The sequence below is a fragment of the Chlorocebus sabaeus genome, chromosome 21 (assembly GCF_047675955.1).
Source record: "Chlorocebus sabaeus isolate Y175 chromosome 21, mChlSab1.0.hap1, whole genome shotgun sequence".
Classification (NCBI taxonomy): domain Eukaryota; kingdom Metazoa; phylum Chordata; class Mammalia; order Primates; family Cercopithecidae; genus Chlorocebus; species Chlorocebus sabaeus.
In genome coordinates this window covers 16,048,358-16,336,715 of record NC_132924.1, presented here as the reverse complement: position 1 = coordinate 16,336,715, position 288,358 = coordinate 16,048,358, and the positions used below count along the sequence as shown (strand labels likewise).

Sequence of the window (288,358 nt, the reverse complement as noted above, 5' to 3'; positions counted from 1 at the left end):
TGACTCTGAAGGCCTTATAATCTCGTGGGCCATGTAAGGGCAAATACAAATTTAAAATAAGATGCATAGTCTCCTGTAAAAGTGAGGGAAGAGACACTACCTCCTTCCCTTTCATTACAGTATCTACTTTGGAAAACTTTTAATAAATTCTTTCTCTGCCACTTTCAATGTAGATAAATCTGTTTAAAAGCTAAAAAGCCTCTTGCTGGTTTTACAACTGTGAACCAAAAATAAATCCTAAGCCCCTCAACTGACTGAATGGGCCCCCTTTTGGCCAACGGGATCCCAAAGAAATCTGAAAAACTAAATTCCAGGCCATGGGAAGGGAGATTGGTAACACCTCATTATTCCCCCCTCCCTTTTGGAGTTTAGGCACAACTGATTAGCATTAAGGTTAAAATAGAGATCGTAAGACTGACAAAACACACTCTTTGTGGTAATAACAAATTATAATTAAGACTTAGGGCCTCGCAAGGCAAGAGTTAAGTCACACCCTGTAAACCATAAAATTTTTTTAAATGAATTTTAAAAATTAACCCAGTACAGGCTGGGTGCAGTGGCTCACGCCTGTAATCCCAGCACTTTGGGAGTGCGAGGCAGGTGGATCATGAGGTCAGGAGATTGAGACCATCCTGGCTAACACTGTGAAACCCCTCTACTAAAAATACAAATATTAGCCGGGCATAGTGGCAGGCACCTGTAGGCCCAGCTACTCAGGAGGCTGAGGCAGGAGAATGGCGTGAACCCGGGAGGCGGAGGTTGCAGTGAGCCAAGATCGCACCACTGCACTCCAGCATGGGTGACAGAGCGAGACTCTGTCTCAAAAAAAAAAAAACAAAAAAACCCCAGTACAATGTGGCTTACTGTCCAAGCTGACGCTGGTATAACATCACATGATAGCAGGCCCTGAAGGAAATAAAAATATTTTACCCCCAGATTTATTTCTTTGACATATTTTGAAATAACTCTGCAAAGCTGTCTTTTGTGGGAGAAATTTGCATCTGTAGAGAATCTCCATAAATGCAGCCAGTTCTTATATTAACTGTGAGTCTGACACATTTAAGGTCTGAAAAGAGGCATTGACCATCTATTTTCTTTGAAGACTGCTGCCTATAAGGTTTCATCTACATAACAAGGGCCTTGACCCCCACAACTCCTATATCTTAACTCAAGCTTTCTATTGACTTCAAGTCTTTCGACAAAGCTCAACTCTCTCAACCGTCAACTAAAGAATTCCTAAAACCCATCTACGACTTATAAGCCCCCACTTTGAATTGTCCCACCTTAGCGGGTTGAACAACAATGTACACCTTCCATGTATTGACTGATGCCTTTGCCTGTAACTCCTGTCACCCTAAAATGTATAAAACCAGGCTGTAACCTAACTGCCTCAGGCACACTTACTCAGGACCTCTTGAGACAGTGTTGTCCAGGTCATGAGCATGTATATTGACTCAGAATAAATCTCTTTAAAATAGATTACAGTTTGGTTTTTCTGTTAACACAGCCCAGGAATGCCCTTCTCAAAGACCTAGGAGCCATCTCTTTGTAAAGTCAGCATCCAAGGGACATAGCATCCTATCTCCCAGTTTCTGTGGGAGAGTAAGAGGCTAACACTGGTGGGCACTGGCTCCAAGTTGCAAACATACCTCCTGTCATGAAGATACAAGTTTTTTTTGTTTCTTTTGTTTTTGTGTTTTTAGAAAGCCAACTGCTAACTCAGATTACCCTTGTGCAAATGGTGCTGTCAAGTCCCCTGACTGGAGGACAATTTACAATTTATCTGGACAGCATAGATAGAGTGGGTTGTCTCTGCCTGTCTGTATTAGGGGACAAGCATTTTTTCTGTCTTTCCACTCTCTTGCTAGGTTGCATATTATGTACACCCATTGCGGTATACTGCTTAGTCAGTAATAAAACAGTTTTCTTTACTATCTACGTGGATGTTGCAGGACTTTCTCCTTAGCTCAGCTAAAAGCCAGGTTCTTGTCACACAGCCATGAAAGATTAGGCTCGTAGACACTTTGATGGGTGAGAAAAATGGAATTTATTGGGCAAAAAGAAAAAAAAAAAAGGGAAACAGGAACTCTCAGCAAAGCAAGTCCACCCTGGAGCAGGAGAGGCCAGGCTCCTGTCCCCTGCAAATGGCGCAAACTTCCTGAGGCTCCACCCCAATGCACACTCCTCCCAGTGTGCAGGCTGGTTGGAGGTTCTCTGGTGACCCCGTTATACTTGGCTGTCTCACAGAGAGGTTTTGTGGTTTGGAAGATTTTTTTCTTAATTGTATTTCCCCCAAGTCATGAAAGGTGCTGGGTGGGTCATGGTGTGCAGTAAGCACAAGTGTGGAGGGTTGCATGGTCATCAGTGAAATGAGAATAACAGTGTTACCCCCAGTGTTACAATCACAATTTACTTAAATAGCATTTGCAGATTCCAGAAGCTGGGCCAGTGCTCAGCACTTGTGCGTTCCCAGTCCTCACTCTAGTACAGAAATAAAGGAAGATGACCCAGTGGAATGAGGAGCTTGGTCATGTCCCTGGAGTGATGGAACATGTGGCTCAGGCCATGCTGACTCCAAAACGTGGAGGGATTTGATGAATTGGATTGCCGCTGGGCCCCACCAACACAGACTTGCCAGGACAGATTTTACCTTGTACTTTTTTCACTGGTATGAGCCTCTCTGTGCCTAGCTGTGCTGAAAAGGGGAAATGCAACAAAATATGAGCAAGGGAGATATTTTGGCATTCTTTTCTAAGGAAGCCAAAAGAATTGCTGATTTTACAAGGAAACTTTGGCCTCTGAAGATTTTAATGCTAATTTTGCAGATTTGGAAATCTCATAAATGACTGGAAATCTCAGTCATTTATGGAGTATTTAAAGCAAAATCCCAAGTTCTGAGAATTATTGAATCACAGTCTTCCAAGCCTCATGAACTCTGAGTGAAATCACTTTTGCAAAGATTATGATATTGAGAGAAGTCTAGCATGGCTGACTCCACCTTGCTTGTAGCCTCACAGGCTGTCTGTCCTCGCTCACTCCTAGGCATAGGCCAAGCTAACGAGAGGAGGAATTCACTTTACAGTTTAACTTTGAAGCAAGGATATTAATAGTTCTTCCCAGCCTGGCACGGTGGCCCACGCCTGTAATCTCAGCATTTTGACAGGCCAAGGCGGGTGGATCACAAGGTCAGGAGTTTGAGACCAGCCTGCCCAACATGGTGAAACCCCATCTCTACCAAAAATACAAAAATTAGCCAGGTGTGGTGGCAGGCACCTGTAATCCCAGCTACTCAGGAGGCTGAGGCAGGAGAATCACTTGAACCCGCGCGGCAGAGGTTGCAGTGAGTCAAGATTGCACTACTGCACTCCAGCCTAGGAGACAGATTGACTCCATCTCAAAAAAACAAAAATAGTTCCTCCCTAAAACTGATCTTCCCTCCTTGTTTGGGGGCCACAACGACCTTTGTAAGACTAGTGAAAGGCCACAAAATCACGATTATGGAAGGGGCCTGAACTCTACTAAAATGTAGGCACAGTTTCTATAATTTCTTACTGCTCAGGAGTCACATGGCCAAAGGTTATAAGATTTGTGACTTCCCCAATTGCTCCTATCGATAATGTCACCATTGTAAAAGCTAGGATTGGTCTTTTGAGATGTTTTTCGGACTGACCCCATCTGGAATCATGACTCATGAGTCATGACTCAACTCGTCCTGTAGCCCCCAACCCAGAGGCATGCTCAGCACATGAAGGCCATTTTCCACACCCCTATGATTGCATCCCAAGCCAATCAGCAGCACCCTTTCCCTAGATCCCTGCCCACTAAACTATCCTTGAGAAATTTTGACCTCCAAGTCTTCAGGGAGATTGATTTGAGTAATAACTCCATCTTCCACATGGCCAGCCTCAGGATAACTAAACTCTTTCTTTATTGCAATATTACAGTCTCAGTGAATTGGTTTTGTCTCTGTAGTGGGCAGGAAGAAGCTGCCAGGTGATTACATGAACAAGGCCCATGTCTGGGGCCAGGATTCCCAGTGCTCAGGTGGCTGGCTGCTGGTGACAATCCAGAGCATGACCTACCAACCTGTCTGTTGTAAAAAAGAGAGCCAGGGGCCAGGGATAACTGGGCTTAAAGGAATGCAGTAACATCTGTGGCCAAGGAGAGGGTACTTCAGAACCACCTTCTGAATCCCTATCCCTGGAAACAGACAGAAAACCAAGGGAAAACAAAACAGGGGGAAACTTCACGGCCCCCAAAGTAGAAAAAAGTGCCCAGATGCCACATGTTCCATGGAATTCCTGCTAGATGCACTAAAAATGGGGCCAGACCAGGGGCTGGACACATTCCTTCCCAGGAGTTGGTGTATCCAGGGAGGTGTGTAGAGAAGGGACTGCAGAGGTCCACCCCTGGTCTCTCATTTGGAGGGAGGAGGTCAGGAGCCTGGCTGGATCATGGGAAACACCACCTGCTTGAATAAGGTGATGGATCTGAATAAACAACTTGGAATCTATTAAATGGGATTTTCAAATAAAGGATGGTGGTGAGTCTAGCTTGTAAGAGACTCAAATGTGCAGCATCCTTGTGAGAAGGGCACAGCAGTGTATGCTAAGCATTCTAAAGGAAATTAAGGGCACCAAAAAAGATCAAAAGGGAGTCAAAGCAAATACCTGGAGATGACAAAGAGGACAAAATGTAATAGAAGGCGTGAGAGGTGACAATGTGCTAGCAGCCCTCACTCTCAGCGTCTCCTCGGCTTTGGCGTCCACTCTGGCGGTGCTTGAGGAGCCCTTCAGCCTGCCAGGGCACGCCCCTCCAGAGCCTCCTCCCTCTGCTTGCCCGGTGGTGTGGCGGAACAGGCGCAGGCGGGAACCCGAGCGCAGCCGGGTGTGAGTACGGGCAGACGAGGGCGCGGGCTCAGGTGGGCCCCACACATGGAGCAGCCCGCCGGCACCGCCAGCCCAGGGCAGTGAGGGGCTTAGCACCCGGGCCAGCAGCTGCGGAGGTTGCACAGGGTCCCCCAGCAGTGCCAGCCCACAGGCGCCACACTCAAATTCTCGCTGGGCCTTAGCTGCCTCCGTGCCGGGCAGGGCTCAGGACCTGCAGCCCGCCGTGTCTGAGCTCCTCTCCCTGTGGTGGGCTCCCGCGCGGCCTGAGCCTCCTCAACGTGCGGCGCCTGGGCGCCTGGTCCCATCGACAGCCCAAGGGCTGAGGAGTGCAGGCGTGGCTCGGGACTGGCGGGCAGCTCCACGGGCAGCCCTAGTGCAGCATTTACTGAGTGAAGCCAGCTGGGCTCCTGAACTGGATGGGGACTTGGAGAACTTTTATATCTAGCGGAAAGATCCTATGTGTGCCAGTCAGCACTCTGTATCTGGCTCACCTAGTTTCAGGGTTTGTGAATACACCAATTGGTACTCTGTATCTAGCTAACCTAGTTGGGACTTGGAGAACTTTTGCGTCTAGCACTCTGTGTCTAGCTCAAGGATTGTAAATGCACCAATCAGCACTCTGTGTCTAGCTCAGGGTTTGTGAATACACCAATTGGTACTCTGCATCTAGCTAACCTAGTGGGGACTTGGAGAACTTTTCCGTCTACCACTGTGTGTCTATCGCAAGGATTGTAAATGCACCAATCAGCACTCTGTGTCTAGCTCAGGGTTTGTAAATACACCAATCAGTACTCTGTGTCTAGCTCAAGGTTTGTAAATACACCAATTTGTACTCTGTATCTAGCTAACTCTGTATCCAGCTAACTAGCACTCTGTGACTGTGTCTATCTCAAGGATTGTAAACACACCAATCAGTACTCTGTCAAAACGGACCAATTAGGTCTCTGTAAACTGGACCAGTCAGCTCTCTGTAAAATAGACCAATCGGCAGGATGTAGGTGGGGCCAGATAAGGGAATGAAAGCAGGTGGCCCCAGCCAGCAGTGGCAACCTGCTGGGGTCCCCTTCCACACTGTGGAAGCTTTGTTCTTTTGTTCTTTGCAATGAATCTTGCTGCTGCTCACTCTTTGGGTCCACGCTGCCTTTATGAGCTGTAGCACTCACCGTGAAGGTCTGCAGCTTCACTCCTGAAGCCAGCGAGACCAGGAACCCACCAGGAAGAACGAACAACTCCAAACGCGCTGCCTTTAAGAGCTGTAACATTCACCAGGAAGGTCTGCAGCTTCACTCCTGAAGCCAGCAAGACCAGGAACCCACCAGGAAGAACGAACAACTCCAAACGCGCTGCCTTTAAGAGCTGTAACATTCACCAGGAAGGTCTGCAGCTTCACTCCTGACAGCAAGACCACGAACCCACCAGAAGGAAGAAGCTCCAGACACATCTGAAAGTCTGAAGGAACAAACACCAGACACACCATCTTTAAGAACTGTAGCACTCAATGCGAGGGTCTGCGGCTTCATTCTTGAAGTCAGTGAGACCAAGAATCCACCAATTCCGGACACAGGAGCATGAGGAAATAAATAATACAGAGCAGCACTAAAAGCTCATTGATGGAGTGAGACACAGAAGGCACTCTTCAGAGAAGAAAATTAGTGATATATAAATAAAGTCTGGGAGGTTCTTTGAGATGGTGAAGAAAATGTCAAAAGTATAAAATGGATGAGAAAGAAGGTGAAAGAAAAGAAAACAGGACTGCTGAGATCTCATATTGGCTCTCTTTGTTTCTAGACAAAAGAAAGGAAAAACTGAACAGACACAATATTCAATGATAACAGCAAAAAAACATTTTCTTAATTTGAAAAGTGCACTGGGGAGGAAGAGCAGGTGTGGAGATGATGACTGTGGGACTAAGTGGATGTTGGGTGGCACAGCAGGGGCTTGGTCACCATAGTGGACACCGTGGCCGGGCCAGGTAAAATCCCAGGGCCTGGGCTTGTGTTCTCGGCCCCCCAACTCCTTTTCATGTGGAGTGGCAGGTTGAGGAGGTCTGGATGTCCTGTCTCCTGGAAGTGGAATCTGGAGGATGGAGTGAGGTAAAACACAGACTAAGGGCAGCACGGTGCCTGGCACAAGTGACAGCCCAAGCATACAGGCTGCTGTGACTTTCTGTCCCGGATACTGCCTGGCACTGCCCCAACAACATGGAGGCATGGGCTCTGTGAGGATGCACATTCCCTTCCAGGTCCAGGGCCCTTCCTGTCCAGTTCCTCTTTCTGCCCAGTTCCTCTTCCTGTACAGTTTCCCTTCCTGTCCAGTTTCCCTTTCTCACCAATTCCCCTTCCTGTCCAATTCGTCTTCCTCTCCAGTTCCTCTTCCTGTCCAGTTCCCTTTCTTGTCTATTTCCCTTTCCTGTCCAGTTCCCCATCCTCTTCAGTTTCTCTTCCTGTCCAGATCCCCTTCCTCTCTAATTCCCCTTCCTGTCCAGTTCCCCATCCTCTTCAGTTTCTCTTCCTGTCCAGATCCCCTTCCTCTCTAGTTCCCCTTCCTGTCCAGTTCCTCTCCCGCTCCAGTTCCTCTTCCTGTCCCGTTCCCCTTCCTCTCCAGTTCCCCTACCTCTCCAGTTCCTCTTCCTGTCCAGTTTCCCTTCTTGTCCACACCCCTTCTTGTTCAAGCCCCTTCCTGGTCTAGGGCTCAGCCTCCTGATCCAAGGCCCATCTCCCGCTGCCCCACAATCACACACACTTGTGTCAGCTGATCCTCAAAATCACCCACCTATACCAGGGAAAGTGACTCAAGCTGCCTTCTGCCTAGCCAGGGATCCCCTCCTGAAGATGCTGTGGCTGGAGCCTACATGGCTTGGGTCCGGATGGCCAACATTTTTCACTTTCTGCAGTTTGTAAAACTTCCTTTATCTGGCCCTGCCATTGTGTCCACTACGGTGGCCAAGCCCCCACTGTGGCACCCAACACTCACTCAGCCCCAGTCATCATCCCCACACCTGCTCTTCTGCACATCTGTGGTTCATCTTTCTTTCTGTGGTACTGGGCCTTATCTAGCCCCTTTTCAAGAGGGGCCAGGCCCCTGTGCTCATCCAGGGGTTCACAGACAGTGTGGAGCTCCAGTCCTAGCCCCTTCAGCAAGTTCAGCTAGCAGCTAGTCCCTGGGGAAGCTTTTGTGGCTGCCTGTCCCCTCATTGATAGGAGTCAAGCCCTGGATGCCTGGCTCCCTGGGCTTCTGTCCACTCTTTGGAAAGTGGGAACTAGATTCACCTCTGCAGGGAATACATCTCAGAAAAAAACAGAAAGCCAGAACCTGGGGCTTGGCCTCACAGACACTCAGCTCATGTTGATGTTACTATAACTCCTGTACTGCTGTTGCAACCAGGGCTCAGGGTATTGTCCTTAACGTCATTATTAGCATTCTCATTCTTGTTTTCCCCCTAGTTCTTTTAGTTGCAAATACATATTATCAATTTTAAAGAAGTATTTTTTAAATTCACAGTTTTTTAATATTAACAATAAGCTAGCATAATGCCCAGATATTCATTCTTTTAAATCTTCAAATTCCGTTTATGTGATCTTATTGCTTTAGAACTAACTCTTAAAGGATTATACCCATAGTGACCCTGTGGATTTCTTTAAGTTGTATGAAATTGTAAGAAAGTATTTGTGGTAGAATTGAGCCTACTTGCTAAGGTTCAATTTTTTTAAGACTTATTTTTTTTAGAGCAGTTTAAGATTCATAGCAAAATTGAGAGAGCGATACAGAGATTTCCTGTATGTCCCCTTCCCCAACACATGCACAGCCTCCCCCATTGTCAGTATCCCCAACTAGAAAGGTACATTTGTTACAGTCAATGAACCCACATCAGTACGTCATCACCCAAAATCCATATTTGTTTACGTTACAGTTTATTCTTTGTGTTGTACATACTGTGGGTTTGAACAAATGTATAACGACCTACATCCACCATTATGGCATCAGGCTGACTTAAAAATCTTATGTGCTCTACCTGTTCATTGCTATCGTTCCCTAGCCCTTGGTAACCACTGATCTTTCTACTCTCTCCACAGTTTTGCCTTTTCCAGAATGTCATATAGTCAGAATCATCCGGTGTCCAGCTTTTTCAGATTGACTTCCTTCACTTAGTAACATGCATTTAAGGTTTCTCCATGTCTTTTCACAGCTTGATAGATCATTTCTTTTAGTGCTGAATAGCATTCCATGGTCTGGATGTACTGTCATTTATTTATCAAATCACCTACTGAAGGACATCTTGGTTGTTTCCAAGTTTTCACAATTATCAATAAAGCTGCTATAAACATCCCTGTGCAGGTTATTGTGTGGATATAAGTTTTCAACCCATTTGGATAAATACTGAGGAACACAGTTGCTGGATTTTGTGGCAAGAATATGTTTAAGTTTTAAGAAACCACCAAACTGTCTTCCAAGGCGGCTGTACCATTTTGCATTCCCACGTTCCCACCAGCAATGATGAGAATTGCTGTTCATCCACAGCCTCACCAGCATGTGGTGTTGTCAGCGTTCCACATCTTGGTCATTCCAATTTGGCATTTAATGAAAATGTTACTGAAATGCAGGGGTTTGATCTAGGTCTTATTGCTTGCTGCACAGAAAACCAATCACTGAGGCAACAAGTATTGCCAGGGAGGAAGGCTTTAATTGGGTAATGCAGCCAGGAAGAATGGAAAGTAAAGTCTCAAATTAGTCTCTCAGACTGACTAAAATTTGGGGGTTTATTTAGTGGGGAAGGCAGGAAAACAGAAATAGGAAGGGGTAAGGAAGCAATCATGATGAATGAGGGGCCTGGATGCAGTGATCTGGTGAGTTTCAGTCCCTTGCCTGAGGGTTGGTTTCCTGAGGAAGGAACTCAGATGAGACAAATGTAAGTTTCAAGTTTTAAGATCAGGGATGGTCAATATTATTTCTCTGAGACAACTGAGCCAGTTTCAAACTAAGCACTGTTAAAGATCAAAGAGTGTGTACATTTCCTAGGTGCTTGTCCACTCCCAGGTCCGGCCTGTCGGGCTTCTTGGCACCCCTCAGGGAACAGTGGCTGTGCCCTACACACTTGAGCAAGTATCAACTTACATCTTTCCCCAGGAAACTGAGTTCCATGAAGACATCGCTTATATGTGGCTGATTTAGAAAAGGAATGAAGACAGATTTGGCTGACTGAATGACACATTATTGTCCCTGCCCCACCCCCATGTGGACCATTGAGGCTGACTCTGGCACTTGCTGGTATAGATAGCATTTTAGTAAATTTTCAGGGCTAAATCTCCAGAAACATTGGCATCTGGTCCAAGCTGTGGCCACCAGAGGAGTCTGAGGGCAGGCCTGAGCACAGGCTCTCAGCAGCAGGCCAACTTGGTTACTGTAGCCCCCAGGCAAGGGAGCAAAGGGAGGCCTCACACCCTTGGTTAGAGGGTTTAAATGTTTAAATGAATCATTCAAGCTCACGTAGTGTTAAATGAAATATGTTCCATTCTAATGACAACACTGAAAAATACACACACAAGCCCAGGAAGTTAGCTACACAATGTCCTTTTCCCAGGGGTTGCACATGCGAGGTCCCCAGGGCCAGGCTTGGACCACAATGAGAGGAGCAGGTCAGGGGGTCACTGTGGGCTGCACCGGGTCAATGAGACTTGCTGCTGTAAGAATTCGTCAGAATTTTTCAGACGCAACAAGAATCTAAGTTTTCATGTAAAAACTCACAATTGTTAAATAATTGCTCAAAAAACTCCACAAAATTTTAGATGCTATTTCCATGGGCTGGGTTTGGTCCACAAGCCTCTAGCCAGCAGCCTTGGCCTCATACCAGGTCTGAACGGTCTCCCTGGACACCTGCTCTGTGTCCTCCCCCAGTAAAGCCAGAAAGGTGGCCTAGGTCGGGGTGACTCAGACAGGAGCTGCAGGCACAACACTGACCACCCAGAGCACATGTTTCTGGGAGCACTCCTCCTGAGGACAGGAGAGAACTTTATTATGGGAGGGAGTCTTATCAGCATGCCCTCCCCTAACAGATGGAGGGACAGTGGTAGGACTCTAGGCCTTGGCCTCCCTGAATTCTCTCCCTCTGAGATGCGCTTCCTCACTCCAGAAGAAAGGAACGTGGGCTCATGACACTCTATATCACAGCGTCAGAGCCTGGGAGGAAGTAAAGTCAGCAAAGTTGAGAAATGGAGAAAAGATGCTGCCGGGACCTACAGGTGAGCAGCTGCATGCCCAGGTCTGCAGTCTCTCGGGCTCACACTGCCCAGGTCTCAAGTACGGGCTGAAAATGCAAAACGCTGCTTCAGGTGCCAGGTTAGCCTTGAGGGCATACAGCTTGACTAATCCTCATAGGAAGAGGCTCTGCTGATGGAACCGGGGCCATGGGAGGAGGCAGGAGCAGCTTTGGCTAGGGTGCCCAGGGAATGCAGGCTTCTGGGCACACTGGGGAATGCCAGCCTCAGTGTAATGGGAACCCAAGATCTCCTGATGCACCTAGGCCTCCTTGGAGTGACTGTGAGCCTCCCATCATTATTGCTGTGTCCGGCCTGGCACACAGATGCCCATCACCATGTCCATTGCCCGGGAGACTGAACACAGAGGAGGAGGGGTACAGTGGAGACATGGGGTGGAGTGCTGTGGGAGAAAAGCAGGTAGGGACGAGTGACCCGTGGGACAGTTGACCAGGTGAGGGTGGGAGGTGGGCATGGGGAACAAGCGCCTGCAGGGGCATTTAGTGGGTGTCTCCCGATCACAGTGGCAGCATGAGAACACCTTAACTTGCACAGCACATCCAGGGTTCATTAAGTAGTTCTTCATGAGAGCCTTGGAACTTGGCTCTTTTAATAGCTCACTGCCCTGTGCTGCCCCACTGTTGACATAAAAGCAAGGCACCCCATTCATCTCTGTCCAAAGCCTGGAGGACAAAGTGTCCTGTTTAAGCTAAGTGGAGAAAATGTGTGTGTTAAACATCTGAAAGAGGTAAGGTTAAGGACACTCCTGCCTCGGAGTGGAAGGGGACACAACCTAGCATCAGGTGGCAGGTCTGCACTTGGCCACCTCTCCTCCTTTGGCCCCAGGCTGAGTCAGTTTTTCTATATGTTGGAAGGGCTGTGGAAAGAGGTGTGCTCTCTGCTGTGGCCACTAGCCTAGACAGAAAAGGGCTGAAGCCTGCTTGGTGCAGCAATGCCCTGCTTCTTTCCCACCTCCCCTATAAACTGGGGGCCTCTTTGAAGGTCAGGTGTCCATCGGAATCAGACCCACCTCCCACTCTACCATGGCTTCACAAGGTGCTGATCCCAAAGAGAAACTCAGTGAATTTTCATCAAATTGGGTTGAGCCCAGCGGTGATTTTACTGAATCTCCAGAAAACCTGTCTCCAAAAGCTATTTGCCTCTTGAGTTCTAGGACAGAACTATTTTTAGTGAGAGTTTTGTTTTCTAAGGTGAATGACTATGGCAAAAGCCAGCTGGGGGCTTATCTAATCAAGATGCTCTTGTAAGTGTTTATTCTAATCAGTGCTACCAACCCCATCTATTTGGGGAAAAAACCCCTCAGCTCCTTCCAGCTCTGAGCATCCCAGATGTCTGCAAGCGGGTCAAGAAGCCTGGGCCTCGGGGTCCAGGCCCCACGTTCCACACTGGCATCTCCAGTCACATCGTATGCTTTCTTTCTTTAAATAAACCTTCTCATAGAATCTTCCCTATGGAGGGGACTGGAGATACGCTTGCTCACTCCAGTCCGCAAAGTTTTCATGTTTTCAGAAATGTCTGGATTACTGAGTGATAGAGATATGTCTACTGGCAGACACGCACAGAGACATATTTGTAATTCTCTGTCTTACCTCATTTAAGGCTCCCAATACCGTGTCAATCCCAAGAAGAAACATTTGCTGTGACAAAGACCTTGCTTGAACAGACATTAGGCTCCTATGAGCCCCATTCTCCACTAGGCCTTGTCCTTGGGCTTTTGTCCTTGCCAGGTCTGGTTTTAGCAAGAATCTTAATAAGCCAGTTTAGAGAGAAGCCTCCCAATCTTGCAATCTGATCAGATTCCTTATCCTCTACCATCCCCCACGTGATGTCTGACCACCCTGGCTGTCTTCTGCAAGAATCCTGCTAGGTCAGTTTAGCCAGATCCCTGCTACCCTGATGTTTCCTCTTGTGATTTTCCATCCACTGACCCTTGCAACCTACTCTTTGGGTACAGGTTCCTACTTGTCCCTACTGTATTCAGAGTTGAACCCAGTTCTATGCTGACGTTTCTTTTCCCCTATTGCAATTATTTCTGAATAAAATCTGTTTTTGCCGCTTCAGCTACCATCCAGTTCTGGTCTTTCTTAACAGCTGTTAGGGCAGACATTGTATCCCCTGAGCAACCATTATGCCTTTTTGCTCAGCGGCATGTGCTGCTTGTGTGTTCCAACACCAATTCTCCCACACCAGCCAGTGTCTGACAATTCAATTCAAACCTGACACCAAACACGTGGAGTTAGTGCAGCTCTCACAGGTTAAAGGATAAAATCTCCAATAAGGCTGCCCCAGTTCAGACACCAGTCACAAGTGGGGTCCCTGCTTCTACTTTGCCCACTGCAAATTCATAAGTTCCCACAACAACTATTAGGTTTGCGAATTTGCTAGAATGACTCACAGAATGGTGAAACATGCTTATTTTCCATTACCATTTTATTATAAAGGATATAGATGAACAGCAAGATGAAGAGGTTGTAGGTGGGGTCAAGGAGGGTCCCAAGCACAGGAGCTTCTGTCTCCACAGAGTTGGGGTGCCTTACCCTCCTGGTATATCTATGAGTTCACCAATCAGGAAGTTCCTTGAGCCTGATGTTCAGTTTTTATCCATGCTCCCTGACACAGGCAAGCTTGGTTAAATCACTGCCCATGTGATTAAACTTGGTGTCTAGCCCCCTTCCCTCCCTGGAGATGGATTGAAGGTGAAAGTTTCAACCCTCCAACCACAAGCTTGGTTTTTCTGGCCACCAGCTCCATCCTGAAGCTACATAGGGGCCACCAAGCATCATCTCATCAACACAACAAAGACAAGACACTCCTGAGGCTGGGTGAGGTGGCTTACGCCTGTAACTCCAGCACTTTGGGAGGCCGAAGTGGGTGGATCACAAGATCAGGAGTTTGAGCTCAGTCTGGCCAACATGGTGAAACCTTGTCTCTACTAAAAATACAAAAATTAGCCGGGTGTGGTGGCATGCACCTGTAGTCCCAGCTACTCGGGAGGCTGAGGTGGGAGAATCGCTTGAACTTAGAAGGTGGAGGTTGCAGTGAGCTGAGACCGTGCCACTACACACCAGCCTGGGCAACAGAACGAGACTCCATCTCAAAAAAAAAAAAAAGACGAGACACTCCTGCCACTCAGGAAATTCAGTGTTCCCGAATCTCTGTGCTGGGAAGCAGGGATTAGATATATTTAAGATTTTAATGCAGTTTAAGAAAGAGATAAAGTGTAAATAAATCAATTGCGCTCATTTTTTTCCTTCCTTTTGTTTTTTTTTAATCTTCCTCTCTCCTTTCCTTCCTTCCTTTCTACTTGATGCTTTTGAAAAATCAACTGTCCCAGTTTGAGAGGTGAGAAGGGCAGATTGACATCAATTTGTAGGAAGAAGTTTTAGCAGGCCACTATCTTAATCAACACTGTGTGAAATAGTTTGCAAAGATTTAAATTGCCTTAATAGAAGAAAACCCTCTAGGAAATGGAGACGTGACCCACCGTGGTGCTCTGCATACATAAAATGAGGATAACAAAAGTCTACCTCATTGTTAGGGCCTGAATTGTTTCTCCCCCAAATCCACATGTTGACGTGGACTTAAGAATGGACCCCAGGACCTCAGAATGTAATCATATTTGTGGGCAGGTTCTTTAAAGAGATGATTAAGCTAAAATTAGTTCTTCAGAGTTGACTCTAACCCAATATAACCAGGGTCCTTATAGCAAGAGGAAATTAGGACACAGACATGTACAGAGGGAAGACATGAGGATACAGTAAGAAGGCGGCCATCTACAAGCCAAGGAGAGAGGTCTCTGAAGGAATCAACCCTGCCAACACCTTAGTCTCATACTCCCAGCCTCTGGAACTGTGAGAAAAGAAATTCTGTTGTTGAAATCACTGAGTCTATGGTGTTTGTTGCAGTGTCCAGGGCTGACTAATATTCTCACAGACCATTATGTGACCTGAACACAACAGATATGACCTATGCAGAACAGAGTTTGCCCTTACCACACCATGAGATGCTAGATGTCACTATTCTGCTGCTGATGGTGTTGTCCCTCCTCCTTAAGAGAGACAGGGGCCATCTGAAAATCACTGAGATCCTGAGTGGTTGGTAAACCCTACTGTGTGAGGACAGGCCCAAGGCATCAGGAGCACTCTTAGGAGAGTGTCCTTAGACAGCAGACGGTGTGCAGGCAGATCTGGAGCAGATGTTCTAGCTGCATCCAGCAGGTACAACTAGGGCCACAAGGGCAGAAGCCACAGGGAGGCAGATTTTGGTGAAACTGTAGGAACACTGTCTAATAAATAAATCCTCTCCACAATGGAATGAGCCCCTGGTGAGATGGTGTTTCCCCAGGGTAAGAAGATAAGCCAAGTTTGGTGACTGTTCAGCCAGCAGGCTGTAGGGCTACTCCTGCATTCAGCATGGTCATTTGCATCTAAGAAACTATGACCTGACATTTACAAAGTCCTATGTTTGCTAAGTGGACTTAAATGGTTTATATTAGCTTACATCACTTAGAGATAATATAATATTGAAGATACTGTTCTATATGTTTTCAGCTTAATTTTATTTCATTTCATTCTCAAGAGGGTTTAAGACTCCATACTGCACATTTAAGTTTTAAGTGTTCCTTACATTGACAACCTACCTGAATTCCATAAACACAAAATGATTTATCCACTATACTCAATGTTGAAAGGTTTTCTTTGTTCTCTGGTTTCTTTCTCTCTTTTTCTTTTACAATCCCTAAGGAAGAATGCATGAGATTACATTTTAATGTGATTAAAACTCTGGAATGCAGCCAGCAGTTTCTTGGAGGTAATTTTCGTGAGAGTCAAATCTAGAAGAGTTCTCCATAAAAAGCTGAAAGCCAGCAGTTTCTTGGAGGTAATTTTCACGAGAGTCAAATCTTGAAGGGGTCTCCATAAAAAGCTGAAAGTAGTGAGGATTTTTGTGTTTTGATTTTTGATTAGCAATTGATTGTCTTATTAATTTTCTGTGCTTATCTTTCCCATGTTGTTATTAAACATGTCCCACCCCACCCCCTTCTTGACACTTCAACTGGGGAAACCAGTTTCCCTGTCCCTGGTTATCAATCTTATTTTGAATTTCCTCTTGTTTGAGCAAAGACACATTCATCTACCCTCAACCTCTGGCAGAGATTTTGGATTTGGAGGACAAATGGGTGTCTTTAACAGAGAGTAATCAAAGTAGGTGTGGTCTTCTACAGGACCTGGCCCAGCCCCAATTTCTGTCTTTCTTTCCTAGCCCAATTCTGTGTCTTGCAGATTATTAATCATGTGTATCCATACCACTTTACTTTAATGCCGAGCATATATAGGTATGTTTGGCTTCTTAGGTCACTTTCCTTGTCATTTTTGGAACTTCCTTGCCAACACATAAATAAAATCTTCCCAGTACCACCACACTGCCCCACATACACACACACTGCCTTTTCCTTTGTGTTTTGGAAGGTAGGTACATATGTACACCTTCTCTGTTCTATTTTCTCTTCTGCTTCATTGATCTATCTATGATCACACCAGTAGCCCATCCATTCGTTGATTATTTATATATTATGGAAGGCAACCCACCCCACATACCATCACTCCTCTTTCTAAAAAAATTTCTTTGGTCGACTGAATTACTTACTGTTTTCCTAGCAAACTTCTAGAAAACCTTGCTAATAACTTAAAAAATCTCACTGTCATTTTCTTTGAATTCATTAAAGTTACATGTGAAATTAATCCAAGGAACGCATGTGGAAAAAGATAAACTGTATAGTAAATTGTGTTGGAACATGGACTAGCCATGTTATACAGTTGGAATCCATGTCTTATAACATCACTACAGATTTCATAGGGATAAAGATTCAAATGTAAAAATAAAAATAAAAAAAAGTTGTGTTTCAGTTATAGGTAAGTGGAGGAAGCACACTCTGGTTGTCTGTTCCACTGAATGCAGCTAGGATGCCCAGACAGAGTGCACGGAGCAGTGACGAGAACCCTGTAAAGCAAATAATAGCAGATGAATAGGGAAGTAGATGAGAATTTGAAGTACCACTAAACCAGTGATAGGTTCCTGTTCTATTTTCTGCCTTGATATCCCCAAGCTAAATTCAAGGCAGCCCAAACACCAGAAATGGGCACTGACATGAGCAGGGAGAACTTCAGGAGAAGCCCTCTAGCTCTGACTCAAAGAATGGAAAGAGAAACTATAACACTCAGAAAGAGTGGGTGAAATCTTTCTACCATTTTCCTTTCCTTTTTTTCTATTCTCCCATGCTCCAGCCCCAATCAATCTTCTAGTGCCAGAAGTGGTAGGAAGGACAACCACCAGAGTAGCAGCCACGGTGGCAGCAGGAGCAGCAGGTTCCCCAGGTGTTTAAAACTCTGTAGAAAGAAAACTCCCTCCCAAATCAGAGGAGCTGGTATCCCAAGAGAGTGGGGAAAACTCCTGCTACATCTCTCCTTGGTCTTCCAGGACTTGACCCAAGATGTCACAAGAAGTGCATGACAGAGCAGAATAACCACAGCATCAGGTTCCAAAGTGATATCAACAGGGAAAAGAAAGTACCAGGGAGTTCACAAACAGGGAGGGATCCATAACATTGTTTGTGAGTTTTGTGAACTCCTGGGTTTACTCCCACGCTGTGCTTACACGGACCTGACTCTAAACAACATGCTGAAGATTCTGAGACCTGAAATACCAGTGCCCAGAGACCTGATAAACCAGTGCCCAAAACCCAGCCTGGCCAGTGGATGGCACACAGGTGGGACAGATCAAAATAGCACCACAGAAGCTTTGAAAATGTAACTGACACCAACACCATGACTCACTAAAGGCAAGTTGGAACTTGTGGCCTGAACCTAACCTAATTCCACATGTTCAGGATACACTCCAAAATTACTCTGCACACAAAGAACCAGAAAAAATATCAATTTATATATGAAAAGACAATCAGCAGAAGCCAACGCCAAAATGACAGAAATGATTGGTATTATCAAACAGACTTGAAAACTGCTACTATGAAAATGCTCCAAGAAGTAACAGTAAACAATCTTGAAACACATTGAAGGAAAGAAAATCTCAGAAAAGTAAAGAAAATCTCAGAAAAGTAATAAAACATAAGAAGGAGAACTGAAAGGGAATTGTAAACCTGAAAAAATACAGTAACCAAAAAATTTAAAAATACACTGGACAGCAGAGTAGAGATGAGAGAAGAGTCAATTTCTAACACTGTAGAGAAGAAAGACTGAAAAAGAAGATAGTACCAGAACCTCAGTGACCTGTGGGATAATGCTACAAGGTCAAACATTTGTGCCTTGAGGTTCCCAGAAGGGGAGAAGAAAGAGGGTGTTGCAGAAGATGTATTTGAGGATATAATAGCTGAAAACATTTAAAATATGGTAAAAGATCTCAACCTACAGATTTAAGCAAAGCAAACTGCAAACAAAATAAGCCCATAGAAACTCAACAAAGACATATCATAGAGACACTAAAGACAAAAAATTTTTGAAAACACTTGTGAAAAATGATGCAGTACCTATAGGAAAACAATGGTTTAAATGATATAGATTCACACCAAAACCATGGAAACCAGAAATAAGTGGAAAAGCAGATCTGAAAGAAAAGAACAGTCAATCCACAATTCTACATCAAAAGGAGAATATCCTTCAGGAATGAAAGTGAAATAAAGACATTCTCAGATGAAGAGAATCTAAGAGAACTACATGCTAGCCAACCCATTCAATAGAATAGCTAAAGAAAGTTATTTACAAAGAGTGGGAAAGTTACTAGAAGGAAATAGAACATCAGAAAAGGAGGGAATAGGCATGGTGACTCATGCCTGGAATCCAGCACTTTGGGAGGCCAAAGCAGGTGGATTGCTTGAGTTTAGGAGTTCAAGACCATCCTGGGAAATGTGGCAAAACCCTACCTCTACAAAAAATGAAAAAATTAGCCAGATGTGGTGGCACATAACCGACTTGGAGGCAGAGGTGGGAGGATCACTTGAACCTGGGAGGTCAAGGCTGTGAGCCAAGATTGTGCCACTGCACTCCACCCTGGGTGACTGGACCCAGAGCAAGACCCTGTCAAAAAAAAAAAAAAAAAAAAAAAAAAAAATGGAGGAAGAGCAACACAAATGGTTTATAACTGGGTAAATATAATAGCTTATTTTTCTCTTGAATCCATTAAAATGCATTGACAAAGAGATAAAAAATTATAACATTTCTAGATGGAGTCGTCAAAGTGTGTAGATGTAATTTATAAGATGACAACATATGGGGGAAAGACAAATGGGTTTCTATCATGATAAAGATTCTGTATTCCAAATGAAGTAGTAAAATGTGGATTCTAAGTGGACTGGAAAAAGTTAATTATGCATATTGAAATCCTAAGAACAAATGCTACAGAATATACAAAGAGGTATAATCAAAACCACAACAGATAATGGATTATTAAAAATGTTCAAATAGGCTGGCCATGGTGGTTCATGCCCGTAATCCCAGCACTTTTGGAGGTTGAGGCAGGCAGATTGCTTGAGCCCAAGAATTTGAGACCAGCCTGGGCAACATGGCAAAACCCAGTCTCTACAAAAAAAACAAAAAAATTAGCTGGGCATGGTGACACTCACCTGTAGTCCCAGCTACTCAAGAGGCTAAAGTGGTAGAATCACTTGAGCTCGGGAATTTGAGGCTGCAGTGAGCTATGATCATGCCACTGAACTCCAGTTTGGGCAAGAATGAGATTCTGTCTCAAAAAAAAAAGGTCAAATAATCTACATAAGGAGGAAAAGGGAAACAGAAGGATGAAAAGCACAAGAAACAAACAAAACAAGAAATAAAATGGTAGATCTAAATTCAAGCCTAGCAATAATTACATTAAATATAAGTAGCCTAAACACAGCAATTAAGTTGACAGAGAATGTCAGAATGAATTTTTAAAAGTGACCTAACTGTCTGCTGTTTGGAAGAAACTGACTTTAAATACTATGGTATATTTAAGTCTAAAGTGGAAGGCAGGAAAAGAATATCATATGAAAACTTCAATTAGGAAAAATCTAGTGACTGTATTGTTTTCAGAGCAAAGATATTACTGAGGACAAAGAGTGACATTACATAGTGATCAAAAAGGGTAAATTTACCAAGAAAATGTAACAATCCTAAATGTGCATGCATTTAAAAAATTACAGAAATTAAAAATATATGGAGCAAAAATGAGTAATAAACAACCTTGCAATTACAGCTGGAGATTTCAACCTTCCTCTCTTGGTAACTTACAAAACAAATAGAAAATCAGCAAGAATTTAAAAGAATTGAACCACACAATCAACCAATGGCATCTAATTGATATATAAAAGACTCTGTCACAAAACAGAATAGGAGCTGAGTGCACTGGTTTATACCTGTAATCTCAGTTGCTCAGCAAGCTGAGGTGGGAGGATTGTTTGAGCCCAGGAGTTTGAGGCTGCAGTGAGCTATGATCATGCCACTGCTCTTCAGTGGAGGTGACAAGAGTGAGACTCAATCTCAAAAAAAGAAAAAGAAAAACAAAACAAAACAGAAAAACAAAATAGAAGAATACATCATCTTTTCCAGTGTCCGTGAAACATTCACCACAAAAAATCATATCCTGGGTCAAAATTAAACCTTAACGAATTTAAGAGAATTGAAATCATACAAAGAATGCTTTCTATATATAATGACATTAAACTAGAAATACCATCCTGGCTAACATGGTGAAACCCTGTCTCTACTAAAAATACAAAAAATTAGCTGGGCATGGTGGCGGGCACCTGTAGTCCCAACTACTCAGGAGGCTGAGGCAGGAGAATGGCATGAACCTGCGAGGCAGAGCTTGCAGTGAGCCGAGACTGTGCCACTGCACTCCAGCCTGGGCAACAGAGCAAGACTCCATCTCAAAAAACAAAAACAAAAACAAGAACAAAAAACCAGAATAAAAACAGAAATAAAAGAGGAAATTCTCTAAATACTTGGAAATTAAACAATGTACTTCTAAATTACCCAGTAGTCAAAGAGAAAGTCTCAAGGGAAACAGGAAAATATTTCAAACTGACCAAAATTTAAAACATGTTAAAATTTGTAGAATGCAGCTAAACCAGTGCTTGGAGGGAAATTTATATGATTAAATGATTATATTAAAAAAGAATCCAGATGGTGGTGGCTCACACATGTAACCCTAGCACTTTGGGAGGCTGAAGCAGAAGGATCACAAATTTAAAAATTAGCTGTGAATGGTGGCACGCACCTGTAGCCCCAGCTACTTGGGAGGCTGAGGTGGGAGGATTGTGTGAGCTCAGGAGGTTGAGGTTGCAGTGAGCCATGATTGTACCACTGCACTCCAGCCTGGGTGACAGAATGAGACCCTGCCTAATCTTTCATATTAGGAAAGTAGAAAAAGAGGAGCAAAATAAATCCAAAGCAAGCATTTTCTAAGTTAGCCTTATATCTTTTGTAAAATTTTTGGTCCCTCCTTAATAATGTTTCTACTTCCCCCATCCCTATTTTTATACTGCATTAGTTAGAAAGCCCAGGAAAAGTTCAGAATTTATTAGTGGTAGCAGATATTCTTATCTTATTGCTGATTTTAATAAAAATGTCTCCAATGTGTCACTATGAAGTAAAATGTTAGAAAATCATTTGAAATGGATTATTTATTATGTTAAGCAATGCTTTTCTTCTATTACTAGCTCAAGAACATTTTTGAAAATTAAGAATAGTTATTGAATTTGATTTTATTTATATACAATTTATTTAATTTATTATTATTATTTTTTAAGACAGGGTGTCTCTCTGTCACCCAGGCTGGAATGCAGTGATGCAATTACAGTTCGCTGCAGTCTTGACTACCTGGGCTCAAGTGATCCTTCCACATTAGCCTCCTGAGTAACTGGGACTGCAGGCATGTGCCACCATGCCTGGAGCATTTTTGTTTTTCATTTTTCGTAGAGATAGGGGTCTTGCTATGTTACCCAGGCTGGTCTTGAACTCGTGGGCTCAAGTGATTTATCCACCTGAGCTTCTCAAAGTGAAACACAGGTAAATGGAAAACAATTCTAATATTCTTCCTCATTAAAAGAGAAATGATTTTTTATGTCTTGAGGAGAGGAGAAGGAGAAGGTGAAATGAGATGTGAATGGGAACAGAAGAGAGGCTGTTATATTTACAGTAATAATTTTTAAAAAATCATTACGACAGTTTTGTACTTAAACTTGGTAAGTCTATTTGTTGCTAAGAGGACCTGTAGAATAATCCCCAAAATGTACATTTTTCTTTAGAGAAATTTCAATACCAAAAGAACAATTTATATGATAATCTGTAGAGAAAGTAATTAAGAAGTCCATTTGTAAAAATGATTGCAATATCATTGACCTAATTTATATATTCTTAATACTTCAAAAGGTAATAAGCAATACTAGCCATCATCTCAATTTATTTCTTTGTTCACTATCTTCAGAGTGGATAAAGTCAGGCTTGTTTCAGAAATAGTCACAAAGGAAAAGAAACTTTAGAAAATTCATGGTGCAAGGAAAATGCCAACAGTTGGTATGAACGCTTGCTCCAGACCATGCATAACTAACTACATGTCCTTTCCTAGAACACTGCTGTCTACAAGACAGAAGGTTATGCTGGATGTGAGAGGCTTGTCATGGAGTGCTGAATCAAGTGCACCCATTGCACTGCCCATCATAAGAACCTGACAATGGGCTGCAGCTGCTCTGCCCAGGATGCCATTTGGTTGAGACCTCCAGGATGACTGGCGTGTCTCAGTTTATTTGGGCTGTCAAAACAAAACACCACAGACTGAGGGGCTTAACCAGCAGACATTTACTTCTAACAGTTCTGGAGGATGGATCCCAGATCAAGGTGTGGGCAGATTGCATTCCTGGTGAGGGCTCTCTTTTGGGCTTGCAGACAGCCACCTTCTCACTGTGTCCACATGGTGGAGAGAGCAAGCTCTGGTGTCTTTTCCTCTTCTCATAGGAATGCTGACCCATAAACATTTCATCCTCATTACAACTGGTCACCTCTCAAAGGTCCCATCTCCAGATGCCACCACAATGGGAACTGGGGCTTCAGTGTATCATTTTGAAGAAGAGGAACACAAATATTAATCCCAAAACACAATGCATGCCCAGAATAAGGGTGTGCAAGGGATGCAGGGTGTGGCCGACAGCTGTTCAGCCTCCATGGCTTGCACTGACCAAGCCCTTGACACTGGAGGAGTCTGGACACCCACTCCAGATACTCTGAGTTCTTCAAAGGTGCCTGCCTTGTGTGGGGTGCCATCCTTTGCGTGCCTGCAATGCTCATGCATAATTTTTTTATGGTAATTCTTGATATGCAGATGTATGAGTTTGCTAGGGCTGCCATAGCGAATTTCCACAGACTTGGTGGCTTAGAACAACAGAAATTAACTCTCTCACAAATCTAGAGGCCAAAGTCTGGAATCAAGGTCTGGGCAGGATAGTGCTTTCTCCAGAGGCTCTAGGGGAGGATCCTTCTTGCCTCTTTCAGCTTCTGATGGCTCCAACTGTTTCTTGGCTTGTGGCTGCATCACTCCAACCTCTGCCTCCGTTGTCACATGGTCTCCTCCTCCCTGTGTGCCTGAGTCCACATTTCCCTCCTCTTATAAGGACACCAGTCCTTATACTGGTCCTTAACTAGTTACATCTGCAAAGACCTGATTTCCAAATTAGTTCATGTTCTGAGGTACTGAGTGGACATAAATTTTGGGGAGACACTGTCCAACCCCTGTAATAGGTGAGAAATGTTAGTCTATACTTCACCTTTTCCTAGGAATTTGGTCTTAGGTTCCTTAACCCGTTAACTAAGGTAACATGAGTGTAGCAAGGTAATGAAAGGCAGGTTGTTGCATTTATCTATGAATTTTTATAGTGTGTTTTTCTCTTCTCACTTCTGAATAATTTTCTTCTTTTTAAAGCTCCATCTCTTTTTCCTATTCATGCCCTGCAATATTTCCGAGGCCTGAGCTGCCTCTACAATGGACTCTTCTCCTGGCTTATAGCCTCTGAGTGATATTCTAGAGAAGAGGCCAGCAGGGTGGATAACAGGCACCCTCCATGGGGAGGGAGCTGTGGGAAGAGGCATCTGAGAACAGTGGGTGGCCCATATGGCCCATGCTTAGGAATGGCATCAGTGATGGATGAAGTTGGAGAGCAGACCAGGGAGCTGGATTTTGCTCACAGGTCTAGGCAGTTGGAGTCCCTGGATTTTTCTGGGAAGAAGCCTAATGAGAACTTTGAGCTATAGTTCAGGATACCTGATATGGAGCAGCAGGGAGGGAGGGGAGAAACTCAAAGTAGGGCTGGGTGTTTGGGGGTTATTTGCTTAGTCCAGATGAGAATTGATGAGTGTGCAAGGTGAGAACATGACACCAGAGCAAGAGGTAGGGTGACGGGTGGCAGCGTGTCCAGAAAGTGTAACCCAATATGATTTGGTTAGGATTTGCAGAGAAAGGGAGATGAAGGTACATCTGCAGCATGGAAACATGGTCTGATGGCCCAGGGGGATAATGGCAGGAGTGGGGCAGGTAGCAGGGGACACTAGCGGGGGCATACAGAGCCAGAGTGTGAGGTTAAACCTGCTTCTCTACTCACCTGCTGCATGACCTTAGCCCCAGCCATCTGCTTGCCAGAGGCAGTGGTGGCCCTGTGCTATGCCACATCTAGTGACCGACTGATGTAGGGATGACAACCTGCTTCCTCAGCCCAAGTGAGACATCTGCATAGGGCCATGTGGATTTTAGCTTCCTGTGGGGGGCTGCTAAGGTTTTTACTGTGGGGCCCTGGTGCCCTGGGAGTGCTGCATGGATCCCTTGCTCCCTCCTGCTTGCTTTTCTTCTCTCCTCTGCCAAAAGCAACCAGCACATGAGTCCCTATCTCAGAAGCAACTTCAGGGGCCACCCAACCTGCACCAGGGCCTGGTAGTGATAATACTCCCTGGAATGTTGTGAGGCGAAACTGAGCTAGCGTTTGTAGGATACCGAGAACCCCTGGAGATGTAACTGACCATGGGCATCATTTTCCAGGCAGAGCTCTGGAGTAGGCAGACGAACATTTAGTGTGGGGCCACAGAAGGAGGTCTAGGAAAGAGGTAGTGACTCCCTTCCTTATGAGTGGAGAGGGGGCACAGAGAGTGATTGCTTTATCTCCCAGGTGGCCAAGAACAGAAGCCACTGATTTTCTTTGTTTGCTGTAGATTTGCAAAGCAAGGCAAGGGCAAGCGGCAACCATGTTAGAGCCTGCGGAGAGTGCAGGGGGAGGCCAGAATTAGACTGCAGGTGGTCACAGAGCGGAGGCCAGCGGGAAGTAAGTGCCAAATACAACATGGGGATGTTAAAAAATACACACTTAATTGCTACAGAAAGTGCTGCGAGAATCAGAACTATATTTGGATTGGAATGACTTATTGGCAAAATATTGCAGCAGATGTGGGAAGGAGGCTTAATTGGAGGAGTCTGCCTGTTCAGTTCCCAGAGATTCTGACTCTGATGCAATTTAATTTTTGCAAAATATAACATCTTTTAAAAGGTTGAGAGTGACAATATAAGCCATTTATAGTTGTTAGAGCAGCATTTTTCTTCTTAAGATAATTTGAAATAATCTCTAATGACTGGAAAAGAAAAGTGGTTTCTGGGAGAGGGGCGAAGGCAAAAGAATGACTAGAAATGACGTGCTCCATGTTATTATTTAATTTACCCTTCACACTGAAACCCCTGAAAATTAAATAATTTTGTTTTCCTTTTCAAAATGAATTAGACATCACAGAGATCCGGTGAAGAAAATTGATTCTATAATTTCTAATGAGAAGAAAACATTGCACTTGTGAGCCATAAAACTCTCCAAGCACATTTGCATGCATCTTTACAGGATATGGCAGTAAAGAGTGGGTTGTCTGCCCTGCCCCAGTTCTTTAAGAATTGCTTCATCATCCTGAAAGATGGACCCCCGAGATTTTGCTTCCTGCCCCCAATCCCAGCTGCAGTTGGTTGGATAACTGGGAGGGGTGGCACCTGACCAAAAGTACAATCTCATTGTTTCTGCTGGGTGTAGAGAAAGGGACAGGGAGTCCACAGCAGCCAGACAATGAGACTGCAGTAAACATAAAAGAAATATAAACTCTGGTCTGAGGGGTCTTCTTTAGACCTTTCATAAACCCCGAGAAGCAGAGAAAAATATGGGTTGCAGAAAGAAAAGAGCAAAACACATGTGCAAAGAGGAAAAGGGCTGAGAGGTGAGGAAGAAGGTCCCTTGGACTCTGGCTGCCTCTTCTTGCTGGTTACAGTCCATCCCCAGTGCATTGCTGAGTGTCTCCTGAGTTCCTTGAGAAACCCCACTCTGTCTATAACTTCTGCCCTCAACACTTTTGCTCCTAAGCCTATTTAAATTGGATTCTAGAATTTAGAACCTTCCAAAAAAATTCTTTTTGGAGACAAGGTCTCGCTCTGTTGCCTACACTGGAGTGCAATGGTGTGATCATGGCTTGCTACAGCCTTGAACCTCTTGGGCTCAAACTATTCTCCTGCCTCAGCCTTCTGGGTAGCTGGGACTACAGGTGTGTACCACCACACCTGGCTAATTTGTTTTATTTTTTGAAGAGATGAGTTCTTGATATGTTCCCTAGGCTGGTCTTGAACTCCTGGGCTCAAGTGATCCTCCCAACTCAGCCTCCCAAAGCGTTGAGATTACAGGCATGAGCAACTGTGCCTGGCCCCAAAAATTCTTAACCAAGCCAGAAACCATTCTCAGGACTGGGGCTACAGTCTAGACCTTAAGAGAGGTAGAGAGACCTTTGAATTCCTCCTGGACAGCCTGACAAGCTCTCAGCCTCTATCACAAGGTGGTGAAATAAGGACTCAGGCCACCTTGACAGCAAAGTGTGCTGGGTTCTTCCTGTAGCCTTAGTAAAGCATAATGGAGAAGAGACCAGCTCAAGGGTAAAGCCACTCAATTGAAGGAAGTCAGAGGAAGCAAGGCCATCAAACAAGGTCTGCCAATGTCTAGATCTAAGAATATACCCTGATAAAGTGTCAGACTCCCTGCTCACCCCTTCCTCCAGATGAAGCTCCAGCAGGCACCTGTAAATGGGTGATCCTGGTGACTAGAAGGGTCACACACTGGAATATCTGGAAATGCTAAGGGGATCCCAACTTCTAAGCTACGGTAAAGCACCTCCCATTGCTGACCCTGTCTCAGAGTTGGCTTCCTGGGGACCCAACCTGCAATAGTGATTTGAGGTCAGAGGCCTTCCCAGTGTACCACAGAATGGCCTGGAGGGCCTGTTAAAAAGCATATTGCTGGGCCCACCCTTAGAATTCCTGTTCCCGTTGGTCTGGGGTGTGGCCCAGGATCTGCATATCTAACAAGTTCCTAGATGTTGCTGATGTGGGGAACCACATTTGAGATTCACTGGTCTAGACAAATGTGATGAAGCTTTTGAATAAAAAATAGCAGTACAAATGATTAGCACAGAAATACTGTGTAGGAGCAAGGGAACATTCTAGAAGGGAAGAGATAAAAAAACAGTTCCTCTGCCCTGTCTGTGGCCTGAGATCAAGACCTAGAAGAGAGAAAAATGGCTCCAGGTGGGTAGGAAGAATGACCTGCCCCTCAGGGAGGGTCCAGTCCTGGTAGTTTAGAAATGAACAAAACAAGACAAGAATTTTTCCTTTCCTTTTATTTTTAATGTAATGGATACACACATTAGTCTTAGGTGTACAGTTTGCTAATTATTTTACTTACATACCTTGTACTACCGTATCAGCAACCAAGTAAAGAGCTATGGAACATTTTTATATTTTATGTCTCATTCATGTTCCTTCATCTCTCCAAAAACAAGTTAACTGCTGTTTGATTAATGTCACCATCGATTAGTAGTGATTGTTCTTTGAGTTCTCACTAATGTAAGCATACAGCAGGTGCTCTCTATGCCTGGCTTCTTTTGCTCAATATAATCTTCTGAGACACATCCATGTGCTGCAGAAGCCAGTAGTTTATTTTTAAAAGTTGTACAGTGTTAGGTTTTAAAAAACTTTTTACTTTGAAATAATTGTGGATGGACAAGAAGTTGCAAAAATAGTACAGGGAGGTCTCCTGTACCTTTCAGCTGGTTTCCCTGCTTGCATCCCACCTGACTGTAGAGCAATATCAAAACCAGGAAGCTGACGTTGGTACAATGCATGTGCACATATTCTGTATCACTTTATCATGTGTGTAGATCCATGTAAACATTACCACAATCAAATTATAGACATATTCCTTTATGGGGATGATCTTTCTGTGCTATCCCTTTTTCTGTGAGATCCCTTTAATAGTCACAACTACTCTCTCCTTCCCACAACGTTCCCTAAGCCTTGGTAACCACTAATCTGTTCCCTATCCCTATAATTTTGTCATTTTGAGAATTATATATATGTAACATAATTATACACTGTAATTATATATTATAGAAATGGTATGAAGAATGCGATCTTTGGGGTTGCTTCTTTTTCACTTGGCACAATGTCCCTGAGATCTTGCCAAACTATTTCATACTTTTTCACTACTGAGTAATATTCTGTGGAATAGATGAACCACATTTAATTTTACTGGTCACCTGTTGAAAGACATTTTGGTTGTCTCCAGGGTTGCGCTATTACAAATAAAGCTAATAATATTCATGTACAGGTTTTTGTGTCGACTTAAGTTTTTATTTCTCTGGGATAAATACCCAGGAGTGTAATTGTTGGGTTGTATTTTAAGTACATGTTTAGTTTTTAAAGAAACTACCAAACTATTTTTCAGAGTAGCTGTATTATTTTACCTTCCTATCAGCATCATGAGAGATCCAGTCTGCGTCCTTGTCAACATCTGTTATCATCACTACTTTTTATTTTAGCCATCCCGATAGGTGTAAAGTGACATCTCCTTGTGGTTTCGATTTGCATTTCCTCTAGTGTGTAGAGATATCAAACATCTTTATATGTGCCTATTTGCCTGTGGAGTACCCTCTTCCATGATTTCCTACCTCTTCATATCTTTTGTCCATTTTCTACTCTTGAGTTTTAAGAGTTCTTTTTATGTTCTAGATACTAGTTTCTGTCAGATACATGGTTGCATTTTTTTTTTTTTGCACAGTTTATAACCTGTCTTTTAATCCAACAGTCTTCTACAGAGTTAAGGTTTTTAATTTTTATTGTTAAATTTATCCATTCTTCTGTAATGAATTGTGTTTTTAGTGTCAAGTCTGAGAACTCTGTAACAAACCCTAGGTCCTAAAGATTTTCTACTAAAAGGTTTATAGTTTTACATTTTGCATTTAAGTCTGGATCCATATTGTGTTAATTTTATAGAGTGTAAAGTATGAGACTTAGGTCAGTGTTTATCATTTTGCCTGTGGGTGTATAATTACTTTAGCTGCAATTGTGGAAAATACTATCCGTCTTCTACTGGATTGCTTTTACATCTTTCTCAAAAATTAGTTGGCTGTACTTGAGTAGGTCTATTTCTGGGTTCTCTATTCTGATCCATAGATCTATGTGTCTGACTCTTTGCCAAGACCACACCATCTTCACTACTGTAGCTATATAAGTCTTAAAAGCAGGAAGAGTGATTCCTCTTGCTTTATTTTTCTTTATCAAAATTGTTTTATCTATTTTGGTTCCTTTGCCTTTCCTCGTAAATTTTAGAATAATCTTGTCCATATCTAGAAAGTCTTGCTGAGATTTTGATAGAATTACATTAAACCTGTATATCACTTGGGGTAGGAGTAGCATCTTTACTCTATTGAGTTCTCCAATACAAAACACTGTATGTCTCTTGATTTGTTTAGGTTTTCTTTAACTTCTTCCACCAGAATTTTGTAGTTTTCAACATAAATGCTTTGTACATGTTTTGTTACATTTATACATACCTATTTCATTTTAAAACAATTATAAGTGAGCATTGTATTTTTAATTGGTTTCTATGTGTTCATTGCTAGCATAAAGAAATACAATTGATTTTGCATGTTGATACTGTGTTCTATCATGTTACTAAAATCACTTATTAATTTCTAAGTTTTTTTTCATAGATTCTTGGGATTTTCTATGTAGACAATCATGTCATCTGCAAATAGAAATAGTTTTACTTTTTCCTTTCCAATTTTCATGCTTTTCATTTGCCTTTTTTACCCTATTGCTCCAGGTAGAACCTCCAGCACTTTGTTGACTACAAAAGGTGAGAGCAGACATCTTTGGTTCATCTGTTCTGACCTTAACAGAAAAGCATTCACTGTTTCACAGTAAGTATAATGTTAGTTTTAGGTTTTTTAAAAAATAAATCCTTTTTATCAAGTTGAGAAATTTTTTAAAAAGTTGATAAAGTTCCTCTGTGCCTGTAATCCGAGCACTTTGGGAGGCTGAGGCAGGCAGATCACGAGGTCAGGAGATCGAGACCATCCTGGTTAGCACAGTGAAACCCCGTCTCTACGAAAAATATTAAAAAATTAGCCGAGCACGGTGACAGTTGCCTGTAGTCCCAGCTACTCGGGAGGCTGAGGCAGGAGAATGGCTTGAACCCGGGAAGTGGAGCTTGCAGTAAGCCGAGATTGCACCACTGCACTCCAGCCTGGGCGACAGAGCGAGACTCCATCTCAGAAAAAAAAGTTCCTCCGTACTTTTATTTTTTTAGTTTTTACAGAAACTAGTAGTGTTGTCAAATGCTTTTTTCTGCATTAATTAATATGATCTTGTGATTTTTATTCAATAGCCTATTAATATGGTGATTATATTGATTGAGTTTTTAAATATTGAACTACTGTTGGAAATCTGGATTAAATTCTACTTGGTCATAAGGTATATATTTTTAATACATTGCTGAATTCTGTTTGGTAATATTTTGTTGAGGATTTTTTGCATCTACGTGCATGAGGGATATTTATTTATTTATTTATTTATTTATTAGTTTTTTTTGGGGGGAAGGTACTGTCATTATCTGGTTTTAGTATCAGGTTAATTCTGTCCTCATAAAATTAACTGAAAAGAGTTCATTCCTCTTCTATTTTCTTTAAAAGTTTGTGTAAAATTGGTGATAATTCTTTAAATATTTAGAAAAATTCTCCAATGAAACTACCTGGGCCTGGAAATGTCTTTTGTGGGGAAGTTTTATATTACAAATTCAATTTTATTGATAGCTACAGGGCTATCAAAATTATCTATTTTGTAGTGTGTGGGTTCTGTAGTTTCTGGTTTTTGAGATCTACCTCACCTACATTTTTAAATTCATGTGTATGGAATTTTGTAATACATATTACTTTCCTTTTTGAAGACTGCGAGATCTGTGGTGATCTCCTCTGTTTCATTCTGAATTTGGATAATCTGTGTCCTCCTTTTTCATCTGTCTTGCTAGAGGTTTGTTAATTTTACTAATTATTCAAAGACCCAATTTTGATTCATTGATTTTCTCTTATTTTTCTGGTTTTAATTTCATTAATTTATCTTGTTTTCTTTACTAGCTTCCCCTCTCTGCTTTCTTTGGGTTTTTTTATTTTTCTTTTCCTTGAGGTGGGAGTTTAGGTGCTTGATTTGAGACCTTCCTCTATATCAATATAAATGCGTAGTGCTATGAAGTTCTCTTTCAGCACTGTTTACCCTGGGTCCCACGGGTATGGATACGTTGTCTTTTTTTTCATTTTCACTCAGTTCCATGTACGCTTTTATATCCTCTGAGACCTTTTCTTTGGTCCGGTATTAACTTTAGAAGTGTGCTGTTTAGTTTTCAAGTGTTTGGAGCAATTCCTGTTATCTTTCAGTACTGATTTCCGATTTAATTCCATTGTGGTCTGAGAACACATTCGTATAATTTTTAATTCTTTTACGTTTGTTAAGGTTTATTTTATGGCCTCTTCTGTAATAAGTGAGAGATTATTTTGGCCATTATATTTTTCTTGAATGGTAAAATTCTATCCTTTATTTCACAGGTTTCAGGGTGGTGAAGTGTGACCCCTCTCCTGGATGAAGATCAAACCAGAGGATGGACGTTCATCCCTAGAGAGAGCACAGTGTGGTCAGTCATGGTGCCTCAATGCCCAAAGTCCCAGCACTTTGGGAGGCCAGGGTGGGCAGATCACTTAAGGTCAGGAGTTTGAGACCAGCCTGGCCAACATGGTGAAACCCCGTCTCTACTAAAAATACAAAAATTAGCCGGGTGTAGTGGCAGGTGCCTATAATCCCAGTTACTTGGGAAGCTAAGGCACGAGAATCTCTTGAACCCAGGAGGTAGAGGCTGCAGTGACCTGAGATCACAGCCATTCTACTGCAGCCTGGGTGACAGAGTGAGACTTCGTCTCAGGAAAAAAAAAAAAAAAAAAAAGAGAGAGAGCACAGAGCAATGGTGGTAGGGCTTTGTCTGTGGATGTGACCTTGGACCTTGGGCTGATTCTCATTATGGAAAGGTGGACTCAATCACAGTTAGAGGTAAGGTGGTTGTATCCTGTTAGGTATGAGTGTTCACAAGTGCAGTCAGGGTGTGGACTGTAATGTACAGTTAATTATAGGCGATTAGCTTAGAACCTCCCTCACACCAAATTGCAGTGGGCCCCCAGGTGCCATCTGTGAGCCAGGTGGCTCCTTTCTGAACCTTGGCTCCTTGTTTGCTCTTGGTTTCTATGAGATATACTTGAAACTGATAATGAAATCCTTTCCCCTTTTGTTTTTTACCCAACTTAATTTGAGTTGCTTCTTGTAACTTACAACCAGAGAATCTCAACTGAAACAGATTTACTTTTCGTGGCAACCTAGTGATGTAGGAAGGCCAAGTACCAGCCTTAGTGAGCTGCCAACACTCGCACAGCTTCTAAGAGGTAGATCAGATACTGACTTAAACTCCATCTTTAGCCTACCACTCTTGTTTTATAATACTAAGGTTAGAGGGCATTTGTATTGCTATGGGAGGCAAGCATGCATCCCTCCTTCCTCACTAAGATAATAATAGAGAAGAGAGACAAACTAAGGCACCAAATCCTGCTTTAGAAAGGATTATTAGATACCTAGGTTATCTCCATTATATTCATGGTAGTCCATAATAGTCATTTAAGAGTGTGTGTGTGTGTGTGTGTGTGTGTGTGAGAGAGAGAGAGAGAGAGAGAGAGAGAGAGAGAGAGAGAGAGAATGCCACTTTCTCCCTTTGGCTGTCTATTAATGCTTCCAGTCTGCATAAAATACTATTTTCTCACCTACTCAATAAATGCTACTAAAGTGAATTTATTATTGATTAGACCAATTTTTAGCTTTCACCTCTCCCAGATGCCCAAAGTCTCCCAGGAACCCCAGTAGACCCACAGACTCCAACAGTTCAATGGGGATCTCACCAACCCCAGAACAAGGCTCAGGTACCTACTGGCTAAGAAGCTCATCATGTAAAGCCATGCTAGCTCACCTGGGTATGGTCTGTTCACACTTACAACCTTGCTAGATTGGCAGCTCCCTGAGGCCAGGAATTGAGTCTCATTTATCTTTGCATCCCAAAAGCTAATATAGGAGAAATTGGAAAATGGGGAATGAATGAATTGATCAATGAAGTAACCAATTGATGGTCAGAAGCCTGTTTTCAAAGGAGAAAGATGTATTATCAGTGAGAGGAACTTGAATCCAGAATGTCTGATAACACATTATTAAACTAATGGCTTTATAAAAATTCACAGTTAAAAATTTATATATATTAATTCATTGAAAAATCTACTCTGTTAAGAAGTAAGTATTATTTCCCTGTTCTACAGCTTGGGAGTATGAGTATCAAAGAGATTAACTGAGAACTCAAAGAGAATTCAAGAGAGCATCTGCACTCCAGCCTGGGCAACAGAGCAAGATTCTGCCTAAAAAAAAAAAAAAAAGAGTAACTGCTGACTCCAAAGGCTATGTTATTTCTACGTTCTATTTAATCATACCCTTCTGTTTTTTTTCCCCCCTAGCAAAATATTCACATTCACTTCCACATAAAATGCTCCTTTTCACTGGAAAAACTGCTACTCATTCTTCAAAACCCAAGTTGAATGTCAGACTCAGCCTTAACCTTTTTGCAAACTTCTACTTAACTGTATCTCATACAGACTGGCTACCCATCTTTCTCCATCTTTAAGCTCCAAGCTTCTTCAGTTCTGAGTCATGATGGATGCCGGCAGTCACTATTTTTTTTTTTTTGTATTAAATAGAATGAGCCCATATATAGCTTATTATGAATATGAATATGGCTTGCTGGGACTAGATGCTGAGACTAGAACCCCAAATGCAATATTAGGCTCTGCTTCTGGTGAAGGTGAAGAGATGACACCATTTTTGGCCCTGTGGGGCAGCCACAGCAGGGGCCTTGCCATCAGGTACTTTCTGTAGGGGCACTACCAGTGGGAAGATTTCCACAAAATGGGAATTTGCTCTACCTTCAAAAAAGAGGGTAGGGTAGAAAAAAGAAAGAGTGTGCTTAAGAGAGAGAGAGGACTTGGGGTAGGAGACAGACACAGAGGCTTCTTCTCATTCTCACTGCTGCTTCCTGAGCTCTGGCTGTCCCAGGCCAACACTGGAAAATTTGCCAGGTAGAAGACAAGTCACCTCATTCTGTCTGACTCTTTAAGGCAAAATTAGCTCCAGGGGTGGAGGTGGCGATGGGGGGCACACAGAAGGTGGGGCTCTGTTTTGGGTAAGGAAAATTTTGTTCAGGGTGAATCTCCTGACCACAATGGGCCAAGGCCTGGTGGCTTCAGGATCAGGGGCTATCAGCTATGGGAGCTGCTGGGCCAGCATGACAGGTAACTTGTTGGGGGCTACAGGGCTCATACAGACACAGGTAAAGCTTCAAGGAACACTGCTGGTCTTCTCCGATTCATCCAGTAAAACCTTAGACATCTTTTCATAGGGAATTTAGGGCCAGCTTTAAGGACAAAGTCCCTTTATCATTGTAATTTTCCGAGTCTATTTTATGCATCTGGCTAAGTCAGGGCCATGTTTTATAGCTTAAGTGTTTTTCCCTTTAAGTAAGAATTCTAATTCTATATTATATTTATGAATTGTTTATAAATCCTTGCCTCAATGAGGTGAGATTTTGTGACCCCATTTTCCAGCGGAGATTCCCAAGGCCTAAATAATAGCCCTAGTCAGGGGCTTGGAACTAAGAATGTCAGAATGGGGCTAGAGCTGGGCTTCCAAATGCAACAATCAGAATTCCCATCTGTAGTTACAACCTCGAGCTTCAGACAAAGATCAAAACTGCAATTAGTGGATCATTGATTCAAAGCAGCAATCCTTAGACTCCAAATGAATTTACCTGACTCTCTGGTCCAGCTAGGGGTCTGGGAGCTTGCAGAGCCAACAGATTCACATGTCATTTGGCTGTCCAGTGGAAAGATGGGGAGGCCAAGCATGCACATTGTTTCATTCTTATTTACAATTTACAAGATTCAAAGCAAAAAAATTAGTTCAAGCAACCATCTTATATGAAAAAATGGAATAAATATAGTGGAGTCTTTTATGGTTACTTCTTGCTGACAATGCTTCAGGCACTGAGTGTAATGAGACTTCTTGAAAGCTTAAAAGAAAAGGAAAACTTAGACACCTCCCCTCAAGTGCTGGACCAAGTGCAGAGTGGACTCTTTTTGGATGTTGTAGTCAGACAGGGTGCATCTATCTTCCAGCTGTGTCCCACCAAAAATCAACCTCTTCTGGTCAAGTGAGATGCCTTCCTTGTCTTGGATCTTTGCCTAGAGGGATGGTAGAGAGCCATTCTTATTCTTAGAGAAGTTGCAGCCTCATGGGAAATGGAGATATTTAAATGGAGGATGCTCCACCATAGTTAACAGTTTAATAGAAAGATATAACAGAATATTAACAACTATTATTTATTGAGCAGTGACCACTTGCTGGTGCTGTTCTAAGCAGGAAAACATCATTCCTCATAAAGATCCTTTGAGGTAGGCTATTATAACCCCATTTTACAGATGGAGGAGTGCTGTGGTTTAAATATGTACCCCCAAAAGCCAGTGTTGAAAACTTAATTCTCAATGCAGTGGTGTTGGGATAAGGGATCCAATGGGAAGTGTTTAAGTCATGAGGAGTCCACTGATTATAAAAGGGCTTGAGGCTGTGAGTTTCATCTCTTGCTTTCTCTTGCCATGTGATGCTTTCTGCTATGTTATGGCACAGCAAGAAGGTCCTTATTATATGCTGCCCCTCAAACTTGGACTTCCCAGCCTCCAGAACTGTGAGAAATAAACGTCTGTTCTTTCTAAGTAAACCCAGTCTGTGGTATTCTGTTATAGCAGCACAAAATGGACTAAGACAAGCGGTCAAGGCTCAGAACAGTCAATCGACTTGTTTAGGGTCATTTGGCTACAAGGGTTGAAGGGGTCTTGAGCCAGGCAGCACAGCCCCATGGCCCATACTCTTGACCACTGAATGGGAGCTACTCTGGGAATAGAGTTTGGGTGTCTGTGAGTTGGGCTCAGAGGATGGGGCCCACTTATCCAGGGAAGGGGATCATCCATGTAGAGCTCCCTAAGGTGAAGTTTATAAGCCAAGACTTTCTCAGATAGAGAATGGGGTGGGGGTAGTGGGCATTGGAGAGGTTAAGCCAAAAAGATAGGTGGAACCCAGAGCATGATTTCCCTTTTGGGTCTGCACCTGGAAGTAGGGGACCCAGGAGGTCATATAGATCGAGTACTATAGTTAGGTATATGAGTGAATTTAGGAAAAGAGAAGCAATTAACATAATTTCCAGAATTTTTTCTTGGGTAACTGAGTAGGTGGAGGAATGATTTACTAGACTAAGACAAAATGCAACGCAACACAACAAATTATAACAACACAGTTCAGTTTAGGGGAGATACATGGGATTTAAATTTTGCAGACCAAATTTGAGAAGTTTTTGAGTTAACCAGTTGAAGAGTCTTTAGACACGTCAGTGGAGCACGGAGCACAGTTGAGGACTCTTCAAGGGGTGGCAAGAGATTTGTCATCATAGCTGCTGAATTTTGTTCTATGTTTTGGATGATTCAGCTATGAAGATCTATAAAAAGCAAGAATAAATAGACCGGAGAACAACAACAACAAAAAGCATTAAAAACTGTAGTGTGAGCCCAGTATGAGTAAATACTTCAGAATAAATGGGAGTAAATTCTCTCACATTCTTGAAACAGCTCCATTACCTGGTTACTGGAAATGTCCTTGGAAGTGGTGTGCAGAGGGAAATGTAATAGGAAGCATTGGCTCTGGAACACTGTGTCAGTTAATTTGACTTTTCTATTAACCCAGACTTTTACCAGATGAAAACTGATACTGGAACAGTGCCTCAGTGCCAGCAGGGATGCCAGGCAGGATAGCCCCTGATTGACTTGAAAACGTTGATAACTCTTCTGGCATTAGGCACAGAACAGACAGACTTGGGAGCGGACGTTTTGCTTAGAAAAGGCCAGGCAATGGGGGAATGCAGGGCCCTGGAGAGATCATTTCAAACAGACATTGGAAAATAAAAATAGATCTTTGGTTTTAAAATAAAGTCTCTTTAAAATAGTGGTTATTTTGGGGAAAGAATTAACTGGAGGGATGTGAGGGAGCCAGCTGGAGTGCTGGGAATGTTCGCTATCTTGATTTGAGTGGTGGTTACATGGGTTTATATAAGTAAAAATGAATCAATCCATATTCTTACTGTCTACACTTGTTCCTAAAGTATTTAAGCTGTTATGGGCTAAATTTTGTACCCCTAAAATTCACATGTTGATATCCTAATTTCCAGTACCTCATAATGTGACTTTATTTGAAAGTATGGTTATTGCAAATGTAATTAATTTATACTTAACTAGTTATACATAGTCAGGGTGGGCCCCTAATCAAATATGATTGGGGTCCATATTAAAAGAGAACATTTGGACACAGGTACACATGGGAAGAATGCCATGTGAGGACTGGAGTGATGCTGTCACAAGCCAATGGACCACCAGAAGCTGGAGAGAAGCTTGGGATATATGCTCCCTCATGGCCTCAAAAGAAACCGGCCCTGCCAACAACTTGGTCTTGAACATCTAGCCTCCAGGACTGTGAGACAACAACTTTCTGTTTTTAAGCCACCCAGACTGTGATACTTTGTTGCTGTTACTACAGCTCCAGACAAATAATAAACAAGCTATACCACCAATTTTAATAATGTCTAACAGCTTCCAAAACAGCTCCCTCACCTTGCTACCTACAAAGACGTAGTAAAAGAAAGATATTAATTATCCATTAAATAACTTACTGAAGATTGAGTAGTCACCACATTGGCTTCTTTTTTAGGCTTTGACATATTTGGTGGATGTTTAATGTGGACTCTAATTCTTGGGAGGTGTTTAGGAGTTCTTTGGTGCCCCACTGAGAAAATATACCTACCTACATTCCAATTAAGTCATCGTTAAAAGCTAAATTCACAGAGGTAAACATTTACATATTCTCAGCATGGGTAAAGATTTCTAGTTATAAAAAATGGTAAATAAATTAAAAAGGAAGGTGCATATTTGGCTACTTAAAAAGTAAAGACACTTTATCCAACAACAGCAAAATACACGTTCTTCTCATATGCACATAAAATGATATCTAGACTAGACCATATATTAAGCTGTAAAACAGTTCTCAATAATTTTTAAAGGATTGAGATCAAAATATGTTTTCTGACCAAAATGGAATAAAATTAGAAATTGACCTGAGAAAGAAATTTGAGAAAATCACAAATATGTGTAAATTTAGACATATTCCTAAATAAACAATAGGTTAAAAAAATCACAGATCACAAGAGAAGTTAGAAAATACTTTGATATGAATAAAAATGAAAATCCAACATATCGAAACTGACGAGATGTTGTGAAATCATTGCTTTGAGGGAAATCTATACCTGTAAAGGCCTATACTTAAAAAAATTAATAACCAAACTGTATTATTCAGGGTTCTTCAGAGAAATAGAACCAATAGGATGTGTATATATACATATCTATGTGTGTGTGCATGTGTATACATATACATATAAGCACACAAACATACATATAGAGAGGGAGAAAGAAAAAAGAGATAAATTTATTTAATCCAATTAACTCACATGATTGTGGGGGCTGGCAAGTCCAAAGTCTGCAGGGTGGACCAGGGTGGACCAGTAGGGTGGACCCAGGGAAGAGTTGATATTGAAGTTCAAATCCAAAGGTGGCATAGATACAGAATTTCTCCTTCTTGGGGGAGGTCAGCTTTTTAAATTTCCCCTAAAGGTCTTCAACTGATTGGATGAGGCTCACTTACATTATGGAGGATAATGTGCTTTACTCAAGGCCTATGTATTTAAGTGTTAATCTCATCTAAAAAATATGTTCACAAAAACATGTAAAATAATGTTTTACCAAATTATCTGGTCTAGCAAAGTTGATACATAAAATTAGTCATCACCCTAATATTCCACCTTAATAAACTATAAAAGAAGAGCAAACTAAATGCAGAGCAAGAAGAAGGAAGGAAATAATAAATATTTGAATGAAATAGAGAATAGAAAAACGTAGAATCACTAAAATTGAAATTTAGTTCTTTGAAAAGATAAACAAACTGACAAACCTTTAGCTATAATGACCAAGAAAAAGACTTAATTTATGAAAATCAAGAATTGCAGGCCAATAAATTAGTTAAGCTGGATGAAATGAACAAGTTCCTAGAAAAACACAGACTGACACAAGAAGAAAAGAAAATCTAAATAAATCTATAACAAATAAAGTAATTGAATTAGTAACCAAAAAACTTCCAACAAACAAAAGCCTGGTGCCAGATGGTTTTGCTGGTGAATTCTATTGAATGCTTAAGGAAAAATTGACACACATACATTGCAAACTTTTTGGAGCCACTATTACACTGGTACCAAAACCAGATAGAAAAAAGAAAACTAGAGACCAATATTCCTTATGAATAAGAGGCAAAATCCTTAGAAAAATACCAGCAAACTTAATTTAACAGCTTATAAAAAGGATGATGCACCATGACCAAGTGGGATTTATTCCGGGAATGCAAGGATGGTTCAACATATGAGAAAATCAAACAATGCAATATACCACATTAACAGAACACAAGAGAAAAATACATGATCATTTCATAATTACAGAAAATGCATTTAACCAAATACAACACCCTTTCATAATAAAGCACTTAACAAACTAGGAATAAAAGGAAACTTCCTCAATATGATAAAGGACATCTAAGAAAAAACCCACAGCTAACGTCACATGTGATGGTGAAACAATGAATGTTTCTCCTCTAAGGTCAGAAATAAAACAAAAATGTGTGCTCTTATCACTTCTATTCAACATTATACCGGAAGGTTTAGCCAGGGAAATTTAGCAATAAAAGAAATAAAAGACATTGAAATTAGAAAGAAAAAAGTAAAACTATACTCTTTATACTTTTTGTTTGTAGATACTATGATCTTGTATGTAGAAAATCCTAAGAAACACACACACATAGACACACACACACATGCACACACACATACACACACAAACTAATAGAGCTAATAACAAGATGAGCACACTTGTAGGATACAAAATCAATGTGCAAAATCAATATAAATAAATGGGAATGGGAAGGCATTCTGTGTTCATGAGTTGGAAGTCATATTATTGTTAAAATGCCAATACTCTGAATTGTCTACAGATTTGATGCAATCCCTAGCAAAATTCCAATGGAGAAATCAACAAACTTATCTGAAAGTTTATGCAGTAATACAAGGGTCCAAAATAGCCCTAACACCTTAAAAAAGAGAAACAAAGTTATAAGACTTATAGTTCCAGATTTCAAAAAGGTATTACAAACCTGTGATAATAAGGCCAGTATGGCACTGCCATAAGGACAAATATATACATCAAAGGGATAGAGCTGAGAGTCCAGAAATAGACCCACATGGCTATGGTTAATTGATTTCAACAAGGGTGTCAAGGTAGTTCAGTAGGGGAAAGAATAGTCTTTTCAATAAATGACACTGGAACAACTGAATATCCACATGAAAAATAATGAATTTTGAGCCTTACCTTACATCATATACAAATATTAACTCAAGTGAATCAAACACCTAAATGTAAGAGCTAAAACTATAAAGCTTTTAGAAGAAAACACAGATGTAAGTCTTTGTGACCTTGAATTAGGCTGCCGTTTCTTATTTGTTGGGAGCAGGCCCCCCAAAAATTGGCCATAAACAAAATCTCTGCAGCACTGTAACATGTTCATAATGGCCCTAATGCCCAAGCTGGAAGGTTGTAGGTTTATGGGAATGAGGGCAAGGAACACCTGGCCTGCCCAGGGTGGACAACTGCTTAAAGACATTCTTAAGCCACAAACAATAGCATGAGCAATCTGTGCCTTAAGGGCATGTTCCTGCTGCAGTTAACTAGCCCAATATATTCCTTTAATTTGGCCCATCCCTTAACTAAAATAAGGGATGCTTTTAGTTATTTTAATATCTATAGAAACAATGCTAATAACTGGTTGCTGTTAGTAAATATGTGGGTAAATCTCTGTTTGGGGCTCTCAGCTCTGAAGGCTGTGAGACCCCTGATTTCCCACTTCACACCTCTATATTTCTGTGTGTGTGTCTTTAATTCCTCTAGCACCTCTGGGTTAGGGTCTCCCCGATCAAGCTGGTCTCAGCATTATTTATGCCACCTAAAGCACAAATGTCCAAAGAACAAATAGGTAATTTGAACTACATCAAAATTTAAAATTTTTGTGCCACAAAGGACATTATTAAGAAAATGAAAGTCCACAGAATGGGAGAAATTATTTGCAAATCATATATCTGATCATTGTCTAGTATCCAAAATATACAAAGAGTTCTTACAACTCAACAATTTAAATAACCCAGCTAAAAAGGATATTTTTTAAAAATTATAGAATACAGCATTTTTTGTATTTTTTTGTATTTTTTATTTTTTATACTTTAAGTTCTAGGGTACATGTGCACAACCTTTTGTGTATTTTTTATTTTTATCTATTTATTTTTTTTGAGACTTGGTTATAAGACTGGCTAATTTTTGTATTTTTCATAGAGATGGGGTTTCTCCACATTGTCCAGGCTGGTCTTGAACTCCTGGCTTGAGTGATCCACCCACCTCAAACTCCCAAAGTGCTGGGATTACAAACATGAGTCACCACACCTGGACTAAGAAAGGATTTGAATAAACAGTTTTCCAAAGAATGTATGCAAATGGCCACTGGATACAAGAAAAGATGCTCATTATCATTAGTGATTAGGAAAACTCAAATAAAAAGCACAATGAGACACCATTTCACATTGGGACGGCTATAATAAATGACAAGTGTTGGTGGGAATATGGAAAATTGAAACCCCTATTTACTGCTGGTGGGAATGTGAATGATGAACCCACTTTTGAAAATACTTTGGCTCTTCCTGAAAATAGTAAACATACGGTTACCAGAGGACCCAGCCATTCTACTCCTGGGTATATGCTCAAGAGAATCAAAAACACAAGTTCATGCAGAAAGTTGTATACACATGTTCATAAAAGTATTAATCACAACAGCCAGAAAGTGGAAGTAATCCAAATGCCAATAAACTGATGGAAGGATAAATAAAATGTGTTATATCCATATGATGGAATATTATTTAGGCATAAAAAGTAATGAAATACTGACACTTGCTACAAGCCAGATTAACTTTGAAAATCATGTGCTAAATGAAAGAAACCAGACACAAAAGACCACAGAACATACAATTCAACTTATATGAAATGTCCAGGACAGACAAATCCAAAGACAGACAGTAGATTAGTGTTTGCCAGGATCCAAGGGCTGGGGAGAACAGCAAATGACTGCTAATGGGTACAGAGTTTCTTTTTGGGGTGATGAAAATAGTATGGAATTAGTGGTGATTGCAAAACCTTGTAAATGTACTAAAAACCACTGAATTGTATACTTTCAAATGATGAATTGTATGGTAAATATACATTTTATGTTAAATGGTAAATATCTTTTTAAAAAGTAAAGACCAAGTAAAATTAAAATGTAAATAACAAACCAGAAAATTATTCACAATCTTAACAACAAATAAAATGTTACTATCCTTAAGATACATAGAGTTCTGTTGAATTTTGTCTTTAAAATACCATATCTTGGCAAAAGACAAGAAAACACAGTGAACATTCTTACATAAAATGAAAAAAAATTAAAGGGTAAGAAGTAGATAGAGAAATATCTGTCTCACTAGTAAATTAGTTCAAATTAAAAAGGGATATCATTGTTGATGTTCTTATAGTTCTCTATTTTTAAAAAATATTTTCTGCACTGTGTATTAGTTTCCTATTTTAGAATCAGAAAAGTTCATTTAAAAGATATATAATGCACTTAACCTAAGCCCCTGGAGAATGTTCAGGCTGCGGATTCATCAGCAGGCGGGAGGGGCTCTGACTCTACATGCCCTGGTAGGTGCATTACACAGGCAGTTCCTTTTAATCCTATAATAGTATATCAACCCTCTCTTTACAGGTGGAGAAACTGAGGTCCATCTCACGATGGAATTCACCAAAGGCCACATGTCAATAACTGGTAAATAACCTGGAAAGCAGGTTCAACTCAGAGCCGCCAAAGTCATGCTCCTTCCTGCTCCGGGAAGCACCAGGAACACCCTTCTTCATTTGTGCTGACAACATAACCTTAGAGATGAGGAGTCTTATCAGAAGCCATCTGAGTCCAGCCATCCCAAAAGCCTCCTGAGCTAAGGCCAAAGGATAGGACCCAGGCTGTTGGAGGGCTCAGATGTAGCCGAAACCTGGCTCCATGAAGATGAAGAACCCCATAGCCCCTCTCACAGTAATGGAGGTAGAAGATAAACAATGTACCACATCAGCAATGAAGCAGCCCTTCACGTGCACCACACAGGTGCAGAAGAGCCCAGGAGAAAACTGGGTGCAAAAGGCCCTCGCTCTAAGAACCCCAAAAGGCCAGAATACCCACCACCAACTGTGAACAGAAATATTGCAGGAAAGATTAGAGACCTAGTGGAGACTGCCAAGGTACAGTGGAGTGGGGTGCTTCTTGGGGGTGGGGGAGTGCATTTGACAGGGGAGACCCATCAGGAGGGGATATGGCTTCACAAGAATCCTCCTCCTTATGATTGCCAGACCATGTGTGTGTGTATGCCTGGGTGTGTGTGTATGTGTGTGCATGTGTGTGCTTGCATGTATCCATTGGAACCTACACGAGAGCATGGGTGCATCAATGGCAGCTTTGCATCAGAACACAGGTTTCTCACTGTCTGTGTGGCCTTGGCAATATCCGTTTCTTTGGACCTCAACTTACAGACCCACAAAGTGGGACTAAGGCTACTCCATCCCAAAACCGATTGTGGATCTCCTGGGGGCAGGTAACCACCTGCACAGTGTTGTTCTGGTGTGAAGGATCCCCTGTCCTTGGGCCAAGAGGCTAAGAAGGCCTTTCCTGACTCTGTTATTTGTCTCAGAGAAAAGTCCCCATGGAGATTACTGGTGTGAGACCCCGCACCTGGCCAGCATACTTGCATCTTTACAGTTAGCCACATTAAAAAGAGGCTGGTGCAGGAGTGACAGCAAGAATGTGGGGCCTGGGCTACCACTGTGGGACCTTGGGGAAGTTACTTACAGCTCTGTGACTCAGTGTCCCCACATGCACCTACCCCCAGGAACACCATGAGGACAGCATGAGCTATGATATGAAAAGTGCTTAGAGCAGGGCTTGGCACGTAGTGCAGGCTCTAAGTGTCAGTGACTATGATTTTTACTTATTGGAGAAAACATAGACATCTATATAGGAAGTCATATCTTCTCTACACTGGATATTTTAATGTGCTTAGACTCATACTGAGTGTACAATTTTCTTTTTCCTTTTAACATTAATTCATAAAAGCCTATCTATATAATTAATAATTTTAAGACTCTTGATGCACCAAAAGCTCTACATTTTCATCCATATAAATATGTGAGCTAGAAAGTGTTGGGAGAACGAGTACTTCTCCCATGGAAACTCTACTCATCCTGTAACTCTATAGTATAAAACTCATTTAAATCATCAACGTGACTCTTTGGGGTTATGCAAAGTATTTAGGTAAACATTAAAGTCCTTTCTCCAGCTTTTAAATCAATTTAGTGACATGAATTATGGGTCCTCTGTTCATTGGTGGTTGTGTGTGTGTGGACTGGGTCATTACGGTTTAATCCCAGCTGACCTGCTCAGTATGAGAGTAAATACATATACCACTGGGAATTTTAATAGGAAGAGTTATTGCTTCTATAATTACATAGCTATAAATAGAACAGATTATGTCTATCAAATAGAATTGCTAATTTTTATTCCTGTTCAGCTAATAGAAAATGCAAATTTTAACTATTTAAAAATATTTTCCCAGCTTTTCAATTAGATTTTAGTCCTTCTAATCTTTTAAACAGAGTAAGGAAATAGGTAAGATATAGGCTCTTTAAGCAGAAAGGTTATAACAAATATAGTGGGGATTCTTAAAGTGGGGTACCTGGCATCATATCATCTAGGAGATCATTTAAAATGCATATTCTCTGGCTCCACTGCAGACCGACTAAAAGAGAAACCTTGTGAGGGCATAGGAAGCAATTCAAGTTTTTGCATGCCATCTAGACGAGATGATTCTGATGCTGGCTCACATTTGAGAAGCACTCTGAATTACAGCAAAAAAATTGGGGTAATATTCTTGGTTCTGTGATTCCCAAAATACATACATACATAATATACACTCATATAATACATACACACATATACAGACATATATAACACACTTTCATACATACACACATACACCCGCATAACATACACATGCATAATACATATACATATTCACATATACACACATGTACACAAGCATACATAATACACACATACAAAAATAGTTTAAGGGTCTCTTGAGACCTTCACAGAACAGGTTCAGTCTGTGAATGACAGCCTAAACTTTTCTGCAGCTCAGTTTTTTTGTCTGTAAAAACAGAGTCATGCCAACCTGTCAGTTCTCTAAGAAACTAGATTTGCCCAGATTTTGAAATGGAACATCACTGAATCCTGGGGTCTGACATTGCATGTTATCCCATTCAGCCCCAACCCAGTCTGTTACTGGTGACCTTCCACAGGGTTTTGGGTCAGCCTGTCAAAGGCGTTTGAACCAGAGCAACTCTGTCTTGAATACGGACTGGGTAAAACAAGGCTGAGACCTACTGGTCTGCATTCCCAGGAGGTTAGGCATTCTAAGGCACAGGATTAGACAGGAGGTTGGCACAAGAAACAGATCATAAAGATCTTGCTGATAAAACAGGCTGTGGTAAAGAAGCTGGCCAAAGCCCACCAAAACCAAAATGGAGATGAAAGTGACCTCTGGTCATCCTCACTGCTCATTATAAGCTAATTATAATACATTAGCATGCCAAGAGATACTCCCACCAGTGCCATGACAGTTTACAAATGCCATGGAAAGATCAGGAAGTTACCTTACGTAGTCTAAAAGGGGGAGGAACCCCTTTTAAGGGGTTCCCTCAGTTCCAGGAATTGCCCAGGCATTTCCTGGAAAACTCATGAATAATCCACCTCTTATTTGGCATATAATCAATAAATAACCATAAAAATAGGCAATCAGCAATCATCGGGGCAGCTCTGCTTATGGAGTAGCCATTCTTTATTCCTTTACTTTCTTAATAAATTTGCTTTCACTTTATGGACTCATCCTGAATTCTTTTTTGTGAGAGGTCCAAGAACCCTCTCTTGGGGTCTGGATCAGGAACTCTTTCCGGTAACCTCTGTTCAACATAGTACTGAAAGTCTTTGCCAGAGTAACCATGCAAGATAAAGAAATAAAAGGCATCTAAACAGAAAGAGAGGAAGTCAAACTGTCTCTTTTTGCAGATGATATGATTTTATATTGAGAAAACTCCATAAGCTCCTAGATCTGATGAAACAACTTCAACGAAGTTTCAGGATACAAAATCAATGTACAAAAATCAGTAGCATTTCTATACACCAACAGTGTCCAACTTGAGTCATGGGTATTTCCTCCTTCTTTTGTTAAAAACATGTTTGTGCATGTACACACTTATACTAAGAAGATATCTTCATTTTATTTCCTTTATCATACAACATAAGATTTATTGACTTCATATCAGCATTTAAGTATTGTTAACCTTATCTAATAATATCTGAACTGGGGATTGATGCATTTCTGGTTGTACGAAGGATAGTTGTATTATGTTAGGCATAATTATGACCTTATTGTTGTCTGTATTTGAAGATTACATATGATCTCAGGAGATGTATATGGGTTTAAGTTGACAAGGGGTGGACTTGTGATGGTTAATTCTGAGTGTCAACTTGATTGGACTGAAGGATGCAAAATATTGATCTTGGGGTGTCTGTGAGGGTGTTGACAGAGGAGATTAACATTTGAGTCAGTGGGCTGGGGAAGGCAGACCCACCCTTAATCTGGTGGGTACAATCTAATCAGCTGCCAGCAAATATAAAGCAAGCAGAAAGATGTGAAAAGGTAAGACTGGCCTAGCCTCCCAACCTACATTTTTCTCCCATGCTAAATGCTTCCTGTTCTCAAACATCGGGCTCCAAGTTCTTCAGTTTTGAGACTCGGACTGGTTCTCCTTGCTCCTCAAGCTTGCAGCCAGCCTGCTGTGGAACTTTGGGATCATGTAAGTTAATACTTAATGAACTCACTTATATATAGATATATCTATCCTATCTGTTCTGTCCCTCTAGGGAACCCTAACTATTACAGATTTTGGTACCAGGAGTGGTTCTAGAGGAACAGAATATTAAGGATGGAGTTCTTTCATTGATTTTGGGGTTTCTGGAGTTGGCTGCTTAATATGATTAGATCCAAAAATGTTAAGGACTCTAATAGTATGAAGAACACTGATAGTTCTTGGCATGAACTGTTCAGAGGCTTATGCAAAATAAAAGTATTTGACACTCCTGATTCATCGCTTGTGAGAGGCTAGGGGTTTAGTGACTTTATACATAATACCTTTGACCATATGTGGAGAACCAAGGAACATAATGAAGCTGGTTGATTGCTCCTAAGTTCAGTGGACAAAGTGATGAAAGAAAGTGATGAACTCAGCCAGGCATGGTGGCTCACGCCTGTAATCCCAGCACTTTGGGAGGCCGAGGCGGGCAGATCACGAGGTCAGGAGTTCGAGACCAGTCTGGCCAATATGGTGAAACTCTGTCTCTACTAAAAATACAAAAAAATTAGCCGGGTGTGGTGGCACACGCCTGTAGTCCCAGCTACTCAGAAGGCTGAGATAGAAGAATTGCTAGAACCCGGAAGGCGGAGGTTGCAGTGAGCCGAGATTGTGCCTCTGCACTCCAGCCTGGGTGACAGAGCGAGACTCCATCTCAAAAAAAAAAAAAAGAAAGAAAATGATGAACTCAGAGATTCTGTCTCTTGGCTTCAGAAGCAGATACTGAGCCTCAAATCTGCTAAGATTGCCCTGAGTGAGAGTCTTATCTCCTGTAGAGAAATAGCTGAAATTGTGGAAAAACAGACACAAGCTCTTATGAGAGTGGCTGACCTGCGATGAAAGGTGCACACTCAGCCTTGCCAGGCATCTACTGTTAAAGTGAGGGCATTGGTTGCAAAAGAATGGGACCGTGCAACTTGGAATGAGGAGGACCCTGAAGAAGCTGGGGACATTGAGTTTGTAAACTCTGATGAAACTTTTTTACCAGAAGAAACAGCTTCCCCATCCCCAGTAGTGGCTACATCCCCTCTCCAACCCATGCTGCCATCAGCCTTTTCACATCTGTCTGAGGAGATAAACTCTGCCCTGCCTAAGGCAACAGTGATGGCCTCCCCTGGCAACTCCCCATATAGTTACCAGGCAAAATAATGTTGATTCTCCTCAGAAGCCACCCCCAACACCTCTGCTTGCTTTTAGACCTATTACTAGACTAAAGTCCTGGTGGGTCCCTAGAGGTGAGGCTGAGAGTGTTACCCATGAGGAGGTATGCTACACTCAAAAAGAACTGCTTGAGTTCTCTTATTTATGTAAACAGAAATCTGGAGAACAGGAATGCGGATGGATATTAAGGATATGGGATAATAGTGGAAGGAACATAGAGTTTGATCAGGCTGAATTTATTGATTTGGTTTCACTAAGTAGGGACTCTGCATTTAATGTTGCAGCTTAGGGAGTTAAAAAAGGTTCTAATAGTTTATTTGCTTGTTTAGCTGAAATATGGATGAAAGGATGGCCCACTGTGAGTGAGCTGGAAATGCCTTATCTCCCTTGGTTTAGTGTAGAGGAAGGGATCGAAAGGCTTAGGGAGATTGGGATGGTGGAGTGGATTAGTTACTTCAGTCCTACTCATCACAGCTGGGAAGGTCCAAAAGATATACCCTTGACCAATGCCTTACAAAATAGATTTGTGAGGGCAGCACCTGCATCTTTGAAGAGGCCTATAGTGGTTCTTCTCTGTTTGTCAGAGTGGGAATTGCAGTCACTCAACTACAAAATTTAAATACAATGAGAATAATTAGATCTGGATGTGGCGAGAGCCAAGTAGTGGCACTCAACTGTCAAAGGCAAGGTAGGCATAGCTACCATAATGGACAGCAAAGACAAAACAGCAATCAGAATAGTTTGACTCGTGTAGAGCTCTGACTTTGGCGAATTAATCAGTGTCCCCAGAAGCGAAGTTGGTAGGAAGTCTATTGCATTCCCACTTAATTTATATATGCAGAAAACTTAGATTGAATGGACAAAAGACTACTTTGAATTATAAAAATAGAAAACCATGGCCCCTCAAGCAATTGAGCCAGTTTACAGACTTGAGCCAGTTTACAGACTCAGAATTCCTTGAATGAAGGGGAGGCTGGGTCCCCTTGAGGAAAGACCCACTACATTACCAACAATTTATGGAGTGAATCTTTCTCTCATCCTTCCCCAAGAAGACCTCCAGCCTTTTACTAGGGTAACTATGCATTGGGGAAGGGGAAATGATCAGACATTTCGGGGACTACTGGACAGTGGCTCTGAGATGATGTTGATTCCAGGGGACCCAAAATATAATTGTCCCCCAGTTAAAGTAGGGACTTATGGAGGTCAGGTAATTAATAGAGTTTTAGCTCAGTTCTGACTTTTAGTGGGCCCAGTGGGTCCCCAGACTCATCCTGGGTAATTTTCGCAGTGCTAGAATGCCTAATTGACATAGAAATACTTAGTAGCTGGCAGAACCCCCACATTGGCTCCCTGGCTGGTAGTGTGAGGGCTACTATGGTGGTAAAGGCCAAATGGAAGCCATTAGAACTGCCTCTACCTAGAAAAATAGTAAATTAAAAACAATATCACCTCCCTGCAGGGATTATGGAGATTAGTGCCACCATCAAGGACTTGAAAGATTCAGGGGCGATGATTCCCACCACATCCCTGTTCAACTCTCCCATTTGGCCTGTGCAGAAGACAGATGGATCTTGGAGAATGACAGTGGATTATCATAAGCTTAACCAAGTGGTGACTCCAATTTTAGCTGCTGTACCAGATGTGGTTTCATTGCTCGAGCAGATTAACACATCTCCTGGTACCGGGTATGCAACCATTGACTTGGCAAATGCCTTTTTCCCCATTCCTGTCCATAAGGCCCTCCAGAAGCAATTTGCCTTCAGTTGGCAAGGCCAACAATATACCTTTACTGTCCTACCTCGGGGGTATATCAACTCTCCAGGTTTGTGTCATAGTCTTATTCAGAGAGATCTTGGTCACTTTTCGCTTCTGCATGACATCACACTGGTCCATTACATTGATGACATTATGCTGGCTGGATCCAGTGAGCAAGAAGTAGCAAACAACTGGACTTATTGGTGAGACATTTGCATGCCAGAGGATGGGAAATAAATCTAACTAAAATTCAGGGTCCTTCTACCTCAGTAAAATTTCTAGGGGTCCAGTGGTGTGGGGCCTGTCGAGATATTACTTCTAAGGTAAAGGATAAGTTGGTGCATTTGGCCCCTCCTACAACCAAGAAAGAGGTACAATATATAGTAAGTATATTTGCATTTTGGAGGCAACACATTTCTCATTTGGGTGTGTTACTCCAGCCCATTTATCAAGTAACCTGAAAGGCTGCCAGTTTTGAGTGGGGTCAAGAATAGGAGAAGGGTCTGCAACAGGTCCAGGATGTTGTGCAAGCTGCTCTGTCATTTGGGCCATATGACCCAGCAGATCCAATTGTTCTTGAGGTATCAATGGCAGATAGGGATGCTGTTTGGAGTCTTTGGCAGGCCCCCATGGGTGAATCACAGCAGAGGATTCTAGGATTTGGGAGCAAGGCCCTGCCATCTTCTCCAGATAACTACTCTCCTTTTGAGAGACAGCTCTTAGCCTGTTACTGGGCTTTGGTGGAAACTGAACGTTTGATTGTGGGTCTTTAAGTCACCATGCGACCTGAATTTTCTGTCATGAACTGCGTGTTTTCTGAACCATCTAACCATAAAGTGGGTTGTGCACAGCAGCATTCCATCATCAAATGGAAGTGGCATATATGTGACTGGGTTCGAGCATGTCCTGAAGGCACAAGTAAGTTACATGAGGAAGTGGCTCACATGCCCATGGTCTCTACTCCTGCCACTCTGCCTTGTCTTCCCCATCCTGCACCGATGGCCTCATGGGGAGTTCCCTATGATCAGTTGACATAGGAAGAGAAGACTAGGGCCTAGTTCATTGATTGTTCTGCACAATATGCAGGCACCACCCAAAAGTGGACAGCTGCAGGACTATAGCCCCTTTCTAGGACATCCTTGAAGGACAGCAGTGAAGGGAAATCTTCCCAGCAGGCAGAACTTCGAGCAGTGCAGCTGGTTGTACACTTTGCATGGAAGGAGAAATGGCTATATGTGTGATTATATACTGATTCATAGGCTGTAGCCAATGGTTTGGCTGTATGGTCAGGGACTTGGAAGAAGCATGATTGGAAAATTGGTGACAAAGAAATTTGGGGAAGAGGTATGTGGATGGACTTCTCTGAGTGGTCAAAAACTGTGAAGATATTTGTATCCCATGTGATTGCTCACCAATGGGTGACCTCAGCAGAGGAGGATTTTAATAATCAAGTAGATAGGATGACCCATTCTGTGAACACCACTCAGCCTCTTTCTCTAGCCACCTCTTCATCACCCAATGGACCCATGAACAAAGTGGCCATGGTGGCAGGGATGGAGGTTATGTACGGGCTCAACAACATGGACTTCCACTCACCAAGGCTGACCTCGCTATGGCCACTGCTGACTGCCCAATTTGCCAGCAGCAGAGACCAACAGTGAGCCCTCAGTATGGCACCATTCCTCGGGGTGATCAGCAAGTTACCTGGTGGCAGGTTGATTATATTGGACCTCTTCCATCATGGAAATGGCAGAGGTTTGTCTTCACTGGAATAGACACTTACTCTGGATATAGGTTCGCCTATTCTACACGTAATGCTTCTGCCAAGACTACCATCCGTGGACTCATGGAATGCCTTATCCACCATCATGGTATTACACACAGTATTACCTCTGACCAAGGCACTCACTTTACAGCTAAAACAGTGAGGCAGTGGACTCATGCTCATGAAATTCACTTGTCTTACCATGTTCCCCAAAATCCTGAGCAGTTAGACTGATAGAATAGTTGAATGGCCTTTCGAAGTCACAATTACAACACCAACTAGGTAACAACACTTTACAGGGCTAGGGCAAAGTTCTCCAGAAGGCTATGTATGTTCTTAATCAGTGTCCAACATATGGCACTGTTTTTCCCATAGCCAGGATTCATGGGTCCAGGAATCAAGTGGTGGAAGTGGAAGTGGCACCACTCACCATCACCCCTAGTGATACACTAGCAAAATTTTTGCTTCTTGTTCCTGTGACATTATGTTCTGCTGGCCTAGAGGTCTTAGTTCCAGAGGGAAGAATGCTGACACCAGGAGACACAACAATGATTCCATTAAACCGGAAGTTAAGATTGTCCCCTGGCCACTGTGGGCTCCTCCTTCCTTTAAGTCAAAAGGCTAAGAAGGGAATTACAGTGTTGGCTGGGATGATTGACCCAGACTATCAACATGAAATCACTCTACTACTCCATAACAGAAATCATTCTACTACTCGTGCATGGAATACAGGAGATCCATTAGGGCATTTCTTAGTATTTCCATGCCTTGTGATTAAGGTCGATGGGAAACTACAACAGCCCAATCCAGGCAGGACCCCAAATGGTCCAGACCCTTCAGAAATGAAGGTTTGGGTCACCCCACCAGGAAAAAAACACAATCTGCTGAGGTGCTTGCTGAAGGCAAAGGGAATACAGAATGGGTAGTAGAAGAATGTAGTCATCAATACCAGCTATGACTACGTGACCAGCTGCAGAAATGAGAACTGTAACTGTCATGAGTATTTCCTTCTTCTTTTGTTAAAAACATGTTTGTGCATGTAAACACTTGTGCTAAAAAAATCTTCAATTTATTTCCTTTTCCTTTATCATGTGGCATAAGATTTATTGACTTCATATTAGTATTTAAATATTGTTAACCTTATGTAATAGCATTTGGGCTGGGGATCGGTGTGTTTCTGGTTGTACAAAGGGTAGTTGTATCATGTTAGGCATAATTATGACCTTATTATTGTCTTTATTTGAAGATTATGTATGATCTCAGGAGATGTGTATGGGTTTAAGTTGACAAGGGGTGGACTTGCGATGGTTAATACTGAGTGTCAACTTGATTAGAATGAAGAATGCAAAGTATTGATCCTGGGTGTGTCTGTGAGGGTGTTGACAAAGGAGATTAACATTTGAGTCAGTGGGCTGGGGAAGGCAGACCCACCCTTAATCTGGTGGACACAATCTAATCAGCTGCCAGCAAATATAAAGCAGGCAGAAAAACATGAAAAGGCAAGACTGGTCTAGCCTCCGAGACTACATCTTTCTCCCATGCTGGGTGCTTCCTACTTTCAAACATCGGACTCCAAGTTCTTCAGTTTTGAGACTTGGACTGGCTCTTCTTGCTCCTCAAGCTTGCAGACGTCCTATTGTCGAAACTTGTGATTGCGTAAGTTAGTACTTAATAAACTCTCATATATATATATATATATATATATGATCTCTTATATATAGATATATATATCTAGGATCTCTTATATATAGATATCCTATTAGTTCTGTCCCTCTAGGGAACCCTAATACAAGGATGCAATCAAATTCACTATTATCAGAAAAAGAAAAAAATATGTAGAATACAGCTATCCCGGGAGGTGAAAGTTCTCTACAATGAGAATTACAAAATGGTACTTGAAGAAATGAGGGATGACACAAACAAATGGAAAAATATTCCATGCTTATGGAGAGGAAGAATAAATATTGTCAAAATGGTCATATTGCCCAAAGCAATTTATAGATTCAATGCTATTCATATCAAACTACCAATGGCATTCTTCACAGAATTAGAAAGAAACTATTTTAAAATTCATGTGGAACCAAAAAAGAGCCCAAATAGCCAAGGCAATCCTAAGCAAAAAGAACAAAGCTAGAGGCATCACTTTACTGAACTTCAAACTATACTACAAGACTAAAGTAATGAAAACAGCATGGTATTGGTACAGAAATAGACACATAGACCAATGAAACAGAATAGAAAGCCCAGAAATAATGCCACCCAGCTACAACCATCTAATCTTCGACAAAGTTGAAAAACAAGCAATGTGGAAAGGACTCCCTATTCAATAAATGGGGCTGGGATAACTGGCTAACCATATGCAGAAGATTCAGACTAGACCACACCTTTCTTACACCATACAAAAATCAACTCAAGATGGATTAAAGACTTAAATATAAAACCTAAAGGTATAAAAACCCTGGAGGGTAACCTACGAAATACCATTCTCAAAAAGATTTTATAATGAAGACGCCAAAACCAACTGCAACGAAAACAAAAATTGGCAAATGTGACCTAATTAAACTAAAGAGCTTCTGCACAGCAAAAGAAACTGTCAACAAACAACTGCAGAATGGGAGAAAATATTTGCAAACTCTGAATCCAACAAAGGCCATTTAATATCCAGAATACGTAAAGAACTTAAATTAACAACCAACCAACAACCCCATTAAAAAGTGAGCAAAGGATGAAAACAGACACTTTTCAAAAGAAGACATACCCATGGTAAAGAAGCATATGAAAAAACACTCAACATCACTAATCACTGGAGAAATGCAAATCAAAACCACAATGAGATACTGTCTCACATCAGTCAGAATGGCTATTACAAAATTTAAAAATAACAGATGCTGGTGAGGTTGCAGAGAAAAGGGAGTGCTTATATGCTGCTGGTGGGAAGTGTAAATTAGTTCAGCCATTGTAGAAAGCAGCTTGGCAATTTCTCAAAGAACTTAAAACAGAATTATGATTTGACCCAGCAATCCCATTACTGGGTATATACCCAAAGGAATGTAAATCATTCTACCATAAAGACATATATATGTATATGTTTATCACAGCACCATTCATAATAGCAGGCATGGAATTAACCTAAATGCCCATCAATGGACTGGATAAAGAGAATGTGGTACACATACACCATGGAATACTAAGAAGCCACAGCCATAGAACAGAATGAGATCATGTCCTTTAGCAGAGACATGGATGGAGCTGGAGGCCATTATCCTATGTGAATAAACGCAGGAACAGAAAACCAAATACCATGTCTTCTTATTTGTAAGTGGAAACTAAACATTGAACACACATGGGCACAAAGAAGGGAACAACAGACATTGTGGTCTACTTGAGGGTAGAAGGTGGTAGGAGGGTGAGGATAGAAAAATTGCCTATCAGATACTATGCTCACTACCTGGGTAGCAAAATAATCTATACACCAAACTGCTGTGACACACAATTTACCTATATAAAAAACCTGCACATGTAGCCCTGAGGCTACAATGGACTTTTTTTTTTTTTTTTTTTAAAGCATACTGATGGCACAAATAAGACACATAGACCAATGTAACAGAATAGGAAACTCAGAAATAAACCCATGAATATACAGTCAACAAATTTTTGACAAGGTGTGAAGAATGCACAATGAGTAAAAGACAGTCTGTTTAATAAATGGTGCCAAAAAACTGGATATCCACAAGCAAAAGAGTGAACCTGGACCCTTATCTTACATCATACATACACATCAACTCAAAATGGATTACAGACTTAAAACAAAACCTAAAACCATAAAACTATTAGAAGAAAATATAGAGGAAAACTTTCTTGACATTGGTCTTGGCAATGATTTTTTTTAATTTTTTATTTGACACCAAAAGCACAGGCAATAAAAGCTAAAATAAAAAATGGGACTACTTCAAACTAAAAGTTTCTGGTCAGCAAGCAAAACAATCAACAAAATTAAAAGGTGACCCATGAAATGGGAGAAAATATTTGCAAATTATATATCCAATAAAGGTTTAATATCAAAATTTGTAAGGAACTCATACAACTCAACAGCAAAAACAAAACAAAAGAAAAACAAGCCAATTATAAATGGAAAATGTATCTGAATAGACATTTTTCAAAATAAGAATACAAATAGCTAACAGGTATATGAAAACATGCTCAACATCACGAATCATAAGGGAAATGCAAATGAACACCACAATGAGATACAACCACATGCTTGTTATCAAACAGTCAAAAGATAACAAGTGCCAGTGAGGATGTGGAGAAAAGGGGACCCTTGTATGCTGTTGATGGGAATGTAAATTGGCATAGTCATTATGGTTCCTGAAAAAGCTAAATAAAGAATTACCATGTGATCCAGCCATTTCACCTCTGAGTACATAGCCAAAGGAAATGAAATCAGTATCTCAAAGAACTATCTGCACTCCTGTTTCTACTGGAGTATCATTCACAATAACATGAAATCATTCACAGTAGATATGGAATTAACCTAAGTGTCCGTCAACAGAAGAATGAATAAAGCAAATGTAGCATATGTACACAATGGAATACTATTCAGCCGTAAAAAGAAGGAAATCCTGTCATTTGCAGTAACATGGGTGAACCTGGAGAACAGTATGTTATATGAGATAAGGCAGGCAGAAAGACAAATACTGAGTGATCTCACTTATATGTGGAATCCAAAAATGTTGAACTTATAGATGCAGAGAGTAGAATGGTGGTTGCCAGGGGCTGGGGGGAAGGGGAAATGAGTCAATGTCAGTCAAAAGGTACAAAGTTTCCATTGTGTAGGAGGAATAAGTTCTGGGGATCTAGTGTACAGCGTGATGACTGTAGTTAATAATAATGTATTGTATACCTGAAATTTGCTAGGAGAGTAGATCTTGAGTGTTCTCACTGTACACTCAAAAATGGTGACTATATGAGGGGATGGATATATCAATTAGCTTGATTGTGGTAATCATTTCGCTATGTATATATATCAAAACATGTACACGTGAAATAGATACAATTTTTAATTGACCATTATACCTCAATAAAGCTAAAAGGAAAATTTGTTTACTTGTTTTCTATTTAATTAATTTCAGACTTTTCTTTACTAACATGGTTCTCATATGACATTTAAATTTATTCTATAGTTCTTTAACCTCTGAAGTTGGGTTCTTATCTTTTTTATTTTTAGCCTTCTTTCTTCCTATTTAAGTATTGGAAACCATAAATTTCTTATTAAGTACTGTTTCCATTGCATCTTTTAAGTTTTGATATTTTTCATTTATTTTTGTTCAGTGTTAAGTATCTATGATTTTTCTGTTATGTCATTTTGAGTCATGATTTATTTAGAAATGTGTTTAAAAATTATACATATGTAGGAACATCTCAGCAATTTTTTTTTTATACTTTAAGTTCTGGGATACATGTGCATAACGTGCAGGTTTGTTACATAGGTATACATGTGCTGTGTTGGTTTGCTGCACCCATAAACTTGTCATCTACATTAGGTATTTCTCCTAATGCTATCCATCCCCCAACCCCCCATCCCCTGACAGGCCCCACTGTGTGATGTTCCCCTCCCTGGTTCCATGTGTTCTCATTGTTCAACTCCCACTTAATGAGTGAGAACATGCAGTGTTTGGTTTTCTCTTCTTGTGTTACTTTGCTGAGAATGATGGTTTCTAGTTTTATCCATGTCCCTGCAAAGGACATGAACTCATCCTTTTTTATGGCTGCATAGTATTCCATGGTGTATATGTGCCACATTTTCTTAATCCAGTCTATCATTGATGGGAATTTGGGTTGGTTCCAAGACTTTGCTATTGTGAACAGTGGTGCAATAAACATACGTGTGCATGTGTCTTTATGGTAGAATTACTTATAAACCTTTGGGTGTATAACCAGTAATGGGATTCAGTAATTTTTTTTTTAACAAAATACATTTTAATTTTATTGTGACCAGATAACTGGTCTGTAGGAATCCGAGCCTTTGAGACTTTTGAGGCTTGCTTTGTGAGCTAGTATCACATTTTTGTAAATGTTGCATATATGCCTAGAAGAATGTGTATTCTCTAATTGTGTACAGCACAGCTCTTGGTACACAATAAATAAAACAAATTTGTCCACGGTGTTATTCAAATCTCCATTATCTTTATTAATTTTTTGTCAGCTTTATCCTGAGTAATTTAGAGAGGTGGATTGAAATATACCACTCTAATGATAGGTTTGTCAGTTTATCTTTGTAATTCTAACAATTCTTACTTCATATACGTGGAGTTCACTCTTAGCTTGAAAGTTTAGAATTATTATATCTTCCTGACAAATTGAAGCTTTGGTCATTATGTTGTGAATTTCTGTATTCTTAATGTTTTCATTATTAAAGTTGATTTTGCCTTGTACTAATATTGCCAGCCAGCATTCTTCGACCAGTGTTTGCATTGCTTTCCTGTTTCTTGACCTGCAATGTGTGTGCGTTATTATCTGTAGAGCTCTTGCAAATAATATATTGCTTAATTTTGTTTGTAGCCCTGGGTATTTATCTTTTAGTTCACTGTACAATACAGATCATCTTTCTGGGTTCATTTTATTTTCCTCCTGGAGTACTTCTTTAGAAGTTTCATTATTGTAGTGCAATATTTTGGTGCAATTCTTTTGGTTTTTGATTTTCTTGGAATGTCTTTATTATGTTTTACATAATTTATTCTGCAAATTGCACAATTCTAGGTTGAGAGGTATTGTTTTCTCAGTTCTTTGAAATTATAATCCAAGTTTTATTACTTCTCTTTGTTGCTGTCAAAAAGTTTGTTTTCAGTTCACCTATTGCTCTTGCATAGGTGACAAGTCTTTCTCTTCTGACTGCTCTTATGATCTCCTGTTTACTACATTCTCTATTGGTGGTTCACTTTTGTAACTACACCTTTAGTTCCTTAAAATGTGATTCACCATTATCTTTTTTTTTGAGACAGAGTCGTGCTCTGTCACCCAGGTTGGAGTACAATGGTGCAATCTCAGCTCACTGCAACCTCCATCTCCCGGGTTCAAGCCATTCTCCCACCTCAGCCTCCCTAGTTGCTGGGATTACAGGCGCCCGCCACCATGCACGGTTGATTTTTGTATTTTTAGTAGAGAGGGGTTTCACCATGTTGACCAGGCTGGTCTTGAACTCCTGACCTTAGGTGATCTGCCCGCCTCAGCCTCCCAAAATGCTGGGATCACAGGAGTGAGCCAATGTGCCCGGCCTCACCATTATCTTATATTCTCTGTCTGATAATTACAACATCTTGGGTCTTTGAAGATCTAAATCTATCATTTGTTTTTCTGCTGGCTGTCACTCTCAGTAGTTTGTTCCCTTATATCTTTGATTATCTCTAGTGTGTTTATCTTAATCTGTGGAGTACTGGGGGCCTAAATTTTGGATGCTTTTCCACAGAGAGTATTTAGGCTTCTACTGATAGCCAAGGGTACTTCTGATCTGATTCTCTAAGCAGATTCTTTCCTTTCTTCCCTCCCTCTTCCCTTTCTTAACTTTTGACAGGAAACCTTTTTTTTTTTTTTTTCTTGAGACAGAGTCTTGCTCCATTGCCCAGGCTGGAGTGCAGTCGTATGATCTCAGCTCACTTCAACCTTCACCTTCCAGGTTCAAGAGTTTCTCCTGCCTCCCAAGTAGCTGGGATTACAGGTGCATGCCACCATGCCCAGCTAATTTTTGTATTTTTAGTAGAGATGGGGTTTCCTCATGTTGTCCAGGCTGGTCTTGAGCTCCTGACCTCAGGTGGTTAGCCTACCTTGGCCTCCCAAAGTGCTGGGATTACAGCTTGAGCCACCAGGCCTGGCAAAAACTTTCAAACATACCAAAAAGTGGAAAGAGTTTTCATTGACTGAACCAATTCCATGAAAGTTATATACACAGTGAAACTTCATCCCTGAGCACTTCAGCATGCATTGCCTAAAAATAGGGACATCAGTTCATCCTCCCAGGATCATTATCCATCTTAAGAAAATTAAGTCCACTGACCACTTAGTCATTCTCTAGTTATCATTCAAGACCAGGCCATGCTCACATTTTCATCACTGTTCCCCAAAGGCTCTATTATGGGCTTGCTTATATAAACTGGTATCCAATCAAGATTCTTGGGTTGCAACTGGTGGTCAGTATGTTTCTTTTATTCTAGAACAGTCCTCATGCCTTTTTGTATAAAATAGAAGGTTTTCTTTCCCTTCACACATAATCATCCAAATGGAAGTGAGTGGTCTAGGGCAGGCTCACCCACCTACATCGTGGAATTCCATTCCTGGGTCCAAAGTGGTGGCTCCAGTTGTCATTTTCTACAGACATCAGGCAGGAAGAAAGGAGGAGTGGAAGAAGCACCCTCCTGCACCCCCTGCCCCCCAACAGTGGGGCCAGTCCTCTCCTCCTGAAACTGCCTTTGCAGATTACGGCAGTGAGAGAATGCTAGCCTGGCTGACTCCACCTTGCATCTAGCCTCACAGCCTGGCTCTCCTTGCTCACTCCTGGGCATAGGCCAAGCTAACTACGGGAGGAATTTAGTTTATAGTTTAACTTTGAAACAAGGATGATAATAGTTTCTGTCTAAAACTGACCCCCTTCTTGGTTGGGGAGTGAAACTACCTTTGTAAAACTAATGGAAGTCCACAGGATTAGGATTATAGGAGGGGCCTGAATTCAGCCAAAATGTAGGCAGAGTTACATGATAACCAGCCGTTGTTTTCTAGCTTGCTTTTCCATCATCCTTTGCTGCTCAGAAGTCATGTGGCCGGTGGTCACAGGATTGGTGACTCTTCTAACTGCTCTTATAAAGACTAAGGTTGGTCTTTTGAGATGTTTTTCAGACTTTTGCATTATAATGGCCAACTGACTCTACCTGAACCCATGACTCATGACTTAACTGGTCCTGTGACCCCCACTCAGAGGCTGGCTTAGCACACAAGGACAGGTTTTCTACACCCCTATGATTTCATCCCCAACCAATCTGCAGCACCCATTCCCTAAACCCCTGCCCACTAAATTATCCATAAAATCCCTAGCCTCTAGGTTCTCAGGAGGCTGATTTGAGTAATTACTCTCACCCTTCCGTTTGGCTAGCTCTGTGATTATTAAACCTTTTCTCTACTGCAATGCCACTGTCTCAGTGAATTGATTTTATCTGAGCGGCAGGTAGGAAGAATCCATCAGGCAATTACACTTCTCCCCATGCCCACTTCCCTGCAGTGGGGCTCACCTTCTCTTCTTCCCTTCACCCACTCTCTTGCCTCCTTCCCCCAGCGGGGCTGATGGTCTCCTCTTCCCCTCCCCTACTGTTACCGCTGCTGGGGCTGACCCTCTCCTCTTCCTATCTCCCACCCCTCTCAGTGGCTGATCCTGTCCTCAGAAGGCCCTGCCTGTGACAGTCTGGTTTCCCTCACTCCCCAGTCTCTCAGCACTTCCACAAAGGTCAATTAATCACTTCATTTGAGAGTCACGCTCCCCTTTACAGATGAAAAGGTTGAGACCTAGAGATTAGGGTCTCACCTGGACAGGTGAGCAGAAAGAGGGTGTGAAAGTAAGTAATTCAAAATTCAAGCTGTTAAAACTCTAAATTATTTTGATTATGGGGCCTGAGTCATGTGACGACACCTGTAACTTAGGCAAATGCAAACTTTCATTCCTCTGATTACAAAGTTAAGTCTTTCTATTACCTGCATTGTTTTGTAAAACATTGTAAATGGCCAAAGGGCACAAGGAAGATCCCTTTTCTCTCTGCTGTTGATTTTCATTGTGGATTAACCTCTCTCTTACCTTTCTCACCCAAAACTTCACGGCTATCACATTGCGTTAAGATAGAATGCTAAGGGAGCTACGGTGGCTCAGGACGGTTGCACTGGCACTTGGGGAGGCGAGGCTACACGTTCGAGGCCAGCCTGGTCAACATTTTTTTAAAAAAAAAAATTAAAAAAAGGCCAGGCACAGTGGCTCACACCTGTACTCCCAGTACTTTGGGAGGTCGAGGTGGATGGATCACAAGGTCAGGAGTTGAGACCAGCCTGGCCAATATGGTGAAACTCCATCTCCACTAAAAATACAAAAAAAGTAGCCAGGCATGGTGGCACATACCTGTAATCCCAGCTACTCAGGAGGCTGAGGCAGGAGAATTGCTTGAATCCGGGAGGTGGAGGTTGCAGTGAGCTGAGATCATGCCATTGCACTCTAGCCTGGGTGACAGAGTGAGACTCGGTCTCAAAAAAAAAAAAAAAAAATGCTAAATATGATATATAAATATGATATTTTAAATTGGAAATAAAATGAAAACCAGTTATAAAGAAAACAAACCACATGGGGGAAAAAAAAGCCAAACAATAACTAATCAGTTTGTTATAACTCATAAACCAGCCTTGTATAGAAAATGTTGTGATGCTATAAAATTTCTTCATCTTCTTCCTGTATAAGCAATAATGTTGCTTTTAACTTTGGAGCACTGACCCCATTTATCTGGAGTTTGTGTGTCCTGTTGTGGCCATCCCCAGCTTTTTGCTTCAAGAACTCTTTAAAATGGGATTCTGGCCCTTTTGATTATTTCAGGTTGACAAGGTCAAGGGCAAATAATAAACCTGTAGAGTGTGCACTGGCAGACACTGAGCTTGGCAGATTTTCATAAAGTGAATGTCCCCTCCAAGTAACTCCCTCTAAAACTAAGGTACAGCACCCAGGAGCATCTCTAAGGCCTGCCTGGCATGCTCAAGGGCACAAGTGTGTGGCCCAGGGCCAGGGGCACAGGAGGCTGGGGTTTTGGAGCCATGTTTCTAGCCAAGAGCCAGCATGATCTGATGTTGCTGCATGTTTCAGGCCATTCTTGCATTGCAATAAAGAAATACCCATGCTGGGTAATTTGGCTTATGGTTTTACAGTCTTTACAGGAGGAATGGTGCTGGCATCTGCTTCTGGGGAGCCCTCAGGGAGCTTTTACTCAGATGCAAGGTGAAGTGGGAGCAGAGACCATCACATGGTAAGAGCTGGAGCAAGAGTGAGGAATGGGTGAGGGTGCCACACACTTTCAAACAACCAGATCTCATGAGAAATTATTCACCATCACAAGGACAGCACCAAGCAATGAGGGATCTGCCCCCATGACCCAAGCACCTCCCACCAGGCCCCACTTCCAACACGGGATTACATTTCAACATGAGATTTGGAGGAGACAAATATCCAAACTATATTACTGCACCCTTGTCAGCACTTCTGAATTAAGCCATTCTGCTGGGCACACATGTAATGGCATCTCCTTGGAGTTTTAATTCTCCCATGATGACTTCAGTAGCATTTTGATTCTTGCAGTTTCTCCCTGTGAATGTTAATTAAGGAGCAATAACTAACCAGTTACCCCCTGCCTGTGTGAAGCACCAGAAGAAAAGCTGGTGAAAGAAAAGACAGAGACTTTGTCAGGAGAAGTTTGTCAGGGCTTGGCAAAGGTTTGCATGAGCCAACCCCACTGCTCTGCGCTTCTATTCCTTTGAGTTGCAAGTGAAAGTTTTCTGGCAAATGGAATGGTAAAAGTATGTGCAAATATTAATAACATATATATACACACACGTGTGTGTGTGTGTGTGTGTGTGTGTGTGTGTGTGTATGCGATCTCGGATTATTGCAACCTCTGCCTCCCGGGTTCAAGCAATTCTCCTGCCTCAGCCTCCCTAGTAGCTGGGATTAACAGGTGTGCACCACGATGCCTGGCTAATTTTTGTATTTTTAGTAGAGATGGGGTTTCAACATGTTGGCCAGGCTCGTCTCAAACTCCTGATCTCAGATGATCCGTCTGCCTTGGACTCCCAAATTGCTGGAATTACAGGCGTGAGCCACCACGCCCCACAGAAATACATATATTTGGTCTCTGTTCACACACATGTGTTTCCTGGCACACAGTTCCTAGAACCCTTGGAATCTCTGAAGTGGTAAGTGCCTTTGTATTCTGATGAGATTACTGGTGGCTGGGGACACCTATATAGCTTCAGGATGGGGACTGGTTGCCAGGGGAAGCAATCCTGTAGTTAGAGGGTTGGAACTTTCAGCCCTGCCTTTGAACTCTGGGGAGGGGAGAGTGGCTGACGGTTGGGTTGATCACCAATGGCCAACTGTGTAATCAATCTTGGTTATATAATAAAACCTCCAAAAGGACAGAGTTCAGAGAGCTCACACACTGGTGAACAAGAACACATCCAGGTGCTAGAAGGATGGCACACGCCAAAACTCTACAGAGACAGAAGCTCCTGTGCTCGTGTAGCAGGACGAGCCACAGACAAAACTCCTCAGACACCAAGTTAAAGAAGGAAGGGGTTTATTCGGCTGGGGGCATCAGCAAGACTCCTGTCTCAAGAGCCGAGCTCCCTGAGTGAGCAATTCCTGTCCCTTTTAAGGGCTCACAACTCTAAGGGGGTGAACGTGAGAGAGTCATGATTGATTGAGCAAGCAGGGGGTACGTGACTGGGGGCTGCATGCACTGGTAATTAGATCGGAACAAAACAAGATAGGGATTTTCACAGTGCATTTCTATACAATGTCTGTAATCTATAGATAACATAACTGATTAGCTCAGGCGTCGATCTTTAACTACCAGGCCCAGGGTGCAGCACCGGGCTGTCTTCCTGTGGATTTCATTTCCGCCTTTTAGTTTTTACTTCTTCTTTCTTTGGAGGCAGAAATTGGGCATAAGATGATATGAGGGGTGGTCTCCTCCCTTACTTGGAACCCTTCCGAACCTCACCCTTCAGATCTCTTCATCTGGCTGTTCATTTTTATCTTTTCATACATCTTTTGCAATAAATTGGTAACTTAATAAATACACTGTTTTCCTGGGTTCTGTGAACCACTCTAGCAAATGATGGAAACTGACATGGGGGTTGTGAGGGGTTGTGAGAACGTCCAATTTGTAATCAAGTTGAACGGAAGGTGTGGGTGACTTGAGGGCCTATTACTTGAGATTGGTGCCTGAAGTAGTGGCAGTCTATGGGACCAAGATCTTAACTTGTGGGGTCTGAGGCCAACTCCAGCTAGATAGTGTCAGAATTGAATTGAATTGTTCCACTCCAGCTGGTGGTGTGGAAAAAAACTCATACATTTTGATAACCAGAAATATTTTGTGTTGAGTATAAATATACAGTTGGGAAAAATAGTGTTGTTTTCCTACATACTTTGCAAGGACGACAAGTGATTCGGAGGGGGCCCAGTCTCCCATGGAGAACAGCAAGGTACATATAGAGAAGGCAAGGAACAGATTAAGAGTCCCCAGTGGGGGATGCAGGTGACTGGAAGGCAGGTGTGCTGGGGGAGGGAGTGCCCGGGGCTGGATAGCACTGTCAGGATTCCACCAGGATTCCCATAAGTGGGTTTCCTGGCTGCAGCATTCCTCCAATGCATTCAAACACAGCATTTCTTTTTTTAGGGTTTCCCCCAGGACTTGTGTGCTGTAAAAACACACTCTAGGGGATGCTTTGAGGCACTAGGAAGTCATCAATTTTTTAGAGCAAGAAATGGATAAGACCTTCTCTACATTTTAGGAAAAATGTGCTGGTTACTGAGTGGCAGAGGGAGAGGAGGCTGGAGGCAGAGGGCTACTGGCGGCAGCTCCAGAGGTCCTGGCAGGAATTGGCGAAGACCTGAATGAAGGCAGCAGCGGTGGGCAAGGGGCGGAGACGCACAGGAGGAAGCTATTTCAGGATACATCTATAGGACTTGGTGACAGATTGGGTATGGGGAGGAGAGGGAGGCATGGAGTGTGGCTGCTGGGTTCCTGGCTGGGGTTAGGTGGTGTATGGAGATGCAAAGAATCCAGAATGGGTTGGCTAGGGTCCTGGCTCCTATTCACCACTTGCTGACATGGGCATTGTACGAACCTTCTATGTGATCAGAGCTGCCACCCTTTCCTGGCTCTTTAGCATGAGAAGGGTCAGTTTAGCCAGAACCCTAAAAGCAGCCAGCGGGGACCACGCTGGGCACAGGTCCAGGGACAGGAGTGAGGCTCTGCCGAGCCGTCTGCTGAGACGCTGGCCCTCTCCATGAACCTCACGGCTCATCTCTCAGGTCCCTTCAGTGCAGCCACTGCATTTATACAGTCTAAGTCCCCTTCCCTTAAAGGAGATGCAACATTTATTTTAAAATCTTTCTGAGGTTTTGGTTTTCCTTTTAATCCCAAATGGCCTTTTAAGCTTCTGGCTCCTATATTTAACCTATCTAATGAGATTTCTTTTCCAGTAATTCCTGAAACTGGTAATCTCTAATTGGGTCAAATTCTCTACCCACAAGCCAGCGATTCTATTTTTAGTGCAAATCCTCAGGCTGAAGCTCCTCCGGCCTTTCAGACGCAGCTGTCAGAGCCGACTTTCCGCCGTGCTCCGCTCTTCCGAGCCAGACCCTATTTTGAATATTTTCCTAGTGCATTTCAGAGTAGGCTGACTGTCCGGCCCTCCTGGCCTCCTCTCCATCTTCGGCCCCCAGGATGGCTTACACAAATCCACTTAGCGCTCATCAGCTTAGGTCTCCAGTGTTACCATAAATAACTGAGTCCAGGCGGCCAGCTTGGGGAAAGCACCTGAGCCCTCCCCATTCCTGTTGCCTTTTGTCCCAGTTGTGGGTGATCCACCCGGGAGAAGGACACGTAACACAGCAGAAAGACAACCCCAGCTTCTGTTACCAAGAGGGTTGTTGACCCTGAAAGTCGCTGGGGATTTGGAGAATTTCTTTCTGCCGTCCTCATTTGGCCAGGGGACTCCGCCCATTCTGAGGATGCATGCAGGCCCCCCAGTCCTGCCCGCAGCCTTCTTGGGTGCTTCCAAGTGGGAAGTGGCCCCTTTTCCAAGCCCTGATATCAGCGTCCTCGCCAGTGTCAGATTTTACCGCCCTGGGTGCTGCTTGCTCTCCCGCCTCCCCACCTCCACTACCGCCCCCCGCCTCCCCCCTCCGCCCCCCGCCCCCCCCCCGCCCCCCCCCCCCCGGCACTGTGAGCTCCTGGAGGGCAGGGTGGGCCCTGCCTCTATCTCTGTGTCTCCGCAACCGTGCACAGCGTGTCCTAGGCAAGTAACTGACCTTTCTCACAAGGCTGCCCTCAGGGGGCCTCTGCCTGGGGAGACCCTGGCTCCAGCTCCTGTTTGAGATGCACATATCTCAGCTCAGCTTGAGGGGCCAGGGAGAGCACAAATTGAGTTTGGTATGGGCGTGCATGTGACTAGAGTCCCCCATGCTGAGCCGATTGCCAAGGGGACCAGGGCCAGGAAAGCCCCAGCCCTGTTTCTTTAAAAGCAAGGATGCTGGAGAGAAGGGAGGCAGGCTCAGGGTGTCCATGGTTTCTCATCCCTTGTCCAGCCTGTCCTCCAGTGTCTTTACCCCTCAGCAGTCTCTGCTAAGCAACAGCCCTCCTCTGGGCTGTGTCCACAATGAGACTCTGCTCTCTCTGGAAGTTTCTTTCCCACTTCCCACCCTTACAGAGACACTCAAAAGGACACCAGACCAATTTCACCTTCACCTCACAAATCTCAAGTCCTGGATTTGGGAAAACATTCCTAATTTCAAACAATTTGACCACTGGTAGTCTCTGGATGTGGCTTGATTTTGATCCACGAAGATAGAATCACCATATCCATAATTTTTCCCTTCTGTTGACTTTTGCCAGACTTTCCATGATGGTTAATGTTATTGTCAACTTGACTGGGCCACAGTGCCCAGATAAATTTGTAGTCAGACATTATTCTGTACGTTTCTGTGAAAGTGTTTTGGGAAGAAATTCACATTTAAATCAGTGGACTTTGAGTGAAGCAGCGCGCACTCCTTAATGTGGGTAGACGTCGGCTGATCAGCTAAAGCCTGAAGAGAACAAAAAGACCAACCTTCCCCAAGAAAGAAGGAATTCTCCCACAGATAGGCATTAGACTTGAACTGCAGCATGGGCTCTTCCCTGGGTCTCCAGCCTGCCAGCCCGCCCTTCAGATTTTGGACTTACCAGCTTCCATAATTACATGAGCCAATTCGGTAACATAAATCTATTTTTCCAAATATATATGTCCATGTGTATTTGTGTGTGTGTATACATGCACACACACACACACACACATACACACACACACACATCCTATTAGTTCTGTTTCTCTGGGATGCCCTGACTAATATACTCCCCCTGTCTGGCAGACTCCAGATATTACCAGTGTCCTTCCTGAGAGAGCTGTGTGAACATTGTTCATAATCAACCAGGAGGTGCTGGACGAAAGCAGGCAAGTTGTGGCCTGGTTGAACAAATGCTCCTGAGTGATGTGATGCTCAGCAGGGAAGGACCCTCGGGCAGCTGCAGCTTCTCTCAATGCCACATTCCCTGAGCACCTTTGTGCTCATGCCGGCCACGAAATTGCTGTCCATTGAAACCACACCCAAACAGGATATGTGGCAAAGACTGGGCACTACTTATAAAGTCAGCAGTCATTCCCAAGACCATCTGGGACAAGGAAAAGCCTGTCCCAAGAATCCACACTCAAGGCTGACATCCTTGATGGAAAGTCACATAGAACATGGACAGAGATGGACCTCAGGAAGCCCCCTGAGGGTGATGTCCCCCCAGCTAACTCCACTTTTTGACTGGAGGAGTCCTAAACAGATATACATGCCATGATTTCTAATTTGCAGCATCCCAGCGACCATAGCAAGGACAGAGCATGCACCACACACCATGTTTTCCACCAGACAGGAGAGCTCACCTTCACACTCAGAAGTGGAGAATTGCAGTTCCTTAGCATACCTGCTGTAAATCTAATTTCTTTTGAATTTAGTAGAAAGAAATTGCAATTAAAAAGAACAAGACCAAGATGCACCTGCTTTAGGCTCTTGAGTGGTGTGTGACATACATCAGGGAAGATAGCTCTGCCTTAGGAAAACCTGAGTGGGCATGGGTGGGCTGGAATTACCTGCTGTCTCCACCCAAGAGTTGAAACAGAATGGAACAGATAGGCTTCAGGGCTCTGCATAAGGATAGTATCGGGATGTTAAAGTTTTTGCTGGAAGTTAAAGAAGCTGGTGCATCAGTAAGCCTGAAATGGGAAGGGGGGAAAAAGAAAGGGTCTCAAAGGGACTTGTGGGACATCAGGGTCCTAGTGCACTGGGGCTATAGAGTCCTGGCAAATGAAGTCTTAGGACTCCCGTATCTTACGTTCAGTTTGAAAATATCTCCCCTGAGCAGTGCTGTGTTCCCTCTTTCTCTCATCCTTTGTGAAGTTTGCTGTGCAGAAGAGCTTTGTTTGCTCTTAGAAGATAAAGGAATGTTAGAGGATAAAGGGATGGGGGGAAGGTGTATGGTGGGAGAAGACAGGAGTAAGAGGCCATCAAAGAAATGCAAGCCCCACCCATTCTTGCAGATGTTGAGGACACTAGTTTTCTCTCAACACAAGGGAAAATCCTCTGCTGGCCCCAGGGGAGAAGGTCATGTTGTAAACTAGCAGCACTGGGGACCACAGAATGCTGGCAATGGCTACTCATGGAATCCTGGAGATCAGTGCCCTCGTGCCACATGGGGCCTGAGGTTCCAGAGACATCTCCAGTTGTAGGTTGAGTGAGATCATATTTACTGTAATCAATCCAATGTCCAGCACTCAGGCCTGGCCTGATGCACAGTCTCTAACCTCCACAATGGTCCCCATCCCAGGTCATCCAGACCCTTCCACCCTGGCCCATGGCTGACATCCACTGCTGTGAGACCACTTGTTGTCTCAGCAGTGCAACACAGAAACTTCACAGGGACTCCAGCTCCGTGTAGGAGGGGAGAGAAGCTTCTGCCCACCCAGTGTCGGGGTACCATGTCCTGCCCCTCTGGGAATACAGGTCTCCCTGCTGCTGCCTCTAGCCCTTCCTTTTTGGGGCTGAGAACTCTCACAGAACACAGCATGGCCTTGATAACTTGCAGCTCCTCATGCACTGTTATCTCCTAAATCCATTGCTGCATTCCCTCAATTTACACCGCCTTACCCTGGTGCAGCCCCCACCCCCCCCACCTCCCACATTTGGACCTTGGCAATAGCCTCCTCATTCAGTCTTCTCAGAGAGCAGCATGAGGGCCAGATGCTGACCAGCTGCCACCTCACCATCATGACCCCTTTTCTGCATGTTGGGGTGTACCCAAGCCATGCCAGAGCCATGCTCTTCTGGCTCCTTTCTCTAGAAGAACCGGGTATATTTATGGTCACATATTTAGGATTCTTGGGTTAGTATCTGCCTCTCCCACATGGCCAGGGTTCCTGATAGAGTGGACCCCCACCTGCTCTGCTCAGTGCTGTATTATAAGTGACAAGGACCATACATAAACTTCCTTCTACCAACAAGTTCTCCCTGCAAGGCAGGACACAAAATCATGTTTATCTGACTCCTGATGTCCCTTAGTCCAGCCTGAGACTGGGGCATGGCATTGAGGACAATGAGACCTCCAGGACCCACGAGCATTACCCACAGTCACATGGAAGTGAATGGCAGAGCCAGCTCTGAAGGCTCACTCAGTCCTCTCACTCAGTCTGCTTCCCATGATGCAAGGGAACTCCACACAGTGCAAAACCATGATGCTTGGAGTGACCGAATTAGTGAGACCAGATCTTGCTGCCCTTATGCACACGGGCTGCTGCTGACTCACCCTCCAGCCCCTTTACCCAGTTGTAGCTCCTGCCTTTAGATCTGGGACCCTTCCACTGGGTTTCAGCTGCCTGGGTAGTGCCCTCCCTCCCAGGTTCTAGGAGTGGAGGAAATGGGTGACCAGCAACCCTCACCATGGTCATGTAGCCTGGCCAGACCAGGCAGGGTGACCTGGGCCAGTAGCAGGAGTCACCACCCAGTGGCTCTCCCCAGAAGCCAGAGCTGTGGGTCTGACTGAGCTCAGCTGTTCCCTGCTGATTGTCGACGTGATTCTGCCATTGCTGGCCCTTCTATTATGATAGCCAACACAGTCATAGTTTTGGGTTAAGGTAGTTTGAGTTGGCGTTTTCTGTCACTTTTTGACTGGAGGAGTCCTAAACAGATATACATGCCATGGTTTCTAATTGCCATCTCCAAGGGAATTAAAGACCCCTTCATTTGTCCCCACATGCTCCAAGAGGAAATACTCAGAAGGGCTGGGTCCCACACTGTGTCTTGCATCAGATGAAGTCAGGTGTTGGGAGCTGCCCCTATGAAGGGAAGAGTTGGGGAGGAGGCTGCATCTTAGGGCCTGATCTGTCTGGGCTGAGCCTCACTGATGTCAGCTGGTTTCCAGTGTTTCACTGTTTTGAGCCTGTTGTCTGGATCATTTGATTACCTAGAAAGTGCTGTGACAAAATTAACTTTACTGACTATCCTATAGACACAAATCAACAACCTTTTTCCTAAACAGCCTCATTTCCACAAGTGGCTCAGAGTCAATCGACCATACAGAGTCTGCTGTCTCTTTTACAAATTCACAAGGGAAATTTGTCCCAAAAGACAAAGCAGGAGTGGAGTACGATACACACTCATCTGGAAGCCAAATGTCTGACCAAAATGAGTGGAAATCAATAGGCTCTCCCACGACAGAAGCTGGTTAGCTGGCTTCCCTGGCTGTCATGGCTGCTGTCCAGATGCCTAAATGGATATATTTCGCTCTAAGTGTTTGAATGACACTCACCCATTTCTGTCTACCCAGAACACTGAATTGTTAGAGGAAAAATTGTTGACAGGGCTGGTTGCTCTGCTTTGTACTTTGTGCATATAAAGTACAGGCTCTGTGTGCATGCAGGCCTCTCTTCCGACGATAACCCTGGGGGCTAGGTGCTAAATTTCCCAATCTACAGAAGAGGAGAAGCACAGAGAGGTTGAGTAACTTGCTAAAAGTCACAGCTCGGAGGGGTGGTGTTGAGATGTTAGCCCAACAGCCCACCTCAGGGGTCCACACTCTTTTAGCCATGATATCATGTAGTTTCCCCTGTGGTGGCTGTGAACTGGATCAGATGGGCTGAGGCTCCATGCTGGGCCCACCCTGCACCACCTCCATGATCTGGGCAATTCATTTAGTTTCTACAAAGGCCAGGACCTTCGACAGTTATGGGGCTCCAATGCAAAGGTACACTAGAGAGATTTGTAAATGGTGAAAAGCCACACCCAGTGGTGTTATTGTAGCAAGAAGCACTGCACAGAAAACCAAATACCACATGTTCTTACTTATAGGTGGGAGCTAAACATTGAATACACATGGACAAAAGGATGAGAACCATAGACACTGGGGACTGCTAGATGGGGAGGGAGGGGGACATAGACTGGAAAACTACCTATTGGACACTGTGCTTATTACTTGGGAGATAGGATCTGTACCCCAAACCTCAGCATCATGAAATATACCCATGTAACGAACCTGCACATGCACCCCCCTGAATCTTAAAAAATAAGTTAAAAAAAAAAGAAGCGTTGCAGTTACGTCTTGAACAAGGCACCAGCCTCCCATATTGGGGAGAGAGAGGGAAAGAACTAGAGCCCCCACCATGTGAACAAGCAGGCTCAAATTATCCAACGAGTTTGTTTTTATTGAGGAGAAGTGTATCTGTGGCTATACGGAAGTAATTGCATGCCCATTCTCCCAGATGTGCAGACACAATGTCGCAGACGATGGTGCCCTGCTATTTGCTGGCCTCTGATGAAGGAGGCAGGTGCTCCCCAGAAGAGCAGAATCGCTCACTGTGGTCCTCACAGCACTCCCCTTCCCCGCCCTTCGCTGTTGTTCTTTATTTACCCAGTGCAGCACAAAACCTTAGCCAGGGTAGACTATATGTTAGGTGTATTTGTTGGCTTGGGCTGCCATACAAACCCAATGCAGACTGGGTGGGCTTACACAACAGACATTTACGGTTTTGAAGTTCTGGAGGCTGGAAGTCCAAGATCAAGGTGTCGGCAGGGCTAGTTGCTCTGAAGGTTCCAGGGGAGCATCTCTCCTGGTTTCTGGTAGTTCCTTGGCTTGTGGCAGCATCACTCCAATTTTCACACGGCGGTCTCCCTGTTTGTCTGTGTGTCCACATTTTTTATAAGACACCAGTCATATTGGAGGAGGGGCCCACACTACTCCAGTGTAGCCTTATCTTAACTAATTACATTGGAAATGACCTTATTTCCAGATAAAGCCACAATCTGAGGCAGGGATTAGGATTTCGGCATATGAATGATGGGGAGAGGGGACTACAGCTCAACTTTTGACACCCACTAAGAGGACACTTTGCAATCACTTCGTTGTATCTCAGATAATTTCCCTGTTATGCCTGGTGCAGACTGCCCCTTTGAAGGCCTTCTTCTTCCAACCTGGGAAATGCAGAGATAGTATTAACATATTCACAGCTCAAGTCCACACCACTGAGAATAACAATTTTCAATTCTTACCCCTCCCAGGGTTTAACAATACGAGTTGGAGGACCCCCAGATTCCCACCAGAATCTGGTCCTCTCTATGCCTTGGGGCCAGCTCCAGAGCATCTCTAGATCTCTGCTTCTTCATCAGTAAAATGAGGGTGATAAAATCTGCCTCCCAAGATGCCATGGAGCATCAATGAGAACTACAGACATGAGAATGACATGTAAACCACACCACACCATGTAGCCCTGGATCCTTTATTAGGACAAGCATGTGTGGCAATAAGCAAAGGGTACTGTACCTATGAGTAAACCTCTTTCCGTCCAAACCCTAATCTAAATCCTTATAACCTCATTTGAAAGCAATTGCTGCCAATCTTGCCAATGAATTTTTTTTTTTTTTTTTTTTTTTTAAAGAGACAGGCTCTTGTTAAAAGAGAAGTCACTTAGGCTGGAGTGTAAGATCGTGGTTCACTGCAGCCTCAAACTCCTAGGCTCAAGTATTCCTCCCACCTTAGCCTCTCTTAAAACTCATTTGCCGCTGGGAATACAGATATGTACCATCACACTCAGCTAATTTTTAAATTTTTTGTTGAGATTAGGCCTCCTTATGTTGCTCAGGCTGCTCTCGTATTCCTGGACTCAAATGATCCCCCTGCCTTGGCTTCCCAAAGTGCCGGGATTACAGGCATGAGCCACTGCACCCGTTTGAATGTCATTCTTTGAGTGAGGACAGAGTTGAGAGCCAAAACAGGTAAAAAGAAGGTGCCATTTATTTGTAAACTTTGCCCCCGTTTAACTTTATCATATGTTTTTCATTTTCATGTAGTTTGATCATTTTGCATATTTTTTAGCTTTTCTTTAATAAAAGTGTTAGGGATACAAAAATATACCACACCACCTAACAAGAAAATCTTCACTTCAATCTTAACACTTGAAAAGAAAAATCTTGCAGACTTTGCTACTATTTGGGGATAAGCAGGGGACTAGTGGATAGAAGAAGGTGCCTTCTCAAATCAGTGACAGAGGTTGGGCCATGCCATCTTTTCAGAGCCAGTGCTGCCCTCTGAGGGCTTCAGCTCAAAGAGGGGAGGAAGACAAATGAACTGAAAATGAGGCTACAGAGCGGTGGGTATGAATTTTCATGCAAGACTGGGGCTTGGGAGAAAGCCATGGGCTGTGCCAGAAGGAACCAGAAAGGTTTCAGAAAGGATGTTCTGTTGGGGATGCTATTCCAGGAGGAGGGACCAGCTGTCATCAAGTGTCTGCTGGGGGCCTTTGGTGTGAGCTACTGGGGACAAGGGATGGGAAAGTGCCCCTACTCTAGACAAAACCCAGAGGTGTCATCATCTGCAACTATTAAGTTGAAGTATATGAAAGAGTTGACATGTGACAACTTTGGCCCTTTTACAAAAATGGCAATTTTGTATGGTTCAACCTGACACCGATTCCAGATAAAATGGAAATGCCTCAAATTCTAATCTTTGTTCCGTATAACAACACGTGGAATCCCTGAGAGTCACTGGAATCCCTGGGGCATTTCTAAAATAGACCAATGCCTGGGCGAGATCCCTTAAATCCGGGTTTCTGGGAGTGGGGCCTTCTGCAGGGGGCCTAGCTTCCTGGTCTCCATGATTTCATGGGATCCCAGTTCCTGGTCTATCCATACTGAGGGGACGAGAAGCAGCCGGGTAATGGAGGAGGCAGGGGTTCTTGCAGTGGCTACTCCTCTCCAGGCCCCCTGGAGGGAGCTGATCATCAGGGATCCTCACTGTAAGGGGGATGCAGGCAGCCTAGGGGCCTGTACCCGAGGGGCCGGCTGAGCACCAAATGACATCATGTACTTGAAGCACCAGCACAAAGTTGTCTCCCTCACAGTGAATGAATGTAAGCAGTGGAATTCGACTTGCGGGTTTTAACCCCCATGCGCCAGCGGGTCCTTTTCTCCCAATTGTCCTGCTAGAAGAAAACGTTTCGCTCTCTCTTGGGCAACGCTCCTCGTTAAGGCAAACAGCAGTGCCCCTTTTCCTTTCATCTCTTGCCCCATCTCTGCACCTACAGCCTCACACCTTCTTCCCAGGACACAGCACTGCCAGGACCCCATCCTGGTTCAGTTCAGTACCCACGAGGAACCCCTCGGGCCGACTCCTGGGTCTTTGTTACTTGGACCTCACGCCGTCCGCCGCCGCCCCAGCACAGCTCCCGCAGCCCACACCCACCCACAGGGTCTCTGCCACCCTAGAGCTTAGGGAAGAATTGCCAGGTGGCTGGGGGTGGGGAGTCCCGCGTGCGCGTGGAAGGGACGTACGCCCCAGGCCTCCACCTTCTTCCTGACCCCGGGGGTCCTTGGACATCGATTCCCCGTCTCGCAGGGGCGAAGGCCCTGGGTTCGAAGTCAGACGCAGGCCCCTCTCAAATCGAGTGGCCTGGTTTTATTGAGGCGGGAAGGCACATATTTTCCAGGATTAACTCCCCCCGCAACAGGGAATTTCGCAGGATTTCAGCATTTTCGACTCCCCAGGTGACGCCAAGAGGGTGGGTTCCACTGTGCACGGTGGGGAAACTGAGGCTTGGAAGGGACAAGGCAGGTACTCGAGGTCACGCGGCTCCTCCGGCGGGCGGGAACGCAGGACCAGGAGTTGGGGCGCGGGCTGTGCGCGCCCAGGTTCGCGGCTCCCGGGGCTTGGCTGTCGCAGCGCGGTCGCCGCCGAGGACCGCGGTCGGGGCGCGGGCGGGCTCCAGTGCGCAGGCGCGGCGGGCGGGAGGGGACGCGCTCCGGGCGCGCGCGCGGGGCAGCCGGCGCCCCAACTCCGCCCGCCCCGCGCCCCGGCGCCTCGCCGCCCGCCGCCCGCCCGCCCCGGCGCCGCCGCCCGCGCCCCGGCGCCCCGGGCCGGCGAGGGGCGCGCCCGCGGCCGCGGCCGCTGCATGGCGCTGAGATGGCGGGGGCGCCGCGCGGCGGAGGCGGCGGCGGAGGCGGCGCGGGCGAGCCCGGGGGCGCCGAGCGGGCGGCCGGGCCAAGCCGCCGGCGCGGGCTCCGGGCGTGCGACGAGGAGTTCGCTTGCCCAGAGCTGGAGGCGCTGTTCCGCGGCTACACGCTGCGGCTGGAGCAGGCGGCCACGCTGAAGGCGCTGGCCGTTCTCAGCCTGCTGGCGGGCGCGCTGGCGCTGGCTGAGCTGCTGGGCGCGCCGGGGCCCGCGCCCGGCCTGGCCAAGGGCTCGCACCCGGTGCACTGCGTCCTTTTCCTGGCGCTGCTCGTGGTAACCAACGTCCGGTCCCTGCAGGTGCCCCAGCTGCAGCAGGTCGGCCAGCTGGCGCTGCTCTTCAGCCTCACCTTCGCGCTGCTCTGCTGTCCTTTCGCGCTGGGCGGCCCCGCCCGGGGTTCCGCCGGGGCCGCTGGGGGGCCAGCGGCTGCCGAACAAGGGGTTTGGCAGCTCCTTTTGGTCACCTTCGTGTCCTATGCCTTGCTGCCCGTGCGCAGCCTGCTGGCCATCGGCTTTGGGCTCGTGGTGGCTGCGTCGCACTTACTGGTCACAGCCACCTTGGTCCCCGCTAAGCGCCCACGTCTCTGGAGGACGGTAAGTACAGCCGCGCACCCCTCATCTGGTCTCGGACACACTTGCTGGGACGATGCTGGGATCGCCCGGAGTCGGGCGCGCTTTTTCCCATATGGCGGGTGGGGACACAGAGGCTCCGACTGGGGGTGTGTTCAAGGTCACTCCAGCGAGTTGGGGACGCAGTCGGGGCTGGCATCCTCCGGCCAGGGCTCTCTTCAGAGTTACAATCCACAAAGCGCCCCTGGCGTGAAGTGTGGAGAGGGGAGACAGGTGTGGAGAGAGAAAGGTTTGGCCAAGGTCAGGGAGCTGATGAGTGGCCAGACGGCGGCCAGAGGGGTCCGCCGGTCTTTTGCCGCACCCATCCCCACAGAGGGACTGAAAGTGGGCGAGGGGAGGAGACCCCCAGGGCGGGCTCCCAAGGCCGGCTCTGCGCGCAGCGCGGGGCTCTTCTCCTGCGCACCTAGAGCGCGTGCGGGGCTTGCCTCCCCGCCCTGCAGACCCGAGGGGAGTATATGTGGGTGGTGGGAAAGGACTTCGCCTCTTCCAGCCTTGCTGGCAACCATATTGTGGACATGCCTCCGGCCCAGAAAGAGTGGGGTTTGCCAAGGTCAAACACAGGCTAGTCCCTGCCGCTGCCACTCGGCGGTTGCCCTGACCCTGCCTTCTCTGCGCCCGAACTTTGTCACTGTCTTCCCAGTCGGGCGGGCGAGATGGTTGCAAGGACGAAGACGCTGTCTGCCTCCCGCGGGCTCTTCCTGGGCCCTGGAGGAGCCTGCTCTTCAGCTGCCGGGAGGTGGACGTGGACCAGAGATCTTTGCCCCACAGCGGGGCTTTTAGAGCTTCCACTTGTGCCCATCTCTAACGGGCCGCGGGGATGGGGATGGGGAGTGGGGGATGGGGAGATTTGGAAGACCCTGAGGAGGGTTTTGTTTCTGCCTGTAGCTGCAGTTTAGCAGGGGGATGGTATGAATTCAAATGGAGTGGGGGAGCCCATCTCAGGAAAGGAAGCAGTGGTGGGAGCAAATTGGGGAGAGGTAAGGGGTTGGAAGGGAAGCTGAATCCAGGGAGATTAGGGAAGAATAACTGGGGGGGGCGGTGGTGAGGAGTCCCACAGCCTGGCCCCAGGGGACCAGCACCCAAAGATCTAAGGAGGTGTCCTTAGATGGTGATGCCAGGAGCAGCACACAGCGGAGCCATGAGATGCTCAGCCTGGCACAGGGATAGACACATCACTGGACTTGTGTGTTAGGGTCAGAGAGAGACCAGCATGTGCTCAACCCATGGGAAGGGGCAGGAGGGAAGAAGACAGGAGTACATGGAGAATTGTCAAAGAGGGCATCGGAGGAAGAGAGGAAGAGAGGTAGAGGTGAAGGGCAGAGACACAAAAGGATGGCTAAAGGCTGAGGAAAGGGGAAAGGAGCCAGAGGACTGCATGTCCTGGAGGGGAAGGAGGCTGGGATTCTTCCACAACCTCTTCCACAGCCTCCTGTGGGCAGCACGTGGGCCTTGCCTGACCGTTCTCAGGGGGCATTCCTGTATCTCCTACCGCCCCCACCCCCCATATGTTTGTGTTTAGCCTGGGCCTCGTGCTGGTCCCCGCAGCCAGACCTGCAACTGCAAGACTCCCCAATCTGACCAGATGCCGGGGCAGCTCGGGAATAGGGAGCGGCTGAGCTTGGTCCCTTCCCAGCCACACTGCATTCTCTCTGTGTTATTACACCAGGGAGTCAGCTGGTGTAATAAAAGGCTGCATTATTGTCTTTCTCTTTTAAAATAAAGATATTCCTATATAGCCTCTAGTCATTTCTTTTAGAGAATTAAAGATTAAAAAAGAGAGGGAGGGGAGAGAATCTGTAAAGGAGTTTCTGGACACAGAGAGCTCTGCCCCTCCCCCTGGGATAAGATGAGTCCCTGTGACTGTCACTGTAGTGGGGAAGGAAGCCCATCCTGGGAGCAAGGATTCTTAGGGAGCAGACATCTGGGTATTCCTGCTAGCTGTGACTCCCTGGGCAATCCAAAGCCTTCCCTCACTGAGCCTCAGGTTTCTCACCTGTGTAAAGGGCAGAATGGCCCCCCTGCAGGGTTGTAGTGAAGACAAGCACTTCATATTAGAAAAGCACATATTGGCCTCTTTAGAATGTTCTATTCAAGTCCACGTGTCTATACAGGTGGTAGTGATATTGACAAACACATGGGGATCAGTGCAGGGAAACTTACAGTGTGGGGAATGGGGCAGATGATTCCCCAGGGATTCCGTTTTCCAATTAGAGAATTCCAGGAGCCTGTGAAATCTGTCCTTTATGAGCTCTGCAATTTGGTGCTTGAGATGGTGAAGAAGACGGCACACACATTTACACAGCATTGATGTTTCTGCTGCTCTTCACTGCTTTACCATCCACCTCCTATTCGGACCTGTGCCACTGTGCAGTGCAGTCACTCGTTGACAGCACCTTGTCCTCCGTACTGAGTTTTGGGCAGGTGGTAGCCATGCTGGGCATGGAGTGGATGCCCCAAAGAGGATGAAAGATGGAGTGAATGAACGAAGGAATCTTTGCAGGGGATTTCCCTCACTGCCTACATAGCAGGATGCTGCTTCAGAGTATGAGATCTCCACGGTGATCTGGTGCTGAGCCCAGTGACTGGTCGGCCCAGTGGGCTCCAGAGTCAGGTTAACTCCGTGGGGCAAAGGAGCTCCCTCCCTTGAATCCCACCCCTTTCTCTGAGACCCAAATGCCTTCTTGTCAAGGATAACCCCAAGGAGGCCTGGAAAAGGCCTCTGCTTTCTGAGGCCTGGGTTCAAGTCCCTGCTCTGAGCTATGGAGAAAGTTCTTGTGTTCTCTTTCCAGAGCCTTTGCCCCTCTGAAGCAAGACTCTCAGGGTTCCCTAGAGCATTCATGTTCCACTTCGGGTGCACAGGGCTCTGGGAATGCAGCCTGGGTGCTTTGGGGCATCTGGTTCCTCTCCTGTGAAGCCCAAGCTGCCCCAGGACTCTGGGAGGCAGAGGAGAGAACTCTGAAAGCTAGCGTGCATGACTGTTAGCACAGGTGGAATTGAGTAGCTAGGGCTTAGCTCCTCCCCTGGAGGAGTGCTTGATGCTGATGTCCCTGAGCAGAGAGGTCTTTAGGGGAACAGCCTTGTTCCTACCTGGGCTAGCACTGAGGAGGTACCCATAAATCTAAGTGGACAGAACTGAGTTTCTTTCCTCTCCCAGCCCCTTGCTTTTGGGTCACTGATTGTACCTATATGAAATACAATTCATTTTTGTTTAGCTGAGCACCTGTCAGAACTGAAAGCATCCTGTTCAAGACATCCATGGCTGCTCACAGTCAGTAGTGGGCAAGGCCTGCCAGGGTGGGCTGTAGATCATGGGGGTGGGGTAGGGGTGAGTGCCAAGGAACATGGGGGATGAGGAAGGCAGAGAAAGGGAGACACTGGGTGTCTGGGCTTGGCCCCTTGTGATGCCATTCATAGACTTGGAGAGCCTCAGAGGGAGTAGCTTGGAATCTTGGGAAAGGGGGGCCTGGACAGGGCCCCAGTCCTTCCCACAGGGGTCCCCGTCCCACCCTGCACCCTGCATTGCCTGGGGAGAACCAGGGTGCAGCACCTGTGTGCAAGAGGAAGACCTGGTGTCTGCCAGCTCTGAGCTTCCTCTCGTAGCTACTTTACTCTGCATAGCCTCGAAATACCCACTTTTTGACCAGTGTGAATCAGGATGTTGTATTTTTACTTAATTTTTTTCTGAAGTAGGGATCCGTTGCAGTGTGCAAATTATATGCTTTCAATTTGGTTGCTTATCAATGTAAATGAAATACATTTCAGTTTCTGCCGAGTTCTTGGCTGTAGGCAGGATAACAGAAATCACGATTATCATGGAGAAATGGGAGTCAGCTGAAATTTCCCTGTGCAGCTCCAGTTATGTCTGAGCTCTGGTTCAGAACCATGGCTTGGTTGCTTGGAGGTGAAACAACCTAACCACAGCATGCAGAATCGTAGAGCGCAAGGGCCCTGGATGACCTGGTTGTTTATAGCAAAGCTCGCGGCATAGGTGTGCGCTGGTGACACCAATCTGCCAGCCCTCAGGCTGTGCCCCATAAGCCTTTGCGCTCCCTGTGCCCACTGCCCAACACACTGTCTCCTCCCAGTTTACCCATGCCCTGCCTCCCTTTCCCCAGCCTCTCCCTCTGCTGGCCCTACCTCCCCTGCGGGCCCCTCCTCTGGCTGGGCCTTCCTCTGCAGCTGGGATCCTCCTCCCCCACCAGCCCCTCCTGCTGCTGGTCCCTCCCCTGGCTGGGCCCCACCTCCTGGGGCTGGCCCCTACTCCCCAACAGACCCCTCCTCCACTTCCCCTCCCACCCGCCCCCTTATCTTTGTGGCCCGCAGCCTGGTCCTGTCACCATGGAGTACCCATCTGCTGCGCATCCATCTGCCTTGGTGGAGCCACTGCCTACAGCGACAGGGCTAGGGTTAGAGCTGGGTCAGGGAGGGTAACAGGTGGGTTGCTCCTCCTGGCACAGGGGTCAGGCTGTGTGAAGGCAGGGAGTGGGCTTCCCTGCCCCCTGCTGTGTGGCAGCCTGGTGACCTGAAGGTAGTCCCCTTGTCCTTGCCTGGACACTCTTCCTGAGGTCAGTTTTGCTGCGTCCTGGGCATGGCCCCCACGTTCCTGTGCTCCCGACTGGTTTCAGTACTGTCGCAGCTTCGCTGCTCCCTCCAGCTCCACATTGCCCCCAGACCTGTGTTTAGTGGTTAGGGAGCAACAGCAGGGGACATCCATGCCCCTGGAACCCGCTCCCCCCTTTTTACTCGTAGGGGTGGGTGGTTCCCCTGGTCCATTTCCCTTCACCCCCTGGCTTATCCTCCCTCAAGGGCTGTTAACTTTAATATAAAAAGCTTCCAGAATTGCCCCTGTCAGGGCAGCTGGGATGAGGGTGAGCAGGAAGTGGGTCTGGACAAAAGAGAGGGAGAATGGTCCTGGACATCAGGCCAGGGGCTCCCATTCACTCCACCTCTGAGGTGGGCTGGAGGGCCCAGGGACTTTTCTCTGCCCCTCCACAATGTGCCCAGCAGGGGCTGCACTGTGGAAGGAGCCGTAGACCCGTGCTGAGTCTGGTCGCACTGATGGACTGAAGGACAAGGGGGCAGCTCCTTCAGGGACCTGAGAAGAGCTAGGAGCAGACACAGGGGGTGGAGTCTGCAGCTGCTGGGGCCTCCCTGCCTCTCTTCGATGGTTCCCATGAGCCCACAGTGTTTAGGTGCCAGGCTTGAGCTGGGGGCTGGTTTACCGGGGGAATAAGACCTCCCTTCCTCTGGGAAGCTGTAGTCTACTGGCGAGACCCTGGTCAATAACTCGGACTGTAATCCTGCAAGGGGGGACATTCAGGTGACCTTTGAAGGTGTGCACAGGGGACAGACCAGGCCTAACCGCTTGAGGCGGCTTCCCTGTGGACTAGGCGCTCAGCCAGGATCGCTGGACCAAGCACAGGGCTGTGAGCGAGCGAGAGTAGTGGGGCGAGTCCTGCAAAGGCCCAAGTGGGGCAAAACTACACTGTGGACTTGCCCTTTCTCCCAAGAGCAGTGCCGAGTGTGGCCACAAGGAGGTTGGAGTGGGCTGGGGGCTGTGTGAGGACCCGAGGGGACCACTCAGCAGGCTCTGGTCGGTGGTGTCCGCTTGCCACTGTCACCACTGGCTTTTAGAGTTGTTTGCCTGCCCTTTTGGGGTTCATGGTGGTTTTAGGTCGATGTCCCTCTCCTGTCACATCTCTGAGGTTGAGAGGGCCAGGGATCAACTCCTTAGGTTCACAGGTTCCTGCAGATGCCCAGAAATGTCCCTGGACCATTTCGTGACTCAGACAGAAGAGGGTGGGCATGTGAGGTGGGTGACTCTCCTGCCATTTCAGGGGCTCTAGTGTATCTGTGTGACTTTGGGCGTGGGATGATCCCCATGCCTCAGTTTCTCCCTCACCAAAGGGAACAGTAGCTCCCTCCTGTGGTTTTGTAGAACAGATACATCCTCCAGTTAATATGGATGGATTATGCCTGCGAGGCGTTCCCTGTCCTCCCCACACTGTTCTGGGCCCAGTGAAGTGGGACCTATCCCTTACTGTCACTTACATACATAGCTGTATGTAGCTGATGACCTACTAGTTAGTCTCTGACTTAGTAAAACTGAATAGTTGCAGTGAGGCGCTGGTCTTGCTCAAATGTTCGGAGAGACCCCCAAAATGCAGGTGGCTGGCATAGTGTGTTCAGCCCAAGTGTTCTCTGCCAGACTGTACTAGTGGGAACACCCTGTGGAACAGCCCCAGTCAGAGGTGGCCATGTGTCCACAGTGGAGACAGGTATCCCTGTGGCCATGATGCCAGGCTGACCCCTTTTCAGCTGGGTTTTGAACCCCAAGCAGCATGGGGGCTGAAGTGGCAGGGGCAGGGGTTTGGGCAAGGGTTTGGTGAGGAGAAGCAGCCTGGCCACCTAGCCATGTCCACATAACCCCCTTGGGGAGTTCACACGACCACAGGTCCTCTCTTTACCCTGAGGGGCTGAGCAAGGTAATGGGAACAGACCTTTCCTGCTCTCCATGTAAGCATATGAGTTACATCCATCCCTCCTCTTTGCATGAACATATGCAAACACACATGGTCATGCATAAACACATGCTCTACACACACATAAACACACACACCCATACATGCACGTACCCACACAAAAACCCTCCCAGATGCATACGCTCACGCTCATTCTCCCCCCAAACATGGATGCACATAATCACACAGAAACTCACACTTATAAACTAGTGCATACTCACACATCCATGCCCACTTGTGTGCATGCACTTACATATTCACATGCACCCTCACACTCATTTTATACCTACACACTAGCTCACACACTCCCACAGTGCACTCACAAATACATGCATGCTCAGCCACTTACATAGGTTCACACACAAAGCACTGCGCATTTGCACACTGATAAAGTAAGTGCACTGACATGCACACTCGTAAACTAATGCACACTCACATGCTCACGCTCACCTACGCTCACTTCACTGTTACTAGTATGTGGGTCTTATGAGTAGATGTGCCATCCTGGTCTGTGAGGGAGGGCAGCCTGTGCCCTGTGTCTCAGCAGCACCACCACAGAGACCTGGGTTGAAGCCCAGTTCCTGCACCTCCAGCTCAGTGACCTTGGCAATCTCAGAATCTGGCCTGTGAAGGGAAGCCAGGCTGCCAGCCTTACCTGCATCACGGAGGTGTAGTGAGGGCTGGTGGGAGGGCAGGCGTGTCTACATGGGACTTGGGAGCTCTGGAGGCAGGGACAGGCTAGGACTCTAAAGCCTTCCTTAGGGAAGGGAGTGGGGCTGCCTGCCACTTGGCTGTGCCCCTCTCCAGTGCAGGCCAGGGCAGGCACCTGGGGCTGGGGGGCAGGATGGGAGGGCTGCCTCCACCACCCAGTCTTCCTGTTCTCCCTCCCAGTGTTTCTCCTCTGTCCCCTTTAACCCTTCGGCTCCTTGTGCCCTCTTCAGGTTGACCTGGGCTCTTTTCTCAGTGGAGCATTGGGTGTCTTCTGCATTATTTTGCTAAGGGGGTCCCATCTGTCCTCCTACCCCATGCGTGTTTCCTTCTGCTGTGCAGAGATGCTAGCCCCAGGAAGGAAGTAGGAGGTGTGGGAGAATCCCTGGGGGCAGGGCAAGAAGAATAGGAGCCCACCACCGCGGCCCATCTCTGGCTTTGTGCTAAAGGCAGCGCAGACCCTGGAACAATCCCATCTCCCTGGATTAAAGGGATGGCAGGAACTGCTTTGATCTCCAGGCTTTAGTGTTCGCTCTGCCTTCAGTTTGGGTTGGGAAGAAAGCCTGGAGCTGAGAAGAGCTGTCTGCTTCCCAGAGCTTGGGTGTGACTTCGTAGAGCCTGAACACAGCTCTCTGGGTGGGGCTTCTGTGTGGGAATGTGCCTGTGTGCACACATGTGCGTGTGGATACGTGTGACTGTATGTACACACCATGTGTGGATGTGTATGTTTGTGTGTTGGGGCATGCCCATGTGCATGTGTTTTCATGCATGTATGCTTGTGTGTGCATACAAGTGCAATAGCATTGGCAACATTCAGAGGAATCTGGGAGCAGGTGGACAGGACGCTCCCAGCAGTGTGATGGGGTCCCCAGAAATGCTGGGAGCCCTACACTACAGCCTCTGAGCCCCATAGAGGAGAAAGTCCATGCTGGTGCACATTCTGAATCTGAGTACAACTTTTTGTTTTGATTCTAAAAATACAGAGCAGCTCTTTTATCAGAGTACAGTGTTTCCTTGTTTCCTTCTCCGAAGTAGACTCTTCTCTGAAGTAGACTCTTCAGCCTTCGGGAAGTGGCTCAGCCTGAGAAAATGCAGATGCATTGTGCTTGGCTGGCCTGGCTCCCCGGTGCTTGGCCATCTGAGTGTTCTTTTATTTTCCCCCTTCTTTTTTTTTTTGAGATGGAGTTTTGCTCTTGTTGCCCAGGCTGGAGTGCAATGGCATGGTCTCGGCTCATTGCAACCTCCGAGTCCCAGGTTCAAGCAATTCTTCTGCCTCATCCTCCTGAGTAGCTGGGATTACAGGCATGTGCCACCATGCCTGGCTAATTTTGTATTTTTAGTAGAGATGGGGTTTCTCCATGTTGGTCAGGCTGGTCTTGAACTCCTGACCTCAGGTGATCTGCCCACCTTGGCCTCTCAAAGTGCTGGGATTACAGGCATGAGCCACCGTGCCCGGCCCAGGTGGGCACATCTTTTAGGCCAAGCGCCTTGGCTTCAGTTTGTTCAAGGGTGAGAAATGGGCAGTGCCTGAGAGCTCAGCTGATGGTGTGGCTCCTTGTGGCTGCTGTCACAGGTGCTGTGGGTGGGAGTGGACAAGCTGGAAGTGGCGCTGTTCTGAGGTTCTGGTGTCACCCTCTCTGGGAGGCTCAGATGGTCACTGTGTCATTCATTGATCTTCTGGGCAGGGATGTATTGAGACATGTAGGGAGCGGACTGTCTTTGATGGGAGCTGTCCCCAGGGTGCTCTGCCGCCTGGGGGCTTGCATCTGTCTTCCTGACTTCCCTGCCTTGTGTTCCTCGCTTTCCTGCTAGTGTCCTCATGTCAGATTCTACCAATCTTTTCTCCCTCCTAAGCTGACCTCGCGAGTGTGTATGACCTGGGAGGGGAGACTGGGCTGGCTTGGAGAGGGGCACCATGGGGGAACAGGCTGCATGCGGTCCTCACGCCCCCTTGGAATTGAGGCGCCAGTGGTTACACAGGAAGCACCGAAGATGGCTGCTTTTCCAGGTCCCCGTGAGAATCCTTTCCTAGGTCTGGTGAACATAGCTTCACATGTTAGAAACCTGATGATGGGAGCTCAGAGAGAGCCTGTCAAATTCTTTAAAAAAAAAATTGTGTTGTTTTATTTTTATTATGGAAAATTCAAATATACACAAAAGTAGAGAGACCAGCACAGTGATTTCTTGAGTACCCATCACTGGCTTCAACAATTATCAGCATTCTGCCGGCCCTGTTTCAAAGGATGCTAATTCTAAAACGCTTTTATTAATTCAAACACCAGAAGCTAACAAGCAATTACGTTAATTTAAAAACCCGCTTGTGTGAGACACTGAAGAAGCAGCCATGGTTTAAAGAGAATGGCATCACACCAGCACTGAGCCACTGGTGAGCACCGTGGAGGGACTGGGTGGTGTCCACTGGGGGCTCAGTCAGGGAGGAGGGCAGAGGGACCACCCCACCATCCAGACACCTGGGAGATGGCAGGCTGATCGCAGTCTGGGAATTTACCAATGAGAACATGCCCAGTGCTGTGCAGGGAGCAGTTGTGTGGAGTCAGCTCCTTTGCTGGCCTGTGGCCCGAGTGCTGTTAGTTCATGTGAGAAAGCACTCCCTCCAGTAGGCCCCCTGACTGTGCCTACACTCACGCTCTGCTCTGGAGAGGCTGGTTTGGAGGACTGTCCTGCGGTGGTTCTCCTGTCCGCATGGATTGTCTGAATGCCACCCAGGCTGAGGGACTGTGCTGGGGCAGCCCGGGTGATGGCACATTGAAAATGGGAGCACATTCAATGGAGAGGTTTTCATACCCAACAGGATTGATCTTGGGGTGAGAAGGGACCACCCAGACCAGTCCAGGGATCAGGAGGCTGCTCCGTGAAAGGAGGGAAAACCCTCTTGGCCAAGGGTGCAGTGAGGGTTGTAGGTCTGAGAGCATGCTCTGCCCAGAGCTGTGACATGGCCGGGGCATGTGCTCGCATGTATGCGCATTGCAAGGCAGACAGGTCAGAGGTAAGTACAGGGCTCAGTGACTCTCTAGCGTGCCAAGGAGGTGGCACTCCATCCAGTATCTGGGATGATGGGAGTATCTCACGGGGACTTTGACTATGGCCTAATTGTGGGTTGTGTCAGGCAATGGGATTAGAGAGAAGTTGGTGGCATAGGGGTGTCAGGGGCAGGACCCAATGAAGGCTTGAGAAGGACAGAGAGAGAAGATCAGGGGACTTGTGGGTTTGGCTTGGGCAGTGGCACCTGTCTCTGGAGGAGAGGAAGGACAGGTACCTGGGGGTGTGGGATGATGATGTCAGATTGGGATACTTTATCCAAGGACTATGGGACATCTTGGGTTGGGGGAGGGGCGCAGGGCTCCTCCAGGGTGCTAGTCTAGTGACCACGAGTGGTGTCAGCCCAGTGACCATGATGGATGCTAGTCCAGTGACCCTCCAGTGTCTGATGATTTTCTTTTGGTTAGACTGGGGTATTGGTTTTCAGCAGGAGGCCTGGGAGGACACACCCTCACTGCATTGTGTCAGGGCACATCTGTCAACAGGACTCATCATGGCCAGAGCTGGCAGTTACTAGCTGGCTAAGGTGGTATTGGCAGATTTCTCCTCTGTAGAGGTTTTCTCTTTTCTCTTCCTTTTCCATTCTGTGCTTTTCCGAAGGAAGTTACTGTGCCGAGCCCATACTGAAGGAGTGGGGAATTTACGTTCTTGAGGGCGGAGTAGCTATAAATGATTTGGAATGCTCCAAATTTTTGCCTATTCATCTGTTGTCCTTCATTTACTTTTTATTTAATCATTGATTTATATCAGTACTGATGTTTATTTTATACTTTGGGTTACAATTCAATACTGCTTTGTGTTGCTCAAATTGTTCCAACTTTGACCATTGGGAGCTCTTTCAGTTGGCTCCTGTGTCCTTTGACACTCCCCCTTCCCTTCATTTGTGTGTGTGTTTGTGACACTTGCTTTACTTTCTGGCCCTGCAAGGTGCTCCAGGCCCATCTGCTTGATTAGCAAATATTTTCTCTGCCTGAGCCCACAAATCAGTCATTTCTCCAGGGAGCCCAGTTCCTTTTATTGGAGAATTTTATTAAAGACCATTACCTGTCCTCCTGGTGTCCTCATTGCTCCTGGGGAGCCATTGCTTCTAGTTTTCTCTCATTAGGTAGAGCTAGAATGTATATATGCACACACATTTCTTTTTTTTTTTTTTTTTTTTTTCTTTGAGACGGAGTCTCGCTCTGTCGCCCAGGCTGGAGTGCGGTGGTGCAGTCTCGGCTTACTGCCAGCTCCACCTGCCGGGTTTACGCCATTCTCCTGCCTCAGCCTCCTGGGTAGCTGGGACTACAGGCGCCGCCACCAGGCCCGGCTAATTTTTTGTATTTTTAGTAGAGATGGGGTTTCACCGTGTTAGCCGGGATGGTTTGGATCTCCTGACCTCGTGGTCTGCCTGCCTCAGCCTCCCAAAGTGCTGGGATTACAGGCGTGAGCCACCGTGCCCGGCCTGCACACACAGTTCTGTAACTTTGCGTAGGTACCCTCCTGTGAATTAAGCCAAACACGAGTTCATTCTGGTGCCTCAGAGTCTAACCTGCCTCCTATAGCGAGGAGCCGACCCTGGTGATGTTTTCAGGTGGTGCACAGTCAAGTAGAGATGCCCCAGGGCCTGCAGACAGGTCCTGTTCCTCCTGGTTGCCTTTTCCGTGCATGCTGGTGCTCAGTCCAGCTGACTCCCTGGGAAGCCCTTCTCTTTCCGGCTGTCTGGCTGAGTTAATCTGGCCCATGAAGGTTTCTTCAGGGTGTTTCCAGGTGCTGGCTCTTTGGCCATTGGGGGCTCTTTCAGTTGGCTGCTGTGTCCTTTGACATACCCCCATCATTTTGTGTGTGTGTGTGTGTTTGTGTGTGTAATGCTTTCCTTACTCTCTGGCACTGCGTGGTGCTCCAGGCTCACCCTGATACCTCAGAGTCTAACCTGTGTCCCACGCAGTGTCCTTTGTTGGGTTTCTCCTTAGGTCTCCTTGATAACTTTGTTTGGTAGGTACTACAGTTGCCACCAATCTGCCCATCTGTTGGATGGAGAGACTGAGGCACAGAGGTGGTGTGGGCAGCAGGCAGGGGTAGGGCAGGGTGTGACCCTGGTGAGGATACCTGGATTCCTGTCCTCACTCGCAGCCCAGCACAGCCCTTGCTGGGGTGAGGGCCTAAAAGGGTGTCCATACTGGGAGACCAGCAGGCCGGTACCACCCAGGGCCTGGCTGGTGTGGGCAGCATGTGACTCTGGGCCACCATGTGGTCAGGGAACGTGGTGATGGTGTACAGATGGCCTGGGCTGGGCTGGGGTTGCATTCTCTGCCCCAGGAGTGACCAGCGGGCTGTGGTGGGGAGGCCGCCTTTCCCCCTGCAGCCCCTGGAGCCCCCATCTCTGAGTAGCTCGTGGTGACCCGAGCCTGCCTTTCTTGTCATTGTGACATGTGCTAAGCCATATCACGATTGCCTTGCCCCGGGCGGGACATGCATCTTTTGGACCTAAATGCCCCTCTAACAGTGAGTTCAGAGAGCTTCATGGAGAGAATTGAGAGTTCCAGACCTTGGGGACAGGTTTGGAACTCTCAGTTCCAACACAGTGGATGCATTTGGTGGTTGAGGATGCTCATCTGGGAAAATGCGGGGGCATGGGTGTCTCGGCAGGTGAGCCCTGTGCTCATGGCGGGTGTGGAGCACTTGGCAGATGACACCCAGCCCTACTGAAGTGTCCTTTCTGCAGCAATCCCTTCTCAACCACCCTCCTCCTCCGTGGGGTTTCTTTTTGTTGTTGTTGTTGTTTTTTGTTTGTTTTTTGAAGGGAGGCAGTGTCCAGCTCATAGAGGACTGGGTTGTTTGACGGTGCTTTTACTTTCCAGGGGTCACGGGGGTCTGAAGCTTCCAATGCGAGTGTTGGTTTCACTGATGACAGTGCCCTTCAGATGTCCCAAGGGCAGGTAGTGATGGTTCCCATTCTAGTGAGGACAGATTGTAGTTAACAGAAATGGGGAGGCAAGCTAATGGAAAGAGAGGAGCGGCTGGTTCCCTCTGAGAAAGGGTTCCCCGGGCCCTGGGAGGCCTTGCAGGCACACCTCCATGTAGAGCAGAGATGAGGGGGACCAGCCGCCACTCCCCCCAGCCTCCATGGGCTGCTACCCTACACGGAACAGCTCTGATACACACGGGGAGGGTCGGTCATCGTGACAACTGACCTGCCAGCTGTGCTATGTCCCCACCACCGTGGACTCCTTGTCGTACACTTGTAATCTAAGCCCATTGTGCTCCAGGAGGAAACCAGGGGAGAAAGGAAGCTAAGATGTGGAAAATCTCCAAGGGAGGTTTTGTTGTTCCTAATTATCATTTTTGCTTTAAGGGCTGGAGTCCACCTGCCTTTCACTTCCTGTAGAAAGTGGGTGGGCCGGGCGCAGTGGCTCAAGCCTGTAATCCCAGCACTTTGGGAGGGCGAGGCGGGGATCACAAGGTCTGGAGATCGAGACCATCCTGGCTAACACTGTGAAACCCCGTCTCTACTAAAAAAATACAAAAAACTAGCCAGGCGTGGTGGCGGGTGCCTGTAGTCCCAGCTACTCAGGAGGCTGAGGCAGGAGAATGGCGTAAACCCGTGGGGTGGAGCTTGCAGTGAGCTGAGATCCGGCCACTGCACCCCAGCCTGGGGCACAGAGCACGACTCTGTCTCAAAAAAAAAAAAAAAAGAAAGTGGGTGGTGGCCTCCTGTGCAGGCCCCTCTGCAGACCTCGCTGGCTTAGCTTTGGCAGCTCCAGTGCCCCACATGTCCTTTAGCCCCTGGGTCCTCCAGCTCCCTGCTCCAGCCCTGACCCTTTCCAGACATCCATGGTGTTCGGTGATTCTGAGCACTGAACTCACCCTAACATGCTTTGCATTTTGTTTGTGGAAAAAGCCAGATCTCAATGGTATCCACATCATGATGACAGCTCTGTCAAATGCACCGAGAGGGAAGCTAAATGGCCATGTTCAGGTACCGTGGAGATCTTCAGGGTCATAGTGGAGATTTCAAGGTCACCTTCTTGATACTGAGGGCCTGGGAGATGCCATCCTATTGGATGTCTTGCTGCCTTCTCTGACCCCACACAGGTGACAGCCATCCCATTTCTGGCTTGCAGAGGCTGTGGTCAAGGTGGCGCTGTCCAGCAGGGACAACTTCCTGCCTGTGCCTTTGCCAATGAGTGGTGTTTAATGTCGTCAGCCCCACAGGGTCAGGTGGGGTGTGTCTGATGTGTGTGGGGAGATGTGCTGGGTGAGGGTCAGGTCCCCTGTGGAGGTGTCAGACAGAGGATGGCTGTCAGCTGGGGCCCTGCAGATTCGTGTTCCCCGTCCTCCCTCCCTGTCACCTCTTTGAGAGTGGCTCTGATGTTGTTTCCAGATTACATGTGACCATTGGTCCTAGGTTTGTTTTCCAGCCTCCTGATGGACGTGCCTTTGAGGCTATGTCATACACCTGGGTTTGAAGGTGCTCCAAGTCTGTCCTCTCCCCTCCCTGTGGCCCCTGCCCCTGATCAGTGTCAACTCTTCTGCCTGCTCCTCAGTCCCAGCATCCAATAGGTGGCCAGGAGCTACCAGGTCTCCCTCCTAAATCCGTCTGGGGGCTCCCGTCCTGCTGCCTGTAGCTTGGCCCCATCGGGGTGACACCCATCTCTCCCGTCTCATGGTTCCGCCTCCTGGACTCTCTTGGCTCCCTGTTAGGCGGCAGCTGCTCCCCACGCTACTGGGTGAGTTGGTTTTTGATTTTAGTTCTGTTTCATAGTGTGCAGCACACATTCACATGTGGGGGTGTTTGTAGTTAATCCATGTGAGACAGTGACAGCCAGAGCCTGCAGGTTTCTGCTCCCTGGGGCACAGGTAGAAATGCCTGGGCTTAATCAGACATAGAAATTCTCCAATTTTGCAAGTGACCAAGGGACACCCGTTTCATACAATACTTACAAACTGCAGCCCCTCTTCAGGGCCTCTGGCAGGACATGCCATAGCCCTGCATGGCTCGTCAGAGGGGCCTGTGTCCAGACGCAGTGGTCTGCAAGATGTAGAGACAGACCAGATGAGACCGGTGGCAGGCAGTGGGGAGCGGAAAGTGATAGTGGAGGGGAAACCTGGGTCAGGCTGGCGCCAGGTGCCTGATGCTTGGGCCTGAGCCTGGTCCTGAGCCTGGAGTGTGGGTGTACTGCTAGCGCTGGTTTCTTCTCAAGCTGGCCCGTTCCTTGTGTCTCATCTGTTGAAGCTGAAGTGGGGACAGGACTGAGGGAGTGTGCAGAGACCGGGCTCTGGACACTGCGTTTCCCCATCTTGTGCTGGTGCTCACTGTGTTCCCAAATCAGCATCCGGGCTGGTTTTTTTTTTTGGAGAGCTCACCTTTCCTGAATCTTTCCAGAGGAGTTTGTGCAGGTGTTGTGGGAACAGCCACTCTACACATATGTATTCTCCAAGGCTCTTGGTTTTCTGAAGCTGCTATAACAAAGCACCACAGACCGGGCACCTTCAACAACAGAAACGGATAATCTCGCAGTCCAGAGGCTGGAAGTCCACGATCAAGCTGTGAGCAGGGCTGGGCTCTCCCGTGACCTCGCTGCTGGGCTGCAGACAGCCGTCTTCTCTCTGTGCCCTCACAGAGTCTTCCTGCTGCCTGTGTCTGTGTCCTCATCTCCCTTCTCATGAGGACACCAGGCAGATTGGATTAGTGCCCACCCTGATGGCCTCATTTTAATTTAATTGCCTCTGTAAAGACCCTGTTTTCAATTAGTCACATCCCGAGGTCCTGGGGGTTAGGACTTTATGCATTTTGAGGGACACAATTTGGCCTTGATACTAGGCCTGGTTACTCCTTGTCCCCGACATGCTGTCTCACGGCCACCCGCACAGGGTGAGGACGAGCTCCTGCCTAGCTGGCTCCCTGTGTCCCTGGCCCCACGCCATGGGTTTGGCCGCAGGCAGTGTGGCTTTTGGAGAGCTCTTGCTATGTTCTCCGGGCGGCCTGGGCCCTCTTCATGTGTGTGGGATGTCAGGCTCCACATGTTGCTTCCTTCTCTCCCTGCAGCTTGGCGCCAACGCCTTGCTCTTTGTCGGTGTGAACATGTATGGGGTCTTCGTGCGGATTCTGACTGAGCGTTCGCAGAGGAAGGCGTTCCTGCAGGCCCGGAGCTGCATTGAGGACCGACTGAGACTGGAGGATGAGAACGAGAAGCAGGTCAGTGGCTTGGGCCAGTCAGCCTAGAGGGGTTGGCTGTGGTGCTGGGGAGGTGGAGGAAGCTGCCTTCCTGAGCCTCAGTTTACCTCGTGGTGATATGGGCCACAATTCCCAGTGGTACATGTTGGTATTTGAGGCTGTGGAGGAGATGCCCTGAGGTTTTATAGTTAGCAAATGGACAGGCAGGCTGGGTTTGCTGTCCGTGGGATAGTGCTGGAATGGAGCTGCTCTGGGGACAGCATTTGGGCACACTGACTTCCAGTTACAGCTGGAATAAGTCAGCTGCCCAGGGAGGACGAGGCAGGTCCTGGCTGGGCCCCGGGTGAATGTGACCGTGCAGGTGGCCCTGACCCACTGGCCTGAGGCTCCCACCAGCCCTGCCCTTGGCTCAGTGTGGCCAACCCCAGAGCATGCTGGCACTTGTGGAAGGCAGAGGTGCCCTTGTGCTGGGAGTTGTAGAAGGGTCACGGTGGTCATGATACAACACCCACAGCCCTTGGGGTTGCTCCAATGGCTGGTATCACCCCATTTTCAGGATGAAACAGCCACGAGGGAAAGAGCAGTGGCTTGGAGGGAGCCATGCCTAGGTTCCCACCGCCCTCTGTGACCCGTCTTCTGTGCTCCCTGTCTGCTGCCTGGGGCCTGTGCCCAGCACGTGGGCTTAGGAAGAACCATCTGGGAGCCCCTGGGATAAGCCTGGCACATTCCAGGTGCCTCCACTGGAAGGATCTAGACTCTTCCCCCAGCCTTGGGGCTCACAGGCCTCTATGACACCAAACTGCTGATGTCTCAGGCCTGTGGCTGACATGTAGGATCTCTTTCTCAACAATGTGAATACAAGGTATTATACCAAATATAAATGTAAAAACTCACAAACACATTTCATGTATAGACATTGTTGCGATCCCTAATAGTTACAATAAAAGTAGGATATAGTTGAGAAATAGATCACATATGTATGTTTAGGTGGTGTGTGCATTGCCATGTATGTGAACATATAGGAGGGCGTGTCCATGTGGATGATATGTGGGCAGTGGTACATGTCTGTGTATATGTACATGTGCGTCCCTGTGGAGATGCATGTGTGGATATGTGCACATTTGCTTTTGCCTCTGTACATGTGTGCATGTGTGTCTGTGAATGCCTGTGCTCATGTGTATGTGTGTATGTATGTGCCTCTCTGTACGTCTGTGTGGTTGCATGTATGTGTGGTTTTGTATTCATGTAGATGTGTGTGTCTGTGTGGGCAGGCCTGTATGTCTGTGTGTGTATGTCTGTGATATGCAGGGATATGTGTATATGTGTATATGCCCATATGTTGATGTGTTATCTATGTGTGTGCATGAATGTGTTGGTATGTGTATAAATTGAGCATCTTTTGAGGCTGAACCCTGAGCATTTGCTCAGGCTGAACCCTGACTGACCTGGAGTCGGTCACACTGGGAGAGATACCTCCTTTGTGCTTTGTGACAGGTGTATAGCCTTATTTTGTTACCTCCATAAAATCCCAGAAATGAATCTTTGGAAGCCCTGTTCTCCCCTTAACTATATCCTCTGTAGTGGAGAAGGCAAAGGCTCTTTTCATGGGCCCTGCTTGTGTGCATTTCCGAATCATCCTTTTCTTTTCCTCTTTTGTCTCCCTCCCATCTCCTTTTCCATACCTTCCTTTCCTGCTTCTGTGTAGGTCTTTTTTCATTTATTTTCTGATGTTTGCTGCCTCTCCTAAGGACTCTCTTTCCTCCCAGTATTGTCTAGTCTAGCCTTTGCTGCTTGATGTGCAGCATTTCACTGGGTTTTATAGCAGCTCTGTGAGCAAGGGATTTTTTCCTCAGCCCTACGGAGGAGGCGGTCCACACTCAGGGAGGCTCAGAGATGTGTCCAAGTTCTAACTGCAGAGCGTACGTTCTTATGCAAGACATTTTCAAAATGTCACCCAATCCAGTTAACCCAGCCGAATGCTATTTATTGTTCAGATTTTGCCTTTATGTGTATTTTTCCCACGTGATTGCTGTTTTGGTGTATATGTAATTTTATTTTCTGTCTTTTTGCTTATCGTTTTGCACAGACATAGCTACTGGTGTGATAAATGTGATTTAAAACATCTGCTTATTCTTCCCGTTAATGCATGTTCTGCAGTGTTCTCAGTGTCTGACATTTAGATACCATGTTCTAACAGAGTTTTTTCTTCACGCACATGAAGTATTCACTGAGTAACATTTTTAGCAGTGTAAATATGTCATTTCTCTCCCAAGTTTCTGAGGTATTTTCCCAAACTTGTGCTCTTTTACATCTTTATAAATGATGTCTGCTTACATTCTGCTGTCTATAGCAGTCCAGGCCAACGGGGAGCCTGTTAGGAATGCAGATTGCCAGGCCTCGCCCAGCCCTGTAGGTGGGTCGGGGATCTGATGAGCTGCTCTGCAGTCCCTGTCTTTCTCCCCTTCTCCCTCTCCTTCTGCCTGTTGGTTTCCGCCTTTCTCCCTCCCTGCCTCCCTCTCTCTCTGTGAGGACTTGGCACCTCCTGTTTCCCCTGCCCCTTTCTGTTTACTAAGGCTGACGGCAACTCCTTCATGCTTGTTCACCTTCTGTATTTCTTTGTGACTAGTATGCTCCAACCCTTCATCCCGTTATATTCTGACTTCCCTGGCAGTCAGATGAACTCCTCATTGTATAACAGAAACACTGATGCCTCATCCCCACGTTTCCCCAGGTCTGTTCCTCTAGCTTTGCTTTTCCTTGTGTAAAAATTCAATCTGTTGTGTTTTCAAATGGAAGGATCATTTTCCTTCATGATTTCCTCTGTTGCTTCAAAGCTGAGCTGATGTTTTGACACCTGAGCGCTGATTGAGGACATGCCTTCTGTGACTTTACCAAGTGTATCCTCAGACCTCAGCTGTCCTGACTTTTGCTGTATTTTTTCTGTCGATTGCCTTTGAGCCTGCAGGGTTGTATCTCACAATAACTATCTGCCTAGATGGGCTGGTAATCAGCATTCAGCTTCCTCCTGGCCACCTGCTGCCCAATGTCAGTGCAAGGAGCCTTGTCTCTTTGGGATGGCAGAGGGGAGCACTTGGGGCCCAACAGGGCCCTGCCAGCTCTTGGGTCTCTCAGGTACACAGGCACTTTGTCCCTCAGCATCTGCCTGGGGACTGCCTGGCCATTCAGAGAGCCTGGAGGTGGCCATGGCAACCCTGCCCAGGCCTCACATGTGTCAGCATGAAATGCCAGTCTCCTGAATGACAGGTGAGGGAGCCTTACCATGTGGCTAGTTGTGAGCATCTGCCTTTCATATTTTAATTCCATTCATGGCACATTTCCATTCAATACCTGTTCCCAGAGCCTTCCGCAGCCACTTGGACCATCCAGGCAACACAATGAGTGATAGGAGAGGATTAGGGGATGCCCTGAGGTTCTGAGAGGGGAGATAGGGGGATGGGAACTGATTCTGCGGGGAGATCCAGGGAGACACACCTGGACCTGGGAGAGGATCTGGGTGTGGACACACCCCAGTCTGGGAGGGCTTCTGGGTGGATGTATCCTGATCCTAAGAGGGGATCTGGGGGATACCCCTTGGTTTCAGGATGGGATCTGTGGGGGACATACCCCAGTCCTGAGAGGGATTCTGGATCAGTGTACCCTGGTCCTGGAAGCTGATGTGGGCATCACTGGTAGGAGGCGGTAGAACGCAAGGCACGTCCAGAGGGACCGGAAGATGTGGGCTGAGTGAGGTCGAGTCGAGGGGAGGCGTGTGGGCAGACTCTGAGCCTTATGCTGTCATGCACAATGCTTTGAGGGAAATCATTTCATGTCCTGTGGCCTCAGCTGGAAGGAGATGGCTCTGACTGGTGGAGAGGGGTCAGGGCTGGCTTCTGTGTGTCTGTGCTCACAGAGGGGAGCTCCTGAGCCTAGCGGGAAAGAGACATCATGAACATGTTTTGAGGGTCAGTGCACAGGCAAGGGCATGGAGGCAGGGGAGCAGACACATTGGGGAGTTCGGCGGTGGTTTTCTTTTTGTTTCTTCCTGGGGGATGAATGCATAACTCAGAGGCACTGTGGTCAGCGGCTTTGTGAGCAGGGAGAACATTGTGCTCAGTTCATAAAACAGGAGTTCGGCTCAGGAGGCTCAGAAAACACCTCCTAGGGATGTGCCTGTGGACAGGTCTGCACTGTATGGCCTGCACTGACTGCCTGGGTTTACAGGAGAGCACAACGGGGGACTGCTATTCTGAAATGCAAATTCCTAACATTAAAACCTCTCATCCTGTCCCAGCTGAACCAGTTTTGTTCCGGGATGGGAACTGATGGAACAGATGGAGATGGCTGTAGCAGCAATGCCCTTGCTCCGAGCCTCCTGGCAGTGCCAGGGGTGGAGGCCGCCGGCTGTCACTCTCTTCTCCACTCTGTTTACACATTGGATGCCTCTGTTCCCCAATGCCAGATCGTTCTTGCCCAGTTTGATAAGTTATGTTTCAACACCAGTAGTAGCGTGTGCTTCGCCTTAAGCCCTGGGGAGCACCTTTTAATTTCCTGGTTTATGATGCCAGGGTTGGCTTTTACCAGCCAGGATGCATCCTTGGGTGCTCTGTGCCTACTTACTGCTAACTTTTGCAGCAACCCATGAAGAAGGTGACAACAGATACAGCCAATAGGAGCTTTCTCCTTTCCCTCCTGTACTGTTTAGTTCCAGTAGCCCTGCAGTTGCCCTGCAGAATCTTTGAGGCTTTAAGGGTCTGGTCTGCTCCTGCTGAGGCAGGTGCCAGTCTCAAGGGGCTAGGCTTCTGCCAGCATTCTTATGAGGGGAAATACTACAGTAGCTCTCACTGTCCTCTCCTCTACCTTCTCAGGGCAGCCCATAGAATAAGAGGCACTGGAAGAGAAGGGTGGGGTAGGGAATGGGGGCTTGCCTGTTTCATTGCACGACTTCCTGTCTGTCTGGAAAGTTGTCTGCTGTACTTAGGAAAGGTTTACCTGAATTGTCAGTGTGCCTGAGACTGATTCCTTTAGGGGGATTTGAATGAGCTTAAATGACCCCTTCTCTCAACACAGCAAAACAAAGAAACAGAACAAAGGGTCACCGTGGGCCCCTGCCCTTCATCTGTCCTTGCCTGCAGGGTCTGGGCAGAATAGAAGAAGGTCAGGGTACCAAGATGTTCTTTCTGAGTTGTCAGATCTCTTTAAAATTAATTTCAGCCCTCTATATCATGGTTAGAAATGTAAGGACTTTATTCTGCTTAATAAATCTGAGAACTGTGTCCCTGAAAATTTAAATAACCCAGGAAAGATAACGGAGCAAATAACAGAGTCGCCAGTGGCAGAGCCAGGGTGAGCCCGGGATCTTCCAAGGAAACCACGTGGCTGTTTCTTCCTTTCGTGGCCACAGACTTCCTCAGCTAAAAAATGCTCACACAGACGTTTTAGGCTTACAAATAACCCAGCTAAAATGCTCCAAAGGGGTGTGAAGGTTCTTTTAACAGGGCTTTTTCTGTTTCTGAACAAAAATGTCAAAAGTTGGTTTTTTGAAATAGAAAAGCCTTAGAGAGACTGATCAAGAAGAAAAAGAGCAGACACAAATAAGGAGCATGAGGGATGAGAAAGGCTGCAGATAAAGCAGGGATTAAAAATAGATAATGGGGAAATGCTGAGAATAATTTTATGCCAGTATATTTGAAGAGAGACAAAATGGCCAAATTTCCAGAAAAAGTGTGAGTTACCAAAGATGATCCCCAAAGAAAAAGAAAGCCTGAAAAATCCTATAATTATTAAAAAGATTGATTCAGTAATTTACAAGCTCATCAAAAAGTAAACAGCAAGCCCAGATGGTTTTACAGATGAGTTAGACAGAACTTCAAGGAAAACGCAATTCCAATTTGATCAGTCACAGCATGGAAAGCTCGCTCTCTGAGCCCAGGTCGAGCTGGCTGGTGATTATGGAGGACAGAGCTCGGATTCCCACATCTCACAGAGGCCTGTCACATGGACGGCGGGGAAAGCCTCTCTCTCAGTCCTGTTTTCATTAGTGGTTTGGCTTCTTGGTGTTGAAGTGGATTGGGTGGGCGTCGAGTGGACGCTTGGTCCCTGCCCTGCTGCTGTTTCATGCACCAGGTTCTAGGAGCGAGGGGCAGGGCATGCTGCCTGGTCGGGGCGACATGACTCCTGTGTGCTATCAGCCCTCTGCCATTGCCAGGACACCCATGCAAGTGGAACTGAGGTCCAAGGTGTTTGTGGTCAGCATCAGAGGCTCTAGAATGCTCCCGGCTCCCAATTTGTTGGTCATATGCTGGGTAGTGGAGGTGACCTGCTTCATGGCCTCCTGGAGCAGCCCCTGCCCAGCCTCCTTCCTGCCTTGAATGCCAGCATCACTTCTGGGGACCATCAAAAGTGGTACTGGAGGCATCCCCCTCCTGCATGGATGTCACACATCTGGCTCCATGCTGAGGCATCCTGTTGCCCTGTGGCTGGCACAGCCTGCTGGATTCTTCAGTCTCCTTAGCTCTCCAGGAGCACCACATTGGGCCCCCCAGTCACCTCCTTCTGCTTGGTTTTTGTGGCTTGTGTGTCACAGTTTGCTCTGTATCAGCTCCGGGAATCCCAGAGTCTCCTCCCTGTCATTCTGTGGCCAGTGCTGCAATATTGTCGAGGAAGATGCTGGAGCTGGTTGTCGCCTTGGACTGTCTATGGGAGGCTCTCTGGGATGTCCTGGGGGACTGTGAGGAGGTTTGTGGGGACCTAGTTGTTTGCCACATGTGTCTGAGTTTTTTTTTTGTTTGTTTGTTTGAAACAGAGTCTCATTCTGTCACCCCGGCTGGAGTACAGTGGCATAGCTCGACTTACTGCAACCTCCGCCTCCCGGGTTCAAGCGATTCTCCTGCCTCAGCCTCCCGAGTAGCTGGGATTACAGGCATGCGCCACCATGCCCAGCTAATTTTATATTTTTAGTAGAGATGGGTTTTCACCATGTTGGTCAGGCTGCTCTCAAACTGCTGACCTCCTGTGATCTGCCTGCCTCAGCCTCCCAAAGTGCTAGGATTAAAGGTGTGAGCCATCTTGAGTGGCCTTGCCACATCTGTCTTTTTCCTAGTTTGTTTGAAGTCTGCATGGCAGATGGAGGTGGTGGCCAATGTGGACACACTGGTCTTCTTGGTTCTCCCTGATGGAACAGCCCAGGCTCAGAAGCCACATGCCAAGATATAGAGCCCAGGTGTGGCTGGGAGAGGAAGGGTCCCTGAGCCTACCAAGGCCTACCTCCATGCTGATGAGGACATGGGATCTGCTGTGCTGTGGGCATCTGGTGGTCTGTGAGGGAGAGGGCAGATCTGCTATATGTGCAGCCTGGCCCTCTGATGACTAGGGAACTGGGCCCAGCTATGTCTAGTATAGTGACATGAAGTGACCCATGGAGGGGACCTCTGACAGGGTGAGGGACTCGGCACACACAGCTGCAGGCTGCAGGGAGCTTTGCAGTTTCCCACCGGGCTTTCCTGGAAGAGCCAGGGGAGCAGGGCCGCAAGTGGGGGAGAGCAGCAACGAGAAGGCAGGCTCTGACCCCACCCGCTGAGGAAGACAGAGCTCAGAGAGCCTGTCTGGAGTAAAGTGGCCCCTTGGGACAGCACGTCAGTTAGAATATGGTTTGGCTGCTAGTAACTGACCTGGAAAATGGTGGCTTAAACAAAATAGAAATTGTCTTTCTCATGGGCAGAAGTCTGGAGGGAGGCAGCCCGGGGCTGGTGTGGTCAGCTCAGGCTGCGTAACAGACACAGGGTGGCTGCAGCAAGAGAAGTGTATTTCCTCACAGTTCTGGAGGCTGCAGAGTCCAAGATCAAGGTATTGTCACAGCTGGTTCCATCTGAGGCCCCTCTCCTTGACTTACCGATGGCCATCTTCTCCCTGTGTCCTCACATGGTCTTCCCTCTGTGCACACACCCTTGGTGTCTCTCTGTGTCTCCTAATTTCCTCTTAGGAGGAGAAGAGGAGTGCAGTCACATTGGATTAGGGCCCACCCAATTACCTCATTTTAATTTAATACCTCCCTAAAGGCCCTGTCTTCAAATATAGTCGCCACATTGGGTGTTAGGGCTTCAACCTATAAATATGCAGGGGAGGGTCTATTTAGTCCATAGCAGCCACAAAACAACATGTTATTTTATTTCAAATAAAAGTCAAGTGTATGATTTAAAAATAAGGAGATGCTGCATGTGAGTCCTGGATGAGTGTGCCTGGAGTGGTGAGTGCCCAGCTCTGGGCTCCCTGGATGGCCAAGTGCAAATAGAAGTACACATCGCCACCTGTGTGCAGCTGGTGGACAAGCAGGCCTGGGCTGGGGGATGACCCCTTCCTGCTGGGTTTCCTCCCTTTCCCCTATCCCCACTTTTACTTGAGCTGCATGTGGCAGGAGGCAGGAGAGGGGATCCTGCCAGATTCTTAGCTGGCTCTGATGGACTGTGACTGGGCAGCTCCCTGACTGGCTCCAGGCCTCGGATCCACCAGCCCTGAGTGTGGCTGGTTGTGGGTGATGAGGGGCAGTGCTATCTATACCTGACCACACTGCACCCTTAGCCTGCTCCTCTGCTCAGGGCCTGCCGTCCACCCTGGAAGGAGACTCATTTTTGCAGCACTGCCACAACTTTAGAGGCCATTATTGTTTGTTTTTTTCCAACCTCCTTCTGGTTTGTCTTGTTGGTGATTTTTCCTTGCAGAACAATGGTTGGTAGAGGCACAGTCATGAGTCCTTTTTAATAGGTGTGTAGTGAATGAATGCGATAGAGTGTGATTGGGGAATTGATCCTGTAGCTTCCTTGGCCCAGCACTCCCAGCGGTGGCCTCTTTGTGTGTGCATCTCATGCACATGCTTTTGTGACCTTGCCAGTCAACTTGGGGGTGAGAGGTATGGATGAGGACAAGTGGAGATGGCCCTCACCTTCCAGAAATGTCCTGCCTGGAGTTGGTGCTAGGAGAAGGGAAGGGCCCTGAACCCCACCAGCAGTGTGGATGGAGGACACCATGGCTGAGAACACTCACCAGGCTTGGGGCAGGGTGGAGGGTACCAGGCTTGGGGCAGGGCGGAGGGTACCAGGGCTGTTCTGGCTGTAGAGATGCTCTCAGAAGTGACCAGTGCCAGGGCTTCAGGAGGCGGCCTTGACTGAACTGAATAGGGACGTACTATGGGGAAGAGCAAGAATGATCAGGGCTTTGAGGGATGTGTAGGGATTTGCCAGGTAGAGGCAGGGAGGTGGGAACTAGAGGAGGCATTCAGGCAGCAAATTGAGGTGGAGGTGGTCCTCGTTTGGTGAGCGTGAGGTCTGCCTTCCGTCTGCTTGAAGAGGATGGGGATATGGGCTGGAAGTGCAGCTCCACTGGGTGGTAAAGACCACTTGGGGGCTTCAGGGTGTTCATGGCCCCCAACAAGGGTCTAGCCTGAGGTCTGTGTCTTTCACAGCTGGAGAGCACAGGGTGAGAGGCATAGGAGGTTACCCTCAGTGTCCTCCTCCTCTGCCTGCACCCTGTCCAGGAAGCCCTGTATCCCTGAGTTCAGCTCCCTCTTCCATCATATGGAGCTGGCCCCTCCCAGAGCCCTGGCTGTTCCTCAGATGCCATTATTAAATCAGAATTCCAAAAATAATATGCAGCTATTTAAAGCACACACTCAATTTGTTATCCTAACAAGGTAAATGGAACAATTTTGAGTTCTCATCGTGTGAAGAAATTTATCAAGAGAAAGAAGACTTCCATTTAAGTGATGCGGTATGGATTTTTAAACAGGGCTAGCCCACGGACAGCACCTTCTCAAACCACTGCAGTTGTGATTTTTTTTTCCATTTTTTAAACATTTTTATTGAGTTTATATAACATAAAGTTCAATTAAATAAACTTTGTTCAATTGAATAAAGTTCAGTTAAATGCTATTTCCTGTATTTTAGAACTATTATTATATAGAATTATATAAGAATCTTAATCTTATTACACATTAATCTTATTTCATACATATGTCAAATGATCTTATGATAGAAAATTAGTATACAATAATCTAAATTTAGGATATTTTTATTATCCCCCAAAGATACCTTGTATCCATTAGCAGTCACTCTCCATATATAACCACACCTACCCTCCAGCAAGACGTAGGCACCCGCTAATTTATTTTCTGTCTCTATAGATTTACCTGTTCTGGACCTTTCATACAAATGGAATCGTATAATAGGTGATCTTTTGTGACTGGCTCCTTCCACTTAGCATAATGTTTTTGAGGTGCATCCAGATCTTAGCATGTTTTAGTATTTCATTCTTTTTTATGGAAAAATAATATTCCACTGTATGGATGCATCGCATTTTGTTTATCTGTTCGCAGTTGATACATATTTGGGTTGTTTCCACTCTGACTATAATAAGTAATTCTGCTATAAAAAATCACGTGCAAGTTTTTGTGTGAACACATCTTCATTTCTTTTGGATAAATACCTAGGAGTAGAATTGCTCGGTCTTGTGGTAACTCTATGGTTAGCATTTTAAGGAGCTGCTCGACTGTTTTCTAAAGTGGCTGCACCATTTTCCATCCCTACCAGGAATATGCAAAGCCTCTAGTTTCTCCGTATTCAGAATCTTTTTTTGTTAGTTAAAATTAAACTGTTTTTATTTGCAACTACTTGTAGATTCACATGTAGTTGTAAGAAATAACACAGAGAGATCCCATATGCCCTTTACCCAGCCTCCCCAATGCCAACATCTGCAGAACTGTGGAGCAATATCACAACCAGGATGTTGACATTGGGACAGCCAAGATATGGAACATCCATCACCCTGAGGATCCCTCTTGTTCTCTTTAAATAGCCGCACCCACTTCCCTCCACAACACCTTCATTCTGAAGACCTGGCAATCACTAACCTGTTAACCCATTTCTATAAATCTGTAATTTCAAAAAGTTCATATAAATGGAATCATACAATATGTAGACATTTGGGATTGGCTTTTTTTCACTCAGCGTAATTATTTGGAGATTCATCCATATTGTTGAATATATCAATATTTGTTTCTTTTTATTACTAAGTGGCATTCTGTGGTGTGGCTATATCACAGTTTGTTGAATTGTTGGCCCATTGAAGAATGTCTTGGTAGTTTCCAGCTTTGGCCTATTAGGAATAAAGCTGCTATGAACATTCATGCACAGGTTTTTGAGTGAACATAGGTACTAATTTTTCTGGCACGAATACCTAAAAGTACAGTTGCTGGGTCATATGGAAGTTACCTATTTAGTTTACTGAGACATAGTGAAACTTTCCCAGAATGGTTGTACCATTTATGTACCCAGCAACATATCCATGTCTTTTGCCTACTTTCTAATTGCATTTTTAAAATTGCTGGGCCTTGAGAGTTCTTTATATGTTCTAGATAACAGTACTTTTTTGGATATGTGGTTTGTGAATATTTTCTCAAAGCTTGTAGTTTATCATTTCATTCTTTTAGTAGAGTCTTTTTGAGAGCAAATATTTTTAATTTTGATGAGGTTTAATTCACCAATTTTTTCTTTTGTGCTTCTGGTGTCAAGTCTAAAGACTTTTTGCCTAGCCTTAGTTCTTATGTGTTTTTCTAAAAGTTTTATCTTTTACGTTTAAATCTATAATGTATTTTAATTTAATTTTTGCATAAGGTATGAGGTTTAGGTGAAGAGTCATTTTTTTTTATGAATGTCAAGTTGCTGTAGCATTTGTTGAAAAGACTACCCTTCCTCCATTGAATTACTTTTGAACCTTTGTCAAAAATTTGTTGTGCATATTTGTGTGGTCTATTTGTAGATTCTAGATTCTGTTTTATTGTCTTATGTGTTTATCTATCAACCAACTTCACACTGTCTGGATTATTTTTGTTTTATAACAAGCCTTGAAATCAGGTAAGCTGATTTCTTCTACCTTATTGTTTATTTTCAAAATTATGTTAGGTCATCTTATTCCTTTTCCTTTACATTTAAGTGTTAGAATAATTTTGCCTATAGGTACTAAAGAATTTGCTGGGATTTTGATAGGATTTATATTAAAACTGTATATCGATTTGGAGAGGGTTAACATCTTTACTAAGTTGAGTCTTCCAATCCATGAACATGGTATGTCTCTCCATTTATTTAGATCTTCTCTGATCTCTTTAATCAGTCTTTTACAGTTTTTAACATACAAGTCCTATATATGTTTTGTTAGATTTATACCTAAGTATTTCATTTTTAAGCAGCAGTAAATAGTATTGTATCTTAAATATCAGTGTCCATGTGTTTATTACTAGTATATAGAAATGTAATTGACTTTTGTGTATTGATCTTGTATCCTGTGACCTTCTGAATTAATTATTTATTCTAGGAGTCTTTTTTGGTACAATTTTCTTTTGTTTCTGCTTTTGTAACATCCATTGTATTTCCCATATAGACCATCATATTACTTTTATTTCTTCCTTTCCAATCTGTATGCCTTTTCTTTCCTTTTCTGAACTTACTGCACTAATAAGACTTTCCCATGAGATGTTGAATATGAGTAATGGGAGCCAACATCCTTGCCTTGTTCCCAGTGAAAGCATTCAATGTTTGACTATTAAGTATAATGTTAGGTGTAGGCTTTTTCTGAATATTCCTTATCAAGAAGACGAAGTTTTTTTCTATTTTCATTTTTCTGAAAGTTTTCATCATAAATAGATGTTGAATTTTGTCAAATTCTTTTTCAATATCAATTGCTATGTGTGTGTTTTTTTTTTATTCTGTTGATGTGGTGTGTAGCACTGATTGATGTTTCAATTTTGAATTAGCATTACATCCCTGGATTAAACCCCATGTGTTTGGGGTATATACTTCTTGTTGCATATCACTGAATTGCTATCTTGTAAAAGATTTTTATATCTATATTTCTAAAGTGCATTTATAGTTCTTTATTTAGTCATTCTTATGATGGTTTTTTTACAGTCTTGATTAGTTATTTTGGCATCTCTGTCTTGGTACTGATGTGTGTTGACTGTCTTTGTTCACTTGATGAGCTTGTTCTAGTTCTTGGTATGATGAGTGATGGTTTGCTGGAACCTAAGCATTTGGAATGTTATGTATGAAGCTCTGTATGTTATTTGGACGTTTTGTTTTTGATGATTTTCTGTGACATGACTCTGGCTGGGAAAGGGGGGCTGCTGTCTCTTTACTGCCAGATGGAGTTACAAGTTTAAGCTCCACATTGGGCCACTGTTGACACCATGTGGGGAGGGCTCCTTCTCACTGCTGAGCAGGAGTGAGGGTTCTAGTCCCTCATGGTCCCCACTAATAGCACCTGGCTCGTGGGAGGAGAATGAGATCCCCTTGGTTCCCACTGACTCAGAGTTGGGGGATGCTTGTTACCAGCAGGTGGAGAAGAAAGGCTTGGCTCACTCTGGGAGTGGGTGGGGCTGGGGCACAGAGTTTTCAGTGTCTCTGGCCTGGAGTAGGTAGGTTTATGTCTGAAAGTTTTCTTCTTGTGAGGCTGCCCAGTCCTGGGCCTTTGGCTGAAGAGAGGTGCTTTTGTTGTGTTTTCCTTTGGTCTGTGCCTGTTGGTGTTGCTGACTGGACCACTTCTCCAGCACTCAATCTGGCATATATGAGGCTAAAGAAACCTCAGGAACTCACCTTTATGTCATTTCTTGGTCTCAAGATTTCTGCCCTCTTCCCTCTGACTTTTAGTCTTGCTTGTTTGATGTGTAACATCCAGGACTTTCAGTTGTGTTCAGCAGGAGGAATAGGGAAAAGTACTTCTCCATGTTCCCAGAAGTAGAGTCTTCACAGTTGTCACTGAAATATCTAGTTTTTGTTAAGAGTACATTTAAGTCACATTTTGATAATCAAGATAAATGCGTTAAGATTTTTATATAACCTTCATAAGACACTGGGGTACTTTGTATGACCCATAGTCATATTAGCTTTTATACTTTTGATTTCTGGGTTTTTAAATTATTTTGTTGGCTAGAGCTTGTTGACATGATCTGTTCTTGGCACTAATGTTTACTGCTGCTTGGGCCTTGAGGGTTTTGAGATTGGATGTGCATTTCAGGTGGAATATTTATAATGTGAATGATCGTCTTTTTTTTTTTTAAATCAGAAATGAATGCTGAGTCTTATCAGATGGCTGCTTGCTTCCTGTGGGAAAGGGTTTGTACCTTAGTCTGTGGTTATTAACTTATATTGGCTTAGGTGCTGCTGCAAATCCAATGGACGGAGCTAATGCTGAGCCCTTGGTTGGAAATGCAGTTGTCCTTAGGAATGTCATGTGACAGTGGCTTACAGAAGTGACATAGCTCTTTTTGTCTTACATATACATTCCAGGGTAGGCACTTTATGGTGGTGTGACAGGTGTGATCCATGAAACCTTCAGCAGTCTCCATCCAGCTCACCACCTGTGTCCCTAGTGTGTTGCCTTCATCTTCCTAAACCAAGATGGTAGGTGGAGATCTGGCTGTTATGACTGTGTTCCCAACAACAGCAGGAGAAGAAGGGAAGAGGGACAAGCTGTTTTTTTTTTTTTTAAATTTTACCCTTCATGTTAGATTGAGGGTACATGTACAGGTTTGTTATGTGAATGTACTGTGTGATACTCAGGTTTGAGGTACAATTGATCCCATAACCCAGATACTAGGACCCAATAGCTAGTTTTCAACCTTTGCCTCCCTCCTTCCCTGTCTCCCCCTTTTTGGAGTCCCCAGTGTCTGTTCTTCCCATATTTGTGTCTATATGTATCCAATGTTTAGCTTCCACTTATAAGTGAGAACATGTGGTATTTGGTTTTCTGTCCCTATGTTACTTCAGTGGCCTCCAGTTGCATCCATGTTGCTGCAAAGGGCATCATTTCATTCTTTTTTATGGCTGCATAGTATTCCATGGTGTATACGTACCACATTTTCTTTATCCAGCTCACTGTTGATGGGCACCTGTGTTGATTTCATGTCTTTTATTGTAAATAGTGCTGTGATATACATACACATGTATGTGCCTTTTTGGTAGAATGATTTATTTTCTTTTGGATATGTACCCAGTAATGGGATTGCTGGATTTGATGGCAGTTCTGTTTTAAGTTCTTTGTGAAATCTCCAAATTACTTTCCACAGTGGCTGAACTAATTTACGTTCCCACCAGCAGTATATTCCCACCAAATGTTCCCTTTTCTCCGTGGCTTCACCAGCATCTGTTGTTTTTTGACTTTTTGATAATAGCCACTTTGACTGTTGTGAAATGGTATCTCATGGTGTTTTTGATTTGCATTTCTGTAATGATTAGTGATGATGAGCATTTTTTCATGTTTGTTGGCTCCTTGTATTTCTTCTTTTGAGAAGTGACTGTTCATGTCCTTTGCCCAGTTTTTAATGAAGATTATTTGGTTTTTGCTAGAACAATATGTTTTTAAGGAACATTTCCAAAGTTTCCACATGACCTTTCAAGTTATGTCTCCTTGGCCATATCTAGCTGCATGGGAGGCTGGAAAATATGATCTTTATTCCAGGTAGCCAAGAACCCCAGTGAAAATAAGGGGCTCTCTGGTGAGGCCAGCAGTGGAGCAGGGCTACTGGGGACAGCCAGCTGATGGCTGGGTAACTCTGCCACAGCTGGTTCTTGCAGCACCCTATGCCACGGCTGAGTAGTCCATGTGAGCTCCAGTCTCCCATGCTGGGGGCCATGTGCAGGAAGTTGGGGTGTGTGCCAGAGGCTTCCCAGCAGCCTTTCTTTCCTTCCTGGGATCAGCACTTGTGACTCTGGATGCTCCCCCATCACCTGTCACATTTTTGTTCTCCTTGGAGTTCAGTATTTTGCATTTTTCAATTCCTCAGATATTGTCATCCCCTGAGCCAAGGTGGGCGCCAAGGTGGAGGCCCACATGGTGGCTGCGGCAGGGCTTCATGGGAGCTACTTGGGGGCTATAGTGAGGGCTCGGGTGGGGACTGCAGTGGGACCCTTGGTAGGGGCAGGTTCTCAGTGTAGACCTTGGCTTTGCTTAGGACACACCTCCAGGCCACAGACTCTGGGGCCAGGACTCAGGCAGCTGAGACATTGACTTAGCCCCACTTGGCATCAGGCAGGGCTGGACTTGATCTTTCTCCTCTGGAGTTTATGTGGAAGTAACTTACCAGGGGAAACTTCAAGTGTACCAAATTTGTTCTCCCATTGTAAAATGGGCTGTGCACATGGAACGCTATCTGCCATGTGGAGCAGAGGGGTGAGGCCCTTGTGGCCAGCTGGGCTTTCGGGGTGTGGGTGGCTATTTTCATTGTGGCTGCTCCTGTGGCCCCTGAGTGTGAAGGTGTCTGGGCACCTGTGCTCCTTCTGAAAAAGTCACACAGGATGGCGGCTGCTCCTGGGTCAGGGATGTGGCCTACGCAGGAGAGACTCCCAGGGCTGTGCCCAGCAGGCCTGCGAGGCTGAGGATGGAGAGGAGGCGGAAGCATCTCAGTGCTGGGTGCCTGCGTGGCTCCTGCTGAGGCTCCTCAGAGGGAGGGAATGCTGTTGGCACTGAGCAAGGCAGGCCGCTGTGGAGGGGCTCGGAGCTGGAGGGCGCGGTGGGAGGGGTGGGGCTTCTTCCCCTCTCCAGCCTGTTTCCTCGCTTGTCAGTGGGATGTTCTACCTGATTCTATGTAGGATTTAAACTCTGCTCTTTTGCTTTTCGTTTCAAAGCAGATGGGAGGGGCATGGGAGGGACTGAGGGATGAGTCGGGGACCCTCACACTGCATTTCTGGAACATGGTCTCTCAGACATAGGGGTGTGCCCAACAGGTCAAGGGCCAGCTGGGGTTAGGGTCAGGGAACATCCAACTGGAGGATGAGAATCAAAGTCCTTCTTACTCCCTCAGTCCAGACAAGGAAACTGAGGCCTAGGAAGGGGAAAAGACTCTCCAGGATGGCATAGTTTGTTTTGAAAAATCCAAACATTTATTCTTTTCTGTTGGCGGAAAAAAGAAAATGCTTGACTTACATAGCTAAGGGAGAAATAAGAAGACAAAAACCAAGAAAGAATGCCACATGGTCCCCTAGGCCGTCTATCTGTGTAAGAACAAGGGGACTTTCTGGGTACCTCAGGAGGACAGCTTGTTTCTTTAAGCCAATGTGGAAGACTCTTTCTGGGGTGTTGTTGGAGCAGTAGGGGGAGGGAGAGAGGCCAGGTTGGGGCCTTGGTGGAGACAGCAGTGTTTTCGCAGCTGTAACCCTGCTGTACGCTGAAACATAGGTCAAGACTCAGCAGCATGCCCAGGGAGTAACGTGAGGGGCGCCGCAGGGAGGCCTGGGTGTTGGGGAGGCTGTGCCAGCCCTGGCTAGTGCTCCTGGAGGGAGTTGCTTGTTCAGTGGCAGTCCAGGCCTGGACGTGGGCCTACCCAGGCTCAGAGGCCAGGCACCCTTACTAGGGAGGGTGAGGTGAGGAGGAGTGGAGGGAGGGGGCCCTGCTGTCTAATCCGGTCCCTTCTCTTCTGTCCAGGAGCGGCTCCTCATGAGCCTCCTGCCCCGGAACGTTGCCATGGAGATGAAGGAGGACTTCCTGAAGCCCCCTGACAGGATTTTCCACAAGATTTACATCCAGAGGCATGACAATGTGAGGTAGGGCTGGTGCTGACCCGGCACAGCAGGGAGCCTGGGAAACTGAGATGTGGAGGTAATGGTGAAGGTGGGAAGGTAATGACAGAAGTGGGGAAGGAATGGATGGAGGTGGGGAAAGAATAGGGGTGTGGAGGTAATGGTGGAGGTGGGGAAGTGATGTTGGAAGTGAGGAGGTGATAGGTGGAGGTGAGGAGGTAATAGGTGGAGGTGAGAAGGTGATAGTGGAGGTGTGGAGGTGGTGGTGGAGGTGAGGAGGTGATAGTGGAGATGTGGAGGTGGGGAGGTGATGTGGGAGGTGATGGAGGAGGTGAAGGGGTGATGGTGGAGATGGGGAGGTGATGGTGGAGGTGAAGGGGTGATGGTGGAGGTGAGGAGGTGATAGTGGAGGTGTGGAGGTGATGGTGGAAGTGTGGAGGTGATAGTGTAGGTGTGGAGGTGAAGGGGTGATGGTGGAGGTGTGGAGGTGACGGTGGAGGTGTGGAGGTGACGGTGGAGGTGTGGAGGTGACGGTGGAGGTGTGGAGGTGATAGTGGAAGTGTGGAGGTGAAGGGGTGACAGTGGAGGTGTGGAGGTGATGGTGGAGGTGAGGAGGTGATGGTGGAGGTGAGGAGGTGATGGTGGAGGTGAAGGAGTGATGGTGGAGGTGGGGAGGTGATGGAGGTGAAGCAGTGTTAGTGGAGGTGGGGAGGTGGTAGTGGAGGTGAAGAGGTGATAGTGGAGGTGGGGAGGTGATGGTGGAGGTGAGGAGGTGATGATGCACGTGGGGAGGTGATGGTGGAAGGTGAAGAGGTGATGGTGGAGGTGGGGAGGTGATAGTGGAAGTGGGGAGGTGATGATGGAGGTGAAGAGGTGATGGTGGAATTGGGGAGGTGATGGTGGAGGTTAGGAGGTGATGGTGGAGGTGGGGAGGTGATGGTGGAAGTGTGGAGGTGATAGTGGAAGTGTAGAGGTGATGGTGGAGGTGGGGAGGTGATGGTGGAGCTGGGGAGGTGATGGTGGAGGTATGGAGGTGGTCTTGGAGGTGCGGAGGTGATATTGGAGGTGTGGAGGTGATGGTGGAGGTGAGGAGGTGATAGTGGAAGTATGGAGGTGATAGTGGGGGTGTGGAAGTGATGGTGGAGGTGTGGAGGTGATGGCGGAGTTGGAGAAGTGATAATAAAAGTGAGGAGATGATAGTGGAAGTGTGGGGGCTGATGGTTGAGGTGGGGAAGTGGTGATGGAGGTGATAGTGGAGATGATACTGGAGATGCAGAGGTGATATTGGAGATGTGGTGGTGATAATGAAGGTGAGGAGGTGATGGTGGAGGTGGGAAGGTGATGCTGGAGATGGGGAGGTAATAGTGGAAGTATGGAGGTGATGTTGAAGGTGAGGAGGTGATAGTAGAGATGTGGAGGTGATGGTGGAGGATGGGAGGTGATGTTGGAGGTGTGGTGGTGATGGTGGAGGTGAGGAGGTGATGGTGAAGGTGAGAAGGTGATGGTGGAGATGGGAGGTGATAGTGGAAGTATGGAGGTGATGTTGGAGGTGAGGAGGTGATAGTGGAGGTGTGGAGGTGATGATGGAGGTGGGGAGGTGATAGTGGAAGTGTGAAAGTGATGGTGGAGGTGTGGAGGTGATGGCGGAGTTGGAGAAGTGATAATGGAAGTGAGGAGGTGATAGTGGAGGTGTGGGGGTGATAATGGAGGTGGGGAGGTGATGGTGGAGGTGTGGAGGTGATAGTGGAGGTGCGGAGGTGATATTGGAGGTGCAGAGGTGATGGTGGAGGTGAGGAGGTGATGGAGGTGGGAAGGTGATGGTGGAGGTGTGGAGGTGATAGTAGAAGTATGGAGGTGATGATGGAGGTGTGGAGGTGATGGAGTTGGAGAAGTGATGATGGAAGTGAGGAAGTGATAGTGGAGGTGGGAAGGTGATAGTGGAGGTGATGGTGGAGGTGGGTAACTGATGATGGGAGTGAAGAGGTGATGGAGGAGCCGAGGAGGTGAGGAGGTGATGGTGGAGGTGGGAAGGTGATAGTGGAAGTGTGGAAGTGATGGTGGAGGTGTGGAGGTAATGGCGGAGTTGGAGAAGTGATAATGGAAGTGAGGAGGTGATAGTGGAAGTGTGGGGGGTGATAGTGGAAGTATGGAGGTGATGGTGGAGGTGTGGAGGTGATGGTGGAGGTGTGGAGGTAATGGTGGAGTTGGAGAAGTGATGATGGAAGTGAGGAAGTGATAGTGGAGGTGGGGTGATGGTGGAGGTGATGGTGGAGGTGGGTAACTGATGATGGGAGTGAAGAGGTGATGGAGGAGGCAAGGAGGCGAGGAGGTGATGGTGGAGGTGGGGAGACAGGGGGAGTGTGTACAAAGGGTCTCAGTTGTGAAAGCAGATGTGGTCAGGAGGTTCAGGTGGACAACTGCCTAGCAGGGAAACAGGTCCCACGTGTAGAGGGGCTGTTGGCTTCTTGGGTGATGCTGTTGGCTTCTTGGGTGATGTTACAGTTATCTTTCCCATTTCTTATTTCAGTATTCTTACACTTCCTCTGTTGACTGGAGAGGGTAAAAATATCTGTCCCTAAAACTGGCTTTGAGCAGTGACATTTTGGGCTTCGAATTTGCCAGGCCAGAATAGTAGCTGAGCATTGAGCTAGTTGGTGCCAGGTCTAGGATATGTGTGCTCTTCTGTCTTACTCTATTCATTTCATGATAGCCCTAGGAGGCAGGGATTGTTCCCATTTTATAGGTGAGGAAACTAAGCCTTCAGAGTGAACCCACTTGCTTTAGACACTCTGAGGCTTGTTTGTTTTTAAAGATTCTGTTTAAAAGTATTTATTTTATTAAATTGTGGATTCCATTTAAAAATAATTTTCATGCAAGTATAATGTGCTTAGAATGGTCGAGTGTTGCCTATTTGGGATTAATGCTTTACGTAAATATCACTGAGGTAGGAGATGGTGTTTGAGGGACCTGAAGCGCTTTCCTTTTCTGCTGTTTTTTGCTGGCCCTTCTGGGTGTTGGTGTCAGGCCTCTCTGCCCATTTGGCCTCTGAATACACAAAAGGTCCATAGAAACTCTCATTCTTTCTTATGTTGAGCACCACAGACTGGGTCCCTGCAAACCAGCACTCATTCATTGGAAATGAGTTGAGGTTTGTGGGTCCATCAGAGTCAGTCGTCCTTGTATGCCAAGACAGTATGGCTAATTGCTGTCTCGTTGAGAGCTCAGCAGTCACTGTTCTGAGCACACGTGTTCACTGCCCATTGTCATGCTGTTAAGTAAGGACCCGTGTTGTCCTCCTTTTGCAGAGGAGGATGCTTAAGCAGTGTAGGGTGAAGGCCCAAGTGGGTGGAAAGTAGCTGAAGAGCCAGCATTTGAGCCCAGCATGACTGCAGAATTTGTGCTCAGCAGCTCTCTGCTAAGTACTTGGTTCTGTTTAATATCATCATGCTTCTGTGAACTGCTGGCATTGTCACCTCCATTTTATAGATGAGGAAATTTAGGTTCAACAAAGTGAAACGTATGTATGACTCCCTGGCCAGTGAGTGGCAGGCAGGGACAGGACCTGGGATTAGCTGACACTAATGTCTGCCTTGACTTTTCTCATTTCTCTCACTGCCTCTTGTTACAAAATAAGGAATGACACACTGACTGAGTCCCCTGATGAGAAGAACAGACCACCAGAATAATCCTGGGAGCACCTCAAGGGGAGCCAGAGCCTTTCCATACTGCAGGAAAGGCATCAAAAGTCAAGAGCCTTTTGACAGCTAGAGCTGGCAGACATCACTGACCCTTTCCCCTGCTCAGCATAGAGTGAGCTGATGAAAAATCTCAGCTCTAAGCTTCCCTCTGGGGAGAGAAGGAATCAGTGTGACCACTGCCCCAACTTTTATGGGGCTGCCCAAAGAACAAGCATCTATCTCTCCCCTGGATCTCTTGATAGGTCTTGTACAGTCGGGCTACCCAGGAGAGAACAGAGGTGGTAGTTTGGGGTGATAGATACCATAGCTTCCCCCCCCCACCCCGTGCTCAACATAGAGTGAGCAGACAAAATTAACAGCTGCCTGCTTTTCCCTCAGGAGAGAAAGGGTTGGTAAAGCACCAGAATCTGTGGGTGATTGGTGAGAGTCTTCTCCTGTACAGGGCCAGCCCATGAAGACTGAGAGAGGTACCTGCTTTGTCTAAATCTCAAGACACCAACACAGAGTTAAGGAAGATTAAGAATCAAAGATGTTCCAAACAAAGGAATGAGATAAATATACAGAAACTGACTAATGAAAAAGTTATATAATTTACCTGATAGATAATTTAAAATAACTCCCATAAAGATGCTCATTGAGGTCAAAAGAATAAGGCATGAACAAAGTGAGAATTTCAACAAAGAAATAGAAAATATTAACAAGTGCCAGAGAACATGGAACTGAAGATCACAATTACTGAACTGAAAAATTCACTAGAAGGATTCAGCAGAAGACTAGATCAAGCAGAATAAAGAATCAATGAACTGGAAGACAAGTTACTGGACTCACTGGAAATAATTCTGTTAGAGGGGCAAAAGGAAAAAGAAATGGAAAAGACTGAAGAAAGCTTAAGAAAGTTATGGGAAATCATTAGTGGACCAATATACACCTTATGGGAGTTACAGAAGAACAGTGAGCAACAGGACCAGAAAGTTTGTACACACACACACACACACACACACAATATATATATATATTTTTTCATCATATATTACATATATGATGTAAAAATGTATTGTTAAATATGAATATATGTACACACACAGTGAAAATTTCCCAAATCTGGTTAAAGAAATGGACATGCAGTTACAAGAAACTCAGGTGACACCAAATAAGATGAACACCCCAAAATTCACACCAGGATACATTTATCCAAATCCTCAAACATCAAGGACAAAGGGAGAATTTTGAAAACAGAGAGGAAAAAGTGACTTGTCACATACCATACAACCAGCATAAGATAATGGATTTTCCAGCAGAAACCTTGCAGACCTGAAGGGAGTGGGATGATATATTTCAAGTGCTGAAAGAAAAAAACTGCTAAGCAAGAATACTATGCCTAGCAAAAGTCTCCTTAAAAACATGAAGGAATAAAGACTTCCCCAGACAATTAAAAGCTGAGGAAGTTCATGACCCCTAAACCTGCCTTACAAGCAATGCAAAAGGGGTGTTCTTACATTGAAATGAAAGGATGCAAAACAACAACACAATAGCATAAGAAAATATGATACTTATTGGTAAAGATTTATACATTAACAAATACAAAATACTGTATTACTGTAATTGTAGTGCATAAATCACTTTTCATTCTAGCATAAAAGTTAAGAAAATAAAAGTATTAAAAATAACTATAACTGAAAGTATCTTGAAATATATACTATATGAATAAATATAAACTGTGACAACATAAAATAAATTATGAAGAAGTTAAAGTGTAGAGTATCTGTATGTGATTGAACTTGTTATCAGATCAAAATGGACATAGTTTTTATAAGCACCAAGGTAACCACAAAGAAAAAAATGGCTATAGAAACTGCACAAAGGAGAAAGAAAAAGGAATCAAAGCACATCAAAGCAAAAAATTAACATAACACAAAGGAATTCAGAAAGAGAGGAAAAAACAAATAAAGAAATCCACGACAAATAGAATACATTTAACAAAGTTACGATAGTAAGCCATTCCCTATCAATACTTAAAGTGTAAATGGATTAAACTCCCCAGTCAAAACACATGGCATGGCTGAATGGATAAAAACAAAACCAAAACCAAGCCTAACTATATGCTGTCTATTTAAGGATGTACATAAACTGACAGTGAAGGGATGGAAAGAGATAGCTCATACAAATGAGACCCCAAATAGAGCAAAGATGGCTATGCTTGTATCAGAAAAAAAGGGACTTTAAGTCAAAAACTGCCAAAAGAGACAAGAAGTCTGTATTATGATAAAAGGGTCAACTCTCAGGAAGATAAAATAATTGTAAATATGTATGCATTCAGCATAAAAGCACCTAAGTATATAAAACAAGCATTGACAGAACTGTAAAAAAACAATAATAGTAGGAGACTTCAATAGTCTACTTTTGATAACAGACAGAGCATCCAGACAAGATCAAAAAGAAAGCAGAGAATTTCAGTAACACTATAGACTAAATAGACCTAACAGACATATAGGGGACATTACACAACTCAAAAAGCAGAATACACATTCTTCTCAAGTGCACATGGGTCTTTCTCCAGGAAAGGTCATATGTTAAGTCACGGAACAAGTCCTCACAGTTTTAATAATTATATCAGATATCATTTCTGATCACAGTGGGATGAAACTAGAAATTAATTGCAGAAAGAAAACTGAAAAATTCATAAAAGTGTTGAAATTAAAAACACTTTCTTGAACAATTATTGGGTCAAAGAAGAAATCAAAAAGGATATTAGAAAATACCTCCAGGCTGGGCATGGTGGCTGACACCTGTAATCCCAGCACTTTGGGAGGCTGAGGTGGGAGGTTTGCTTTAGCCCAGGATTTCAAGACCAGCCTAGACAACATAATAAGACCTCATCTCTACAAAAAAATTTAAAAATTATCCAGGCATGGTGGCATGCACCTGTAGTCCCAGCTACTCAGGAGGCTGAAGTAGGAGGATTGCTTGAGCTCAGGATTTCAAGACCAGCCATGAGCTATGAGCACACTACTCTACTCTAGCAGCCTGGGTGACAGAGAAAGACCCTATCTCAACAAAACAAAACAAACAAACAAACAAACAAAAAAACCTGAATATACCTTCAAACAAAAGAAAATGAAAACACAACATACCCAAACTTATGGGATGGAACAGAAGCAGTAATAAGGGGAAGTTCATAGCAATAAATGCTTACATTAAAAAAGAAATATATCAAATTAACAATATTAACTTTGCACCTCAAGAAGCCAAAAAAAAGAAGAACATATTAAGCCTAAAATTATTAGAATGAAGGAAATAACAGAGATGAGAGCAGAAATAAATGAAACGAGATAAAAAACAATAGTAAAAAATCTACAAAACCAAGAGTTGCTTTGTGAAACAGTAAATAAGATTTTGACATGTTCTTACCTAGACCGAAAACAAAGAGAAAAAACTCAAATCAAATTGTAAATGAAAGAAGAGATATTATAACTGAGGCCACAAAAATGAAAAAGGATCATAAGAGACTACTGTGAACACCAACAAACTGTATAACCTAGGAAAATTTGAAAAATGACAAGAAACATACAACCAACCAAGACAAAGTCATTAAGAAGTAGAAAGTTTGAACAGACCTATACATAGTATGGATATTGGATCAGTTATCAAAACCCAACAAAGAAAAGTCCAGACCCAGATGGTTTCACCAGTAAATTCTACCAAACATTTAAATAATTAATGGCAGTCCTTCTCCAAGTCTCTGAAATTGAAGAGGAGGGAACACTTTCAAACTATGAAGCCATCATTGTCCTGATACCAAAGTCAGACAAGAACACTACAAAAAAAAAAAAAAAAAAAAGAAAGAAAGAATTTATAGGCAAATATCCCTGATAAATACAGATTCAAATATCCTCAGCCAAAATACTAGCAAATGCATCCAGGATCACATTGAATGCATCATATACCATGATCAGTTGAGATTTATCCCTGGAATGCAAGGATAGTTCAACATGCAAAAATCAATTAGTGTGATAACAACATGTTAAGAGAATAAGGAATACAAATCATGTGATCATCTCAATAGATGCAGAAAAATATTTGACAAAATTTGACACCCTTTCATGATAAAAATTCTCAACAAATTAGGATTAAAAAAACCCTCAACAAAATAAAGGCTATATATATGACAAGCCCACAGCTGTGATCTTACTCGATGGAAAACAGAAAGCTTTCCCTCTAAAATCAGGAACAAGACAATGATGTCCACCCCCACCACTTCTATTCAACATAGAACTGGAAGTCTTACCCAGAGCAATGAGAAAAGAAAGAACAGCAACAAAAAAAGGCCTCCTAAATGGAAAGGGGAAAACTAGGAAGCAGAAGGAAAACAGGCAACCCATGGGAGGGGTGAGTGAGAGTCTTTCTGCAACCCAGTTTCCCACTGGAGATCCAGGCAATGAGAGGGCACCTTCACCCTCCCATGTTTTGAATCTATCTTAGGAAGCAGCTGGGAGGCCGTAAGCAGGAACTGCTCCAGGAAGGGAACTTGCCCTGGGTCCCACACCCATTCTACAACCTAAGTGGCTACAGCAAGATGCCGTTTTTTAAATCCTAGCTTTTAGCAGAGTGTGCATTGTTTTGGGATCCAGCAGTGCCAGTCATAGGCATTCAGGAAACTTGGGCTATTTGCTTGTGAAACTGGAGCAAAGCAGGGATGGGCTCCTGCAACTGTAACTGAGAAGCAATCATGGTGTGGTCTGCAGCCACTGGCACTGGCAAGCAGGCACCACTCCTGGGGCTTAAGCAGGATATGAATTGCTATGGAGTCTTGGTCTTGAGTTGGGTAGGGGCTCATATGGCCTGGGGCTGAGTTGCTGGCTAGGCATGGACTGCCTGGGTCTGAAGGGTCAGCTGTGACAGGTGGAACTGGGATGTGAGAGGGATGTGTTTACCCCATCTGCTGGCCAAGGCTGTGACTGCTGGGGCTGACCCCACTTTCCCCATGGCAGGACCAAACTCTTAGAATTTGATAAATGAATTCAATCAAGTTGGAGAAGAGAAAATCCATGTACAAAAATCAGTAGCATTTCCGTACACTAGTAATGTATGAGCTGAAAAAGAAGTCTAGAAAGCAATCCCAATTACAGTAGCTACAAAAAATAAAATAAATTTAACCAAGGATGTAAAATATTTCTACAATAAAAACTGTAAAATGATGAAAGATTTTGAAGAGGACACAAACATTGAAAGACATTTCACATTCATGGATTGGAAGAATATTGTTAAAATGACCATAATACCCAAAGTGATCTACAGATTCAGTGCAATCTCTATCAAAATATCAGTGACATTCTTCACTAAAATAGAAAAAAAATTCCAAAATTCATATGGTACTACAGAAGACCCTGAATAGCCAAAGCAATCTTGAGCAAAAAGAAGAAAGCTGGAGTCATTGCATTACCTGGCTTCAAGATATACTATCAACCTATATTAACTAAAACAGCATGATACTGGCATGAAAACAGACATATAGACCAATAGAACAGAATAGAGAACCCAGAAGTAAATCCATGTAATTTTAGCCAACTGATTTTTGACAAAGATGCCAAGAACATACATTGGGGAAAAGACAATCTCTTCAATAAATGGTGCTGGGAAAACTGGGTATGCATATACAGAAAATGAAACTAGACCCCTATCTCTTACCATACACAAAAGTAAACTCAAAACGGATCAGACATAAATATAAGACCCAGACTATGAAATTTCTAGAAGGAAACATAGTGGAAATACTTCAGGATATTGGTCTGGACAGATGTTTTATGGCTAAGACCTCAAAAGCACAGGCAATGAGATAAAAACTAGAGAAATGGGATTATATCAAACTGATAAGTGTCTGCACAACAAAGGAAACAATCAACAGAGTGAATAGACAACAGGAGAATGGGATAAAACATTTGTAAACTATGAATTTGACAAGGGATTAATATTCAGAATATACGAGGAACTCAACTCAATAGCAAGAAAACAAATAATCTGATTTTAAAATGGGTGAAGCATCTGAATAGGCATTTCTCAAAAGAAGACATCCAAATGGCCAACAAGTATGTGATAGAGTGGTCTACATCACTAATCATCATGGAAATGCAAATCCAAACCACAATGAGAATCATCTCACCTCAGTAAGATTGGCTGTTATCAAAAAGACAAAAACAAATGCTGGTGAGGATGCAGTAAAAAGGGATCTCTTGTACTGGTTGGCGGGAATGTAAATTAGTACAACCATTGTGGAAAATAGAGTGGAAGTTTCTCAAAAAGTTAAAAATAGAACTATCATGATCCAGCAATCTCAGTACTGGGTATATATCCAAAGGAAAATAAATCAGTATGTCAAAGAGATATCTGCTCTCCCTGTTTATTGCAGCACTATTCACAATAACCTAGATGTATAATCAACCTAAGTGTCCAACAGCAGATGAATGGGTAGAGAGAATGTGGTATATTTACAGGTTGGAATACTATTCAGGCATAAAAAAATGAAATTCTCTCATTCATGTCAACATGGCTGTGCCTGGGGGATGTTATATTAAGTGAAATAAGCCAATCATAGAAAGGTAAATACTGAATGTGAGCCGAGATTGAGCCACTGCACTCCAGCCTGAGCTACAGAGCGAGACTCCATCTCAAAAATAAACAAACAAACAAACAAACAAAAAACAACCAAAAAAACCTACATAGTTTCGCTTTTATATGGAAGCTAAAATAGTTTATCTCTTAGATGTAGGCAGTGGAATAGTGGTTACTAGAGGTTGGGAAGAGTAGGAGGAAGGAAGCCACAGGGAGAGATTGGTTAATGAGTACAAAATTACAGGTAGATAGGAGAAATAACTTCTATTGTTCTATAGCATGTAGGGTGACTATAGTAAACAATAATTTATTGCACTTTTCAAGTACCTAGAAGAGAGGATATTTGAATGTTACCAATACAAAGAAATAATAAAAATTGGAGGTGCTGGATATCCTAATCACCCTGATTTGATAACTGTGTGTTATATACATATATTGAAGTAGCACACCATAACCCATAAGTATGTACATTTATGTGTCAGTTAATATATATATGTGCATATATACAAATATGCAACACACACACGTATAAGTAACAAAAAAGAAGGAAATCTTGCCATTTTCAACAATATGTATGGAGCTGGAGGACATTACTATAACCTAAGTAAGACAGAAATATCTGCATGATCTCATTTGTATGTGGAACTAAAATAGTCAAATTCATAGGAGCAAAGTAGAATGGCAGTTGCTAGGGAATGAAGGCAGAGGAAAATGGGGTGATGTTGATAAAAGAATACAAAATTTTAGTTAGGCAGCATGAATAAGTTCTGGAGATCTAACATACAGTGTGGTCACAATATTTAACAATACTGTATTGTATACTTGAAATTTGCTCACGCACAGGTAGCTGTGCAGAGGTAATGGCTATTTTAATTACCTTGATTGTGTCAATTATTTCAACCTATGTAGGTTTATCAAAACATCAAATTGTACACCACATATACACATGAGTAAACACAATTTTTATGTCAGTGATATCTCAATAAAGGTGTTAAAAGAAAATGTGTTATGTACATAAAATGAAATGCTGTTAAGCCTTAAAATGGAAGGAAATTCTTCAATATGTGACAAAATAGATGAAACTTGAGGACATTATACAAGTGAAATAAGCCAGTTACATAAAGACAAATACTGCAACATTACACTTATATGAGGTATTTAAAATAGTCGAAATCATAGAATTAAAGAGTGTCTTTGTGGTTATAGGGTCTTGGGGGAGGAAGAAATGGGGAGTTACCAGTCAGTGGCCATGAAGCTGTAGATGTCTGCTGTACAATATTTTACCTGTAGTCAACAATAATGTAGCGTACACTTTAGAAAGAATTAGTGAACTTGGTAGCTCAGTTGAGATTATCCAGTCTGAAGAACAGAATGAAAAAAAGGATGAAGAAAATGAAGAGAATGTCAGAGACCTAAGGGACACCATCAATCGTATCAGTACACACATATTGAGAGTCCCACAGGAGAGGAGAAAGAGAAAGGGGCAGAAAGAATATCTGAAGAAATAATGGCCATAAATGTCCCAAAGTTTTTGGAAAACGTTAACCTACACGTCCAAGAAGCTGAGTGCACTCCAAGGTGGGTAGACTCAAAAAGACCCATACTGAGACGTGTCATTATCAAACTGTCAAAAACCAAAGACTTGAGGACAATTTTGAAAGCAGCAAGAGAAAAACGACTTACCATCTACAAGGCATCCTCAACAAGGTTATCAACTGATTTTTCATCAGAAACCAGGGAGGCCAGAAGGGAGTGGAATGGCATGTTCAAAGGTTGAAATAAAAAGATAATTCTGTATCCAGCAAAAATCACAAGAGCAGCACCTGCTGTTACCATCACGCATAATCCTCTTCTCCCAGTGTCTGTGTGTCCCTTTCCCCCATCCCCTCCTTCAGGACCCCCATGAGCAATCCTAGTTGACATATACACAGGTCCATATCTGACTTCCCTGCTTTTCCATAGTTAGTTACATGTGTCACCTTTGATGTTCTCTGCATGTTTGCCCCTTCCCTGAATAGAATGGAGTCTTTCTGAGGGCTGTGAGGTTTGTTCAGATCCTTTTTTTTTTGAGACGGGGTTGTACTGTGTCTGCCAGGCTGGAGTGCAGTGGCATGCTTCGGCTCACTGCAACCTCCACCTCCCAGGCTCAAGCGATCCTCCCACCTTAGCCTCCTGAGTAGCTGGGACTGCAGGTGCATGCCAACACACCTGGCTAATTTTTGTATTTTTTGTAGAGATGGGGTTTTGCCATGTTGCTCAGGCTGGTCTCGAACTCGTGGACTTAAGTGATCCACCTGCCTTGTCCTCCCAAAGTGCTGGGATTACAGGCATGAGCCAACATACCCTGCCATGAATCTTTTATTCCACTGCTAAATCCCAAGCACCTAAAGCAATGCCAGCACATATAGCCCTCAATAAATATTTGTTGAATAAGCAAGTGAATAAATGAATTAGAATACTTAGAAAGTATTATAAATGATTATAAACAATCACTGAGCTCTTACTAGGGGCAATATATGACCTGGACTCTAGTCTTATTCCCATTTTACATGGCGGACATGCAGAACAGTTGGATAAGTTGCTGTCATTGGTGAAGCTGGATAGTGCCCTTTGGAGTCCAGGCTCTGAACCCTGTCCCCCTCCTGCCCCTGCTGGCTGGCCCATCTTTGGAGATACCCTGTGTTGTGAACAAAATAGGTCATTTTCTTTTACTTTGCGTTTATTTCCTATAGTGGTGCTGGGGGCGTTCTGGGTTCAGGAAGCCTCAAAGTTACAGAAAAAGCCGAGAACACTTTGAAAAAAATGTGATTAAATGACTGGGACCTTGTGGAGAGATATCTTAACGCTACAACATTTTTATAGACAAAAATATATAATTACATTTTTTTCCTGATATTTTCAAAGAGCATGTTTTAATATTGCAAGAAGAGAAAACAATTGGAAACATCTTTTTAAAGTCTTATTATTCCAGAAAACATGAAAGTTCTGCCCTGTGGGTAGACACTGTGTTGTTTAGGGCTCACCCCAGTGCTATCATAAATAGACACTCAGTACATAGAGGCTTTGATGCAAGACAGTGTGTTTCCTGCTGTCATTGCAGACTGAGGGGGCGGCCCCTTTGCCCAGGAATTCGGGGACTCCCTCCCTTTACATTGTGAAGCATTGACACCACACTCAGGGCCTGCGAGTTTCCTGCATTCAGGGGGCAGAAGGGGAATATTGGGGTGTGGAGGGGACCACATACTTAAAAGCACATCACTTCTGCTCAGTGCCGCTGGCCACATCGTAAGCTCCTCAAGAAGGGGAGGCAGGTCTAGCGGAGGGGAGATGGGCTTTCCCTATGTGGTGTGAGGGGTCAGCATGAGGGATGGCGAGCTGTGAATGGCCTCAGCATTTACTCCCCCGGTGGCCAGGCATTCTGTGGCTTTTCTGAGCCTCAGTCTTCTCACCTATATGATGGGAACCAGGAAGCCTTCATTTCTAGTCTGCATTGAGGAATAAATGGGGTGATTGATTCTACAGTGATTTGGAGATGTAAACGTCTGTACACCTCTAGGAATTATTTCCTGAGTGACTGGGAGAAGGGCAGCCTGGCACCCCTTTCTCTTGCAGCATCCTGTTTGCTGACATCGTGGGTTTCACGGGCTTGGCATCCCAGTGCACGGCCCAGGAGCTGGTGAAACTCCTCAATGAGCTCTTCGGCAAGTTTGACGAATTAGCCACGGTAAGTGCAGCGTTTTTCTTTGTTCGAATTAAATTAGAATTGCTTCTGGAGTGATGATATGCCAGTGGATTCCCTGTATTTGGACCATGAACTAGACTGATTGCTAAGCATTTCTTCCAGCAAGGTTATAAATAACCTGTTGTTTTTAGCCTCACCATTCATTGATTCCTTTCCTTGGACCGGAACCTTGCATTTACCAGATAGGAAAATACTTGCACAAGCATGGCCAGCATGCTGTCGAATCGGGACTTCCATGCAGAAGGCTTCGTTGTGCAGGCCATATGTAGGTATGGGTCAGCCCTGTGCACCATCCTGCTGCCATTGTGTCCCACTGCAAACGGAGCTGGTGATTGCAACCCCTCGTTCTGGGCTCTACTGGAGCAGGCCTGATTCTTGGTCTGCCACCCTCCTGGGATTGAAACTTGTCTGCTGGGGGCCCAGTTGCTGATGCCTCCTGATGCCTGGTGCAGGCAGTGACCACCCTTGTGTGCTGGGGTTTTGAAAGACCTTCCTTGGATCAGTCACATCTGGCAGCCAAGTTCTGCTGAACGTCGGGCCAAGGCCATCCCAACAGCCTTGGCTTGTAATGCGCATGTTTGGAAGCAAAGATGAGCAAGCCAGCCAAACCTCCTTGTACAGAGGTTTGCCCTCCTGGGACTTAGTCACATTGGCCATAAGGCTTCTGAGGGGCTGGCACTGTCACCCTTTCTCCCCACAGAATGTGCTGTGTTTAGAGACAGGACATGTGGGACTGGGATCTGAGCTGCAGAAGCCAACAGACGTTGCAGGCCCAGGGAGAGCACATCTATTGCATGGCATCGATATCCTACCCCTCCTTTTGCTCTGCTGCTCACAGATACATTGTACTGCTCATCAGTCATCAGATTGAAAGCTAGAATGTGCCCTGATTGCATGTGATGGAACTTCCCCTCTTGCCATTCACCTGGCACATCCTCCCTGAGATTTTCGCGCCCAGCCTGTGCAGGAAGGGTCGGCTTCTGCAGGACGGCTGACCATGGACACAGAAAGTCTCCTCTTTCCAAGGGGGAAGGGGAGGAGGGAGTCTGGTGTCAGGAGAGCCCAGGATGTGATGCTTTTCAGGGCCACTGGCCCACCTGAGTTTCCTTGGACCCCAGACACCTAGCATCCCTGCCCTGTGAGGGTGTGAGAGGAGCACAGTGAGATGGAGCCAAGTTCAAGTTCACCTCTTGTCCAGCCTCCAGGTGGTCAGGGAGGGGCGCTGAGGTCAGTGTGAGAGGAAGGGGCAGTGAGCTCTGTTCAGCAAGGCAGAACCTTTTCAGAGGAAGTGGCAGTGAAGCGTCTTGGGGGAAAATGTGGATGCTCCCTCAATGAAGGAGGGGAGAGGAAGGCACCTTGATAGGGGGCTGGCTTGTGCAGAGTCCTGAGGGGCATTCTGAGCACAGGGCAGGGCTGGGCAGGACAGAGCCAGGCGGTAGTCACACGAGCTGAGGCCAGTGAGACTTGCCATACATGGCAGCAGTTAGGGGGACCCACTGGAGGTGGGAGAAAACTTGGGAGCCTGCTGCAGACACCTGATGAGGGAGAGAGGTTAAGGTAGGAAGGGTAGGGGGGAAAGAGGGTGGGCATGGGGGATTTTGGACACTACTCCCTTTGGAAGATCCCTGTGGGGAAGAAAAGATCTTGAGATCCAGTTGTAAAGTCACTGTTTAGTTTTCCAGTAAACAGTGGAAAAGATCAGCACCTTTTACTTTTCGTATAAACAGTGGAAAAGTAAACTGACTTTACAACTGGATCTCAAGACCTTTTTTTCCCCACAGGAATCTTTGTGGGCAGTGACACCCCGTTGATAGCCTGGGCCAATGTTCCATAGCAGCCCGTTTGGGAAAGCCCACTTCATCTTTCTGCTGGGCAGTGCCCTTGCAGAGCTTCTGGTCTGCAGTGCCCTTGCAGTCTTATCTGGGCCGTCCACTAGGCTTGTCCCCTGGACTGTGCAGCCAGTGTTGTGTCCTGGGCCTGCTCCTGCTTCCCACCCCTTCAGCAGGAAGCTGGTCATCTTGGGAGCTTTTCTCTGGAGGGTCCCGCTTGGCCCCACCTGGGCCTTTTCTCTCTCACTGTGCTTGGAGCTGGTGCTGGGTCCTCCACTCCTACCATCTGATTCTGTCTTCCTGGCAGTCCTGAGATCAGTACCTTTGTCCGTGAGGGGACAGGACCCACGCTGGGCCAGCGCAGGCCCTTTGCAGTCCTGCTGTAGACTCCCTAGGGCTCTCGTTCTCTTATGAGGCACCTTATTTCAGCCCAGTTGCTTTGCAGTTTCTTCCTTTGATAAAGAAGTGCTGGCTCCTAGGAGAGGCTGAAGGTGTCACGGAGAGCTGCCTGCTGCTCATGGTGCTGGGCTGTCACCCTGGTCCCAGGCCTTGGCATCTGCTGTTCCTTTCTATCTGTGCCACTGTCCAGGGTGTATGGGTGGGGGCTCTGGGCCTGTTTCGAGGCATCATCACATGCTCTCTCATCTCGTGTTTCCATGTTCCAAGTGACTCCTTGAAACCTACTTGGCTCTTTCGCCAGGATACTGATTCATGCCTGGGATGCTGGCTTACATACTTTTATCAAGAAGAATGTGCATGCATCAGAGAGTGGGTGATGTACATGGTGGAGAGGCCTGATGGGTCAAGTGGAGTGAGAGATGTGTTGAGATGTATGTGCCTGTACATACATGTGTGAGTGTGCACATGTGTGAGCATGCATGTGCACGCGTGTGTACACGTAAATGTGTGAACATGGGTGTGCATGTGTGGGAATGTACACGAGTGAGCCTGTGTGCCTGCAAATGCATGTGTGTTATGTGTGTAGGTGTGTTACGTGTGAGTGCTTACATGAACACACGTGTGTACGTGTGTAGGTTAGCATGCATGTGGTATATATATGAGTATGTATATATGTGTGTACCTGTGTGACTGTGCATCTGCACATGCATGTAAGTGCCTGTGTGTCCCCTGTGGGTCACCACCTTTGGCTGGGAACATTCTCCTGGAGTCCTTTGGCAGCACAGAACACAGTCACCTCATGAGAAATGGGGACTAAGCTGACATGATTTTGTGTCAGGGGAGTCTGTCCTCTTGACTTCCCATGTGTGCACAGATATGTGTATTGCGGACACCTGCTGCAGCACAAAGCCCTGCACTCTGCTCTCTGCTCCTCCCGGTGACCATGCAGGATTGTGGTGTTATCCCATGTCCAAGAGAAGGAGACTGAGGGTCAGGGAGGACCAACTACTTCCTAGAGGCTTGGTGGCTCTGGACCCAGCAGCCCCTAATGTGAGGCTCTCTGCCTAGGGTTAGCTGACTAGGTCTGTGAAGGGCAGATAGTAAATATTTCAGGGTCTGTGGGTTACATATGGTTTGTGTTGCAACAACTCAACTCTGCGTTGGAGCATGGAAGCAGCCACAAATACTTAAACAAATGGGTGTGGCTGTGCACCAGTAGAACTTTACAAAATAAGGAGTGATCCACGGCCTCAGCATGCCAGCCTCTGCTCTAAACCATGACACCTGAACAGTGTTACGTTTAAAGACATCCATGCGCCCTGTCTTTGCTGTGTGGCTGCCCAGCAGCTGGGCAGTGGCTGACGTGTTGGCCTCTGGGTGGTGGAGTGTCCTGGGAGTCAGCCCCATGGAGCCTCCAGGTTGTACTGCTGGCCGCCTTTGTTCTTGGGGACGCTGTTTCTGCGTAGCAGGGCTGACAGTGCTGGCAGAGGTTAGGATATCATTACAGCTGCAAGGTGCCTTCATGTAGCCCTTGAATTCTGCCAGCTGAGAGCTCCAGGTGCCCATGAGGAGCACAGCAGAGAGAACTGGACCAGCAGTCCCTGCAGCAGCATAAATAGCATCACCCCCAATAACTACAACTCTGGTGTAAAGTGGCTGCTCAGTCCCAGCAACATTTGAGTCAGCTGAAGAGAATATTTTCTGGTTTCTAGGAACACATTATTGTAAGTGGGATCCATTTGGATATGAAGCTCTTGATCACGTGGGAGCAGACAGGGGCTCGATTAGGGATCTCGCCAGCCAGGCAGGAAGGAAGATGGGGCCTTGCCCTAGTGCACTGATGCCACCACAGAGTGACAGCCTTGGGGTGTAGAGGGCTCGGCAGTGTGTGGGTGGGGGCACATATTGACCAGCAATTGTTTTATAGCACTAGAGGGCCAGAAGGCGATGCTCCGATGTGAGCAGATACAGGCACAAGGGGCTGGGCCTGTTTCTTTCTTGACCCTTGCCCTCAAAATCAGGGTGGAACTTTAAGAGCCTTAGTTGAAAGTCTTGAGTTTGGCTGAACTGTGCAACATGAGGAGACAAAGGCCAAGTTGGTGACCTCACAGAAGTCTTTGTAACATCCTGGCCAGGACATGATGTCATCTTCATTCTAAGAGTGAGCAGAATGAGGCTCATGTGATAAAGCAACATCCCCAGAGCCACAGCCAGGATTGGAAGCGGTGTCATTATGGCTCCAAAGCCTGTCTTCCTAGAAGAGAACTCCTACTCATCCTTGAAAGCCCCAAAGGCCATCTTTTCTCTAGGTCTCTGCCCATTGGGCCTCTGACCTTTCACCAGCCTTCTGTGGAATGGGTGCATCCTGTCCAGCTAACCCTACTCGTTCATCACTGTATGGCGGTTTTCCAGGGAGGCGCTGGCCTGTGGACAGCCCATACACATGTCTGAGTTGGCACTGAGTTCCAGTGCTGACCATGGAGCCTGGCACACAATGGCTATCCCTGCCTGTTTAAGTGGGACGGTGCCATGCCAGTGTGTCCACTCCAGTGGATTCTAGACTCCTCGGCCTGTTACCTGAGGCTGGGGAACCTCTGATGGGGTCCACATATGAGAATGGCCAGAGGAGGGGCTGGGGTGGCCTACAGTAGGCACTTGTTGGCCAGGAACCTCATTTGGAGAAGCTGAGTTGGGCTGGGAGCAGGATCAGTACCTGGGAGAGCTGGCTGTGGGTTTATTAGGGCTCAGCTATCTGCGCATGATGGCTCTGAAGAGCACCGGCCACTCCTTACTCTCCCCGTTGCTGTAAATAGGCTCCAGAATCCACTCGTGGAGAGATGCATCTGCAGAGCAAGCACAAGTCTGACTGGCTGTCACCAGGTGGTAGTGAGTGCCCTGTGGGGATAGAGGGAGGATGCCAAGCTCTCCAAGACTCCCGGCGCCCACTTCGCATATGCACAGCTGTGGCTGAGCATGAGGCTGCCCCTGGGAGGCTCCTGGTGGGGTGGTTCTTTGCTGCTTCTCAGCACATGATTGACAAGCAAGTGTCATGTCACCTGGGATACCTTAAGGTGGATTCTTGGGCCATGTCCAGAACCACTCATCAGAGTCCTAGGGATAAAGAATCTGCATTTTGCTAACTGCCCTGGATTTTGCAGGCCAGAGGCTGAGAGCCACTCTCTAAAGCTTATGCTCATATACAGACCACTGGGCCTCAGAGGTGGGTCCCTTGGCATTCTCCACTCTGACCCCATGGGTTTTCCTCACACCCCAACCTTCCAGCCAAGTGAGCCTGTCGCTTTCCCTGCATGAAGACCTCGGTTTCCACCATCCATCTCCATGCTCCTGCCCCTGCTAGAGCCCCTCCAGGCCCCTGCACAGTTTACAATGAGCAGAATGGAAATGCATATTTCTTCACACAGCAGGGAAAGTGTTTCCCTGTCCTGGGATCCTTGCAGAATGACCTGCCCAGACCCTACCAGAGGTGGAGGGTGAGTGGTTTCTGGGGGAAGGGCGGTATATGAGGAGGCACCCCCACCCTTCCCCAAGGCAGGACAGCGCATGGGCCATGTTTTGGTGTCTTTAGGAAAATTATTAAGAAAAGTTCTCAAATGTGTTTGGATGACTTTTTGAATACAAAGTGAATCTGTCAGTTTTCCTAGGAAAGGTTTACATAACACTCTGTCTTCCGCAACCTGGCATGCTTCTTTCTTCCAACAAACTGCACCACGTGTGGCCTAACTAGTGCCCGCCTTCCAATAATGTGTGTAAGTTCTGTGGTTCAGTACCTCTGGGATATGTTACACCTCACCGGGATTTCCATAGCAGCTCCTCGTGGGGTGAACACAAGGAGTTCTACTTCCTGTCTCAAATCTTTCCTCGGCTTCCCACTGTCCTCAGTGGCACAGAGGACTCCTTACTTTGGAGGTATGATTGACTGATAATGAGCTGCATATGTGTACGGTTCTGTTCGTTTGGGCATATGTACACATGTGTGAAGCCATCACCACAGTCAAGGATATGCTGAGCATATCCTTCAGTGTTTTCCAGACCCTTTGCAATCCCTCTCTCCTCCCACTTCTTATTTTACTCTCTCCCTGTGTCCAGGCAACGACTAATCTGCTTTCTATCACTACAAATAAGTTTGAATTTTCTAGAATCTTATATATATGGAACAAGGCAATATGTACTCTACTTTGTCTGGCTTTTCTTCACTGAGCATAATTGTTTTGAGATTCATCCAATTTGTTGCATGTGTCTGTACTTCATTCCTTTTCATTGCTTAGAAGCATCCCATTTTGTAGCTGTACTGAAGCATGTCTGTTTATTCACTTTTTGATGGGCATTTGGGTTATTTCTAGGTTTGGGTTATTACAAATAAAGCTGCTATGAACATTCATGTACAAGTCTGTGTATGGATATTCAGTTCTCTGGGGTAAATACCTGGAAGTAGAATGCCTAAAAAACATGGTAGATGTATGCTTAACTTTTTATGAAACAGACACAATGTTTTCAGAGTTATTGTAGCATTTCACATTCCCATCAGCAGTGTATGAGTTCCAGTTGCTCAACATCCTCATTAGCACTTGATGTCAGTCTTTTTAATTTTAGTTTTTTTCTAATAGACGTGTGGTGCTATTTTATTGTGGTTTTAATTTCCTATTTTTTAGTAGCTGATGTGGTTGAGCATCTTTTCATTGCTTATTGACCACTCATATGTCTTTTTGGTGAAGTGTCTGTTGAAACCTTTTGACCGCTTCCTTTTATTTGGGTTGATTTTTTTCTTTTTGTGAAGTTTTGAGCATTCTTTATATGTTCTACATGCAAGTCCTCCATCAGATATATGATCCCTCAGACTTTGGCTTGTTTATTCTCTTAACAGTGTTGTTTGAAGAGCAGAAAGTTTTAGTGTTTATGAAGTCCAATTTATCAGTTTTTTTAATGCATTGTAACTTATGTGTTGTATTTAAAAAATCTTTGCCCAAAGTGCTATAACTGTGCATTGGCTTCTCAAGGCTACTGTGGTGCATTACCACAAACTTGGTGGCTTGAAACAAGAGAAATTTCTTTTCTCACAGTTTTGGAGGCCCAAATTCTGAAATCAGTATTGCTTGGCCAAAATCCAGATATTTGCAGAACCATACTCCATCCAGAGGTTCCAAGGGAGAATTCGTCCCTTAACTTTTACATCCTCTCTTGGCTGTTGGAATTCCTTGGCTTGTGGGCACATCACTCCAGTCTCCCTCTGTCTTGATATTGCTGCCTGCTCCTCTTCATTCTTCTGTTTTCTCTCTTTCTCTGCCTTTTCCCCCTCCCTCCCTCTCTCCTTCCCTTTCTCTCTGTGTGTGTAAAGTTTCCTCCTGCTTCATTTTTATAAGGATACATGTCATTGTATTCAGGGCTCATCTGGATAATCCAAGATGGTTTCCCCATTTTAAGATCCTTAATTTATTACCTTACAAAGATCTTTGTTTTTGTTTGCTTTGTTTTGTGTTTTGCCATGTAAGTTTGCATTTACAGATTCCAGAAATTTGACTCTGGATGTCTTTGGGGGGCTGGGGAGGCATGGAATTTCAACCTACCACACCCTGTGAACAGCCATCCAAAACCTCTATGGATTTCAGTCTCCTTACTCAAAAATAAGACTAAATATGACTATTTCGGTTGGTTAGTGAGAAGTAAAGTAATGGAAAGTAAAATAATAAAAAGTCTAAAGCCTCTAGCACAGTGCCTAGGATAGGGTTTACACTCAATGTATGATCATTACCATTGTTACCAGGAAAGCTGTGATCAGCGGGGTCAATGTTTTTAAAACTATGCAAGTATTTGAAAATCCAACTTGAAAATCATTGAGACCCTCCAACATAAAGATATGATAAACTCATTTTAAAAGTCCCATCAAGTTCTCAATTATATAACCAGATAACATTTGATGCTAGAAATTGTCCGTTTATCAGCTTTGTCTGTTTTAGAGAACTGTCAAATAACGCTGTCCTTATTATCATTACAATGCAGTTGGATTCCATTTTAACTCTGCAAATGTCCTCTCATTCTGCTGTGTGCAGGAAACTGCTAATCACTGGTACGTGCATATGTAAGGAGAATACAATCTGTGACTTAGTCTGCCTCACAATCCAGCAGGGGAACAAAAGTTTTCCTTAAATACTTGTTTTATAGAGCACATACTGTATCACAAGTAAATTGAATACTATTTCACTTATTCACCATTTTATAAGCTCTGCATCCAAACTTGAAAACAAACATTGTCCACAAAAAGTCAAAGCATTAGATGCAATTATCAGATTAATGTTTAATAAGGTATAAACACAACATAGTGTATTCATAATTTTTGTGCGCATGTGAATTTCCATAGCTTTACAAGTACACATTGTCCTAAGGAAAACTCACATGAGAAAGATACGCAAATAATCACAGTCATTTGTTTCATTTGCCAGCTATCTAAGCCAAGCCTGCATATCCCTTCATCTCAGAGTAAGGTTGCAAAGTAAATAAATATATACTTACATAGAATAAAGTAAAAATCTTTGCCTAACCAAAGTCATAGATTTTCTCCTGTGTTTTCTTCTAGGGGTTTTATAGTTTGAGGTTTTACATTTAAGTTTATAATACATTTGGAGTTAATTTTTGTATATGTTTCAAGGTATGGGGCAAAGCTGGATTTTTTTTGTTGTTATCTTGATATCTAATTGTCCCAGAATCATTTACTGAAAAGACTATCATTTCTCTACTGAATTCCCTTTCCAAAATGTTAGAAAAATCACTTGTCCATATGTAGTTGAATGTATTTCTGGATTTAAAAAAATTCTGTTCCATTAACCTATGTGTTTATTTTGACATCAAAAATCACATACCCTGGCCCTGTAGTTTTATAATGTTTAGTCTGGAATCAGGTCCTGTGTTTTATCCAACTTTATGGTTCTTTTTCAAAGTGATTTTGGCTATTCTAGGTGCTTTGCTTTTCCATGTGAATTTTATAATCAATTTGTCAGTTTCTGTAACAAAGCCTGCTGGAATTTTGTTTGGGATTTGTGTTGAATCTATGTTACCAATCTTGGGAGGATTAACATTTAAAAAATAGTCTTCTGATTCACGAACACCATATGTTTATTTAGATTTATTTAGATATTCTTTAATTTTTTCTCAGAAAAAATATATAGAAAAAAATTCTATGCATTTCTCAGAAATGTATAGTTTTCAGTGTATATGTAGTTCTTTTTTCGTGTTTTTTTTTTTTTTCTTTTTTTTTTGAGATAGGGCCTCTTTCTGTTACCCAGGCTGGAGTGTAATGGTGCAATCACAGGTCACTGCAGCCTCCACCTCCTGGGCTCAAGCAATCCTTCTGCTTCAGCATCCTGAGTAGCTGGGACGACAGGCATATGCTATCATGCTCAGCTAATTTTTAATTCTTAATTTTTTTTTTTTTTTTTTTGTAGAAACTGGGTCTCACCATGTTGCCCAGGCTGGTCTCGAACTCTTGAGCTCGAAAGATACTCTTGTCTTGGCCTCCCAAAGTTGTAGGGATTACAGGCATGAACCACCATGCTCGGCCAGTGTATATGTATTTTATGTATTTTATCAGATTTATTCCTAAGTAACTCCTAGTTGTTTCCTTTTTAGATGGTAGGTCTTGCTGTGTTGCCTAGGTTGGAGTGCAGTGGTGTGATCTTGGCTCACTGCAATCTCTGCCTCCTAGGTTCAAGTGATTCTCCTACCTCAGCCTCCAGAGTAGCTGAGATTACAGGCACACACCACCATACCCAGCTAATTTTTCTATTTTTGGTAGAGATGAGGTTTTACCATGTTGTCCAGGCTGGTCTCAAACTCCTGGCCTCAAGTAATCCGCCTGCCTTGGCCTTCCAAAAGTCCTGGTATTACAGGTGTGAGCCACCGCGCCCGGCCAATGCTATTGATTTTCAGCTTTTAATTTCTGATTGTTCATTACTAGTATAACAAAATACAGTTGACCCTTGAACATCATGGATTTGAACTGTGTGGATCCACTTATACATGGGTTTTTTCAATAAATATATTGGAAAATATTTTGGAGATTTGTGATAGTTTGGAAAAACTCACAGATGAACTGCGTAGCCTAGATATATTGAAAACGTTAAGAAAAGGTTGCATATGCCGTGAGTGCATAAAGGATTATACATATATTTAGGTTGGTGCAAAAGCAATTGTGGTTTTTGACTTTGAAGGTAATAGCAAGGCCGGGCACGGTGGCTCACACCTGTAATCCCAGCACTTTGGGAGGCCGAGGCAGGCGGATCATGAGGTCAAGAGATCAAGACCATTCTGGCCAATGTGGTGAAACCCCGTCTCTACTAAAAGTACAAAAATTAGCTGAGTGTGGTGGCACGCACCTGTAGTCCCAGCTGCTTGGGAAGCTGAGGCAGGAGAATTGCTTGAACCCAGGAGGCAGAGGTTGCAGTGAACTGAGATCGTGCCCCTGCACTCCAGCCTGGTGACAGCGAGACATCATCTAAAAAAAAAAAAAAAAGAAAAGTAATAGCAAAAACTGTAATTACTTAAATTACTTATAGCAAAAACCACAATTACTTTTGCACCAACCTAAATAGATACTAGCTTATTTATGTGTTAATCAACTGTTAATATTGTTGGTAAGGTTTCTGCTCAATGGTAGCTGTGTTTTTGGGGGTAGTCAAAAGTTATACGTGGATTTTCAACTGTGTGGGGGTTGTCACTCCTAACCTGTGTTTTGCTCAAGGGCCAACTGTACAGTTGAGTTTTTGTATTAGTAAACTGTTCTGAAACTCCACTGAACTCACTTATTTCTAGTAGGTTTCCGTATACATACTGCATAAATCATCATGTTGTTTGCAAATGAAGACAGATTTTCTTCTTCCTTTCCCGCTTGGGTGTCTTTTATTTCTGTTTTCTTGCCTTCTTTTACTGACTAGAACCACCAGTACAATGTCGAATAGAAGTGTCAAGAGCAGGCATTCTTGTTTTGTTCCCAACATTAGGGGAAGGCATTCTGTCTTGCATCATTAAATATGATATTACCAGTTGGATTTTTTGTGGATACTTTTTATCAAGTTGAGCAAGTTTTCCTTTTATTTCTAGTTTGCTGAGTTTCTAATTTGCTGAGTTTTTTTTTTTTTGAATCAGAAATGGATGTTGAAGTTTGTCTAATTCTTTGGCATCTATTGGAAGGATCATATGGTTTTTCTTTTTAGTCTGCTCATAGAATGAATTACATTGATTGATGGTAGGATATCTAAACATCCTTTTGTTCCTTGAACAAGCCCTACTTGGACATAAAGATGGTCCCTGACTTATGATAGTCTGACGTATGCTGTTTTGACTTTAAGATGATGGGAAAATGATACACATTCAATACAAAGTGCCTTCCTCTTGTGATGCTGGGAGGCGGCAGCAAGCCACAGCTCCCAATCAGTCACACAGTTTTGATTTTCAATATTTTCAGCTTACCATACATTTATGGGTTGTAACCCCATCATAAGTTGAGGAGGATTTGTTTTGTATTATCCTTATTTATTGTTGGCTTTGCTTTTCTAAAATTTTGTTTAGAAAATTTTTCATTTATGTTACTTAAAGATATTAGTCTGTGGCTTTTCTTATTCTGTACGTGGTGTCAAGATAACACTTAACTCATAGATGAGTTTGGGAATATTTCCTTTTGTTGAATTTTTTGGAATAGTTTTTGTAGAAATGGTATTCTTTCTTTCTTAAATGTGTGGTAGAATTTACCAGTGAATCCGTCTGGACCTGATATTTTCTTTGTGGAAAAGTTTTTAACTATAAATTTAGTTTCTTTAAATAGAGCTAGTCAGGTCAGTTTTTTTTTTTTTTTTCTTAAATAAGCTTGGTGGTAGTTGTTCATAGTATTTCCTTGTTTTCCTTCTAATGTCTGTAGAATTTATAGTGGTGTCACCTCTTTTATCCATGGTTTGGGTAAGTTTTGTTTTCTCCTTTATCTGATCATTTTGGCTAGAGGTTTATCAGTTTCATTGGTTTTTTTTTAAATAACTGCTTTTCATTTGATTGATTTCTCTATTTTTCTATTTAGTTTCTTTTCATATCTGTTATTGTGCTACTTCTGGTTATTTTGGGTTTAATTTGCTCTTCTTTTTGTAGTTCCTTAAGGTGGATGCCAAAACCATTAATTAAACATTTTTTGTGTCTTTTAATATAAGAATTTATTGTTGTAAACTTGCCTGAAAGTATTACTTTAGCAGTATCCCACAATTTCTGGTATGTTGTGTGTTTTTCTAATTCTGTTTAAAATACTTTCTAATTTCTCTTGATTTTTATTTTTTTCTTTAGACCCATGGGTTATTTAGAGAGATGATTCAGTGATATTTCAAAGATCTTGTTTTTTACTTCTAATTTAGTTTTTTTGTGGTCAGAGAGCATACTTTTTATTATTTGAATCCTCTTAAATTTATGGCCCAGAATATGGCTTACTCTGGTGGGTTAGTACACTGATTTTGTAGAATTCTGTTGTTAATAGTGTGTTCAGTAAGTACCAATTAGGTCAATTGGTTGATAGGATTGTTCATGTCTTCTCTATCTTTATTGATTTCCTGGCTACTTGTTCTCTCAATTATTGAGAGAGGAGTATGGAAATCTCCAAAATAATTGTATATTTTTTCTTTCAGTTCTATTTTTACTTCATGTATTCTTAAACTGTTATTCAATTTTTAAATATTTATAATGGTTATGTCTTCTTGATGAATTGACTATTTTATTATTAAGAAATGACCTTCTTTATTCTGGTAATATTTTTTGCTTTGTAATCCCATTTGTCTGATATTAATAGAGCCATTTCAACTTTCCTTTGACTATTGTCAGAAAGAATAGTTGTCGCTCGATACTTACAGGGCATTGGTTCTAGGACTACCTATGGATGCCAAAATCTGGATGCTCAAGTCCCTTATAAAAAATGGCATAGTATTTGCATGTAACCTTTATACACATCCTCCTGTATACTTTAAATCTTCTCTGAATTACTTATAATATCTACTACAGTGTAAATGCTATGTAAATAGTTGTTATGCTGTATTGTTTGGGGAATCATGACAAGAAAAAAAGCTGTACCTGTTCAGTGTAGATGCAGCCTTGATAGACCTAACTACATTCTATCATCTGCAGTTGATTGGATCCATAGATGCAGAACCCATGGATATGGAAGGTCTGTGTCTTCTTCCATCCTTTTATTTTTAGTCTGTTTGTGTGTGTTCATTTGTTTGTTTTTGATTTTTAGGACAGTGTCTCGCTCAGGTTGGAGTGCAGTGGCATGATCTTGGCTCACTGCAACCTCTGCCTCCCGGGTTCAAGAGATTCTCCTGCCTCAACCTCTTGAGTAGCTGGGATTACAGGTGCCCGCAACCATGCCGAGCTGATTTTTGTAATTTTAATAGAGAAGGGTTTTCACGATGTTGGCCAGGCTGGTCTCGAACTCCGAACCTCAGGGAATCCGTCCGCCTCAGCCTCCCAAAGTGCTGGGGTTACAGATGTGAGCCTCCATGCCCGGCCTGTTTGTGTGTTTTTATTTAAAGTTTGTTCCTAGTTAGTTTTGCTTTTATTTATTTATTTTTTTACCTAAGGTGACAATCTCTGCTTTCAGCTGGGGTATTTGAACTATTTTTGTTAGTGATGTGGTTAGGTTTAGTCTGTCCCCTTGCCATTCGCTTTCCATTTGTCTCATTTGTTCTTTGTTCCCTTTTTTGTTTTCTTTGGTCATTTTGCCAATTTATTATGTTTTATGATTCCATCTCACTGCCTTTATTGGCTTATAACTCTGTTTTGTTATTTTTGTGGTTGCTTTAAAGTGTATAATAGGTATTTTAACTTTTAGCAGTCTACCATCACATGATTTATTAATTACAGCATAAGAAACTTACAATTGTGTACATCTGTTTCTTCCTTCTTGGCCTTTATGACGTTGTTGCTGTACATTTTACTTTTTCTTGTGTTATAAACTCCATTTTACATTTTATTTACACGGTCAGTTCTCTTTCAAAGCAATTTAAACAGTAAAAATATCTGATCTGTTTATTCATGTAGTAACTATTTCCTTTGCTTTTCATTCATTTATGCAGTCAATCTTTCTTTGTGTTTTATATTTCTGCCTAAATAATTCCTTTTGGCTGGGTGTGGCTCATACCTGTAATCCTAGCACTTTGGAAGCTGAGGTGGGAGGATCACTTGAGGCCAGGAGTTTGAGACCAGACTGCACAACATAATGAGACCCTATTTCTACTGAAAAAAAAGAAAAAAAAAACTTAACTGGGTGTGGTGGCACATACCTGTAGTCCTACTTATTTGGGAGGCTGAGGCAGGAGCATCACTTGAGCCCAGGAGTTTGAGACTGCAGTGAACTATGATCATATCACTGCACTGCAGCCTAGGTGACAGAGTGAGACACTGTGTGTGAAAAAGTAAATAAAAGAATTAAACAACATTTCTTATAGTGCTGGTATGTTGGTGATGAATTCTTTCAGTTTTTATACTTCTGAAAGATTCTTTTTTTTTTGCCTCAGTTTTTAAAAATGTATTTTCACCACATGGAGAGTTCTAGGTTGATAGTTTTGCTTTGTTTTCTTCAGAACTTTGAAGATGATGTTCTAGTGTCTTCTCTCATGTTGTCTCCAATAAGAAGTCTGCCAGCAACTCTCTTCCTTTGTTTGAAATAGGTCTTCTCTGTCTACTTTTTTTTCTTTTCATCACTAGTTGTAAGAAATTTGATTTTGATGTGAATTTGAGTTTTCTTCATGTTTCCTGTGCCTGCAGTATGTTGAGCTTGCATCTGTAATTTTACAGTTACATTGGTAAAAAAACCAAAACAAAACAAAAAACCTGGGTGATCCTTTTTCAAATACATTTTATGGCTTCTTCTCTTCTTCCTTCTGGGACATCAATTCCACATGTATTAAGGAGTTTCACTCTTGAGGGAGCCTACAGCTCATTGGTGATTTTCTTCAAAATTTTTGGATTCTTTTCCTTTCTATTTCATTTGGATAGTAGCTATTTTCTTGTGCAGTGTATGTCCCATCATTAATTCTATCCAGTATAGTTTCCATCTCAGACACTCTAGTTTTCATCTTGAGAAGTTCAATTTGAATCTTGTTTCCCCTTGTTGAGGTAACTGCCTAGAAGTTCAAAATTGGAATGACCCAGTTTGCTCCTTTTTTTTTTTTTTCTGTATTACTTGTTTGTATTTTCTTTGTGCATTGATGGTGTTACATATTATTCAAGTGTATGTTTTACTCTAATCTGCATGAGTCAATTTTTGAGGAGCACGTAGGAAGATGTGTGTGCCTCGTATGTGCTGGTGTTGTGTGTGAGTCCCTGGTGTTGGACATGCAGGTGGCCCCTGTGAAGTAGGAGCATGTGAGATGCGTGTCCCTCAGATGTGCTCACATTATATCTGGCTGTATGGCAGCAATGGAGCATGTCTTTTAAATGCCTTGGTCTCCATAGGGGCATTATATGCAGGAAAGAGCTGCTTTTCTTTCTAATGGTTTCTAGTGAGTCGTGGCTGCCAGATGTCCATGCATACTGAAGCCCCCCACTGGTAGCCAGGCTGGGTCATGTTTAGACTCTAGGCTCCAGGTTGTATAATTGATGGCTGCAAGGGCCTGTTTCTGAGTCTCTGGTGTTGGAGATGCAGGTGGCCCCCATGAAGTAGGACCACATGGGATATGTGTACCACAGGTATACTTGTATGTCTGAGGCCCTTGTGTTGGTGATGCAAGTGGCCCCTGTGAAGGGCAGGCTTGGAAAATTACACACAGCTGCAGTCCAAACATATCTTTCTCTATGAAGGCCTCTGTGGGAAGTTAAACAAACACAGAACATGTTTGCCTTAGTCTTGATAGTAGCTGATGGTTTATTTATCTCCTTAGCCATGGTTGATAGTCACAGATGTGAACAATATTTTTGACCTTTTCCCCATTTATTGGATATTTGTTAGATTTACATTTGCTTTAATACCCATGTATATTTGGGAGACTGGCCACACCCCTTTGAATTGATGAGAAACACCTGCTGAAGCCCAGTCTCACTCCACCTTCACCTGTGGAGGGACAGGGCCCCTTCTCTGGATGTCAGTTTTCTTAACGGGAACATGAACTGGTTGAACTAAGCACACAGTTCCTTCATCCATTTCCAGAAGACTGTGGGGCAGCAAGGAGGGGTTCATTGTGTGCCATCTACAGAGATAAGACAATCCCAGCTTGGCCGGTTATCAGCTGGGCCGCCTGGGGCTCATCCTGATCCCATTCCTTAGGTGGATGGGAACACAGCCCCTTAGTTGTGGTCATAACTCCAGGAACCCTTCTGGGAACATTTTTTCCCAATGAGAGCATCTCACATTGTTGTAAGTTCTCTGCCCCACAGTGACTGTTTCCTGGCGCATGCCAGACGTGCATTCAGATTTCAGATGGTACAAGCAGGTCCCTGACGGAGATCAGTACAAGACTAGACTGGTCAGTGTGGTGAGGTTAGACAACCCCCATGAGACATTCCCATTCCCTGGCCTGGGCTTGAGGCTACCTGGATCTCAGTAATCCTGTGGGATATGCTGAGGCAGCTGATGGCCTCTGAAAGCCTGTGCTGACCCCAAACATGGACACATCAGTAGACATTCTGATCCATGGGGACCCAACACAGGAGTATTTGAGCAATGATTTCATGAGTGTTTAAGTTAGGATCACTTGCATTCATATAATTTGCTTTAAGGGAATATAGGACAAGTGTCACGCCGGGTTTAAGAATCCTCCTACAGGCTGACACAGCTCTGGGGTCCTGGTCACAGATGACGAGGCAAACATGCATGGCTGTACGGTGCAGTTGTTACTCAACTGAGCCTAGGTATGATTGCCCAGCACAGTAAAGCCAAAATATCTACATGGAGGGAGAAATATCTACAGCAGGAAAAAGAAGGGCCTTCATTTGCAGGGTGCCAAGGAAGGAGAATTGAGCAGCTCTCGCTTAAGACAGAACCTCTCCAACGGCTTGCAAGCAAGGTTTCTGAAGGCGGGGGTAAATTTCAGGAAAGCAGAAGTTAACAGACCCAAAATCGTAAATCAATACGTGGTAATTATACACTGGTTTGGCCTAAAAAGATAGGATATCTTGAATAAGGATATCTTAAACAGGACTCCTAGGTAGAATCAAAGATTTTCTGATTTTTAATTGGTTAAAGAAGAGAAGTTTTGTTTAAAATGTCAGAGTCGACAGAAAAGAATGTCAGCTCTGGCTTGTGGGTGTGACTTCCTCCAGGCCCTTAAGGAAGAAATTTAGGGCAAAGATCGGCAGTCAGAGTTCAGTCCTCAGTTCTCCATTATTTGAGGTTGCCAGCATATCCATTTGGGGTCTAGGTTTCTAAAAAACAACTCAGGGACATATGTTAAGATGTTATCTTTATTTTCTATAGGGAACCAAACATCCTGTGACTTTAACTTCCTTGGCTATTGTTTTAAGCTACTGTTAACCTTCTTGCTTATCAAGTTGCTCATTTACCTCTCAGGGCTAGCTGGGAGCCTGGAATTTCCCTTGAAGGAACTCAGGATTTTCCTTTATTTCCATGCTTGTGGGGTCCTGCATACCCCTAAGAGGGGTCCCTCCTCTATCTCACAATCTGACCATTTCGTTCAACCTTTAATTGCCAAAAGATGACATTATTATGTCTTGTGTTAGTGAGGTCATTATTTTTCATTTATTTTGTGTCTACTCTGGATATCTCCAAAAGGGACTTATGGAAGCCGACCCAGGAGACAGAGCTGTCCCTGTAAAGTCTCAGGCTCATGAAGCTGTGTATTCACTTCCATACTTCCTGAGCCCCTCCCAGCCTTTGCTCTCCTTGTGGATCCTTTCACTGGGCTTGATTCCGAGGCCAGAAATCACCAGGCAGCTGCAAGGACTACACCCACGTCGTCCTTACTTCTCATGTCTTGGTTTCTGTGACTATAAAATGTGAAAAGGACACTGGAGAGTCTGTACATCCTTTGCTGCTCCCACACCCCAGTTCTGTGAGCTGCTAAAAAACTGGCCACACAGGAGGCCTGAAGTGAATTCTCTCACCCGTAATATAGCTCCAGCAATTGTTAATGTCTGGTTAGTCTTGTTTGGTCTCTACCCTCTGCCTTCCCTCAAATCCTAGATGTCATTTCACTTCCTCCATAAATCCTTTAACTCTATCATCTGAGAACATTTCACCTGGTACCACCACGATACCATTATCATACCCAACCAAACTGATGAAAGTTACATCATCTCTAATCCCAGTCTGGGCTCGGCTCACCCTTGTGTCTCAAAAATGTCTTTTCATCCTGGCTGATTTGTTCCAACCAGGATACAAATGAGATGGACATATGTCTTGATTGTCTTGCAGGATTTTAATATTTGGAGGTGACTGAACAATGACACAGAGAGGCTGTGTCGTTGATGGAAGTTTATTACTCACAGCCTGTAGACCAGAGGGCATTCACGCCATGCCGAACAGGGCCGCACAGTGAGCACCCAGGTCATCAGCAGGCAGAAGGAGGAAGGGGACAGTGTGGCCTTGAGCCTTCATTGTGGTTTCAGGGGAAGGAAGGGGTGGGGCAGGTTAAGCAGCTTATCAGGTTTAGGATTAGATAGTTTGAATAATGTGCATGGGCTCTGGGCTATAGGAGTGGGCCCTGGTTGGTACCTGGCCAGGGAGTGATTTAGGGCAGGTAGGTGAGAGTTAGATTAGACAAAGGGTGGTTAGGGCATGGACTGGGGATGGGTTGGTTTGCAAGTGAAAGTATTTACTGTTTCTAGGAATTAGCTAGTCTTGGGATTTCCCTTTTAATCTTTAACAGTGCCCCTCCCATTTTGGCCCCCCATCCTCTGTGACATTTTTTTAGGTGCTCCTCCTGCCCTCTCCTCGGCTTCTGTGAACTGGTAGATCTTCAGGAGACTTAGTAGTTTCTTGAATCTGCTTTTGTTGTTGTTGTTGTTGTTTTAATAACCCTTTCCTGGGTGGCTGTGCACTTCTCATTGCTTCTCTCTAGCAGGCAGGTGCTGGCTGCTTTTCTTCTTGCCAGGTTGAGATTGATGGTGGAGTGGTTATCCGTGTGACCTGTCCATCAACGGTCTCCCATCCACATTGCACCCAATGGTTTTATAGCAGCTGCCTTGCAAGCATGGCTGACATTTTATGTTGCATTTACTTTGCAAGATGGAGGTTTTTAATTCCCTAATTTCTTCAGCATTATTAGCTCATGATTTTTTCTAAAAAAAGAATACTTATTCAGCTACTGGGTTATTCTCAAAAATAGTAAATGTTCGATTACTTTTACTTACCAGTTTTCAAAATAATAATCAGCACCCCGTTATGAAGTCATGGATTTTAAAAACTTTGATGTGTTTTGATCGATTACCATCTTTTTTTATTTTTGGTGTTAAATTTCCTGTTTTGGCAAGTGGGAGCCTGTTCAGGTTACTTTCTGTTTTCTGTCCTTTTTTTTTTTTTTAAGGTCAGTCATCTCTGAGCAGCATCTTCACACTAAGCATTTTTCTAGAAGTCCTGGTTTCTTTCAGTGGGAAATGGTTTTTCAGCCCTATAATCTGTGTTGTAATTGGTCCGAGGCTTTTTAGGGCACTGAGATAGGATTTTTTTTTTAGGAAAATAAAAATAAATTATGAGTTTATCTTGATATTTCCAATTCACTTCACTCCTTGGATTTTTGTATTTGTATCTTTTCGGTGATGCTGAAAATTCTAATGACAGTAATATTATTTGTTTCATCCTTCTATATATAGTAGGCTCAAAATAACATGGCCAATATTATTTTCAACAATAAGTCTGCTGAATGCAATTGGAGATTTCTTTGTGGTTATTTTTGTCCTTGCATTATATTCTGCCAGACATACAGTCAAATATGTGTTTTCTCATCACTTGGAATAATTCTTCTCTCTGTGATCATGCTGGTAACAGGTTTATTTCATTTTGGTTTTGATCTTTTAGGTATCACTGTTTTTAAGTTTTCTTTTTAGGCACGTAAAATAATTGCATGGTTCGTTCTACAGTAAAAAACTGAAGTCGAGGTACATGGAGAGACCCCTCCCCTGCCCACTGTTCATCCTGGGTATATAGTTAGATGTTTGTGTTGGGTTTCCCTTTGCCCCTCCATGGTTCCTTTTTGTTCCTTTTTGATGCTGGTAGTGCATTCACTGTGAAACTGTTCCTGGAGAGCGCTTCCCAACAGGGCACGCTGATTCTTCAGTCCTCCCCTGAGGCGGGGAGGCTTCCGGGGACCTGATTTGATCTTGTTGATGGACAGGTGTCTGCAGAGTTCTTATGTTTCAGCTCTTCTGCCCTATTTCTGTAGCAGGAAGCTTCCTCTAGAGTTTTCTAAAATTTCTTATTTCGTTTTTCCACTGAGAGCCAAACACTCCAGTCTTACAGAGTTAATTGGACTTGGCCGGTTTGGGTTTTGGATGCGGTCACTTTCAGGCAAAAACTGGATTGATTCAGGCTTCTCATCCTCTCCTTCTCCCAGGTACCTGTTTTCTCAGAATTAGGGTGCAGTGTGTGAGTCCATGCGTCGTCCTCTGGCCTCTCTGGACTCTACTGTTTTAGAACTGGCCCTAGAGCAGCCTGGGCATGTCAGAGCTCTGGAATTGGCAGTGGATCTTCCTGAGCCACCGACTCTCTGCTTTCTTTTAGATGTTACCTCTGTGCCCTTTTGGGATGGGTCCTGGGGCTGGGCAGGGTCAGAATGTACTGGCCTATGTGAGTTCTTGTTGTTCTAGACCCTTCCCTGTGGCTACCTGCTCAGACCCTTAAGACCATGATGGGCCCAGACTGTCTGTGAGCTGGCTGCAGCTCTTTAGGCCACACCTGGAGTGAATCAGGAAATTTTCCTATCTGAATTCTCCTGTAGCCACTCTGTTGTACTGAGAAGCTTCTGTTGTCACATCACCTGCCTGCAGTCCTGTCCCTTTCAAGCCTGGGTTGTCCCTTAGGGCTGAACATGCTTCTGAGCCCCTGCCAACCCTCCATCTCATCTTCTTTCTTCTTTTGGAGGAGACACAACACTTCCTGTGGTGCTTATTGCAGTGGACTCTGGGTGCTGACTTTTCATATTTATAAAAAAGAGTCTAAAATCAGAAACACTAAAACCAATTAGAAATACCTTTTTTGATCTCTTAAGCTTGCTAACAAAAGCCAGGGCCTCTGAGATTAAAGACAAAATAAAGCGATATATTCAACATTTGTCCTAAACTGTCTCCGCTAGTGCCAGCGTGGTGCAGGTGGGTGGGAAAGGGACACCATGAGGGCCCAGGAGGGTCCTCAGCTTTGCATCTCAGAACAGTTTCCAGAGACTCATGTGTGATGCTGGGTGAGCTGGAATTGTGCACACGTGTGTGTATAGTATATGTTGCCCAGGTTCTAGGAGAGGATTGCTGTTCTAAAGACAACTGTTCTGGACAATTTCTTCAGAATACACAAGCCCTCATGTGCTTGTAAGGCCTTCCACATGACTGTGTGCATGTGGATAGTCTGTGCTAGATGGCTTTGCCCTTGGTCCTCATGCAGAGATAGGTTCTCCCCACTCACAGCTCGCCCACACCATGCAGTGACGGTCACACTTGAGGCTCCGTGGGTGTCTCTTTGGCCTTCATTCCCATGTGCTGTTTATGCCTCCTTTTACATAGGACTCCTGTAGGGATGGTAATTGATGATTCCACCCCAGCCAGCCCCACAGCAATGTCCTCTTCTGCGGTGGCCATGCCAAGTCTTGGTGTCAAATACGATAGTTGGGTTGACAGGGTGGGCTGTTTGGAGCAGCTATACTGACAGGCCTCTCCTTTGCCTTTTACCCTGGAGCCCTGCTACCATCAGATCTGACTGGCCTGTTCACTCATGCACACTCATCCCTTCAGCAGCCTTGTCCTGCAACCTGTCCCACTCCAGGAATAGGCTTGTTCTGGACTCACAGAGATGACCAGGAGGCCCTGGTACCCATCAGACCCTGGAAAGATGCTGGAAACACAGCTCAGAGCTGAGGTGGGGGCAGGGACACTGGCAGTTACCCACAATCCCTGAGTCCACTCCTGCGCATGAGATGCAGGGATGATCAGGGACCCGCGTGAAAGTCCTCGATGCAAGAGCACAGGTCCTTACAGTTGGGGATTGGCGACCCTTCCAAAACCATGTGCAAGAAGAGTTCCAGCAGCCAGTGGGCATTGTGGCTCTTGTGGGCTCCCAGAGGGGTCTTGAGCCCTCCTTTGGGACCTCTGAAAAGAAATCCTGATGTGTCAGGGCCATCGTCACAGGTTGTGAGTGCTCACGGGGTTTCTAATCTCAGGGAGGGGGTGGGAAGCGGCAGGGCTGGGCGGAGGAAGCCTGAGTGTGAGGGGTGGCCGCTTCTCCTTCCTGGCAGGCCTCGTGCATTCAGGCCTGCTTCTGACCGTTGGGGACATTTGGGGGATGTTTGGAAGCAGGCCTGAATGCACGAGGCATGCCAGGGCAGTGCCAATGGGGACAGAGCAGTGTCCTAGGAGGGAGCCCAGAGCTGACTGTGGGCCTGGAGGCTCTGGTGAGGATGGCTTGAGAAGACTGGCCGGTCGCATCCCTAGTGAGGGGCCCTGTCTTCAGTTTTGCAGGACAGAGACTGGCGCTGGCAGCACACCCTGGGGTCCAGTGAATGGTCATTCAGGCTGGGCCTTGAGGGGCTGGCACTGGAACCAGGCAGCAACCCTGTGTCCAGGTCACTTTTGTGGCTTCTTGGCTGCACCTTCTCTGGGACAGGACACAGTCCCTTCTGTGAGCGCTGACTGTGGTCCCAGGCCCTATCATTGCTGCAGTGACAGTAACCATGGTGCCAGCCACTGCACGGAGACCCTTGCCCAGATCATCACTGGTCCCCACAGCTAGCCTCCAAGCAGGCACATCCTGACCCCTTTGAAACATTTGGACACCTGGGAAACAGCAGCTGTTGGGCCAAGAAGCCTGCCCTTGGGTGGAGTGGACCTACCTACCCAGCTCTGAACTCGTGCTCCCAGGCCCCTGACACAGGCTCATGTCAGCTGCAGCTCAGCCTGCCGGGGGATGAGGGCGGGTGGGAAGACCCCCTTCCACAGATGAGGCCAGGTTTCTAAGGGCTAAGTAGTTGTCACAGTCATGCAGAGATGGAGGAGACCCTAAGCGGCCAGACCCTGGACGTCTTTGGACTATCACCAGCTTCTCTGTGACCAGCTCCCTGTCAGCAGGAGGAGCCTGTTGCACCCTGGCGGAGCAGACTCGGCCCCTGGGCTTTACAAGGCTGGCCTCAGTGTCCGTCTTACAGACTGAAGTCTCTGATCACCTCCTCCCCTTATCTCCCGTCCACAGTCTTGGAGTGCTGAGGGAGGCTCAGTGGTGGAAGGAGCTGGGCACAGAGCCAACTGTATGCCCAATAGTGCCCCCGTCTCTGATGCTGGGCAGTGGCCAGGATCATCTCTCAAGGTCCCTGCAACTCCAGGCCTGAGGGCAGCTCAGGACAGCAGCAGGGTCATCAGCTGTCTACTCAGCTCTGGGAAGATACTTCGTGGACAAGCCATTCAGCTGCTAGGCCAATCCCTGCTCAGCCTGGGAACTGGGGCTCCCAGCGGTCGGTGTGGCCTGGCCCTGCCCTGACTCACTCTGTGTTGGCCCTGGTTCCTCTTCTTTAAGAATGTGGGGCACAGGTGAGCACAGGGATCATGAGGTAACTCTCATCCCAAATGCACTTGTGTTAACTCAGCATTCGAGAGGACCTGCAGGGCCCCAGTCATTTGTAAGAAACCAAAGGATCACATTAAATATAAGCCACCGATGTGTTCTCAGAGTGGCTGGAGGAGTTCTGTGGCCTCATAAAACCATCTCAGGGGACTTGTGAGGTCCTTCCTCATCCAGCATTGTGCTTGTGTGAGGCTGGTTCCTTCACGGGCATCTGCAGAGACAGCACAGAGTGAAGGCTGGATGCAGAAGTGGGTCACAGAATCCACTGTCTGCCCTCGAGACGGCGGCGCTACAGAGGCTCGCAGAAGTGAACTGCAATTCTGTGCTTCTCACTCATTGTCTTTTGTTTGGGGAAGTGTCAGGATTTTTCATAAAATGTTACTTGTGTTAACCCGCAGTGGATTCACTATTATTTTAAATGCATTTGTACATGAAAAAATTCTTTTTGTTAAATGTCAGTAGCTATAACCCACCTACACAAAAGGTTTTTGTTTTTAGTGAGTCCTCAGTGATTTCAAGACATAAAGGGGTCCTGAAATAGAAATGCTTTAAAGCTGCTGTTTTAATGTTGTCCCTGAAATAAACACAACAGTCGTGATGATAATCCCAGTTGACAGTGATTGATCCAAGTAAGACAATACAGGGTCTTAGAGTTAACTCTCTCCACCTTCCACGTGCCCTGCAAGGCTGGTGCTGCTGTTCCTATTCGTACCAGTGTACAGATGAGCAGATGGACATTCAGCTTTGGCCGGTGCCTTCTGCCTCCAGGGAGTGTGCCCTATGGGTGGGGAGGTCAGAAGCCCCAGGGACACCCAGATGGGTGAGAGGTCCACCCTTCCTGGGGAGAAGCAGCTGTTGGGGGGAATCTAGCACGTTCCGGAGGGCTGTGAGATGGTCTGTGTGGCGGTTAAGGGAGGTGCCATGGGAATAAAGGGAGTTGGGGAAGATGCCCCTTGGAGGTGGCATTCCAGCTGGACCTTGAAGGATCATCCTGTAGAGTTGGCTCAGTGAAGCAGACAGGAGGGATGGACCCCCCAAGGTGAAAGAGGCTATGTGTGAGGTATGGGGAAAGGGAGAAGGAGATTGATGTGTGCCTGGTCCCAGCCCTCAAGACTGTGGTGACCACACAAGGGGGTGGCCTGGGCGGGAAGGTGTTGGCCCAGGTGCAATGTGTCTTGTCAGTGCTCTGTGGCCACCAGTGTCTAGAGGTAGTGGAGCCAGCAGAGGTGCTCACAGCCACTGCAGTGCTGTCTTCTTACTGTGTGCCTTCCCCTTCCCTGAAGGAGAACCACTGTCGTCGCATCAAGATTCTCGGGGACTGCTACTACTGCGTGTCGGGACTCACCCAGCCCAAGACTGACCATGCCCACTGCTGCGTGGAGATGGGGCTCGACATGATTGATACCATCACGTAAGTACACCGTGGGGCTGAGAGGAGTGACCTGGGGCGTCTACACATTGAAATCCTGGAGGGGCTCCGCTCTCAGGGCCTCGCTTTGTCCTGGTGGGTCTGTCTGAGGCTGTAGAGAATGATGCCAGCATTCAGAGGATGCCGGGTTCAGGAAAGCGTGAAAGGATGCTTCCGTGATTCCCCGCCTTTACATTTCGTGTGTGACTGTATTTCTTTGTCCACAGGAATTCTGCATATTGTCAGGTATGCATGAGTCATGCAAAAATAAATTCGTTTTTAGCTTAACCAGATAAGACATTCAGAAAGGTTTGACCCCAATCTAGCTGAATTCTCTATTAAATGGAAGTAAATGTGTATGTTTCTCTTCACTCAGCAAGGTGACTGGGTCTCAGGTGCTCTCTGTGTGGGGAGACAGGCTTGGGATCCGGGCAGGTGAGTCTTCATGGAATGAATATTACACCTGTGAGGACAGGCCTGCCCATTTCTTGGGCAGTCTTACGTTGTCATTGTCCTTATCAGAGACTGGGATGAAGACATAGATGTTTTTGTCAAGTTAGGGAAGGTGTGGAGCTGGAAGGCTGAGCTAATGTATGGAGTGTAGATCCAAACAGACATCTCCAAATGTGGAGAAGTGGGTATGCTCCAACGAGATGGGGCCAACAGGGATGGGGCATAGCTTCATACCTGGAGTGGGAAAGTAGTAGCATAAGAATTGTGTAGGGAGACGATGGGTAGCTGCGGGTGAAAGGATGCACAGGCAAACACCCAGCCAGCGAGGCTGAGAGATAGGGTGAGACTGCTGGCTCCCTGTGCCGCATCGCTGCCTCGTGGGCTGCCCCGTGGACTGCCCCGTGCGGCGCTCCTGCAGACAGTGTGACTGGAAAGAGGCTGTCGGGAGGAGGCCAGCACCTTGAGCATTGCACCCACTTCTGGCATCTGCATGTCAGGGACGCGTGAGCAAAGCCGAGCCCTCCGGGGCAGCGGTTCTCCGACATGGCTTCGTGTCAGAGTCACCTGTGAGAACCAAAGTCCCTGATGAACCAAAGAGCCCGAGGTGGCTGGTATGGAGTGTGGTCTAGGACTGAGAGTAGAAAAGCCCCCTCAGCTGACCTCAGCACACAGCCTAACAGAGAGCCATTGCCCCGGAGAAAAGCAGCCTGGCTGGAGGAGATGCTGGGCAGAAGCAGGAAGGAAGGAAGGATGCCTGGCTTGGAGAAGACTTAGAGGTGATGACCATCACTTGTTCTCTGAAAGGATGGGACATTATCACAGCACATCATATATATTGTATGTTGCATCTTAGATGACATCATACATTACCTTACATCACGTATCACTTGTAGATCATATGTCGTATCATGTCATATGTTACATGCCATGTCGTGTTTCATGTAATATATATCACTATCACATATCACATCATCTACCATATAACATGTCACATGTTGTATCAAATATCACACGTCGTATAATTGTCTTTCATATTTCATCATAGGTCACATCATCATATCACATTGTCATAAATCACATTATGTCACATCACATATCATATCATATGCTATTTGTGTGTATATAGATCATATATCATATCACATCTGGTTTTGTATGATCTCCTTGGGCGAAAATGAGGCTCTGTAGGTAGATGCTCTAAGGAGACAGATGTCAGTCCATTTGCTTAGTAAATATTTGGGAAGCCCCCACTCAGTGCTGAGCACAGACACAAGCAGAGTTGAATGATGTGAGCTGACCTGGCTGACCAGGTGGCTTGAGGAGTTGAACCGGATGGCCTTGTGCCCTTGAAGGTTGGTGACCCTGGCTGTGCCGACCGGGGTCCTCCTGAGAGGGGTCTGGTGCTCCTTGTTGGCCCCTGGTCTCCTCACTTGACTGCGAATGCTCCTGTGCTCAGTGACACCCCATCTCCTGCTTGAGGTTCTGGGCCTTAAAGGGTGCTGTCCTTCCTTCTACTCCTGTTTCTGCCTTGCTTGATGTGCATGTTGATGGGTTATAAGCTATTTCTGCGGGCACGCCTCTTCCTGGCTGCTGCCCAGGAAGCCCTGCATCTGCCCTCTGATTCTGCATCTGACCTGGAGCTGCCTGGAGCTGCAAACTCACCTGGTTTGCTCCACTTTCTGGTTCACTTGCTCCATGAACCTGTGTCCTCTTGGCCGGCTCTCCTGGCATTCCAGCTGCTGGCTCTCAGTCTGTGAGATTCTTCAGGCTTTGGTGCCCCCAGCTCCACATCTCTGGCCCTGCTACCTGAAGCTGGCCTACTGTAGTGCCAGGGGCATCTTCCTGGGCCTCCTGTAGCTGCTCTCTGCTTGGGCTCCTGATTACCAGAGTGTTCCCAGGGCCTCAGGAAGCTCTACACACCGGAGTTCCTGTCACTCAGCTTCCTGGCTCTGGACCAGAAGAAAAGCCACCAAAGACTGAGCGCGGAATATGCCTCCCAACCAAACAAACCCTTCTTCCTCCTCAGACTGTCACAGACCCTGGGACCCACCAGTGTGTGCTCTGCATGGCCGGCCTTCTACTGGGACCATCTAGGCATCTGGGGCATCCCCTGGCAGCCACATTGGGCTGTGTATGTCCCTGCCTTGCACATGCAAGATAGAATATGTTTGTCAACAGGGGCAGCTTGCCCAGGCAGAGGAGGACACTTTATATAATGTCTTTTTCTTCCTCCTACCTTGGAATGGAGTGTTTTATTTGAAACTTTGGAAACACAAAGTTTCAGGTGAACAGGTAAAGTGGCCAAAGCTAACCTTTCCCCTCAGGGCCCATGCTGGGCCTCGCAGTTGTGCACACTGGTTTTGTTTGCTCCCTGCCACTCCTCAGTAGTGAGGTCTGCACTCTCAACTGCATTTTTTTCCTGTCTTAAGTTTGATTCTGTTCCAGAAAGCCCTTTCCATCTCCAAGGGAGCGGACTATGCCCCAAGACACTAATTTCAGCGGTTGCCCACTGACTTCCTCTTTTGATAGAGCCCTGGGTGGCAGGCTCAGTGCCTGAGTGACCAGGAAGGAGAGGGGCTTCTGATTTCAGGAACCTGCCAGATTCCTGGCTCCCACACTTCAGGCGATACTTCAGGTTCCTCGAGTCCTTAATTTTCTTTGCAGTAAAATGGAGAAATAGTGTTGCATCTCTGAGTTGTTTTGATAATTTAATGAGATCTCAGATTAAATGGGCCTGCATAGACTTGGTTCTAGGAGCCGCTGCAAGTATTGATTCATCAACTCCCAGAAAGAGGGAGCCGGTGGCCGATTCTGTAGGATTCTGTCTGAAGCCACATGGTTCTGTGTACCCATAGGAATGTGGATTTGTCTGTCCACTTCATGAGGGAAGCCTTGTCCATCACAGGTGATAGGCAAACCGTGAATCAGATTTTGAACAGGAACCTCATTATTCCACATGACCACCAAGTGTGCAAGCCACCATTTTTGCTAAACAGACTCAGTTGAGATGCCTTGCTGGCAGTGTGTATTTTTGGTTTACTACGTTGAATTAAATTAGAAGTAAATGGCATGTGCTTTTCCTCCCTGACCCACTTTTGAGCTGCTAGGTTCAGCTTGTGTGTGCTGCAGTCGTCAGTAGAACTCGATTGTCCCCCAGCCTGCATCCCTGGAGGTCGTGCGAGAAGGGATGCCTGCTAACCTTATTCGCCTTGCACTTGGGCTGTCCCCAACAGTACCTTACTTTTTAACAAGGGGGCTTGTGTGTGAGCCATGGAGCATGCTTCAGTTTCTCAGCATGGAGAAACTTGGAGGATTACTTCCTCTAATTATTGGATTCTAGTTTTCAGAGCCAGACCTGTTGATACATTTAGGGATGGATTTTCTGTGGGAGACGTGATGCCTGTGTGCACACTTCTACACCCACCACACATGGTTTTCCCTAAAATGTTAGGGGACGTGGAGCTTCTGAATCTTTATATTCTAGATTGAGAAGCTCATTTTTACAGATGGGAAAACTGAGTCTTAGGTGGGGAAGGGAGGAGCCCAAGTTGAGGGGATGAGCTTGAACCACCTGAGGCTGAAACCATTTGCCCCACCCTTCCCAGCACACAAGGATGGGGGCTTGGAGGCTGCTGCAGGCGTGTGTGTTGTTGTTATTTCTAGAAATTCTGCCTAGGTGATGGTAAATCAGCCTCTATAGTGTCCTCTCTCCTCTTTTTTGCCCCTGTTATATGCACAGCTATAGCTGCAGTGCTTGAAATAATGGCTGACGCTCAATAGACGTTCATTGAACAAATGAATGAATGTGTGCTCACCTGTCCTTTCACTTTTGAGCTTCAGTGCAGCCGTGACTAGGTTTCAGCTCTGCCAGAATTTACTCATGCCAAGGGGCCAACAGTGGCCCCCTCTGCCCAAGATGGGCCGCTTCCTTTTTTCCTTCCTGTTGGGGTCCAGCTCAGAGGACCAAGGTCATGGCTGTAGGCGGTGGGCAAATGTCAGACTTTTCCTCTGCCTAAAAAACACGTGTGATAAATAAGTGAACCTGAGAGCACAAATAAAGAAAAAACATAGTACAAATAAAGCCAAGAAAGTCCGTGGAAATTCTGTTCCTTGGAAATGAAGTTAAAGGTTCTGTTGGATTTAGACAAAGCCAGCTTGGGCATCCCAGGAATGGTGAGACCAGGAGGAGTCACTATGAGAGCAGTTCTGGATGCATCATTCTTTTAGAAGTAACTGTTCAGTTAACTGCAGATCTGATGTTACCAAGAATTGAGATATTTGAGGCAGAACCTACTGGGAAAGATGGAAGACGGAGAGTATAGGTAGAACGTGGTGGCATGGATTTGGTTGGAGGCTGGCCGAGGTGCCACTTGCTGGGAGCCTAAAGCTTTGGTCTGGGGATGAAGGTGGGCATGGGTCCCAGAGGTTTCCTTGCCATTTACCGTTTCATGGCTTCAGAGGTACAAACACTTACCAGTGCACAAAAACATTATTAGTATGTTTTGTTATTTACATTTTCCCATACTCATTTCCTTTTGTGAATTTTGAAAAATAAATTTTTATTTCAGCGTTTGGTTTCAGTGCTCAAAGAAGATTGGCAAACAACTGAAAAAAAGTTAAATAAAAAAGTATATTCAAAATATATAAAACTACCTAGGTATTAAAGATATATCAGTAGTCTAACTTCCACATACTGTAAATCGGTGGCATGCATACTTCTGAGTTTACTGAGGTTTCTGAACTCAGAAATCTGCGCTGGGACTTGTGTGATTCTGTGGTCTGGGCAGCCATCTGCCTTGGAGTGGCTGCCAGGGCCTCCAAGTGCTGTGGTTTTCGAGGACAGGCCCTTGTAAGGATGAAGTGAGTAGTGACGGGCGGCTGGCAAGGGTTTCAGTGGAGGCCGGGGAAGCAGTGGGGTTGTGCTGAGCAGGTGCTTCCTGAGCCTTGGCTGGGGCTCCAGGAAGGAGGCCCCAGTGGGAAGTCGGAGTGAAGGTAAACCACACGCAGTCTTCTCGGGTGGGTGGCACAGCCATGCCTTGCACGTACCGTGTTGTTATTGACGAATGTGATACACAGAGGCCTCCAGAATGGGACTCCAGGCTGAGCTGGTTTGCTGTCACCACATGATGGCCCGCCCCTCAGTCCTTCTTGGAACTTTTGTTAGTATTTCCATCCCGGATGGAATAGAAAGAGGAGGTTGGCCTCTTAAGCCTTAAGATGCACTGGGTTAGAGTTTAAATGATTTCAGAGCTTGTCAAAGTGAATTTAGCTGGAACTGGGTTTACACATGAGGAAACTGAGGCATAGAGATGGGCATCTAGATTCAGCCAGGCTGGCCTGGGGTTTCCCAGAAGCCTTCAGTTCTCTCACCACCTGCTCTGTCTCTGTTCCCTTCCCGAATGCCCCTTGCCGCACTCTGTTGTCCCCACCCCGGCTCCTGGTGAATGCCCCTCATGTCACCAGCCTGTCATGTCTGGATGTGGCCTCCAGGCCTTGACTATTTGTATTGAGGCCTAAGGTCAACTGTGCGTCAGGAAGGGGTGGGAAGCCCGATGCCTGGGCTGCAGATTCTGTGGATGTTTCCAGCGGATTGTTATCTGCATCTGGCTGGCAAGCAGGCATGGGTCCCTGCGAGGGAGCAGTGGCCTCACAGAGCCCTATGTTAATCTGAACTGTCATGATGCCACACTCCACGGTAATGACCAGGTCTACCTGGGATTTGGGGACTGCCCTGGGCAGGGAAGGCCCTCTAGGAGGCCATGAAGGGAACTCATGGGTCTGGTGTGGACAGGTGTGAGCTGGCTGGGAGCTTGGCCAGAGCCACCCCTCCTGCCTAAGGCCCTCAGCTGACAGGTGGGCAGGAAGGCACTGTGTCCACTGACTATGCCAGGAGACCTCCACGCTCAGGCCACATGCAGCAAGGACAAGGCCCTAGCTTCCATGGTGCTCACAGCCTAGCGATGCAGAGCAAGGTGGCGCCTGGGTGGATACAAGGTAAGCCCCAGCCCCACGCTCTGTGTCTGTGTTGCAGATCCGTGGCTGAAGCCACCGAGGTGGACCTGAACATGCGTGTGGGTCTGCACACGGGCAGGGTCCTCTGTGGTGTCCTGGGCTTGCGCAAGTGGCAGTATGACGTGTGGTCCAATGATGTGACCTTGGCCAATGTCATGGAAGCCGCTGGCCTGCCAGGGTAAGTCGGGGATGGGGCGGGGAGGGGAGGGAGGTGGGTGGTGGCTGCGCACCCCTGGGCTAAATCCGTGCTTCAGGTTCTGGGCTGTGCCCTTAAGGGCACTTGTGTGAGTGCTCCTGGAGAAGCCTGCCTGTCCCAGCCGCACCTGCCAACCAGACTCCCTGTGGTGGGCGTCCCACCCAGCCTGGCTGCCACTCTGTGCTGGGCCCAGCTGAGCCTGGCGCACATCTACAAAAAGCTGTCATGGGACCAGAAGGCTAGAGCAGATGCGTGTGGGGACCTCTGCCCATGGTATGGTGCTGTCCTCATGGCTTATTGTCACTGCATCACTTCTCTTTTTGCTGTCTTTGGTTTCATTTTCTCAAATATGCAAATGGAAAGTGCTGGGACTTTAGAGCTCCTTCTCCACCCCCAAGCTCCACACAGCCATCTAGGAGCTCATGGACATCTGGGTCACAGATGATGCCTTCTTTGAGCTCTCTGAGAAGTGCCACGGGCTGTTGACGGCTGTGCTCTGTGGCAGGCTCAGCCTTATCTTGAGGAAGATTTCCATGCACCCCTCTGCCACCCCCGGGTCCTGTAATCTCCCTTTTGTATGATCTCGCAGTGGCTACCATAGCAGGCAGCTTCTCCAGAACGCTGGCTGCCCCTCAGCAGGCAACTTTTGCAGAACACTGGCCGCCCCACAGTGTGCCCTGGGCTCAGCATAAAGTAGGGGCTTCAGTGAGAACTGGCGTTTTCCTCTCCCTGTTGGCTCCTGAGGCCGGGCTATGCAGCTGCTATCTCCATTGCTGATGGAATGGATGAGGCATCAGCTGAACACAGGAATGCACAGACACTTGCCTTTCTGGAGACTGTGGTGCCTGGAAGTTTCCAGACAACCTCGGTGACCTTTGTTTTTCAGGGCCGGGCTGATGGGGGTGACGGTGTCCCCAGGTGCTTCCAGGGCCCCTCCAGAGGGGCAGGAAGCAGCAAGGTTGAGGCTTTCCATGAGCGCCCTGCTTGCCCCAGGCCAATGGGAGCTGCTGATGGGGGTACCCAGAGAGCATCCCAGCAGGGACTGGGCCCGGGGATCCAAGCACTCTGAGTTGATGGCAGGAATCGGTCCCTGTAGATGGGGCAGCACAGGGACGAGCTGAGGCTGGAGTCAGAGAACCTGCCTATGCTGCCCTCTGGCCCCTTTGCAACCTCTCCTCTTCCTGGCCTGGCAGTCCCTCCCCGTCCCTCCCTTTCCCACTCTCCTGCTCCTCTGGGGATCCTGGTGGAGCCACTGCTGGGAAAGGCCTCATGACCTCTTGAGCCCTGTCCTCACCCTCTCAGGATCCCAGTGAGCATGGCAGCTCTGCCTTCAACCGCCTCCCATCTGAGCCAGGCTCCCTGCTTTCGTCCTCAGCCAGCCTTAGAGTTTAATTATGAATCCCAAGCTTTTCCCCCGCGAGGAGTTCAGAAGGTTGTGCGGTGAAGTGAAGAATTGGGTTTGCAGGGAATGGTTTTGGAAGCTGGGGAGTTTGCTTCTCGCCCCATAAACCTATGAGCTCAGGCGTTCCCTGCTAAGGAGCAGAGACTGTGGGTATTCGAGTTTTCTGCTGAGACAATGCCAACTGTGGGGGAATTTCCTGCCCTCACCAGAAGATTGGTTGGGGAGGCGTGAACGCCTGGGCTCCACAGCCTGTTTCTCACCACCCTGCTTCCCACCCCACCTTGTGTGTGAACACCGTGGCCACCCCTGACTTCTTGCTACCCAGTGGGGTCTGCCCACTCCTTGTGCTGACCAGCCCAGACCGTGGTTTGGGAGGGACTCCCATGTCTCCTCTCCTCTTTCTCTTCTTCAAATCATTGCCACTTTTTCCTCAACTTCCCTTATAAGTCCTGACATATTCTTTCTCTCTCTCCCTTGGTTCCTCTGCTCTCCCTCTGGCCCTGTGTCCCCCACCTCAGTCATCCCTGCTGTCCTGCTGGGCGTGGTTCCTGATGGCCCTGCTGTATCTCTGCCTGGGCCCTCCCTCCTGGCATGGATGGACTTGCATGGGAGCGTGAATACTCCCTGTGGAGCCTGCCCTGGTGCAGGGAGGCCTCTGCCTGCGCCCCTTCCCCTCTGGCGAGGCCCTGCAGACTCTGAACAGTGGCTCCCCACTCATCCGGCCTCTGCCTCCTTCTTTTGTAGGAAGGTTCATATCACAAAGACGACCCTAGCATGCTTGAATGGGGACTACGAGGTAGAACCAGGTTACGGACATGAGAGGAACAGTTTCTTGAAAACTCATAACATTGAAACCTTTTTTATTGTGCCATCCCATCGCCGAAAGGTAGGCACCAGAGCCCCCCTTATTTGGTTGATCCTTAGCTGCTGGGCCTGTGCAGAGCTTTACAGATGTGACTCCTCCTGCTTCCTCTCCAAGCACTGCTTCTCCGGGCTGTGAACTTGCTAAGATGGGGAGAGTTGTCCCCACTAACACTGTCCTGGGCCTTGTTTCTTATGGTGTGGGGAGGGGTCTAGGTAAGGGAGCCGGAACCCCTAGTTAGAGATCTGGGGTCACCTCAGGGCAGGCCATTCTGTGTCCTCCTTCCCCTCCCTGGGCCTTCACTGCCTCCCCTGCAAAGTGGGCATGAAACCCTGCAGGGGGGCCAGGGATGGGGAGCTCTGTGAACCGAGCAGTGCTGGGCATAGAGGTGGGCTGTTACCATCTTACATGGGGCACTTGAGGTCACCCTGCCCAGAGAAAAGTGATCTGGACATGATCAAGAGTGATCAAGTCACTTTCAGGGTCCATGTGAGGGGTCAGGCTCAGGTGAGGGTGCAGGACTCAGGTGAGGGGATCAGGCTCAAATGAGGTGTTCAGGGCTCAGGTGAGGGGTTCAGGGCTCAGGTGAAGGGTTGAGGGCTCAGGTAGGGGTATAGGGTTCAGGTAGGGGTATAGGGTTCAGGTGAGGGTGCAGGACTCAGGTGAGGGTGCAGGACTCAGGTGAGGGTGTAGGACTCAGGTGAGGGTGCAGGACTCAGGTGAGGGTATAGGGCTCAAATGAGGTGTTCAGGGCTCAGGTGAGGGGATCAGGCTCAAATGAGGGGTTCAGGGCTCAGGTGAGGGTGTAGGACTCAGGCGAGGGTACAGGGCTCAGGCGAGGGTACAGGGCTCAGGCGAGGGGTTCATGGCTCAGGCGAGGGTTCAGGGCTCAGGTGAGGGTGCAGGGCTCAGGTGAGGGTGCAGGGTTCAGGTGAGGGTTCATGGCTCAGGTGAGGGTTCCTGGCTCAGGTGAGGGTTCAGGGCTCAGGTAAGGGGTTCAGGGCTCAGGTAAGGGGTTCAGGGCTCAGGTAAGGGGTTCATGGCTCAGGTGAGGGTTCATGGCTCAGGTGAGGGGTGCAGGGCTCAGGTGAGGGTGCAGGGCTCAGGTGAGGGTTCATGGCTCAGGTAAGGGGTTCATGGCTCAGGTGAGGGTTCAGGGCTCAGGTGAGGGGTTCAGGGCTCAGGTGAGGGTTCAGGGCTCAGGTAAGGGGTTCATGGCTCAGGTGAGGGTTCATGGCTCAGGTGAGGGTTCAGGGCTCAGGTGAGGGGTGTAGGGCTCAGGTGAGGGTGTAGGGCTCAGGTGAGGGTTCATGGCTCAGGTGAGGGTTCAGGGCTCAGGTGAGGGGTGTAGGGCTCAGGTGAGGGTGTAGGGCTCAGGTGAGGGTGTAGGGCTCAGGTGAGGGTTCAGGGCTCAGGTGAGGGTGTAGGGCTCAGGTGAGGGTGTAGGGCTCAGGTGAGGGTTCAGGCCTCAGGTGAGGGTGTAGGGCTCAGGTGAGGGTGTAGGCCTCAGGTGAGGATGTAGGGCTCAGGTGAGGGTGTAGGGCTCAGGTGAGGGTGTAGGGCTCAGGTGAGGGTTCAGGGCTCAGGTGAGGGTTCAGGGCTCAGGTGAGGGTGTAGGGCTCAGGTGAGGGTGTAGGGCTCAGGTGAGGGTGTAGGGCTCAGGTGAGGGTTCAGGGCTCAGGTGAGGGTTCAGGGCTCAGGTGAGGGTGTAGGGCTCAGGTGAGGGTTCAGGGCTCAGGTGAGGGTGTAGGGCTCAGGTGAGGGTTCAGGGCTCAGGTGAGGGTGCAGGGCTCAGGTGAGGGTGCAGGGCTCAGGTGAGGGTTCAGGGCTCAGGTGAGGGTGTAGGGCTCAGGTGAGGGTTCAGGGCTCAGGTGAGGGTGTAGGGCTCAGGTGAGGGTGTAGGGCTCAGGTGAGGGTTCAGGGCTCAGGTGAGGGTTCAGGCCTCAGGTGAGGGTGTAGCGCTCAGGTGAGGGTGCAGGGCTCAGGTGAGGGTGCAGGGCTCAGGTGAGGGTGTAGGGCTCAGGTGAGGGTGTAGGGCTCAGGTGAGGGTTCAGTGCTCAGGTGAGGGTGTAGGGCTCAGGTGAGGGTTCAGGGCTCAGGTGAGGGTTCAGGGCTCAGGTGAGGGTGTAGGGCTCAGGTGAGGGTTCAGGGTTCAGGTGAGGGTTCAGGGCTCAGGTGAGGGTTCAGGGCTCAGGTGAGGGTGTAGGGCTCAGGTGAGGGTTCAGGGCTCAGGTGAGGGTTCAGGGCTCAGGTGAGGGTGTAGGACTCAGGTGAGGGTGTAGGGCTCAGGGGAGGGTGTAGGGCTCAGGGGAGGGTTCAGGGCTCAGGGGAGGGTGTAGGGCTCAGGGGAGGGTGTAGGGCTCAGGGGAGGGTTCAGGGCTCAGGGGAGGGTTCAGGGCTCAGGGGAGGGTGTAGGGCTCAGGGGAGGGTGTAGGGCTCAGGGGAGGGTCGATGGCTCAGGTGAGGGTGCAAAGCCATTACTGTGTTGGCTCTTTTTAAAGAACAATTTATGGGAGCTAGTCATTGTGCACCCCAGTAGATGCAGGCCCCTGGGCTCTGTCACATTGACATAGACAATAGCATCCAGTCCTGTAGTTTGAGGGTGAAAGGGGGTGACAAGGTAGGTACAGTATACAGCCCCACTTTAGAGAATCTTTAATAGTGGGAGGGGAAGAGTGAGAATGCTCAGAAGAAGGGGGTTTTGTTGTTTTGAAGAGTGGAGATTTGTACCTACCTCTAGGGGCCAGAGAAAGTGAAGTTGAGAGGTAGGCAGTGAGGCCAAGGAAGGGGTACCCCATTTCTGGAGAGGAGGTGGGGTCAGGGCTACTGTGGGGGTGCAGGAACTTTGGCCTCACTCAGAAGCCAGGCCGGCCAGCAGGAGTGATGACAGTGGGACATTCATGGGGTCCCACTTTCCTATCACATTTGACCTTGAGAAGGCCCCCAGGGGTGAGTGGGTGATGTTCATCCGGTTTTACAGATGGAATTTCACCCAGAACATGAGGACTGTGAGGGATTTGAGGTTCTGAGCCTCAGCTGGGTGCCCTGCGCAGCCCTCCCCATCCTCCCCATGCGATTTCTTTCCTTGTCCGTAGAAGGGGACATACTGGAAGCTGAATGAGGTAGCAAAGACCTTTATTTCAAGCCCTGGTTGTCTTTCCTGACCAGGGCTTCTAGCCTCCCCCCGCTTCGCTTCAGGATTCCATGCATCACATTGGCTTTTAGAGGCCTTTGGTGTGGTTTGAGAATCGAACCTTTTGGACGTGGGTTGTGGTTTTGTTTGCTGCTCTATTCTTGGCACGTTCCCCTATGCCTGGCGTGAAGTAGGCACCGAGCAAATGAATCCCAGTGCCCTGGGGTGGCTGTAGGTGTCAGGATCGCATTCCCAGCCCGAGAGGCAGAATGTGCCTCATTCACAGCATTTCTCCTTGCCCCTTGTGTGTTTGAACAGATATTTCCAGGCCTGATTCTCTCAGATATAAAACCGGCCAAGAGGATGAAGTTCAAGACTGTCTGCTACCTGCTGGTGCAGCTCATGCACTGCCGAAAGATGTTCAAGGCCGAGATCCCCTTCTCCAATGTCATGACCTGCGAGGACGATGACAAGGTAGGAACAGCCAGGGAACCTGCCATGCTGGCGCTGCCAGGGACTGATCTGTCTCCTGCCCTCCCAATATGGACCCCATGCGATTTGGCTAGATCAGAACTCCCTGTTTACATGTGGATAATCTTGTAAATGCTGCTCAGTGCTGAGCTACTTTTTATTTCCTGCAAAAGTCATTATAGTGTACTTTTTTGCTCCTTGGCATTCTTTGTATTTATCCATAATCTATGTATTTATTTGTGTTTATCTATAAATTCAAGCTAAAATTCCCCATCTGCTGTCTAAATGGCCTCTGAGGGTATTCATTCTGGGCAGATGTGCTGGACCCTCCCTCCTTAGGTGGATGTCACACTAAGCCTGGCCCTACCCACCTGTCATCCTTGCCCCCATCGTCCAAGCCTGTGCCTCATCTGTCTGTGCCTGTGCGGCTTCCTGGCTCCCTCTCTGTGCGGGAGTGCACTGCCTGCAGATGGCCTTCCCCTGTTACTCTCAGTCTGCAGCCCACCCAGGACGTCCAGATGGGCAAAACACCAAAACACTGTCTTCTCAGCAGTCTCCACCTCTGACTCCTCGCCCACAGTACCTGATTCACTACCCCTGGACCCCAGGTTTCCCAGCTTTGCATCAGGTGCTGTGGGCAGGGCGAGCCTGGAAGCCTGGGCTTTTGCAGTTCCAGTGTCACTCCTTCATCACCATCTGCCCCCCAGACAGGGCTCCCTACTGCCGCTGCCTTGTGATGAGTGAAAGCAAGTCAGAAATGGGGAGGAGAATAGCATCTCCACTGCAGGAGGCATCAAAGGTGGTGACGGGACACGACAGGCAGGTGGTCTCTGCAGGGATGTCTGCGGTGGTCCCAGTAGGGCGTATGCCTAGGACAAGAGGAATAGGTGCAGTCTGTGTGCACACAGCAGTCCCCACCTGCAGCAGTCACCCTCTGCAGGTGCCCAGGCCTGTTACCACTCTCTTCTCCCCACCTCTGCTACCCGCACCTCCAGACTCAGCCCAGGCCTGCCAGTGTCAGCGTTTGGTGGAGCCCAGCCTTGGAGCTGGAGTTAGGTGTCAGGTGGGAGAGTGTGTTGTGCCATCTGTGACCTTGGCGCTGCTTTTGTGAGCACACGTGTCCGGAGTTCAGGGGAACAGCTTGCTAAGGCTCTTGGACAGACTGGGACCACCTCAGACTGTCCTCTTCCTCAGGGTCCCTGTTCCCCAACTGTGCTCATTGAGGGATGTGGGAGCCAGGGCAGCGGGGACTGGCCTCTAGGTGGCAGTGTTGCACAAGGGCCCAGTCTGCCAGGAGGGCAGGAGCTGTTAAAGAAAATTATTTGACCAGCTTGGTGGGCTCGGTGGCTCATGCCTGTAATCCCAGCACTTTGGGAGGCCAAGGTGGGTGGATTACAAGGTCAGGAGTTCGAGACCAGCCCGACCAACATGGTGAAACCCCATCTCTAATAGAAATACAAAAATTAGCCAGGTGTGGTGGTGCATGCCTGTAGTCCTAGCTACTCTGGAGGCTGAGGCAGGAGAATCGCTTGAACCCAGGAGGTGGAGGTTGCAGTGAGCCAAGATCGTGCCACTGTACTCCAGCCTGGGTGGCAGAGTGAAACTCCATCTCAAAAAAAAAAAAAAAAAAAAAATTATTCAATGACACTTGCTGAAACACAGTAAGACAGTCTGTATGTGGGACCATAGCTATAGCATAGGAACCCCAGCAGTGGCAGTGGAGTCGTGCTGTTGAGGGTAGAGGCTGGACTCAGCTCCTAACAGAAGGAGGGTAGTGAGGGTCAGTGGATGGAAAATTTCTGAGAGGAAACATAGGGGTAAGGGGATTCTGGCCAACTGACCTAGCACGATTCTTGCTGAAGACAGGTCTAGGTGATCAGGCCTCCCCTGGGGGCTGGTGGAGGGTGAGGAACCTGATCAGATAGGAGGGGGATGGGATATTGAGGGGGGGGTGTTCCTGCTAAAACTGGATTTTACAAGGTTGGGGGCTGGTGGAGGGTGAGGAACCTGATCAGATAGGAGGGGGATGGGATATTGAGGGTGGGGTGTTCCTGCTAAAACTGGATGTTACAAGGAAGTGCACCGTTGGGCCTAGGAGAAGTTTCAGAGCCTGGCTGAAATTTGGTCCAGCAGAGAAAATGTGTCAGACCCCACACATCTGATGCCTCTCCTGTAGGTTCAGATCCATCCCTCACTGAGTGGCCTGGACGTCCTCCTGGGGATTTGGTCTCCCACCCTGCAACAGGGGCAACTGTGCATGTAGCTTCAGGTCCTGCCCAGCAGCCACTGTCACCTGCCATCAGCCCTTACCCCCCAGGGCATTCACGCCAGCTGTTTCTTCTCTCAGCAGTTTCTCCTGATCGTAAACATAATTGATTATGGAAAATATGGAGAAACACAAAAATGCACAAGGGAGAAAATGAAAAGCATTTATCTGCAATCCTACCATCCCACAAAAAAGCTATCATGAACATTTTGTTCCTTCCAGTTTCTTAAGTGTGTGTGTCTGTATTTTTTAAATAAACTTGATGATACACAGGCAGTTTGGTTGCTCGTTGTTTTTTTCTTTTTTTTTTTTTTTTGCTTGCAAAAATATCATAAACATTTTCTTATAGTATTAAATACTTATCAAAAATATGATTTTTTGGTCCTTATTTTACTTTATAAGTTCTGGGATACAGATGCAGAACATGCAGGTTTGTTACGTAGGTATACATGTGCCATGGTGGTTTGCTGCACCCATCAACCCATCATCTAGGTTTTAAGCCCTGCATGCATTAGGTATTTGTCCTAATGCTCTCCCTTGCCTTTCCCCCCAACCCCTGCAGGCCTCCGTGTGTGATGTTCCCCTCCCTGTGTCCATGTATGCTCATTGTTCAACTTCCACTTGTGAGTGAGAACATGCAGTATTTGGTTTTCTGTTCCTGTGTTAGTTTGCTGAGGATGATGGTTTCCAGCTTCATCCATGTCCCTGCAAAGGACATGAACTCATTCTTTTTTATGGTGGCAAAAAATACGATTTTTAAAAATCATTATATAGATTTCCAGCCTAAAGAGAAACCATTTACTTAACCTCCATTGATATTTAGGTTATTTCTGTTATGTTTAAATGAAGCAAATCGTGGGCAGAGCTTTTGGTCATGAAAGTACGTTTCCTTCTCTGATGGTTTTGTGTAGTGGAATCCAGAGAGTCAAGTGTCTGCCTGAGTGTGTGCAGCCTGTTAGGCTTGTTATGCTCATCGCCCACTGGGCCCACCAGGTGGGGAACATGACATCGCCTGCCTGAGTCAGCGTGGGACACGCCTCTATTCCAGTTTCCTAATACCTGGCAGCACAGTTGTCTCCTCTAATAGGTACACCCAGAAGCCTCCCAGTTCGGTCTCTCTCTCTTTTTATTGAGTGCTGCTTTTGTTCTTCTCTTCTTAAATATTTAAGCTTGAATTAAAAAATAAAAGCAACATCCACACATGATACAAAAATTAAGTCCTCCAAGATGTTTGCCATTTTGTATTTCCTTCTAGAAGATCAATTTGGGTGTGTACCAGAGATTAATGCAAATAGTTTATCATTTTGTCGTCCACACTCTTTTCACTAGGTGACAGACTTTAGAAAATCTTGGAGTCATTTCTAAGGGAGGCATGTGACTTCAACACTGACTTGTTGGTTGGTGGGGACTTTTATTTCTAGAAGTTGGTCTCATGTCTTCTGGTGTCATGAACATCCTTTTTTCACAAATGTCTTACTAAATCTTACGAGGATAGCCTAGGGTATTTCTTTGTACTGGAATTGCTGGATTAAATGGTGTGTCTGTTTTAATTTCGGATAGCTGTTGCCAAATTGTTCTCTCTCAAGCACTTGCTGTGCTCGCTCCCACCACCGATGCACCTGAGCCTTGGTTTCCTTAATGGAGTCAGCTCTGTGTTTTAGCATGGTTTAAAAAATCACCGGTATGCTCAATGCTCAATTGTCTTTTCTTCTCTGTTTCTGATCCACCTAGGGGCTCTCCTACCCCATCTCCTAGGCATTTTGTTTAAACATGGCTAGGAATTTTTAAAAAATATGACTTCTACCATATGTATCTGAATTTAATGAAGATAAAATTTCAGCTTGTTTGGTCCACACTTTTTGAAACTGATTGCAATAATGTTTTACTTAATTCTGTTGCATTTTTTTGATCTACAATAGTATGTTTTTCAAATCGTGATAATTTTGCTTTCTCTTTTTCATCCTATGTTAAATGATTGCAATAGGGTGGGCATTCTTTTTTGTTCTGGCTATAATAGTTAAATAGGGTTTTACACTAATTGTGATGCTTTGGGTTAGGAGTAATAGTATATGGCTAATTATTTCAAGAAAGTGATCCCTTTGAGTTAGCTTTTGGATTTTTTCTTTTGATAAGTGGATGTTGAATTTTAGAAAATACTCTTGAGTAGGTATTAAGATGCTTAGCCTGGTGGTTCCCCCTCTGACTGTTAATATGGTCAGTGATATCACTGCATCCTCCAGGATTCTTTTGACATTGTAGGAGCCTCACCTTCCTGTCCATCCCTGTGGCCTTGGGCTCCTCCTGGTACACTTTCAGAGATGTGTGTATCATCTACTCACTGAAGGACAGCCACTTTCCTCTCAATGTGTTGGCCATTCTCATGGCTGCCCGTCACAGCCCAGGACTGTGATTTATGACTGTGGAGGACAGTCAGTAACCCAGGACATAGCAGGTGAGCTGACAGGCAGAGGATGCTGGGTGGTGACAGGGTTTGGAGGTATGACTGACCTGAGGGTGGACCAGTGTCTGTCACTCCTGACTTGAGGGAGGATCCATGTCCATTAGCACCAACCGGAAAATGGACCTGTGTTCATCAGCCCCGACCACAGGGAGGATCTGTGTTCCTCAGTCCCTGATCTGAGGGAGAACTCGTGTCCATCAGCCCCTGACCTGAGAGTGGACCTGGATCCATCGTTCCCTGACCTGAGGGTGGACTTGTGTCCATCATTCCCTGATCTCAAGGTAGACCTGTGTCCATCATTTTCTCACCTGAGGGTGGACCTTTGTCCATCGGCCCTGACCACAGGGAGGATCTGTGTCCCTCAGTCCCTGACTTGAGGGTGAACCTGTGTCCTTCAGTCCCTGACCTGAGGGTGAACTTGTGTGGATCTGCCCCAAGTGGAGGGTGGACCCATGTCCATCCGCCCCGACTTAAGGCTGGACATGTGTCCATCAGCCCTGACCTCAAGGTCTGTGTCCATCAACCTTTCACTTGAACTCTCAGAACTATCAGACCAGGGAGCAGTTGATACTGACCATTGGTCTTCTGAACAAGCCCAACCTCAGGTAAATAACCAGTGACCGGCAGGAGACTCAAGTCAAGGTCTGCTTGTCTGGGGTTGTAGCCTGAATGGGTAATGAAAAAGCTACGGGGTGCAGCAGAGATTTGCACTGGCAAGGACTCTGAGCATGGTTTCCTCATTATCTCCAGCTTCAGGACAAAGTTTTCCCTTGAGTATGGAGGTTTTTACCTGGAATCATCCCTCTCAATGGAATCATACAGTATGTGATCTCTGAAGTTGGCTTTTTCTTCATCCAGCATTATGGCCTTGGGATCCTTCCAAGTTGTGTGTGTTAATAGTGCCTTCCTTTCATTGCTAAATAGTCCTTCATGGTATGGCTAGACCACTGTTTGTTCAGCCATTTGCTTGTTGAAGGACATTTCTGTTTCCAGTATTTAACTTTCACAAATAAAGGTGCCATAAACATTGCTGTGCGAAATTTTGTGTGCACATACATGTTAACTCTTCTAGGATAGATGCCCAGATGTGTGATTGATGGGTCATGTTTAGATTTTTTTTCATAAACTGCCGAACTGTTTTCCAGAGTGTCTATTTTATATCCGCATCCCTAGTGTATGAAGGATCCAGTTCTTCTGCATCCTCACAAGCATTTGGTGTTCTCTCTCTCTCTCTCTTAAATATAGCTATTCTAATAAGTATGTTGTGATACTTCACTGTGATTTTATTTTTGCATTTCACTGATGGCTAAGGATGTTGAACATCTTTTCATGTGCTCATTTTTTATCCATATGTTCTCTTGCCTTTTGGTGAACTGTCTCTTCGTGTCTTTTGTCTGCTTTCTAATTGGATTATTTGATTTTTTTGTGTGCTGTTCATTTTTAAGAGTTCATGGTATATTCTAGAAATGATTCTTTTGTTAGAGATGTGGTTTGCAATTATTTTCTCCCAGTCTGTAGCTTGTCTTTTCATAGAACAGATGTTTTCAGTTTTGAAGATAACCAATTTATTGATTTTCCTCTTTTATGATTCATGTTTTTGGTGTCATATCTAAAAACCTTTTACATAGCCCAAGTCCCCAAATTTTAACATACATTTTACTCTAAGAATCTTATAATTTTACATTTAATAGTTAAATCTATGATCCATTTTGAGTTCATTTTTTATAAGGTGTAAGTTTCACTTATTTTTTAGATTTTATTTTTGCTTATGGATATCTGGTTGCTCCAGCACCATTTGTTGAGAAGCTATCTTTCCTTCATTGAATTGCTTTTGAACTTTTGTCAAAAGTCAGTTGGCCATACTTATGTGAGGCTATTTCTGGGTTCTCTATTCTGTTCCATTTATCTATTTATCTGTCTGTCTGCCAACACCATACTGTCTTGATTTATGTAGTTGTGTAAGTCTTAAAATCAGGTACAGTGATTCTTCTTACTTTATTGTTTTAAAGAAAAGTGGGCTATTCTAGTCCCTTTTCCTTTCTGTTTGCATGAATGTGGTATGCCTCTTCATTTGTTCAGATTTTCTTTGATTCCTTTCATCAGCATTGTGAGGTGTTCAGCATACGAGACCTCGCCGTGTTTTGTTAGATTTACATCTTGTATTTTATTTTTCTCAGTGGTTATAAATGATACTACATTTTAATGTTGGTCTTCCTTTTTACATCACTAGTATAAAGAAATACCATTTTTTAAATGTTTATCTTTTATACTGTCACCTTGTGGAACTCACTAATTTGTTCTAGGAGATTTATATATATATGTGTGTGTGTGTGTGTGTATATATATATATATTCCTTGGGATTTTCCATGTAGATCATTATGTCATCTGAAACTAGAGACAATTTTCTTTCTTTCCCATCTGTATGCCATTTACTTCCTTTGCCTTATTGCACTGACTGGGGTTTTTAGCACTATGTTGAATAGAAGTGGTGAGAACCAACATCATGTACTTTATCCAGATCATAGAAGGAGTGCGTTCTGTCTTTCATGATTAAGTATGATGTTAGCTACAGGCATTTTGTAGATGTTCTTAATCAAGTTGGAGAAGTTCCCCCTTAATTCCTAGTTTTCTGATAATTTTTATCATGAATGGGTATTGAATTTTGTCAAATGATTTTTCTGTATCAATTGACTTTCCTCTTTAAGCAGTTCATCTGGTGGTCACATTGATGTTCAAGTATTTAACCAGCCTTTCATCCCTATAATTGTTTATTCTATAAAATTCTAATTATATATTGCTGAATTTTATTTGCTAATATTTTGTTAGATTGTTTTATATCTACATCCATGAGGGATATTGGCCTGTAGTTTCCTCTTTTGTAGTATCTTAGTTTTCTCTTTTGTACTATCTTTGTCTAGTGTTGGTATCAGGGTAATACTGACTTTATGAAGTGACTTGGGAAGTGTTGCTTCCTCTTCTATTTTCTGGAAGAGATTGGTTAAAACTGGTGCTAATTCTTTAAACATTTGCTAGAATTTGTCAGTGAAACCATCTGGGCATGGAGGTTACTTCTTCAGGAATTTTTAAATTATAAAGTCAATTTCTTTAGAAATTATAGGATTTTTCAATTTACCCTTTATGTTGGATAAGTTGTGGTAGTTGTGTTTCAAAGAATAGTTCATTTGATCTAAGTTGTCAAATTTATGTGTGTAGAGTTGTTTCTAATATTCCTTCATTAACCTTTTGATGCCTGCACAGTATGTAGTAAAATTTCATTTTATTTCTAAATTTGTTAGTGTCTTTTCACTCCTATTTTTCAGGCTTGCAGTGATTTGCCAACTTTATGGATATTTTCAAAGAACCAGCTTTTGGTTTCATTGATTTTCTCTATTTTTTTTTTTGTTTGTTTTCTTTTTATTGAATTCTTTGTTATTTCCTTTCTACTATTAGCTTTGAGTCTATTTTGCATTTCTTTTTCTAGTTTGTTAACATGACAATTAAATTATTGATTTGAGACTTTTTCTTTTTTCTTATATAGGTATTTAGTACTATTAATTAGCTTTCAGCACTGCTTTAGCTGCATCCCGTAGATTTTGGCATATGTTCATTCAGATGAGTGTATATATATATATATGTGTGTGTGTATATATATATGTATGTATTTTTTTTCCTTGAGACTTCCCCTTTGACCTATGGCTTATTTAGAAATGCTTGGAAATTTTCCTGTTATCTAACTTACTAGTTTTAGTTTGACTCTGTTTTGGTCTGAGAGTACATGATGTGTATGATTTCAATTGTTTTAAATTTGTTGAGTTTTGTTTTATGGCCAAGGTCTTTTAATACATACTCTTGGGTACCTGAAAAGAATGTATTCTGCCATTGTTGCATGGAGTATTTTATAAATGTCAATTAGATCTTGTTGTTTGATGATGTCTTAGCTTATTTTATGTCTAGTTGTCCTACTGATTGTTCAAGAGAGATGTTGACATCTCCAACGGTAATTGAGAATTTGTTTATTTCTCCTTAAATTCTCTCTCTCTTTTTTTTTTTTTGAGACGGAATCTCTCTCTGTTTCCCAGGCTGGAATGCAGTGGCGTGATCTCAGCTCACTGCAACCTCTGCCTCCTGGGTTCGAGCAATTCTCTGCCTCAGCCTCTCGAGTAGCTGGGATTACAGGCGCCCTCCACCATGCCCAGCTAATTTTTGTATTTTTAGTAGAGGCGGAGTTTCACCATTTTGGCCGGGCTGGTCTTGAACTCCTAACCTTGTGATCCACCTGCCTTGGCCTCCCAAAGTGCTGGGATAACAGGCGTGAGCCACCGCGCCTAGCTCTTTCTCCTTAAATTCTATCAGTTTTGGCTTCGTGTGATTGAAATTTCTATTGTTTTATGCATACACATTTAGGACTTCTATGTCTTCCTTTTACATTGACTCTTTAATCAGTTTGTAATGTCTCTCTCTATCCCTGGTAAATATTTTTTGATTTGATATCTACTTTTTCTGTTACCACTACAGCCACTCCTACTTTCTTTAAAGTTTGCATGATGTATAATTTCTATTCTATTAATTTCAACCTACATATGTTGCTATATTTGAAGTGAGTTTCTTTAGACAGCATATATTTGGATCCTATTTGTTAAATCATTTAGTACAGCCTCTTTTAATTGGTATATTTAGAATATCTACACTTAATGCAATTATTGATATGTTATTGGTAAGTCTGCTGTTTAACTTATTTTTTGTTTTCTGTTTGTTCCTTCTGTTTTTATTTCTGTTTTTTTTTTCCTATGTTGCTGTGGTTTATGTGAGCAATTTTTAGAATTCCATTTTGATTTATATATAGTATGTCTTGTTGCATACAGTTTTTTGTTGCATACAAGTTTATCTAGATATATATCATTTTTACGTAACATTACAGCCTACTGATGTCAACATTTTAACAAGTTTAGTGTAGAAACTTTACCTCTCTTTAAGTCCCTTTATCCTTCCCCATTTATAACATAAATGTCATAAATATTTCCTCTATATATATCAGACAATTTATAATCTTTAGTTCCACCAGAAAACATGTAGAAAATTCAAGAGAAGAAGGAAAGTATATTGCATTTACCCACATTTTTATCCTTTCGGTTATTTGTCTTCGTGATGTTCCAACATTCCTTCTTTTACTATTTTCTTTTTTTGTTTCAAGAATTTCTTTTTGCTATTCTTTAGGTTGATTATAAAGTCTTTCAACTTTCCTTTATCTTAAAACATTATAATTTTTTTTTTCACTTCTGAAGTATAATTTTGCTAGATGTTGAATTCTGGGTTGACGGTTCTTGAGCGCTTGACAGATGTTTTCCCACTTTTTTCTGGCTCCCATGGTTTCTGAAGAATTGACACTATTATTCTAATTTCTTCCCCTCCCCCCCAAAAATCAGATATCAGTTTTCTCATGCCGCTTTCAAGAATTTTCCTTTGTCTTTTGTTCTTGGAAGTTAATTGTGATGTGTGTTGGCATCTGTTTCTTTGAGTTTGCCCTGTTTGAGATTTTCTCACTTCAATCTGTAGATTTATATCTTTTGCCAAACTTGGGACATTTTCCGCCATTATTTCTTCTAATATTTGTTCAGTCTCATACCCTTTTTCTTCCTTCTGGGACTCTGATGACATGAATGAATGTTAAATCTTCCATTTTAGTTCCACAGTTCCACAGGCTCTGTTTTTTTTTTTTTTTTTTTTTTTAAGTCTGGTTTCTTTTCATTGTTCAGATTGGATAATTTCTGTGGCTCTGTCTTCTAGGTCAGGAATTCTTTACTCTGTGCACTTCAGTCTGCAGTTCAGCTCATCTATTGGATTTTAAATTTTGATTATTGTATTTTTCAGGTCTGTAATTTTTCAAGTCTGTAATTTTTATCTGTTCTTCCTTATACTTTCTTTTATTCTGAGACTTTCTATAATTTGTTTCAGGTGTGTCCATAATTACTTATTGAAGCATTTTTATAATGACTGCTTTAAAATTCTTGTCAGATAATTTTAACAGCTCCATCATCTTGAAGTTAGTATCTGTTGATTGTCTTTCTCATTCAAGTTGACATTTTTTAAAGTTTGATATTATGAATTTTTTTTTTCATATCCTAGACATTTGGGTATTATGTTGTGATACTCTCAACCCTATTGAAATCTCTTCAGACTTTACAGCATTGGGGCAGTGCAGGTGGAATTCCAGGTTTCCTACTCATCTTCCATGACAGCCTGGCATTTGGCACCAAGGTGACACCTGGCACCTTGTTACTGTTGAGTAGATATGGATGTTCAGATTCCTTGTCCGGCCTCCACTGACAGTGCAAGTGGGAGCTCATTACCACTCAGTGGAGATGAACATCTCCACTCCCTATTCAAGTTTCTCTGGCACTATGTCAGTGGGACCTTGAGTGTGCCTCCTCACAGCCTAATAAAGATCAAAGTCGAGGCTCCCCACATGGTCTTTGCTGGCCTGGGTGGAGCTGGGGCCACAGTTTTTTTTTTTTTTTTAATGGTCTTTGGCTACAATAGGGTGGTATTGTCTAAAAGTTTTCTGTTTTGCTAGGTTGACTTTTTTTTTTTTTTGGCTAGAAAGAACAGGCTTTTTTGTGGGGGGCGCTTTAAAAAAGTTTTTGAATGCCGGCTTCTCTAGTTTCTAGTCTGGGATAAATAAGGCAGAAAGAAACCCCAACGGACACCACCCACCCCACACTGTTTTCCTTTGAGTTGCAAGGTCCCTGAGATCACCCTCTTCTTTCCACCTTTCACAGTCTATGTGTTTATTTTATATGTATTGTCAGTGTTTTTACCACTCAGTAGGAATAAAAACAAGTGTGTTCATTTCATCTTTTCTGGAACTGCATGGCTAGCCTCTTTTAATATTCTTATTTTCTTCTCAAGTGTGTTAAGTACCAAAGGTTCTGTTTATGAAGCACTGATAGTGAGCTGATGGCGAGTGGTTTTAAATTAGACTCTATTTTCCTTTTGGCAAATGGGTGCTTTCTTGTATCCCTCATGTGACATGTGGAAGCTGTGGAGGAGAGGCGCACTCTCTGTTCCCATCAGCCCTGGCCAGAGTGAGAGATTGGTGAAGCCACTCCTTTTGCCACCGTTTCTCTCTCTTAGAAGGAGGGGGTTGGACTCTTGCTCTTGTAACTCTGGGGCATCTCTTTCTGCATGTGTTGGGGTTTTATGAGTTTAGGAACCTGCTCTTACTGAGTGCTGTTCTCCGCACTGCACACGTGTTTAATCACGTAATCCTTGCTGCCATGCCATCACGCAGGGGCCATAAAGCCCCCATTACAGGTGTGGGAACCCCAACACTGGCTGCTGAGATGACTCACCTGCCATCTCACCACCAGCAGGGCAGAGCCATGATTATTAAATGTCAGATTCCCAAACCCGACCCCACCCTGCAGCAGATCAGGCTGGAGGGAGAGTACAGGTGCTTTTCTTCAATAAGTGGAGAATTTGATGATATTCCTTTATTTCCATGATGGCTCCAGCGGAGGGCATTGAGAACAGCCTCAGAAAAACTCAGAAACCGCTCATCTTTTTCTACCAACGTTGTCTACACCACGCCGGGCACTCGTGTCAACAGGTACATCAGCCGCCTCTTAGAAGCCCGCCAGACAGAGCTGGAGATGGCAGACCTGAACTTCTTTACCCTGAAGTACAAACATGTCGAACGGGAGCAAAAGGTAAGCAACTCTGGTTTTCGGCTCCCCTGGTGCTGCTTGCGAAGGCGCTGCGTGGCTGGAGGAAGCCCTCAGCCCTGATGGATTGACTTCTCTCTTACACAGTACCACCAGCTTCAGGACGAGTATTTCACCAGCGCTGTTGTCCTCACCCTCATCCTGGCTGCCTTATTTGGCCTTGTCTACCTTCTAATATTCCCACAGTGAGTATTTCTGTCAACAAGGTGAGGAACTCAACAAGAAGTCCCGGTTACGGGGGTTCGTGATTGTATTTCTGTTATATGCTCAAGCTTCGTCTCCCACAGTTACTGCCCCAATGTGCCCAACATTTTGGGGAAGACATTAGCCAACCATCATTTCCTCATTTTCGCGTGTCAATAGTATAACAGGCCTTGATGGCATATGGCATGGGACTAGTCACTTTCCATTTTAAATTTTGAGTTTACTTAATTCTAAGACACCATATAGTTTCATGTTTTTTCATCTATGCAACATACACCATTGCTGTAATTAATAGCTTTTGGCTGGGTGTAGTGGCTCATGCCTGTAACCCCAGCACTTTGGGAGGCTGAAGCAGGAGGATTATTTGAGGCTAGTAGTTCAAGGCCAGCCTGAGCAATATAAGAACACTCTATCTCTACCAAAAAAAAAAAAAAAAAATTAGCCAGGCATGGTAGCACTTGCTTGTAGTCCCAGCTACTCAGGAAGTGGAGGCAGGAGGATGCCTTGAACTCAGGAGTCTAAGGCTGCAGTGAGCTATGATCTCGCCACTACACTCCAGCCTGGATGACATAGTGAGACCTTGTCTCTAAAAATAATAATAATAACAACAATAACTTTTGAGAAAAAACTGCACTGAATGAGCTCATTGGCTTCTAGATCCACGTTATTTTCAAAAACTTAAAATCAGGAAAAGTGGCCTCTTAAAAGGAAGAAAAACAATAATTTAAATAACATTTAAACCTCATATAAGTCAACGTGAGTTTGGCAGCTTTTATTCATTTTTTATGTTTTTGCAAGAAAGACACCACTAAGTCTGCACTTGCCACTTTACTTTCAGACATACTCATTTCTTAATAAAAGCTACCTACGGGAATACTACCTCCTCTGAGTTTGAAAGCGCATGGAGGCCACCCCACACCTGCGGAGGAGGAGGGAGCTCAGCCCTGGGTGCTCTGCATCCTGCCCAGCCCACAGACACTGAACTCAGCAGCCTGCCTCATGGGCCTATTTGGGATTTAAGCGTTTTCTAAAAACGTCCTTCCCAGACAAAGCCCAGCTAGAGAATAGCTCTGCAAAGTCGGGGAAACTCCTGTCTTTCCATCATGAGGAAAATGTCTTCCAGAAAAGTTCTGTGATTCTCAGCCTAAGCTAGGTCTCTGCAGTGGGGATAGGAGAAGTGGGAGGTAAACTCAGGAGGGGCCCAGTTCTCATTCAGGAACCCCAGATGCCCTTTCCTAAAAAAGAGAACCAGCCATGTCAGTCCCTAGAGACCCGAGTGGCAGGCCCTCTCCTAAAAAAGAGAACCAGCTGTGTCAGTCCCCAAAGACCTGAGTGGCAGGCATCCAGGTTAACGATGCTGCTTCCTCCTGAGGGCACAGGGGATGTGGAGGGAGGGGCCAATTCTCAGCCATCTCTTGGGTCCACCCCTCCTGATCCCCACCTATCAGTGACCCTCATGTTTTCTGTCCCCCAGGAGTGTGGCCGTCCTGCTCCTGCTAGTATTCTGCATCTGCTTCCTGGTGGCCTGTGTCCTGTACCTGCACATCACCCGGGTCCAGGTATGTGGGTGTCCTGTGTCCTCTACCTGCACTTCACCTGGTCCAGGTATGTGGGTGTCCTGTGTCCTGTACCTGTACATCACCTGGGTCCAGGTATTTGGGTGGCCCGTGTCCTGTATCTGCACATCACCTGGTTCAGGTATGTGGATGGCCTGTGTCCTCTACCCGCACTTCACCTGGTTCAGGTATGTGGGTGGCCTATGTCCTCTACCTGCATATCACCTGGTTCAGGTATGTGGGTGTCCCGTGTCCTCTACCTGCATATCACCCGGGTCCAGGTATGTGAGTGTCCCGTGTCCTGTACCTGCATATCACCTGGTCAGGTATGTGGGTGTCCTGTGTCCTCTACCTGCATATCACCTGGTTCAGGTATGTGGGTGTCCTGTGTCCTCTATCTGCATATCACCTGGTCCAGGTATGTGGGTGGCCTCTGCCTGCCCACTGGGTGGGATGGGGTGGGATGGGGTGGAATGGGGTGGGATAGGGGAGGCAGTTCTGTTCCCTTGTCCGCCTCGACAGGAAGAGTCTGCTCACGTAGCAGATGCTCATGAAGACCCAGTTCTGCACTGGGCACATGCACTCCTCTGGGAGTATGCCCGGTGGGCACAATAAACTGGCAATTGGTACTGATTAAACAAATGAGCACAAGATACCGATCCTGTTCTGGAATGGAGAGTCTAGCAGCAGGACAGAAGAGGGATGTTTATTCTGCGTTTATGTCACAGACTTTGGAGAGGGGTGACATTTTCCAGGTACATTGTGCTATCTGGGCCCTGATGTCTCATCTGCTTTGTCCTATGGGCTTTTGCAGGAAAGACCTGAGCTTTGCGGCCTTGTACTATCTGTGGCTCACTTGGGAGGACTCTGTAGTTCCTAGTCCTTCATTCCTTCGTCACATTTCCCACCTTCATTTCTAAACGGCTCGTTTCCCTCAGCCGACCCCGGGGTGTCACTTCTGGGAGACCCAGTGTTATTTTTGCATAATTATTGAAAACAGCAACTTTTTGAAAAGATTAAATATAGTTTCATTGATTTAACTTTGTCATTATTCATAGGTAATATCTTGAGTTTTTAAATTTAAAAAATGCTAACTATTAAAACTTCATTCCCGTTTCTTCGACTTTTATAGATTAAGTGACATTTGGTTTGGCAAATTTTAAAATTTACCACTTCAAGTAAGATTGCTGTTTTTCATTTAATTTCAAGTGAATGCAGGACAGATGGATGACAGTTTTTAAAGCCTATTCCTTTGTCCTCAATGGTGGGAACCAGGGTGCCTACCCGATGGTGTACAAATAGTGTAAGATATGCAGAAAATGTGAAAAGCCACTGGGCAAGAAGAGCGACCACAAAGCAAAAGCCAAGGAATGCACCAGCCTGGAAAGCTCTGGCCAGAGGTCCCAGCCCAGGAATACTGGTTCTTGTGAGTGGACGTACACGGCTTTCTGTGACTCCACGAGAGCCTCGCAAGCCAGGTGGTGAGACGGTTGGCCCCTTTCCCCCATGTGAGGAAAGCAGGCTGAGGCAGGCTAAGGGATGTGCTCATGAAAACAGGAAGCAAAATCTGCACCCAATCTGTCCATAAAAATAATATTCAAATTTAGAAACCTCTTGGTTCTAAAAAACACATGATCTGTGGAAGTGGGGCACTGAGACATCATCTCCCTTTTGTTAATAAGGGAGCTGCCCTCATGGCTGGGAACTTTGGCCAGAATACTTCCAGGTGCTGACATTAAGAGAGGCTAGCCTGCAGTTATCCCATGAAGCTTCTTCTGTATTCCAGTGTTTTGTTCTCTTGGTGGACTCTGCCCTGGATGCCACTAGCTCCTTTCCTTCTGAATATTCACCCTCCCTTCTCACCCTCTTCTGTGAGCGAGCATAGAGCGTTTTTTCCCTAAGTATGTGGTTTGGAAGTGCCAGGCTCGAAAAGCAGTGGAGGTCCAACTTTCCTGGGAGCGCCATCAGTGGTGCTTACAGCTGATGTGGAGGAAGCAGAGCAGAGACTGAGCACCCAGACTTGTCAGCTAGGACAGGAGAAGGGATTCAGCTCACAGCCAGTGTGTACTGGGTCAGGGTTTGATTGAATCACAAGTGTTTAGGCTCCTGTTCACAGGGTCTGCACCGGGCTCTGAGCATCCCTGCTGACCCTAGGCCAGGGAAGAGGCCTGTGCAAATGGCTGTGGGGATGGAGGTGAGGGAGGTTTGCAGGAGGCCAGCAGGGGGTAGATCAGGGCCACCCAGCAGAAGGCCATTGTGGCCTGAGTGGATGTGGCGGGTCATGCAAACAGAGTTAGTTCCAAAACACATCCCCAAGAAGGCCGAGTAGAAATGTTTCCCTCCCTGACATTGACAGTGTCCAGAGCCAGGGTGCCCAGGGCAGTGTGGCAGCTCCATGGCCCCTTGGGATCTTCACCCCTATCTGGCTTCCCCATCCCCGTCCGTCAGGGATGTGCCAACTCCAGGCTTGGGCTCCAGTTCTCTGGGCCCAGGGTTGCCCTCTGTGAAATGGCGGTGATGATGGCCCCCACCTCACTGGCTTGACATGAGGATTCAGTGAGCTGATTTGTATAGTCTGTGGAGCAGGGCCTGGCAAGCACACGCTCAGTTGGAGTGTTCTGAAGTCAGATGAGACAGAGAAGGCTGAGTGGGGGTGGGGCAGTGGGTGGAGCTCATCCTGGGCATCAGGGTGGGGAGGTGCCTAATCCTGTCTGTCTTAACGGTGGGGAGGGCATGCAGAGTCCATCTTTGTCATCTGTGGAGGGCGCCAGAGTTGACCCAAGGGTCCTGCTGAGAGTTGAAAAGGAATATCTGGGGCAGGATGTGGACTTTTTCTGTCCAGGTTGCAGGCTGAGGTTTGGATGGCTGGGCTGGAGAACATCGGGAGCAGGCAGAGGAGAGGAGGAAGCCTGGGAGGTGCGCACTGGCTGGACCCCGGGGTGCTGCAGGTGGGGCAGGCTGAGGTCAAGGCGTCAGGCACATTCAGAGGCCCTTGGCAGGACCCTCGGGATGTGAGCACGATGTGGTCCACAAGGTGGCTGGGTGTGCCTTGGATAAACTGCTCCCACTCCTCCCACCCTGGCCTGGTGCTCACGGACCTGCATTTAAGCCCTGTTTTCCAGACCTGCATTTAAGCCCTGTTTTCCTTATCCTCCTTCTCGTCTTCCTAGAGCTCTAAGGGAGGCGGATGGGACAGGCTCAGGAGCATGTTGCGTGCACCCAGGCTGGCTAGGGTAGAGGCCACATCCCATCATAGGTCCCCAAGCCAAGGTGTGGAAGATGGGAGGTGGTGGAAGGAAGATTTCCTCCAGTTATGATACTCGAGTTAAACTAGATGGCTTTGAAGAAAAGAGAGAACCTTGGCAGAGATCCTTAAGTTGGGGGGAAGGGAGCCTCGCCGCACAGAGGGGAGTGTAGCACCACCAGAGACAGCCCAAGGGCTTCATTCTAGCCCCTATGAGTGCAGACGGTCAGGAAATGGTGCCTGCTTTTTCTCCCTCTCATCCTCAGGTGACATCATCTCCCGAAGTGCCACCATGGCCACTTTATCCATGAGCCCATTGGGATGACAGGAGTGGCTGAGGAAATAGAGTGACTGGTGTCCACAGTAGGGGTCGTCCTATCCACTGGATTCGAATTCTCCCCTGCTGAGGTCACCCTTTCGTGAACGTTTACATGGGACAAAGTATCTTAACATTTTTCACCCACTCGGAGAGGTTTATCTACGTACTTTTTCCCCAGACCCCCTTGTCACTAATTTTCCAACCATGTCTTTCCCAACTCCCAGACCATCCAACCAAACCGTTGTCCACAGCTCATGAATCAGTGTATGACTGTACATCTCGCCATTTCTCCTTGGAAGCAAAGTGCCCACGAGGACAACTGCCCAAAGTTCTGCCCACTGGGAGGATTTCCCTTCACCATTGTCCCTCAGGGCTGTGTCACAGGGGCTGAAGTGTTGCAGCTGCCACAAGGCCTGAGCTTCTCTTACTCTGTCACCTAATCAGAGGGAGCTCCCCATGAGGCCATAGGTGCAGGCGGGGAGAGAGAAGGCAGGGTAACAGGACTGGGGACTGTGGTCATTGGGGCCACTTTGTCATATCACTTACTTGTACCTTAAGGGTCTGCTCGGAGCTGATCATATATATTAGCACTTTCATTTGATGATGGAGGGCTGCTGTTCACACCTAACTTTATGGCTGGGTGGGTCAGGTAACACCCAGTTCATGATGGGCAGCTCAGGTCATACAGTAACTTGGTGGCCCACAGGTAAGGGTTTAGGCTCTACTTAGGCCCAGCAGTAGGCCAAGAGCCTTTCTCAAAAGGAGAATAGTTACCTGCAAAAGGTGGCAGGATCTTGCTCCAAAATCTTGTTCCCAGGCCTGTGGTATGGCTCCTGCATGGGGGCCTACCAGTGGCTCTGGTGGCCTCCCTTAGAACATCAAGCTCACGCCTGGAGGAAGTGGGGGAAGCAGATGATGGGAGGCTGCAGTGGGGATCAAGGACTTGCCCCTGCGTCTTGCCCAGAGGCCAAGATGGGACCGGGAGGGAAGCGCAGTGAGCCATGGTCAGTAAAATGTTTGAGCCTCACACCGCTGCAGAGCAGCAGTTCTGAGATCAGCAGAGACCACCGGGTTGGTGAAATACCAACTTAGGAAACCTAGAACTGGATCCCAGATCCATAACCCACCAGCTGGGTGAGTTGGGACACACTGCCCCGTCCTTTTCCATAGAAGAAGCTATACTGGACTGGGTGGCAGTTGTGCCATCTTTTTCTCAACTGTAGAGCGGAGATAGTAATGATCTGACCTCATGTGGGGGTTAAGGGAATAACCGTGTAGCCCACGAAGGGCACCCCAGCTAGTCGGGGACTCTAGCAGGGTGAGTTGTTTTCTGTAAGGCGCCTGTGGGTATTAATTTTAGTTTATATTTATACTTTCAGAAGTGTTAAGTGTAAAAAGGACTTTTTACTTTTATCCATGAAATCACTTTTTGACGATTTCAAAATCTTTATAATAAATACATTTAAAATAAAATTTCTAATAACTTAAGAACTCTATAAAACCTATGTGAGCAAAATAATAAAATTTATTTAGAGCATATCAAAGAAGACACAAATGAATGGAAATTTGTACCATTTCTGAAATGGAAGAATTCAATATAATGAAAACACCAAGTTAATCTATCCAGTTAACTTCAGTGCCAATCAAAGTTACAATGCGGGTGGAAGGAAGGGAAGTATTATTCTTTGTAATTTAAAGACTTTGTAATTTAAAGACTTATTTTAACTTTGGCAAGCTTTTCACCTCGGAGAATAAACAAATGAAAACAGCCAAGAGACCTGTGAGGAGGGTGAATAACGGGTGTGGACCTAGCGGCTTGCAGGTCATCTGCACGTTCCACTGTAGGAAGTATTAACTGTGCACGTGACTCACCTTGGTAATCAGAGGGTATTTTCTAAATTAACATTTCTTATTCAGTGTTTTCCAGGGTGCCTGACGATTCAGATTCGCACTGTCCTGTGTATTTTCATAGTGGTCTTAATCTACTCAGTAGCCCAAGGATGTGTGGTGAGCATCTCCAGCTTGCAGCATGCACTGGCGTGGGAGAGGGCATGGCATGGAGGACCAGCCCAGAGGCCAGGACCCAGGACTGCAGAGACAGGGAGTTCAGCAGAGACCTCTGGGAACAGGCGTGGGGCCCCGAAAGCGAGGGAACAAGAGACTTTACTTAGCAGAGGAAAATGCAAACTCTCCCTGGTGAAAGGAGCCTGGCTTCTTCATACAGTGCAGAGGACAGAAGCGGGGTGGAAAAACAGGACAGAGATAGGGCAGGAGGAACAGGATGGAGCTGGGCAGCAGTAACAGGATGAAGCTGGGGGTTGGAGTGAAAGGATTGAAATGGGCGGGAGTAACAGGATGGAGTTTGTGGTGGGAGTAACAGGATGGAGTTTGTAGTGGGAGTAACAGGGTAGAAGTGGGGCAGGAGTAACAGGATGGAGTTTGTAGTGGGAGTAACAGGGTAGAAGTGGGGCAGGAGTAACAGGATAGAAGAAGGCAGGAGTAACAGGATAGAGCTGGTGGCAGGAGGAACAGGATAGAGCTGGGGCAGGAGTAACAGGTTGGAACTGGGGGCAGGAGTAGCAAGTTGGAGCCGCTGGGCTGGGGAGCAGGCAGGGCTGATCCCACCTGGTCCTCCCTGGAGCCTCTTGCCTGCTCTGGCAACCAGTGGGGAGCCTTTAAGTGCTGCGAGTTGCCATGAGGTCTGCAGCTTGGTGTGGTGGCACTGGGGGTGGGTCTCAGAGCAAAACCTTGGGAGACCTGCTTGAAGAGGGACACCTGACCCTGCTTAGAGGCTGCAGGTCCTCACCCGCCCTCCCCTAAGCCCCTGTGACCCCTCCCTTCCCAGGTGGGCTGCCTGCCCTGGGCCTGGAGCTCCAAGCCCAACAGTTCCCTGGTGGTCCTTTCATCCGGGGGCCAGCACACAGCCCTGCCCACCCTGCCCTGCGAGTCTACGCACCATGCCCTGCTCTGCTGCCTGGTGGGCACCCTCCCGCTAGCCATATTTTTTCGGGTGTCCTCCTTGCCAAAAATGATCCTGCTGTCCGGGCTCACCACATCCTACATCCTCGTACTGGAGCTCAGCGGATACACCAGGACTGGGTAAGTGTGTGGCTCCTCGAGAAAAAGGCCTAAGCAGAGAAGCTACTGAATCTGTGTGTATAGATATGCATTATAAGCTTCTGATTTCAGAACTAGTCAAGATGAATTGTATACAGTTTTTTTAGTTTGGTGACGGTTTCTCTTCAACCCAAGTTCTAGCAAGTGACTCTTGGCCAGGGCAAATCCCAGCAAGCTGTTTTTGGGTGTCACCACCTGGGGTCACTCTGAACGGTTCTTGGGTTTGGTGGCAGAGTCTTGCCCTGGAAGCTCCGCACTCACTTGGCTTTTCTTCCTCATCTTCCCCCAGGGGTGGTGCCGTCTCCGGGCGCAGCTATGAGCCGATTGTGGCCATCCTGCTCTTCTCCTGTGCACTGGCCCTGCATGCCAGGCAGGTGGACATCAGGCTGAGGCTGGACTACCTCTGGGCCGCACAGGCAAGACGAGCCCTTTCTGCTTTCTGGCGGTCGGGGATTTGGAGGAGGAAGCAGCCTCCAGCAAGCATCTGGCGGGGGCTGCTGCAGACACCCACACACCGTATGGCCTTCGAAGGGCCCTCCTCAGCAGTGTGCAAGGCCAGGCACTGTCCGGGGATGGAGGAAACCTGTGCTGGGGGGTGCAGGGAGTGGGAGCCACGCCCTGTGGGAAGACAGTTCAGAAGGTTGTGGGGTGCATGTGATGGAGACCTGCCTGATGGTCAGAGTGCGGCTCTTTCTCGAGGCAGTGAGTCCCCCTTCCCTGAACAGTGTGTGCAGTGGTGGTGCAGAGGGGCTCAGCCTCTGCAGGGCTGGGTGGTGGCAGCAGGTCTCATCGGGGTCATTGGGAAACACAAGAAAATGCCAAAACTCTCACCACCTCCTCCAAATTTAGTAGGTCAGCAGGTGGGGGCTGGACGTCTGTATTTTGACATGTACCCTGTGGGAAATTCTGACGCAAGAGGCACAAGCACCCCTCTTTGGGAGACTCCATGGGGTAACAAACATGTGAACTGGCCTCAGGTCCCGAACATCTGGGTACCAGGCTGGAGAGGAGTAACGCTTTCCTGAAGTCAGTAGGTGGCTTTCTGTTTGGACATGATCCTGGCAGTGACTGCCAGATATTCACCTTGAGTTCGTGCCGCGGAGCCACAGCAGGGGCGTACCTGTGTCCACCCCATGGCCAGGGGCCAAGGCAGCGTGTGGGGGCTGGTGTGAGCATCTTCACACCAACTCCATACTCCACAGGCCTCCGGGCAAGCATTCAGGACCAGGTTACCTGGGTTCAAATCCCATTTGTGGGATTTGCAAACTGTTTCGCCCTGGGAAAATTGCTCCTCCTAGGTTTCCTCCCCTGAAAATCGGGAATGAAGGCGGATGAATATTAGCTTTAGCAAGAGATAGTCTTATTTTGACACCTTTAGAATAGCTCTTCACTGTTAGAGCTATTTCATCTCATTCAGTCTTCAGAACAGCACTGCCTAGGAGCTGGAATTACAGACAAGAAAGCAGGGGCCACTAAAGTAACATGCCAGAGTCGGGCAGCCAGAAGGTGGCTGAGCTGGGATCTAGCTGCCATCTGTGTGACCTTTGGGTAGGCTCTGAACCCGTGGAGAGCGCTGTGTCTGGGGCCAGGCAGGACAGGAGCATTTTCACCCTAGGCCTACTCTGCAGCCAGTACTGAAGGCAGGCACTGCCCAGAGTTGGGGTGCAGACACTAGACAGGCACAGCCCAGAGGGTGGCCAGGAGGAAACGTGGCCAGGACCAGCTGAGGGCTCACTGTAGGAGCAGGACCAGGCTTGCTGCTGGAGTCGGGAAGCCTGTCAATTTCTTGTCCTTGTTCCTGAGGCTGACTGGGCATCAAGCCATGCAGTTAAGTGACCAAAACCCTGGTCAGCAGTAGCAGGGGTGACAAAGGTTGGGCCTGGCATCAGGTAGTCCTCGTCCTGAATTCTGGCAACTCCATGTAGGGTGTGTGTGACTTTAACCAGTGATAGGTCAAGCTGTCTTTCTGCTTCAGCAGTAAAATGGGGTGAGAACCCTAATCCAGGTGTGCAAGAAATAACTGAAATTCTCTTCTTGATGTCCTTGGCCACAGACCTTGTGCAAAGTAGGTGCTTGGTGAGGCTGAGCAGCCCTTTGTCTGGCAGCCTGTTACTCTGTGGTGAGCCATTTTTTGGGGGATCTGTTTCTGGGAGGGAAGGTTAGAGTGGGGTGAAGGGTAGGCGTGAGGAGCATCCAGAGGCAAGTTATCACTCATGAAAAAAAATGAACACAGTTGTTTCCTCTAGTTTTATTCATCTGGAAAAGACAGAAGCATCTCAGTGGGTTTATGTCAGCATGACAGGGCAGGATGCATATTTAAAGTGGTGGAAATTAGGTTGTTGATTTGAGTAAGCAAAAGAAAGAACATATACGTCCATCACACACACACACACACACACACACACACACAGTCTGTATGTGTATCTATATACATGTGTTCACAAATGCTTGGTGAAAAACATGGCTTATTTTTTCCTTCACTGTATAATAGCTTTATTGAGGTATATTTCACATAACACAATTCACTTGTTTAGTGAACAGTGGTTTTCAGTATACTCACAGTTCTGCAACCATTACTATAATCAATATTATAATATTTTTATCTCTGTCAAAAGAAACCCATCCTCATCAGTTAACACTCCCCATTTCTCCTCAACCCCCAAACCCTAGGCAACTACCAGTCTACCCCGTCTGTGGATTTTCCCATTTCATTTATTCTTCAGCCTGTGTATTAAGTTAGTGCCTGTTTTGGGCAGAAGACATTCCTGTATCCTACCAGATGGAGCTCTGAGCTAGCCTTGCAGGTGGGGAAGACCCAGATTCCCAAGGGACTCATGATCTGGCGCTGTCTTCACTGCATTCCTGAATTCCAGGTTCTGGAGTGGGCAGGGGTTGCTCAGAATCCTCGCCCTTTGACCCCTCCTGGGGAAGTGCTGCTGTGTGGTTGACTCGCTGTCAGCAGGGCTGTCTGGACAGAACAGGCCCTAACTCCTGCTGTGGAGTGGGAGGGGACCCTGGTGGGGGCATAAATACATCTGCATTAAGCTGTTCTTGCACTACTATAAAGGAATATCTGAGACTGGGTAATTTATAAAGAAAAGAGGTTTAATTGGCTCACAGTTCTACAGGCCGTACCAACAGGCACCAGCATCTGCTTGCCTTCTGGGAAGGCTTCAGGGAGCTTTTACTCATAGCAGAAGGCAAAGCGTGAACATACATGTCACATAGTGAGAGCAGGAGCAAGGGGTTGTGGGGGAAGGTGCCACACACTTTAAAACAACCGGATCGTGCGAGAACTCTTGACTATCGCAAAAACTCTATCGTGAGGACAGCACCAAGCCATGAGGGATCCGCCTCCATGACCCACACACCTCCCACCAGACCCCACCTCCAACACTAGAATTACATTTCAGCATGAGATTTGGCGGGGACAGGTACCCAAACCGTATCAACATCTGAATCTGACTTATCACCAGAGGAATGCAGGCTGTGGCGGGAAGTGAGTCCTCACACCAGAAGGCCTGACTGCGGCCACAGTGGGTTTGTGAGGGAGCAAAGCCAGGCATACTGGAGAAGAGCCAGTGTTTCTCTGGGCCTTGTGCGATGCTTCAGATTCAGCTACGGGAGGATGAGGGATGGGGTTGAGGGGAAAGGGACAAGGAACATGGCAGAAAGAGGGAGTTCTTCAGCAAAAACTGTAAGAGGAGTCAGAGCCCAATCACAGGGGCCAGTGCTCCCTCCAGGCCCATGTGGGCAATAGAGCTGCAAAGGGAGGGCGATAGGCCCTGATCCCTGTCTCCAAAGGTGGTCTGACAGTGGAGTGTGACACAGAGCCCAGGAGGCAGGTGGGAGTCCTGTGACCCACAGGGGCCCTGAGGAAAGCAACTTGCATGGTCAGGGGTTGGCAGGAGGGCACCTCAGAAGTGGTCGTATGGAGTCTGGCCACAGTTGGCCATCAAGTGAGGGTGCAGAGTGGGTCTCCAGGGGGCTGTGCATGTATCACAGCCTGGGCTGACAGCAGAGGGCACACTCTTAAGGGGGTGAGTTCAGGAGCCCTTATGATGCTTGGACTATTTGAAAGACAGGGGCAGGCACAGGAGTGCCCCAGGCTGATGTGGCACCCGGGGCAGCCACAGTGGGAACAGGCCCTAGAATCAGGGAAAAGGGAGGGCTGCCTGACAGGATTCACCACCTTCAGCCGAGAGACACAGCCAGTCCGCAGCAACCATGCCAAGAAGAACCGGGAATGCTCTTCTCCCTCGCTGCTGGCCCCTGCTCCTGCTCCCCATTGGCCAAACCTGGCCGGAAGTAGGAGGCCCAGGACCCTGTTGGTAGAGTCCTTGGACTGGCCTCCCTGGGACAGAACCGGTGGGGAATGGACTGCAGATACAGCACATACTTGCCCTAGAAGGGAGATCTGGCCAGCTGCAGTTTGCTAAAGCCACACCAGGTAATGGGAAAAGAGCCTCTTTATGATGGGCTGTGTTGCTGAATTTGGTCTTAGTTTGGCTCCGGCTGGCTATCCAGGGTGATCCAGCTGGCTGGTCTGGGAGGATATGTTGACCCAGCCGTCAGCTGGCCTCTCGGGTTCAGATCTTTTAGTCGCAAAAACCTACTCAGAGCTTGAGAAGAATGGACTGGGGATGAGCTAGAACGATTGGAACAGCCCGGGCCCATGAGATCTAGGGTTTCTAGGTTATTTACTGGGGTGCCTGATTGACTCCTCTCTCAGACAGCAGAGTTGGACCTTGGCTGTGACTCTTCCATTTGAGGGATACTTCTGGGAGAGACATTTTCTCTCATCTGGGTTGACATGGCTTTTTCTTGGTTTTGGTGTTCTTTTAAATGTTATTAAATGCAATATTTGACCCTGCCATGTCGTTCTCCATCCAGTGACACCCCCTAGCAATGCCCAGTGAGCATACCGGTAATTTTAGGGCTAGAATGCATTCCTGGGCCTTGGGGTAGCCCAGGCAAGTCTGCGGATCTTTGTGCATGCGTGTCACAAGAAAGCGTTGCCCAAATGGAGTCCACTGCCATGTTTGTCTGCAGATAGGTAACAACAGATGCCACCTGCTTTCCCATAACCCTAGCAAAACACAGAACTTTCTAGACTTTGCCTGTTTGCCCTTGGACATTTAGGTATGTAGTACAAACATTAGAGTGCCTCAAACTATTGCAAAATTGCCAGGCCAAACACTAGGTAGGTTAATTATTTACAGAGACTGGATTGGTTGTTCAAACCAGCACAAACAGGCTTTTCCCTTGGGAGGCATCTTCAGCCTCTTTGCCTGTAACTTTTGTATGCTTTTGTTCCAGTGTCATTTCTTTCTTTGCATTCAGTAGATAATCATCATGGCAATTATAATTTCAATGTTTATGCTATTTAGTATAGAATGCAGTTAAAACAACTTATTGTTCTACCAATAAATGCTTAATTCGATGGTAATTCCCATTTTGCAGTTGCCATTATTAACATTTAGAGGGAAGGTTTCCTAAGATGTGGTCATGGCACAGACATGGAATTCCTGGTGGCAGAAGCCAAGTTAGAGACCTTGTTCCACCTCTTACTCTGGTCACTTGTCTTCACACATGTGACAGTAACACTTGTCTCAGGGGGTTGTGGAGGAGTTTATGTCATATAAAGCCATGGTCATCATGCTTCTTGGACCCTGAAATGTTGTACGCTTGTTAGTCGTCATCTTGTTCTCTGTTACTGCCCATAGGTTTCACATCTGGCCTTTGGGTGAGTACATCCTCACAAACAGCTTTTATGGAGGGACAAATGGTTCCAGATGTATCCCAGCTGCATCCTGCAGCACACTTCTGTGGAAACCCCTAAGGAGCCAAACCTTGGTGTGTAACATCAGGACCCCACATCCATCAGGCCCCACGCCCACTGGAAGCACACCCTTTGTCCATCTGAGAGTGCACACTCAGCCTCTGGAAGGCATCCACTCTGGACCTATGCACATAGTGTTACCACCTGCCTCATCCAACAGGTGCTTATTAGGCACCAAAGTAGACCTAATCCTGTGCTGGGGATGCTCACATGGTTGAGATGTAACCCCCACCCTCAGGTGCTCATGGGCTGTTAAAGGAAACACAAGCCACAGAAAATTTCAATACAGTGAAGGGCGTGCCATGTAAAATGTAGACAGAAACCTGATCCAGGCAGGTGGATGTGATATCATTTAAATATAATACCTCACCCCTGAGGCTTAAAGGATGAGTAGGAATTAGCCAAGGGATGGGTAGAGTGCTAGGTGGGGTAAGTGTGTCTGTCTCCTGAGATGCTTGTTTTTATTGTTATTTTTAAAAATCGGTTCGTAATACTGTATTGTGTACTTGAAATTTGGTAAGATAGCAGATTTTAAGTGTCCTCACTCCCCCAACCCTGGACACACACAAATGGTAACTGTGGGTGGTGATAGATGTGTTAAGTAATTTGATTGTAGTAGTTGTTATGCAATGTATACATATAGGAAACCATCATATTGCACACCTTGGATATATACGGTTTTTGTTTGTCAATTAAATATTTCAAAATAAAAGAAATACTAAGCACACAAAGACTTACCAAATCTGGATCTCAAGAGCAAGAAATTAAATGTTGGTCAAAGGAAAAAAAGGGTCTTTCAGTAATGTTAAAGGGTACTAAAGGGGTCAATTTATCAAGAGGACATAGTCCTAAACATTTATGTACCTAAAACAGATCATCAAAATACCTAAAGTAAAAATTGATAGAACTGCAAGAAATTCTTCTATCTATAATTATAGTTGGAGTTTCCAACATCCCTTTCAAAAAGCGATAGAATTGCTAGACAGAAAATCAGTGAGGATTACAACACTTAAGAACACTGTCAACCAACTTGACTTAATTGACATTTATAAAACATACCGTCCAACAGCAACAGAATATGCATTCTATTCAAGGACACATGAATATGAACAATACAGCAAATCTCAAGAAATTCAAAAGGATTCAAATCATACAAAGTATGTTCCTTAACTACAATATAGTTAAATTAGAAGTCCATAACAGAAAGATCTCTGAGAAATCCTCAACTGAAGAATATACTTCTTAATAACTTTTGGTTCAAAGAAGAAATCAAAAGGAAAATTAGAAAGTAATATGAGCCAAATGAAACTACATATGAGATCAACATTTGTGGGGTTCAGCTAAAGCAGTACGTGGAGGAAAATGTATAAAACAAAGCACCTGTATTAGAAAAGAAGAAAGGACTCTCTCAGATCACCTTAAGAAGCCAGAAAAGAGGAAATTAAACCAAAAGTAATCAGAAGAAATTAAATAATAGAGACCAGTTTCTATAAATGTTTAAGGAATAAAATAACAGGGAAGTATTATAATCAGTTTTATCTCAATAAAATTGACAACTTACAGGGAAGGATACAGATCCTTTGGGTCTTGCTTTTCGCCTTTGTTATGAGCATTAATTCTCAGACTAATTGTGTCCACTCCTGAGGCAACCAGACGAGCATTAATTCTTAGACTAATTTTGTCCAAAACCCTTGGATATATACGGTTTTTGTTTGTCAATTGAATATTTCAAAATAAAAGAAATACTAAGCTCACAAAGACTTACCAAATCTGGATCTCAATTGAGGCAAAACCCTTTTCAGTACTTTACCTGATGCCTGATGAATTATAAGGTTTTTTGCTCTTGCCAATGGAGGTAGGAACGATTCTCAGCATAGTATGAACTTTGGGGGTTTTTCCCTACAGTCCTTTCCCTAACCTGTGCTAATCCCTAGATGATTCTTTCTCTAGCCTATGCTAATCAGTACTCAACTAGAGACTTGAAGAGACCTGAACACTCTTTTCTCTCCGGTATTTTCCCTTTGAACTCAAGCTGCCTTGGGCTTCCAAGCCCCCTAGCCTTGTCAAATCTGGGAGACCCCCAGACTCCACATGCACTGCCTCTATCTGCGGCCCGGAAACTCTCCCAGCAGTATACTGGGCCATTGTAGGCCTCGTCACTTATTCCCATCACTCAAGGATCACTATCTTTCATTGCCTCCTGTTCAGTATTTGGAAAGCTGCTGTTTTGTATAGTTTATGTGGTCTGCTTGTTGCTCCTGGTAGGGCAAATTGAATCCCCGTTACTCCATCTTTTCCAGAAGTGGAACTTCATGTGGCCATTTAAGTGTCTTTGACCCCAAAACTGGTCATTATCCCCATGTAACAGGTGAGGGCCAAAGTAAATGGCCAAAGGTCAGAACCGAAATCTGCCAAACCCCAAATGGGCACTCTCATGGATGCCATGCAGAGCATGTCTCAGAAGCCTTCTCCTGCCAAGTGAAGTACCATCCAGAGTGGAATGGCTTTCTGCTGAGAGCTGTCTTTAGGCAGAATCCTGTGAACACAGCCAAGAATGAGAAGTCCTCAGCTCTGAAGCCTATGCTTCTTCCTCCACAGTAGTCAAGATTTCATATGCATTTGTGGGTGGAGGGTTTCTCTGAAAGGTTAGATCTGGGTTAGAAGGACCCAGCATAACTTCAACATAAAGCAAAAGCTCCAAAGACCCCAGAAGTTGCTTTCTGCCCACAGTGTGGACTGTTTGTGGAGAGCAGTGTGGTAGCAGTGTGGCAGTCACCGTGCAACAAGAAAGAAGACGTCTGTGGTGTGTCTCAATGCCGTGTTGGGCTTGAGCATGTGAAGTTCACATGCAGGCCCTAACTTGATCGCAGCACAGTTTTGCTTATCTATGACCAGCCTACAGAACTCAGTTCTGCTAATGCAGGCACCTCAGTGTTCTCAAGAGTGTGGAAAATAGCACCTCAATTCCTCCCTAGTTCGAAAAGATAGAGAAATGTAGGTAACTCCAGACTTTCTGATGAGGAAATGGATCCTTCTGCTTTAAGGCACCAGAGGCTGTCTGAAACAGCACACCCACGAGACATCCCCTAGGACGTCTCTTCATCACGGAGTGTGGCTGCTTTGCATTTTTTTCTGTATGTGTGTGCAATGAAAAATCCAGATTTTCTATAACAGTTTGTGTTACATTTGTAATCACAAAGACACACATGTTTAGCACAGTTAGTGTCCATGTGGAGTGACCAGGGCCACTCTTGCCTGGCCAGTGGTTGTGGAAACAAGGGAGCTTGTGCTGGCAACATGTGCTCAGGGCCAGGCTCTCAGCCCTCCCCAGGACCTTTCAGCTTCAGAGTGCTCCCCTGTAGGATGGCCTCCCTCACATTCTGAGTGAGTAAATTCATAGTGGCCTCCTCAGCTCTGAGGCCTGTGCTTCTCCCTAGGCTCTGCTGCATCTTGCAGGTGAGTTAACACAGACATGCCCACAGGCTGCTGCTGCCAGTCAAGGGAGGAGAGGAGAGGAGACTTGATAAGGAGAGTGGAAGACAGAACGCCATGAAGGCCCTGGGCAGGTGTTGTCTGCTCCTCAGAAAGGAGTAATTTATTCTAATTAATGGGCTGAAGAGGACTTCCTGGAGGAGGTAGCATTGGACCGGGCCTTTCACTGTGGCAAGAAATGCTGACTTTTCTGAAAAGGATAATTTCGGTAATTCTCTGGTTTCAATGTCTGACATTTTACCCTGGAAACTTCAGTCACTGAAACTGAACTTGATCAATTTCCAGCAGATCCTACCCCGACATTTTATGTTGGTGTAAGTGGAAATTCAAAGCTAGGAAAGAGGACTCTTACAGGGCCTTCACTTCATAGACAGACTGTGTCTTCTGCTTATGGAGGCTGGAGGCTGTCTTCCCAGCCTCGGTTCCCTCCGTGTACAGTGAGGGTGAACCTCGTGGATCACTGAGAGCAGATCTCCCAGGAGCAGGACCAGCTGTGCCCACTGCAGCCTCATAGCTTCACTGTTAGCGCGAGCTCTCTTTACCTTTTTTTTTTTTTGAGACGGAATTTTGCTCTTGTCGCCCAGGCTGGAGTACAATGGCGCAATCTTGGCTCACCGCAACCTCTCCTTCCCGGGTTCAAGTGATTCTCCTGCCTCAGCCTCCCAAATAGCTGGAATTACAGGTGTGTGCCACCACGCCTGGCTAATTTTGTATTTTGAGTAGAGATGGGGTTTCTCCATGTTGATTAGGCTGGTCTCGAACTCCTGACCTTAGGTGATCCACCCACCTCAGCCTCCCAAAATGCTGGGATTACAGGCGTGAGCCACTGCGCCTGGCCCTCTTTACCTTTTAAAGTGGCATCCCCATCTTGCTTCCTGTCTGAAACACTGGACACAGCCCTGCCTTCAACTACTACGTTGACTCATCCTAAGAAATGAAGAACTAGCAAGCATTTCAGCACAGCAAGACTTTCAGCTCAGAAGCTCATTAGGAGTAAAGACTTCATTGTCAGAAACAGAGCCAGCCTCTGCATTCACCACCGCTGGTTCCAGCATTTCTGTTGGGGGTGGATGTTGGATAGTCCTGGTATATTAGAGCTGATTTGCCATGCAGCTCGTGAACTCCGATTCCCCCAGCTATGACATCACCACAGCCTCATTTACACCACGGGGCCATGAATGGGACAAACACATCATGAGGGCTGTGGTCTGCTTTTTTATTTCTTGGAAGGAGAAATGCAACAAGATGCTAAGTATTTTATAGAAACCAAACATGCATGTGTGCATGCACACACAAACACACATACTTTACAGACACACATACACACACACCACTCATGGACTTCCCCGGGCAGGGTGGAACAATGTCCATGTGCATACCTGCATCCACACATTGTAACTACAGCATTTGAAGGTTTATTCTCTCGTTTTCTAATTAGAGTCAGGGATAACATTTTTAATTCATTTAATTGTTCAAATTTAAAATTAAGATTTCTCTTTAATGTAGTAGAATAATGTAAATCACATTTCTCATCATGAAGCCTTAATGAAATACATTTTTGATCTAAAAAGAGCTGTTCATCTGTTCTGTGCTAAAAGGGAAGTGGAGCTGATTGGAGCAGCAGGCAGCAGGGGCCTGCATGCGAGGCCTGGGGTTAGGGGATGGCATTGGCAGGACTTGGTGGGTCTGAGGTGCTGAACTGGGTGCTGGGTGAACAAGGACGCTGAGTTGGAGGCCCTGGTGTTCAGCTTAAGAACACCTGCACCACACTCAGCCTGCCCCATGCTGTAAACAGTGCTTGTAAAGACTGTGTGCTGGCTGGAAAAATAATGAGTGAGAAGCAGGCATGTGTTCATGATATGTGGTCCCTGAGGTGGCCGCACAATGCTCAGTGGGAGCTGAGACCTCTCTCCATGCCTCACCCTCCCATCAAGCTGGTCATTTTCGTGCATGACCATGGTCCTACGGTTTGAGAAGAACACAGAGCTAGGAGCTGGCACCAGAGGGACCCTGGTAGGCTCAGGTTCTGTGCTCACTGCAGCCGCTGAATTGATAGGAAAAAACTGCACAAAATGAAACAGAACGGTCATTCTGTGTTTAAAGTACAGTCTTTTGAGCACAGAGCAGGGACAGCCAGTTGAATACCAGCTCATGGTGAGAGGCCTGGGGAGTTTGCTGGGAGCCCTACATTTGGCTAAAGCCTTGCCCAGTGCCCTGCCTAGGAGAGGCCTTAGCCACAGCCCAGCTTACCTGGACATCCAGGCAGAGAGGGACCTTCAAACCAGTCACCAGTAAGAGGAGTGACCAAAGAAACTGAAAGTAGGACGTAGGGTGAGGACTTTTCAGTCCTCCCATCCTGGTACAGCTGGTCTCTGGAGCACACTGAGGACAGAACCAGGGCCTCTGGACAAAAGATCCAGGGAGGGAGATTTTCATTCAATGTATGTTGTCCAGCGGCTTGAGAGTTTGAGGTTGGATGAAGCTGACATGTACAGTAGTGAGTCCGCCATCTCTGTGAGGTGTTCAAGGAAATGCAGATAACTGCTCAAGGAGATGAGGTAGACTGGATTCATTAATTACTTTAGAGGTAAGATTACCTCTAAAAATGCTTCTTGGAATACTGATATTTGAGGGAAATATCAAAGCAGCCTCCCCAGCAGCCAGAGGGAGAGCCGCGGACAAGGTGGAGAACATGTGGTGGTCGTGCACCTCTGCTGGGGGACGGGAGCGTGGGAGGCTGGTAGTTGATAGGGGCACATCAGGGACCTAACTACATGGGAGGGAAGGAGAGTGGAAAAGTGGGAAATATTCCAGAGTTCAGCCCTGTAGAATTGCTGCCTACTCCTGGCACTCTGAGTTGGGCTAGGTTGCACTGCAGTCGCAGGTATGAGGGTGTCAGTAGTGTTCATCAGAGAGGGCGAGTCCTCTTCTCACTACATGTCTGGTGCAGTTCAGCGAGAGGATCATGTCATCGTTGTCCTCCAAGAGTCAGGCCCGTGGACACTGGAGCTTCCTCAGTCCCGCAGTACAGAAGAGGGGCTGTGAAGTCAAGGCTGGCCATGGAGGGTCCAGCCGGAAGCCCCCCTTGGTCTCCCTGGTCTTCAGGGGCTGGGTCTGCGCAATCCTCTTTGTCCCTGAAAGTCAGTGGTGAGCATTAGGGACTTCTACCCCAGAGCCCTGCTGGGAGGAGAGAAACCACTGGCATCCATTCCAGGGAGACTCACTGGGTCAGGGCATGCAGCTCTACCACTCTGGTGTTTCTGCCCTCTTGACAACAGTTATGGGGCCACTCTGGACACATGCACCTTGCCCAGCCTGCCCAGCGCGGGCCACCCTGAATCTCAGGATTCATCCATCCTTGGAGCAGTGACACCATGCAGAGACGTGCATCACCTCTTACTTGCTTGCTCTGATCTTTCTGTGTCCCGGTGGCATGGGTCACAGAGTGCCTCTTGCTTAAGGGAAAACCAAGTGTCAAAGAAGCTGAACATGAAGCATTTCAGCCCCAAAGTTAGAGACTAAGTTCCTCTAACCTGGGGGCTGAAGACTCTTGTCTTAGCTGCTGCTATGCTTGGAGAAGTTCCTTTCCCTTTGCACTTTCCCAAAAGGAGGTATGTGTGGACCCTGGGATGCCCGCAAAGAGGGGTGTGTGCACCTCAGGACACCGGATGGTTCAGTGAGGTTTGGGGACAGGGCATCAGAAAGTCTACTTACAGTGATTGTATCTGAGAATTAAGAAATGTTCTTTCCTGATGTTGAAGAATGAACTGGCAGTGCTGACCTGACACTGGCCGGATGCCCTGTGTCACTTGCAGGAGGGAGGCAGGGACATCACTTCCGAGACGGAATGAGGACAGGACCACCCTCCCTTGGCTGTTCCCTTGTAGGAAACACGTTATTGATTCCAGGTTCTGGGGTTACTGGTCTTGTTAGTTAGATAGAAGACTCTGTCAGGATGACTGTGGGAGTCACTCATAGCACATGTCGGCACACGGGGAGTTGCCAAGTTATGCTGTTTGTTATTTTGTTCTCTTTTCCAAATGACAAGCACTCTAGGCTGTGAACTCTCTGAGGCATCATGTAACTATCACTAGAGGCATCCTGGTCAGTGATTTCTGAAACAGAAGGACACTTGAGAAGGGAAATGCCTTTTGAAAGAAACTGCCGTAAAGAGAACATTCTGAATATGGAGGTTGGATGGACACGTGATTTTGTTGACAGGAATAATGTGTGGTGCCCACTACTGTTTCTTAAAAATAGAGTTTCCTGGTGGGAAAATCTTATAGACTGAGAATTTCAGTGGATTTTCATCACATTTGTTAAAATATATAACAATACAATTTGTGCTTGGTTCATGAAAATAAGTGGCACAGGGAAAGATGGATGTTTCCCAGTCAAATTTCAACAAAGACCTTTGCATTTGTGGATGGATTAAGAGATATATGACAATTTCGGAAGGACGGCAGCTCTGACAGCCCATTAATCCAAATGTGGAAATAAGCAGAATGTAGACGCAAATTTTTTATTCACAGTGCCATAAACTTAGATTATGGTTTTTAATCAAAGCATATTCCGTTACATTGTTTTCACTAAAGTACTATTAACATTAACAATGGTATTTTGGAGAGAGCAGAAATTTTTGTGCCACTAATAAATAAAACAAAGCTATTATTTAAGAAAATATTCTTTACTTTCTGTTTATGTCACCCTTTACAAACCTTTCTTTTGTGTATATTGGAGCCTGATGTGTTAACACGTAATTAATAATGTGGGTCCTATAGAGAGGTGTTTGTCCAGAATGTCATTATTGATGGGAACTTGAGTTGAAAGCAGTGCCAGAGACCAACTGAGGCTGGAAATTGAAGGTTTCTGACCTTTGAGCATGACCCAGCATAAGTCAGCACCATGCCCAGATAGCCGCTGCTTGGGCAGAGCCCGGCTCCAGCCCATCTGGGTAGCCAGACTGCAGCTCTGGTCTGACCGGGAAGGTTATGGTCCCTGGGTTTCTTTTTTCTTCATCTGCTTCTTCCTTATCTGGTCTACGCTCCTTGAGGGACAGGAAGAAACAACTGGCGCCGTCTGTCTCCATGGGTCACCCTGATTCGCTGGCATTGTCTTCCCAGAACACACTTGCACCAGGCCTGCCCTGCATGCCCTGCCTGGCTTCACACACACCCCCATCCTCATACCTGGCCCTCAAGGCTCGGGGCCTCCTCACCTCTATCCTTGGAAGCTGGTGGAATCATTGTGTGCAGTCTAGCAGCATATTCTTGGCCGACTCAGCTCTGATAATATCAGTACTGCCAGAAAGCAGCTGTGCTCTTTAGGCTTACTGTGGGGCGTGCTGTCCCCTCAGCCCTTGTTAAATACAACCCTACAAGTATTCCCTCTAAAAGTGGGTGTGTTACACCCATTTTACAACAAGGAAACCATGGCACAGTGAGGCTGCATCTGCTGGCCGGGTCACCAGTCACCTGGGGGCACATGAACCAGGGGAGCTGGCCTCCAAACCATGGCTTGCAGTGGCCAGGCCATGGGCCGCTCCACAAGGGCAGTCATTGCACAGTTTTTACTACATTCAAGAGTTTGATGCCTCCATACATTCTAACACATACTTAGAATATTCCCCAAGCTTCACTCCTTATAGAAGTTGGATTTTGTGTGAGGGAAAACAGGGACCCCAGTGGCTTCTGCCTCCTAGGGCTGCGTTGTGCCCTGCCAAGAGCACTTCTTGAGCCCTCACAGTGGTCCATGAATGGGGCCTTTGTTGTCGGCTTAATCAGTCTCTGCAGGGTCCTACAGCTAGCAGTAAGTGGGCTGGGACTCACCTGCTCCTGCCATTTGCTCTGCCGTGTCCCCATGGTGGGACCCTTGGGGTCTTTACTCCTTGCCCCAGGGGGCTGGAAGTCAGCACTCAGATGAGCTCATTGGCCCTGGATCTGCCCCTGCCCTGGGTCCCTGCAGGGTTCTACTTGTCTCAGTCCCCAGAGGGCTGTGGGCTCTAGTGAAGACCAGAGAGATTCCAGAGGGAACAGGAGCCTTAGGAAGGTGTCTGCCCCACCTGGGCATGAGGCATTCTAGGACAGGTGCCCTGCAGGGCACATTGGGAGCTGCCTGGAGGCTGGTGGAGCCTGAGGATGGGTATGTGCCTGAGAAAGAGTTGCTGTAGCATCTGGTCCCTAGGAAGTAGCGGAGGGCAGGGCAGACCCTGGAAATGAGGTGAAGCCGTAGTTTGTCCTTTGGACATTCTAGCAGATGAGGTGGTGACTTAGGCAGACATCTACAGATCTTCCCCACCCAGTAACATGGATCTAGTCTTGCATCCAGTGGGGAGGAGGGACAGGAGCATGTGTGTAGACCATCAGCACACCTGGAGTCCAGTTTGGATGTTTAGAAAGAAGCGTGCGGTGGGGACAAGTGAAGGCAGCATGAGTGGATGGGACTAACGGAGGCTCATGATGCCCCAGGCAGAGGAGGAGCGAGAGGACATGGAGAAGGTGAAGCTGGACAACAGGCGCATCCTCTTCAACCTCCTGCCGGCCCACGTCGCCCAGCACTTCCTCATGTCCAACCCTCGGAACATGGTGAGCACCCAGCTTGCGCCTGGCCAGCACTAGCCCAGCACTACTCCTGCCACGCCCTCGGCGCTTGCCTGGCTCACCCTTCCTGACCCATCCTTTGAACTTCCAGGACCTCTACTACCAGTCCTACTCCCAGGTGGGCGTCATGTTTGCCTCCATCCCCAACTTTAATGACTTCTACATCGAGCTGGACGGCAACAACATGGGGGTGGAGTGTCTGCGGCTTCTCAATGAGATCATTGCTGACTTTGACGAGGTGAGGCCCTGCATCGCCATCCTGACCCCACCTGGGTGTGCTGGTGCATCCGACTGACGGGTGACCGGGATACCCCTTCACCTAATTAAATCCTGAGTGTCTCACAATATGTCACATTCTTTGTAGCTGGAATGAGAGAAAGCAAACCCCAGGAAGAACAGGCATTCTGTCTCCTTTGGGATCCAGACCAACTATCACAGGAGAGAAGGGGGTCTTGACCCTAGGATGGGGGACCAGGGCGACCGGGTGGGGCTGGGTGCTTGTCCTCCATGTTGTGAATGTCAGGGCCGGGACATTACAGTGGCCAGGGCTGGGCAGCCTCATCTACAGATGGGCAGGCAGGTGGGTGCCTCCAGGCCCTTATCTACAGATGGACAGGCAGGCGGGCACCCTTGTCTACAGATGGACACGCAGGCGGGTACCTCTAGGCCCTTGTCTACAGATGGGCAAGCAGGCGGGCACCCTTGTCTACAGATGAGCAGACAGGTGGGTGCTTCCAGGCCCCCACCACAGCCAGCCAGGCACTGTGGCAGCCCCACCACCCCTTGTCATTGGACCCGATTCTCCTGGTGGCTGCAAGCTCACCTGTTGAGGACAGGAACGTGTCCTGTACCATCCTTACTCACCTCTTCTTGCCAGCGTAGTCCTAGAACTTGTCTGCCCAAAGCAAAGAAGACACATTGCTTTCCTGAATGTGTTCACTGGCTCTGCTGTTCCTCCTGGTGGCTGATGGCTGCAGCAGCTTTTCTCAAATGTTATGTCATGTTTAACAGTTTTATGTTTTAAACAAAGCTCATGGAAAAAGACTTTTACAAGGACATAGAGAAGATCAAGACCATTGGGAGCACCTACATGGCCGCTGTGGGGCTAGCGCCTACCTCGGGGACCAAGGTGAGTACAGCTTGGGGCTGACTGCTTGGGGACTGGGTCCCAGCCCTGACCTAAACTGCTTTGGGACCCTGGATAGGTTCCACACTGGGGTTTGTTTGCCCTCTGTGTTGGATTATGGGAGCAGCTTGAGTGCTGTTTTTGCCTGTGGCTGGTTCTCTCCATGGCTGGTTCTCTCCAGACACAATCTCCTAGGGAAAGTCAGCACAGAAGGCTGCTCACTGGAGCTTCCTCCAGCCCCAGCATTGCCCTGCTAGACACCTCCCCCAAGAACCCTCACCCTGCCTCTCTGCTCCATTACTCTCCCCACTGGCCCACCTCCTCAGGAGCCCAGTCCCTCCCCCACCAGCCCGCACCTTCCTCCCTAGTTGCCCCCTCTCTTCTTCTCCCGTCAGCCCTGCACTCTCCTTTTCCACAGTAGAACTGTGAATAAATACAAATAATTATTCTGAATAGATCTAGATTTATTAATCGATAATTAATAATCTTCTGAAACAGAAAGCACCAGATCCAGATGCATACACTGGTGAATTCTACCAAACATTTAAGGAAGAAATTACACCAGTTCTCTACAATCTCTTCCAGAAGACAGAAGCAGAAGGAACATTTTCTAACTCGTTCTGTAGGCCAGCATTACCTGAATACCAGACCCAAACGACGACATTATAGAAAAAGAAAATTACAGACCAGTATTTCTCATGAATATAAATGTATAACCCCCCAACAAATATTAGCACATTGAATTCAGTAATGAATGAAGAGAATTATATACTAAAACCACATTGGATTTTTTCCAGATATACAAGGCTGTTTTAGTATTCCAAAATGAATTCATGAAATTCATCGAATCAACAGGATAAAGAAGAAAAATTATATAATCATATAAATTGATGCAGAACAATTATTTAAGTCTAACACCCATTCCTGGTTTTTTTTTTTTTTTTTTTTTTTTTTTAAACTCTCAGTAAACTGGCAATAGAAGACAACTTCCTCAGTTTGATTTTTAAAAATTTGCAAAATACCCACAGCTTAACATACCTAATGGAGGGAAGCTAAATACTTTCTAAGATGAGAACATAGCGAGAATACCCTTTCTCACCATTTCTATTCAACGTTTTACTGGAAGGCAGTAAGACAAGAAAGAAAATTGAAGGCATACAGACTGGGAAGGAATCTGCTTGCAGATGACATGACTGTATATGTAGACAATCCAAAAGAATTAATAACAACAATAACAGAAAAAAGCCCCTGGAACTGTAGCAGGACAAGCCACAGATAAAACCCCTCAGACACCGAGTTAAAGAAGGAAGGGGTGTTATTCAGCTGGAGCTTTGGCAAGACTCACGTCTCCAACAACCAAGCTCCCTGAGTGAGCAATTCCTGTCCCTTTTAAGGACTCACAACTCTAAGGGGGTCCGCATGAGAGGGTTGTGATCGATTGAGCAAGCCTGGGGTACGTGACTGGGGGCTGCATGCACCGGTAATTAGAATGGAACAGAACAGACCAGGGATTTTGATAGTGCTTTTCTATACAATGTCTGTAATCTATAGATAACATAACTGATTAGGTCAGGGGTCGATCTTTAACTACTAGGCCAAGGGTGTGGCGCTGGGCTATCTGCTTGTGGATTTTATTTCTGCCTTTTAGTTTTTACTTCCTTCTTTGGAGGCAGAAATTGGGCATAAGACAGTATGAGGGGTGGTCTCCTCCCTTAGAACTAAGAAGCAATTATAGTAAGGTTCCAGGATATAAAGTTAATATATAAAAGTTCATCGTTTCTCTATATGCCAGCAATGAACAATTGGAATTTGTAGTTACAAACAAAATGCCATTTATATTAGTAGCCAAAAAATGAAATACTAGGTATAACTCTAACAAACTACGTACAAGATCTATATGAGCAAAACTGTAAAATTCTGATGGAAGAAATGAAAGATCTAAGTAACTGGGGAGTCACTGTTCCTGCATAGGAAGAAATAGTATTGTTAAGATGGCAGTTCTTCCCAATTTGATTTGTAGATTTAACACAAGTCCAATCAGAACTCCACCATGATATTTTGTGATGTTGACAAAATGATCCCAAGTTTATATGGAAAGTAAAAAGATGCAGAATAATCAACACAATATTGAAGTGGAAGAACAAAGCTGGAGGACTGACACTACCCAACTTCAAGACTTAAAAAGCTATAGTAATCAAGACAGTGTGGTACTGGCAAAAGAATAGGCAAATAGATGAGTGCAACAGACTAGGGAGCCCAGAAATAGACCCATAGAAATATAGTCTGCTGGTTTTTGACAAAGGAGCGGAGGCAATACTGTGGAGAAAAGACAGTCTCTTCAACAAACAGTGCTGAAACAACTGGACATCCACATACAAAATATATATATAGATAGATAGATGCAGACTTTACACCCCTCACAAAAATTAACTCAAAATCGATAATAACCCTAAATGTAAAATGCAAAACTACAAAACTTTTAGAAGATAACATAGGAGAAAAATCTAGATGACCTTCAGTTTGGCAATGACTTTTTAAATACAACACCAAAAGCATGATTCATGAAAGAAAAAATTGGTAAGTTAGACTTCATGAAAATTTAAAACTCCTACTCTATGAAAAATATTGTTAAGAGAATGAAAAGTCAAGTCACAGATTAGGAGAAAATCTTTGCAAACCACCTATCTGATAAAGGACTTGTATCTATAGTACGCAAAGAGCCATTACAATTCAACAAGAGAGAGAGAAAAAAAAAAACAACAGTTAAAAAGTCGGCAAACAATTCAAACAGGCACCTCAGCAAAAGAGATGCAGATGACAGGCATATGAAAGGATGCTCAGCATCATATGTTTTTAGGGATTTGCAAAGGAAAACAACAATAAAATACCACTAGATACCTGTTAGAAGGGCTGAAATCCAAAACACTGACAAGACAAATGCCGGTGGGGATATGGAGCAACAGAAACTCTCCTTCATTGCTGGCGGGAATGCAATATAGGGCAGCCACTGCGGGAGAGAGTTGGATGGTTTCTCACAAAGTTAGACATAATGTTACCATATGATCCAGCAATTGCACTTTTGGTATATATCCAAATGAAATGAGAACTTATGTCCATGAGTATTCATAACAGTTTTATTCATAATAAAAACTGGAAGCAAACTAGGTATCCTTCAGTAGGTGAATGGATCAAGAAATTCTGGTATATCCATAAGGTAGAATATTATTAAGTGAGAAGAAATGACCTATTAAGTTATGAAAAGACATGGAGAAACCTTAAATACACTTGGCTACTTAAAATAAATCAGTCTGAAAAGGTTACATACGGTATGATTCCAACTATATGAAATTCTGGAAAAGGCAAAACGGTAGAGACAGTAAAAGGATTAGTGGTTGCTGGGGTCAGGGAGAGGCGGGATGAACAGACAGCAGGGAGAATTTTCAGGGCAGTGAAACTGTTGTGTGTAATACTGTCATAGCGGATACATGTCACGCGTTTAGAATGCATAGAATGGACAATACCAAGAGTGAACCCTAATTAAATTATGTACTTTGGTTAATATATCAATATTGGTTCATCAGTTGTAACAAATGTGTCACACTTATGTAAGATGTTAACAACAGGGGAAACTGGGGAGAAGGGATATATGACAATTCTGTATAATCTGCTCAACTTACCTATAAACCTAAAATTGCCCTAAAAATAAAATCTGCTAATTTTTAAAAAGCATTAGTTTCCTGATTGTGAAGACTAATAAAATTCTCTTTAAAAATAAACTTTACAACTGTTACTGTTTCACAAGAGAAAGGACCTTGTTACACATGTACAGGAGGGTATAGCCTCAATCTCAAGGAAGGAAGCTGCCTACTCCCTGGCATGCATCTCTGTCCTTGTTTTGCTCATTTGCAATGGGCATTAGCAACACTGTCCAAACAGGAGTTTGAGCACCTGGTCTCTCACTCAAAAGGGCTGCCCCACCCCATTCCTGCAGGCAGCCTTGGGTGGGCCTTGTCTCTGCCCCTCAGGAGCTGGGGCTTGGCCAATACCTTGCCTCTCCCTTAGTCTCCTCCCTGTAGAATGGAATGATAAATGTGCCCATAGCCAGGCACCCAGAATGCCTGCCCCTGAGAGTGCAGCTGTTGGCCATTGCAGGTTGGTCCCTGGCTCCCTCTTGCCTAGCGCCCCTCAAATGTAGTGACCCTGTCTGTTTATATCTAGGCTAAGAAGTCCATCTCCTCCCACCTGAGCACGCTGGCAGACTTTGCCATTGAGATGTTTGACGTTCTGGATGAAATCAACTACCAGTCTTACAACGACTTTGTCCTCCGAGTTGGTACGTGACTCTAAACCTATCCTGTCCATCCATGTGGAACACCTTCCTATACCCACCTAGGGGCGGGATCAGCTGATGAGGTGCCCTGGTCTTACAGGAAGGAGGGTGGTGCTGCCCAGGAGGGCCTGGGGACCTGTGTACGGAGTTGCCCCTGGAAGCTGCTGGTGGAAGTGGAGATGCTTCAGAAAGTAACTTAGGACTTTGAAGATTCATCGTCTGGCTCAGGAAACACATTAGAAATCTTGATTATCCTGGAGACGTTCAGATGCTCCTCCAAGTCCACACTTAGCTGAAGTAAAATGCCCCTTTCCCTGTTCACCAGCCACAGCTACATAGTTGAGGCCACATGGGCTGTCCAGAAAGAGGCCTTGATGGGAGCCCCACTGCGTGGACTCCGGCCGCCCTGTGTCTTCTCCGAGCTCCTTCCCTCACCTGTGTCGTGAGGAGGAAATCCACTGGATGCCCCAGTTCCTTTCTAGCTTTTATAAAACTATGATTTGTTGTTGTTTTTTTAATCATAAATTTACTTTTTCTTGAGATGTAGACAGTTTACCAGAAAAATTCTACTAGTCCAGGATACAGTTAAACTAGAGGTTCGTGGTTGTTTTAGAATTCAAACATCCAGTAGCCTTAAAAACAAACCTTAGAGCCACGTGTGAGTGTGAAGGGTGGTGGGTGATCCACTTAGAGCACATGGAGTTCTGATGTCCTGAAAAGCAAGCTCGGCTTCAGGCATGGTGTCTGGCCAGAGAGCAGGGGCAGAGTGAGCCAGCTGGGCCCTGGGCTCTGGTCAGCAGAGCTACTGATGTACCTGGAAATCGATCTGCTGGTGAATCAGGGAAATTCTGCTCCTCACTTTCCAATGACAGGACCAGCTGGCAAGCCCGGCCCTGCACCTCAGTGTCTGGTCATGCAGTGGGGCTGGACAAGGATCTCTCAGGGCCCTTCTGCCCATCAGGCTGGTGCTAGCCTGGTGTTCTTTATGTGGGTGGGGCGTCTGGGGTTAGCAGAGGGCGCTCGCCAACTCCCACCAGCTCCAGCCATCTGGGAAATGGCCCTTTGGGGTTCTTCTCTGAGTTTCCCATGACCACCTTCCTCAGCTCACACCACTGTGACCCCTGCTCTCATGCTGCTCCATGTCATGCCAGCTCCCCACGGCCCAGAACGTCAGAGGAATTTTCTAGGACAAGCTCAGAAAAATTAGTCCACAAATACAGAAGGGGAAGATAGGAAGTGGCTTCGGTCGAGGCCAGAAAGCCCCAGTTGCAGGAGGTGGCCGCCAGCAGGCTGTAACAGGAGAGCTGACAGCAAGCTTGGTCCCTCTCTGTCCTGCCGAGGATGGGCCGCGCGTCACAGCCTGGTATGTGCCCTACTTACAGGGGAGGAAGTCCAGGCTCAGAGAGAGTGAGTGCTTTGCGGAAAGTTGCACAAGGAGTGACTCAAGTTCGGGTGTGCCTGGGTTGTTGCAATGCTGTCCAGCTGGTCTGCAGCTGTCCAGAGGCCAGTTGGACACTGAGCTACAAAAAGAGAAGGTACTCCCTCTCCTCCCTCCAGAGCATTCTGCACCATCTTGCATAGTTCTGGGACCCATACTCTAAAATAGCCATAAGGTCACATTCCGAGAACAGGTCCGGAGCCGCTATTTTTCTGCAAGAGAGGATGCAGTTGGGGATACACCTTGTAATCCCAGATATTGAAAGGTCACACTTCTGAGTGGCTCCCCTGGCAGGGCTCAGCACAGAGGCTGCTATTCCAGGAAAGGGGACTTTTCTTCAGGATCAGGACTCGTTTTGAACAGCCAGTGCTGTTCCCCAGTGCAGTGGACAGTGTTGTGAGGGGACCCTGCCCAGGGGAGCCTGTGCAGCAGGGCAGCTGCCTCTCTGTTGTGCTGTATGTGATGCTTCAGGAGGGAGCCTGGTGCTAGGTGACCCCAGGAAACAAAGCCCTGAAAGGAGCAACCTTTTCTCCACGAGGAGCAGCATCAGGTGCATTTGGTGGCCCTGATGGGGTGAGTTACACTTTTCCCACTGACAGGTCATGCGCTGGCTGTTTTCTAGGCATCAATGTTGGCCCCGTGGTGGCTGGAGTGATTGGCGCTCGCAGGCCCCAGTACGACATCTGGGGAAACACAGTCAACGTGGCCAGTCGGATGGACAGCACAGGGGTCCAGGGCAGAATCCAGGTCAGTTTACCCAGAAACCCCAAGGCATGGGTGCCCGTTCTTCAGGTGAGGAAACTGAGGCACAGAGGTCCAGGATTGAATCCCCAGTCTGCAGCCTGTATGTGGCAGGGCAGAAAGAGCTGCATATTTCGGTCTGTCTGCTCTGGAGGGCGTCCTGGCCTGGGCATCTTGATTTTGCTGTTTGGTTTGTCATTTAGTCTTGGGGGGCTGGCTCCTGAGTGACCAGGTGCAGTGGTGGGAGCACTGAGTCACTGGGTCCCACTTCTGGTCCCAGCAGACTGGCGGCTGTCATTCACGCTGCACATCCCAGGACTCCAGCCTCCACCGGCTGCCATGGGAAGGGCTTCCTTGTGTGTTTGAAGGGAGGGTGCTACGCGTGTCCACCTCATCTGAGGAACCTGTGGGCAGCTCAGGTGGGCTGACACCCTCTAAAAGCCGTGGAAAGGTTTAGAAGGCAGCAGCCTCTGCTTTTCCTCAGTGTGGAGGAGTGTCATTCGGCTTCTGGGATTTCCCTTAGAACAAATTTGAAACTTGATTTGGTCTTGATGACCACCAGAATGAAGCCCTTACAAGTAAGATGGAGCCTGTGAAGGGCCACACAGCCCTGCAGCCACCCTCCCTGGGAACTGCAGGCCTCCAGAGGCCATGGAGGGAGGGCTTGGCCCCCAGGCGTGTGACAGCAGCTATTCACAGGGGCAGTTTAAGGGACAGGTAGGCCAAAATATTCATGGCGCTCTCCTCTCCTGCTCAGAACATAGATGGGGCTTCCATGGAGCAGCGCTGCACTTCTGCATTCTCTTTTTCAAAATTTCTTTTATCATAGTAAGGTATACATAGAATTTGTCATCTTTTTGCTAGGTGTACGGTTGAGTGGCATTAAGTATATTTACATGGTTGTGCAGCCATCACCACCGTCCACCTCCAGATCTTTATGCTGTATACACACACACACACACACACACACGCACACACACACACACACGGTTTTGTTGTTGTTGTTGTTTTGTTTTGTTTTTGTTTTTTACCATGGCTGTATCCTGCACTCTTCTGCAGGATTCCCCCAAAACCGGACTTGCCAGGGGAGAACTTCATGGTAGCCCCATCCTGCCCACCCCCGCCTGGCCCCTGCCCTGAACCAACATTGCATTTTTAAGTTTCTAAAATCAGATCTGAGCCTGCCACTGTCCTGTCTTGCCCCTGCCTCACACACAGACTGTTCACTCGTGACCTCTGTCCAATCCCCCGCCAGGTGTCTCCTGGCTGCCCAGGATGTCACCCTTGCACTCACAGGGCCTCTGTCCTGCCTCCCCTGCCACACTGATGGGGCCACCCTCCCCTGCTCTGGGCGTTAGAAGGTGGGCTTGGCATGGATTGAGTTCTTTTAACGAAAGATGCCAGGGTTTGAAGGGACTGTGTGTAGGAGAGTGAGGAGCAGCCAGGGAGACAGGGGAGGAGAGGAAATTCCAAGATCACACCTCCAACATAACGCAGAGATACCAATCGTGTCCTCTGTTCACAGGACTGATTGTATCTAGTAGAAACTATTTTCTCATCCTTTATCTTTTTCCTAACTTTGCGAAGCAGAAATTCTTTGAGCCTGTCAAGAAATGTCCCTGTTTTCTCTGGACGGTTTGCCCGCTGCCCTCCGTATGCTGGTCCCTCCCTCCCTTGACTCAGGGTTGCAGAGGCAGCTGCGCCGGGGTCCTGTGAACTGTCTGGTTTGCACCCCCACCGACACCGCGCTGCTGCCCCCAGCAGTGAGTTGGAAGTCAGGCTTTGCCCTGGACTCTACTCCTTGCTGCCCCTTCCAGCTGAGGGGTGTACCTTCTGCCCCTACATTCTGTATGCCCTACTTGTAAATGTCCTGGCTGCTGAGGTGCCAAGAGCCCTGAACCCAGAGAGTCACCCCTGCTCTTCTCTGTTCTAGCATCTGGAGCTGTGTCCCACGCAGCCTCTGGCATGGAGTACACGGAGCCACCATGGAAGCTTACATCCAGACCCTGGTGCCAGGTCCCTGCAAGCCCTGTCCACCTACCTGCCTGGCTGGGCGCTCCCTGGGCCACCCTTTCCGGCTCATTGAACATTGCCTCCTCCTATTGTCCAGGGAACAGGCTGTGAGACTCCCCTGGGGCTGGTCCCTCAGACTCCTCTGAGTCCCCTGGGTTGTCTTTGCAGGGCAGCGTCTTTTTTACATAGTGACCCAAGCGATTTCAGCAAGAGTAGGGGCCCTGGCTGCCAGGCTGAGCTGAGAAAGCCACATCCCCGTGCCAGGGTTGGGCAGTCAGGGTGGACAGCAACAGATGGAGGATGGAATGTTTTGGTCTCTTCCCAGAGGAGTCCCCCTCATTGCCCTGGAGTAATGCTCCCTTCTCCCCATCAACAGGTGACTGAGGAAGTCCACCGGCTGCTGAGAAGATGCCCCTACCACTTTGTGTGCCGAGGCAAAGTCAGTGTCAAGGGCAAAGGCGAGATGTTGACATACTTTCTAGAAGGCAGGACTGATGGAAACGGCTCCCAAATCAGGTCCCTGGGCTTGGATCGGAAAATGGGTCCATATGGGAGAGCTGGCCTTCAGGGCAGACGTCCCCCGGTGTGCCCCATGCCTGGCGTCTCAGTCAGGGCTGGGCTCCCTGCACACTCCCCAGGCCAGTATCTGTCCTCTGCAGCAGCTGGGAAGGAGGCTTAGTGGAGCCCACGTGGGCCTCTGGGGTGCACTTGGGGTGGGAATGCTCTGGGGGCGACACAGGCCACGGTGGCTCCAACCAGGACCAGCCAGACCAGCAGAACAGGGAGCCAGCGGCCAGGGTGGAGGAGGAGCATTGTCCAGGCGTGGCCTGTGGCCCGAGGACCAACCACCCAGCAGATGCAGCACAGCAGTTACTCGGTGAGGGGAGGACACCCGACTGCACACACTTCCAGGCCTCCCTGGAGAGGTGTCACTCCATCCCTCCCTCCGTGGCGTAGGGAGCACTGTTTCTTTCCAGAAGGCCTGTTCAGGTTTGGCCAGGTTGGCATCAACGTCAGGACCTTCAGAGCATCCACCAGGGGGTTCCAGCAAGAGCTGCTGAGGTGTGGCTGGCAGAGCGACCGAGGAGCTCTGCAAGAGTATGCCCTGAGACAGCCCTGTCCAGCCCGCCTAGGTGGGACCTGACATACAGGTGGCTCCAGCCCTGGGCAGAGGCTTCAAGAGCCAGAGTGGGAAGTCAGGCCTCTCTGGGAAGGTCACAGGGCCTGGGGTTGTTCACACCACGGGCACAGTACAGAGCTGTCCACACTTGAACTGGACGGTTTGGGGAGAATTGAGAAGCTGCCTCTCACTGCATGGATAGTGGTGGCTGCTGGCTTTCAAGCGTGGTTTTTTGCTAAGAGCCAGAGGCAGGTCTTCTGGAGTTCTCAGGGGGCCCCGTGACCCCCTCTCCACAACCATGGCCAGCATCGGCTTCTTGCTGCACCTGTGCATTCTCCACCCCTCCACCAATGGCTTCCAGCTCCTAAAACACCTGGCCATTCCCCATCCTGCACCGGCACCGTGTTTGTTCAGAGAAGACGAAGGGTGTCATTTCTTCCCTTCCCTGTGGCGTCTTGGATCCTTTACATTTAGCAACAACAGTGTGAGGCTCCACTTCTGTTGAATATGAGCGGCCCTCACACCCATGATGGAAGATGCTGTTTCTCCAGCAGAACCAACCCTCCAGGACGAAGTTTCAGAATTGGCTGATGTGTGTGAGTGCAGGTGTCCCTGTTGTAATTTGCAGGGAAATTGACTGCAGGTGATAGTGTTGACGTCTGACAGCCTCCCACATGCATGTCTAAATAGTCACAGTGAAGATGAAAATGAGGATGAGGGGGACAGGGGTCCAGGAGGGCCAGTGGGAAGGGACTATCCAGTGGTGTGTAGAAACCTTGGATCTCGGTCACAGGGAGGAAGGTGGCTAGAAGTGGGAGGGAAGCTTCTGAGTAGGCACCATAGTAGGGAAACATCTAAAGACCCACTGCTCTGAGGTGTGGTCAGAGAGGTTTCCATGGACTGCGCATGAGGCTTGAGCCCTGCCTCTGCTCAAAGCCAGCAGGGTTGGGGGTCCCCCTCGTCACTGCTCCTCAACAGCTGTAGCCCTTTCCTGAGAGCCCCGACTTTTCAGAATAGGAGCAGAGAGAAGCCCAGACTTCCTTCCCTGGAGTGTAGACCCGTGTGTGGGACCTGCTGCAGGCTGATCCCTGTCCGCACAGGTGGGTGATGTCCTTGGCTGCTACCATCAGAGGCAGCCCCCTGCACAGGGAGGGCCTGACCCTGCCTCAGCTATGTGACCATGTGGGGGCAGCAGGTGCCTGGGCCATAGCTGGGGGAGGCCAGACCCTAGGGGCTTTGCAGGGTGGCCGGTGCAGTGATGCCTGGCACTTCCAGCTGAGACAGGAGTCCAGACAGAGGTGGGCAGGGTGGATGGCTTTAGGCAGGGGAGGTGGGTAGAGGCTGCATGTAGGGGCCTCCGTCTGCCTGTCCTTAGGGTGCGGACTAGGTGTCTAGACAGGGTTGTAGGGAGTACTGTCCACCCTCCTTTCTCTCTGGTCAGGGCTGTGGCCTCTGTGATGGTGCAAGAGGCAGGGTGGTCTCCAGACACCTTCTTGCAGAGTGATTTTGACCAATGCCTTTCCAGCACCTTCCCCTGGCTATGACAGGGAGCTCTCAGGCCAGGCCACATGACCCCACAGGTAGGCTGAGCCCATGGCCCACTGGAGATTTTGAGGGCAGAGCTCGGGCGCCTTTCACCTTCCTTGGGTGGTCCTCATGTCGCTGCCCACTCATGTTCCTGGTGTTCTGGCATCATCTTGTGCCGCTGGGGGCTGGGCTCCTGTGAGGTCCTGGGGCAGAAGGAGGTGCTTGCAGGGCCTCTAGCTGCTATTGGGGCATCCACAGGACCTTATGTTTATGTGGAATCTCCAGGCTGTCAGCGAGGGCTCCTGAGCTCATCCTGAGGACCCAGGGTCCTTCTGAGCCGGCTGTGGGCTGAGAACCTGGCTGGGGCACTGCTGTCAACCCCTCCTCCAGGCCCTGCCTTGTCCCTGCTCCAGTGCTTTCCCCTCTGCAGGACAAATAGTTTGTCCTTATGGTCCCCTTTCCACTAGGATTTTCTCATCCTCATCTGTCTATCCCAGCCGGATTTGAAGCAGTCAGTTCAGACAGGAGCCACAGGGAGCCCGTGAGGGTGTAGTGCGGTGGTGGTGAGTGTGGCCACCCTGGCTCCCCCGACTCATCGTGCTGCTGTCCTTGACCCACGAGCTGTTGAGAAGGGCGCAGAGCCCCTGGCCAGCCAATCCTGTTGCCCCCAGTGCCACTGCCCACCTTTGGCCATCCAGGTGGTGGGTAGACAGAGGAGTGAACCCCAAGGGTGTCCATGCCCCAGTTCTAAGCCCTGGGGCCGGGTGCTGTTACACAGCAAAGGGGACTTTGCAGGTGGAATTACAGTCAGGGATCTAAGGATGGGAGGGGAACTTGGATTATCTGGGTGGGCTCAGTGGCCCCTTGGAATGGCTGAGGGAGGCAGGAGAGCCAGGAAAGATTCGAAGTGTCACAGAGATGGTGCCATTATTGCTGGCTTAAAGACAAGGGGCCAGAAGCCAACACCAGAGGCTACTCGACAACCCCAGCCCCAGTCAGCGAGGAAGCCGGGTGTCGCTCACACAACCAGAAGGAGCTGAGTTTGGCAACAACCCAAGTGAGCCTGAAGCAGATTCGCCCCAGAGCCTGCAGGCATGAGTGGAGCCCAGTCCAGCGACACCTTGGTTTGGCCTGTGAGACTGAGAAGAGAGCCAGCCACACTGTGCCGTGCCTGGGGTCCACAGAGCTGCGAGGTCACACATACATCCTGGAAGCTGCCCAAGATGTGGCCACTTGTAGGGCAGCAAGAGGAGGCCGTCGCGGGGACCATGCTCCCGTCTCCGGGCTCACGACTGTTCTGGAAAGGACCCCATGGCAGGCTTGGCAAGGTCTCCACTTCAGGGGCAAACATCTCCATCATCAGCAACTCCAAACCCCAGCCACTTCCTGGGAGTTCAGGAACTGTGTTTAGCCATAATGTTCCTTGGGGTTTGGTGAAAAACAACTTCCTTTTTATTTGTGAGAAAACTGTATTATATTGCCTTATTTATTTTTAATCATGTACAATATTCATGTACAAATGTTAGAGCCATTCGGGTAGGATTCTCTCTAAATTATTTATTGAAGAGGCTTTGTAAATAGTGCACCAGTTACAGGTGCTGCCTGTTTACTCGTACCAAAAATGAAGACAAGCCCCACACCCACCTCAGCCCCTGCTTGGCCATGCTGTGGCCCTTTGGAAATGACCCTGTGTGCTCCCCTCGCAACCCTTGCATGCCTTTCATGCCTGACGCCGTAGAGTAGAACACAGCCCCGGAATGCTTCCAGTCACTTGCAGGGACCATGCCGGCCCGGGTGGTCCACGCCTGCGGGGTGTCTGTATCCTGCAGGAGGACGCCCCCACAGACCCAGCAACCCAAGTTGGCAGCCCGTGTTTCTCAGACTTTAAAGCCACCAGGGCTTCTGGAACACCTGTCATAGAAGCAATAACTTTATACTGCAGAGATGAGTCTGGTCTGAAGCAGATTGGTAATTTAGAGATAAGCCACGCATGCAAGTTTGCCCCATTCTCTGGCTTGGGGTGGTGGGAGGCGGGGAGCTGCCACTCCCAAAGCCCCCACCCCTTCCCGAAGACCCAGCTCTGAAACCTCAGTTCCTGTGGGTTGGGCTGCCCAGACTGGTCCGAGCTCAGCACCCCAGGGCTGGTGAGCAGACAGAGCCGGCGTTAAACCCCAGTCAGGTCATTGTCACCACACCCTTGCTTGGATGAGGAAGGAAGGAGGCAAAGGCACCCACTCCATCCAAGATCTGTTCCGATTGATGAGTCTCAGTACTGGCCTCACACTGACCAACGGTGGTATGCTGCAGTTGGTTGGTGCAGAGTCTAAAGGATAACATAACAAGGCTTACCTGTGATAGGCCATTTTAAGGAAATGGTGGCACTCTGAAGGCTGTCCCCATTCACCTTCCACAACACTGGTACCATCCTGGTAGAAGAGCCCTCTGAACAGGACACCTGTTCAGGCCTGGGGTCCCCATGCTAGGCTTACCTGGGTGTGAGAAGGTCAAACTGGGTGGTTCAGGCCTTCAAATTGAGCTTGGGGGTGACCAAGAGAGGGGTCTTAATTCGAGGAGCTCACATACCCCAAATAACCATTGGTGCACAAATTATTCCATGCTCTTTGGTACCAGGCAGGAGATGCAGGCAGGTGCCCATAGTTGGCGAAAATGGGCAGTAGGAGAAATGGAGTTGCTTCAGTCTTTCTCAGTCCTGGCCCTCACTGCACCCACCAAGTCAAGCTGAGCTGGGTGGGTTGAGACCAGCGTCCCAGCTGGACTGAACCTGTGGGGAGGAGCTGGAGCCAAGGAGCCCCTTGGGTGGGGGCATCAGGAGCAGGGGCAGGGCCTGAGGACTGCTCCCGTGGCATGGAGGGCAGGCCGGGATGGAGCCCCGGGTAGACTTTGAAGAAGGCTCAGTGCGCTCAGCAGAAGAAAGGCTCTTCTCATAGTTGTGGTTTTCTACAGATGGATTTGGGTGATCTGAGTGTGGTCAGGCCCTGCCACTAGGGAATGAATGCCACACAGGGGATACGTCTGTAAGCTGCAGTGTCTGATTCTGTGTGAACTGACAGCAAGGAGTTGAAGGGCAGGCCCTGCCCTTGGGAGAGAGCACGGGCGTGGGCTGCTGGATGCAGGGCTCCCAGGGCTGTGAAGGCAGAGGGGTCCCTGGAGGCAGACAGGGCGGGCTGGGGGCCAGCAGCAGGGGGCAGAGCCCCAGCCAGGGCGGCTGCTTCCTGCACATAGACATTCTTCCCACACAGGGCCAAGTGCCCATGAGCACAGCCCCAGACAGACACACGGTGGGGAGCTTGGAGCCCTCTGCTCACCCAGGGGTGCCCTGGGGCACACACTGGAACGTGTTCTAGGGGCTTCCTGCCTTATCCTTCTGTTTGTTCATACACTTAGTGAAAGCAGATCCTGTACTAGGGTGTGAGGATATCTGTCACCTCCGTGGTCCATTCCATAAACACCAGATTCAATTTCAGGTGCCACACATTTTGGGGATAGACTTCCCTAAACAACATGCCATTGTGAAATGATGCATATATTTGTATTTTTAAATTTCCCTGAAAATTTATTCTGTTCACTACCTTAAAAAATAGATACTCCACTAGAGGCCGTGCTTAATGTGTGTGCCTGCATTACGTGTGTGAACACATGTTTCTGTCGTGTGTGCCATGCACATCTGTGTGTTGCATAGCATAAGCCAAATGAAAATTAATCATTTGTTCATGGGATTCATATGAGGAACAAAATTAAATTTGAATACAGTCAGATAAAACTGCCGTGCAGGGCATTTGGGGAAACCATCCCCGAGTGCCCTGATGTGATTTCCCTCAGAAAATCCTTGTTATTAGAGGAGAAGGTATGGGCAGGGGCAGCAGCATCTCAGACATCAAGTCAACTTTATCATCTCCTACATCAGCACTGAAGTCCAGGGGCATTGAGGCACTAACTAGGTTCCATTTTCTTTGGTTTTGTTGGTTATTTTTTTCTTTTAGGTTATCGGCGTGCACAGAGGCTGTAGACAGAGCCTCAGGGTGGTGATGGCTGCAGGAATTCGGCCCTCCAGCTCCCCTCCAGTTACTGGGAGCCAATTTGGAGGCCAGGCCTTCCCAGCTGAGTGAGTGTCTGTCAGCTTCCGTCTCTCTCAGTTGTTGCAGTGGAAGAGCAAAAATAGACAGGTGGCCTTCTTGGATTGTGCTTCACAATGGACTGGGAAAAACATCTTTGAACTCAGAAAATCAGGCTGGGCGCAGTGACTCATGCCTGTGATCCCAGCACTTTGGGAGGCTGAGGCAGGTGGATCATTGAGGTCAGGAGTTCAAGACCAGCCTGATCAAAATGGTGAAATCCCATCTCTACTTAAAAAAAAAAAAAAAAAAAAAGATTAACCGGGCATGTTGGCGGGAGCCTGTAGTCCCAGCTACACAGGAGGCTAAAGTGGGAGAATCGCTCGAACCCGGCAGGCAGAAGTTGCAGTGAGCCGAGATTGTGCCATTGCACTCCAACCTGGGTGACAGAGCAAGACTCTGTCTCAAAAAAAAAAGAAAGAAGGAAGGAAGGAAGGAGGGAGGGAGGGAAGGAGGGAAGGAGAGAGAAAGAAGAAAGAAAGAGAAAAGAAAAGAAAGAAAGAAAAAAAGAAAAGAAAAAAAATCAGAAAATTGACCACAGTGGCAACTACCTGGCCTAACTCTGTGTCTTTTGTACCTGAGAGGTCACTCATTTTAGGTACAACTCCTTCATTCTTTGTGAAATTAGTGAATTTCCTTCTACCTGTCACTAGATTCAAGTCTATTAATACACCAGTAACCACAGGGGAAGGGCACTCATCACTCTCCCGCCTGGTTACCACAGTCTCCGTGGGCCTTTTGCTGTGACCACAAATAAAGGAAACACTCATCATTAGTATCTAAGTCGGGCTTTACAGTAACTGCACCTTCTGTGTGCTTCACCTCACTCTGTACTTCAAACAGCCCATGAAGGGAGATATTATTATACTCCTTATGTTGACAGTGAACAATCTGAGGCCCAGAGAGGTTAGGGACTTGAGTAAGGTCACACAGCCCTGAGAAGCAGGACCAGGGTTCCATTCCTGCTCTATCCAGTTCCAAGCCCTTGTGTTTTCCATTATGTTTAGTGCCTCTTTGCTAACAGCAACATCTGCAAAATTTGTGTTGGTTTTGATGGAGAACTCTAGCTCATCCACATGCAAGGGGCCACCTCAGCAGGTGGGTTCTGAATGCAGCCAAGGCTGTCCCCGTGATGGGTGAGTTACTCCAGCTGCCCGCCCTCAGAGCAGGTGCCCAAGTCCTCACTGGCACTGGCAGGCCTTGCCTCACATTGCTAAATTAAAGCAATGCAATTCCTTTTGGGTAAAAGGAATTCCTCCTTCTTTAACAACTGATCTCCAGCAAGGAAATAAAAATCCCTACTTTGTCATGTCAGACTATATTCTAAAACTATATTTGAGCGAAACCTGTCATTGTGTCTAATTTCACATACACAGGATCTCCTTAAACAAGGAGAGCTGTTGCTATCTTTTTCTGTAAGGCCTCTCTGACATCAAATGGGAAGAAATGGTGGTACCTCCAGACACCCTGAAACTACACACCATTTCTTCCCTGCTCAGTTCTGTGAGCTATGGGAAGGCCCTTGGTTGGATTTGCTACTTCTACTTTCGTCTTCCTCTGCTGTAGGCCATTTAATGTTATTGTCATATGCTACTGGTGACAGTAGGTATAAGTGGGTCCGGGTGCCTTCCCAGGGATTAGAGGATGTTCAAAGGGTCGATTTCAGCAGGAGTGTTCAGAAGGCAAGAGAGGGCTTATGATGGATGGTGAGAGATTTGACAACCACCAGAGCACATGTGCTCTGACCCTCTCCTGGGCATCGGTTCCTGCTGGTACCGGGCGGTTCAGACCTTCAGATAGGTTGCTTTCAAAAGAGCTTTCAGACACTTATTGAGAATTAATGTTTAAACAGAGGTAATAGCCTAGACGAACTCCCAAGAGATCTATCAAATCTTGTAGGCTGAATAAATATCTCATGCAGGACTGTGCAACAGTAGCCCAGAGAACCCTGCCTGTGGGCATCCACCTCCCAGGTGAGCGCAGTGGGAAGCTGGCAGCCAGAACTTGTTTCTCACCTCCCACCAGCAGCCCCCCACCCAACTCTGGGCCCCAGGCACATGAAGCACAAGTCTCAGGGGACCATTCCCACATTGGGGGATCCTGAGGGAGCCCATCGCTGCCTCTTGCATACAACTGTCCACTAGGAGGCACACGCCCAGCGTGGGAGAGATGTATGGTCTTGCCTTCCACCTGGAAAAACTACACATATGCAAGCCATTTGCACTCTGGAACTGCATGCCATGAAAACTCCTAATGGTGTGGAACTTAGTTTGAATTTGAAATCACACCTCATGCACAAAGGGACAGGCCCAGGCCCGACCTCAGGTCATCCGCCCACTGGCTGCAGAGCATCCCCGGGAGCCGTGGCGAGGCCCGTGGAGCCTGAGCTTTGTGTAGCTCGTGCACTTATTATGCACCACCTCCCTTCAGTCATCACTCCTCTTCCTCCGCCATCTTCACTTATACTGATTGCACACCCCCCGCTCAAACAATAATGTCCTTATTATGACCATCTCGTAGTGGTAGATTCCATTCCTATTTAAGGTAAGCCCAAAGCCCACTTCTGGATTTTCTCGACTGTCTGAGAGAAGTTGTGTCAGCGCCTGCGTCCTTCTGGGTTTGGCCGGATAGGGTTGTGTCCCTCTATGGAATGGAGAGTGATGGGGGCAAGGGTGTCATTTTCTCGCACAATACAACTCACTGAGGATGCTTCTGTAGAAGTGAGAAACACGATGACTACATTCAGAATTACAATAACTCACTCTCACTGGGTAACTTCTCATGATAGATTTGTATGATCAATACGGGTCTATTTTTATGTCAACTGAACACTATAGAGTACCTTCCAGTCTTTTTCAAGATTGTTAAATTGAGACAAGTAATTGAATAATTTGTCCTATTTTTATTTTAAAAAAGTGAATGGACTGAAATGTTAAATGTGAATGTACATTTCTTAATTGCAACTTTTCTACTGAGTGTTTGCACTATACTTTCTGGAATCTTATTTAACAAAAATAAAGGAAAAAAATTGCTTGACTAAACTCTGTGGCCATTTCAGTTGAAAAATAAATGGTTACGTGGATGTTTTGAAGACATTCTTGCGTGTTTCACATACCTTCTGGGGGAAGTTTTATTATTTAAAGTATTAAATACTATGTGACCTCACTTAGACTAAACCACACATGAACTGTTAACCCCCGTTACATACTATTCTTTTCTTTTCTTTTTTTTTTGTTTAGACAGTATCTGGCTCTGTTGCCCAGGCTGGAGTGCAGGGGCACAATCTCAGCTCACTACAACCTCCACATCCCGGGTTCAAGCCATTCTCCTGCCTCAGCCTCGCAAGTAGCTAGGATTACAGGTGCATGTCACCACGCCAGGCTAATTTTTGTATGTTCAGTAGAGATGGGGTTTCACCATGTTGGCCAGGCTGGTCTCGAACTCCTGAGCTTAGGTGATCCACCCGCCTCAGTCTCCCAGAGTGCTAGGATTACAGCTGTAAGCCACCATGCCCAGTCCATTACATGCTATTCCTATCCAATGTTTTTGTCCTGTGCCTTTTTGAATCTCACAATTACATTTTAGATAATATTTAAAATGTAATATAGACTGTCCATTTTACTAGTCCTTCTTGTATCTTAGAATTTGGTCTCTCAGAAGTTACTGTAGCTCAGGATGCAATGATAAGTTCATTTTACATTCATCTGTAAATACTTTATTTCATCTCCTGTCTTAAAGGATAAAACTGATTACATGATCAGTGGAAAATTTCTTTTTAAAGTTTGATAATACCATCCCATTCAAGTTTAGTTGAATGGTGAAGATGGCTTCCATTGTTGTCACTGAAGAATCTTCTATCTGCTTGTTTTTCCTTTGTGTGTTTTCTTGGGGTTCTTCAAAGAAACAGAACCAAGAGGGCATGTGTGTGCTATCAGAAAGAGAGAGAGGGCAAAAACAGGACAGAGAATTTAAGGAATTGGCTCACATGATTGTGGGGCTGGCAAGTCTGAAGTCTATAGGAAAGGCCGACAGGCCAGAGACCCAGGGAGGAGTAATGTTGCCTCTTGAGTTGGAAGGCTGTCTAGAGGCAGAATTCCTTCTTCGTTTGGGATCTCAGTCTTTTTTCAAAGGCCTTCAACTGATTGGAGGAGGCCCATCCACATTGTGATGGTCTATCTGCCCTACTCAAAGTCTACTGATTACAAATGTTCATTGCATCTAAAAGATACCTTCAAAGCAACATCTACTCACAGGGACATCTACCGCTGTGTTTCATCAAATGCTGGGACCCATGGCCCAGCCAAGAACATACAACATTAACCATCATATGTGGTCTATAGTTTTTCTCTGATTGTCTCTTCAATTTCAAATGAAATCAATTCCTAATAAAGAGAAGTAAAAAAATCATCATGAAGACTGCAATAGTCCAGTAGAAAAATATTCAAAAAGCACATATGGAATCGTAACCACCTGAGGGGTTCTTCCTGCCTGCTGCATAAAGACAGTGGCATTGTAGTAGAGAATGAGTTTAAAAGACCCAACGCTGGTCATGCCACATGGGAGACAGAGTTTGCACTGGAATCATCTCATGCTCACAGGTTAGAGGTTTTTCAAAGGCAGCCTGGGGAAAGAGGTAGGGTTGGTGAGGTAACAGGTACTTGCTGCTGATTGGGACACAGATGAAATCACAGGGGGTCAGAGCTGTCCTCTAGGCTGAATGGCTTCTGGGTGGAGCCATAGGAGAAGGGTTGGTGGGTCCAAGTGGAGCCATGGGCGTCAGACATGCAAAAAAACCTGAAAATATACTCTTAAGAGTCAATCTACAATAGTGGTGTGATTTGCAGGGGTAATTGGGGAAGGTGCATATCTTATAACCTCCAGAATAATAGCTGACACTTGTTTATGTCTACACCTTAGCAGGACCTGGGCTCTTCTCCTCACCCCCAGCCTGATGGCCTCCCATTAGCTTTACAAAAGCAGCTGAGTTTAGGGGGAGGCCTATTATCATTTAAAGTATAGCTTAACTGTCTCTCAGCCAAGCATGGTGGCTCATGCCTGTAATCCCAGCACTTTGGGAGGCTGAGGTGGGTGGATCACCTGAGGTCAGGAGATGGAGACCAGCCTGGCCAACATGGTGAAATCCTGTCTCTACTAAAAATACAAAAAATTAGCCGGGCATGGTGGTGCAAGCCTGTAATCCCAGCTACCTGGGAGGCTGAGGCAGGAGAATCGCTTGAATCCGGGAGAGAGAGGTTGCCATGAGCCAAGATCGCGTCACAGCACTCCAGCCTGGGTGACAGAGCAAGACTCCTTCTCAAAAAAAAAAAAAAAAAAAAAAAAGAAAGAAGAAAAAAAACACGTCTCTCAGAGTTAGCTTGGCCCAATAACCCGGGAATAATTAAGGGAAAGGCAAGATGGGGTGTGGGTTAGCTCACATCTCTTTCACTGTCATAATTTTCTGACAGAATTTTCAGAGGCAGTTTCAGAATTATCAGAGAAAGAAATACAACTAAGCAAAAAACATATGGACATATATATGTTCAATGAAACTGTTAAATGCAAATTGAAAACAATGATGGACCACAGTCATCTTTCAATGTGCCAAATGTTAAATGTATCATGTTACAGGAAAGGGGTCCCCATCCAGACCCCAAGAGAGGGTTCTTAGATCTTGCGCAGGAATTCAGGGCAAATCCATATAGTAAAGTGAAAGCAAGTGTATTAGGAAAGTAACGGAATAAAAGAATGACTACTCCATGGATGGAGCAGCCTCAAAGGCTGCTGGTTGCCTATTTTTATGGTTATTTCTTGATTATATGCTAACTAAGGGGTGAATTATTCATGCCTCCCCTTTCTAGACCAAATAGGGTGACTTCCTGACATTACCCTGGCATTTGTAAACTGTCATGGCCCTGGTGGGAGGGTAGCAGTGAGGACGACCAGAGGTCACTCTTGTGGCCATCTTGATTTTGGTGGGATTTGGCTGGCTTCTTTACTGCAACCTGTCTCATAAACAAGGTCTTAATGGCCTGTATTCTGTGTTGACTTCCTGTCCTATCCTGCGACTTAGAATGTCTTAACTGTCTGGGAGTGTAGCCCAGTAGGTCTTATTTTACCCAGCTCCTATTTAAGATGGAGTTGCTCTGGTTTAAATGCCTCTGACAATAATGCTGGTGAAATGACAATGAGGTCACACTTGGTCACTGCTCCTGGGACCATATTGAAACATAACAGGGACCATAAAGCTTTCACATCCTTTAACACAGTCAACTTCTGGATCCTATCTAACAAAATTGGTAGACACAAGTACGAGGTTTTCTAATGCAAAGGTTATCACTGGTATTTAAAATGAGGAAAAATTAGGAACTGTGCTGGACAGAATTTTAAAGACATTCCTCTATATTCCATGCCCCCAGTCTCCAGAAGCTGTGAGTGGGATGAGACACTACCACTTCCAACAGTGCAAGGGGCTCTGTGATCTGGCATGCTGGACCTCTCATGAGCCCTTAAAGCAGAGAACATTTGCTGGCAGCAGGAACAGCCAGTCAGAGGGATGCCAACCCTGAAAACATTTTGTTCAGCCACTGGTGACTTGAAAATTGAGGCGGTCAGGTGATGAGGAATGCAGTGGCCTTCAGGATCTGGGAGCAGAGCAGCCCCCAGCTGACAGCCCACAGGGGAACAGGGAGCAGACCTCAGTCCTACAACCACAAGCAACTGGATCCTGCCAACCTGAAGGAAGCTGGAGATGGATTCCTGCCCAGATTCTCCAGGTAAGAAGCCACCGTCTCACCTGGAGAGAGCCCAGGCAGAGACCCAGCTGAGCCATCAGGACTGTGAGATAATGAATGGATATTGTGAGTGCTATTTGTGGTCATTTGTTATGTTGCCATAAAAAATTAAAATGCAACAAACACTAATAGAAAGTAGTATACGATAGAAAACTGATAGTTAGATGATTTAAACACATAACATAGGTGTGTCATATAACGCGGTGCTGGCAGTGCCCAGAAATCAGGTCTTCGAACCACACTTGGCTACAAGGAGGTAGAAGGGTTCAGGCATTGTGTGTAAATACGATATTTATTTTAGGGAAAAAGGGCTTGATATCAATAAAGATAAGAGGAGTTTGTGGGCATTTTAAGTTGAATAGAAACTGTACAAGAATGCACTTCCTTTCCTCAGGTTTTGTCACGCGCATCCGTGTGAAGAGACCACCAAACAAGCTTTGTATGAGCAACAAGGCTGTTTATTTCACCTGGGTGCAGGCGGGCTGAGGCCGAAAAGAGAGTCAGCAAAGGGTGGTGGGATTATCATTAGTTCTTACAGGTTTTGGGATAGGCGGTGGAGTTAGGAGCAATGTTTTGGGGGCAGGGTGTGGATCTCACACAGTACATTCTTAAGGGTGGGGAGAATTACAAAGAAACTTCTTAAGGGTGGGGGAGATTACAAAGTACATTGATCAGTTAGGGTGGGGCAGAAACAAATCACAATGGTGGAATGTCATCAGTTAAGGCTATTTTCACTTCTTTTGTGGATCTTTAGTTGCTTCAGGCCATCTGGATGTATATGTGCAGGTCACAGGGCATATGATGGCTTAGCTTGGGCTCAGAGGCCTGACAGGTTTCAAAATCTCATTTTCTGCAAAATATATGGGTTCACATACACAGTGAGAGTTAGGATCTATTTTATCCCAAATAAGTGTTGCAAGTTACATTATGCTTACCTCTAAGTGAGCATTGTTGGTGTCATTGCCAGGGCTATTGTTTAGCTGTTTATTTTCCTCAAAGATGATCGTTAATTTAGAAATCTTGCCCTATGTCTAACATAAGCAGGCAGCACTCATTTCCCCATGTCCCTCAGTCTGAGAATGCCCTGTCTCCTTTTCCAAGTTTCTCATCTCCTGTCCCCAAGAATTTGGAAAGCTTTGTAGCAGCCAGAGACTCAGTTCCATAGGCATGTCTAGGCGCTGGGGCAGCAAGACTTGTTCTGGCTTTAACTGCTTCCTGTAGTTATCGTCCCATGGATGGAACATGCACTGTGCACCATCTTATTTGTGAAATATACAAGAGATTGCATTTTGAACACTTTAGAGTGCCTATGGATAACTGCATATACTCCAAATATGTAAAAACATAGTAAGTACATTTTGCTAATACGTAGAAGATGCAGGATGTGTAGGAAATCGTCTTATATGTGAAAACATTCTTCTGAGTGCTGGTAATTCCCCATCTTTCAAGGACACACTTCCCCAGAGTCACTCACATTATTTTTCTTCCTCCAGGGTCTCATTTTGAATTTGAATTTCATTCTTTGAAAAACGAGATAGAATTCACATGACTACATGCCTGAATCACTTTGCATCAAACACAGACCACGGGAATAGTTCTCATGAAAACAGTTTATTTTTAATAGTAAAGACTGTAAAGAATTACTCTGATGTATGTATCTCTATGGTGTGCAATTATAGGCAGTTTTTTTCTGCTTCTTTGTACTCTTTAATTTATAAAATAAACATTTTTTAAATTGATAATTTTATAACCAATAGTCTATAATAGTTATAAAAAAAGAAAAAAGTAAACTAGTTCATAAAACTTAGAAATGTTTAAACACACTACACAGTAAATAAATTTTTATCACTCATATAGAACATCCAATGAAATGTGAAGTTACTATCTAACTGCAGCTGCTATATCTAATCCCTCCTGTGAAGAATCTCATTCTTTGTTGGAAACCTCCAAAGAAATGTGGGTGTTTCCAGGGAGAACCCAATTATTGATCAGGAATATTTTCTACCCACATTGCAGATCTAAACTTTTCACCTGTCTCTTAAAACTGAACATCCTAGACCTCACATGCCCTTAGAATCTATTATGTCCCATCTTTTAAGCCAGTCTGAGATTTCATCTAAGGGTTGCCCTTCTCACTTTGACTCTAGATGCCAGCCCACCAGCCACACACTTGAAGGGAGGCAGTGTTGGACTAGGCTGGAATTGTATACATTCTTTTTGGGAAGAAAAAAGCAAACTTTTTAGAGTGGAGGATGCGAACATTTATATGAATAAACACTAGCCCTGTATTTAGTAACCATAACATGTCCACACAAACAGGTCTTGCTAAGATGCCTGTACTTGGGAGATTTGATGCTGACTTTGTGTTAAACTGAAGCTGCCTGGACATCTCTTTCTTCTTCCTTACAATATGTATTACCTTCATATTACTGATCACTTGGGTGGGACCCTGATGTTAAGCAGGGAGCACAGCATTGGAGAGGGAGAGTGTAGAGGGTTGGCCCATGCAACTGCTAGAGGTTAAGTTCCTCTAGCCCCACCCACCAAAACAAGCACAGCCAGCATCCTCAGATTTCCAGAATGCCTTCCAGGTGAGCATTACGGTTTCGGGGCTTTCCTAGAGTGGCATTTCAGGCTCACCAGGATACCTACCCTGCCCCTGATACCAGGTGTGGTGACTCCTGGAGCCTTCCCATCCATGTAGTGTGGGTGGACTAGCCTCTGAGTTCCCCTGAGCTTGTCTTTATCTGCAAACATCCTGGGATCCCATAGTCTGGTTTCTCCTACAGCCTATTAAGAGGTGGGTACCCTCCATGGGTGGGACTATGGGCACTCCCCTCCTCTCAAAACCTGGTCCCTCTCCACATAAGGGAAGGAAACATACGTCCCTCACCATTGGTGCTCCAATGAGACCACCGTGACCACAGGGCTGGAAACCCACCATCCAGTGCAGAGATTTTCTTTCCAGTTCCTGCCTCGGGCCTTCAATCCTGCTATCCCAAATATGCTCACAGGGCATTGGCCCAACTCTTTCCTGAGAGGGCTGAGTGGCTACGGCTGCCGTCGCCTAGACATCAGTTCCACACTCTTTTCATCAGTCTGGGATGGGGTTTCCTCACATTTCAGGTAAGGAAGCTGAGGCTCAGACAAGCAGAGAGTTGTCCCCAAGGCTGGAACTGGGCAGTAGAAAACCCAGGGCTCAAGTTATACACCGTGCAGAGCTCTGTCTTCTTTAACCTGCCGCCTCTGCTGACCCTCCTCAATGTCAGTGCCTCCCAGAAACACATTTATAATCTAAGTAACAGGATCTTCTCAAACCCATTCTTCTCACCCTACGGAGAAGGGCAACAACATTGGGGGCCAGCCCAAGGAGGGTACCATGTAGACAATTAAGCCAGCCCAAGGCAGGCAGCTCTGGAGCACCCTGCCTTCCTGTCCTGGCACCAAGCACTCAGTCGTCTTCGATGGTGAGCTCATGCTGGGTGGCTTCCTCGATGTTCTGAAGCACGTAGATCTCCCACTGTCGCACTCGCTCCATCTGTTTAAAGGAAAGGCATCACCCCATAGCAGCACCATCTTTACTGGAGACAAGCTCTTCTGCTGCAAAATGTGCTTTAGAAAATAAATGCCTGCTCAAGGTCTGCAGCTGGCCCAGCCAACCCTATATAATTCTGCTTGTGTGCTTCAAACATATTTCATATGGGATACTGTGCCATCCAGAGGGCCCACGCTTGGTGTGGAGACAGACGAGTGTATAGATGAATGGGGTAAGGTGCAGATGAGGTGTCTGACAAAGGAGGGGACAGGGACAAAAAGTGCCAGGGATGGGGCAGACCGGCGGCGAGCATGGAGTAGACGAGCCTGCATGGGAGCAGGTGCATAGGTCAGTCTAGATGGGATTTTGTAACTGTGCTCTCTGGAGCCCCCTCTTCTAGGAGGGTGCTCAGGGCAGCTGCACAGGGAACAAAGGAGGCCTCCCCAATTCAGCACAGGGAAGACGAGGATGGGTAAACTCCTGACACTAAACACAATGCCAGGATGGAGTAGAGACTGGAACCTGGGGATTTCGGATGACTGAGCCAGATCACATGGAGTGTGACTGGGGTCCACTGGCCAACAATGGCAGGCCCACCGTGGGTCAGTGGTCAGCATCTTTCTAATGCCCCCAAAGTGTAAGACAGAAGCAAACCCACAGGACTGAGAATAAGGAATGGGAGGAGCCTCCAGAGGGCCAGCTGTAAGAGCAGAAGGCCTGAGCCCGAGCCAGCAGAAGCCACCAGGGGGCGTCCTGGAGCAGAGATGGAGTGGCCAAGGCTCCAAACACTACTGCTGGCCCGCAGAGAGGGCCAGGCTGGGGTCTGCAAGATCAGGTGATCATCTGGTAGGAGGACCAGTGAATTCCCAGTGCCCCCCGCTCCCGAGGTGGGGGCTGCCTTCCTGGTGCCCAGCGCTCATATCCGTCCACAGAGGGTGACCTCCAGGGAGGCTGCTGAGAGCTGAGGCTCTCAGAGGGCTGTGTGGTGCAGGCACTGCCTGTCTGGACTCCCAGAAACTCAGTTTGTCACAGCGACTGAGGAAGAAGCAATAGCCTCTGATCACACAGAGGGGCCTCGTGGGGATCCAGGCTCAGCTGGGGGCAGCTGGGATGCTCCATCGGGAGCATCCACAACATGGGTTCCACGTGGGTTGTTGTTCCCCACAAGCTCTACCCATGGTGAGACCTTCAGACCCCTTCTTACCTTCAGCTCCCAGAATACCCCAGCCAGTCCCACCTCTCCTGGCAGCATGAGGATGCTGACTAGCAAGAGGTGGCAGATACGGTGCAGTGAAGAAGCAGTTAACCCCCGGGTGGCCCTTGGTGGACAGTTCCCACTCAGAAGTCGGGACTTTCCATCAACTCCCCCACCGTGATGGCCTCTCCAAATTGAGAGGCAGCAGCCAGGCACAGCCACAGGACAGCAGGGCATGGAAGAGAGGCTGGAAAAATCCACTGCAAAATCAGCACCCTCAGAAGATGAGAGAAGACAGTAAGCAAGCCAGGGTGAAGAACATGGGGGAGTGCGGCGAGGAAGATACCCCAGAAAATAACATCACCACGCAGTAACTTTGGAAGATAGAACTGAGTAACTCTCCTAAAAAGTAGAAGAAAGGGCTAAATAGCAAATAGAAAAGAAACTCGGAGAATTAATCAGGATGTCCAACATCCAACTGCAGAGGATCACAGACAGAGAAAGAATACAGAGCCCGAGGTTAGGAAGGAAAAGTATGGGAAGGTCTCACAGAATCAGACGGGCCCAGGGAGTGTCCAGCACCTGAGGCAAGACTACTCACTCCAAAATGAGACTCAGCACCACCAAGAACCACAAAAGGGACCTGGAGAGGCTTGGGCAGGTGGGAGTCAGGGACAGGGGCACACAGGGTCTTCCGGTTCTGAGAAAGGGCTCCCAGCCTGCTGGCTGGAAAAGTGCCCCTTCTCAGGAAGCTACTAGAACAAGGTCAGAGGCTAAACCAGCAACTGGGCGAGGAGGCAGAATTCTGCCAGGAGAGGGCCAGCACACCTCCCAACTGCCTGCTACCCTGGGGATCAGAGCCCTTGCAATCATGTTCTCATTGGGTCATTTGAGCTTCACAGCATCTCCAATCAGCAAAGGAAGAGGATGGCCTCTGAGAGACAAAAGTGGGTCTCGGACAGTGTGTGCCCTGCTAGTTCTCCAGCTGTGGCAAGGGCCTACAAACCTGGCTGTGGTGAAGGTGGGACATCCCTGTCACAGTGGCCCCCGGGAAGACACCAGAGCCACCCTAGCCAGGGGCTTAGAAATGCAGAAGTGCTCCAGGAATGTTAACAGCTCCCTCTTCAAAGCATAGGAAGACGCCCAGAGACTCAGCACAGCGAGGCAGTTTCACTAGAATAGGCTGTTTTCTGCTACTCTGTAACAAAATGACATATCAGGCCTTCCCTGTCACCCCGATATGTCTGCAAAGCCCCCAAAGCTGAAAGAGTCACCACCCAGACTCCTGTGAGCTAAAGAGCAATGACAAAGCAGTCAGCCAGTGGCAGCCTGGGTCTGGATGCCAGACCACGAGGCCAGGAAGCTCACGTTCACCACAGGCAGCATCAGTCATGGGGGCCCTCAGAGCTGAAAGCTATCTTGGGACAGGGCAGCAGCAGGTGTCAGAAAGGCTGGACGACCTTGGTCCTGTCCCAGGTGACCTCATGTGCACAGTATGAGTGTGTTGGCCCCTGGTGCCACGTCATGGGAGCATTAATTGGGAGAAGGAGGGTGTTGAGCGCTCCATGGCCCAAGCAGTGCCCCCTCTCCTAATCTTCCACAGGGACCCAGAACTCCTGGGGGAAAGGGATGGGGACAGGGATAGGGATAATGCATACCGCAGCTGCCCGCTTCTTCGGGTCTCGTCTCTTCCTCTCAGTTGTGTTCATGATCCCAGGCAATCCAGGGTTTTGGTGCCAGCTGTTTGCCCGGAGGGACTCTTGCTGCTGCTTCTGCTGCTTCTGCTTCTTCTGCTGCTGCTGCTTCTGGTTCTGCTTCTGCTTCTGCTTCTGCTGCTGCTGCTGCTGCTGGGCTAACGAGGCTGATGTGGGCGTCTCTTCCCCAGGAGCTGAGAGATCCAAGCTGGACTCCTTGGAGGCCCAGATAGTAGAAAGCCTCCTTTTCCTGACAGTGGCTGGAGGGCTGACCCCTGCCGGGTGGGATGCAAGGTCCTGAGAGAAGTGTGCAGGCACTGGGGACCCACTGAGATAGGAGGCACCTCCCGATGGTCTTGTGGTCCCACCCAGGGCTCCCTCCTCAGGGGTGCTGTGTTTCAGGGGCTTTCTCAAGGTGGGGCTGCTGGTCACTAGAAAGAGGCTGTCATCCTCGGAGGAGCTCAATCCTGGATCCTGCAAAGTAAAAACAGAGTTTTGAGTCCTAGAAGGTCGTGGGGAGCCTTGAGACAGGCATTAAACTCTGACCCCAGGCACATTCTCACTTGAGTATGACGGCCCCATGAGGCAGACCCGAGTTGTCACCCAGATAAGGGAGTGTGCAGAACACAGGGGCAGAACTGCAGGCCCTGAGATGGAACCCTGCACAGGGCTAGACCACACCCCTGTGCTTGCCTTTTCATGGATGTTATTATTGTCAAAACAGTAAGCGTCAGAGATGTATTTTTCAAGAACAGGATTGAAGCATAGATAACATTCAGGTAAAAATTTTTTTCCAACAGGAAAAATCTGTTAGTCGTTGTCAATGAAATCATCCTGACTTGTCAACTCACAACATAAAAAGGCAAAACTGCCGACAGACATTGTAGTATTTTTATGAACAGGTGAAGCGCATTGGGCAGGTGGCTCGCAGTAGGTGGTATATGCCCTGGAGGTAACATCCCAACCCCGAGCCCCAGGAGGGACTGTAGCAATTCCATCACAGTCAATGTTTTCTTCCAAAAGAATGCCTTAAGTGGATCATGCTCCTGCACTCACACCCTTTTCTCAGATACTGATGAACTATACCCGGCAAGCACATTTGTGTTCACCATAAGGTATGTGCCTCTGCAGTGCCCCTTGAAGTCTGTCCATGTCAAAGTGACCTGATAGCAGATTGAGTTGTCCAATTGCTTTGTAATGATCTCTCGGTGTCTCAGACACACATGCACGCTCCTAACTGGCATCTCTGCACATCTGGCTGATTTACTACCAATTGAGGTAACTGCCAAAGCAATACCAGGTTTTTCATTTTATGTTTAATCCCACTTGAATGGAACAATTTCCTGCATTTATTTTTTGGTAGTAGGCGTAACAGTGCCCAGTTACAATGTCTGCTGCAGGCAATGACATCCTAAATCTATTAAGGAAGCCACTGTCATTCAGGGTGTAGAAAAAACTGGAACTTTTCTAAAAGAAGAGAATGTTAAAAATGGAATGATTTTGACATTTCCTGGTGCATGCCTGCCAATAGTGTATGATTAGCAAGTGCGTGTCCATTGCCTGGACAGAGCCAGCAATCACAAGAATGCAGAATGTACCTGGGAGAGACTCAGAAAAGCACATCAGCATTCCTGAAAACAGGTCCACTCCAGTCTAAGGTGAAAGCCTGAGGACTGCACCTAGGAGTCTGCCTGCTCAGGACTGGCTTGTGGCTTCTTCCCGGGCTGATACCTGTGTCATAAGTTCAAGGACATCACCACTTTGCTAAATTATTGTACGCATTTGTGCACAGAGAGGATTATGTGGTAGTTAATTTTGGGGGAGGCACAGCTAGAAAGCATTTTAATGATGGTGAAGTAATAGAGAGCTAAGTGTCTCTTAGAACAAAGAGATAGATGAGCACTTGCTTTAAACCTGAGATGGATTAGGAATATTCATCCAAAGTGGTGGGAAAGTCTATTAGTTATTTACTGGGTAACAAATACACCAAAACTTAGTGACTTAAAACAGACATCTGGGTGCCGTGGCTCACACCTGTAATCCCAGCACTTTGGGAGGCCGAAGCAGGCAGATCATGAGGTCAGGAGATCGAGACCATCCTCGCTAACACGGTGAAACCCGTCTCTACTAAAAAAAAATGCAAAAATGTAGCCGGGCGTGGTGGTGGGCGCCTGTAGTCCCAGCTACTCAGGAGGCTGAGGCAGGAGACTGCTGTGAACCTGGAAGGCAGAGCTTGCAGTGAGCTGAGATTGCACCACTGCACTCCAGCCTGGGCAACAGAGACTCCATCTCAAAAAAAAACAAAAAATAACAAAAACAAAAAAACCAAAAACAAACAAAAAGAAACACCAGACATCTGTAATCGTAATTTCTATGGGTCAGGAATTTGGGAGCAGCCTCTCTGGGCAGTTCTGGCTTGGGGTCTCCCATGAGGCTCTCATTGAGGTACTGGCTTCATTCATCTGAAGGCTTGACTGGGGATAGAGGGTCTATGCCAAGGTGGCTCACTACCCACATGCCCTGCAGTTTGGTGCTAGCTATTGGTGGGAGGCCTCAGTTTATTTCTGCCTGGCCTCTCCAGGGGCTGAGTGTCCTCCAGATACAGAACTAGTCTCCTCCAGGGAGAGTGGGCCAAAAGAACACAGCATGGAGGCTGCAATGTGTTTATATAATCTAACTTCAGAAGTCACAGTCCTTCATTTCTGCAAAACCTATTGCTTGCACTAGTCAGTTTTCTTCAATGTGGGAGAACCCCACAAAGGTATGACTACCAAATTGTGATGGTCACCGATGGCCATCTTAGGGACTGGCTGACATAGAAGAGATAGTGAAAATTGCATTTAAGGAGAAGCCAGAGTCCCTGGCCTGTGATGTCCCCCACCTCACCCCCAATGTGAGGCCTCGGGGCTCCCCTCACTCTTCAGAGCACAGATAGCTGGACAAAGAATGGAAAGAGTCTGACGTCGTCCCAGGAGATGAGTTCTGTACACTTCAAAGCCAGCACTCTGACATGGTTTTTGCATCCACTCTTGGGGGGACCCTTCCTCGACCACCCTCCCCTCAGCTTTCAGGGGAAGGGGCTGCAGCACTTAAACACAGCTCTCATTTTCTAAGTGAATCATCTTGTTCAAGTCAAACAATATAGAAACAAACAACTTATACTAGAAAGTCCAGTTGAAAGTCCAGTCTTAACCTTTCTCCAGTCCTTCTCCCTCTAGGTAGTTTCCTTTAGCAACGTGTTACCTCTCCTTCCAGCATATTTCCGTGTAAGCAAATACGATACATGCATTCCACATATAAAGGAGAAAACTTAGGCATCTGCATAAATGGAATCATAATACACGTTGTTACATAGTTTTCCACATCCTTGATGATTTCCCACTGACTCTTGTGAACAAAACATGCACAATAGAATATTTGGATGTGGCATAATGAGACAGTATAGAAAGAGCTATGTGTTTAACTTCCCACCAAGGCCTTAGAATGAGGCCAGGGCAGAAGAGGTTAGAAAAAAAAATGTGGTCTAGGGAAGGTTCTTCCTGGAACCATCTATCCAGTACAGTGTGCTGGAACATTTAAAATCTGTTCTCATTGATTTCTTATAGCATTCTTATGAGGTAAGTATGATTGTAGTCAAGCCACCAAAGGAAATACTCAAACCCAGAAGGTTTATTGGCCTGAAACAGAAGCAGCAACAATGAGGTGTGAACTGGAGTTGGTGAAACCAAGGCTTCCCCAGGAACAACTGTTCTGTGGAGGTCTGGTTTCACATCCCAAACCCCCCAGGCTTGGCTGGAAAGGAGGGAGGGAGTGCCTCCTCCTTTTGGGATGATGAGTTGATCATGACCATTTACAGAGCTTCTACTGTGTCGCTCTTGGGGGTATGTTTATTTTGTACATTGTTTCCTTCAGCAAAACCCTTAAAAATGGATTTGTGTGAACTCCGAATAACCTGAAGGATAGGATTTACTCCAGAGCATGAGTCAGCATCAGAAACTGCCAAGCTGCTTTCCAGCGTGCCTGCACCATGCTTCCATCCCACCAACCAGCACCCCTTACATTGCTGGTGGATTGGAAGAATGGTACAGGCAAGTTGAAAAACTGCTGCTTTACAGTTTAGTTGCTCCACATTTTATTATTATTATTATTATTATTATTATTATTATTATTATTATTTTGAGACAGAGTCTCACTCTCTCACCCAGGTTGGAGTGCAGTGGTCATAATCTTGGCTCACTGCAACCTCCTCCTCTTGGGTTCAAGCGATTCTCCTGCCCCAGCTTCCTGAATAGCTGAGATTACAGGCATGCACCACCACACCCAGCTAATTTTTGTGTTTTTAGAGATAGGGTTTTGCCATGTTGGCCAGGCTTGTCTTGAACACCTGACCTCAGGTGATCCACCCGCCTCAGCCTCCCAAAGTGCTAGGATTATAGGTGTGAGCCACCGCAGCCGGCAGTTACTCCACGTTCTTACCCACATTTGGCACTGCCAAGTTTTAATTTTGAAAAAAGTTTTCTGACAGGCTAGTAGTGGCATCTCATTTGCACAAGCAGCATCTTGCATAGTGGTTTTGATTTGCATTTCTGTAATGAGTAATGAAGTTGAACATCTTTTCACGTATTTATTTACCATCGATATGACTCCTTTGGTAAGCTAAAAGAACTAAAAGCCAAATACATTTGTCATGTTAATAAAAGCAAACAATAAATTCACCTATTAAAACACTGAGATTGGATTAGAACGCAAAATCCAACTACACATTGCACTCAGTGAGACATATCTAAGACAAAGTACTGCAGAAAGCTTCAAAGTAGAATTATGGGCAAAGATAATGCCATAGAAGTACAAATGAAAAAATGTGGACATCAATATTTATATTGGAAAAGGTTGAATTTATGGCAAAATACACTAAACAAGACCAAAACTGGAAGCATAGTGTAATAAAAACAAAATGCATAGCTGTTATGATTACAACAGACAATACAGCATCAACATTCATAGAGTGAAATCCTAGGAAAAAAATACAGAAAAACAAAGTAGTAACTGAGACTAATTCACCTTTTAGGGAAGAAAAAAAAAAAAATCAAAATCCCATAGAAGATTATCTTGTTACTTGGAGGATAATCAGCACTTGGAAAGACTTTAAATTCTTCAACTTCAAAAAAGAGATCGAGATCTCAGAGTAAAGTTAAGAAATGGGGGTGAGAAGACAGACTGGGACTTTTATCAAACAGAAAACTGCAAGGTAATACAAGTATATTTTTAGTAACAGAAACTACTTTTAACTAACTTATTTATAAAAGTGATCTAAAAATCAGTAATTAAATGTTGATAATTTGATGTTTTCTGATAAAATATTGTAATATATTGAAAGCTTACAGAGAAAACCATTTAGTATTGTTTTATAAATACATGCCCAGAACAGATGACCCAGACATGCATATGATGTCATGTGGCAAAAGGTACATCTCAAATGATAAGAATGTGTTTTTGTTCTCTTTCATCACATGCTCTTTCTGGCTGGTTGGCCACTTAGGAAAAAAACAATAACAGCAAAGCCAAGTCCCTCTAACTCATGGCTTACACTAAAATAAATGACAAGGAATCTAAGATTTTAAAAATTCACAAACTACCAGAAAAAAAAAAACAAAAAAATTAAAAAATCTGAAACAAATTCGGGTTCTTAGTGGATTAAAGACTTACATGTAGACAAGCATAACAGTATTGGAAGGAACTAGCAGTGCATTATCTATAAACTTATGTAAGGCTTTGCTATGACTCACAACATAGAGGCCATAAAAGAACTGGACTACATATAAACTTATAAAAACTTCTGCAAAAACAAGGAAAGAAAAAAGACACACCAATGCAAAGATAAAAGATGAACCACAATTTCTATAAAAGATAAACAAGCAGTGAATCTTCCTATTTAGAAAAACATCCAACAACCTGATGGATAAATCCACAAAGTTTCTTAACAGTTCATAGAAACTGGTCCTTCAGTATACACATTCTGAACCTCATTCTCAGTAATAAAAATGCAGATCAAAATGAAACCAAATTCCCATTTGTTTTTATCTATTGGACTTCAAAAATTTAAAAGTATGAAAACTTTAGACAACACAGAGAGGAAACTGGAACATCTTCTATGGAAGGCAATTGGGAAACTGGAACATCTTCTGTGGAAGGCAATTGGGAAACGAACATCTTCTATGGAGGGCAATTTGGTAGCACTCGAATTTGTAAGTTAGTATTCTATTTGGACACCAAGTCCCCTTCTAGAGAATTACTCTATAGAAGGATATTGGAAGCAGCTAAAAACAACATTTCCTTATGGTGGGGAAAGGGCTGGAGGACAGCAGCGGTCAATGTGCATTTTATGCTTTTGAAACTTTATGCTCTTATACTTTTGATCACTTTTGAAACCATACACGTGCATTTTCTATTTGTAAATAAAAAATAGAAAAAGAATCCCTACTTCTCTGACGAAGAAGCCCAGACACAGGGAGACTAGGAATGGGGTGCCTAGGGCGGCTGGGTTGGGAGAGGAGTTACTTCTCCATCCAGCAGGTGGAGCTGTAGGCTCCAGAGCTGTTTGCAACGCAGGGTGCTAAGGACAGGTTTTTTTTTTTTTTTTTTTTTTTTTTGAGACGGAGTCTCGCTCTGTCGCCCGGGTTGGAGTGCAGTGGCCGGATCTCAGCTCACTGCAAGCTCCGCCTCCCGGGTTTACGCCATTCTCCTGCCTCAGCCTCCCGAGTAGCTGGGACTACAGGCACCCGCCACCTCGCCCGGCTAGTTTTTTGTATTTTTTAGTAGAGACGGGGTTTCACCATGTTAGCCAGGATGGTCTCGATCTCCTGACCTCGTGATCCGCCCGTCTCGGCCTCCCAAAGTGCTGGGATTACAGGCTTGAGCCACCGCGCCCGGCCAAAGGACAGGTTTTAACTTCAGGTGGGATTGTGATCTACTTCTGCAGGACGGCATTTCCTTTTGCATCTAGAGCATGAGGTGTCCTGTCACTGTGCCCTGGGGCTGCTGGTCCCCTTGGTGGCCTGGCTTTCCCTAAGGGCTGTGGCTAAGGTGGTTCTTAATGCTGAGGTTCCAAAGGCCTCATGAGACAGACCAACGCAGGAGATGGAGGAGGACCAATGCCCAGTGTCTCAGGACAATGCCTGACCCCACCTGATGTCACTGAGATTGTGCATGGGCTCTGGGGAACCTGGAGGGCCTGGGACACACCTGGGGCCTCAGAGCCCAGGCTGGGGAGATGTGGAGGCCCAGAGGCTCTGGCAGAAGATCTCTCTTGCAGGCCATGACATGGGCATCAAGAGGAGACTCTGGGCAAGGCTCCCGAGGCCCCCAGGGTGTTAGTGCCTGGCCTGCCCAACCCACAGACAGCCAGGACCGGGCCACAGCTTTGTGTCAGCTCAGAACAGGGCCAGGCCTAAAGCCAGTCCTCACCCAACCTCTTGCTCAGGCAGCCTTGTGTGCCTTCCCTTCCTACTCACCTACCACCTCTTACTGTACTCAACTAGATCTCATTCCCAGGCTGCACGCCTCCCCACCTACCTGCACCCCAGGCTCCATCCTGCTTTGCCTCTGGGGCTGGCTTCCAAGTGGGCAGTTGTAGCGCTCACCCTGTGGCCCTCAGCGCCGAGAAATACCTGCTGTGTCCCCACTTAGGCCCAGGCAGGTGTGCAGCAGCCCACTTGAGCCCGAGTTAGCCTGATGGCCACGCCATTGTGCAGGTGTGGGGCAGGTTTTCCTTGCCCTCTAGGCCTTCCCCTTGTTGGTTTCTGTTGTGTGCACCTGAGCCTGCGGGAAGTGAAGGCTGGCTGGGCACTTGTGACCCCCCCGCCCAGCCCCCAGCAATAAGCCACCTGTGCCAAATACTGTTTGATGTGCATCATCACAACAACCTAAAGGAATGGCGATAACCACCCCAACTCAATCCACAAGGCAACTGAAAAAAAAGAAACACATTTCCATATCAAGAAAAGCTGAGAGGACCCACAGCCATTTATGTTTCTCTGCAGAAGACTGCTTACCAGTCCTTCATTCAGTGCTTCTGAAACTTGAGCTGCTCAGAACCTTCGGGAGGGGAGGGCGTGTTAGAGCACGGAGCGATGGGCCAGCCCCAGTTCCTGATTGGGCAGGCCTGCGCAGGGACCCGTGATTGGTAGCACCTAACGACTCTCAGGTGCTGCTCTGTTGCAGGTCCACTTAGGAACCACTGCACGAATCAAAGGCAACACGTGCCACAGAGTAATGGTAAATTAATCTTTGCTAATCAATACTAAAGCTGATCTATACTAATAGTAATCTCTAACCATGCCTTACGTTTTTTGGAGGATAAAACTAAAAAGAGCAATTCAGAAGCTAGTAATGACTAGAATGATCTGTGGTAGTTTGTTCTTAGACATAATCTCGGTTTTCTAACAACCCCAAAGCAAAATGTTTAGTAGGTCTATTTTATTTTATTATTCATTTACTTACCTTTTTTTTTTTTTTTCTTTTCTTCAGACAGAGTCTTGCCTTGCTCTGTAACCCAGGCTGGAATACAATGGGATCTCGGCTCACTGCAACCTCCGCCTCCCGGGGTCAAAGGATCCTTCTGCTTCTGCCTCCCAAGTAGCTGGGACTACAGGTGTGTGCCACCATGCCTGGCTAATTTTGGTACTTTTTTGTGGACACAGGCTTTGCCATGTTGCCCAAGCTCGTCTCAAACTCTGCATGATCCACCGCCCTGGCCTCCCGAAGTGCCAGGGTTACAGGTGTGAGCCACCATGTCCGGCCAGTAAGCCTGTTTTAATAAGCCCATAGTTGTGGGGCAAATTGCTGGAGCTCACCTAGTGGTATTTAGCAGAACCAAGACAAGAACCCAGGACCGTCTGACTCCGAAATAAGTGCTTTCTAACCCTTGCTCCTCTGGATTGTTTTTCTAAATTTTGCCACTAAGTTGCCGTGTGATTTTGGTGAACGAAGGCTGTCTCTGGCTCTCTCCTTTCTCTATAAAATGAAATACTATGTGAGGGCTTTCCCAGCTCTGAAACATCTGCACATAGGAACCTGAATGAGGAGGCACGGCTGCAGAGCTAAGGGGCTCTCAGCACCCAGGCCTGTGTGCAGCATGCAGAGCTGAGGCCTGCAGTGGATGCTCACCCTCACCCTCTGACTATTTGCTTTCAGAACAATAAGTGGCAACAGAGGTTGAGATCCCTGAATCATGGGTTCTTCCTGAGGCTTCAGAGAGCGCTAGAGAGGGTTTGTCAGAGAGCAGACCCCGACGAGACCCATCCCAGCTTGTCCTGGTTGGCACAGAGCAACACAGCCCCAGGTTCAAGTGCTGAGGGTGGCTCGAAAGCCTTCTACCCTGGGGGTGGGGCTCTTGGGGTACAGCCTTTCTGGAGTGCAAGTTGGTGTTAATGTATGATACACTTAAAAGTATGGATGGCCTTGAACCAGCAATTCCACTTGTATGAGTGTGTGAGGAGATAATCACACTGAGTCGTTCCCTATTTCCTGTTACTGGTAGCCATGGAGTGTTATCTTTAAGAGCTCAAGTACATGCAGTGTGCATAGCCAGGAAAAGCACACTGGTGAAATAAATTAGAATGAGGCCGAGACAAGTGGATCACCTAAGGTCAGGAGTTCGAGACCAGCCTGGCTAAAATGGTGAAACCCCATCTCTACTAAAAATACAAAAATTAGCCAGGCATGGTGGTGTGCACTTGTAGTCCCAGCTACTCAGGAGGCTGAGATATGAGAATTGCTTGAACCTGGGAGGAGGAGGCTTCAGTCAAAAAATAATAATAATAATAATAATAAAAAAAGAACAAAATCGACACAGGCACATATGTACACACATATACAAAAAGAGACACATAAAAATGGTAGCATTGGTGATATCCAGATGGCAGGATGATGGATAAACTTTAACATCACTTAATTGCTTCACATTTTTCTAAAAACAACACCTAATGAATAAGAGTTTTTGAAAGTAAAGCTCCCTTAGCACAGTCAATTCATTTTCCAGATGGGGAACCTGAGGGCAGCAGAAGGGAGAGGCTTGTCCAGAGTACTGGAGTGAAGCAGCAGGGGCTGCTTGGTCCCGGTTCCTGCTCAGGTCTCTGTTCCCTGCACTGTGCCACCTGGGAGTGACTGAGGACAGAGTGGTTTGTTCTTAGACTGGAGTCCTGAATTACTTTTGAAAGTGTAGGAGTCTAAATTCCCTGTCATAAGACCTTAACAGTCCCAGGCAAGGATGAAACAGATGCACTTGGAAAGTATTTGCCAGAAGTATCACTTGGCCCCAGAACAGTGGCCTGCAGAGATGACCATGCCCCATTCCCCTGAACCTGTGAATCTGTTCTGTCACATGGGAAAAGAGACTTTGCTGATGGAATTAAGGGTCAGACCTTACAATTGGGAGAGTATGCTGGGGAGTCAGAGGACAGCAGACTGTGTCCTGGTTAGAAGGGGTCAGAGGGCAGGAGAGAGGGGCAGATAGCATCAGAGAGCCATCAGGGTGAGGCCATATTGAATCTTGTAGAGGACGAAGAAATCACAATGACTTTCCCAGAGGGCCCTCCTGAGCACAGGGCTGAGTCCAAGGAAGAAAACAGTATCTCAGATAACTACCATGACAACCCTCTTCCCCGGTGAGGAACCCTGACCTCCCATAGTGTAATTATTTTCTGTCACAAGGACTGATACAGAAAAATTTGCTGTGGCAGGTGCTATTCCATTTGCCAATGGGAAAACTGGGACACAGAGCTATCAGGCAACTTGCCTAAGATCCCACTGCTGCTAAGGACCTTGCCCGGACCCCATCTCATCTCCCAAAATGCAGCACAAAACTAGCCAGGCCACCCCCAGGGCCCCTTCTGCCCATCAGGCCAACCCCAGGGTTTTCTGACCTCCAGGTCCCCAGAGTTGCCTCCTGACTCTAGGGTTGCCCTGACCTCCTGACTTAAGGGTCGCCCTGACCTCCTGAATCTCAGGTCTCTGTGATCTCCTGGCACATAGGTATCCTGGTTTTGGCATGGTGTAAGGATATTTTGTTTGCGTATGGGAATAATATAATTGAGAAACCAAAGTATGTTTCCACAGAGTGGTGTTAACCTGGCACTGGGTGGCAGCTGTCAGCTCCTGTCATGGCCATGATTGGATAGCCACCAGGGGAGAAGCCATGCATGTGCCTGCAAGCTCCCGGGTCCGAGCCTAGAGCCCGACACATTCTCTTCATTGGATCCCAGGAAAGCTCTGCAGCACAGAATCCCAAACCCCTCACTGCACAAGACATGCAGGCTCTGAATTCAGATGCGATCCAAGTCCAAGCTACCAGTTTGGGTATGGCTGTTAGTCAGCCATGTTGAAACCCCATTAGGGTTACATACAGTGGCTTGTGGCAGTGGTGGCAGGACTAGGTTCAGAGCCCAGCTCTTGTCATCTTGCTGACATGGGCCTTGGAGGGGACACACAACCCTGGACAATGAGAGCCCCTTGCTGGGTCTTGTGATAAGGTGTAGAAAATCCTCAAGACAGTGCATGGCATGTGGTAAACTCAACAACTTTTAGCACCTTCTGTCACTATATCTTCTACCCACATTGTTACAGTTATGATTTTCCACCAGCATTTCCCTTCTCTGCCCCTATTTCCACTGAATATGTTTTTGTGGAAACTCCACCACAACAGATAACATGTTGTTTTCTACACAATCAGCGTGCTCTAGGTTGCTTTTGAACCCAGGATGTAAATAAGTGGTCAGTACTCTTTGTAAAGCACCACAAGGTGGGGAAAAACTATTGTATTAGTCTGTTCTCACACTGCTATAAAGAAATACCTGAAACTGGGTAATTTATAAAGAAAAGAGGTTTCATCAGCTCATATTTCTGAAAGCTGTACAGGATTCTGCTTCTGGGGTCATCTCAGGAAACTTACAATCATGGCAGAAGGCAAAGAGGAAGCAAGCACTGTCTTCACATGGTGGAGCAGGAGAGAGAGAGAGGAAGGGGAGGTGCTATACACTTTCAAACAAGCAGCATTACGGGGATGGTGCTAAACCATTAGAAACCACTCCCATGATCCAATCACCTCCCATTGGGACCCTCCTTCAACATTGGGAATTGCAATTTAACATGAAATTTGGGTAGGCACACAGAGCCAAACTGTATCATTCTGCTCCTGCTCCCTATGAAATTTCATGCCCTTCTCACATTGCAAAATACAATCATTCCTTCTCAATAGTCCCCCAAAATCTTAACTCATTACAACATTAACTCAAAAGTCCAAGTCCAAAATCTCATCTGAGACAAGACAAGTCCCTTTCACCTTGAGCCTGTAAAACCAAAATAAGTTAATTACTTCCAAGATACAATGGGGGTACAGGCATTGGATAAATGCTCCCATTTCAAAAGGGAGAAATTGGGACTTTAGGGCCCATGCAAGTCTGAAACCCAGTAGGGCAGTCATTAAATCTTAAAGCTCCAAAATAATCTCCTTTGACTTCACATCCAGGTGACACTGATGCAAGGGGTGTGCTCCCAAGGCCTTGGGCATCTCTTCCCCTGTGGGACTGCAGGGCTCAACCCCATCATCTTCTTTCAGAGGCTGGCATTGAGTGCCTGCAGTTTTTCCAGGTGCACAGTGCAAACTGTCAGTGGATCTACCATTCTTGAGTCTGGAGAGTGATGGCCCTCTTCACACAGCTCCACTGGGCAGTGCTCCAGTGGGCCCTCTGTGTGGGGTCTTCAGTCCCACATTTCACTTCCACACTGCCCTAATAAAGATTCTCCATGAGGGCTCTTCCCCAGTAGCAGACTTCTGCTTGGACACTCAGACATTTCCATACCTCCTCTGAAATCTAGGCAGAGGCTCCCAAGCCTCAACTCTTGCCCTCTGTGCACACATAGGCCCATCACCACATGGAAGCCCCTAAAGCTTGGGGCTTACACCCTCTGAAGCAATGGCCCGAGCTGTACCTTGGCCACTTTTCACCATGGCTGGAGCTAGAGCAGCTATAATACTGGGCACCATGTCCCAAGGCTGTACAGAGCAGCAGGGCCCTGGGCCTGGCCCACAAAGCCATTTGCCCCACCTAGGCCTCTGGGCCTGTGTTGGGAGTGGCTGCCCTCTTAGGTCTCTGAAATGCCCTGGAGGCATTTTCCCCATTGTCTTGGCTATTAACATTTGATTCATCTTTACTTATGCAAATTTCTACAGCTTTGAATTCCTCCCTAGACAATGGGTTTTTCTTTTCTACCACATGGCTAGGCTGCAAATTTTCCAAACTTTTTCACTCTGCTTCCCTCTTAAAAATAATTTCCAGCTTCAGATAATCTCTTTGCACATGCATATGAGCTGATGCTGTTAGAAGCAGCCAGGTTATGTCTTGAATGCTTTGCTGCTTAGAAATTTCTTCCAGCAGATACCTTAAATCATCTCTCTCAAGTTCAAAGTTTAACAGATCCCTGGAGCTGGGGCAAAATGTTGCTAGTCTCTGCTAAAACATAGCAAGATTGACCTTTACTCCAATTCCCAATAAGTTCCTCATCTCCATCTGAGAACTCCTCAGCCTGGACTTAATTGTCCATATCAGTATTAGCATTTTGGTCATGACCATCCGAAAAGTCTTTAGGAAATTCTAAACTTTCCCTCATCTTCTGTTTTCTTCTGAGCCCTCCAAACTGTTTCAATCTCTGCCCCTTTCCCAGTTCCAAAGTAATCTTTGGATTGCTTTTCCACATTTTCAGATATCTTTATAGCAATGCCTCACTCCTGGCACCAATTTTCTGTATTAGTTCATTCTCATGCTGCTATAAAGAAATACGTGAAACTGGGTAATTTATAAAGAAAAGAGGTTTAATCTCTTCATGGTTCTGTGGGTTGAACAGGCTTCTGCTTCTGGGGAGACCTCAGGAAACTTACAGTCATGGCAGAAGGCAAAGGGGAAGCAAGCACCGTCTTCACCTGGCAGCGTGGTGGGGAGGAGGAACTACACACTTTCAAACAAGTAGCATTAGGGGGATGGTGTTAAATAATTAGAAACTGCCCTCATGATCCAATTACATCCCACCAGGCCTGTCCTCCAACAGTGGGAATTACAACTTTACATGAGATTTGGGTGGAGACACAGAGCCAAACCATATTAACTATAAACTTCATTAATAATCAACTAAGTACAAAATAACCTAACACAGTATTGCTTTAAAATTACTGTATCTGCTGAGCGCAGTGGCTCATACCTGTAATCCCAACATTTTGGGAGGCTGAGGCAGGCAGATCACTTGAGGTCAGGAGTTTGAGACCAGCCTGGCCAACAAGGTGAAACCCCATCTCTACTAAAAGTACAAAAATTAGCCAGGCATGCTGCCCCTGTGGGGTGACCTATTGTGGATTGGGTGAGTGGCAGCCCTAGTGTTTGCGTTGGACTGATGGCCTCACAAGCACACTGAGGTTTCTTGTTGAGAGAATCCCCATGGTGTTCATGGGGTGAGTTCACGGGGCCAACCTGGTATGGGATTTTCACCTCATCAAAATGATGGACACTTCCCACCATCTAGTGAATTCAGGGTTAATCAAACAACACCGTGCCTAATGTAGTACAGTCGTGACTTTCCTGAAGCCCATGCATGGTCCAGGTAAGTGTCATCTACCAAATCATCTTAGTTTGTATATGGGTGGCAAAGGTTCTTGGGGGAATGAGATGCATGTGTCTCCTGGGAGTGAGCAACAGGGAGCTCTGGTGTCCTGGTGGCTCCTCCTCATTTCCCTCCACCACCCAGGCCCTCACCACCCAGCTACAGCAATGATAGCTCTGCCTCTTCACTTCTTCCCTCAAATGTATCCATTACCCTAATCTCTCACTTCTTATGGACTTTTCTTGTGTAAGTGCGGGCCCAGAAGTGCTTTGTGAACCCATGGCCTCAGAGTTGAGCATACAACAGATTCTCCTGGGGGGCTTGCCAAGTAACAGAGGTATGTGCCCCCAGAGGCCGGAGTCTAGGGTTGGTGTAGGGCCTGGGGATGGGCCTTTCTACTCATCTAGGTAGAAATGGCAATTAGTGAGTGACCCTGGTCTAAACCACCCCACTTTACACAGAGGTAAGTGATTAGGAGGGGTCTGTGGCCTGAGCAGCCTTGATGTGGGGGAAGCACAACAGAATTAAGATGAAGAGCACCTGCCCTTTTTCACCCAACCCACAGCACCCTGAATGCAAATGCTTCAGGATGGCCTCGGCTTCCACTACCAACACTGAGATTCAGACCCTGGTCTTCTGACAGGGCCCCTTAGGCTCTTGCCCGGACACATTTGTCCTCCTCCTGTGTTTAGAAACTGGGTTTTGTTGACGTGACAAGAGCTAGGTGACTTTTCCACTTTGATTAGTGGGGAGTGTGGGTGTGAGCTATTTTTTCAAACTTTCCCATGAGTTTGCCAAGCGGTGCCCTTCATCAGCTTGGGAGATAAGGGCAGCACGTTGGGCCTTTGCACAGATTTACATCATCCCCTGTGTTGATCATGGAACATAAGCAAAACATCACCTTGTTTTTTTTTCCCCATGTGAAAAACAACTTCCTTTCTGAGGTGTCCCTGGATTGCAGCATTTCTTCGCTTTGAAAGTTTGACTTTGCCCTTGACTCTTGTATTGTTTTTCAGAGTATCGATTGCCCAATTTTCAGCTGCTGGTGAGTAAGCAGCACATTGCATGAAGGCAGGATTGGGAAGAGCAGATGATGGAAGTGCCCGTGTGACTGCACCACCCCAGAGGCTCTCCAGCCTCTGCCCTTGGCAGTAACGAGCCACCGTGCAGCTCAGGATGACAATAGCTCCTGTTCATGCAGTACTTTCTTGTACCAGACATCCATCATCCCCATCTTATGGTGAAGAAACTGAGGCCAGGGACTTTATGCAGCATGCTAGGACATAGAAACCTAAGGCACAAAAACAAACAGTCTTGCTCCAGAGCTGCTCTGCTGTTGATACTTCCCAGCTTTCATGACCTCCCCTTCAAGGGCTAACACAATTGTCAGAGTTGAGTTTTGAGTTCAATGGTCAACACTTGTTCTTGCAGTTCCCACAACGAAAAGACAGATGGATTATGAAGTGCCATCAAATTACTAGCAGAGGCCGTGTATGGCCCTATTCATAGGCACCCCCTGGAGTGACACAATGGGACTGCTATGATTATGCGTCTCTCACCTTTTCTGAATCACTGATAGTGGTTTCCTTTTCTTTGCTGCACAGATAATTTGCAATGAGGCAGGTGGTCTCCTGGTCCCTGATTTAACACCTTTTTTTTGCTCAGTTGATTTAATACAAATTCCATGTCTAGCACTGAAAGCTTTCCACACTTACCCCAAACCACTGTTCATCCCTGCCTTCCAAAATATGCTCCCAGTTGCCCCTGCACATACAAACATTTTTGGTCCTAGCCTATATAAAATGCCTGTATGGTATGGCAGGAAGGGTAAAGGCTTTGATTTGGGTGAAGAAGGGGCTTCACCTCCAGCTGGTGGTGATGAGACCTACTGGCAACTTTGGCATGTGTGGCTTGGCATGAGGTATGCCCAGTATAGTAAACGTTTATGAAACACTAGCTCCCCCACCCCTCCCTGCTCTCAAGCTCTGATTCCAGTGCCCTGTGAAATTGGATTCATAGTTCTTTATCAAATGGGCATGGGGCACCTATTGGTGCCTGTGTGGTGCTAGACCGAGGGACATCTATGTGCTTGTTCCCTGTTCACTAAACCAGGTGAGACACACACACAGACACACACACACACACACACACGTAGATAAGCATTTATTTTAGCTCTTCAGCATGAGTATAACCCAATGTGACATTAAGCATCAGGAATGCACAGGGGGCCACTGAAGTCAGGCTGTGCAGAGGCGAGGACGTTTATGGTGGGTCCCCAGGGATGGAGAAGGGGTCATAGGAGGAAGGAGTAGTGCCATGAAGATATAACTGAGCCCAGAATGGTCCTCAACCTTTGGGTGGTCAAAGGCCCCTTAGAGTTGATGATGATTCCCAAAGAAGCACACCGTTGTGCAGGTGGCTCCAAGGAGTCCGAGGGGCCTTTAACCAAGGCTTGGACCTCATATATAGCTCTCTGGCTTTTCTTATCTGTCTCTAACTCTTCCTCTCACCAGTTTTGGTTGCTATGTGGGCCATCCCATCTGAAGCATCATTCCATAGTCCCCTTCCTGATGCTCTCTTCTTTCTTTCATGCATTAATCACAAGCTGCAGTGCATTTGTTAAAGTATTTGTTTACTATTTTTCCCCCTCTACATCTTTGAGGGTGAGTCTCTGCCTTCTTCATGGCCGATCCTCAGCTTCTGTCTGGGTGTGTGGCTCATGCTCAGAAGGGGTACAGAAATGAGGGGTCCCCAGGTGCCGGTTCCCTCCCTGGTGATCTTCCAGAACCAACCAACCTTCCTTCCTTCCTTCCTTCCTTCCTTCCTTCCTTCCTTCCTTCCTTCCTTCCTTCCTTCCTTCCTTCCTCTCTCTCTCCTTCCTTCTTTTCTTCAATTCTTTCTTCCTTTCCTTCTCTCCTCTCTCTCTTTTTTTCTCTTGAGTCAGGGTCTCACTCTGCCACCGAGGCTGGAGTGCAGTGGTGTGATCATGGCTTACTGTAGCCTCAAACTCCTGGGCTCACGTGATCCTCTCACCTCAGCCTCCTGAGTAGCTGGGACTACAGTCATGCACCACCATGCCCGGCTAATTATTTTTATTTTCACAGAGACAGGGTCATGCTTTGTTACTCAGGCTGGTCTCAAATCCCTGGCCTCAAACAATTCTCCCATGTCAGTCTCTCAGTGTTGGAATTACAGGCAGGAGCCACTGTGCCTGACTCAGAACTTCCTTTCTAAGGATGTCCACTCTCTTAGCTTGCTTATACCCCTGTGGTGGTGGCCTGCTGCCTTAACAAGGAGTCTAAACCCCTTTGCACAGCCTCCAGACCTCTTTGTGCCTGCTCCCCTGCCACTCCCTGCCTGTTATTCCAGCTCCCAGCAGGTAGAACTACTGGCTCTTCCCTGAACACACTGCACTCTTCCCAGCTGTCTGCCATCACCCCACCATCATCTCTATTCTCTCACATTGAACACCCCATTCCTTTGCTGCTTGGAGGAAGGCCACTTACCCTCCAAGACCAGCCATGGCCAGCAGCTTATGGAGACATACCCAGACACAAATAGATCTACTGTCTCTTCCCACTTCACTTATCCTAGGTAGGTTGTAAGTAGCCTGCCCTTGACAGACCATCATCCTGCTAGATAAGGGCAAGACTGTGGCTCAGCGTAGGGCATTCCATCACCCCTTTCCCCCACACCTAGCTCAGTACCTGCCCCACATTGGAAGAGTACCTCTCCTCCACGCCACTGCGGTCACTATTGGGTGAGAAAAAGAATGCAGACAGAAGCTTGGGAGCTTGAGATGGAGAAGCTGGAAGGAAGAGCAATTCATTCTGAGGGGGCAGCTGTAGGAGGTGGGGGATATCAGGATAGATTCCTGCAAGAAAGAGTTTCCGGAATGGATGGAAGAGACCATGGACTTGATGAGCATAATAGGGTGATGGAAGTTCAGGCACTAAGAACAGCAAGACCAAAGTCATGGGGTTAGGGTCAGGCTTCCCCAGCCTCCCCAGCCAGCCATGAGAGTCAGCACTGGGAGCACCAAAGATTACAGAGAAAGGCAGACCAGGCTGTGACCCCTGCCAGGGGGCAGTGGGGCTTGGGGATTCACGAATGTTCCCAGAAATGGCTGTGTGAGCAGTCACATCATTAGCTGTGACTCTGACCTACCAGGGCAGGGCTGCTCACTCCCACACACGATGGACGGATGGACAGACGGCTTACACAGGCCTGTAGGGAGGGGCCTGGCTCCATCTGTGTTGACAGAGGGTCAGGAGTAGGAGGAGAGCTCTGTCTCGTTTGGGGGCTGTTTGGTTTGCTGTTGCTATGAAGCAAGCAAGGAAAACATTTGGGAAATCGATCCTTGAGGGGACGAATTTTCACTACATGCAGGAGAAGTAAGACCTCAGGGAGGATGGGTGGGACGAATGCTGAGCAAGTGCACAACAATCCAGGGCCGAGTACACTGCCTGGCATGCAGCAGGTGGCCTCCAGATATTTACCAAAGAATTGCCTCTTTCATGTGTTTCATTAAGAAAACATTTCAGGTGTGGGCACGGATTGCAAACTGAGGAAGTCAGAGAGAAAATCCAGAGCACACATTCTTCTTCTGGAAATCAAATTGCTTAGGGATCTACCCTAAAAATGTCAAAAAATTCAAAACTGTTGGTCAGCTCCTTTACCAAATGCCAAACTCTGCTCTGTAAAGAAATAATGACAAACAATCATAAACTTCCAACAGCAATGGCTTCACTGACCTTATTTTGATTTTTGCAGGAGATGCTGGGGTCATCACGCTTTGGAGATTTTAGAGGTAGAACAAAAGCCAGCTTGGCAAATCCAAGTCACTTTCCGAAGGCCACAGAAACAGGAAAGTGGTGAGAAAAGGAGGTCATCAATTAATTTTAACTCGGTTATTTTTTTATTTTTATTTTTTGAGTCGGAGTCTCGCTCTTGTCTCCCAAGCTGGATGTGTAATGGCGCGATCTTGGCTTACTGCAACCTCTGCCTCCTGGGTTTAAGCGATTCTCCTGCCTCAGCCCCCTGAGTAGCTGAGATTACAGGTGCCTGCCACCACGCCCGGGTAATTTTTGTATTTTTAGTAGATATGGGGTTTTGCCATGTTGGTCAGTCTGGTCTCGAATTCCTGTTCTCTGGTGATCTGCCCACCTCAGCCTCCCAAAGTGTTGGGATTATAGGCGTGAGCTACTGCGCCCGGCCCCTTGGTTATTCTTTAGATTGATAGTGTAATAGACAGTGTAAGTATATCTACAAATATGGAAGGTTAAGAAAGGGTATGCAAGGAAAACCAGTCTGTCCCTCAGTCACATTTTTCACCACCACCCACAAGAAGGCATTGCTATCAATTTATGTATTCCTCCCAAAACATGTAATAAATGTAGAATCAGTTGCATACATTCATCTTATTTTTATTGTACACAAACAGTACCACACTAAGTATTTGTACTTAGCTAGGAGATTTTACTTAAGTTGAATCACTTTACTTGAATTTTAGAGATTTTTCCCTATCAGAAAATCAGAGTTGCTCCTTCTTGTTGATAGCTCTCTGTCTTCCAGTGGAAGGATACCCCAGGATGTATGTATCCAGCACCTAGAGATGGGCATTTAGGTTGTTTGCAATATGGCTTCAGGATAGGGATTGGCTCGTGTATTTTTTCACATAAGTTTAAAATGATCTCTCATGTCTGTCTCATCATCTGTAGGATAAACAGCTGAGGGTGGCATTGTTAGAGCAGACCACTCTAGCTCCAGCTTCAGAATTTCAGGACAGTTATTACTTTCACCTGCCCTTACACCTGCCCTGAAGGGCACAGCAGGGATCATTTCCTTGAATGTAAGAATGACTGTCGCTTGAGGTGATTCAGCAATGCTTTACTATTTTAGAGTGTTTTAGCCAGATTACAGAGAAAGGCATTTACTTAGGGCTTGCTTACGGTAAGCAGGACTGTGTGGGCATCAGAAAAGTGAATTCTTGTTCAGGATGCACCATTATAGCCTCTGTGACTTTGACCTGGCAATATCCTTCCTTCTCTGGCCTCAGTGTTCTCCTCTATAAAGCAAGGGGCTGGACAAGCCACCTCCAATTTCCCAGTTTGGCAACACCACTCCTAAAGGATCTGAAGGGACAACAGGAGGCCCAGGCCTGGAGGTAGAGTGGCCCAGAGCCTGTGCCTGGAATGGAAGGCAAAGATGGTGCCAGGTGGCTGGGAAAATGTGGGGTTTGGGGATCACAGGAGAGGCCAAGGGGCAGGCCTAGAGCGTGGCATGCTCCCTGATCACAGCTCTCCCCTGGAAGGCCATGGAGGGAGTCATGGGGAGAGCCTGCAACTCCTGGAGATAAGCGTGATTCTAACTTTCTCTGAAGGATTTTCTTCTTGTGACTTCTTTCTTGTGAAAGAGAATATCCAATACATGAGAATTTTAACTAAAGAGAAAACCATTGCATTTGCCACTGATAAATATGTGGCCTGTGCCTGAAAGTCACAGGTGCCCTGGGATCCTGGCTCCACTGCTGACAAGGCCTTGTTAGACCTTCTTAACTGCCCCTCCAAAGAGGAGAAAGGCTCTTGGAGGTAGAGTGAGATTGGGGAGCTTGGCAGAGCCCTAGGATGAACTGTGTTTTTTTGTTTTGTTTTGTTTTTGTTTTCTTTGCAGGTTAGAGACTTTTTCCTGCAGAAAGAAGCAATTCTGGGCTTTTCCACAGCTAACCTGCTAGGGCTTGCAGAGACCCGGATTCTAATCCCATCTCGCCTTTCCTCACGCGGGACCTTGGTTTCTGCATTTGAGAACTGCTGGGTGGGCTGGTGTTACCCAGGAGTTTTTCATTTTTGCAGGAGACGCTTTGCAGGAGATCTCTAGGGCTTTTTCTGTGTCAATTAAAGAGCCTGACCAGCTGGGCCTGGGCTGTCGTTTTAACAAAAACAAACGCCATCCCCCTCCCAGCTGAGCACTTGTTAGAACTGGACTTTAACTCAGGGCCTGAACCCCCTAACAACAGGACAAACAGTATGAAATCAAAACCGTTTACCCTCCTCCCACCTGCGGTTTGCGTAGGGCCTTGGGCGCACTAGCAAAACAAACTTATTTTGAACACTCAGCTCCTATCGTGCCGCGCTGCCAATCATTAACCTCCTGGTGCAAGTGGCGCGGCCTGTGCCCTTTATAAGGCGCGCGCTGTGTCCAGCGAGCATCGGCTACCGCCATCCCATCCAGCAAGCATCTGCCGCCGCGCCGCCGCCACCCTCCCAGAGAGCACTGGCCACCGCTCCGCTGTCACTTGTCCAGAGTATGGGCCACCGCCCGCCGCCACCAGCCCAGAGAGCCTCGGCTCCTGTCTGCTGCCCGCGCCTGGAGATGTCAGAGGTCCCCGTTGCTCGCGTCTGGCTGGTACTGCTCCTGCTGACTGTCCAGGTCGGCGTGACAGCCGGCGCTCCGTGGCAGTGCGCGCCCTGCTCCGCTGAGAAGCTCGCTCTCTGCCCGCCGGTGCCCGCCTCGTGCTCGGAGGTCACCCGGTCCGCCGGCTGCGGCTGCTGCCCGATGTGCGCCCTGCCTCTGGGCGCCGCGTGCGGCGTGGCCACTGCACGCTGCGCCCGGGGACTCAGTTGCCGCGCGCCGCCGGGGGAGCAGCAACCCCTGCACGCCCTTACCCGCGGCCAAGGCGCCTGCGTGCAGGACTCTGACGCCTCCGCTTCCAATGCCGAGGCTGCAGGTACCACAGTCCCGCCCCTGCCCCAGCACCTCCTGGCCCACCGGCACCTCCCGTCCCCACTCCCCTAACTACTGGGTGGGGCTGGAGCCGGGCAGGGGCTTGTCCACAATTAGAGTTTGAAACCAGAGCACGTAGTTGGGGAAGGAGCTTGGAGAGGAGACCGATCATTGCATGGTCTTGGCAGGACATGCCCTGGGAAAAGAAGGAAGATGTTCCAGGGCACACATAGCTTAGTGGAGACTCAAGGAGGAAGCTCGCACTTGGCCCTCGTCGTAGCCCAGTGATCTTTAGATACCCAGACAGCAAGAGTAGAGGGAGGCGGTGGGGCTGCCTCCGCAGTCGGGTTGCCACCCTGGGTCCCCCACCAGTCTCGTTGCCAGCACGTGGGCAGCCCCAGTGGCTGGAGCATCCGGGAAGGCCTAAGAAGGGAATCCCTCCTGCTGGCCTCCCCAGGAGGTGTTTGGAATGTCCTTTGTAATATACGTCCTGGATACAGTATGTGCTACCCAGATGTTTACAGAACATAATGTGAGAGTTGAGGCTAAAAGCTTCACTTCCATTCATTGCCATAGAAAAACAATGTTTGATGTGTATGTTGCCCCCTAAGAACATGACAATCAGGTTCTTTCCTGGATTTAAGCAGGCATTTGTTTGTAGCGGGAAGTGGAGGAAATGCCTCTTTCTCTACTCCAGCCCCTATCTCCTCATCTGGGCTGCTTGCACGTCCTGTGCCATTCTCGGAGGAATCAGGACTTCCATAACCTGATAGGGTGTTAGAGTGAGTGTGTGAGAGTCAGTGACCCTTCCAAGGAGGCAACAGGATTTTCTTGCGGATTCTCTGCCCTTTAGGGGAAATGAAAGGGAGTCCTCTCACTGATCCTCAAGGAGATGAATTTCCACAGGGGGTCCCTTATAGCCAGTTTTCTGATTCTGTTCATGCACCTTTGGACTCTATCTGCAAGATCCTCTTGGCACGAGGGTGGGTTGGGGTTGTTGCAGAGAAGTCCCTTAGGATGTGGGAAGTCAGGGGCCCCAAAATAGAAGAGGGTAGTACTTTGGGGCAGGAGAGCTGCATTCTAGACTCCACTTCTAGATGAACTGTACCATTCATTCAGGGATATTAGTAAAATCCCCATTTTAAGGATGGGGAAGCTGAGGTTACGAGGCGCCCCACTAATGCGGTTAGGAATTGAACTCTAATCCTGGCTTCTTTGGGGTTGTTCTCAGCCTCAGCAAATGCGTTGGTTGCTCTGCTCCCCTGCTGCTTTAAAAGCGGAAACGTGGGGCATCCTTGCCAGTCCCCAAAACTTACTATTGTCAGGAACAGAGCTGGCATTGCTGTTGTCATTTCTCTTTCTGGAAACCATTACAAGGTCCTTTACAGTGAGAGTCAGTGAAAATCGGGTTAAGGAATGCGGCCATCCTCATGGCCCAGACTGGTTTTGAGGTAAGGAAGTGATCTCCTGGGGGCCCGGAGGTGCGGATGCTTTGGGAGGGCTCATGGGGTCTGCAATGTTTCCTGGCAGGGAGCCCTGAAAGCCCAGAGAGCACAGAGATAACTGAGGAGGAGCTCCTGGATAATTTCCATCTGATGGCCCCTTCTGAAGAGGATCATTCCATTCTTTGGGATACCATCGGTACCCATGATAGCTCGAAGGCTGTCCATGTCACCAACATCAAAAAATGGAAGGTGAGGCCCAGCAGGTGGGTGGTGGGAACTCTCCTGTCAGAGGCTGTAGCTTGAGTTGGCTGTGACAAGCAGACCTGGTCCACTCCTTCCTGGTCCTGATGTCCTGGAAAGAAATGCTTTCCCCCCAAACCTAGTGGTCATTTCTCAGCTAAACTTTCTCAAGCTGTGAACACAAGGACTTTCAGGAGAGATGCCTACTGGATGCAAAGAAAATGTAGTTCCTGATAATAGGTTACTTCATGTCTCTGAGCTCCTCTCTAAATAAGGGTGTCAGAGCATTGAGTTACATTGTTCCAAAACTTAGTACAACGCCCTGACTGCTTTCACCTCCATTGTATCATTTGCTTCCCTTTAAAAAAATTGTCAAAATAAAGACATAAAATTTACTGTTTTAACTATTTTGAAGCATAGGTTTCTGTGGCATTAAGTAATATACATCATTAACTATTTTAAAGCATAGATTTCTGTGGCATTAAGTAACAATAAGTAATGCACGTTATTCTGCAACCACCACCAATATCTACCTTCAGAATTTTCATCTTCCCAAACATCAACTCCCCATTATCTTAATTAATGTCTGTTTTGAATTCTTCTACCACTTGAGGGCGACAGAGAATCAAAGTCGGAGGGACTTGATTTGAGAAAAAAAATTACTTCCACAAACATGCCCACCCAGAAAAAGGGAGGATTAAACCATTTTCTCAACACTTTGGAATTTAATCTGAGAATAACGATAAATGGAGGAAAGTTAATTCTTAAATTATCCAAATGAATGCCTTAATCCTCACTTGATTTAGTTTATGTAAAATAACATTGTAGATTGCAGAGGAAAGTTATTCAAAATCTAGAAATCTCTTCTGCTAAATTCTTAATTAAGAGCTATGCCCACTCTTCTTCTAACCAGATGGCGGGTGCCCAAAGTATTCAGTAGGTGGCAGGAGGAGTTGGGAAGAGTTTTGTGGTGTTGGTGAGGTTCTTGCCTGGGGATGTCTCTGTGCAGGTGTTGAGAGAGTGTTTGGTGAGGGAGAGAATGGTGTTCTTGTTCTTTATCTGAACAACTCAAGACAGACTAACCACAGGTGGGAAAAAGAGGCCCAGTGGGAGCACATCACATGACACCTAGTCCCAGGTCCCCATGGCCAGATCATAGGGCCACCCCGGCTTCTACAAAACCTCTTCCATCTGTCATTGTCTAAGCTGATAATTCACTGTGTCTTGTTAGATATCCTAATGTAAAGTTATTCTCTTAGGAGCCCTGCCGAGTAGAACTCTACAGAGTCATGGAGAGTTTAACCAAGGCACAGGAGACATCAGGAGAAGACATTTCCAAATTTTACCTGCCAAACTGCAACAAGAATGGATTTTATCACAGCAGACAGGTAGGTGGCCTTGCCAGTGTGTGTCGTCAGGGTGAAAGGGACTCCTGCCCTACATTCCTGCCAAGCCATGGTCATTCATGGCAAAGAATGTCCCCTCCAAAGTAGACCCCAGAACTGGTTGTCTTGAGCCAGATCCACCCCTCTGGGAACCTGGAACATCTAGGCGAAGATAGCCTATTGAACAGGTCAATGTGTCACCGCCAGAGGAGGAAAACCTGCACTGGACCAGGGTCCCTGGGGCTAAGCCTGAGCTCCATCACTCAGCAAGCCAATAGCTTTGGAAGACTTTCCTAGGCCCCATAATGCTTGGATCTCAGGTTCCTCACTTATACAAGAGAGTAAGGGAACATACTTAACATAGAAAAGCAAGTATCTATTTGTACAGCTTTTACACTTTCTCTCTGAACTGTCTAATAAAACACAACAACATTTTTGTGGCCTACCAGATAATAAATGAGATCAAACAGACCAAGATTTCATGTTGAGGAGTGCTTTAAGCCTCAGTGAAGTACAGGTTCTGTAGATTTTATTGAGAGAAATTGAGGACTAGGCCCTGCTTCACAGGCAATGCACAGTGGGGTACACATGAGACATGTTCCCTCTGGGTTGGGCTCCCATGACATTGGGCTATGAAGCAGACAGCTGTGCACACGCTGTGCTGTTTAACACACGTGAGAAGTCATTATTGCATGTGCCACTCAGTCACTGTCTCTATTTTATGATGAGAACCAGGAGGGTGTGAGATTTACCGGCATCATTGGCAGCTGGTTTCACAGCCGGGACTATTGGCTTGGCTCTGCAGTGCTTGGCTACACTGGAAAAAGGGCCAGCTATGGCTCTACATTCCCCTGTCACCTTGTCATCTGCTGCTCTTGACCTTGGTCTTGTCTTTGCAGTGTGAGACATCCCTGGCTGGAGAGGAGAGGCTCTGCTGGTGCGTCTACCCTTGGAATGGGAAGAGGATCCCAGGGTCTCCAGAGATCAGGGGAGACCCCAACTGTCAGACGTATTTTAATGTACAAAACTGAAAACAGATGAAATAATGTTCTGTCACGCGAAATATTTAAGTATATAGTATATTTATACTGTAGAACACACACACTTATATATATGTATATGTATATATATATAACTACTTTTTATACTCCATATATAACTTGATATATAAAGCTGTTAGTTTATTTATTCACTGTAAGTTTATTTTTTCTACACAGTAAAAACTTGTACTATGTTAATAACTTGTACTAGGTCAACTTGTATATCATGAAACACTTCTCATCATATTGTGTGCAAGTAATTGCATTTCTGCTCTTCCAAAGCTCCTGCGTCTGTTTTTAAAGATCATGGAAAAATACTGCCTAGAAAATGCAAAATGAAATAAGAGGGAGTAGTTTTTCAGGTAGTTTAAAGGAGGATGGTTAACTTGTATATTCCACCATTCACATTTGATATACATGTGTAGGAAAAGTTAAAGTGTTGATTATGTAATCAAAGCTACCTGTGGTGATGTTGCCACCGGTTAAAATGTACACTGGATATGTTGTTAAACACGTGTCTATAATGGAAACATTTACAATAAATATTCTGCATGCAAATACTGTTATGTCTGTGGGTGTTTATTTAGTGATATCATCTTTGTTTCTGAAATCCCTTTGTCCTTCATCCTCACCTTCCTTATACATTTTGTGCTTTTGTGATATCAAGATGGTGTTTTGGGTCCGCAGAGCCCCTTGTCCCAATTACCCTAGATATTGTCCCAGCTGCCGCAGGGTTTCCAGACCTTCCTCCTCTGCCCGGGCAGGCTGGGCATTCCTGTGTCCCACCTCTCCATTAGTCCCCAACCTCCCCAGGGTCCTTAGCCTCTTCCTCTTGGTTTGGTTTGTCCCTTCCGTTCAACTTATAAATAGGAACAGGGTTTCTTTCCTCTTAAACACAAGACAGAGTGCTTCCTTGTTTTACTCCCTAGCCTTTCTCTTGCTTGCCCTCCCTTTCTGCTAGCCTCCTTCTTCCACAGGGCTCCCAGCATCCTTTTGTCACTTCTGTTTCCATGACTGAGCCCTGATTGTAGCTCTCTTTTCTGCTCCTCAGAGCTCTTTTTCCTTAACACTGTGCCCTGCTTGGTGTGCCCAACGCTGCCCCTCCTAACTCTCGAGCACCCTATTGACTGTTGCTTTCCTCCCCTCCACATCTTTCCTGGCACCTTGCTCATCCCAGGGGATTCCATCCTGGTCTGTTGGCTGCTTCCAGCCCTGTATCCTGGACTCCCCCTGCTCTTTGTCGGGGGGAAAGCCCACACTTCTCCTTGCCCCAGGCCACTTCTTGGAGGCTACTTCTCTCATCTGTGGGGCTGGAGGCCTCCCTGACATTCTGTTTTTTCCTGGAGCTCCAGTTCCCTATCTTGGGTCTCCCGTTTAACCCTTCAACCCCACAGCTGCCAGGTTGCCATCCTCTCTGCCATGCCCATAGGGCTGGTCTGTAAACTCAGCACTTAGACTCATCAAGAGGAGCAGCCAGACTGGTGTGGGACAGGGACAGACTGATAGCTGCAGCCCAGGACCAGGAGGTCTGTTCATTTGCTCAGGTGATGAAACCACATCTGGCACAGCAGCTGCAATTGGAGTCACCACTCCATTAAGCTTATAATAATTCACTGTTATTCTCCAAGATCCATTTGTCTTCTGCACAGGCCAAATAGCAGAGTTCAATGGGGATGTGGTGAGAATTACCACTCCTGCATCTTTCAAATCCTTGATGATGGCACTAATTTCTGCCATCTCTCTGGGAATGCAATATTGCTTCTGAACTGATCAATGTCAGTTCAGAGCCAGTACCCTGTAGTTCCTGAAAGGTCTGATTACTTCCTTTCCCTCAATCCACAACTGCCCTGGTGAAAGCCTCTAGATCCCTTTGGAGAAGACTGGGAGAAATATTTTCAACAGTGTACTGGGGTCCTTTTTCAAGGAGGCCCAGCCTCCCCCTTCATTCAAGGGATTCTGGGTCTATAAACTGGCCTGAGAATTGATTGAGATGCCAAGACCCTCTGTTTTTATGATTCAAATTAGATTTTTGTTCACTTGTCCTTGAACTTTCCTGCTTATATAAGTCAATAGCAATTTAGTAGGTTTCCTATCAGTTTCACTTCTAGGAATGTCATGATCAAGTAGCCAACACCATAGATCCACAGGGGCCTGACTATTCTGAGTGCTGCTTTGGCTCTGCTGTCTGTTAGAGTAACTGCACCTACCTTGCCTTTGTTGGTTGAGTGCCTTCACTTGGTCTCTGCTACCCTTGGGATCTCATTACTTCCATTGCATTTATGTTTCCCAATTCAGCAGCTGCGGTTCCAACTGTACGGTCTGGCCTATAGAGAAGAGCAATGCCAGAGCTCTTCTAGTATGCTGAGGCTCCCCTCACAAATGTATTCTTCATGCTCAAGGTACAAGGTGTGCCCTTTGGACCTGCCCATGGTGGGTAAGAAGGTCTTAAATAACAAATTCCTTCTAATTCAATTCCTTAGACATTCCTTCTAGTGTCCCTAAGCCTTTGAGTTCATTTCTACTGTAAATCAAGGCAGATATTGCAGTTCAAGATCTTTTGGTCTATGCTACCTTTTGGTCTATGTTTCAACCAAGTAACTAAATAAACTGTTGGAGCCATTTCTAGCTTCCTGAATTGCAATCTTAAACACAGAATCTCTGCTTAGTAAGCCTATATCAATAAATTCAGCCTGATCCAACTTTTTGTCCCTTCCACTATTACCCTACACCTCTAATATCAATTCCCACACATATTTCCTGCATTTCTATCTATATATATTAGAAAACTCAAGTAGTTCTTTTGGAATGTGGTTTGCCTCCTCGTGGGTTACATTTTGTACCTTACTTTTAAGGGTCTTACGGGACTTGGTCTAGAACCAAAGAAGCGTGGTAGGGGTGAGTCCTGAGGAGAAGCAATATTGTCTTGCATGGCAACTGCCTCAGGGGAGGCCATTACAACATCCTCAGGCAATACAAAGTTTATCCCCTCAGATGGGGGTGGAGAGTCTGCTTCTACTGGAAAAGAAAACTCAGCAGAAATTACTGTCTCAATGTTTCCACCTTTATCAGGGTCTTCCCATACATCTCTATTCCAACTTTCAGGATCCCGTTCTTTCCCTATCAATGCCCTCACTTTAACAGAAAGCACTTTAAAAGTGGAGGCTGGAAATTCAATTTTTGTTGTAAGTCACTCACAGGGTTTCGTTTTCGCCAATCCTGGTCTTGGAGCTACAGGAGACAAGGGACTCCTTCAGAGTAGATATCTAAGCTTTCGGGTCATTTATATAGTGCTTGAGCTGGGAATTTGAATCCCTGAGTTCATCCTTTTCTTTCCCCACTTTATCCACCTTAATTAGAAACAACCAGTCAATGTCATTACGCTTGTTAGTTAGACAAAAATGTTTGAAGATACTATATACATAGTCACCCAGATCCTTGCCTCTTACAAGCATTTGAGAATATCCAATGGTAATATTTTGTGTATCTCTGCTGCAACATTATGCCGTGGACTATCAGTATTCTCTTTATTACTGGAAATACAGTTATTAGTGTCTTTAAATATAATCAAAATAGGTAGCCAATTCCAGAAATCCCAGAACCAATTCAGAAAACTCACCCTTAAGATTGAGTTCCTTAGAAATACCATTTGACCCAGCCATCCCATTACTGGGTATATACCCAAAGGATTATAAAACATGCTGCTATAAAGACACATGCACATGTATGTTTATTGCAGCACTATTCACAGTAGCAAAGACTTGGAACCAACCCAAATGTCCATCAATGACAGACTGGATTAAGAAAATTTGGCACATATACGCCATGGAATACTATGCAGCCAGAAAAAAGGATGAGTTCATGTCCTTTGTAGGGACATGGATGCAGCTGGAAACCATCATTCTCAGCAAACTATCACAAGGACAGAAAACCAAACACTGCATGTTCTCACTCATAGGTGGGAATTGAACAATGAGAACACTTGGACACAGGAAGGGGAACGTCACACACCGGGGCTTGTTGTGGGGTGTGGGGAGTGGGGAGGGATAGCATTAGGAGATATACCTAATGTAAATGACGAGTTAATGGGTGCAGCACACCAATATGGAACATGTATACATACGTAACAAACCTGCAGGTTGTGCACATGTACCCTAGAACATAAAGTATAAAAAAAAAGATTGAGTTCCTGCAAATGCCATTATTTCATCCCTTTTTGTTATTGAGCAGTATTTCATGGCATACATATACCACATTTCCTTTATCTACTTGTTGATTGAAGGGCTGTAAACTCAGTACTCAGACTCATCATTTGGGCTGGTTCCATATTTTTGCAATTGTGCATTGTGCTGCTATAACTTAGATAAAATTGGAGACCATTATTATAAGTGAAGTAACTCAGGAATGGAAAACCAAATATTGTATGTTCTCACTCATAAGTGGGAGCTAAGCTATGAGGACACAAAGGCATAAAAATGATACAGTGGACTTTGGGAACACAGGGGAAAGGGCAGGAAGGCAGTGAGGGATAAAAGACTACACATTGGGTACAGGGTACACGGCTCAGGTGATGGGTACACCAAAACCTCAGAAATCACTACTAAAGAACTTATTCATGTAAACGAATACCATCTGTTCCCCCAAAATCTATTGAAATAATAAATAAATAAGTAAATAAATAAATAAATAAATACTTCGAAATCTAAAAAAAAAAGATTGAGTTCCTTTAGAACCACTCCAGGTACTAAAATCTGTATTAGTCAGGATTTTCTGGAGAAACTGAAACGATGAGCTGTGAATATAGAGAGATTTATTTTAAAGAACTGGCTCATGCAATTATGGAGCTGGGAAGTCCAAAATCTACAGGGTATGTCAGCAGGCTGGAGACCCAGCAGGGAGCCACTGCTGCAGTTAGAATGCAAAGGCAGTTTGCCAGCAGAATTCCTTCTTGCTTGGTCAGTCTTTTGTTCTATTTAGGACTCCAATTGATTGGATGATGCCCACCCCCATTACGGAGGGCCATCTGTCTTACTCAAAGTCCACCAATCTAAATGTTAACCTCATCCAAGAACACCCTCATAGAAACATCCAGAATAATGTTTGACCCCATTTTTGTCATTGTGGTGCAACCAAGTTGACACATAAAATTAACTGTCACAACCAGTTATAATTTCCACTAAATAAATACAATTGATCAATTGATATGAAAGAGAGGACAGAAAATTAAATTATATGAAATGCTCAATTAAAACCAGAGTTGGTAGAAAAAGAGGAAGAAAAATGAACAAATAATAATTCAATGAATAGAAGACATTTACAAATGTGGTTGGCTTTAACAAAATATATCAGTACTCCCTTTAAACGTACTAGATGTCCCAACTAAAATAAAGAGGTTGTCTGTGTGCTTTAAAAAATGAAAAATAAAATCAACATACATGTTGTTCATAAGATGCCTACTTAAAATATAATGACACTATAGGTTAAGAGTAAAGAGATGGAGAAATATATATTACCCTAAATCTAATTACAACAGTAGAATTAGCTATGTTAATTACAGATAAAAAAAACTTCAGAACAAAGACAATTATCAGCATTAAAGAGAGGCATTACATAATGAAACAGATGTCAATTATCCAAAAGACACAATCGCCCTTAATGTGTGTGTGTCTAATAACAGAACATCAAAATATATGAGGCTAAAACAAGTAGAAATGCAAAAGAAATAGATAAATCTGCTACTATAGTTGGAGACTTCAACACCCTTCTGTCAAAGATGGACAGACCTAGCAGGCAGAAAATCCGCAAGGGTATTGTTGAACTCAACAGCATCATCAATCAAGGATATAATGAACATCTTTGGATGACTTAATCCAACAACAGTAGAATACACATTCTTCTCGAGATTGCATGGAATAGTCATCAATATAGACCACATCCTGGGCCATAAAACACATCTCAACACATTAAAAATATAGAAATAATAACAATGTCTGCTCTCAGATCATAATGGAATTAACCTAGAAATCAGTAACAGAAAGAAAGATAGCTAGAAAATCACAGAATATTTGGAGATTAAACAATACATTTTTAAGTAACACATGGGTTAAAAAAGAAGTCTCAAGGGAAATTAAAAACTATTTTTAGCTAAATGAAAATTAAAATACAATTTATCAAAACCTGTGGGATGCAGTTAAAGTAGTGCTTACAGGGAAATTTATAGCATTAAATACATGTAGAAATTAAGAAAGATCTAAAATCAATCATTTAAACCTCCACCTTAGGAAACTAGAGAATGAAGATCAATTTAAGCCTAAGGCATGCATGAAGAATAAAATAAAGCAACTATCAATAAAATTCAAACCGGGAAAACAATAGAGAAAATCAATGAAACCAAATATGGTTATTTGAAAACATTAATAAAATTGATAAACCAGTAGCAAGACTCACCAAGAAAAATAAAAGACGCATTTTACCTACATCAGAAATAAAAGAGAGACCATCAGTTCTAGTACCATGAGCATTAGAAGGATAATAAAGAAACACTATGAAAACCTTACACCCACAAATTTGATAGCATAGATGTAATGGACTAATTCCTTGAGAATACAAACTACCAAAACTCACCCAAGGAGAAATAAATACCTACATAGAATGATATTTATTAAAAATTAAATCAATAATTAGTCTTCCAAAAATAAAGCACTAACCCCAGATTGTTTCACTGGTGAATTCTACGGAACATTTAAGAGAGAAATGATATCAATGCTCCACAATCTCTTTCTCAAAATAGATACAAATTAACACTTAACTCATTTTATGAGGTCAGTATTACCTTAATACAAAAACCAGATAGAGACATTAAAAGAAATTAAAACTACAAATCAATATCTCTCATCAACATAGATGCAAAAATTCTTGAGAAAATGTTATCTAATCATATCCAACAATGCATAAAAAGAATACTATATCACCAAGATATAATGCTAAGATCCAGATTATAGTAAGATTGCTAGTAGTTTCACATTGGTTCTGCAGTGGAAAAACAACAGGCTGAAAAACATTCAGGTTTTAGCTTTGTTTGTGTAGGAGCATTAGGGCTGTGGTGGCATTTCCTTTTTCTTCTCTTTTCTTCCTTCTCTCCCTCCCTTCCTTCTATAAAAATTATCCTTTAGTTACAGTACTGTTATATGAGAAAAATACATTTACAGTAGAAATAGAAAACAAAGAATTTCTCATAGTCAGTCATTACATAGATACCGATTATGTGTATTTATATATGGTATTTAAAAATGTCATGACAAGAAGAAAAGTTTTAGAAAGTAAAATTAATTTCATAAGTCTTGTTATATTGTACTTAAGAATACTTGACTAAATGTTTAAAAAATCATGGTGAAACTCAGAGACTCACCTTAACAATTGTCCTTAAGGCCTTTGGTTGAAAGCTTTAGACTTTACTGAGGCTACTTTGAAAACCATTGCTCTACTTCTCTTAATAATTCTTTGGCTTCCACAGGAAGCATGTGCACTCACACTTTGCCTTTCTCTTACTGCTTCTTTGGCCAAGACAATAGATTTTGCAAACTCCAGGGGGCATCTTTCATGTTGTGTTCTATGGGCTCCAGGATAGGGCATTCACAGGGACTACAATGTGAGTTGTGTCCCCAGCATGGTACAGGGGCTGAGTACCACTGCTGAGTAGGAAGGATGCTGTCAGCTTCAGTCCCTCCATCTGGAAGGGGCCTTGGAAAGAGAATGAAGAGATACTGGCTTGGTCTGAGAAGAGTGACTTGGAGTTAGAGCCACTTTTCTAGACAAAATGGTTGGCCCTCCTTTATCTGTGTACTGTTGGTGCAAAGGATTTCCACCAGAGATGTAAGACAAGAGGACAGAGCAGGATGCTCTGGGAGATCTAGGAGAAATAATATAGACTGCCTCTGTGGCATCTTGGAAAATGTAGGAGCTTCTGTGAGTCACTGCCACTCTAGTCCAGAGATGATAGAGGACCAATATTTAGTCTGAAAGATCTCATTAGTGTCATTACTCTATTGTCCTATTAGAATGGTACGAATGTCAGGAAATGCTTACAGGACACATACATTAGCTGAAATACTAAAAACAAACAAACAAACAACAAACAAACAAAAAAACTCGTTCTCTCCTTGAAAGAACAGTGCTCCTTCACAGTGGGACATACTAACCCTCTCCTGCACTGGTGTTCTACTTTGGACTCTCACCTAGCCTTCAGTAGTGTTCTACTTTGGACTTTCACCTAGCCTTCAGTAGTCCTGCACTCTCACTCAAATTTCTTTTTTTCCCACATGATATTCCACTTGGTCATTGTTCTCTCTCTTGAAACTCCACTTGTCAAATCTGAACTCCTGGCCCTCTAACCAGCTTCTTCTCCAAACTTTCATACTTCATGTCTACAGCACAACCCTTCTTCTGTGTGAGAAGATGTTGAAGTATGGTGTTGTTTTGCAAGACAGCAAGTAAGATGGACAGACGTTGGCAAACTTTTGGGCGAGGTAAACGTGTTCAAATCCAGAATTATCCACACATCATGGCTATAGAAAGAGTGAAAAATTATCTAGTACATCCCTGGCTTTAATGTTTCCTTGTAGTCTCCCTCTACTCTAAAACTGAGACAAAATCTTGCTGATTTTGTTCTTTAATGACTCTTACTTTGTCTTTTTATACTCTGATTTGAACTCTTACCATGTCACAACTGGACTGTTGCAGCCGTTCCTTCTTGGTTTGCCCTGTATTTACATGCACGCATGCATTAAAATTTAAAAAATAATTAATGAATGTTATTCATGATATAAGTGCTAGGGAGGTGACAACCTCAAACAGGGAAGAATCTTTCTTCTGACAGATTTGGTAGTTGTAGGAGAAGGAGGTGGGGAAGATAATAACAACAACAAAAGTAAGTCAAGTCCATTAAAACATAGTGAGATAGTGCTGGGGTTTTCAGAGGAGAGAGAGAAAAACTACTCTGTATGCAGTGGATAAGAGGGCTTCTCAGAGGAATGGCCTTCAGGCCATGACTTTGAAGGATGGGCAGATAGGATGGCTCACCTGAGCAAGATGGAGGAAGGACTAGTTTCAACAAAGGAATATACAAGAACCAGAGAGCACATTGTGCATGCAGGGTTTAGTAAGCTGTTTGGTGTAGTGAGAACACAGGGTATGTTTTTGGGCATTAATGAGAGGTGAGATGTGCTAGGAGTTTCCACTATGGGCTGTAAATGTCAAGCTCAGAGTTTTGATTTAGTTGGAAGGCAATGGGGAACTTTTAAGATTTAGGGGCAGCATGACAGTGTGAGATGCTTCACCAACCTGCTCCCTAGTAAAACTGGTGAAAAATGTTAAAAAACAAAACAAAACCATTCAAAGAGTCCTAAAATGGTTCTAAAGGCAAACAACAAGTGAAAAAACATCTACCCAAGAAAATCTGTGAAAGTTCGGTAAGAAAGATAAGAGTGTAGTATATGAACCAAAATCCCTTCTTCCCTTCCCCTCTAAGCTCAGTGGGTAGAGATTGCACTCCAGACTGGTGCAGCTAAGAACACAGAGCTCCCTCTCCTCCCAGTTGCCAGTCAGTGGGCTGTCTTTCCAGGAGGGTCAGGACTTCAGTGTCTCTCATCCTGCCGCCAGCTACCTGTTGCTAAGGTAAGCTCCAGATGGGTACAGTCAAGAGCAAGGAGGTGGGGAGTTTAAAGAAGGGGAAGGGAAGAGAAGAGCGGAGGGGAAGTTGAAGGGGGCTCACTTCTGCCCAGCCCCAACTCATGGAATGCAGTCTCTATCTTGGATGTGGCATACCGAGAACACTAGGGCTCTTATTTCCCGTGCCCTGACTCTGGTTTCACACTAGAAGAGGCAAGCCAAAGAATGTGATACGCCCTCCAGGAAGTACTTAGCTCTCAGTGCAGGGGAATCAGTTAGAGAGAAGATTGTCATTGTCCCTACCCCCAGTCCAGAGCCCTGACTCAGAGATTTTCGCTTGAAGGGAGATGCAGGACACGGAACAGGTAGCTCCTTTCTCTTCTCATGAAAACCAACATCATTTGCAGGAGAACCTGGAGAAGTTTAAATCTATAGGCACTCTCAAGAAAATGGAGATTGTAATGACAGACAACTGGAAGGGGATTTATAGATCTAATGAAGATACAGCCTAGACTGTAGCCCAGCTAGTTTGCAGGAGAGAACTGAGGGATGACAGCTGGGAGGAGTCCTCTTGGGACCAGAACAAATATCAGACTCTGGGATCAGAACAAATATCAAACTCTGGCTTCAGAAACTATTCCTTCAAATGAGCTACAGTTTGGAATACAGACTGTATTTTTTGGGTACAGTTTGGGTACAGTTTATGCCCAGGGAATTGTTGAAAACAATACAGGAGGCCATTGGTAACCAGTGGAGCTTAATAGCTGGGCATGGCCTGGGAAGAGGAAGAGAGTCCTACCTGTACCACTGCCATCCCAGGGTGCCTGTGGACATACCCATAGCTAAGCAGCCTGAGGAGGAACATCACCTGCTGAACCCTGGGGGTGGCGCGCAGGAATAGTCTTCACTAAAATAATTCAGCCAATCACTAAAAAACAAGCAAGAAGTAACGGTACCAAGCCCTGGTGAGGGAGAGACCAGGACCCAGAAGTGTTACAATATATCATCTAAAATGTTCAGTTTCCAGTAAAAATTATGAAGCATGCAAATAAATGGTAAAGCAGATCCTATACACTAGTAAAAAAGCAGGCCGGGTGCGGTGGTTCACACCTGTAATCCCAGCACTTTGGGTGGTTGAGGCGGGTGGATCATGAGGTCAGGAATTTGAGACCAGTCTGACCAACATGGCAAAACCCCATCTCTACTAAAAATAAAAAAAAATTAGCCGGCTGTGGTGGTGCATGCCTGTAATTCCAGCTACTTGGGAGGCTGAGGCTAGAGAATAGCTTGAACCCAGAAGGCGGAGGTTGTGGTGAGCCGAGACTGCGACATTGCACTCCAGCCGGGGCAATAATTGCAAAACTCCGTCTCAAACAAACAAACAAACAACAACACTGAGTGGCACGAAGTACTTTTCAGATGCCAGATTTAACAAAAATAGATTTAAGAATATGAAATCTATTATGAATATGTTCACAGACTTAAAGGAAAACATGATTAAAGAAGTAAAGAAAGGTATGATGTTGCATCAAATAGATAATATCAATGCAGAAAATTATAAAAAAAGAGAACTAAATGGAAATGCTGGAGTTGAAAAGTACAGTAACTGAAATACAAAATTCACTAAAAGGAGTCCACGGTAGATTTGAACTTCCAGAAAAAAGAATTAGTGAACTTGGAGATAGGCAAACATATAAAAAGTAAAAACTTTTCAACTCATTTTACGGGACTAGTATTACCCAGATACCACAAGCAGACAAAGACATCAGAGCAAAAGTATAGATCATATATCTCTTATGAGTATGGACACACAAATTCTCAACAAAATGTGATCAAATTGAATACAGCAACATATTAAAAGAATCTCGATCAGTGCGGAATACATCCCATGATCAGTGGGATTTATTCCAGGAGTGCAAAGTTATTTTAGCTTCTGAAAATTAATTAATTAAAATAGTATTATTTTGGCATCTAAAATTTAATTAATAAAATTAATAAATCATAGGATAAAACTCAAAAAATTACATAATCATCTCAGTAGATGCAGAAAATAATTGACAAACAAAAATACCCTTTTATAATAAAAATATTCAACAAACTAGGAATAAAAGGGAACTTCCTCAAGCTGATAGAAGAGATCTAGGAAAAACCCACAGCTGACATTATGAAAGACTGTAGGCTTTTTGCCTAAGATCAGGAATAAGACAAAGATATCTGCTTTTGCCATTTCTATTCTACCTGTACCGGAGGATATATTCAGGGCAGTTAGGCAAGAAAAATAAATAAATGGCTTTCAGATTGGAAAGGAAGAAGTAAAAGAATCTCTATTTGAAGATAACACCATCTGCTATTTAGAAATTCCGAAGGAATATACTAACAGTCCATTAGAACTAATAAATGAGTACAACAACATTGCAGGATATGAAATCAAGATTAAAAAATCCATTGTATTTCTATATGCTTGCAATAAACAATTCAAAAATAAAATTAATCAATTTTATTCATAACAACATCAAAAAGAATAAAATATTTAGAAATAAATTGAAAAAAACCAAGTGCAAAATTTATATTCTGAAAACTATAAAACACTGCCGAAAGAAACTAAAGAGGCTCTAACTAAATGGGAAAATATTTCATGTTCATGGATTAGAAGACTTAACATTGTCAAGATGGCAACATACCCCAAAATGATCTACAAATTAAATGTTGTCTCTATCAGAATCTCAGCTGACTTCTTTGACAATCTGACCTTAAAGTTCACAATGTATGCAAGGAACCCAGAAAAACCAAAGCAATTCTGAAAAGAAAAAAACAAAGTAGGAGGACTCATACTTTCTGTTTTCAAAAATTACTACAAAGTAATGGTAATGAACATAGTGTAGTGCTGGCACAAGGATAGACAAGTTGAGAGTCCCTTGATAAGCCCATACATTAATAATTAACTGATTTTTAACAAGGATGCCAAAAGTAATCAATAATCTTTTCAACAAATGATCCATAGGCAAAAGAGTGAAGTTGGTCCCCTACTATATACCATAATAACAATTAACTCAAAAATCCATCAAAGACTTAAATGTAAGACCTAAAACTAAAAAGACTCTTAGGAAAAAACATAGAGGTAAGTCTTCAAGACTCTGAACTCAGCAAAGACTCTTAGATATGATACCATCAGCATGAGCAACAAAAGTGTAATAGATAAATTGGACTTCCTCAACTTTAAGCCTTGTGTGCTTCAAATGACACCATCAGGAAAGTGAAAGACAAAAATGTTTGCAAATCATATATCTCATAAGGGACTGGCATTTAAAATACATAAGAAACAATTACAACTCAACAATATTAAGACAAACAGCCCAATTAAAAATAGGCAAAAGTTCTGAACAGACATTTCTTCAAAGATGTATTAAATGGCCTATAAGCACATGAAAAAGTCTTCGGCATTATTAGCCATGAAGGAAGTACAAATCAAAGTTACCACTTCACATCCACTAGGATACCTAGAACCAAAAAGTCTGATGACAATAAGTGTTAATGAGGATCTGGATACATCAGAACCCTCCTAGATTACTGGTGGGATTGTAAAATGGTGCAACTGCTTTGAAAAATAGTCTGGCAGTTTTCCAAATGATTAAACATAGAGCTACCAAATGATCCAGCAATTCTACTCCTGGGTAAATGCCACTTCTAGGTATATGCCCAGGATAAATGAATATGTATGTCTATCCAAAATCTTACATATGAATGTTCATAGGGGCATTATTCACAATAGTCAAAAGGTGGAAATAAATCAAATGTCCATCAATGGACAAATAGATAAACATTTGTCAATTGTGGTATACCTAGACAATGAAATATTATTCAACCATCAAAAAGAATGAAAAACTGATAATGCTACAACCTGGATGAACCTTGGAAACATGCTAAGTGAAAGAAGCTAGTTATAAGCAATTACACATTGTAATTCCATTTACAGGAAAGTGCAGAATAGGGAAATCTATAGAGACAGAAAGTAGATTAATGGTTGCTTAGGGTTGGGGAGGGAGGATGGAGGATGACTGATAAAGAGTTCAGAGTTTCTTGTTGAAGCGATGAAAATGTTCTACACTTGCCTGTGGTGACGGCTGTATTTTTAAAGCTATACTAAAAGCCATAGCATGGGTGAATCTTATGTTAATTCTGTCTCAATAAATTTGTTAAAAAGAAAGATTTTTCAGTAGGAGCAACTCTGTCAGTGTCGAGATTTAGAAAGAAGACTCTGAGAGGAATGATTGTCATGGGATTCGAGAAAATAAAAGAGGCTAGAAAGCTAGACAGAAGTTGGTTAAATTATTTATGTTGCAAATGCTGAAGATAAAAGTAGAAGGAGGCAGACTGGGGTACACAAGGGACAGAGAATCAACCTCTGGAAAGAATCACCTGTACTTGCTGACTCCACCTTCTGTCCTATTCTCTTTTGAGCACTTCCTAATCAACTACAAGAGCTGATCATAACTGGTTTATAACACACTCTATTATTGAGCCACATCTGGTCCTCTCTTGTTTATTTGTTCTATTTTTCAATAGTGCAGTAAGGACCCACCAACTACCCATCCAACTTAACAACCAGAATTCTGACAACCTATATGGAATTAATCACTCACTGCTTTTCTTTGCATATGTTTTATCTTATCTATATCTATTTTTTAAACATATGTTTTTATTTTAGATGATTTTAGTTATTTTTTTAACATCATAAAAAGTGTACGATGCAGAAAGGGATCTTGAGGGACTTGGCTTTAAAACTGATGCTGTAAAGCTACAAGTCTCTTAATTGTTTTATGCACCTGCTGTTTATTTATTTAGGTTTCTACAGGGTCCTCTCTCTTGAAAATACACCACACTTTATTTATCCAGGCTTCTGATGATGGGAGCTAGGTTATCTTCAGGTTTTAAAAAATTGTCTACAGTGCTGCAAAAATATTCTCGTACATGTATTTCTTAGATTAGATCCCCAGAAGGCAGATACCAACCAAGAGAAAGACTCACGGAAGCAACTTACTAGGAAATGTTCTCATGAAAAATCAATATGGTTATGAGGCAATGGGACCCAGAAGGTGGGAAGGCCAAGCCAGGCAAAGCCACACTGAACACCACAGAAGGTGACTTGGGCTCAGTGCATCAAGATAGGGAGGGTCACACCTCAGAGTGGCCCAGGCAGGGAAAAGGGAGCTGGTATTTCATGTTCTCAGAGATGATTTTACATTAAGTCTTTTTTCATTTTAGAGTTAGTTGGCTGTTGCTGGTAGATAGAAATAAAATTCACGTTTGCGTATTTTTATACCCGGCCATACTGCTAAATACTTTTATTATTTAGAATAATTTGTAGATTCTGTTATTATTTCCATGTAAATATCTGCAAGTAGTGACAGTATTTTTCAACTGTCAAGTCTCTTTTTTGTCTTACTGTACAAGCTCAGTTCTCTCATATTGTGTTGAATGGAAATGGTAAGAGTGAATATACTCGTCTGGTTTATTATTTTAAAGAGATTGTTTCTAATATTTCTCCATTTACAATGGTGATTGCTGGGTTTTGTTCTTCAATATATACACATCATCAGATAATGGACGTTCTCTTGCATTCTTAATTTATTAACAGTTTTTGTTGGGTTGAATTTTGTAAACTGCTTTTACTGTTTCCATTAAATATCACTCTCTCTTTAATAGGTGACATACATATGTTTTCTAATATTAAATTATTTTATAACCTGGAGTAAACCCAAGTTGGAAATAGTGAAATACCTTTAATAGGGACTATGGAGTTTGCTTTATTAATAATTGCCTTGGGGTTTTTCATTGATGAGCAAAATAGGCCTGTATTTGTCTTTGCTTGATTTTGGTTTGATACTGGTTTTGTAGAATAACTTGAGGTATAGTCTTCCCTTTTACAGTTTCTTTAAAAGTTTTTGTTGAATTGGATGATCTGTTTCTCAAGTACTTGGTAGAACTTAAATAATTTGGTGTTTTCTTTGTGAGAATGTTTAAACTATTTCTTCAAATGTGCCATAGTTACAGGAATATTTATGCTTTCAATTTATTCTTGAAAATAATATTTTCTACGAAATTTTACACCTCTTTTACATTTTCAAATTTGATAATATATAGTTTTGCTAATATTTTCTTGTAATCTGTTTGTTCTGCTTTTTATGCTATATCCCTTTCCTCACTGATAATGTTAATAATGGTAACTTTTCCTCTTGATAGCCTTTCCAATCTTTGCCTATTTTGTTAGATTTTTCAAAGAAGCAAATTTTGGTTTTGTTGGTCTTCTCTATTGCATTTTCTTTTTCCTCTGTTATTGCTTTTTACTCTTAGTTTTATGAACTTGTTTACTCGGATTGATTCTAACCCCTTGAGGTGATAACTTAGCAGTTTTCAGGCTGTCCTCACCTAATGTAGGCTTTAGGCTTCTATTTCCTTTGAACCTCAGATCCTGCTTGCTTTCATGATCATCATTAGCATTATCTAGGGAGTTTGAATTTCAAGGCAGTTTTAAATTTCTGCACAGTTTTTAATTTTAGTATTGATTAGTCCTTTAACCTTGAATTATTATTTATCTGTGTGCTTTTAAAATTTTTAAAAATGTGGGAATTTTAAAAGATTATCACTGTAATTAATTTAAAATTTAATCACATTGTGGTTATAAAATATTGTTTACATGGCATCTATTCTTTCCATTTTTGAAGTTTCCTTTATGATCTAATATGCAATTGATTTTTAAAAATTCTTTATATGTTCTTGAGAGGAACATACATTCTTTAATTGCTCTAAATGTATTCCTTTGATTAGGCTTGTTAGATCTTCTAAATCTCTACAGATATTTCGGTCTTTTTAACTATCAATAATGAAAACAGGGCAAACATTTAAATTTCTTCCTATAATTAACTTAATTCTAGTTAAAATAATGTGAAGATATTTTATTAAGTGCACACATGCTTAGAATTGTTAAATGTCCCTGTTTAACTTATCTTCCTATGATTTTGTAGTAACTTTTTCTAACTCTATGAAAATAATCTTTGTCTTAAAATTGTTTTGTCTGATATTAATAACTACCAGCTTTGTCTTGAATAATTTTTGTCTGATATGTGTTTTCCCATCGTTTTTCTTTCAATCATTGTCTGTTGTAATAAAATACGTAATTTTTAGCTATGAAATCTGTCTTTGTAGTGGTCAATTTTAGTATCTGTTTAAATGTAGGTTTCTCAATCTTGGCACTATTGGCAATTTGATGGGATAATTCTTTTGGGGGTGGTGGTTTAGTGTGCATTGTAGGTCGTTTAGCAGCATCCCTGATCCCCGTGATGCCAGTAACATTGTCAAGTTGTGAAAGCTAACAATGACTCCAGACATTGCCAGTTGTCCTCTGGGGGCAGCATTTTCCCTGACTAAGGATCACTAATTTTTTAGTATTGACAGTGGAATCTTTTAATGTCACTTTGGTTTATTATTTCTGTTTATCCTAGTCTCTTTGTATTTATAAATTTCTGACTATGCTTTTTTTTTTTTTTTAAAACTAGATAAGCTGTTTTTGGTACCCTCTAGAAATTTGGTGTACCACATTATTTATTCTCTTTCACTTAACACATGTTTTCAACATTTCCAAGATTTGTTCCCTTCTTACAGAAGGTCTTCCTCAGAAACATTTTAAATGTGCTTCTTTTGTGTGGTAAACATCCTGGATTTTCAATGCCTCAGAATAGTTGATCATGCCCTCACTTTTAAATACAGTTTAACTGGGTATAAAACTCTAGCTTCTAAATTATTTCCCTCATCTTCCTGTGTTTAGAGTCACTCTTTAAAAATGTGGTGTCTGTGATATGTTCTTTCTGTGCTAAAACTTTGCTATTTTAAGATTTCACCATAATTTACCAAGCAATGCTTTTGAAATGATCTCTTTTACATTCTATGGGGTCTTTCAATAGAAAGTCTTCCTTTTTTTTCAATCCTAGCAAAAATTATTTCTGTAATTTCTTTAGGTATTTCTTAGGACTTCTTTTACCTATATCTGTTTCTGTCCTTCCTTTCTCTCAGCTGATCTTTTGTATTTCCCAGTCATTATTCTTTCAGCTTCCTTCTAAGAGAGTTCCTCAACTTGTTCTTCCCCTTTACTAAATTGTCCTGTAGCTCTATCCAGTCTTTTTTTTTTTTTTTTTTTTTTTTGAGATAGGGTTTTGCTTTGTCACTCAGGCAGGAGTGCAGTGGCACAAACATGGTGGGCTCAAACAATCCTCCTACAACAGCCTTCCAAGCAGCTGGGACCACAGGTGCACATCATCATGCCTGGCTCTTTATTTTTATTTTTTGTAGAGATAGGTTCTCACCATGTTGCCCAAGCTTGTCTCAAACTCATAGGCTCAAGTAATCTTCCAACCTTGGCCTCCCAAAATTCTGAGATTACAGATGTGTGCCACTGTGCCTGGCCTAGCTGTATCATTTTTAAAAATTCCATCTGCTTTATTCTTCATTTCAAATGTTGGATATTTCATACTTCTATGGCTTGAATGTGTCCCCGCCAAAATTTGGGTGTTGAGACTTAATGGCCAATGTGATGGTAGGAGGTGGGGCCTTTAAGGGTGATTAGGTCATGAGAGCTCCTCAATAATGCGTATATCAAAATAGTTCTAAGAGAGGATTTTGAATGCTCTCACCACAAAGAAATGATAAATGTTTGAGATGATGGATATACTAATTACCCTGACTTGATTTATTATACCATGTATACATGCATTATATACATGCACACTGTACCCCATAGATATGTACAAATAATCATTTGTCAATTAAAAACGAACAAAAGAGTAACCTTCTGAATGAGGCTTTCCTTGGCTAACTTCTCTAAAAATGAAAGAAAGGAAGGAAAGAAGGAAGGAAGGAAGGAAGGAAGGAGAGAGAGGGAAGACGAAAAAACCCCCCTGCACTAACAATACTTGACACTTCACATTTTCCTTTATTTTTTTTCCCCATAGCACTTAACACTATTGAGCACCCTATCTATCCCACTGACTAATCTTGTTTATTGTCTTTCTTTACAAGGGCAGTGATTTTATATGGCTTGTTCACTGCTGTGTGTCCTTCTAGAATATAAAAAGTAGATAAAGAATTATGCCTGCATGTGGGACAAAGAGAGAAGCCAAGACAATTTCCAAGGTTTGGGAAGGTGGCTGGACCAGGAGGTCAGGGCTGTAGGAGACACCCATACTTCTTGGAGATGACCAGTAGGCTGATGGAAATGTAAGCTCATTGCTCAGTCATGAAGTAGAGGCAGGGGCATAACAAATGCAGCAAGATTTTCTGAATGAAAAGAAACAAATCATATTCACTGTGGAAACTGAGATTGTATCAAAATACAAATAAAACAAGGACATTATCTACACTCACATAGCCATGGTTAATATTTTGATGTATTTCATTTTGGTTTTATGTGTGTGCATACGCAATATAATTGCATTCTGCTTTTCTTTTAGCCCACCACAGACATTTTCTTATTGTAACTCCTATTCAAAAACATTTTTAGTGGTGGCATAATATTCCTTTGTACCAATGCATTTCAGTGTAAAATGCCCTTGTACTTAACTGTCTGTGCATGTCTCTGATGATGCCTGTGGGATTTATTTCTGCAGTGGGATGACTAGTTCAAGGAGTTTGATTAGATCAGAAACATCCCTCTAGACAGGCTGCCACAGCAGAGAACCTGGAATCCCATTAGGACACCCTCATTAACACCGGTGATTGTTATTTTTCCTAAAGTGTGCTGATTTGATAACTGAATCTTAGGAAGCTATTGTTGTAGCACCTGCATTGACTCCCATGGAGGAGACCACCCTTACTTGTTCATTTCTGTGTGTGTGTGTGTGTGTGTGTGTGTGTGTGTGCAGGTTGCTTGGGTACATGTGACCTTAGGGGTTAGTGGAAGCAAAAGTCCGAGGGAGCAGAAGTGGGTTGAGGAAGATAGCAGAGGATCAGAAGAGGCCCCATGAGTCTACCTGGGAGGCCAAGGCAGGGAGGTAGAGGAACTGGAGGGTCTGGAGGAGAATGAGAGTATGCAATTTTAAGGTATTTACTGGAAGTGGCAGGAGAGCATTTAGAGGGAATAAGTGATCATGGGTATTGTGTTAGTCAGGGTTTTCCAGAGAAATAGAACCAACAGGTTATATCTATCATCTATTAATCAATCCTATCTATCTATCTATCTATCTATCTATCATCTATCTAATCTGTCATCTATCTAGTCTATCTACCTACCTACCTATCTCTAATCATCCACCAAAAAAGATTTATTATAAAAAATTGGCTTATATAAGTATAGAGGCTAAGTCTCATCATCTGTAATCTGCGAGTTGGAGAACCAGGAAAGCTGGTGGTGCAATTTTGCCCAGGCAGGCAGATAAAAGGCACAAATTCTTTTTTCCTCTGCCTTTTGTTCTATTCAGAACCTTAATGGATCAGTGGATGCTGCCCTGCCCACACTGGGGAAGGCAATCTACTTTACTGAGTCCACTGATTTAAATGCTAATCTCATCTGGAAACATCTTCACAGATACTATGCTCACAGTATCACCCTCACAGATGCTGTATCTGGGCACCCCATTGCCCAGTCAAGTTGACACATAGAATGAATCATCACGAAGTGTGGGAAGCAGCAGAAGTTAGAGGTTAAGAAATGAGGACAAGAAAGGGCACATGAGTTGGTGGCTCCCAGGAAAACAAACCTAGTGGACTTAGAAGGCAAGCATTATTTTGTAGCTCATAGCTCTTCAGCAGCTCCCAAGGGGTTGCCATGCTCCGGGCCTGGATTTCCAGACACTTGGCCTCGCTTCCTAGGTGCTCCAGGATTCTGCCACATAAGTCTCCACAGCACTTGGTGACTGCTCCCTGCGATGGGCTCCCTCTGCTGTCTCCCTCCATCTTCACAGCTTTGCAGTCACAGCGCCCCCAAGGGGCTGCCTTCTCAGTTTTCCTGGTTTCTCATGTCATCAGCCTGAGACCACACCCCATAATCCCCATCCTCTGAACACTTACAGAACCAACTTGCTGCTCATCACATACAACACATGTGATAAGGGTATTTTAGATGTTTCATCAACAAATCAGACATGGTGCTAGACAGGAGGTAACTCTTCGACAGCAATTTATCCTTGGATGCCCTGAAGCCACAGGCTCAGTGTTTTTGTCTAAAGTGGCTTTGACAAGTAACAATTGTTCCAAGGCTGCAGATAGGGGACTTAGATCCCAGAACCACTTCCACTTGGAGCAGAGAAGGGCCACTCTCTGCTTGGAGATGGGAAGGGGACACAGCAGTAAAGGGCATGAGACTTAATTGCTGAGTGTCTGTTCTGGTCCTTCCCTGCTTGTCCGTGGACGGCTGCTAGTGTTAGATGGAACAATACAGGACACAACCCCAAAAAGGCAAGGACCAGTCACATAGGTGCACATTGCTGACCTGATCAAACCTGGGCCACAGACTGTCCCAACAATACAACCTCCTAGAATTGGACCATCTTGCGGATATGATCCAATGCCTCCATAGGTTGCCCACAAAGCCATAGAAACTGACTTGGGTTCTTTTGCTAGAGAGGAAAGCAGGGAAACGTTTGTGTTTATGAAGTTTCCCACTACAGCTAAAATATTTTCCCCTTTCAGGATTATTTTACTAGTGATACAAAGCCCAGAGATGGTCAATAACAAAGGGAAAGAGATTTTTATTTTTAATGGTAAAAACTTTATTTATTATTTATAAATACATTGCAAGACAAACGTCTCAAAAATACTTTTCCCCCCAAAAATTAAAAAAATAAAGAAAAGCTAATAGGTAGGCAGAATGTCTTGAGACCCCTCTGTTTTCAAGGAGAGCTCTGTGCAGCGTGTGTCCACACCGAGGGCTGCAGCAGGGCAGAGTCTCCCTGAGCCTGACTTTGCCAGACCTCCTTGGGTTTGGCCTCTGGGAGAGCAGCCCAGCCTCTGGGCATGAGCTCCTTTCCTCAGTCATGGCCACAGTTGTATCATATAGCATCTCTAACATTTCATCTAGGATTATTTAGTATAGATCTTATTATATTTGGGGCTATGTTGTATACAATGTTAACAAGGACATATCTTCTCTGTATATATGTGTGAATTATAAAGAAAAGCATGAGAATGACTCTAAGTTCAACAAACATGGGTGAATCTCTATGTGCTCCCAGTGTCCTGGATGGGCTCCCCAGCAAGCCATTCCTCCTTCCTGTTCTGATATTACTATTCTTTTTTACATTGTGCCAAGGAGGACAAAAGATGAGAGAGGAAAATAAAGCTTTGCCTTTAAAGAGCTTATCCTCAGAAATAAGCTTTGTCTTGAGTTGTTGAACTACGAAACACTATTTTCTGCAATCATCTGAAGAATCATGCCATTATTTGTGATGCCTCTGAATGGGGAGGCTGACTCTCCCTGTCTCTCTGTCCCTCCTACCCCATGGGACCACAGCAAAAGCCATCCTGGGCCTTCAACTAGGCCATGTCTTCAGGAAGGTTCCTGAAAAGGAGGGCCTGTAATATCTGCCTTTATAGGTTCCCAGATTGCCCTAGAACATTCTTAGATATTTTTTTTTTTTAAACAAGTAGGACTCCACCTTATTTTCTCCAATAGTCCCCAAGCAGTACAGGCCAATGAAGATATAAACATTATTCTTGGTTGAGGGACCCAAGCCCTTGTTTCAAAAATGACACCACAGAAGGCTGTGAGCTCCAGGAGCATGCGTCGGGATGTCCGGATGACCGGGGTGTAAGGGTTTCCCTATTCTCAATAAAGCCTGTGCACACTGTACAGGGAGTGGGGGTGAAGCGTGTTCTCTACATAGGCAACACAGCCGCCTAAGTCATGAAGTCAGTGGTTGGCCGCTTCGACCAACATGTGGTGAGCATTCCACGGGGGGATGAAGTCTGGGTGCTGTGCTCGAGTCTCTGAGTATTTTGATAGGAAGCGACAAGAAAATTCAAACTGCTTTTTGCTGACTACTGGAAAGTGAAAAGATGCTCAAGTTTACCATTCGAAGAAACCATAGGCATTTCAAAAACCTCTTTCTAAACTTTGGTTTAAAAAAATATCAGTTCACCACAAACAGAAATATAAATCGAGGCTGTAGCCAGCTGCTGGTCATGTCCTTGGCAGTCTTTTGTGCAAAATAAGGCATATTTGAGCTCCACATTAACTAAAACAAAAAGAAAAAGAAATATATTGAAATAATCCCCCCAAAATCAAAAGGGCTCAACTCTTGCCCTGAGATATCCAGCACAGCCTGCAGGCTAATGGCACTAGGCCTGCAAGTGCAGGGCTAGGGTCTCAACTCATGTTTTTAAACAAAACAACAAGTACCATCTGCTGCTCACAGGGTCCATTGTCAAAGAGTTACCCTCAAATTAGAATTATGTTTTTCCAACTTGTAAGGAAAAAAGAAACCCTTCTAACTAAACGTGCACATTTCTTTTGCTTACTAAATTTGTCTTAATAAAATGAAAGAAAATGTATTTCTTTCTTTCCCCCAATAGTTCCCTCATTTATTAAAAGAAAACAGAATACTGGGCATAATAGCATTCTCTAAAATGATTGTTTAAAATTTCATTTTTCTACCAGATTTAAATGAACTTTATTAAAATTATATTAGCCACAGACTAACAGAACATTCATAATATATTTTACAGAAAAAAAAGCCACATCTTCAGACTGATGCTCTCCCAACTGAGTTATTTCAGCTGTCTCACATTCACATTTTTAATTTAGATACACATATCTGTAGCAGGTTCTTGCGGATTAAAACAGTTTCCCTGTGAAGATAAATGGACCTCCAGACTTCACGGGCAAAGCCTAACTTTGAAAATCTTCACTTTGCGTGTGGATGAATGACAGCTTAGGTGCTGTGAGGTGTCTGAAATAAAGCAGAGCATCCCTGAGGCACACTGGCTGGCCTCCTTCCCCACACTTGTTTGGTTAGGTTGAAGGGGTCTCCCTCTCCCTGCACCCTTCTGAGGGCTCTGTCCTATTTGCTTTGCTCTTTCTGGCCCTGAGCTGCAGCTCCTGGGTCTGTAAGCCTGGGGAAGGGCTGGTGGCCAAGCCCAGCCCATGAGGCTAGTCCAAGGACAGTGAGGCCCTGGAGCCCCAGGCTGCCCCTCCTGAGTGCTCACCCTCGCGGCAGGCGTCTACTTGCTCTGCATGCTGTAGCAGTGCACGTCCTCCTTCCCCTTGGTGGTGTAGCCTGGGAGAGGCTGCCCGTACTTATCCACACACCAGCAGAAGCCCCGCTTCCTGCCTTTGGAAGGGCGACACTGTGGGAGAGAAACAGAAGACAGAGAGGTGAACGCCCCTGGGTCTGGTGTCAGGTCGGTGACCAGGGCCCATGATGGTTTGCCAGCATGACTCTGCTATGCTGAGAAAGCATAACAGAAATTTCAGCTAAGGCTGCGTAAGAGCCACGCATGCCTAGGCCCGCGGACTGTGCACCTGTGCATGCATGTGGGTGTAAGTTCCTTCTCCAAGAAAGCGGGAATGGGGGCAGTTTTGTGTTTCTAGGAGTGTAAGGTGGACACCAGTCCTTGCAGAACCTCTTGGGCCTGCCGACTTCTCTGCCAAATGTGGGACTGAGAACATCCCCTCTGCCTGGGAATGCCACAGCTGTGCCTTTGGAGCCCACACCCAGCCTCACACGACACCTTTTCAGTATGAATTTGTTGAATGAATGACTGATATAAAATATGGGTATAAATAAGCCATGGCAATGGAGGAAAGCTTAGGCTTTCTGACTGTGGCCACTACTACGAATCCTGGTATATGGTCACCCTGAGGCCACTGTGGCTCACTTGGGTCTCCGAAGGCCAATTCTGTAGATACCAATTAGAAAGCCAATTGAAACAGTGCCATCACATAACACAAAGTCTATAGAAGCATATTTATTACAGCTTCATATTACTACACCTTAAATTTGTTTGATCATTTTCAGCTTGTTTAATTGGGACTTCAGGCATATGACTACATTTGGGACTGATGTATAGACAGGACTCTCACTCCATTCCTTTTCTAGGAATAGGACTGTGTTGCAATATAAAGATTTTGAAAAGACTGCTGTTTGATGCGGATGACTCTCATGCCTTCTTCTCACTTGGGCTTTCTAGGGAAATGCCAGTGAGTCGCAGGAAGACCACAACATGGCCAGTTTGGAGAGCCTGGCCATCCCCAGCATGGACCAAGTGTCTGATTTCAAGTTCCATCCCCTCCATGTAAGACAGACACCTGGTGTGTGCTGGGGATGGCCGGGCTCTCCAAGCTGGCCATGCTGCAGTCTTCCCCCAACTCACTAGCATTTCCTTGAAAAGCCCAAGGGAGACAGAGACACAGGAGTCATCAACATCTAGCAACGGTCTTTTCAAAATCTTAATATTGCAACCTGCTCACTATCAGAAAGGCATCAGTAGGAAAGGGGACAATTGTGGGATTTCAAGGTAAGCTTTTTGTGGTACGACCTCATGTCACACTTCTTGGAAACTGATTGTAATAGTTGTTTGAAATGGGACGCAGCATTAACAAATGTGTCAACATGTTCACCTGCAGTTTATAAAGGGTGCCCCTGGGCAGTACCTTGTCCACCCTGTGGGTGAACCACTGAAAGGGCAGGAGCGGGAAATGGGTGGTGGAAAGGCACTAGGGTTGAGGATTATGGCCAATATAGCAGTACTCAGAGCAACAAGTCAAAACAGCCCTTGGTCTTACCTCCTGAGACTGGCACCAAGTCCTGGGCACTGGTGCTGCACAGGCTCAGAGTTAGAGCTATGGCCAGAAGAGCCTTGGGGCTGGTGAGGTGGGTTTCTCCTCTGCGTCAACAGAACCCGAAGACGAAGAAAACACACTGAGGACCTCACTTACCTGCTTTTTCTTATAAAATCCCTTCTTGTCACAGTTGGGAATGTGTACACCCCTGGGACTCAGCACGTTGAGGAACTTCAGGTGATTCAGTGTGTCTTCCATTTCTCTCCGGCAGGGACCCTGGGGATCAGGAAGGACCAGAGCAAGAGAGTCACGGTTATTACTCTAGAATGTGTGCTTTAAAAATCTTACGATGCTGCACGACTGCCCAAAGTGGGACCTGTAATTTCCTCCTCAGATACCTTATGCCTGATTTAGCAAGAAAGTCCCTCAAATAAGCTAACCATCACTCCCTGTCTCCCTTTTGCTCTTCCCAGAGTAAGTCACAGAAGCTGGTATAGAACCAATAGCAGGTCAACAAGCATAGAGGATGAAGAAAATAATAAAACTATCTTTATGGGAATATTTTTCATTATCTCTAGAGGTCTTTATGACATCCCATATGCTTTTAAGAGTGTTGTTTCAGCTTGATCCTCGTAAGGTTCTCCAAAAGGGTCAATATTCTTTATGTAAGGAGAGGAGAGATGTGAGGCACAGAGGGGCTAGGGACTGCCCACCCATCTGCCAGATGCTGGGGCTTGTTGAGTAAGAACTGCCCTCAAGAGGCTCTGAGTACCCAGGCTTGGCAGGTCTTGCCCTCCTCGTTTAACAAGAGGAAAAGCTCTCACGTATTCTGTCTCCCGCTTGGACTCAGAGGAGAAGTTCTGGGTATCTGTGCTCTGAGACTCATAGTCGACTTTGTAGCGCTGGCTGTCTTTAGCATGCCCTTTCTTGATGATGATTATCTTTGAATGGACGGGGTGGAACTTGGGATCAGACACCCGGTGCGTGCTGGAGACGGACGGGCTCTCCACACTGCCGGTGCTGCGGTCTTCCTCCGACTCACTAGCATTTCCTTGAAACGCCCAAGGGAGACAAACACATGAGAGTCATCAACATCTATCAACAGTCTTTTAAAAATCTTAATGTTGCAACCAGGTCACATGTAAATGACAATATTAGTTGACAATCCAAATAAGTTTTTTTTTTTTAAATACCTCGATGAAGTATTAGTCCATAGTACTACTCACTACATGGTAGTTGCTCTACCTCAAGAAGTTATCTGTTTGAAAGTCAATCTGACAGGGGCTCTTCCTAAGTAGCTGCAACTAAAGAAGGCAGACAAATGCTTAAGTGCCCCTCAGTAGAAGGTGAAGGCAGTATGCTTCATCTTCCACCGGCAGGGGGCAGACCCGAGTCACAGGAGGCTGCTGCGGCGCTGGCTCAGAAATTTTGCAGTGAACTCCAAGTGTGGTCCTCCCACCCGTGGGAGCAGCGGCAGCCTGGAGGACTTGGAAGAAATGCATATTCTCCACTCCGGAAACGCTGGAGTGGCGGCAGCAGTCTGAGTTGTAACAAGCCCTTACGGGAATTCCGAGGTTGACCAGTACCGTTCTCAGTGCTACCAGGTAAACAGGCTTATAAGAGCTTGGTGTCCAGCTCAGATGGGAAAACTGAACTATTACCTGCAAAGTGTTTTGCCTCAGGGGCTCAGAATCATGCAAGCATGTTGGTGGCTTGTTTTCTAGGTCCCCGTTACATCTCTAAAACTCAAGGTCTACACAGACCCTGTGCATCCTGCTAGTACCTGCCTGAGTCAGTCCTCTTCACCCCTGGTGAGCACAGGAGCACATGGATGCAGACAGTGCCAGAGTCCCACTCACAGCTCAGACTTCTAAGTGCCAAAGAGCTTTTCCTTCCCTGGGTGGGGATGGGGTAGGAGAAATCCCCCTCCAGCAGATCTCCCTTTTATAATAAAAAGTGCTAAATGAAGAAAGTCTGATACTTAAAACAGATGCTGGAATGTTAAAAGTTGAATTAGAATTTTAAGTATATGACTAAATTCGAGACTGGATCTGTGACCAGGATTCTCACTCCATTCCTTTTTCAGAATGAACTTGGAGGGGCTGTAACTATGGGGATCAAAGGCTACATTCAGAGCCCATGCTCCCAGAGCCTGTGGACCATGCCAAGCTCAGCCCAGCACAGACCTCTGAAGGGCTTCGGCTTAAGTCCACAATTGAGAGTCATGAAATTTCTCTACTACAACAAACAAGACTATAATGTGTAACCCTAGCAGGGAGCTCAGGTGGCCCATCTGGTCCACAATCTATTCTAGAAAGCTACCAGGGCTGCAATGATTTGGTTGCAGATGCTCTGCTCTCCCCTGGAAGTGGCTACTGGCAGGTCACTCACCAGGGCCTTAGTTTCCTCACCTACCAAACAGCTCACTGAGGTCCTGCTGTAAAGTTCCCCAAGGGGTTTCATACCTTGGGAAGCACACATTCCCAGGGTCCAGGCCAGAGCCTCGCAGAGGAGCGCCCTACCTGCGAGGATTTGGTTTCAATTTCTTTTAATCTTCGCTTTCTTTCTTTTTCAAGGAAATACTGAGATAAAAGAGATACTAAGAATGTAAATATTCTAAGAACATGTAAATAAACATATTTATATTTCTTTTCCAACAACCTTGAGTAATTTCTTAAATTTCCTTGGTTTCTTCTTAATGCCTGGGCTGCAGACTAGGGCATGAAGAAAAAACAGTTCTATTTAAGCAACAGATAATTGTGACTTTTGACTGTCACAAATTCACCCTTTTTTGTCAAATGGATTCTAGAAGTCACTTAGATATTTTTATAATCTTATAGCTCACATTAACCTATACAACAGAGCTACTAAGATGGTAATCATGATTGCTGAAGCCTAAGTGACAATGTGTATCAGTATTTCTAAGATCACTTTTTCAACACCCCAACATGCACAATAATGTACAACAGCTGGCAAATGACATAACTTTGCCCCGAGAGACAAATGCCTCCAGCAGCTTTAACAGCTGACCACAGCCAGTGTATGTTTCAGGCATCTGGAATCTTGCCTTTCCATGAATCCAGTGTTTCTCAGGGGTGAACAGAGCCAGCCTTGCCTAGCCAGAAAATAACTTTACCTGGGCATGGAACTCTACAGCTACATAAATTATAAAGAGACTGTTCATCCTGCTAGCCCTAGATGGGGGCCTGCCTAGTGACATCTGTCCAACGTGATCGTTGGGGAGTTGGGGGGATTAGGATGGGGAGAATTCTCTCAGCCTTCAGCTGTGCAAGGCAGGAACTTTATTTCCTCATATAACTAAGTGAGGCTGGCTAAGAATGCTTGAAAGATGAACGGCTGCCAAATCCACTTAAACAACGCTCCCCGCCCCCCCCGCCCCGCTTTTTTAAGGGAACAATGTGATGCCCTTACCAGAGTCGCTGCCTGCCTGATAGACTGGTAGTGGCTGAGCCAAGAGGGTAACTCTGCCAAATGTTTGCATTTTTCCTCTTCTGGGGCTCCCCTTAACATCTCATTGCCCCCCGTTTCAGATTAAGAAGGGAGACAGCCCTAGGACTGATTCCAATTCCCTTCCCTGTCACTGAAATTGACTTAGTCCACATTGCCCGCACCCGCCACGCACCTGGACGTTTGTTTGAGGTCGGCACAGGTGCGGAGGTGGCCTGAGTTGTAAGAATGGTATGGTACTAAAAGTGGCACGTGGGGTTCAAACCTACACTCTGTTGCGGCCTCTGGGTAACCTTAAGAAGTTACTTCTTTTTCAACTTCAGGTTTTCCAACCGCAGAAGACACCAAAACCCGAATCCACTTTACTTGTTTTTGGACACACCGGGACTAGATATCGCTTTGCAAACAAAAAGGCTGTTCAAAGTCAGTATTTTAAAAGAGAGGTACTATTTCCTACAACCTACCTGCCCACCTTCCTTGGTCCAAATCCTCCTATGTCCCCCATCCCCAAGCATCCCTGGGATTGCGGTCCACACCCCCGTGCGGGGCGAGGAGAATCTCCTGTGTCCAGGATCTTTCCAACAGCTAAACGTCCGTACCGCTCCCCCCAGCTCCGGAAACCTTTAACCCATTTTCACTGAAAGCGCTTTACAATTTACAAGTACTCTGCACTTAAGAGAATCAAGCAAGTAGAGGGCCGGCAGGGGAGGGTCCCTCCGGTGAGCGCCTTCAGTTTCCTCACATACTATCTCCAGTGAGAAGAAAACCCGAGTCTCCGGCAGCGGCACCCAGCAACCCCCAGGCCTTTCCGCGCCAGTGCGCGGGCTGCTGCGAGCAGCGCACCTGGCGCCGGCGGCTCACCTGGAGCGGGCGGCGCTGGCAGCAGGTAGGCGCGCAGGCGGCTGACGGCACTAGAGTTGACGCAGAGCCCGCGGCCGTCCAGCAGCGCCTGCAGCGGGCGCGCCTCGTCGGGCGACGGCTGGCAGCGGAGGCCGGAGCCACAGCGCTCGGTGTAGATGCCGCACGGCTGGCCCTCGCTCAGCGCGCACGTCAGGCAGCAGCCGCAGCCCGGCTCGCGCACCAGCTCGGCGCACACGGTGGGCGGAGGCGCGCACTGGGCCAGTGCACGCGCGTCGCACGGCTCGCAGCGCACCACGGGACCCAAGCCCGCAGAGCTTGCGCCAGCCCTCGCCACCGGCGGCCCGCGGAGCAGCACCAGCACAGTCAGCGCAGCGGCCCAGAGCGTGGGTCGCGCCCGCTGCATGACGCCCGCCACCGGGGCACGCTGCTTGGCAGGCCGGAGCTCGCAGGGATGGGGCGACAGTACGCGGCGCGAGGCTGTGGAATCCAGGCAGGCAGCGGCCGATCTTTAGCGCCCAGCCGCAGCGCTCGCATCTGGGCGGCCCGGGCGCGCCGGCCGCTATATAGAAGCCGGGGTGGCCCAGGACACGCCCCGGAACGGCGCGCCCAGGAGTGGGGGTTGGGGAGGGGGGCGGGTCGGCGCAGGCACGGCTGCGGGGGCGCGTGCCTCGCCCTGAGCAGCCGGGGCCGAGCTCGGGGGCGTGCAGCTCGCGACTCACCCGGACACCTGCTCCTCTTGCGCAAGCCCGGAGCCCGGGTCACCTTGTCGTCTACAGGAACCAAGATGTGCCCGGTCACCTCGGCACTCCAGGCCACCTCAGTGCCCCCGGTCACCCCAGTCACTCCTGGCTAACTCAGCACCCCCGATCTCTTTGACCCCGCCGCCCTTCCCCCTTCCGTTCTCGGGGTGAGGTCGCCCTGCGGCGAGCCGGTGTCGAGGAAACTGGCATGCATTGCTCCGCATTCGTGTGTACCTTGTGGAGCTTTCTAAAATTTAATTCCGCTGGCAGGGGAAGTCTTGGGACATTTCTGATTTACATTTGGGTCTCAGGGAGCCAAGGCACTGCGGGATTTAATTTACACCCGCTGGGCTGTTTACGTCCCCGGGGTCCACAAATACGCATCTGAAGATGTCCCCGGGGCCCACAAATACACATCTAAAGATGCGCCCGGGGCCTTTGCCCCATTCGAGGTTTGCTTCTCAACACAAGAAAACTCACACGTGTTGCTACACCGCAAGTCCCCAATTAAGAGTGGACAGGCAAGGTAATGCCTCCTTAAGGCAGGGCTTTTCACCTATTTTAAATGACAACTGTTCTTCCTGTTTGGTATATTCTCCCTGATTACGTTTTCAAATAGAGTTTACACTTACGACAAAAGAATAACAAAGACAATAAAGTGGGCACTGCTGAAGCGTAATTAACCAAATAGTCCTTAAAATAGGCAATTTTCATTGTCATTTTTTGAAGGCGACTTCGTAATACTGTATTCTCTTTGATGCGTTGGGATTCTCGTTTATCTCTGCAATCTAAGCATTTTTCAGTAAAGTTCGGGGGCGCAAATGCGCGCTGAGGTCGCTATAACTCCTGTCGGTCTTCTCTGACACTCGAGCGCCTTCAATTTTGTCTGCACACCCCCTCCCTTCGGTGACCAACAGAGGACGCTGGTGGTCCAGGATTGGATTGAGGATTAAATTTTTCAAGGCGCTTTTCCAAAGAGTTTGTGGGGGTGGAGTGGGAAGCTGTGAGACCTCCGCGGGAGGAGACTTTCCTGAACGCTATTGAAATTGGACGCTTGCCTTAGGAGGTGGATAGGTGACTTGAAGGAGTCCTTTGCAGTTTGGGGTAGCAACAACAAATCAGGAGCTCCTCCATTCCCCTCCAGCATGAAACCTTGGGTGAAGTTAATCTTCATTTATCATTTCTGTCTCTCCTAATCGATCTCTCGCCCAGTGTCTCTCCTTGTTCCTCTCCCTCCCTTTCTCTCTCTGGTCCTCTCCCCTTTTTCCCCTGTCCACCTCTTCCCCCATGTCTATACATCTTCCTTTTATACATATCTATACATCCTCCTTTTAGAAT

At 45.9% G+C, this 288,358-nt stretch overlaps 4 protein-coding genes across 5 annotated transcripts; 2 read left to right on the top strand and 2 right to left on the bottom strand.

Annotated features, from left to right (window-relative positions):
- The first annotated feature begins 76,944 nt into the window (after positions 1-76,944).
- Positions 76,945-219,924, top strand: ADCY1 (adenylate cyclase 1). The gene is made up of 20 exons (XM_007981391.3): positions 76,945-77,583; positions 93,937-94,086; positions 111,526-111,644; positions 125,537-125,648; positions 150,926-151,053; positions 157,535-157,693; positions 159,858-159,999; positions 163,427-163,582; positions 175,819-176,013; positions 176,116-176,213; positions 177,707-177,791; positions 183,269-183,358; positions 184,197-184,450; positions 184,758-184,884; positions 200,270-200,386; positions 200,493-200,639; positions 201,432-201,530; positions 205,746-205,860; positions 207,918-208,042; positions 210,426-219,924. Exons 1-20 carry the CDS (start codon positions 76,945-76,947, stop codon positions 210,726-210,728), a joined length of 3,360 nt encoding a protein of 1,119 aa, XP_007979582.3. The 3' UTR covers positions 210,729-219,924.
- A 7,147-nt stretch (positions 219,925-227,071) lies between these two features.
- On the bottom strand, positions 227,072-237,634 carry CCDC201 (coiled-coil domain containing 201). The gene is made up of 3 exons (XM_073008643.1): positions 237,617-237,634; positions 230,009-230,518; positions 227,072-227,158 (listed from the first exon to the last, which is right to left on the bottom strand). The coding sequence occupies exons 1-3, from the start codon at positions 237,632-237,634 to the stop codon at positions 227,072-227,074; spliced, it is 615 nt and encodes a 204-aa protein (XP_072864744.1).
- Positions 237,635-251,913: 14,279 nt separating this feature from the next.
- On the top strand, positions 251,914-257,080 carry IGFBP1 (insulin like growth factor binding protein 1). The gene is made up of 4 exons (XM_007981390.3): positions 251,914-252,416; positions 253,943-254,106; positions 255,357-255,485; positions 256,382-257,080. Exons 1-4 carry the CDS (start codon positions 251,996-251,998, stop codon positions 256,511-256,513), a joined length of 846 nt encoding a protein of 281 aa, XP_007979581.1. The 5' UTR covers positions 251,914-251,995; the 3' UTR covers positions 256,514-257,080.
- A 20,837-nt stretch (positions 257,081-277,917) lies between these two features.
- IGFBP3 (insulin like growth factor binding protein 3) lies at positions 277,918-286,824 on the bottom strand. 2 transcript variants are annotated; one of them, XM_007981389.3, is made up of 5 exons: positions 286,281-286,824; positions 282,776-283,002; positions 282,108-282,227; positions 280,376-280,516; positions 277,918-280,119 (listed from the first exon to the last, which is right to left on the bottom strand). In XM_007981389.3, the coding sequence occupies exons 1-4, from the start codon at positions 286,681-286,683 to the stop codon at positions 280,391-280,393; spliced, it is 876 nt and encodes a 291-aa protein (XP_007979580.1). In that variant the 5' UTR covers positions 286,684-286,824; the 3' UTR covers positions 277,918-280,119; positions 280,376-280,390. The 2 variants fall into 2 exon arrangements, with proteins under 2 accessions (XP_007979580.1, XP_007979579.1); XM_007981388.3 differs by having other exon boundaries at positions 277,918-279,405.
- Positions 286,825-288,358: the final 1,534 nt, after the last annotated feature.

Excerpts from the sequence above, each read along its gene's own strand:
- ADCY1 (XM_007981391.3), top strand. The coding sequence starts at position 76,945 with ATGGCGGGGGCGCCGCGCGGCGGAGGCGGCGGCGGAGGCGGCGCGGGC. Across the intron at positions 125,649-150,925 it reads AGTTTGACGAATTAGCCACG|GAGAACCACTGTCGTCGCAT; the intron begins GTAAGTGCAGCG and ends CCTTCCCTGAAG. Across the intron at positions 208,043-210,425 it reads GGGTCCAGGGCAGAATCCAG|GTGACTGAGGAAGTCCACCG; the intron begins GTCAGTTTACCC and ends CCCCATCAACAG.
- CCDC201 (XM_073008643.1), bottom strand. Across the intron at positions 227,159-230,008 it reads CGAAGAAGCGGGCAGCTGCG|ATGGAGCGAGTGCGACAGTG; the intron begins GTATGCATTATC and ends TCCTTTAAACAG.
- IGFBP1 (XM_007981390.3), top strand. The coding sequence starts at position 251,996 with ATGGGCCACCGCCCGCCGCCACCAGCCCAGAGAGCCTCGGCTCCTGTC. Across the intron at positions 252,417-253,942 it reads TTCCAATGCCGAGGCTGCAG|GGAGCCCTGAAAGCCCAGAG; the intron begins GTACCACAGTCC and ends GTTTCCTGGCAG. Across the intron at positions 254,107-255,356 it reads CCAACATCAAAAAATGGAAG|GAGCCCTGCCGAGTAGAACT; the intron begins GTGAGGCCCAGC and ends TTATTCTCTTAG.
- IGFBP3 (XM_007981389.3), bottom strand. The coding sequence starts at position 286,683 with ATGCAGCGGGCGCGACCCACGCTCTGGGCCGCTGCGCTGACTGTGCTG. Across the intron at positions 282,228-282,775 it reads CCAAGCGGGAGACAGAATAC|GGTCCCTGCCGGAGAGAAAT; the intron begins GTGAGAGCTTTT and ends CCTGATCCCCAG. Across the intron at positions 280,517-282,107 it reads GATTTTATAAGAAAAAGCAG|TGTCGCCCTTCCAAAGGCAG; the intron begins GTAAGTGAGGTC and ends TCTCTCCCACAG.